The following is a 243793-nucleotide window of genomic DNA, read 5'->3' on the forward strand; positions in this document are numbered from 1 at the left end:
GCACCCTTACATACACCCGAACAACAATGTGTCTTAACAATACCCTAACATGTACTCCTAATATATACCATAATCCTACCAAACATACCTAAAACCTAAACCATGACATACCTAAACCCTAGCACATACCCGACCTCTAACACAAACCTGCTACATACTAAAATTTTACCCTTACCATAACACGTATTGTAACATATAATCAAGATACTAACATGTATGGTAACAATTATTCTTACATGAACTTTGAACAAAACAGTTACTCTTACATGTATCCTAGCATGTACCCCAAACACTCTAATGTATACCCTAAGATAGAAATTAAAAGATACTCTGACATGTAACCTAAACATAACATGTACCATAACCACTGTCACGTACTGTAAACCTTACATATACCCTAAGAAGTACCCTAAACTTATGCCAACATACAACCTAACATGTTGCCTAACCCAAACCATAACTGTAACCCCAACATACTCAAACATGTACTCAAACACACACTCTAAACATGTGCACATATCTTACAATGTAATCTCGTGTACTTCAAGTCATGAGTGTACGCTAACACATGCACAACATATACTGTTTCCTAACATATACTCCAAATAATAACTCATATCCTAACAAGCACCCTAACACTTATTCAAAACCATGCAAGTAATCTTAAACTCACTCAAACGTGTACCCCAAAGTAACCTAATATACACCCTAATATGTGCCCTAACTTTACCAAGTATTTTAATCCTAACAGATTTCCCAATAGTACTCTAACACATTAAACATACTCTAGATACTAACATAAATGGTAACAAGTACCCTAACATGTACTCTATAAAGCATACAGGTAAGCTTACATGTACCCTGAAATCACCTAATATACTCTAACCCTGACCCTAACATGTATTTATACAAGTATCCATACATGTACCCTAACATGACTCAAACATAAGCTAGCATGTACCCTAACATCTGCTCTAACATACCCTAATAAGTACTGTAAACCACACAAGTATGGTTTTTTGCATCCTAACATGTATCCCCAATGTTCCATAACACAGCCTAACATGTGCCCTAACCCTAAAAGATCCCCTAACACATACCATAGTATCTGCCCTAAGACACACTCTAACAAGTGCCCTAACATGTACCGTAACCCTAACAAATCCCCTATCAAGTACCCTAATTCTAAAATATACCCTAACATGGACCCAAACACATAGCCTAATGTGTGCCATTACTTTACCATATATATTAAACCTAACAGATTTCCCAATAGCACTGTAATGCACTAAACATGCTCTGGACCCTAACCCATATGGTAACAAGTACTGAAACATGTACTCTATAAACCGCAAGTGTACCCTGAATATACCCTAACAAAATATAATCCATACTCTACTAATAAATATGGTAACAAGGACCCTAACATGTACTCTAACCCAGTTACCCTTACATATACCCTAACTCATACCTTCACACAAAAACTAACCCAAACCTTAATACCCTTACACATACTCTAATCCTAACATGTATATTAACATGTGCCCCAACCACTAACACACACAGTAACAAGTACCCTAACACATACAGGTACTCTTACAAGCACCTTAACATGTACCCCAAATGTACCCTAACACTAACCCTAAGCAATACCCTAACACACGTCGTAAACCTAACACAATATTGACTTGTGCCCTGAAACATCATAGTTCCCTAACATGTGCTCTTTTACCTAGGTACCCTTACAAGCACCCTAACATGTACTCGAAATGTAACCCAACACATACCCTAACACGTGCCCGAAAAATAACCAAAACCATAACCTTAACCAATACCCTAACATATGTCCTAATCCATGTCCTAACCCAAACACATACTCAAACACATATCCTAATAAATACCCTAACCACTAATACATGGTCTAAACCATACAGGTAACCTTCATGTACCACAAATGTATAACCTGACACATGACCTAGAGCTGGCTCTAGTCCTAACATGTACCTTAACCCTAACATGTACCAAAAATGTTCCCTAGCATATACCCCATCATACACCCTAACTCTGGCCCATACTCACACCCTAACATATGCCCTAACCTAAATCCACACACAAACATGTACCCTAACACCTTATGTACCTTAAAATGTGCCTCAATCATAAAATGTATGGTAAACATTAACATGTATCCTAACAAGTACCCTAACACGTACTCCAAGTGATCCTTACATGCACCCTAACATGTATCCCCTTACATGTACCCTAACATGTACCCTTACACATACCTAACCCTAACACATAGCTTAACCCTAACAATCCCAAACACTTACCATAACTGTACCATGTACCCTAATGTATACCCTAACCACTAATATGTACAGAATCAAGTACCCTAACATGTACTTTAAACCATAAAGGTTTGTGTACACCCTAACATGTACTCCAAACCTACCCTAAATGCATGCCCTAACATGTACCCTAATGTACCTTAAACCCAAACACTATCTTAACTTGTTCCCTAACATGTACCCCACCATACACCCTAACTCTGAACCCATACTCACATCTTAACATGTGCCTTATCCCACACTCATACTCATACCCTAAGACATACCCTAAGCCACTCAGCAATCTTATGGCCTCACACTAAACCAGCTGCTAACCCAAATCCATAACTGTTTGACTAACACTTTCTACAACTCCCCAAACCTACATTAATCCTTTACTAACAAATTACCTAATCCTCACTTGTTCGATACCCACTCTGAAGACTGCTCCATAACATATCCAATATCCTAACCCATCCCACAAAGTTCTTCCTTGCACGTTCCCAAAGTAACTCTGAACCTAACTTTAACATGTATTTTAACCCTAACAGATTTCACAATAGCACTCTAATACATTACACATACTCTAGACCCTAACACATATGGTTAAAAATAGCCTAACACATACTCTGTAAACCATACATGTAACCTTACATGTACCCTGAATGTACCCTAGAATTCTCTAACCCCGACCTTAACATATACCCTAACATGTACTCTAACAAGCACTATAAAAAACTGTAACCCTAACACACATCCAAACATATATTCTAATACAAGCTCTAAACACTTACATGTATCCTACAAGTACTCTAACATGTACTTCAAGTATTACATGTACCCTGAAGTGTGTACAACACAGGTAACCTTACATATACCCCAAATGTATAAGTACCCAAACATGTACTCTATAAACCTAACCTTAGCCTGACCCATTCCATAATCCAAATGTTAATCCCTTCTATAACTCCTAACTTCACCAGATCCCTAACCCATTCTCTAACTAATCCATTATCATATGGTAACACTGACCCTAACACTAACTTAGCTCTTCATACAAACCTGCTCTGTTTGGCTAATTGAAAACCCAGCACCTGATCTAACCTAGTTCTGATCCATAACAAAAAATTTAATTCTAACTTCCACCCTGAGTAGCCCTAAAACACCCAAACTTAACCCTGCCCTTAGCATCAACAACCCTACACCTATAACCAATTCCTCAACAATTCTTTCATAACCTTATGCCTCTCATAGCTTTGGGAAGTTGGTCAAAGCTCCTGAATGTGTTAGGTACACACTTTGTGAATGGATTTGAATTAGCTCACAGCACAGGACAGAGGGCAGGGTTGGGACCTAGAGTCATCAAAGTTGTTCTGACAAGTAACAACTTACAAGCAGGAAGGAGTAGGCCTCCCTTCCTCACAAATGCCTTCACCCCTTCTCCAGGTAACATAAGCACAGATGAAAGCACGGTAGAGATGAGGATGCAGACCTAAGTTGGGTCTCAGTCTGACAAAGCATACATTGAGTTGTAGAGCAAGATTCTACATGCATAATTCAAAGTGTGTGAACTCTCCCCAGCTTCTCCTGACACTCAGTACATTTTCTCCTCAAAGTGCCTACAGGCAGAGGCAGGCAACCAAACAAAGGATAGGCATCCAGGAGCCCTGTCACAGACAAGGGGGACCTGGTATGTCTGACAAGGAAAAGAAAAAGGCTAGGTTATGCCTTCTGCTTCCCCTCAAAAAATCCTTATCAGAATGTGGACATGACTCCAGTCTACAGAAACTGACTGGCTTCTAATGCATAAAATGGAGAGCTTAGTGTTGAGGTGTTGCCCTAGCCTGTGAAGAGCCCTGAACATAGTATCACCAGAATTCAACAAAGCAAACTGAAATACCTTGGAATGCCTGACAAAATGTCTGTAAGGTGTATGTAATGAAAACAAACATGTGTCACACATCCTCTCACCCCCTAACCACCATACCTTATGCAGGACATAGCTGAAAGCTCAGTAAAGACTTGGTGACATGGATACAGGCCTGGGATGAGCCTAATGTGGTCAAATTTGTTCTGACAGGTATCAACTTACCAAGCAGGAAGGGAGAGGCTTCACCGCGTTCTCCAGGCCCAAGTGTAGACATGAAAGTATAGATGAAAACTTGATGCAGACTCCGAGAAACACCAGTGGCAAGAGCAAGTTCTGATGGGATCCGATCCGTCCAGACCATCCCACATTAGTCTATACACCATGAACCTATATTCGTGATTCCAAGCTTCCAGGCTCTCCCCATTTTATCCTGACACTCTGCGTGTTTTCTTCTCAAAATGCCTATAGTCAGAGAAAGACAACATGCATCAAAGTCTGAAAATCATGGAAAACAGCTCCGGACGCCTGGCTCAGTGCCTAAACACCGAAGTCACCTCAGGAAGTGCTCAAATGACACACCGGGAGAGGCAGGCCGCACTGCTCCACACCCTTCCACAGACACCCGCACCCAGGCCTGGGCCTAGACAGCTCCGGACGCCTGGCTCAGGGCCTAAACGCACCGAAGTCACCTCAGAATGTGCTCAAATGACACACCCGGAGAGGCAGGCCGCACTGCTCCACCCTGTGCCCCACCAGCACCACCCCAGGCCCCGTCCGCACCTGGCCAGAGGCCGCTCGTCCCCCGCAGCCGCCTCACAGTCCGCTCAGCTCCGCTCGTCCTCCGCAGCCGCCTCACAGTCCGCTCAGCTCCGCTCGTCCTCCGCAGCCGCCTCACGGTCCGCTCAGCTCCGCTCGTCCTCCGCAGCCGCCTCAGGGTCCGCTCAGGCCCCGCGTCCCGCCTTCTCCACAGACAAGCTGACCGCGCAGAGCCCGCGTTCTTCCAGGCGCTTCCCCCGTAGAAAAGCCGCTGGCGCCTGACAGGACCGGGTCGGAAGCCCAGCCCGCCACAAGACCACAGCTCCACAGGCCCGCACGCCACCGCGCGCGCTCGGAGGAAGGAGCTGCCCGCGGCCTCAGAAAGAACCGAACCAGACTAGTCCAGCCCTCCGGCCCGCCCCCGCCCCGCTCACTTCCTCTCTCCTGCCCCGCCCCTCACGCGCTCTGCCCCACAAGCCCCGCCCATATCCTGCTCACTCCCAATCTAGTTCTGCCCTTCCCATGCTCTGTCCCCCGAAGTCCCGCCCCTGGACCACTCACTTCCTCTCTCTAGTCCCGCCCTTCCCCCCTCCCGCACAAGCTCCGCCCTGCTACCGACAGGCCCCGCCCTGCTCCTGCAAAGCGCCGCTGGCTCTGCCCCCTCCCCACAGGCCCCGCCCTAGCCCGGCAGAGCCCCGCAGGCCCCGCCCTGCTCCCCACAGGCCCCGCCCTAGCCCGGCAGAGCCCCGCAGGCCCCGCCCTGCTCCTGCAAAGCGCCGCTGGCTCCGTCCAGCTCCCCACAGACCTCACCTGGTCCGGCAGAGCCCCGCAGGCCCCGCCCTGCTCCCAGCCCCCCCCTGCCCCTGCAAAGCGCCCCTGGCTCCACTCCACTCCCCAAGGCCCCACCTGGTCCGGGAAAGCCCAGCAGGCCCCGCCCTGGCCCTGCACAGCCGGAAGACCCCGCCCCGCAGGCCCCGCCCTGGTCCCCGCAGAGGCCCCGCCCACCCTGCGCTGAGAGGCGACCCAGCAGCAGGCAGCCAACCAATGGTGGCGGGCCAGCGCTGCAGGGTGCGCTGGTGGTGGTCATGGGAGTCCGCAGCCGCGGGGTCCGAGGCCAATCTCGGAGGATGAGTGGCAGAGGGGAAGGAGGCGGGGTTAAAGCCAGCGCCCGTGGGCGGGGCCAGCAGGGTGGGCTGCAGGGCGGGGCCGGGATTTCCCGCCAAGGTGGTGGTGCTTGTGAGGCTTGGAGGCGCAGGGTGTGGTGGGCGGGGCTGGGATTTCCCGCCAAGCCCCTCTCGGTGGCCGCTGTGCTTGTGAGGCTTGGAGGCGCAGGGTGTGGCACGCGCAGGGCCTGGATTTCCTGTGGGCCGGGGAGGGGAGGGGCTGAGGGGCGGGGCCGCGGGGGAGGGGCTTGCGGAGAGGGGCGGGGCTAGGAGTTCCCGGGCGCGGTGGCCCGGGCAGTGCAGTGGCAGTGGCAGGAAGTCAGAGGCGCCAGGGCCCACGGACGGAGCGCTGGACAGGCCGGCACCGCCTGCTTTCGAGACCCTACAGGAAAAAAGAAAAGCACAAATAAGTCCCGAACCCGCGTGATTCGACCCCGTACTGGAACTCAGCACACCCGTGCGGGGGGGGGGGGGGGGGGGGGAGTCCGTGTCTGTGCAGGGGTGAGGGGAGGGGTACTGGGGTTAGGAGGAGGGCTCAGGTGGAGGAGGGATCAGGTGGAGGAGGGATCAGGTGGAGGAGGGATCAGGTGGAGGAGGGATCAGGTGGAGGAGAGTCAGGTGGAGGGAGGTCAGGTGGAGGGAAGTCAGGTGGAGGGAGGTCAGATGGAGGAGGGATCAGGTGGAGGAGGAATCAGGTGAAGGGAAGTCAGGTGGAGGGAGGTCAGGTGGAGGAGGGATCAGGTGGAGGAGGGATCAGGTGGAGGGAGGTCAGGTGGAGGGAGGTTAGGTGGAGGAGGGTCAGGTGGAGGGAGGTCAGGTGGAGAAGGGATCAGGTGAAGGAGGGATCAGGTGGAGGAGGGATCAGGTGGAGGGAGGTCAGGTGGAGGAGGGATCAGGTGGAGGGAGGTCAGGTGGAGGAGGGATCAGGTAGAGGGATCAGGTGGAGGGAGGTCAGGTGGAGGAGGGCTAAGGTGGAGGAGGGATCAGGTAGAGGAGGATCAGATGGAGGAGGGCTCAGGTGGAGGAGTCAGATGGAGGAGGGTTCAGGTGGAGGGGGTCAGATGGAGGGAGGTTAGGTGGAGGAGAGATCAGGTGGAGGAGGGCTCAGGTGGAGGGGTCAGGTGGAGGGGTCAGGAGATAGGGGTCAGGTGGACAGGGGATGGTAGAAGAGGGCAGGATCCCCTCCTCTGAGCCCAGGGGCATTTAGGGACAGGGATGAGTGGCCGTGGGGTGGTCAGAACTTGAAGACAAGGGACCGGGCAGGGGCTGAGATCAAAGGCGGCAGCAGAGATGTCTCCTAGACTTAGGGGACAGGGTGTCCTGGGGTTCAGGTCTCCTAGACCTGAGGGTCAAGGTCTCCTGGGGTCAGGGTCTCCTAGAGGACAGGGTCTCCTGGGGGACAGAGTCACCTAGGCCTGGGGTCAGGGTCTCCTGGAGGTCAAGGTCTTTCTGGGGTTTCATTAATGTTCCTGGGTCATCTTCAGAGGCCTGAGGTCTGGAGTCAGTGTCTGCCCAAAGAGCAGCAGAGGCTGAGAGTGGGCACAGCAGGTGGCTGGCATGTGGCATGTGCTGGGGACCCAACCCTGTGCCTCAGGCTGCCCAGGATTCCTCCCAGGTGACAGCTGCTGGGTATGTGGGGGGAGGTGCTAAGTGTCCCCATGGAGGGTCTGACTGCTGAGTGTCCCCACAGTGAGCCTGAGTGCTGAGTGTCCCCACAGTGAGCCTGAGTGCTGAGTGTCCCTGTGGTGGCTGAGTGCTGAGTGTCCCCACAGTGGGCCTGAGTGCTGAGTGTCCCTGTGGTGGCTTAGTGTCCCCACAGTGGGCCTGAGTGCTGAGTGTCCCCACAGTGGGCATGAGTGCTGAGTGTCCCTGTGGTGGCTGAGCGTCCCCACAGTGGGCCTGAGTGCTGAGTGTCCCTGTGGTGGCTGAGTGCTGAGCGTCCCCACAGTGGGCCTGAGTGCTGAGTGTCCCTGTGGTGGCTGAGTGCTGAGTGTCCCCACAGTGGGCCTGAGTGCTGAGTGTCCCTGTGGTGGCTGAGTGCTGAGTGTCCCCACAGTGGGCCTGAGTGCTGAGTGTCCCTGTGGTGGCTGAGTGCTGAGTGTCCCCACAGTGGGCCTGAGTGCTGAGTGTCCCTGTGGTGGCTTAGTGTCCCCACAGTGGGCCTGAGTGCTGAGTGTCCCCACAGTGGGCCTGAGTGCTGAGTGTCCCTGTGGTGGCTGAGTGCTGAGCGTCCCCACAGTGGGCCTGAGTGCTGAGTGTCCCTGTGGTGGCTGAGTGTCCCCACAGTGGGCCTGAGTGCTGAGTGTCCCTGTGGTGGCTGAGTGCTGAGTGTCCCTGTGGTGGCTGAGTGTCCCCACAGTGGGCCTGAGTGCTGAGTGTCCCTGTGCTGGCTGAGTGCTGAGCGTCCCCACAGTGGGCCTGAGTGCTGAGTGTCCCTGTGGTGGCTGAGTGTCCCCACGGGAGGCCTGAGTGCTGAGGCACCCTTACTACACCCAAACACCAACGTCTTTCGTAATGCATACCCTAACATGTACCCTTAATATATACCACAACACATACCTAAACCATAACACATGCCCTAACTGTAACACAAACCCTGCCACATACTATAAATTTTACCTTACCCTAATACATACACTCTAAACACTAACATGTATCATAGCAGTAACTGTTATGTGAACTTTGAACCATACAGTTACTCTTACACATACCCTAGCATGTACCCCAAACACTCTAATGTATACCCTAACCGAAGATAAAAATTAAAAGATACGCTAACATTTACCCTAGACATAACATGTACCCTAACCCTATCATATACTGTAGACCTTACATATACCCTAAGTACCCTAAACTTATGCCAACACACATCCTAACATGTTGCCTAACCGAAATCATAACCTTAACCCTGAGACATACCCAAACATGTTCCCGAAATCTAACACATTAATGTGTCTCCTAACAAGTACTCTATCATGTACTATAAGTCATACATGTACCAGTATATTTACCCTAACATGTGACAAACATACCATGTATCCTAGTATGTACCCAAAACACTTATTCATATCCTAACAAGTACTCTAGCACATACTCAAAACCATACAGGAACCCTTACATGCACAATAACATGTACCCCAGAGTAAACTAATATACACCCTAATATGTGTCCTAGCTTTAACATGTATCTTAAAAATAACAGATTTCCCAATAGTATTTTCACTCTAACACACCAAACATGCTTTAGACACTAACACATATGGTAACAAGAACCCTAACATATACTCTATAACTCATACAGGTAACCCTTACATGTACCCTGAATGTACCCTAACATACTCTAACCAAAACCTTAATCCTGACCTTAACATATACCCTAACATGTACCCTAGCCACTAACACATGCTCTAACAAGCATCCTAACCCATACTCTAATAAATACATGTGCCCATACATGTACTCTAACATGTACCTCCAACATACCCTAACATGTTCCTTAACCCTAAGATATACCCTAATATACACCCTAATATGCCCTAACAAATATTTTAATCTAAACAGGTACCCCAATGGGTACCGCCAATGTACCATAGCACATATCCTAACCCTAACAGTAACTATAACCCTACCCCAATTGAGTACCCTAACACTAACACATTCTGTAACATACCCTAATGTGTGCTCTAACCCTAACCCAGACCATAACACCAACAAATCCCTTATCAGTTATCCTAACTCTAACATATACCTTAACATGTACCCCAACACATATCCTAACACATACCCCAATACATAACAGATATATTAACAAAATGTACTGTAAACCATAGTTACCCTTACATGTACCCTAACTCATACCTTAACACAAAAACTAACCCAAACCTTAATACCCTTACACATGCCCTAAGGCAAACGCCAACATGTATACTAACGTGTACCTTAACCACTAATACATACGATAACAAGTACTCTTACACATACGGATACCCCCATATGCACCCTAAAATGTACCCAAATGAACCTTAACACTAACTGAAACTCCAACCCTAAGTAATACCCTAATACATGCCCTAACTGTAAAGCATACCCTAGCCATGTACCCTGATCCTAACACATCATCTAAACCCATATCCTAATTAGTTCCCTAGAACATACTCAAAACCATTCAGGTGCCCTTACAAGCACTCTAACCCCAAATGTAATCTAACATATTCCCTAACACATGTGTTAACTTTAACAAAACCATAAACCTTATACCCTGAAACATGTCCTAAACCTAACACATACCCCATCACATATCCTAACATGAACCATTAACATTAGCACATATCTTGATATGTGCTAACTATGAACACATACTCTAAATGATACATGTGCCTAACATGTACTACAAATGTATGGCATAACAGTAGCCTATAACTTGCCATGATCCTAACATGTATCCTGACATGTTCTCTAACATATATACATATCCTATCTCTGGCCCATACTAACTCCCTAATTTGTAAACCTAACCATAACCCATACCTTGACATGTACCATAACTAACACATATCTTACCATGTACCTTAAAATGTGCTCTAACCTCAAAATATTATTTCAACATTAACATGTATCCTAACAAGCACCCTAACAGTACTCAAAACCACCCTTACATGCACCCTAACATGTACCCCAAATGCACCCTAACAAATACTCTAACATGCCTTAGCCCTAACAGGTACCTTAACCCTGTCATTTCCTACGCTAACATGTACTCTAAATCATAGCAATACCATTACATGCCCTGTAACATGTACCCCAAACCTACCCCAATGCATGCCCTAACATGTGTGCCAAAACCTAACACCCTAACATGCACCTTAAACCGAAACACTATCTTAACGTGTTCCCTAACATGTACCCCACCATACATCCTAACTCTGACCCATACTCACATCCTAGCATGTGCCCTAACCCAACTCATACCCTAATATGTACCCCAAGCTACTCACCAATCTTATGTCTCATTCTAAGCCATCTACTAACCCCAATCCATACATAACTGCACAACTAACACTTTCTGCAATCCTACCCTAACAAGTTCACTAATCGTCACCTGTTCCATAATCAACTTTGAAGACTACTCCATATCCATACCATATCCATAACCCCAACCCATCCCACAGAGTTCTTCCTCACACATTCCCTAACCCTAAATATTTCCTGGACCCTTACTCTAACATTTCCTCAAGTGCATCCCCAACATCACCCTTTGTCTACCATATTCCCTACACCCTTTCCTTACCTTAAGCCTGACCTATTCCATAATCCAAATGCTAGCCCTAACCTCACCAGATCGATAACTTTAACCCATAATCCTAACACTGACAATGACCCTGACTCTGACCCTAACCCACAACCCTAACCCATACCCTAGCACATGCTCCAACATGTACCCTATCAGTTATCCTAACACATACCTTTACTCTAAAACCCTAAACTGTAACACATACCCTAATAAGTACCATAACAAATATAGTAAACAGTGTCACATTCTATCAAGTACCCTAACAAGTACTGTAAACCATACAGGTAACATTTACATACACCCTATGATCTACCTCGAATTCACTTTAACACATACCCTAACACTTGCCCTTAACCCAAACTATAACCCTAATATGCACTATAGCATATACCTTAACCCTAAAAATACCCAAACTCTAACACAAACCCTGACATATACCATAAACTTCATCCTCACTCAAACACATGCCATAACATATACTCTAAACACTAAAATGTGTGGTAACAACTACTCTTACATGCACTCTAATACATGCCCAAACATACCCTAATACATAACCTTAACCCTAAGCCAAACCCTAACAAATACTCTAACATATACCCTACTGATTAACACAGACCATAACCATTATCATGTACTGTAAAGCTTACATATACCCTAACAAGTACCCTAAACTTATCCCAACATACTTCCTAACATGTTGCCTAACCCAAACCATAACTGTAACCTTAACACATGCCCAAACACATACTCTAACACACACTCTAAACATTTACATGTATCCTAACAAGTACTCTAACATGTACTTCAAGTCATACATGTACCCGAACATGTGACAAAACATACCCTGTTTGCTAACATGTACTCTAAACACTAACTCATACCCTAACAAGGACCCTAACACTTATTCAAAACCATGCAAACACCCTAATATGTGCCCTGACTTTAACATGTCTTTTAACCCTAAAAGATTTCCCAATAGTACTCTAACACATTAAACATACTCTAGACACACATACTCTAACAAATCCCTAACACATACTCTATAAAGCATACAGGTAACCTTACACGTACCCTGAATGTACCTAACATACTCTAACTCTGACCTTTACATATACCCCAAATACCTTGACCCGTACTCTAAAAAATAAATGTACCCTAACACGTGACTCAAACATATCCTAACATGTACCTTAACCCTAACATGTACCCTAACATGCACCTTAACATCCCCTAACAAGTACTGTAAACCACACAAGTATCCTTACATGCACCCTAACATGTACCCTCAATGTTCCCTAACATATAGCTTAACATGTGCTATAGTCTTAACATGAACCTTCACCCTAACGAATCCCCTGTGAAGTATGCTAACTCTAATACATACCATAATATGTGCCCTAACACACACTCTAACATGTACCGTAACCCTAACAAATCCCCTATCAAGTACCCTAACTCTAACACATACCCTAACATGGACTCAAACACATACCCTAATACGTGCCATTACTTTAACATGTATGTTAAACCTAACAGATTCCCAATATACTGTAATACACTAAACATGCTCTGGACACGAACCCATATGGTAACAAGTACCAATTCACATATTCTATAAACTGTAAGTGTACTCTGAATGTACCCTAACAAACTGTAACTTAACATGTACCCTAAACGTAGCACATCCCCTAATAAATACTCTAAATTCTAATAAATTGTCTAAACCATACAGGTAACCTTATGTGTACTCCAAATGTGTAACCTGACACAGGCCCTAGTCCTGACACATACATGTACCCTAAAATATTCCCTAACATATACCTCATCACACACCCTAACTCTGGCCCATACTCACACCCTAACATGTACCCTGACTGACATCCATACGCCAGCATGTACCCTAACTCTAACACCCTATGTACCTCAATCCTAAAATTTGTGGTAAACATTAACATGTACCCTAACAAGTACCCTAACGTGTACTCTAAGTGAGCCTTACATGCACCCTAACATGTACCCAAAATGCTCCAGTGCTCTGCTTTTCCACAAGCCCTGCCCCTGGGCTGCACACTTCCCTGCTCTAGGCAGAAGGTGCTCTAGGCAGGTGCACCGTCCATGGAGGACACTGGGTGCAGTGAGGGCTGCTTCCCACCAGAGGGCGCTCTAGGTATGCACACTGTCCTCCTCACCACCAGGGGGTGCAGTGACCACTGCTTCCCACCAGAGGGCGCTCTAGCTGTGTGCACCGTCCTCCTCAGGACCCCGGGGCCTCCCACAATCTCCGCCCCTGGCCTGCTCACTTCTCCTTTGCCACACCCCTCCTGTGCTCTGCCTCCCCACAAGCCCTGCCTCTGGACTCGTTCTTGCCCCACCCCTATCACTCTCTGCCCCTCCACAAGCCCCGCCTCTGGACCGTTCACTTCCATGCTCTGCTCCTCCCACAAACTAGAGGGTGCAGTGAGCACTGATTCCCACCAGAGGGCGCTCTAGGCTTGCATACTGTCCTCCTCCTCTCAAGACCTGGAGTACATTAAGGGCTGATTCCCACCAGAGGGCGCACTAGGCAGGTGAGCTCCCTGCTGCTCTCCTCGGGACCCAGGGTGCAGTGAGAGCTGATTCCCCCAGAAGGTGTCTAGGCAGGCTCATCCTTATCTTCTCCTGAAGACAGGGTGAGGGGGGTGGGGGTGCAGTGAGGCTGCTTCTCACCAGAGGGCGCTCTGGGTGTGTGCACCGTCCTTCTCAGGACCAGAGGGTGCAGTGAACACTGATACCCACCAGAGGGCGCTCTGGGTGTGTGCACCGTCCTTCTCAGGACCAGAGAGTGCAGTGAACACTGCTTCCCACCAGAGGGCGCTCTAGCTGTGTGCACCGTCCTTCTCAGGACCAGAGAGTGCAGTGAACACTGCTTCCCACCAGAGGGCGCTCTGGGTGTGTGCACCGTCCTCCTCAGGACCAGAGGGTGCAGTGAACACTGATTCCCACCAGAGGGCGCTCTGGGTGTGTGCACTGTCCTCTTCTCAGGTCCAGGGGGTGCAGTGACCACTGATTCTCACCACATGGTGCTCTAGTGTACACATCATCCTCCTAGGACCCCAGGGCCTCCCACTAGCCCCTCCCCTGAACCCCTCACTTCTGCTCCCTTGCCACACCCCTCCTGTGCTCTGCTTTTCCACAAGCCCATCCCTTGGACCGCTCACTTCCAAGCTCTTGCCCCTCCCTTCTCATGCTCTGTCCCTCCACAAGCCCCCATTGATCTGCTCTTTTGCACGCTTGCCCCATCCCTCTCAAGCTTTGACCCTCCACAAGCTCTGCCTCACTTCCAGGCTCTTGCCCCTCCCCTCTAGTGCTCTGCCAGTCCACAAGCCCCGCCCCTGGGCTGCTCACTTCTGGGCTCTTGCCCACCTTTCTCAAGCTCTGCTCCGCCCACAAAACCTGAGGGTGCAGTGAGCACTGATTCTGGCCAGAGGGCGCTCTAGGTGTGGAGCCTTCCTGGTGTGGGGCCTGCCTGGTATGGGGCCTGGTGTGTGGCCTGGCGTGGGGCCTGGTGTGGGACCTGCCTGGTGTGGGGCCTGCCGGTGGTGGGGCCTGCCTGGTGTGGGGCCTGCCTGGTGTAGGGCCTGCCTGGCATGGGGCCTGCCTGGCGTGGGGCCTGCTTGGTGTAAGGCCTGCCTGGTGTGGGGCATGCTTGGTGTGGAGACTGTCTGGTGTGGGGCCTGGCATGGGGCCTCCCTGGTATGGGGCCTGCCTGGTGTGGGGCCTGGCGTGGGGCCTGCTACAGGGCCTGTCTGGTGTGGGGCCTGCCTGGTGTGGGGCCTGGAGTAGGGCCTGGCATGGGGTCTGGTGTGGGGCCTTCTTGATGTTGGGCCTGGCATGGGGCCTGGCATGGGACTTGCCTGGTGTGGGGCCTGCCTGGTGTGGGACCTGGCATGGGGTCTGGTGTGGGGCTTGCTTGATGTGAGGCCTGGTATGGGGCCTGGCGTGGGGCCAAGTATGTTACCTGGTGTGGAGCATGGTATGAGGCTTGCCTGGTGTGGGGCCTGGCTTGGGGCCTGGTATGGGACCTGCCTGGTGTGAAGCCCGGCATGGGGCCTGCCTGGTGTGGGGCCTGGTGTGGGTCCTGCTTGGTGTGGGGCTTGGTGTGAGGTCTGCTTGGTATGGGGCCTGGCATGGACCCTGGCATGAGGCCTGGTGTGGGGCCTAGTGTGTGACCTGGAGTGGGGCATGGTGTGGGTCCTGGTATGGGGCCTGGAATGGGGCCTGGAGTGGGGCCTGCCTGGTGTGAGGCCTGCCTGGTGTGGGGTCTGGTATGGGGCCTGGCGTGGGGCATGGTGTGGGGGCTGCCTGGTGTGGGGTCTGCCTGGTGTGAGGCCCGTTGTGGGACCTGGTATAGGGCCTGGGGTGGGGCCTGGGGTGGGACCTGCCTGGTGTGGGTTCTGGTATGGGGCCTGGTGTGGGGGCCTGCCTTGTGTGGGTTCTGGTATGGGGCCTGGCATGAGGCCTGGTGTGGGACCTGCCTGGTGTGGGGCTTAGTGTGGGGCCTGCCTGGTGTGGGGCCTGGTATGGGGCTCCCTGGTGTGGGGCCTGCCTGGTGTGGGGCCAGGCATGGGACCAGCCTGGTGAGGGGCCTACCAAGTGTGGGGCAGACCCGTCACTCACCACTCCAAGCTTCTGAACGCGTCCCATTCTCTCACTGCAGCACCTGAGGTCAAGGGCAGTCTCGGGAGAACAAAGAATCAGCGTCCTGCAGGCCCTCCACTGCTGAGCGGGATCTGGAGTATGGCTGAGAAGAAAAAGAAAAAGCCATCTCAACCACACTGTCTGCTCCCACCTTCTGCTACCAGACCCAGCTCCTAAGGAGACAGATCTCAGGCCAGGCCCGAGGCAGTGATGGTTTACTCCTAATAACTCTGCCAGTGAGAGAGTCCTCCAGGCACAGAGAAAGATCACAAAGGAGTTTTACTAATGGATCTGCAACTACTGCATCCTGAGCTCTGTCAGAACTAGGAGCAGCTGCAACCTACAAGGCTTTTGTTTTCTCCTTCCCACAGGTGTCAGCTCTCTGCAGGCCCCTCAGCCCCTCAGGCTCTCTGCCTCTCCGCCGGCCCCTCAGCGGAGCCCCGCCGGCCTGAGGAGACCCTGCGCCGGCCTGAGGGGACCCTGCGCCGGCCTGAGGAGTCCCTGCGCCGGCCTGAGACCCCGCGCCGGCCTGAGGAGCCGAGGCCCGCCGCCCTGAGGAGACCCCGCGCCGGCCTGAGGGGACCCCGCGCCGGCCTGAGGGGACCCCGCGCCGGCCTGAGGGGACCCCGCGCCGGCCTGAGGAGACCCCGCGCCGGCCTGAGGGGACCCCGCGCCGGCCTGAGGGGACCCCGCGCCGGCCTGAGGGGACCCCGCGCCGGCCTGAGGGGACCCCGCGCCGGCCTGAGGGGACCCCGCGCCGGCCTGAGGGGACCCCGCGCCGGCCTGAGGGGACCCCGCGCCGGCCTGAGGGGACCCCGCGCCGGCCTGAGGAGACCCCGCGCCGGCCTGAGGAGACCCCGCGCCGGCCTGAGGAGACCCTGCGCCGGCCCCTCAGTCCAGCCCCGCCGGCCTGAGGAGACCCTCCACCAGCCCAGCCGCCCAGCCCCGCCGGCCCCTCCGCTGGTCCCTCAGCCCAGCCTCTCCAGCCTCAGTAACCACTCAGCCAGGCCCCTCCGCATAGCCGGATCCCTTACCACACTTTTCTCCTGCTCAGCTCCACAGACCCCGCCCTGCGCCGCTCACTTCCTGTCCCTAACCCCGCCCCTCTCCTGCTCTGCTCCACAGACCCCGCCCTGCGCCGCTCACTTCCTGTCCCTAACCCCGCCCCTCTCCTGCTCCGTTCCACAAACCCCGCCCTGCACCGCTCACTTCCTCTCCCTAACCCCGCCCCTCTCCTGCTCTGCTCCACAGACCCCGCCCTGCGCAGCTCACTTCCTCTCCCTAACCCCGCCCCTCTCCTCGGCTTCACAGACCCCGCCCTGCGCCGCTCACTTCCTCTCCCTAACCCCGCCCCTCTCCTGCTCTATTCCACAATCCCCGCCCTGCGCCGCTCACTTCCTTCCCTAACCCCGCCCCTCTCCTGCTCTATTCCACAAACCCCGCCCTGCGCCGCTCACTTCCTTCCCTAACCCCGCCCCTCTCCTCGGCTTCACAGACCCCGCCCTGCGCCGCTCACTTCCTCTCCCTAACCCCGCCCCTCTCCTGCTCTATTCCACAATCCCCGCCCTGCGCCGCTCACTTCCTTCCCTAACCCCGCCCCTCTCCTGCTCTGCTCCACAAACCCCGCCCTGTGCCGCTCACTTCCTCTCCCTAACCCCGCCCCTCTCCTGCTCTATTCCACAGACCCCGCCCTGCGCCGCTCACTTCCTTCCCTAACCCCGCCCCTCTCCTGCTCTGCTCCACAGACCCCGCCCTGTGCCGCTGACTTCCTCTCCCTAACCCCGCCCCTCTCCTGCTCTATTCCACAAACCCCGCCCTGCGCCGCTCACTTCCTTCCCTAACCCCGCCCCTCTCCTGCTCCACAGACCCCGCCCCACACCGCTCACTTCCTCTCCCTAACCCCGCCCCTCTCCTGCTCTATTCCACAAACCCCGCCCTGCGCCGCTAACTTCCTCTCCCTAACCCCGCCCCTCTCCCTAACCCCGCCCCTCTCCTGCTCGGCTTCACAAACCCCGCCCTGCGCCTCTCACTTCCTCTCCCTAACCCCGCCCCTCTCATCCTCGGTCCCACAAACCCCGCCCTGCTCACTTCCTCTCCCTAACCCCACCCCTCTCCTGCTCTGCTCTTCCCACAAACCGAGAGGGTGCAGTGACCACTGATTCCCACCAGAGGGTGCTCTAGGTGTGCACACCATGCTCCTCTCCTCAGGACCCAGGGTGCAGTGACCACTGATTCCGACCAGAGGGTGCTCTAGGTGTGCACACCATGCTCCTCTTCTCAGGACTAGAGATGCAATGACCACTGATTCACACCAGAGGGTGCTCTAGGTGTGCGCACCATGCTCCTCAGGACTAGAGATGCAGTGACCACCAATTCCCACCAGAGGGTGCTCTGGATGTGCGCACCATCCTCCTCTCCTCAGGACCAGAGAGTGCAGTGTCCACTGATTCACACAGGATGGTGCTCTAGGTGTGCACCATGCTCCTCTTCTCAGGAACCAGGGTGCAGTAACCCCTAATTCCCACCAGATGGTGCTCTAGGTGTGTGTACTGTCCTCTCCTCAGGACCTGGGGTGCAGTGACCACTGAGTCCCATCAGATGGTGCTCTAGGTGTGTGGAATGCAGTTTTCACTGATTCCCACCAGATGGTGCTCTAGGTGTGTGTACCATCTTCCTCAGGACCAGAGAGTGCAGTGACCATGGATTCCCACCAGAAGGTGCTCTAGGTGTGCGCACCATGTTTCTCATCTCAGAACCAGGGGTGCAGTGACCATCGATTCCCACCAGATGGTGCTGTACGTGTGCACACCAGCCTCCTCTCCTCAGGACCCGGGGTGCAGTGACCCCTGATTCCCACCAGATGTCACTCTAGATGTGTGTACTGTCCTCCTCTCCTCAGGACCTGGGGTGCAGTGACCACTGATTCCCACCAGATGGTGCTGTAGGTGTGTGTACCACCCTCCTCAAGACCAGAGAGTGCAGTGACCACTGATTCCCACCAGATGGTGCTCTAGGTATGTGCACCATGCTCCTCTTCTCAGGACTAGAGGGTGAAGTGACCACTGATTCCCACCAGATGGTGCTGTACGTGTGCACACCATCCTCCTCTCCTCAGGACCCGGGATGCAGTGACGACTGATTCCCACCAGATGGTGCTCTAGGTGTGCACGCAGTTCTCTGGACCCTTGGCCTCCCACAGGCTCCATCCTTGGACCATTCACTTCTGCTCCCTTGCCACACTCCTCCTGTGCTCTGCCCTTCCACAAGCCCCGCCCCTGGAACGGCTCACTTCCATGCTCTTGTGGTCCTTTCTGGTGCTCTGTAACCCTACAAGCCCTGCCACCCAAGTGCTCTCTTTTCTGCTCTTGCCCCATCCCTCTCAAGCTTTGCCACACACACACACAAATCCCACACCTGGGCCATTCACTTACTGTTGCCCCACCCCTCTCATGCTCTGCTACACAAAAGCCCCACCCCTGCACCACTCACTTCCTGCTCCTGCCTCATCCCTGCAATGCTCCGCTCCTCCTCCTAGCCTGTAGCTGCAACTACTTCCTTCTGAAAACTTGAAGCCCTGAGGAAGTGTCCCAACACCTCAGCTCCAAGACAGACTGGCCTGTGTGGTCCTGCTCCAAACTTCAGTGCCCCGAGCCCCAGAGCAGTCTTGTCCCAGCTCTCACTGAATTCTCAGTGTCAGCTCAGGCCAGCAGTCAGGGCCCGCAGTAATCTGCTGGGTGCAGGAAGGAGATGGGGCCCCAGAGGAGCCATGAGGTCAACAGGGAGGTAGAGGCTGCAGGCAGAGGAAGGAACATTGTAATGGGTTGTGTTCCCAAAGTTCATGTATGGACACTCTCATCACCTGGTACCTGTGAATGTGACCTTATATGGAAATGGACTCTGGGAAGATCAACTCCAGTTCCTGTTGTTACTGTGCCCCTAAAAGGGGGAAATTGGGTCCCATAAATGCACCCAGGGATGACCCTCTGTAGAGATGTCACTCTGCTCTCACAGGTTTAGAAGCTGAGAGAAGACCTAGAACTCACTGCCTTGTACCTCCTGAGGGAATATGGCCCAGAAGACAGTGATTCCATGCTGCTGGACTTCAGAGCTATGAACACAGATCTCTAAACCACCCAGTCTGCAGTGGTGTGTCAGAGAAACACTAGCCTCTGGGCCTGAGAGCTGAGCTCTTCAGCTCACGGCTAGCACTTTACCTCGTGAGCCATAGCGCCACTTCCAGCTTTTTCTGCTTATGTAGTGCTGAGGAATCGAGCCCAGGGCCTCATGCATGCAAGGCAAGCACTCTACCACTGAGCCACTTTCCTAGCCCTCCACACTTTTCTCCTCCTCTCGCCTGGAGATGCCCCTGGGGTATCTAGGGTTGCCACAGACCAACTCTGTGGAGGAACTGGAATAGGTGGGGAGATGGCAACCAGACAACTCACACACAAGAGAAGTGAATACTGAGTGCGATTTATTGCAGAGGATAACAAGGTTTTATAGCAAAAGTCTCCATGAGAATGGGCAAAAGGTTACACAATCTTGCTGCAAGGCTTCTTTCTTGGGTGGTCACCAGCTGGTCGCCTGATCTTGTTTTTTGGATGAGGAGCTATGACGACAGGCACTTGTTTTCAGCTTTACCTCTATTTTAAAGAAATACAATGAGTTTCGATGTTTATCACCAATTAACCATTAACCAGAGCATATGGGCAAGGGGCTGAACAGAAAGGCATGAACTCTAGTACTTCATAGTTACTTTTGTTTAGTTTTGTACTTTATACATTTTAAATCTTTTCTAAGCAATTGTGCTTCTTTGCCATTCTTTAGAGGGTCCCCAATTTGTGGCCAAAATTCATGATATTCAGTATATTTAGTTAAATCTGGCCATATATCAAATTTAAGCTCATAGTGTCTTTTCTGTAACCATTTCACATAATCGTTTACTCTTCTCCATAGAGGCCTTAACTGTCTCATAAGATCTTTTGTGTTCCTTCTTTAATAGTAAGCACCAAGGAGGCCTAGATCTAGCAAGTCTCTCAGTAAATGAAAGAGAGTAATAGGAAGTTCTTTCTTCTAAGTAGTTTACCCAACGGTTGCCATTCTTATTATACACACCTATAAATGCTATGGATGTGGGGGAAGTCTTTGGGGTCCTCTAGATAATGGAGGATCCCACCATTTTTCTCTGATAAGCCATTGCCACCTTCCATCTACCAACCTTTTAGGAATCTTATTTAGCTTTTGGTCTAAATATCCCTCTACATTTTTTTATCTACAGGATATCCATATGGGTCTACTGTATATGTTTTTAGGATTAAAGGGAAGTCTCCAATAGCCATACACTCTTTCTGCTCTGGCCATGCCTACAGCTTCTTGTAAATCTCTTACAAACAATTCCTTCTGCTGAAGTGACATCATGAAACCCCCAATACTTTTATATTTACTTATGACTTGTCTACTAGCCTCCATAAGAGGGGCTTTCAGGGTAGCACTTAACTCTGGTGAGTTAGTCATATTTTTAAGACACTCATCAGATGTTGGAGTCATTAACACTTTCAAGAAAGAGCATTGAATAAAAGAACGTTGAGCATGAGTAAGTACAATAAGCTGCAGGAACAGTAAAAGATTAATAGGCGCTCCTATACAACGAAGAAAAGAAAAACAGCAACACATCTTTCCCAGGGAATTGCCAGCCTTTTACAGGAGGTAGTCCTCTTTGAAGCCGCATTCTCTGATCTGAAAGCAGGTGTTCCATGCTAAGCAGACTCCACCGGAGTAGGCGTGGCATAGGGTGGTGCTTGTTTGCTTCCCTCTGTAGCTGCCAACACTCAAACAGCCATATTACCCAGCAGTCCTGGGTACGCAGCCCTGGAATCCATTCCTGGATTGGTTTATCATTTCAGGTCAGAAGGCTTCTGTGCAGAGGGCCCTCCTCAGCTCCGAACCCCAGATAACCCCAGATTGCAATGAGCTACACCTCAAGGCCACACAAAAAGCAGCCGCCCTCCGGAGCTTGACCCTCTTGTGGATGAGTCCTCTGAGCTCTGGCAGAGAGTAAGCAGCCAGGGGACCTGACGGGACTGCATGTGACCTCAAGGTGCTTGGTTCTTACAGGGACTGTTACCTGATAAGAACAGGATAGGGTCCTGCCAGGTAGTGACGTACTTAAGGAAGGGAAATGGAGGGCCTGCACACTTTCAGAAGCCCCTGGCAGTATTTGTCCAGGTTGTACAAAGCCATCAGAGTCATGAATGGTTCTGAACCAGGGAGGTTTGCTCCACAGTTGATACTGGCAATTTAGGTAGACAAGCCTGCTCTTCAGGCCTGGTCAGGCACCGCTGACACCTAGTGGTCAGGGTTGGGAATGCAGGTAAACACCCTGCCCTGGCCAGCACAATCCAGGACAGCACATTAAAGAAGGCATAAATTGTGTTAATTTTGTAACCACCAATGTGCGCTAAACTGTATTAAATCTACCTATTGTGGTTGTGGCATTTCTACTAGGTATCTTAATCTTCCAGTCTCATGTCCTTCCTCTCTGCTACTCTCAATCTACTTTAATCATCTTGAACACATTTTGCTGCCTCCCCACAAACATACAAATGTCTATAACTCGATATCTGAAAAGTCATATGATCTGAAATTATTCTTCACCTACTAATTAGTATGGAATGACTGTTCATCCTTATTCAATATCATGAAAATTGCCTATTTTCACATTTTACCTTCTCATTACCTCATTCTAACCCTATCAGCCTGACTTTTCACCACACTTAATGATTATAATCAGTTCACCTCATCTATCCCAACAACCCTTAACATTAAAATACTTTTCAAGCTGGTTCCGGTGGCTCACATCTGTAATCCTAGCTACTCAGGAGGCTGAGATCTGAGGATTGAAGTTCAAAGCCAGCCCGTGCAGGAAAATCCATGAGACTCTTATCTCCGATAAACCACCAGAAAACTGGAAGTGGCATTGTAGCTCAAGTGGTAGAGTGCTAGCCTTGAGTTGAAGAGCTGAGGGATAGCACTCAGGCCCAGAGTTCAAGCCCCACGACCGAAAAAAAAAATTATACATATATCTATATATCTATATCTACATCTATATATACTTTTCAATACTAATTCTATTTCAGGTCCTAGTTGTTATTATAATACATCCATGGTATTCATTTCATTTTCTGTTTTATTTGAAGCAACCCTAAATCCGACTCTGACAATCAGTTCCCGAGAATGGAGTCAGACAGAACCACTTCACCTGTGCACGTTCTCAGCTTCAGGATGCCGTGACTCCATGTAGCCCATAGGACATGGTCTCTGCACATCTTCTGCACCCCGGGTCTTGAGGAGAGGAGGGCGGTGCACACGTGCCTAGCACGTCCTCCGGTGGAAGCAGCACCCACTGCACCCCAGGTCCCCAGGAGGACAGAGCCCATGCCTAGAGCAATGCCTGGGGGGAATCAGGGCAAACAGCACCGGGGGTCCTGAGGACAGTGCACACACCTAGACCGCCCTCTGGTGGGAATCAGTGCTCACTGCACCATGGAACCTGAGGAGAGGCAGATGATGTGCATGCCTAGAGCACCCCCTGGTGGGAATCAGTGCTCACTGCACCCTGGGACCTGAGGATTGGAGCATGGTGTGCACGTGCCTAGCAACCCCCTGGTGGGAATCAGTACTCACTGCACCCCAGGTCCTGAGGGAAGATGGTGCATGCACATAGAGCACCCTCTGGTGGGAGTCAACACTCACTACACCTCTGAGGAGGGCAAGGTGTCAGAGCTACCCTAGGGAAATAACACATAAATGTTCTGCTCTTTCCACACGCTCTCCAGACCACAGTGCCTCCCCCAAGGTCGCCCAACAAGGTTTTGTGGAAAGCAGGGCCCTTCACAGGCCATAGCCATGGCCAGGTGGTCACTTGCGTCTGGCATCCCTGTCCTCAGCTCTCCACCTCCTGGGACCAGTGGGGAAATCAGAACAAGAAACAGAAGTATGGGCTGGGAAGGTGGCTCAGTGGTAGAGCGCTTGCCTTGCATGCATGAGGCCCTGGGTTCGATTCCTCAGCACCATATAAGCAAAAAGAAAAAAGCTGGAAGTGGCACTGTGGCTCAAATGGTAGAGCACTAGCCTTGAGCTGAAGAGCTGAGGGGCAGCACCCAGGCCCAGAGTTTACGCCCCACAACCAACAAAAAAGAAAGAAAGAAAGAAAGAAAGAAAGAAAGAAAGAAAGAAAGAAAGAAAGAAAGAAAGAAAGAAAGAAAGAAAGAAAGAAAGGAAGGTATGATATTCTGGAGCTGGTGAGCCTGTACGCTGCTGATGCTGGATTGCAGGATCCCAGCACTTGGATCATCTGTACTTAGAACAGCCAAGCCGTCCCTTGTGAACTCAGTGGGGAAAGTGACTCAGGAAGGTTCCTGAAGAGGCTGTTCCAGCTGGTCATGGCGTCTCGCCTGTGTCCACCGAGCCCAGGCTGGCCCTTTACAGGGGGGAGGGTGGAACAGGCTGTGTATCCACACCCTGCTTCTCAGAGAGGCCTGGGGCAAAAGGACAAAAAGGCCTGGGAAAAGGACAAAGAGGCTGGGTGTCAGGATGCTAAGGGCAGGGACTCCTCCCCACGGGGCTGAGGACTGACGAGGGCCTCGGACCAGTGTGGAGCGACCCTTCTCAGGAGGCCCAGGCCCAGCAACAGTCAGCAACAGGTGATTTCATCCACTTTTCTCAATGTGCACATGAAGCAACTGGATAAAGTCAGAGTTCTGGAATCTTCAGGACAGCCTGCTGCTGGCCCAGAATGGGAGAGAGCCAAATGCCCTGTGGGTCCTCAAACAGTGCACACCTCTGATCGTGGCCAGCTTCCTTACAGGCAGCCCTTTGCTGGGTTTCTGGGCTCTGCTGGACGTAGGAAAGGCCACGGGCCAAGTCTGGGATGGACTCAGCATTTTGCATGTTTCTGGGGAACACAGAGGCGTGGCACCCACCACAGCAGCCCAAGGCACAGTAGTCGCTGCTGCTCCCCTCTGGCTCTGGGGGAGCCGGCCTGGTGGGAGGCAGGCAGAGCCAGTCCTCCTGGGGGAGGTAGCCCGATGGCGGTCCCCCCTCTGCCTGCAATACACCCCCTGGGCTGCCTTCCTCCTCACTGAGGCCTGAGAGGGTCCAAGCGTATCCTGGGCCACAGGTTAGCAGTGTGATGGCCTCCCGGGTTCCTGGAGAGCTGTTAGCACAGTCCTGGCCTGGCTGCAGACAGACTCTGTCGGCCCCTGTCCAGGTCTGAAACACAACACAGGTCAGAGCTAAGGACTCAGGCAGCATGTTCAGGGCTCACTCTGAAACCGCAGCCTGGACTTCTCAGGGAAGCTCTTCTGATCCTCCAGTGTTCAAGTATTGCCAACATCAAGAATACCCCATATCCTCAAAATGTGTGATCATGGCCTCAGTCTGGGAGCCTGAGTCCCTCTGGGTCCACCTCTTCTCTCCAGCCCCGGCTCAGTAGTCTGGACCTCGCTCAGCACAAATGGTTACAGGCACCAAAGACAAGGCAGACCCGTGACAGAGGGGACCTTCCAGCAACGGCCATAGAAAGTGGAAACCTATTCTGAACCCCACTATACACACAAACAAGGAAACAAAATCTGGATCCTTCTGTGGGGGCACACAAGGCCCCACTGCAAACGCCACCAAATGTTATTCACACACCACCCCCTCCGTCACGCCCTGCTCTTGAGAGGTGATCCACACAGAACCAGACCACCAAGGGTCTGGGGCACCCTGGCAGGTTCTGGGCTCCTGCAGGGAGAGGATGGGGCCTTTAAACAGGACCGCACCGTCCAGGCCATCGCAGTCCGACCCTCACCTATCTAGCTTCTTCATAGGCACTTCTGCCATCTGGAGAGCAGGGATGGACTTTGTCCAGAGCTAGGACCCTAAAGAGTTAAAGGGTGTGTGTACACAACAGTCCTCCAAAAGAGGCTTTGCTCAGAGAAGACGTGGATTTGTCAGCTGGAGACACAGCTGCCCACAGGGTAGAGGCCAGCCCTGCAGCACCAGAAGGGAGGGCATGGGAAAGAACAGGACCAGTGAGCCACAACCCTTGGGAGGAGCTTGAGTTTACCCCCAGGAGATTCCCTCCACCAGGACTATGAGCTACAAAAGACTGCATCAGTGGTCAGGGCGACACTCCAGGGTGCTCTTGCTTGCCTGTAGCCTATGGGAGCCAAACAGGCCCACCAGCCTGGAGAAACAGAGTCCATTCATGGGCATGGTGTCAGCACACTACCCTGAGGACCAGTGGGTTCAGGTGCTTCATAGTCGCCACCAGAGAAGGAGCCCAGGTACTGGCAGTACAGGTGCCAGAGACACCGTGGAGGAGGGAGTACGCAGAGGGGTAAAATGGGTGTCAACGGGTGTCTGTACCTTGAACTACCAGCCATGTTCCTCAATGGCAGATAAATCAGGAAAAAGTTTACAGTTTTCCATTGCAATTGGGAGGCAGAGCTCAGCAAGAGGGGAAGTTACTAAGACTCCAGCTTGGGGTTGAAGGCAGGGCTCAGGTGGTTGAGTGCCAGCCAGAGCAAAGCCATCAGATACCAAGTTCAAGTCCCCACCTCAGAGAAAAAGAAAAGAACAAAGTAGGCATGATGGTTCCATGTCTATAAACTCTAGCTATTCAGAAGGCATAGCTAGGAAAACCATGGTCTGAGACTGGCCTGGGGAAAAGCATGAGACTTTATCTGAAAAACCGCTAAAACAAAAGGATAGCTTCAGAGGTAAAGTGCCTGCCTGAGTTCAAACCGCAGGACCACCCTTCAACACGAAGCAGAAAAATGCACGTGTGACGCTGAGCACCAGCAGCGGCAAGCATCCATAATCCCAGCTGCTCAGGAGGCTGAGACTGGAAGAGCCAAGCCAGGCAGACCACTTCACAAGATTCCATCTCCAACATAGAGAATGAACACCTGGGCCAGAGGCAAAGGAAACAGCATCAGCCAGGCAAACAAACTGGAACAAGCATGAGGCCCTAAGTTCAAAACTCTGGTATCAGCCAAAGGGGGGGAAACGCATGTATGAAAGCAGGATAAATAAAACACCTCTTTCAATGTGAAAAAAGGACAAACAAGAAAAAACAACTGAGAGATGATCCAAATATATTATGTATAGAGAAATACCACAGTACACCCTGTTGTGCACATTTTTAATCATTAAGAGTAAAACCATGAAAATTAGAAAGAATGGAACCCGAGATCCAAGAACAAAGAGAAATCACTAATAGCCAGTAGCTCATGCTTATAATCCTAGCTACTCAGGGTCTGGGGCCTAAGAATCATGGTTTGAGGCTAGACCACGCAGGAAAGTCCATGCGACTCTGATCTCCAATTAGCCACAAAAACACAGGAGTACAGTTGTGGCCCAAGTGGTAGAGCTCTAAGCCTTGAGGACATAAAGGCCCAGGCGAGTGACTACACCCTGAATTCAAGGCCCAGGACCCCGATCCGGACCCACACTCTCACACACAAGTGAAAAATTCAGCTGAGTTTTCACCCACTTGAGACAGCATTTAAAGTCCTTATATCCTCACATAGGTACACATATCACACACATATCACACACATATGCACACATGTATGAATGTGTGTGCACACAGATAGTAGTGCTGACAAGGGCCCCCCACTTCATCCACGCCAGGCCGCCCAGGACCCCCCACAGACCCCTGCAGCGCCCTGCACACACCTGGAAATTCCCATTGTGCACACTGTAGAGGGGCTGGAAGAAGACGGCGGGAGAGGGCACATTCTGGTAGAAGGTTCTCTTCACCCTGATACCGGAAGAGACAGGTCAGAGCCTAGAGGCACTCAGAAGGGCTCCGCCAATACCACACTGAGAAGCCAGTGGTCTCCAGCTGCTGCCCCGCCTCCCTCCTGCCGCATCCAGATCTGCCTTCCCAGGGCTGGGCACCGCGGCCTCACCTGTAGCCCCCACTACTCTGGAGGCTGAGGACAGAGCATGGTTTGAGCCTCAAAGTTCAAAACCAGCCTTGGCAATAGAATAACAAGAAGGGAATGAAATACCCTGTGGCTAAACCTACTCCAGGGCAGGAAACCGGTTGGCACGCATGGGTGCCCAAGCTAATGCCCCCATAGACGGAGTCATACCAAGGCATCTTTCTTGTTTACAGTACCCTTCCTGTGGTGCTCTACCGCTGGAGCCACCTCCTCAGCCCTTTAGGTTTTAGTTTTGATTCTCAGGTAGAATGCCCTCCTTTTGCCCTGATGGCCTCAGACAGCCCTCCTCCTACCGCCGTGCACCACATGGCTGGGCTGCGGTGCGCAGGTCACACCTGGCTTATTTTTTACATGGGATATTGTAACTTTTTTTGCTCTGATTGGCCCTGAACCTCGATCCTCCATTTCTACCTCACATGTAGCTGGGCTTACAGGCATGTACTGTCATGTCTGAGCACTCACATGTTCTTTACAGACAGAACTTCAATGCTAGGCACAGACCTGGAAGTGACCAAATGTGTACTCTGCCCTCCGAAAGAGCAGCAGCCCAGGAACCGCATCTGTGCCAGTGACAGACAGCCTGCAGCCCTCACCCTCAAGGCTTCCCGAGCCCCAGAACCTCCTGCCCCAGCCCAGGGCTAATCACAGGGGTGCTGTGCAGGCCCAGTCCACACTCACCACACAGCCTCCTCCTCCTCCCCACCAGGCCCCGCCAGTCCACACTCACCACACAGCCTCCTCCTCCTCCCCACCAGGCCCCGCCAGTCCACACTCACCACACAGCCTCCTCCTGCCCACCAGGCCCCGCCAGTCCACACTCACCACACAGCCTCCTCCTGCCCACCAGGCCCCGCCAGTCCACACTCACCACACAGCCTCCTCCTGCCCACCAGGCCCCGCCAGTCCACACTCACCACACAGCCTCCTGCTGCTGCCCACCAGGCCCCGCCAGTCCACACTCACCACACAGCCTCCTCCTGCTGCCCACCAGGCCCCGTCAGTCCACACTCACCACACAGCCTCCTCCTCCTCCCCACCAGGCCCCGTCAGTCCACACTCACCACACAGCCTCCTCCTCCTCCCCACCAGGCCCCACCAGTCCACACTCACCACACAGCCTCCTCCTCCTCCTCCCCACCAGGCCCCACCAGTCCACACTCACCACACAGCCTCCTCCTGCCCACCAGGCCCCGCCAGTCCACACTCACCACACAGCCTCCTCCTCCTCCCCACCAGGCCCCACCAGTCCACACTCACCACACAGCCTCCTCCTCCTCCTCCCCACCAGGCCCCACCAGTCCACACTCACCACACAGCCTCCTCCTCCTCCCCACCAGGCCCCACCAGTCCACACTCACCACACAGCCTCCTCCTCCTCCTCCCCACCAGGCCCCGCCAGTCCACACTCACCACACAGCCTCCTCCTGCCCACCAGGCCCCGCCAGTCCACACTCACCACACAGCCTCCTCCTCCTCCTGCTGCCCACCAGGCCCCGCCAGTCCACACTCACCACACAGCCTCCTCCTGCCCACCAGGCCCCGCCAGTCCACACTCACCACACAGCCTCCTCCTGCCCACCAGGCCCCGCCAGTCCACACTCACCACACAGCCTCTTCCTGCTGCTGCCCACCAGGCCCCGCCAGTCCACACTCACCACACAGCCTCCTCCTCCTGCCCACCAGGCCCCGCCAGTCCACACTCACCACACAGCCTCCTCCTGCCCACCAGGCCCCGCCAGTCCACACTCACCACACAGCCTCCTCCTCCTCCCCACCAGGCCCGGCCAGTCCACACTCACACTGAGGACAGTGCCCAGGCCCTGAGTTCAAGCTCCAGAACTGGCAAAAAAATGCCCCTTGTGCTGTCCTTGTAAATCAACGTGCATATGAGGTGTGGAGCCTTTCTGAGGAGGAACTTATCCCCTTGCTCTCTGAGAGCTCTCCCAGGGCTACTAACAGGATCCTGTACCCCAGCGGCCTCCAGTGGCACCATGTCCCATGTGTGACAGATGAGAACTCAGAACACATCCCTAAAGGCAGCAAACAAGGACTCAGATGCCAGTCACATGGCACGTGGCATTGTCACAGCTCCCTTAGTCTTCTCTCCCCTGGCTACTTGGGAATCCCACTGGAAAGCCCTCCTCATCCAGGGTCAGTGAAGGGCAGGAGGAAGCTTCCAGACCCCAGCCACTGTGCACCTGTATGAGTACAAGACCCCCGCTCACTCGCAGAGCCGCCCACAGAGCAACACAAGCACGCAACAGTCAACTCGGGGAGACACACACTGGCTACCTACCGGGGAGAGAGCCTGAAGAGAAGGCAGGTCAGGCCAGTCAACAGGAGACAGACAGACACAGCAACAAGGGTGCAGTGCAGCCACCTCCAGGGGCTCAGGGGTCCTGTGGGCAGAAGACTGGACATGACCACATGTGAGAGGGACCCCAGCAGGTCCCTGAGTCAGAGTAGAAAGCGTGCCACTCCACCACGGATGCTTGTGTTGTACCACGGGAGCCCCTGAGGGGCGCCTCGCGCTGGGCCTCTTCGTGCTGGGCCTCCTCGCTCTGGGCCTCCTTGCTCTGGGCCTCCTTGCTCTGGGTCTCACCTCGCTCTGGGTCTCACCTCGCTCTGGGCCTCCTCGCTCTGGGTCTCCTCGCTCTGGGCCTCCTCACTCTGGGTCTCACCTCGCTGTGGGCCTCCTCGCTCTGGGCCTCCTCACTCTGGGTCTCACCTCGCTCTGGGCCTCCTCACTCTGGGTCTCACCTCGCTCTGGGCCTCCTCGCTCTGGGTCTCCTCGCTCTGGGTCTCACCTTGCTCTGGGTCTCCTCGCTCTGGGTCTCACCTTGCTCTGGGTCTCTCCTCGCTCTGGGCCTCCTCGCTCTGGGCCTCCTCGCTCTGGGTCTCACCTCGCTCTGGGTCTCCTCGCTCTGGGTCTCCTCGCTCTGGGCCTCCTCGCTCTGGGTCTCACCTCGCTCTGGGTCTCCTCGCTCTGGGTCTCACCTCGCTCTGGGTCTCCTCGCTCTGGGTCTCACCTCGCTCTGGGTCTCCTCGCTCTGGGCCTCCTCGCTCTGGGTCTCACCTCGCTCTGGGTCTCACCTCGCTCTGGGTCTCACCTCGCTCTGGGTCTCACCTCGCTCTGGGTCTCACCTCGCTCTGGGCCTCCTCGCTCTGGGCCTCACCTCGCTCTGGGCCTCCTCACTCTGGGTCTCACCTCGCTCTGGGCCTCCTCGCTCTGGGTCTCACCTCGCTCTGGGTCTCACCTCGCTCTGGGTCTCACCTCACTCTGGGCCTCACCTCGCTCTGGGCCTCCTCGCTCTGGGTCTCACCTCGCTCTGGGCCTCACCTCGCTCTGGGTCTCCTCGCTCTGGGCCTCCTCGCTCTGGGCCTCCTCGCTCTGGGTCTCACCTCGCTCTGGGCCTCCTCGCTCTGGGCCTCCTCGCTCTGGGTCTCACCTCGCTCTGGGCCTCCTCGCTCTGGGTCTCACCTCGCTCTGGGTCTCACCTCGCTCTGGGCCTCCTCACTCTGGGTCTCACCTCGCTCTGGGCCTCCTCGCTCTGGGTCTCCTCGCTCTGGGCCTCCTCGCTCTGGGCCTCACCTCGCTCTGGGCCTCCTCACTCTGGGTCTCACCTCGCTCTGGGTCTCACCTCGCTCTGGGTCTCACCTCGCTCTGGGCCTCCTCGCTCTGGGTCTCACCTCGCTCTGGGTCTCACCTCGCTCTGGGCCTCCTCGCTCTGGGTCTCACCTCGCTCTGGGTCTCACCTCGCTCTGGGCCTCACCTTGCTCTGGGTCTCACCTCGCTCTGGGCCTCCTCGCTCTGGGTCTCACCTTGCTCTGGGTCTCACCTCGCTCTGGGTCTCACCTTGCTCTGGGCCTCCTCGCTCTGGGTCTCACCTCGCTCTGGGCCTCACCTTGCTCTGGGCCTCCTCGCTCTGGGCCTCCTCGCTCTGGGTCTCACCTCGCTCTGGGTCTCACCTCGCTCTGGGCCTCCTCGCTCTGGGCCTCCTCGCTCTTGGCCTCCTCGCTCTGGGCCTCATCTCACTCTGGACCTCGCCCAGCTCTGCGCCTCACCCCTCCCATTGGCCAGATGGCCTTCCTCACTGCTAGGCACAGGGTCAGCCAAATGCTCATGAAGGAGACTTCTGTCCATCCTAATGATAGCTATTAGTCACAGGAGCCTAGGTAGCCAAGGTGCTGTCTCTCCCTGTGAAACTCAGACTCCAGGGGAGGTGGCTCCAGAATGGTGTCAGGGAGGACAGAGATGCACATGGGTGGGGACAGGGAGGAGGAGGGCAGAGATGCACATGGGTGGGGACAGGGAGGAGGAGGGCAGAGATGCACATGGGTGGGGACGGGACAGAAGACAGGGATGCACATGGGTGGGGACAGGGAGGAGGAGGGCAGAGATGCACATGGGTGGGGACAGGGAGGAGGAGGGCAGAGATGCACATGGGTGGGGACGGGACAGAAGACAGGGATGCACATGGGTGGGGACAGGGAGGAGGAGGGCAGAGATGCACATGGGTGGGGACGGGACAGAAGACAGGGATGCACATGGGTGGGGACAGGGAGGAGGAGGGCAGAGATGCACATGGGTGGGGACGGGACAGAAGACAGGGATGCACATGGGTGGGGACAGGGAGGAGGAGGGCAGAGATGCACATGGGTGGGGACGGGACAGAAGACAGGGATGCACATGGGTGGGGACAGGGAGGAGGAGGGCAGAGATGCACATGGGTGGTGACAGGGAGGAGGAGGGCAGAGATGCACATGGGTGGGGACAGGGAGGAGGAGGGCAGAGATGCACATGGTTGGGGACAGGGAGGAGGAGGGCAGAGATGCACATGGGTGGGGACAGGGAGGAGGAGGGCAGAGATGCACATGGGTGGGGACGGGACAGAAGACAGGGATGCACATGGGTGGGGACAGGGAGGAGGAGGGCAGAGATGAATGTGGGTGGGGACAGGGAGGAGGAGGGCAGAGATGCACATGGGTGGGGACAGGAAGGAGGGCAGAGATGCACATGGGTGGGGACAGGACAGAAGATAGAGATGAACATGGGTGGGGACAGGGAGGAGGCAGGGATGAATGTGGGTGGGGACAGGGAGGGGGGCAGGGATGGACGTGGGTGGGGACGGGGAGGGGGGCAAGGATGAATGTGGGTGGGGACGGGGAGGGGGGCAGAGATGAACGTGGGTGGGGACGGGGAGGAGGGCAGGGATGAATGTGGGTGGGGACGGGGAGGGGGGCAAGGATGAATGTGCGTGGGGACGGGGAGGGGGTCAGGGATGAACATGGGTGTGGATGGGGAGGGGGCAGGGATGGACGTGGGTGGGGACGGGGAGGGGGGCAAGGATGAATGTGCATGGGGACGGGGAGGGGGTCAGGGATGAACGTGGGTGTGGATGGGGAGGGCGGCAGGGATGGACGTGGGTGGGGACGGGGAGGGGGGCAGAGATGAACGTGGGTGGGAATGGGGAGGAGGGCAGGGATGCACATGGTGGGGACGGGGAGGAGGGCAGGGATGCACATGGTGGGGACGGGACAGAAGACAGAGATGCACATGAGTGGGGACGGGACAGAAGACAGAGATGCACATGGGTGGGGACGGGGAGGAGGGCAGGGATGAATGTGGGTGGGGACGGGGAGGAGGGCAGGGATGGATGTGGGTGGGGATGGGTGGGGACAGGGAGGAGGGCAGGGATGGACGTGGGTGGGGACGGGGAGGGGGGCTGGGATGGACGTGGGTGGGGATGGGGAGGAGGGCAGGGATGGATGTGGGTGGGGATGGGGGGGAGGACAGGGAGGAGGGCAGGGATGGACTGGGTGGGGACAGGGAGGAGGGCAGGGATGGACGTGGGTGGGGACGGGGAGGGGGGCTGGGATGGACGTGGGTGGGGACGGGGAGGAGGGCAGGGATGAACAGTGGGACCTAGGCTCAGCCCAGTCTGTGGCAGGCTGCTGCCCTTGACACCCACCCTGCTCCTGGGGAGAGGGGAAGCACACAGGCTGGCTCCATTCACTCCACTGGCTCCACAGAGGCTCCTCCACTACCACCTCAGCATCCAGGACAGCCATCTGGACGCGCAGTCTAGCCTCATAAGTGGAGCCGGGGCTCAGCTCCACGGCTTCGAGGATGAGCCGGGTCACGCCCACAATGCGGTCCTTGTACCGGGCCTGCTGCAGGGTTGGGGAGTCGGCTTGTTGTGGGGATGTGAGAATGTACTCACATGCACACTTGGACGGGGACGCACCATCTCCACGCACAGATGCACACTTCCACACGCATCACACCCATGAGTGCATGTGCACAGAGGCTCCGCGACCCCTCCTCCTGACAGAGAGGGGCCCGCCGGGGGAAGGCAGCCAGGGTTACCTCCCAGGCCTCTCCCCGCCGTCTGAAAGCCAGCTCATAGCTGAGAAGTGCACTCATCGGCTCCAGGACAGGACTCACACTCCAGGAAAGGACGCAATAGCCAGAGCTGACGTTGCTCCGCAGATCAGCAGGAGGGTCCAGTTTAACTGAAACAAGGCAAGGCCCAGCAAGGCTGCAGCTGTGTGCCTCGGGTCAGATAACCCAAACTCGGGGAGCTGGGAATGGACGGGAGTCCAAGGTACAAGGTCAAAGTCACCTTAGACCATAGGCCTCACTGAAAGGCAGGTCAGGGAAGGCCTCGTGGGGAAGAGGTGACAATGATTCCCACTGGACCTCTGCAAAAAGTTGCTTTCTAAACCTCCGCTTCCCTGCCTTCATGATCTATAGTTGCGAGTTCTTGCTGCTGCCTTGCTGGAGTCCTTACTAAAACTGAAGCGTGTTTCAAATGACTCCTGTCCCACCTAGCCAAACATCTTCACTGTCTATGAAAACCCCAGCCTCCCAGTCACCACCCAGATCCCTCTTCCAGTCCTGGGTCTCCTGTGAGATCACAGACGTCACAGGCTGGGGGCCTGACCCACCACCAAGCAAGCAAACAGCCCCTAGCGAAGTGGCCCTGCTCACTGTGTCTCCACGGGAGATACTGGCGGTCCACCAGGCTGACCTGCTCCTTCCCAGACAGGCGGCGGTGGAGGGTGATGGTGAAGTTGTCAGTTGGCAGGATCATCTCTTCGGGGGGCAGCTCCATGGTGCATGTGCTGCCCTGGAAAACGCACCTGTGCTCGCCGCCAGGGGCCTGGTTGCTGGAAAGGATTGGCACCGAGGGCGCTGCTGGCGTGGGAGCCCTCCCTCTCCTGCCCTCCTCCTGGGCCTGACCCTCTGCCCTTACCTGGAGAAGAGAAGCCAAGGACCAGAGTCCTGAGACAACTCTGGGCCAGACCATCGGCAGTCGATCCTGAGGATGCTGTCCGTGAGACAGGTGAGAGGCCCGGCCCTCGGCCCTGGGGAGGAGGACCACAGGGGGTCGCCAGTGGGAGCCTGGAGAGCTGGGCGGGTGGGACACACCTGCCACTGAGCACTGACAGGGCCGTCTCCAAAGAACGATCTCAGAAGTCGTCAGGGCCAGAGCTGGGAGGCCCGGGAGCTTGGCAAAGGCGTGGAGCTAACATTTTGAGTCCATGCTTCTCCCCAAGGTTGGGCACCCACTCCCAGCTCCCCACCCAGCCCCAGGGCCCCGCCCTCACCTCCTCCATGCCGGGGGACAGAGACTCCCAGGCAGGTGTGGCAGCTGCACATACAGGTGCAGAGCAGGAGCCAGGTGCCCACGGATCGAATCGGGGACTCGCTCTCCACGGGCCAGCCTGCAGGGGCCTTGACTGAGAAGCTTGGCTTGCCCCGGATCGGGGCCTCGCCCTCCACGGGCCAGCCTGCAGGGGCCTTGACTGAGAAGCTTGGCTTGCCCCTCCCCTTTGGAAAGGGCTTCTCATGAGGTCCCACTGCAGAGGCCCAACGTGGGGTACCACGTGCACCCCCACGAGATGCTGTGCGAGGGCTAGGCCATGCCCAGCCTCACCAACGAGAGCTGGAGCCCAGCGGCTGACTGTGCTTTCAGGACAGCTTCAGCAACTCCGACTCAGATATGCTGTGTGTCCATGTGTGTCTAGAAGGCTTCTCTGACCCGACACCCTCTGCCATCCCATCCCCCGTGCCAGAGCCCTTACCCATCCTGCAGAGGCCAGGCCCCAGTAGCTGCGGACCGGCAGGGTGGCGGGTGCTGGGGCCTGTGCGGCTGTGGAGCCGGCACTTTCCACTCGGCTCCGACCACTGCTGTGGGAAAGGCGCAGACGTGGGTTTCCCGAGGAAGGGAGGCGTCTTGCCTGGGGTGGCAAGGCTAGCACCTGTGTGCTCCACCTCTCCTCACCACCTTAAATGAATCCACCGCAGGGCAGAGGAGGGTGAGGAGGGCAGCAGGCACTAGTGCAGCACACAGCCCTCCGTAGCCTGTTCCAAGGGCAGCACCTCGAGACAGACAAGGCCTGACCAGGGGTCCAGACACAAAATCTGGTTGCCAACCAGGGCTGAGTGTCAGGAAGAGCCTGGCTTGTGGGGAGGCTGCTGGGGCCCCATCACCCCATTTGCAGCTTCAGATGGTTCGTGGATAGCCTGAGCAGGAAGCCAGGGCAGCGTAGTTATACAAGCCTGATGAGTGATAAGGAGGAGGGAGGAAGCAGACAGACCTCAGCACACGGCGCTGCAGGAACCTGCACCTCTCCAGCAGGGACACCTCAGGGCCGCCCGTCCCCGCAGCCTGTCTCTACGCCTGTAGGGTGGACCAGTCAGGGCCTCGTCCCTTGGGAAGGAGCAGGCATCTGCTCCTTCTCCAGTAAACCACCAGAAAACTTGAAGTGGTACAGTAGCTCAAGTGGTAGAGCGCTCGCCTTGAGCTGAAGAGCTGAGGGACAATGCCCAGGCCCAGAGTTCAAGCCCCATGACAGACCAAAATAAAATAAAATTTTATATATATATATATATATATATATATATATATATATATATATATATATATATATATATATATATATATATATATATATGTAAATGGCCAAGTGCAAATCAAAAACAAGTCTGAGATTCCATCTTACCCAGTCAGATTGGCCAACATTGTGAATTCAAGCAACAACAAACGTTGGTGGGGATGGAGGGCAAAGGAACCCTACAGCATTGCTGGTGGGAAGGTAAACTAGTACAGCCACTCTGGACAGCAGTCTGGAGGTTCCTCAAAACACTAAAGATAGAGTTTCCCTAGGACCCAGCCAGACCATTGCTGGGCCTCTGCACAGAACCTCAAAAGCCAGGATACCATAAAGACGTTGCTGCACTATTAATAATAGCCGTGTTGTGCAAACAGCCCAGAGGCCCTAAAATAGATGAAAACTGTGGTGCCTATACACACAATGGGACCTTACGCAGCCATGAGAAGGAATATTGTCATTTGCCGGGAAATGGATGGACCTAGAACAAATCATGTTCAGGGAGGTAAGCCCAGTTTTCTCTTGATCAAATATTTACTGGAACATAGTAGACTATACAGGGATCGAGACATTCGCACACAATGAGACCAAAGGAGGGTATTCTTGGGGTGGAACACAAGGGCACAATGCCTATGTGCTTATCTGATAGCATAAAATGGTAGTTATTGAAATGAACACCAGGAAATGGAAACAAGAGTGGTTTCTGTTGCGGTTTCTGTTTTTTGGGGGGGTCTTTGTTTATCTGTCTTTGGGAGGGCAAGGGGAGAACAGAAGTGGAGGGACAAAGGGTGAACACATGCAGCGGTGGTACTCACTAGACACGATGTTGAAAATGCACTGTGCAACTGCGTGCAGGAATGGAGGGAAAACTATTGGAGGGAGTGAGGGAAGGGGAGCCACTGTTCAAAAAGAAATGTACTCGTTACCTGACTGGTGTGCCTAGTCCCTCCCCTCTGTGTACCACCTTTAGAATAACAACTTTTAAAAAGGCACCTGCACAGAACCGGCCCAGCCTGGCTTCCACCAACCCAAGCTCAGAGCAGTGAGTGGCTCCCAGGTCAGCAGGGCCCCCTTCGTAGACAGAGACGGAGGGCTCTCCAAGGGGAGCACTCGGAGGGTGTCCCAGAGTTGGGCACTGCCAGTGCAGCACAAAAACCACCACCTATACCGGGTAAACAGTGGGGTGGGTCAGGCCTAGGGAGACCAGGGACTTGCTCAACAATTGGAACCTGGCACCTCTTCTCACTAGGTGTCCCACAATCTCTCACAGAGCCTACAAGCTTCCTGAGAGAAGTGTTTGACCACTATCAGCACACAGCCCCAAGACCCACACACACCCCTAAATACTTCATGTGTAGGGTGAAGCCTTGGACAGAACCTAAACCACCCTATTTCCAGTGGTACTGCAGATCTCTGTCTTTGCGGGCTCCTTGGACACTGAATGGGACATTACTGAAGCAAGGCTCCTCGCTCTAGCTGGCAGACTGGAGACCAGTGCTCAGGGTAAGTGCAGAAAGCTCACTAGTCCCAGGAGAGGCACTGACTTGGGCCCACAATAGCCAACACCACATACAAGGCAGAAGAAAGCCATGTCTGTCATCTTGGAATGAAGCTGCTTCCTGTCTGCTGCACCAGTCCTGCGGAGGAGCCTGGCCAACACTGCTCTCCCGTCAGTTATGAAGATGCAACCCTCAGCCCAGACTCTCTAGCCCCTTCCCAGAGTCCCATCCTCTTCATGGCCAAAGCTTGGGTCTGAATCAGATAACCCATCTGCCCAGCTTGGGCCACCATGAAAACGTGGGTTCCGTGCACGCAGCTACACTCCTGTCTTCAACCCAGGCTCCATCACCCCTGGGGAGGCCTCTACGTGGACTCTCTTCCTTTCTTCCTTGGTCATGGCAAGCAGCTGTCATAAGGGTTGGTCAGGTGGCTCTGAGCTCCCTTGGTGTCTTGAACCACCTGCCCAAGTCAGTGTCACTGGGAGCTAGCCACTGCATTCACGAACACACACACACACACACACACACACACCTCATTCCTCACCACACACAGACACACACACAGACAGACACACACAGACACACAGAAACAGACACACAGACACAGACACACACACAGACACAGACACACACACACACACACACACAGACACACACAGACACACAGACACACACAGACACACAGACACACACAGACACACAGACACACACACAGACACACACACACACACACACAGACACACACAAAGACACACAGACACACACAGACACACAGACACACACACACACACACACACACACACACACACACACACCTCATTCCTCACCAGTCCCAGGAACGAGCCACAGCCCAGACCCGCTTTGCATCTCGATGTAGGAAGGGGACTTCACACAGAGGCAGATAGATGAAGACTGTTAACTACATGAACCCCTGACCAGCAGTTTTCTCTCTGATAGAGACGGAGGAAGAAATGCAGCCCCTGGCTCTGCAGAAATAACCAGAGCCCATGACATGAGAAAGATGTACTAGAAAATAAAAGCAAGAGCAGGGACCTGCAACCCTTTGGGCCACACAGGGGGTGGGGCCTCCTCTGCCCCAGGCAGACGCCGCACATTGCTGAAAATAGCACACCTAAGGATGCTGTTTCCTCTGGAAACGCTGGGGGAGGTGAAGCCAGCAGAGCCAGGACAGGACAGACCATCTCAGTGAGGACAGAGGCAAAAGAGGAAGGGGCAGGGAAGGCCTAGAAGAGGCCGCCGCCAAGAGTATATTCCCACACACCTTGGGGTGAGGGGCACTTCTAGGAGTAGTGGCTGTGAGCATATCAGATGAGGCTTGGACACACAAGTGTGGGTGGACAAGACCACAGACTCAGGCAGAGGGAAGAGGTTGAGGACAGAGGTCCCAGGAACAAGAAAGGCATCGTGATAGCAAAGTGGCCCAGGGAACCCTTCTGTAGAACTGCACACAAGCGTGCCTCCTGACGAGGTGTGACTCAGAGCCCAGCTCCCGTTCCCAGCCTGGAGCCTTCCCCAGCCCCAGGCACAGCTAGAGCCAGGCCAGGCTAGCACTGGACTGGACAGGAATGCTGAGGTGACAGTGGGCATGCTCCAGTACAGGTGTTGGCCGGTTCTTTTGGTGGGAGGAAATGTGGCACCAGGATGGACCTCCCGCCCAGCACACGCCTCAGCAGCCTCGCAGCTCACCTGTGGCCCGCTGCGAGCACAGCTCCCAGCTGTACTGCGTGGGGTGAAACTGCTACGGACTTGTGCTGCATCTCTTGGACCCACTCAACTCCATAACCACTGCCTCCTCCACCTCCTAGCGTCAACACTGGGTATGGACAATGCCTTGTCACTCAGAGGGAGACATGACCAGAGGTCATCCTGGGAAAACTCCCACTCTACCTCCAGAGGCCAAGTTCTGGCCTAGAGTAAGGGCAGAACAGCAGTGTCCTAGGGAGAATGAGTAGGGACTGGTGCAGAGCCCCAGAAAAGGTGAGGGTTGCTTCAAATATAAACATTTAAAAGCAATGAAAAGGGGCTGGGAAGATGGCTCAGTGGTAGAGTGCTTGCCTCACATGCATGAGGCCCTGATTTCCATTCCTCAGCACCACATATGCAGAAAATCTGCAAGTGGCTCAAGTAGAGCACTTGCCTTGAGCTGAAGACCTGAGAGACAGCACCCAGGCCCAGAGTTCAAGCCCCACAATTGACAAACAACAACAACAATGAAAAGCCAGGCACCTGTGGCTCTTTTTTTTTTTTTTTTGGTCGGTCCTGGGGCTTGAACTCTGGGCCTGGGCCCTGTCCCTGCACTCTTCAGCTCAAGGTTAGCGCTCTACCACTTGAGCCACAGAGCCACTTCTGGTTTTCTAGTGATGTATTGGAGATAAAGAGTCTCACGGCCTTTCCTGCCCAGGCTGACTTTGAACCGCAATCCTCAGCTCTCAGCCTCCTGAGTGTGGCTCATACTTATAATCCCAGCTACTGAGGCTGAGGATTATGATTCAGAGCCAGTCCAGGAAGGAAAGTCTGTGAAAATCTAATCTCCACTAAAACTATCAAAACAAGCTGGAAGTGGAGCTGTAGCTCAAGTGGTAGAACACTAGCCTTGAGCACCAAAGCTCAGGGACAGAGCCCAAGACCAGAAATCTCAGTAGTGGGGGAGGGGGGGAAATGGGGGGGGCAAAACAAAACACCCGCCCCATCCTCCCTCCTCTTCCTGAAGCCCTCTAGCACCAGCTGTGTCCACGCTCCTCTTCTGCAGTGAAGCCACCCACGTCTGGCTGCGTGGAGGGGTTACTCATTAATACCTCATGGAGATCACAGTTAAGTCCATCCACTCAACAAGGCCCAGTTGCCTTCGTCCCAAACGTCCTCTCAGTCATGGAGGAAGCAAAAGTTCTTTCCTAATTAGACATGACAACTGGCAGATCAGCGCCCTTCCCTCTGTCCAGTCAGGCTGCACCGACCATAACTGAATTCACAACTCCCACAGGTCTGGGAATTACACCTTGCAATTCATACTCGGTATTGCAAGCTCTGTCATCTCTGAGAAGTGCCCAAGGCCGGGACCCTAGAGAGGTAAAACGGGGTGGTAGGCCCAATACTACACTTCATGATGTGTCCGCGGGGCTCAGGGGGAGCGGTCACAAGTCTGTCTCCTGAAGTTAGGCTGACTTCAGAGGTTGGGAAGCTAAGCACACAGACTCACCTTTCCAGGGGCGTCTGCCAAGGGTCATTGGGAGCTTCAGGCGCCTCAGCCAGGGGGCGGCTTGTCACCCACTGTCCCTGTTGTACAGCAAAGCCCCACACCCAATCCAGGAGATGACTACAGCAGGCTGTGATGCCAGCCTCAGGGAGCCTGACATAGGCCACCCACATCAGAAACCACAAAGCACACCACAGAACTAATGGCCCCCAGGGCTGAGAGTGGTGTCTGAGGTGGAGTAAGCTTGGATTCCCATGAGAATTGCCAAGTGTCATTGGTGATTTGTCTCCTGCCTGCTAGATGAAGACACACATTCCTCCTAAGACATACCACCGAGGGCCGGGCACTGGTGGCTCACGCCTGTCATCCTAGCTACTCAGGAGGCTGAGATCTGAGGATCGGTGCTTCAAAGCCAGCCTGGGCAGGAAAGACCGCGAGACTCTAACTCCAATAAACCACCAGAAAACCGGAAGTGGCGCTGTAGCTCAAGTGGTAGAGCACTCGCCTTGAGCTGAAGAGCTGAGGGACAGCGCCCAAGCCCAGAGTTCAAGCCCCATGACCAACAACAACAACTAAAAAAAAAACCCACTGAGACTCACTAGACTAGCCTCTGAGGGACAGGACCTGGTCAGGGACCCTGCCAGGCTTTCCCAAGCCACAGCAATCTATGTACATGGGTGGTAGAATGGGTGCTAAAAGTAGTGCAAACTCAGTTAAGGATAAACCAAGACTACAAAAGGGAACTTTTGAGATCCTATTTTTATCTTAGCCACAAGTAGCCATTGTGAGCAATTAGGCACATATAAATTATCATTACAGGGGCTGTGAAGGTGGCTAAGTGGTAGAGTGCTTGCCTTGAGCTGAAGAGCTGAGGGACAGCGCCCAGGCCCGGAGTTCAGGCCCCATGACCAGACCCCCCCAAAAAAAAAATTATCATTACACACACACACACACACATTCCCCTTTTATATTCATTTCTCACTAATCTTCAAATCAGCCCTTTTAACCAGGGGTTTCGTGTACTGATCTTATTAAAACTCTGCAACGCTGCACCAGCTTCAGCCCCTCACCCCCAACCCCACCCCCCACCCCTCACCCCCCGGACTGGGAGACGCCTGCAGCCCTTACCAACAGCAATGATCAGATTCTAATCTTTGACACTCTGGCAGATATAGACATTTCAGCAGTTTGATTTTGTATTTGCTTGATAATCACTCAAGAAAAGCATCTTTTCATGTTTATTCACTATATTCTTTATCAGACTATTTTGGTGTATATAGATGGGTGTGTTTATGTGCATGTGCTTGTGTGTATGTATTGTATGCCATAGAATCTGTGCAGCCCAGAGCTACAACCCTGGAATGTGAGCATGCCTGAACTCTTGGAGATGGAATCAAAGTCTCAAGGCATAAAACTTCAAGAATGTCCAAGCATACTTCTAACATTTAAGCTTAAACAGCTTGGCCCCATCTTGTCTGTGGCATATACAAGTATGTAGTGTAATCTTTTGAAGGGGAAGGGAGGGACTGGGGTTTGAATGTTTGCTACTCAAGAAGCTGAGATCTGAGGATTGCAGGTCAAAGATGGACTGGGCAGGAAAGGCTGTAAGACTTTTTTTTTTTTTTTGTCCGGTCATGGGGCCTGAACTCTGGGCTTGGGCGCTGTCCCTCAGCTCTTCAACTCAAGGCTAGCGCTCTACCGCTTGAGCCACAGCACCACTTCCGGCTTTTTTCTTTTTGCTTATGTGGTGCTGAGGAATCAAACCCAGGGCCTCATGTATGCAAGGCAAGCACTCTACCACTGCGCCACCTTCCCAGCCCCCCGTAAGACTCTTATCTACAATAAATCACCAGAAAACCAGAAGTGGCGCTGTGGCTCAAGTGGTAGAGCGCTCGCCTTGAGCTGAAGAGCTGAGGGACAGCGCCCAGGCCCAGAGTTCAAGCCCCATGACCAAAAAAAAGAAGAAAGAAGAAAGAAAGAGAAAGAGAGAGAGGGAAAGAGAGATTCAACAATGTTGCCAGGCTGGCCTCAAACTGGGGAAGATGAGGGCTGGAATTATGGGGCGGTAGCACCATGAAATTTAAGATCTTAATTATTTTTTTAATTTATTATTTTTTGCAGAACTGAGGACACAGCCTGGAAAGTGCTTTCCCAAAGGCTAAATGTCCAACCCCTCATCTTTGAACTGTTTTTAAGTGCACAGATCAGTAGCATTCAATATTCAAATTGTTGTGTACCATCGCTATTCATTTCCAAAACCCTTTTGGTCTTGCAAAACTGAAACTCCACACCCATTACATAGTGCCTCACCATTTCCCGTTCACCCGACCTAATAAACTGACAAGAGCATTTAAAAACTACCATTCTACCTTCAGTCTCTAGAACTGTTATACTTCCAGTGCCATCTGTAAGTGAAGGGACTCAGCATGGTCTCTCTGCTCTCTCTGGTGCTGTTTACAAGTGACTCAGCACAATCACTCTGCTCTCTCCAGTGCTGTTTGTAAGTGAAGTGACTCAGTAGTCAAGATCATCATGGCTTGAACATACAGAAGCACCCAAAGAAGACATACTGTCAACAGCAGTACAAGGAGATGTGGCTCACTGGCAAAGCACAGAGCTTGGGGTCCATCTCATCACCACCAAAACCCCCACTAGCATTGTAATGCTTACATCACAATGTCTGTATCACTCAACTGTCTTCAGTCTTATTACACGGGTACTATATCATCTCACACACCATGAGATAATGCAGAATAATCAGACTACCTTGAGAGCTGGGCACCAGTGGCTCACATCTGTAATCCTAACTACTGAGGAGGCTGAGATCTGAGGATTGAGGTTCAAAGCCAGGCCAGGCAGGAAAAACTGTGAGACTCCTATCTCCAATAAACCACCAGAAAACCAGAAGTGGCGCTGCTCAAGTGGTAGAGCACTTGCCTTGAGATAAAGAGTTGAGGGACAGCACCCAGGCCCAGAGTTCAAGCCCCATGACCAACAAAAAAAAAAAAAAAAATCACTTTGAGAGATCATTCACATAACTTTTATTAAGTATCTTGCTCTATCTAGTGTCTGCTGTACTATTGTTAATCTTCCAGTGCCTGTTTATAAACTACCATACACAAATTGAGGGAGAAGAGGAAAACAAATACAGTCATTATAGTCCATGTACATTGTACATTATACAAAAACAACAATGTAACGAGGGTAGGGCTGAGAGTGGGAAAAGGGTTCGAACAGTGGAAGGGGTGATATTGCTCAAGAAGCATTTACTCATAACCTGACTTGTGGAACTGGGACCTCTTTAGAGAACTACTTAGTTTCTTTTTTAAAATGTACCATAGGGATGCATTATAAGAAAAATATGTATATGAGATTCATTACTATACTATTTCAAGCATAGCAATGAATGACTATTCAGTAATGGCCACTGAGAAATGCTCTTTGAAGATAATTCCTGTGAGGACTACATACACTATAGTCACTAGATCCAGTATGCTGTAACTATCTCAACGCCACCCACCTTTCAGCCAAGTGAGTTTACTCCATGGACACCAGAGTAACTGCTGATAGGAAGACTTACTTATGCTACTCTGCCTTTTCTTTCTGCAGACCCTACAGCTTCTTTGACCCTTTTCTCTTTCCGTATTACCTCCTTTTCATTGAATGTTTCAGTGAGATATTGTTACCCCATTCTTAGGGGCTCTCGCTGATTTTCCCACCATGTCCTCACCAAAACTCGCGACAGCCAGGGACCAGTAACTCATGGAGGCTGATGTTGGGAGGTTTGTGATTTGAGGTCAGCCCTAGCAGAAAAGTTCACAAAATAAATTTTGATTACATAACTTTACAACGAATGGTTCAATTAACTTTAACCTTCTAATGTACTAAGCTGTACAGACATCAGCGTGTTGGGTGGTAGTCAGGAAATGTCAACTGACCAGTAAATGTGAATGATGAATGAAGACATAGGACTTTAAACTAGGTACACTTCTTCATAGGTCTCCTCCACTCCCCCCACCCACCCAAAAAAATCCCACCAGGTACTGGTAGATTACACCTGTAATTCAAGCTACTCAGAGACAGATATGAGGATCTCAATTTGAAGCCAGCCCCTGCAGAAACATCCACGAGACTCTGGTCTCCAATTCACTGCCAAAAAGCCAGAAGTGGAGCTGTGGCTCAAGAGGTAGAATGCTCATTCAGAGCAAAAAAAAAAAGCTCAGAGACAGCACTCAGGCCTGGCACACTGACTATGTACACCTGTCTGGGCATTAATGACTTCCTTTACTGATTGTCAGATGGTCTTTCCCAGCTCACTGGCCCCTACTTCAGAAGACAGTTGGACAGCCCATCTGTTCTTGACGCAGACTGAGGCGTCTAATCCCTCCAGCGGTGTCCGCACCGGGCACTGCAGCACTTGTAGAAGGTAGTCATTGGCTCGTCCGCAGAGCGAGTCTGAAGCTGCATGAAGTAAGCGCGGGGATGTTCGCATTTGGGACACGGCTCTGGCAATGAAAACAACACAAACAAAACAAAAACCATGTGATCCATTACACCAAGACATTGCTTGTGATGAAAACAAGTCCACCATGGCTATAATCCTAGCTAAGACCTGGAGGATCTTGGTTCAGAGCCACCCCAAGCAAAAATGCCTTCAAGACTCTATCTACGAAAATACCAGACTACAGACATGGTTTAAGTGGTGGAGCACCATGGGCTGGGAAGGTGGCTCAGTGGTAGAGTGCTTGCCTAGCATGCATGAAGCCCTGGGTTCTATTCCTCAGTCCCACATAAACACAAAAAGCCAGAAGTGGTGCTGTAGCTCAAGTGGTAAAGTGCTAGCCTTGAGCAAAAACAAGACAGTGCTCAGGTCCTGAGTTCAAGACCCAGGACCAGAAAATAAAAAAAGTGATGGAGCATCAGCTGTGAGCAAGAAAACAGAGTAAGAGTAAGACCCAGTATCAGCTCAGAAAACTCACTGAAGGCAATAAAGGCGAGGTCTTCTCCCCTAATCTGATCTCCCTTTTTAATGGTAACTTTACAAACAACAGCATTGTTTCCATAGTGCAGTAACACCGAGGGAAACATTGAGACCTTGGAAACACTCCCCTTCCCCTCTGACCTTGAAAACACTCTTCTCTCCCACTTTCCACCTTTCTTTTCAAATCTCATTAAAGTCTGCTTGAAGCATAACACCAAAGACAAATACCTTAGTCCACTTTGTGCTAAAACAAAAAAGCAAAAACACTTGAAAGCCGGGCATTGGTGGCTCACGCCTGTAATCCTAGCTACTCGGGAGGCTAGGATCTGAGGATTGCGGTTCAAAGCCAGCCCGGGCAGGAAAGTCTATAAGGCTCTTATCTCCAATAAACTGCCAGAAAACCACTCAGAAGTGGTGCTGTGGCTCAAGTGGTAGAGCACTGGCCTTGAGCTGAAGAGCTGAGGGACAGCATTCAGTCCCCAAGTTCAAGCCCCACAACCGACAAAAAACAAAAAACCTTCATACTGGGTGAGAAAAGGTAATAATAGTTAAAAGCTAGGTACTGGTGGCTTATGCCTGTAATCCTAGTTACTCAGAAGACAGAGATGGATGATCAAGGTTTGAAGTCAACCCAAGCAGAATCGTTCAACCAGCAAAACGATGGACTGGAAGCACAGCTCAAGAGACAGTACCAAAAGAAAGCCAAATGAGCGCAAGTCCCACTGACACACACACAACCAGGGCAAAGGAGTGGGTAAGAGAGGGGTTACCCAGGTGCTGCGCGCCCGTCTACCCACGCAAGCCTGAGCTGGAGCGCAGCACGACCTAACAGAGGGGGAAGCCCGGCCTCACCCCCAGCGCAAGCCTGAGCTGGAGCGCAGCACGACCTAACAGAGGGGGAAGCCCGGCCTCACCCGCGGCTCCTCAGGGCTCCCTTCCCTCCAACTGCACCTGGAGAGGCCAGAGGCCAGCGCGGCGCCAGGGCGCGCCCGGGACAGGTGCCTCTCATCGCTCATCGCGTGGCCGCCAGCCGAGCCCCGCTCCAGCCGGCCCACTGTGGGCCGTGGGACCCACGCGAGCCCCGCTCCAGCCGGCCCACTGTGGGCCGTGGGACCCACGCGAGCCCCGCTCCAGCCGGCCCACTGTGGGCCGTGGGACCCACGCGAGCCCCGCTCCAGCCGGCTCACTGTGGGCCGTGGGACCCACGCGAGCCCCGCTCCAGCCGGCCCACTGTGGGCCGTGGGACCCACGCGAGCCCCGCTCCAGCCGGCCCACTGTGGGCCGTGGGACCCACGCGAGCCTCGCCGGACGCCACCGAGACTGACTCGGGCCCAGCACTGTTTCCATAACCAACTCTGAACAGCAATCCCCGGCCCGGGCTCCGACACGGTCCGGCCGGCCGAGCCCTGACCGGGCCTCACCTGCGGTGGAGTCCACGTTCTCCCAGGCAGCCGCTCCCCCGAGGACGTCGTCCACTTCCTTCAGCTTCGGGTACTTCCGGTTTGTGACCTGACAACAGAGACGCCTTCAGAACCAACGTCGGCAAACGCCCCAATCAGGACGGCCTTCACAGCAAACGCCCCAATGGGGTGGACAGCAAAAGCCAGTTCCTGAGGGCACGGCTCGCGCCCCGCGCTTCAAAGCCAGCCCGGTAACGTAACCACCAGAAGACCGGAAGTGACGCTGTGGCTGAAAATGGCGGAGCGCTCGCCCGGAGCGAAGGCGCTCAGGGCAGCTCCAGGCCCCGAGTTCAAGCCCCGCGACCGACAGAAAAACAAAACACAAAGACCCACCTTGCGGGTGATATTGTGCACGTAGGGGCAGGTGTTGCAGGCGAAGCGGTGGCAGCGCTGTCCCTCCTCCACTATCAGCCCATTCCCGCAGCCGGGGCAGAAGAGCAGCATCACCTCGGCCCCGCCGCGCGGACGGCACCCGCGCGCCAGCCCCGCCGCTCGCCGGACGCATGCGCCCAGCGGGCCCAACACGACGCGCTTCCCATTGGTCGGCTTCTCCCATGGGTCGGCCCTCCTATTTCTGATTGGTCACCACAACAGCTTCTTCCCCTCAGTCTTCCAATTATTATCCCCCAATCATGACGCAACCCTGCGGCAGGCGCCTCATTGGTCAGTCGGCGGCCTGCCTCGCCGGGACGTGCGCAGTACGTACGCGTGCCTGCGCGTGCGCGCTGCGCGTTCCCTGCTGGGCAGGCGCTCTCGCTGGGGCCCGGACCCCAGGCGCACAGCCCTGGCGGAGGCGGAGGCGCAGGCGCAGGCGGAGGCCGGGCTGGAGGCGCCGGAGGAGGAGGAGGAGGAGGATGAGGAGGAGGCGCTGCCGCACTCGGAGGCCGTGGACGTGTTCCAGGAGGGCCTCGCCATGGTGGTGCAGGACCCGCTGCTCTGCGACCTTCCCATCCAGGTGCGCGGCGGCCGCCGCCGGGCCGGGCCGGGCCGGGCCTCGCGGGCTGCGCAGCCGCCTCGGCGGTGGCGGCTGCCTTTGGACTCGGGGCCCGGGCGCTTCCCTGAGCTTCCTGTGCTCAAGGCTGGCGCTCTCCCACTCGGGCCACGGCGCCACTTCCGGCCTTTTCTGCTTCTGTGGTGCTGAGGACTCGAACCCAGGGCCTCATGCGTGCGAGGCGGGCGCTCTACCGCCGACCACCTTCCGCCCGACTTCTGCTTTCTGAAAATGCGTTATTACCGACGTGCGCGTGCCGGCGCCGTGGCTCGCGCCCGGCACCCCAGCTGCGCAGGACTGGGATCTGAGGCTCGCGGTTCACAGCCAGCCCTGAACCACCAGAAAACAGAAGCGAGGCTGTGCCTCCAAGTCAGAGAGCTAGCCTTGAGCCAGAAAAGTTCAGGGACAGTCTCCAGGCCCCGAGTTCAAGCCCACAACTGACCAGAAATAAAAAAGGACTATCATGACCAGTTTTTGGTGTCTAGTCAGCCCCGCTGCCAGGCCCAAAGTACCAATTCAGCCCCATTCTTGTTGTTGGTCGGTTGAACTCTGGCCCTGGCGCTGTCCCTCAGCTCTTCAGCTCAAGGCTAGTGCTCTCCCACTGGAGCCACAGCGCCATTCCCAGCCCCATTCTTTTGTGGGTCCAATCCCTGCTATTTCTTTGTCCCTCTCCCCACAGCCTCTGTCCACTTGGAAATTATATATAAATGTGGGTAGGATGAAAGACTACAGTGCTGGAAAACTGGGAAAGCCCCTTCACACCCTTCATAATACAGGGCGCTTCTTTTGAAGTATTGTCAGCTTACTTCTCTTTCAGGCGATAAAAACACTTCCCACCTCTACTTCTGGTCTTTTCTAGGTTACTTTGGAAGAGATCAATTCCCAGATAGCACTGGAATATGGCCAAGCAATGACTGTCCGAGTTTGCAAGATGGATGGAGAAGTAATGCGTGAGTGCGATCCTCCTCCCTTGAGGTCTGAGATGTTAGCAGAGCTAATCTTGAGAAACTTGGAGGGCATGCCCAGGAGCACTAAGACAGCCACAAAGCTGCCCTCGGTGCGCTGGCTGTGGATTCCTACAGGGTTTTTCTCCCCCATGTGTCCACGGTTGCAGCGGTGGTGGTAGTGCAGAACGCCACGGTCTTGGACCTGAAGAAGGCCATCCAGAGATATGTGCGGCTCAAGCAGGAGCGTGAGGGGGGCATTCAGCACATCAGCTGGTAGGTGGAGCAGCAGCTTCTTCACTGTAACCATTCCCAGGGCTGGTGTGGGAAAACAGCAGCTTTCAGTGTTCATGCCCAGGTTCTGCTACAGTCGTGACTGCAGTGTGGAATCCTGGGGAGTGAGGGTGATCTTCCCTGGGAGTCACCTCAGGGCCTTATGTCACCAGAAGTGGCTTCTCTCGTTATGGATGGTACGCCTGTCAGCGCCACTTCTTGCCCTCACCTGGGTGCTGTCAACCCTGGGTCTCCAATTGGATCAAGTGTCCTGTAGCTGAGTCTCAGAACTATCAACTAGGTTATTAGTAAGGTGCATTTGGCCCAGCTACCCCAAACACCAGCTTCTAGCTGCCTCATGCCTGGTGTGTATACAGTGTGCAGGGGAAAAGCCCAGGAGGGGGACACGGCTGTCCTAGGTGCAGAGGGCGGTGTACCTCAAGCCCTTGTGGTCCCAGATGTTCAGCTCACCTTGCTCAAGGGTAGCATGTGGTTCAACTCTTGTTGCAGGTCATATGTGTGGAGAACATACCATCTGACCTCTGCAGGAGAGAAGCTCACCGAGGACAGGAAGAAACTCCGAGAGTAAGTTCAGCCCATGTCCCCAATCCTAGGGAGGTATCTGATCTGTTACCCTCCAGTGCCCCCGACTTCTGCCAGAGAACAGTAACAGGAGGGTCCCAAGCTGGACTGACCCTCCCATAAGGAGCTTCTGGAAGGCCCTCTCCACTAGAGTGGTAGTCAGACAAGCAGCTCCACGGGCCCTGCTCATACTCAGCAGCAGAAGCCCAGGGCTACGGTGCCTCAAAGGAAGGTAGAGCAGTTGTGGAGCGAAAGGCTGCTCTGGTAGTGCAGTGTGGTACACACTATACCACAAAGCGTGCCACACCACTTCCTAGATGCCACGTTCATCTTCACTTGTTTTCTTTGTCTCTCACAGACACCACTTTCCTTCTCTTTCAGTTATGGCATCCGGAATCGGGATGAAGTTTCCTTCATCAAAAAGCTTAGGCAAAAGTGACCCTCGGAGGACATCTGTACTAACGGTTGGCCAGGCCTCTCCTAGCAGGAGGGGCTCCTGTCACTGTCCTCACCAAAAGAATTTTTTTTTTTTTTTTTTTTTGGTCGGTTGTGGGGCCTGAACTCTGGGCCTGGGCGCTGTCCCTCAGCTCTTCAGCTCAAGGCTAGCACCCTACCACTTCAGCCACAGTGCTACTTCTGGCCTTTTCTGCTTATGTGGCGCTGAGGAATGAAACATAGGGACTCACGCATGCAAGGCAAGCGCTCTACCACCCAGCCATGTTCCCAGCCCCCTCACCAAAAGAATATTTGGCTGGCTGCATCCCTGGGGTACCACTCAGCACTTGAGCCCTGAGACACTCAGGGCTAGCACAGTGTCAGCCTCTGTCCCTTCCCTTCCTAGGGACTTGGCCTAAGCCTGCCCTCTCCCTGTGCCCTCAAAAAACAAATCTCACATGGCGAGAGCCCTGGCCTTATGTACAGAATAACCCTATTTGCTTCAAATCTGGAAGAATCAAGGCCACAGTAGCCTGTGTGGGAGGGCTGAATTTGCTCTAGGCAAGAGGTCAGCACAGATAGCTGTTGAAAAGGAGTGCTGAAGTCCAAGATACCACATCTGAGCTGGTGGCCACAGCCCCGGCATCTGTTAGCCTGGCATCCTCAGCAAAGAATAAAAGCCAAGCTGGTGTGCTTGTGGAGACACCAGGAACTGCATCTCATCCTTGTGGCAGGTGTGGGCGAGGAGGCAGAAGGGGGTGGCGGTGGGGTGTGGAGAAATGTCCCGGCCCTGGCCACGGGTCCCTCTGAGGCCTTGGAGCAAGGTGTGCCACCTAGCTGAGGGATTTCCCTGGGAGATGAAAGAAGCGTGGCTGCATTTAATGCCTACCTCCCTGAGGTACATGTTGGAGGCTGGGAGCCTGAAGGGCTTCCTACCACAGTCCCCAGCCAGAGACCAGGAAGGAGACAACAACCCTGGTTGTTAGTGGCAGCTAAAACGCTCCCGGTCCATTTATTGGCCACATGAGGTGGTCGTCGAAGGACTAGTTAGAAGTTTGTCATGGGAACTATTGTAATAAATGTCCAGCAATATAAGTGACTGGACAGACGTGAACAAGGCGCGAGAGGTCTGTGTTCAGGAAGTGCACAGAGCAGGCTGCTCTGTGAGGTGAGGGTTGTGGCCTTGGGCCCATGGCTGCTCAGTGGAGCTGAGCGTCCAGCTCATACTTCTCACAGAACTTGTCCGTGAAGGGGATGCAGGTGAGGAACTCACACCACTCACAGCGGACGGGGTAGAAGTAGAAGAGAACCACCAGGCCAGCCAGCAGGCCCAGGAACACTGCTTGAAAGATGATGATTTGGCAGCGCTTTCGGTACAGGTCGAACTTGCCGAAACTGATGTACGGCAGGAAGGCAAAGGAAAGGAAGAGGCCGCTGACGAAGCCTGAGATGTGGGCAAAGTTGTCGATCCAAGGCAGCAGCCCGAAAGCGAAGAGGAAGAGCACCACAGCCAGCAGCTTAAAGAAGGCACGCCACGGTCGCGCCAAGATCTGCCAACTCTGGAAGAGCTCCACGAAGAGGCAGGCCAGGATTCCAAACTGGGAGCCGGCCGGGCCCACCTGGGAGCAGTGGGATTGACTGTGACTAAGGAGGGTGGTTGATCTGCCTACCCTGCCTCAAGACCTAGAGCACACGGGACTGAGGAGCCACATGGAGAAGCTCCCTGATCCCGGGGCGGCAGCCTCACCTCTGCCCGGTACGGCAGGAAGATGGCACTAGCCAGGTTTCCAGTGATACCGCTCAGCAAGTAGATGATGGCTATGCGGTGCCAGCCTGCCAGCTTCTCCAGGTCACGCAGGACCGTCATCTGGAAGCAGACAGACACCAAGCAATGCAGGACCCTGTGGAGGAGACAAGTCAAAGGTGACCTCACCACCTCCAGGAGGAGGGTCGTGCCTGGGGCACCCCGCCACCCACCAGGACCACATGTGACTTGCCCAGCGTGCAGGAAGAGAGAGAGCCACAGGCGGTAGAACTGATCGGGCACCTCCGGGTTGAGGAAGGGAAGGAGGCCGCACACATCATCCATGCAGTGGACCTGCAGAGTGGTTCATCAGCACCTGCGGGAGGTGAGAGACGTGCACACCCACACGCACACACCCCCTCAGTGCCTACCTGAGAGCAGAGTGTGGCCTCCTCATGGAAATAGCCCCTCATGAAGTCACAGTACTCACGGGAGGTGATCTCACACCTGGAGAGTCAGGCTAGGGTTTGGATGTGCTACCGAGTCCAGGGACAGGCACTGTCCACACCGCCCAGGCCCAGGCTTCTGCTGAACACCCACACACCTGTCCTGGCCCTGTGGGTTTCCCGGACCTTGGGAAGGGAGGGATGGCCGCTCCGTGGCAGTGCTCAGCCCCGGGCCAGCCTCATGGGCACACCTACCTGCCCTTGGTGCCAATGCAGCAGGGCCGGCCGGTTATGGCGCAGTCCATGTGTGGGTGGTTGGTGTGGTTCCCAGCACTGTTTTTGGTGCAAATCTGGATCACAAACGGGAGCAACTGAGGTCAGGGCCTCTCCCTGCCTTTGGCCATACATCCCATTCAGTGCCAAGGCAAACAAGAAAACCCACAGGGTAGGAAATAGGCTTCCTTGAGTTCAGGCATACTGTTGCACCCTAAGACTAAGCTGGCCCATGTGCCAAACTAGACTATTTAGCCTCTTCCCCCTGCCACGTCTCCACCTAGTTCCTTGATCCGGGAGGCAGATGTTGATGAGTAGGCTGGGCCAAGGGCAGGGACACAGCCTCTGAACACAGGAGGCGGTCCCTTCCAGTGGGAGGCTGGTATCATCGATGGTGGGCGTGGTCCCCCCACCCCCCAACGTGACAAGTGTGACTCCCTGGCAGCCGCTGCCCCAGCTCACCGGCCACTTGGTGATGTCTTCTGGCCACTCGTGTGGGTCCTCGGAGGAGGGCTCGTCACACACCCTGTGTGCACCCAGATACTGTCAACTCCTCCATCCCCGGCATTGGCGCCCTCCTGCCCCAGCCAACAACAGGGAACACCCTACCCCTCACAGGCAGATAGGAAGGCAGGTGACAGGCCAGCCAGCAGGACTGACCTGGGGTCCTGGTGGCAGACAGAGCCAAACAGCCTCTTGTGGCCAGCAAGGTCTGGAGCACTGGGATGGATGGGCCACTTCACCCACACTGCCAGAGTGGACTGAGGACACAGGACCAGCCTCTGGTCAGAGCAGACCCTTGCCCACTCTGAGCCATGTGGTGACGATTCAGGAAATCAAAAGCAAAGCCACCGAGCCCCACTTCACCCTGTGAGCTCCTACCACAGCCACACAGAGCACATAGGGAGGGATTCTGAGAGCAAGCAACAGCAGAACTCCTAGGTAAGAACAGTCTCCTGAATTGAGCCACTGGTATTAACGATGGCACCTCCAGGTAGTGCACGACCAGATCAAGAAGCCAGGTGGTAATCTGTCCAGGACTGGGGAAGCACCGAGGCCGGGGTTGAGAAGGCAAAGTGACAGAGCCTAGTGCTTGGTGAAGCCACGAACCAGCTGCCACAGAAAAGGAGACTTCCGAGAGGCTGAGGCGGGGTGGGGGGCCTCACCGAGCACTCCTCCTCGGAGGTCTGCACGCAACCAGACCTGTCGTTGCGCACACAGCAGGCTGAGTGCTTCTCACGCTCCCGGGCTGCGTGGATGAAGCTGTGGACCTGCGGGTCCTGCCGCATGCAGGGTGAGAACTTGGCGCCCAGGTGGATGAGGGCCTCCTGTGGTGAAGACGGCAGCTGTGGCCCCAGGCTCCTGCCCACTAGCGCACCTCCACGCTCCCCCCAGCCCTGCCCTCACCGAGCTGGGGCCAATCCAGAAGTTCTCCTGCTGCACATACTTGACGTTCTCATAGACGCCACGGTTCCGGAGCACCTGGCGACCAGGGACAAAGTTTCCACCACTTGAGGCTCTCTCCTCCCAGAGGGCATCCAGAGCTAGGGTCCCAATCATCCCAGCCTGGGAAAAGGGCCGAGGCTCACCGAGTCCACCGTCTCGTGCTGCGAGAAGCCCACCGGCGCAATGCCGTAGATGCACACAGCTAGGATGGTGACCAGTGAGTGGACGAAGGTAAGCCAGTAGGTGAAGAAGGGCCTGTGGGGCGGAGGGTCAGTAGGGCACACCACTAGCCGGAGCCCCAGCCCTGCCCATGAGCCTCCCCTGTACGCCCAGGCCGTGCCCAAGAGGCAGCGCGTTTTCCCGGCCTACCTGTGGTCATCCATGTCCTCGATCTGGCGCTTGACGTAGCTGTCGATGCGCTTGCGGTAGGTGCGGTTGGTGAGCCGCCCCACCATGCCCAGCCCGTAGGGCCGCTTCTCCCTGGCGAAGAGCTTGTGCACGGGCACGGTGATGCGCTGGCCCCTCCTGGGCCCTGCAGGGCTCACCACCTCCTGCCGAAGCCTCACCCTGGGCTGTGTGGCCAGGGCGCCACCCTCTTTCTGTTTCCGCCAGCCTCGCTCCAGTGGCCTGGAGAAAACCAGCAGCCTCGTTCATCTCCTGCTCAGACCCCACCCACTTGGCGCAGTCCCCCCCACGTGGAATCAGGGTCCTGCTCCCTGCTATGAAAGCATAGCGCAAACTGCTCAGCCTCAGCCTCTTCCTACTGGTAAAAAAGCAGCTATCCCCCACTTCAGGATGGCAGGAAAGGAGCTAGGACCCACTAGAGGTTCCACACCTCTGCATTAATGAGGTCAGCCCCTTCTCCCCACTGAAGATGCCCAGTCCTTGGGCTACAGGTGTGTCCCAGGTGGGCAGTCCAGGCTGGAATCATGCATAACCCTGGGTCCTCCACACTCAGTGCCCAGACCAGTTTCCCAGGCAATTGGGCCATGAATGTGGAGTGTCTCTACCAACAGTCACGGGGATCCTAATGGGACAAAAATTCGCCTTCTAAGCTAAGCACCAGTGGCTCACGCCTGTCATCCTAGCTACTCAGGAGGCTGAGATCTGAGGATCTTGGTCTGAAGCCAGCGCAGTCAGGAAAATCTGTGACTCTTCTCTCCAATGAACCACCAGAAAACCAGAAGTGGTGCCGTGGCTCAAAGTGGTAGAGTGCTCACCTTGAGCAAAAGAGCTCAGGACAGCACCCAGACCATAAGTTCAAGCCCCAAGACTGACCTTTTTTTTTTTTTTTTGTCGGTTGTGGGGCTTGAACTCTGGGCCTGGGCGCTGTCTCTGCACTCTTCATCTTGAGGTAAGCGCTCTACCGCTTGAGCCACAGCACCATTTCCGGTTCTCTAGTGGTTTATTGGAGATAAGAGTCTCATGGACTTATCTGCCTGGGCTGGCTTTGAACCGTGATCCTCAGATCTCGGCCTCCTCAGTAGCTAGGATGACAGGTGTGAGCCACCGGCGCCCAGCTTTTTTTGTCTTTAAGGTTCTCCTGGAGCCATCGCCAGCCTGCTGCACTTACAGCATCAAATGGCTCCGCTCAAGCTCAGTGCGACCCAGGGCCCCACCGGTGAGTTCTGCCTGCTCCGAGACTTTCTCCCAGTCCTGGAGCGCCGCCTCTGAAGGGGACTCAAACACTTCATCCGGGTACGTGGACAGCTCCTCATGAAGGACACCTTCCTGAGCAAGCACAGGCAGTTAGGGTGGACCCAGGGACGCGGCAGGCGAGGGGGCCACCAGCAAGTCTTACCCGGGCAAAGAAGGATGTGTCCAGCTCCTCGGGGAAGTCTGCCGTGTCCTCCTCCAGGAAGCTGGCCGGAGTGAAGCTGCGACGCTGGGCCCGGCGCAGGGTGCCCTCCCTAACCACTCGACCCTGGGGGCGAGGAGGCCGCCGTAGGACCCGGCAGCCGCCCCCACCCCGGCTCCATCCTCGGCCCCCACCAACCTTCACCAGTGCCGCCGCTGCCCGGAAGCTCATCTTGGCCACGGACTCGCGCTTGCGCCGCCGAGGAAACCGGTTGAAACCTGAGCGGGAACTGGAGAAGGAGCAGAGGGAGGCAGCTCCAGGGGTGATGGGGGTGTGGGGGACACTCGGGCCATCGGCAGCGTCATCCGCCAGGCGGAAGGCCCGGCCCCGGGCCAGAGGGTCGATGATCTGGTGCAGGCCAGGGGAGAGGACAGGTCAGTGCGGGCACCTCGGGGAGGCTCGCCCCCTCGGACCCTCACGGCCCTGACGGCTGCATGGGACCACGCTCACCCAGAGCGCTGCCAAGGGGCCTTCCCCCCTCCCCTCCCCTCCCCCTGCTCTGCTGGTCTAGGTGAGATGTTCTCCTACCCAGCTCACCCTGGTACAGACCAGCAACCTTCTCCCTCTCGGTTCCTGTCCTGGAGTGTAGCTTCCTTCCTTCCCAACAATCCCCACACCACCGGGCCTTCTGGTGCCCCTCTCCCACCCAAGGGGCTGGGATGAAAAGCCGATGGGGGTTCAGGAGCAAGCGCACCTTCTGCATGCCCAGCTGGCATGGGCCCACATACAGTGGGGGTGGGGTCTCCGTGCTGGCCAGCGACACATTGTCCTGGCTGGGCAAGTCCAGCTCCCGGAGGACCTGGGGCTTCAGCCTGCCGTACCGCTGGCTGCAGTGGCGGATGCTCTTGCGCTGCCACTTCTGGGTGCTGTCGCTGTCCTTGCTCACTCCGAACCAGTCAGCCGTGCCCCTGACAAGGCAGGGACTTAGCAAGGGGCCCTTGCTCCCCTCCTCCTGGGCATGGGCCTCGGTGCCCAGCCTCCTGGGCAGCATGCCCCACCCCAGGCCACCATTCAAGCGAGGACCAGAGTCCACAGAGACAAGTGGAGTCCAGCCCTAACCACCCCTGGCTCACTCTGATTCCTACCAGATCACCCTACCGCCTTGCCCAGTGGCATTCCACAGCGGCCCTCACCCCTCCCTGAGTCCAGAGAGAGAACTCAGCTGGACGGCAGCCACAGCCAAGGACAGCACAGAGCACGGGAGCTGCTGACTCAGGCAGGCTGCCCAGTCTTTGGACATGCAAACAAAAAGACTGCCATCATCTACCGTTAGGAGCCCCAGGAAATGGCAGCCATTCATGCTGCATAGCATGCACGTGCCAGTGAACACCAACACACTCATGATCTGCCTAAGATACCTGAGCAGGGACCAAGAGAGAGACTGGCGCTGTGGGGGGACCCTGTGGGCAGCCCGGGGGCCCAGGAGGGGCAGAGTGTGAACACGCCCAAAGCGCACCTGTCGGCTGTGGGGGGCCAGAGCATTAGTGTTGGGGAGACAGGCAGAGGCGGCAGAGAGCGGTCCCAAGCACAGGAAGAAGGGGGAGCAACGTGGGGACCAAGATGGAGGAGAAAACTGAGACAAGGGCCCCCGAGCCATTCCCAGCCCCAATGCCCAAAGGTACCCGCCCCGCCCCTCTGCCCCGGAGTGACCAGGGCTGTGGTACCTGCGGATGGTCTGCGTGATGGACGTCTGCCGCTGCAGCGCAGGCCGCCGAGGCTCGGGGTAGAGGGAGGGGACGTGGGCCGTCTCGGCTGGCATACTCACACTCCGCAGGAAAACCTGGCGCCGGAGGGGCTAGGCGATGAGACCGCAGTGAGGCGCGGGGCAGGGCTTACCCTCGGCCCCTGTGGGCCAGGGCCGGGGCAGGCGGCCTACCTGCAGGAGGCCGGGCTCCTCTGCCGCCAGGGGCACCGCAGCCGGGATGTCCAGCCTGAGCCAGGGGGGCTTCTTGCGCTGCAGGCTGCTTGTGCCGTCCCTCCGGGCCTCGCTCATGGTTCCAGCAGGAGGAGGCCTGGCGAGGAGAGGGGAGTGCTGTGCCAGGCAGGCCTGGGGACGGGACACACCGCACAGTAACAACAACCCCGGCGAGTCTGGAGCTGTGACAGGCCCAGGCAGTGGAGAGGTGCGGTGGGGAACCCGACGGAGCACCGGCCTGCTCTGTGCGGCCTCAGCCTCCTCGGATCCCTTCTCAGACAGCAGCCTTGCTGTTGCAAGGAGACAGTCTCTAAGGAAAAACTGCAAATGTTCAGCACGCTTGATTCATTTTTCCCACACCACCACCCAGCCCCACTAAGGACATGCCACCTTCAACAGACCTCCAGTTGCTGTCAGGCACAGGTGGCTGATAAGATACCTGAGAAGCTGAGATAGAGTGAACCATAGTTCAAAGCCAGCTGGGCAAAAAAGTTCACAAGACCTCTTCTCAACCAAATGTTGGGTGAGTCTTCCTAGCCATGTATGAAGTATTAAGTAGGCAGGTGGCGGTCCAGGAACCCACCCAGGGAAGAAGCAGCATCCTGCCTCAAAATACCCAGTGTAAAAAAAGACTAGAGGCACCCATCCACAGTAGAGCACCCTCCTAGCAGCCCAAGGCCAAGTTCAAGCCCAGGGGCACAAACCCCAAAAAATTTCACTTTATCACTTAAACACATCAACTTGCATTGGTGTATGTGTGTGAGAGAGAGACAGACAGACAGAACGCCTATGTGTGTCCTGGGGCTTAAACTCAGGGTCTGGGCACTGTCCCTGAGCTTTTTTGCTTAAGGCTAGTGCTCTAACACTTGAGCCACAGCTCCACTTCTGGCTTTTGGGGTGTTCACTGGATAAAATTCCACAGGGCTGGGAAGATGCTTAGTGGGAGAGTGCGTGAGTAGCATGCATGAAGCCCTAGGTTCAATCCCTCAGTACTACATATGCAGAAAACGCCAGATATGGAGCTGTGGCACAAGTGATAGAGTGCTAGCCTTGAGCAAAAGAATCTCAGAGACAGTGCCCAGGCCCTGAGTTCAAGCCCCAGGACTGTCTAGAAGGAAAAAAACAAAAACAAACAATTCCACAGCTTTTCCTGCCTAGGCTGGCTTTAAACCATGATCCTTAGATCTCAGCCTCCTAAGTATCTAGGATTATATGGGCAGCACATTCAGTTTTACCTTGCTTTTTAGGTACTATTTGCTTTTTTTTTTTCTTTTTTTTTGAATGGGAGGTAGTTATTTGGAGATAAGACTCTCGTGGGCTTTCCTGCCTGGGCTGGCTTCAAACTGTGATCCTCAGATCTGTTTCCTGAGTAACCAGGATTACAGTTGTGAGGCACCAGTGCCCAGCTATTTACTTTTTAGGAGACATATATTCACAAAATTAAGGGTGGAGAAATACTGCAGAGCACACAGTCATTTAAACACAATTGACAGTAACAAGGGACAGAGCTTCTATGCATCAGCTGAGCTATGTAATATACACATTGATACATTGACTTTGAAATTTTTTGTTTGGTTGTTGTCAGTCTTGGGGCTTGAACTTAAAGCCTGGGCTCTATACCTGACCTTTATTGGTAAAGGTTAGGGCTCTACCCCTTCGAGCCACAATACTACTTCCAGTTTTCTGGTGGTTAACTGGAGATAGGAATCTCACAGCTTCAGTCCTCAGATCTCAGCCTCCTGAGCAGCTAGGGTTACAGGCGTGAGCCACCAGCACCCAGCAACCCAAGGAAGTTTTGAACACATACCACCAATATACCTGGATGAGAACCAAGCTCCTGCCCTCCTGGTCCTTAAGAGGGGACATTTACAGTTTATGTAATATTAACCCTCTCAGTAAATGGACACACAGGCTCTATGTGGTAGGGAAAATAAGCCAGCAGGTTAGAGTTGTTTGGTGGGGTCTAGGAGGCCCCTGTGACATACCAGCTGGGTAGAGGCCTCAGGGAGGAGGACTGAGGTCCTGGGCTGTGGGGCCAGGGACAAGGGCCAGGCCTGGGGGGGCTTGAGGCTCCAGCCTATCCACATCCATCTCGCCTCTCACCACCAGGTGGCAGCATGCACCAGAAGTGGCAGCGAGGCTGCTCAGGCAGATGGGAGCGTGTGGGCGCCCTGAACACCAGAGACCAGGTCCAGGGAAAGACCCAGCACCCTGGCTTCCTGGGGCCCCTTACAAGGGTGCTCATGGCACATCTGCATGCGCCTCTTCCAGGGGCCCGAGACAGACGCAAGGTTGGAAGACCCTCTGCGCACAGACATGGGTGGAGGTGGGGTTTTCTGAAGTAAGACTTGGAAGGTGGAAAGCACAAAATTCCTGTCTCCTCAACGTGTGACACCCAACAGCTGTGCTACAGGGTGTGTACCAGGCATCGATGCACCAGACATGGCTTCCACTTGGGAGTTACTCTCTTGTCAGTCGTGGGACTTGAACTCAGGGCCTGGGCTCTGTTCAAGGCTAGAGCTCAACCACCTGAGCAACAGCTCCACTTCTGGTTTTTTCTGTGTATGTGTTGCTGAGGAACTTGACCCAGGGCTTTGTGCCTGCTAGGCAAGCACTCTACCACTGGGCCACCTTCCCAGCTTTTCCATCTCCCCCCCTCCCCCCCACCAAATCTTTTTGCTCAGGGCTAGAGCTCTACCACTTTAAGCCACAGCGCCACTTCTGGTTTTCTGGTGGTTAACTGGAGATAAGAGTCTCAAGGACTTTCCCGCCCAGGCTGGCTTTGAACCGTGATCCTCAGATCTCAGCCTCCTGAGTAGCTAGGATGACAGGCCTGAGTCAACAGTGCCTGGCAGGAGTTTCTCTTCATTGCTTTAGAGGAAACAAGTACACACACACACACACACACACACACACACACCCTTACTTTATACAAATGCAGAAAGTGAAGCCTGGGCTGGGAAGCTGGATGTGGTGCTGTGGCTCAAGCGGTAGAGTGCTTGCCTTGAGCTGAAGAAGCTCAGGGACAGCACCCAGGCCCTGAGTTCAAGACCCAGGACTGGCAAAGAAAGAAAAAAGAGAGAGGCCTGAAGAACAGAGTAATATAACTACACAAGCCCAAGAGGTACTCAAGCTCCTATTGGGCCTACATTGACCAGAGAAGGCCCACAGCACCACAGTAGACTTGACTGACCAGGAACAGCTGTGGATGCTGCTCACTGCTCCTCCTGGCCTACAGTGACCAGGACATGGGAGACAATCTTTCAAACATTTATGCCTGACTCTAACCCTGACCTAGCTCCAATCCCTTCTCTGAGCTATGCCCCGCTTACAGCAGCTGGGAAGTAGAGCTGAAGGGAACTCCTAGGTGTGGTGGCCAAGGGTCCCTCCCTGCATTCGCACGGCCTCTCTCGGGGCCATGGATCAGGCAATTTGTCTTCACAGAGCTCCTGGCTACCGTGTTGGGAGGATGAACAGTCAGGAAGGCATCCTGACTGCAGAGTGAGTGAGGCAAGGTCTCAATACTAACTGAACCATTCCAGGCTGAAACACTGTGCACCATCCACCCAGCCCAGAGCTGGGAGCCATAGCCCTTCCCAGGAGAGTCCGTCCAGCCCAGCCACCAGCCGGGGACCCTGCGGTCGCCGTACAGTCACCTGCCAGTTAGTGAGCGGAGTCAAGAGCCGCCCCTAGGTCTGAATCTGACACAGTCCTAGGTATAAGGGTTAGGGAGAACCTGCTGAACCTCCCAGGAAGCCAGGCCAGCCCTGCTGGAGGGACCTGGCGGTCAGCTGACCAAGGACAGCCATGCCCACAGAGACAAGTAGGCCAGGCCAGACAGGACAGAGACCCCAGCACTCTGCCTTCCACCCACCAAGAGGGGAGACTGGCTGGTCCTACTACCCATCAGCCACATGGCCTGGCTAGGCTCCATCTTCTCACCTGGAAAATGACCAGTGCTGTTAATAAGCCTGTTATGTGGCCCAGACAGGAACAGGGTCAGGCGTGGACAGAACAGCAGAGCCTGCTGGGAATGCACAGGTGAGCGGTGGTGACCAGCAGGGGTGCAAGCAGCTCTGCAAACGGACCCACACACCCCGATCCTCACCTGTCTGCACAGCCGGTGCCTTCCTCCCCCCAGCCCTGCCCTGGCCGTCTCCCCGTTTCCTGTGTGATGGAGGGCCTGCTCTTCAGTCACAGGCCCCACCCAGCAGGCACCCTTGCCGGCAGAGGGGCGGAGGGCAGTCCCCAGACGCAGTGGCAATGGTGGTTACTGAAGCAGATGACCCTCAGCTGGACCTTCAAGGGGTCCCTGTCCGGCACAAAGGAGAGCACGAACAGCTCCCAAAGCGGGGAGAAGGGCAGCGCGCTGTGCGGTGAGGCCAGCCCTACGCTCAGCCCTGCCAGCTCTGCTCAGGTGGCCCAGCCCCTCCTCCTGGGTAGAGGGAGGGGGTACAGGAGAACCCACATTGCTCTAGGTCTAAAAGCAAGGCAAGGACACCCGTCCACCCCGCAGGGTGGTGACTCCGGCCTGTTCCGTCACTGCGCACTCTGCTCCTTATGTGAGCCTCAAGTTGGCTGGATTCACAAAGCATGGGGGAGGGGCAGGCCCAGGCCAGGGGCAGCACCGTCTGCCCACAGAAGCTCAGTGTCCAGGCGCACAGTGGGCTCTTGTTCCCCAACAGCCCCGGGGACTCTTCCACTCTGGGGCTCCACAGTACAGAGGGCCCGTGGAGGGCCTGTCCGCCTGGGGTCACACAGCATGAGTCACTCCAGCCGCTTGGAGACGCCCACACGGACATGTAGCACGATGAGGTCTGCGGGGCAGGCCTGAGTCAGGGGCCACCGGGAACAGCGGTGCCCTCCACGCAGCTCAGAGGATGGAGGGGCAAGGACAGTCAGGGTGCCCAGGCTCTGGAGACTGGCGGGAAGTGGGGGCCACTGGGACTGTCACAGCCGATGCGTTTCCTGGGGATGCAGGAGTCCTGCTGACTCTAGTTCTGTGGTACAATGTCTGAGGGCTCGCTGGCCATCACTGGTGCATCAAGGAAGGGAGCAAGCGGGGAAAGCCAGGCCAAAATGCTATACTCATAATCTGTCTCCACCTCTAACTCTGGACAGGCCTTGTTTTTTTGTGTGAAGGATCACAGGTGATGACAGTGCCTGGCACACAGTAGGTGTTCATGAGGTGACGGCACGTAGGAGCTCTGAGGGCTGCAGGAGGAAGCCAGGGTATGAGGGCCTCACCCAGGAACACTTCAGAGGTGTGGGGTTCAGTAACAGGCAGCCACGCCAGGCACCAGTGGCTCACACATACATGAGGATCTCCACTCAAAGCCAGCCCATGAGATTCTTAGCTCCAATGAGCCACCAAGAAGCCAGACATGGAGATGTGGCTCCAGTGGTAGCATGCTAGCCTTGCGCTAAAACAGCTTGGGAACAGTGTGCAGGCCCTGAGTTCAAGCCCCAGGACTGTCACCAAAAAAACAAAGAAAGAGGAAGGGGCCACTAAGAAGCACTGGGAGCCTGGAAGCCAGCGGGGAAGGACATCCCTAGGGTCACGCACGCTCTGCTTTGCTCTGCTCTGCTCTACCCCCTTGCCCTGGCTCAGACCCTGTTTTCTCTTCCAACCTGGTGCTCAGCCTCAGTCCTCTCTAGGCGAGATCACAGCTCTGGGGCCTGGATTCCAGTTCTTCACCACATACTACTGTAGTAAAGCAAACGTTTCCCAGCTTCTCTCTGTCTCCTTGCACCATCTCTAAGCATCACCATGTGGAGACTCCCTTTGCAATCCACAAAGCACTCTAGTCCTCACAGTCTCTTCCTGTGGAAGAACCAAGTTTCCACATGCAACAGGGCAGGCTGATACCAAGCCAGCGGCCTCCACAGCACCTTCTCCCTCAGATCTCCCCCCTCCCCCCACGGCCCTGTCACCTGACATGCTGGAGAGCGTGGAGAGCAGCAGCCACAGAGGCTTTTGGCTGCGGTTTGGGAGATGTGGCGGAGGCTGTGGCACTCCGGGCCCTGACACAGAACATAGTCTACAGGACGGACAGAGGGGCTAGCCATGGAGGGCATTGTCCCGTGCTCCAGCCATGGAGGGCATTGTCCCATGGTCCAGCCATGGAGGGCATTATTCGGTGGTCCAGCCATGGAGGCATTGTCCCATGGTCCAGCCATGGAGGGCATTGTCCCATGGTCCAGCCATGGAGGGCACTGTCCCATGGTCCAGCCATGGAGGGCATTATCCCGTGCTCCAGCCATGGAGGGCATTATCCCGTGCTCCAGCCATGGAGGGCATTGTCCCGTGCTCCAGCCATGGAGAGCATTATCCGGTGGTCCAGCCATGGAGGGCATTATCCCGTGGTCCAGCCATGGAGGGCATTATCCCATGGTCCAGCCATGGAGGGCATTGTCCCGTGCTCCAGCCATGGAGAGCATTATCCGGTGGTCCAGCCATGGAGGGCATTATCCTGGGGTCCAGCCAGCCATGGAGGACATTATCCCGTGCTCCAGCCATGGAGAGCATTATCCCGTGGTCCAGCCATGGAGGGCATTATTCCATGGTCCAGCCATGGAGGGCATTGTCCCGTGCTCCAGCCATGGAGGGCATTGTCCCGTGCTCCAGCCATGGAGGCATTGTCCCGTGGTCCAGCCATGGAGGGCATTGTCCCGTGCTCCAGCCATGGAGGGCATTGTGCCATGGTCCAGCCATGGAGGACATTATCCTGGGGTCCAGCCATGGAGAGCATTATCCGGTGGTCCAGCCATGGAGGGCATTATCCTGGGGTCCAGCCATGGAGAGCATTATCCGGTGGTCCAGCCATGGAGGGCATTATCCTGGGGTCCAGCCATGGAGAGCATTATTCGGTGGTCCAGCCATGGAGGGCATTATCCTGGGGTCCAGCCATGGAGGACATTATCCCATGGTCCAGCCAGCCATGGAGACATTATCCCGCGGTCCAGCCAGCCATGGAGGCATTATCCTGGGGTCCAGCCATGGAGGGCATTACCCGTGGTCCGGCCATGGAGGGCATTATCCCATAGTCCAGCCAGCCATGGAGGACATTATCCTGGGGTCCAGCCATGGAGGGCATTGTCCCGTGGTCCAGCCATGGAGGGCATTATCCCGTGGTCCAGCCATGGAGGGCATTATCCTGTGGTCCAGCCATGGAGGGCATTATCCCATGGTCCAGCCAGCCATGGAGGACATTATCCCATGGTCCAGCCAGCCATGGAGGCATTGTCCCATGGTCCAGCCAGCCATGTAGGGCATTATCCTGTGGTCCAGCCAGCACCCATGGTCCAGGGGTGGCTGATGGCCAGAGTCAAAGCTCCCAACAAAGTCTGGACTGACAAGAGACACACCTGGGTGAGTCAAGGCTCAGAGAGGTGAGGGGCCATCCAGACACCAGAGCAAGAAGAGGTAAGAATGGGACTCAGCTGTATCATTTCCTGGGTGTGAACCACCTGCTAAGCTGGATACTTGTGCAGCCCAGCCAGGCACTGGGAGTTAAGGGGCAGCATGCTCCCTGGAGGGCAGGGACATCCACACGTGGTAACAGCAGATGAGCAACCCAGTCTCAGGTCAGCTCACAGACGCGCCCTAACAATCCCACAAACTGCTTCCTGCTACCCAGCAACACTTCCTGGAAGCAGAATCAGACTGACAGCTCCTGAAGGGGAAACGGAGTCAGCAAAAATGGCTTCATCATCAGGAACCTGGCACACCTCCCTCAAACCTGATTCTAGGGCAGTCCTGGTAGTACAAGCCTGCAATCCCAGCACTCAGGAGGCTAAGGAAGGAGGATCATGAGTCCCAGGCCAGCCTGAGCTACATAGCAAAACAATGTCTAAAACAAACAAGAGTCCTAACTAACTCCACTGGTCTGCCTTACCCATGGGAGAAGAGAGGTCCTTCATGTCTACCTTATCCTAACTACTCAGGAGGCTGAGATCTGAGGATTGAGGTTCAAAGCCAGCCAGGGAAGGAAAGTCCATGAGACTCTTATCTCCAATGAAGCACTAGAAAACCACAAGTGGTGCCGTGACTTAAGTGATAGAGTGCTCACCTTGAGCTGAAGATCTGAGGGACAGCACCCAAGCCCAGAGTTCAAGCCCCATGACAGAGAGAGAGAGAGAGAGAGAGAGAGAGAGAGAGAGAGAGAGAGAGAGAGAGAGAGAGAGGGAGAGGGAGAGGGAGAGGGAGAGGGAGAGGGAGAGGGAGAGGGAGGGAGGGAGGGAGGGAGGCTGAAACTCAGGCCAGCCACCGCCTGAGGTCAGTGAACCTCAAGGGACCCCCACAGCACAGCCAGGTGGGCAGGGCTATGGGTCCAGCAGGAGCTGAGGTGGGAAGGGCCGGTCTTCCACTGGCTGTAGAGCACCTGGGCCTCAGCTCTGGGCTGTCAAGGACCCCCAGCATCCTGGGCAACCTTCCTAGAAGCATCTCAGCTCAGACAGGCAGGAGGCATTCATAAAGACAACACAGAAGACACGCAGAAGCAAGGGTGCTGTGCTGGAGAAGGAAGTGACCCCGCAGAGACGTCGAGGTGGGACGGTCCTTCCATCAGGGAAGGGGCCGAGACCTCACAGGAGAACTGAGGTCCGAGAAACAGCTGTAGCCAGAAAGGTCCTAGGGGAGAACCATCTAAAGCAAGGGGGCTGGGGTTCCTCTGAGTCAGATCCTCCAGAAAGCCACGGCTTCAGGAAGGGCAGGCCCAGCCGGGCCACAGGCCCTGGCCTCCGTGCACGGGAGCTGACAGCCCACAGAGCAGAGCAGTGCACAGGGCCTGGGAAGGAGCCCAAGGGAGCTGCGTCCATCCGGACCCGCACTCCACGCTGGGAGGAGGCCCAGCTTGCCAAGACCCCAGTGCCCAGGGCTCAGCACCAGGGGCCCCTCCAGCCGGACAGCTGCTGGAGGAGCTGGCTCATGGGTGGGGAGGACCCGGCCCGGAGTGGGGAGGACTCGGCCCGGAGTGGGGAGGACCCGGCTGGAGTGGGGAGGACCCGGCCCGGAGTGGGGAGGACTCGGCCCGGAGTGGGGAGGACCCGGCTGGAGTGGGGAGGACTCAGCCCGGAGTGGGGAGGACCCGGCCCGGAGTGGGGAGGACCCGGCTGGAGTGGGGAGGACCCGGCTGGAGTGGGGAGGACTCAGCCCGGAGTGGGGAGGACCCGGCTGGAGTGGGGAGGACTCAGCCCGGAGTGGGGAGGACTCACCGGGAGTGGGGAGGACTCAGCCCGGAGTGGGGAGGACCCGGCTGGAGTGGGGAGGACCCGGCCGGGAGTGGGGAGGACCCGGCTGGAGTGGGGAGGACCCGGCCCGGAGTAGGGAGGACTCAGCCGGGAGTGGGGAGGACTCAGCCCGGAGTGGGGAGGACCCGGCTGGAGTGGGGAGGACTCGGCCCGGAGTGGGGAGGACCCGGCTGGAGTGGGGAGGACCTGGCCCGGAGTGGGGAGGACTCAGCCGGGAGTGGGGAGGACCCGGCCGGAGTGGGGAGGACCCAGCCCGGAGTGGGGAGGACCCGGCTGGAGTGGGGAGGACCCGGCTGGAGTGGGGAGGACCCGGCTGGAGTGGGGAGGACCCGGCTGGAGTGGGGAGGACTCAGCCCGGAGTGGGGAGGACCCGGCTGGAGTGGGGAGGACTCAGCCCGGAGTGGGGAGGACTCACCGGGAGTGGGGAGGACTCAGCCCGGAGTGGGGAGGACCCGGCTGGAGTGGGGAGGACCCGGCCGGGAGTGGGGAGGACCCGGCTGGAGTGGGGAGGACCCGGCCCGGAGTAGGGAGGACTCAGCCGGGAGTGGGGAGGACTCAGCCCGGAGTGGGGAGGACCCGGCTGGAGTGGGGAGGACTCGGCCCGGAGTGGGGAGGACCCGGCTGGAGTGGGGAGGACCTGGCCCGGAGTGGGGAGGACTCAGCCGGGAGTGGGGAGGACTCAGCCGGGAGTGGGGAGGACTCAGCCGGGAGTGGGGAGGACCCGGCTGGAGTGGGGAGGACCCGGCCGGGAGTGGGGAGGACCCGGCCGGAGTGGGGAGGACCCGGCTGGAGTGGGGAGGACTCGGCCCGGAGTGGGGAGGACCCGGCTGGAGTGGGGAGGACCTGGCCCGGAGTGGGGAGGACTCAGCCGGGAGTGGGGAGGACTCAGCCGGGAGTGGGGAGGACTCAGCCGGGAGTGGGGAGGACCCGGCTGGGAGTGGGGAGGACCCGGCTGGAGTGGGGAGGACTCAGCCCGGAGTGGGGAGGACTCGGCCCGGAGTGGGGAGGACCCGGCCGGGAGTGGGGAGGACCTGGCCGGGAGTGGGGAGGACTCAGCCGGGAGTGGGGAGGACCCGGCCGGGAGTGGGGAGGACCCGGCCGGAGTGGGGAGGACCCAGCCCGGAGTGGGGAGGACCCAGCCCGGAGTGGGGAGGACTCAGCCCAAGGCCGGGCTTCCCCGGGCTGAACCTGAAAAGCCAGTTTCATCCGAATCTTCTCCCACCCAGCTGTCCCGGCGCGCGGCCCCCGGACCGAGAGACAGCTACAGAGGACACACAGACAGACAGACAGACGACAGACACACACACACACCGCCGCTGCCTGGGAGAAGCGCGTCCAGCACGGGGCTGGCGCCTCCGGACGCAGGCCTCACCCACGGCGACAGACAGACGGACAGACGCACGCACGCGCCCGCCCGGTGCGGCCCGCGCAGCGCCGCCGCGGCCCCGGGCCTCGCGCAGGGCGGAGCCGACGGCGCGGACGGCGGCCCGGGAGGCCCCGCGGGGCGGCCGGGCCCGACGCCGCCCCCTCGGGCGCCCGCGAGCCGCAAACCCCCAACCGAGTCGGCGCCCGGAGCCCGCCCGCCCGCGCACTCACCGCCGCCGCCGCCGCGGGCTTCGAGGCGTCCGGAGGCTGCGGGGCCGCCGAGCCGGGAGGGCGCCCGCGCCGAGTCCCAGGCCGCGCCCGCCCGCCCGCCCGTCCGGGAATGCCGGGCCGCAAGGGGCGTGCGCGGCGGCGGCGGCGGCGGCGGCGAGGGCGGCGCTGACTCAGGGCTCAGGAATGCGCCCGCCCGCCAGGCGGCCCGGCCCGGCCCGCGGCGCCTCCTCCGGGGAGCCCGCCCGCCCCGCCCGCCCCGCCCGCCAGGCCCGGCCCCCGCCCGCCAGGCCCGGCCCCCGCCCCCCGCCCCCCGCCCCCCCGCCCGCCAGGCCCGGCCCCCGCCCGCCAGGCCCGGCCCCCGCCCCCCGCCCCCCGCCCGCCAGGCCCGGTCCCCGCCCCCCGCCCCCCGCCCCCCGCCCCCCCGCCCCCCAGGCCCGGCCCCCCGCCCCCCGCCCGCCAGGCCCGCCAGGCCCGGCCCCCGCCCGCCAGGCCCGGCCCCCGTCCCCCGCCCCCCCGCCCCCCCGCCCCCCGCCCGCCAGGCCCGGCCCCCGCCCGCCAGGCCCGGCCCCCGGCCCCCGGCCCCCGGCCCCCGCCCCCCGCCCCCCGCCCGCCAGGCCCGGTCCCCGCCCCCCGCCCCCCGCCCCCCGCCAGGCCCGGCCCCCGCCCGCCAGGCCCGGCCCCCGCCCGCCAGGCCCGGTCCCCGCCCCCCGCCCCCCGCCCGCCAGGCCCGCCAGGCCCGGCCCCCGCCCGCCAGGCCCGCCAGGCCCGGCCCCCGCCCGCCAGGCCCCCGACCCCGCCCCCCGCCCGCCAGGCCCCCGCCCCCCGCCCCCCGCCCCCCGCCTGCCAGGCCCGCCAGGCCCGGCCCCCCGCCCCCCGCCCCCCGCCCGCCCGCCCCCCCGCCCCCCGCCTGCCAGGCCCGCCAGGCCCGGCCCCCCGCCCCCCGCCCCCCGCCCGCCCGCCCCCCGCCCCCCGCCTGCCAGGCCCGCCAGGCCCGGCCCCCCGCCCCCCGCCCCCCGCCCGCCCGCCCCCCGCCCCCCGCCTGCCAGGCCCGCCAGGCCCGGCCCCCCGCCCCCCGCCCCCCGCCCGCCCGCCCCCCGCCCCCCGCCCCCCGCCCGCCAGGGCCGGCCCCCCGCCCCCCGCCCGCCCGCCCCCCGCCCCCCGCCCGCCAGGCCCGGCCCCCCACCCGCCAGGCCCGGCCCCCCGCCCGCCAGGCCCGGCCCCCCGCCCGCCAGGCCCGGCCCCCCGCCCGCCAGGCCCGGCCCCCGCCCGCCCCCCGCCCGCCAGGCCCGGCCCCCCGCCCGCCAGGCCCGGCCCCCCCGCCCGCCAGGCCCGGCCCCCGCCCGCCCCCCGCCCGCCAGGCCCGGCCCCCGCCCGCCCCCCGCCCGCCAGGCGGCCCGGCCGGCGGCGCCTCCTCCAGGGAGCCCCCCCCCCCCCCCCCCCCCGCCCGCCAGGCCCGCCAGGCCCCGCCCGGCCCGCGTCTGCCCTGCCAGGACCAACCTCAGCCCCGGGTCCAGGGCGAGCCTGGCCCGGCCCTGCCCGGGTCTGTGCGGGGGTCCGGGGCGCAGGAGGGTCCCCTGGCCGGCTAACCGCACGGTCGGCGACCTCCAGCCAGTGGGAGCACTGGCCTGAGCACCGCGAGCCCCGACTGCGGCCTCCCCCCTCCCCCGGGCTCCCCTCCCCTCCTCCCCCTTCTCCCCCCTCCCCCGGGCTCCCCCTCCCCTCCTCCCCCTTCTCCCCCCTCCCCCGGGCTCCCCCTCCCCTCCTCCCCCTTCTCCCCCCTCCCCCGGGCTCCCCCTCCCCTCCTCCCCCTTCTCCCCCCTCCCCCGGGCTCCCCCTCCCCTCCTCCCCCTTCTCCCCCCTCCCCCGGGCTCCCCCTCCCCTCCTCCCCCTTCTCCCCCCTCCCCCGGGCTCCCCTCCCCTCCTCCCCCTTCTCCCCCCTCCCCCGGGCTCCCCCTCCCCTCCTCCCCCTTCTCCCCCCTCCCCCGGGCTCCCCCTCCCCTCCTCCCCCTTCTCCCCCCTCCCCCGGGCTCCCCCTCCCCTCCTCCCCCTTCTCCCCCCTCCCCCGGGCTCCCCCTCCCCTCCTCCCCCCTCCCCCCTCCCCCCTCCCCCCCACACACAGAAGACAAGCAGAAGCTGACCCCCAGGCCCACACGGGCCTGGAGCCCCCATCTCACACGCTCACAGACACGCTCGACCTCGCACACATGAGCACCACACCCGCCTGTGTACACAGACTCCCAGCACACCTATGCAGTACACACTTTTCACGAGGATACAAGCACACCACTAGCGTGTTCACACACGAATGCACACTCGCTGGCCTGCACACGACCCTCTGCTTACACCTGCCCTTAGACCCCAGCAGCGGGTGGCACGCCCCAGCCCGCCTTCCCAGATGGACTCTGCACACTAAGCCGGACATAAAAGGGCCATCGGGCTTCCCACCGAGGCTGCCCATGGCCGGGCCACCCCCGGGTTGTGGGTGGGAACCCAGCTTCCTCTGCTCACTGGCTTGACCTCTCCCTTCTCCCCACAAGTCGCTCTGGCCTCAAATCTACAGCCAGTTACTCAAGAGCCGGCCGGGTCACCAGCCGCTGCTGCCCAACCATATCCTGGGTGCAAGTGGCCCTCTCCCACTCAGAACGGAGTTATTGCTACCAACAGTCAGTAATGCTGCATCCACAGCCAACACTGGCAGGGCCTGAAAATAAAGTTGACTACTTGAACAAAATATGGCAACAGGTCCCAGAGCCTGGGCACCGTGCACAGTCCTCTCTGTTCCTGTGGCCTTGCTGAGGGGCAGGGCGCCTGCTTATGAACACAGTTCTTACCTAGAGGGAGACCTGGAGACTTGGGAGAGAGTGGTGGTGGTTCTCTGAGAGGAGGGGGCTACTGGAGGAAGCAGAGGCTCAGGTCTCCAGGCCTAAGCTAATCCTGCCAGGCCCCCAGAAGGGACAGTCTCCATGCCTGGCACTCTTGGCCCCTCCCAGGGATAAGCTGGCCACAGGGCCTGGATGCCCCGACTAGGATGGCTAGACCAGCAGTGCTGTCATGTCTGGAAGCCAGGGACATGCCACAGTGGGGCATCTGGTATCGGGGGTCCCCTCTCTGCAGCAGACACCGCGGACTGCCATCCTGACCCATCTCCAGGGGCCACGAGCAGGAGCTGACGCTGGCTCACCGCTGCAACAGGCAGCCCTGACACAAGTCACCTTTGTGGGGAAGATGGTCTGCATTAACTGACAGGTGTGTGGCTTCCAGAGCTCCCCCTCCCCAGGACCCCGAGGTGGCCAGGGTCTCTGCGGCGGTCCCTCTGGCAAACCCACTGCCTCTCACAGGTACCTCGCTGCGGTGTCAGTGAGTCCCAGCCTCGGGCTCAGAGCACCTTGGTGTCCTGAATAAGGACATGGAGCAGAGTGAGCTGGGAGAGCAGACACACGTGTCCCCCGTCCACTCTCTCCACTGCATGCCTACCTTGCTGACCTGTGGTGTGGGAGAAGCAGCCTGACAGGGAATCTTGGTCCCTGGGTTCATTTATTGTGGAGAAATGAGTCGGATGAAGCTTCCCCACACACCTGAGGCTGCTGGGTGGGTGTCTGGGGCTGGACCTGGCTTCAGGGCTTGAGAGGAGCACTAGGAGCCCTAGCCAGGAAGAGGACACCGCACAGCGACTCTGGCATCCACAGCAGAGCGTCTCGGCCACAAAACACTCCAGAATATGGCTCTCGGCTTCTCGGGGCCTTGTGCGCACACCTAGGAAGCAGATGCGCAGGTGCAGGGATGGCCCTGGAACCAGCCGCTGGCTAAAGGGGTCCAGCTAGACAGACGGCGGAAGCCACAGACCATCCGAAGCAGCTGCCCCCTCCCATGGCCCCAGGCTTAGCAAGGAAGTCCTAGTAGCTTCCTGGGCCCAGGGCTAGTGGTAGGGTAGCAAGGCTTTCTGCCGGGAAATGGCAGCCCACCCCACTCCTTGGCCTGCTAGACAGCTGCTGCCCTCTCTCCTCAAGAAACAGCTGACCCCTGCCATCCCAGAGGGCTGGGCCAGACGGGGCGGCCGCAGCCATCCCCACTTCAGCAGCTAGCAGCCCATCCCACAGAGCAGTTTGCTGGGCCAGGGGACTGACAGCCACACATTCATAGCAGCAGGAGGCTTCAGCCCTCGGCAGCCTGGAAGCCTTGCTCCCTCCTGCCAGCCCCCAGCCTCCCCCCAGCCTCCCTCCAGCCAGCCTCCCTCCAGCCAGCCCCCAGCCTCCCCCCAGCCTCCCTCCAGCCAGTCCCCAGCCTCCCCCCAGCCTCCCTCCAGCCAGCCTCCCTCCAGCCAGCCCCCAGCCTCCCCCCAGCCTCCCTCCTGCCAGCCCCCAGCCTCCCTCCAGCCAACCCCCAGCCTCCCTCCTGCCAGCCTCCCTCCAGCCAGCCCCCAGCCTCCCTCCAGCCAGCCCCCAGCCTCCCTCCAGCCAGCCTCCCTCCAGCCAGTCCCCAGCCTCCCTCCTGCCAGCCCCCAGCCTCCCCCCAGCCTCCCTCCTGCCAGCCTCCCTCCAGCCAGTCCCCAGCCTCCCCCCAGCCTCCCTCCAGCCAGCCCCCAGCCTCCCTCCAGCCAGCCTCCCTCCAGCCAGCCTCCCTCCAGCCAGCCCCCAGCCTCCCCCCAGCCAGTCCCCAGCCTCCCTCCTGCCAGCCCCCAGCATCCCCCCAGCCTCCCTCCAGCCAGCCTCCCTCCAGCCTCCCTCCAGCCAGCCTCCCTCCAGCCAGTCCCCAGCCTCCCCCCAGCCTCCCTCCAGCCAGTCCCCAGCCTCCCTCCAGCCAGTCCCCAGCCTCCCCCCAGCCTCCCTCCAGCCAGCCTCCCTCCAGCCAGTCCCCAGCCTCCCTCCCTCCAGCCAACCTCCCCAGCGCCCAGCCTCCCTCCAGCCAGCCCCCAGCCTCCCCCCAGCCTCCCTCCAGCCAGCCCCCAGCCTCCCCCCAGCCTCCCTCCAGCCAGCCTCCCTCCAGCCAGCCCCCAGCCTCCCTCCAGCCTCCCTCCAGCCAGCCTCCCTCCAGCCAGCCCCCAGCCTCCCCCCAGCCTCCCTCCAGCCAGCCTCCCTCCTGCCAGCCCCCAGCCTCCCCCCAGCCTCCCTCCAGCCAGCCTCCCTCCAGCCAGTCCCCAGCCTCCCCCCAGCCTCCCTCCTGCCAGCCCCCAGCCTCCCTCCAGCCAGCCTCCCTCCAGCCAGCCTCCCTCCAGCCAGCCCCCAGCCTCCCCCCAGCCTCCCTCCTGCCAGCCCCCAGCCTCCCCCCAGCCTCCCTCCAGCCAGCCTCCCTCCAGCCAGTCCCCAGCCTCCCTCCCTCCAGCCAACCTCCCCAGCGCCCAGCCTCCCTCCAGCCAGCCCCCAGCCTCCCTCCAGCCAACCTCCCCAGCGCCCAGCCTCCCTCCTGCCAGCCCCCAGCCAGCCTCCAGCCAGCCTCCCTCCAGCCAGTCCCCAGCCTCCCTCCCTCCAGCCAACCTCCCCAGCGCCCAGCCTCCCTCCAGCCAGCCCCCAGCCTCCCTCCTGCCAGCCTCCCTCCAGCCAGCCCCCAGCCTCCCTCCTGCCAGCCTCCCTCCAGCCAGTCCCCAGCCTCCCTCCCTCCTGCCAGCCTCCAAGCCCCTCCTCTCAGCCTCCACTGGGCTTCAGTCTGCCTGCAGACCACTGCGGGAAGACCCGGCTGGCCAGCCTGCAGCCGGAAGTGGGGGTGGGAGAAGTGGGGGTGGGACACAGATTGCACCACTCCCACGCTCAGGCCCTCACATCAGCAGTGGGGCTGGGGCGGTGGCAGCAGCCACCTCTTCCTGGGCAGGGCCAGGCTGCCCACGCTACACCAGGGGCCGTGGTATGGTGCTGGCTACTCAGACTGGGGGGGGGAAGGGAGCGTTGTTCCCACAGGAAAGGGGAGTCATCTTTGGGCAGAGTGGCTGGGGGGCGGCCAGACCTCCCTGCCTCTGCCACTGGGATTTGTTGTTTTTAGTTGGGGCCTGGGCGCTATCCCTCAGCTCTCCAGCTCAAGGCCAAGGCGAGCGCTCTACCATGTAAGCCACAGTGCCACTTACGGCTTTGGCTTTTTCTGCTTATGTGGTGCTGAGGAATTGAACCCAGGGCCTCATGCATGCAAGGCATGCGCTTTACCACTGAGCCACCTTCCCAGCCCTTCCGCTGGGATTTATGACAGTTTCCCCACCCCTACCCTGCACATGCAGCAAACAGCAGCAAAGGGGTGCCCTCCCCCCTCCCTCCCCAGACTCAGAGGTGCCCTCCCTCCCTCCCTCCTCCCCAGACTCAGAGGTGTCCTCCCTCCCTCCTCCCCAGACTCAGAGGCGTCCTCCCTCCCTCCCTCCCCAGACTCAAGCGTCCTCTCTCCCTCCCTCCCTCCCCAGACTCAGAGGCGCCCTCCCTCCCTCCTCCCCAGACTCAGAGGTGTCCTCCCTCCCTCCTCCCCAGACTCAGAGGCGTCCTCCCTCCCTCCTCCCCAGACTCAGAGGTGTCCTCCCTCCCTCCCTCCCCAGACTCAAGCGTCCTCCCTCCCTCCCCAGACTCAGAGGTGTCCTCCCTCCCTCCCTCCCTCCTCCCCAGACTCAGAGGTGTCCTCCCTCCCTCCCTCCTCCCCAGACTCAGAGGCGTCCTCCCTCCCTCCCCAGACTCAAGCGTCCTCCCTCCCTCCCTCCCCAGACTCAAGCGTCCTCCCTTCCTCCCTCCCCAGGCTCAGAGGCGTCCTCCCTCCCTCCCTCCCCAGACTCAGAGGTGCCCTCCCTCCCTCCCTCCCCAGACTCAAGCGTCCTCTCTCCCTCCTCCCCAGGCTCAGAGGCGTCCTCCCTCCCTCCCTCCCCAGGCTCAGAGGCGTCCTCCCTCCCTCCCTCCCTCCCCAGACTCAGAGGCGTCCTCCCTCCCTCCCTCCCTCCCCAGACTCAGAGGCGTCCTCCCTCCCTCCCTCCCTCCCCAGACTCAGAGGCGTCCTCCCTCCCTCCTACCCAGACTCAGAGGTGTCCTCCCTCCCTCCCTCCCCAGACTCAGAGGCGTCCTCCCTCCCTCCTCCCCAGACTCAGAGGTGTCCTCCCTCCCTCCCCAGACTCAGAGGTGTCCTCCCTCCCTCCCTCCCCAGGCTCAGAGGTGTCCTCCCTCCCTCCCCAGACTCAGAGGTGTCCTCCCTCCCTCCCCAGACTCAGAGGTGTCCTCCCTCCCTCCCTCCCTCCCCAGACTCAGAGGCGTCCTCCCTCCCTCCTCCCCAGACTCAGAGGCGTCCTCCCTCCCTCCTCCCCAGACTCAGAGGTGTCCTCCCTCCGTCCCCCCGCCCAGGATGGGGTGGGCGCTGGGCCGGGCTGGTCAGCCAGGCAGCAGAACAGGGCCCTGCCTGGGGCCGGGGGCCGGAGGCACGGGAGGGTGGCAGGCACGCGGCCATGGCGTCCACTCCACTCGAGCTGCTGTGCTGTGGGGCTGAGCCGGGGCCACGCGCTCAGGGACAGTTCAGGAGGACCTCAAGGATTTGTACAGACTGCACGGTGTGCGGGAGGCCCTGCACACACGAGGACACGGGGAGCGGAGGGCCCGCGGACACGGGGGGCGCGGAGCGGAGGGCCCGCGGACACGGGGACACGGGGAGGGGAGCGGAGGACCCGCGGACACGGGGACACGGGGAGGGGAGCGGAGGGCCCGCGGACACGGGGACACGGGGAGGGGAGCGGAGGACCCGCGGACACGGGGGGCGCGGAGCGGAGGGCCCGCGGACACGGGGGGGGGCGCGGAGCGGAGGGCCCGCGGACACGGGGAGGGGATCGGAGGGCCCGCGGACACGGGGAGGGGAGCGGAGGGCCCGCGGACACGGGGAGGGGAGCGGAGGGCCCGCGGACACGGGGGGGGGGGCGCGGAGCGGAGGGCCCGCGGACACGGGGAGGGGAGCGGAGGGCCCGCGGACACGGGGAGGGGAGCGGAGGGCCCGCGGACACGGGGAGCGCGGAGCGGAGGGCGCGGGTCCGGGGGGCGGGCGGGGAGCGCGGGTCGGGGGGCGGGGAGCGCGGGTCGGGGGGCGGGCGGGGAGCGCGGGTCCGGGGGCGGGGAGCGCGGGGCGGGGGGCGGGCGGGGAGCGCGGGGCGGGGGGCGGGCGGGCGGGGAGCGCGGGTCCGGGGGCGGGCGGGCGGGAAGCGCGGGTCCGGGGGCGGGCGGGCGGGGAGCGCGGGTCCGGGGGCGGGCGGGGAGCGCGGGTCCGGGGGCGGGCGGGGAGCGCGGGTCGGGGGGCGGGCGGGCGGGGAGCGCGGGTCCGGGGGCGGGCGGGCGGGGAGCGCGGGTCCGGGGGCGGGCGGGCGGGGAGCGCGGGTCCGGGGGGCGGGGAGCGCGGGTCCGGGGGCGGGCGGGGAGCGCGCGCTGGGGGTGCGCGGCGGGGTAAGAAGCCCCGCCCGCCCGCCCGCCCCTTGCTCCCGCGGAGAGCCCGACCGCGGGGCCAGGCCCTCCGGACTCAGGAGACGCGGTCCCCGGCCCCACCCCGTGCGGTCTGACGCCCGCGAGCCGGAGCCTCTCCCCGATCCCGTACCGGGGGCCGCGGCGCCTCCCCCCCGGCGCCTTCCGCGCAGGCGCGGCCCCGCCCACTTCCGGCGGCCGGGACGCGCTGGCCGAGCGGCCGGATGCGAGCGCGCGGCGCGGCCCGAGCTCGCGGGGAGCCGGCGCCCGAGGCCGCGCCCGACGGACCTCCGCCTCCGGGACCAGCGCGCCGCCCGGAAGGCGCCGGGGCCGGCCGGGGAGCGAGCCGGGTGAGAGGCCGCGGCCACGGTCACGTCACGGTCCGGCGGGGGCTGCGGGGCCTCCGGGGGTGGCGGCCGGCGGGGGCTGCGGGGCCTCGGGGCCGGCGGGGGCTGCGGGGCCTCCGGGGGGGGCTGCGGGGCCTCGGGGCCGGCGGGGCCTCCGGGGGGGGCTGCGGGGCCTCGGGGCCGGCGGGGGGCGGGGCCTGACAACCTGTGGCGTGGGCGCTGCCCGCTGCGGACGGGGAAACCGAGGCAGGCCCCCGTGAGCACACCCCGGGCCTTCCGCACCTAGAGATCCGTTTCCCCTCCGGTTTCAGCTTTTTCCGAAGACCGGGCAAAAAAGGCAGCAGCGGCGGGCAGAGGCCGGAGAGCCGCGGTCGCCAGCGGACACCCTGCGGGCCTCCCCTCCCCGGGCGCCGCCCCGGACCCCGGGCCTCCGGCGCAGCGTCTACTTCTCCAGTCCACAGGAGCCTGGTGTGCGGCTGGGGACGGAGTTTTTCAACCAGCCAGCAGTCCCCCTCGCCCGGGCATTTCTGGGACAGGTAACATCCGCCCCGGGGTGACCGCTGCCCAGGTGCGCCTCACTAGCGGGCACGCACAAGTTCCTGGATAGTTGGGTGCCGCGGACCGGGTTCTGTCGGGATGACGGAGGATACCTAGGGGAGGAACCTGGAATAGGATGGGGAGATGGCAAACAGACAACTCACACACATTAGGAGTGGATGCTGAGTGCTGAGTGCGATTTAATGCAGAGGATAGCAAACTTTTATAACAGAAGTCTTCATGAGAAAGGGCAAAAGGTTACACAATCTTGCTGCATGGCTTTTTTCTTGGGTGGTCACCAGCTGGGCACCTGATAGGCATTTATCTTCCGCTTATCTCTAAGGAATACAATGGGTTTGGGTTTCGATGTTTGTCACCAATTAACCATTACCTATTTTTATAGAGGTCTTAACTTTCCCATAAGATCTTTCCTGTCTCTTCTTTAATAGTAAACTTTAAGGAGACCTAGCAGTTCTCTAGGTTTAGCAATTCTCTTAGTAAACAGCAGGAAATTCTCTCTCCTAAATAATTATCTCAGCAATTGCCATACATTCTTTCTGTTTTAGCTGAGCCTACAGCTTCTTGTAAGTCCCTTACAAACAATTCCTTCTGCTGAAGTGACTTTGTGAAACCCCCAATACTTTTATATTTACTTATAACTTGTCTACTAGCCTTCATAAGAGGGGTTTCAGGGTTAGCACTTAACTCTGGTGAGTCCGTCATATTTTTTTTTTTTTTTTTTTTTTTTTTGTCGGCCGTGGGGCTTGAACTCTGGGCCTGGGCGCTGTCCCTCAGCTCTTCAGCTCAAGGCGAGCGCTCTACCACTTGAGCTACAGCGCCACTTTCGGTTTTCTGGTGGTTTATTGGAGATAGGAGTCTCACGGTCTCTCCTGCCCGGGCTGGCTTTGAACCGCGATCCTCAGATCTCAGCCTCCTGAGTAGCTAGGATTACAGGCGTGAGCCACCAGCGCCCGGCTGAGTCCGTCATATTTTTAAGACACTCATCAGATATTGGAGTCGTCAACACTCTTAAGAAAGAGCTTTGAATAAGGGAACGTTGACAATGAGCAAGTACAAAAAGCAGTAGAAGCAGTAAAAGATTAATAGGCACTCTTATGAGGGAAGAAAGACAGAAACACATCTTTTCCCAGGGGTTTGCCAGCCTTTTTAAAACCAGGAGTAGGCCTCTTAGAAGCCCTATTCTCCGAGGTAGACTTCGGTGAAGTCCCAAAACTTGGAGATATGTTTCTGTAAAGCCCCATTCTCTGAGGTAGACTTCGGTGAAGTCCCAAAACTCAAGAGATAGGTCTCTGAAGCCCCTATCATGGTCTGATAGATGGTTTCCCATGCTAAGCAGACTCCACTGGAGTCGGCGTGGCAGTTGGGTCCCAGTTACCTGGGGTCACTGGAAAGAAAAAGGAGACCAGTAATGGCTCCTGCCCTGGCAGTGACGGCAGCAGCTGCGTCCTCAGCCTCACCCACCCGGGGTCCTCAGGAAAGCCACTTGCTGAGACCGCAGTCCATTGCATGTCGTCTGCTCACACAGCTGGTGCCCTGGCTGGGGCCTGACCGCATGACACCATGCGCTCATTTCAGGCACGCGGGACTGAACGTGGCTGCCAGGGCGTTGCTAGCATCAGAATTGCTTGGGACAGCTCCCTCCCTGCCATGTGGCTCAGTTGACACTGACGCAGTTTCCCCAGAGGCAGCCCAGTATAGGGTGAGGATCCGAGCTAAGCCAGCTGGACAGGAAGTGCAAAGGCCCAACCTGTTAGCCTGCGTACACAGCCAGAGTTAGCTGGTTCTGCCTGAAGCATCATAGGTGCCAAAGCACAGCCAGACCTTCATGGCCCACTTCTTTTTCCTTTATTTATTTAATTTATTTACTTAACTAGCTCTGGGGCTTGCATCCCAACCCTGAGCATTTTGCTCAAGGCTAGCACTCTACCACTTGAGCTACAGGTCCACTTCAGGCTTTTTGTGGTTAATTGGTGATAAAAGTGTCTCACACTTTCCTGCCTGGCCTGGGTTTGTTGGTGGTGATCCTGGGGCTTGAACTCAGGGCCTGAGCACTGTTCCCGAGCTCCTTTTCTTCAAGGCTAGTGCTCTCCACAGCTCCACTTCCAGTTTTCTAGTGGTTAACTGGAGACCCAGGCTGGCTTCAAATCATGATCCTCAGATTTCAGCCTTCTGAGTTGCTAGGATTACAGGTGTGAGCCACCACCATCTAGCTCACCTTTATCTTTTTGTTGTTGGTGGTGTTGGTTGTGGGGCTTGAACTCTGGGCCTGGGCGCTGTCCCTCAGCTCTTCAGCTCAAGGCTAGCTCTGTACCGCTGCTTGAGCCATCTTGTAAATAACTGGAGGTAAGAGTCTCACGGTCTCTCCTGCCAGGACTGGCTTTGAAGCGTGATCCTCAGATCTCAGCCTCCTGAGTAGCTAGGATTACAGGCGTGAGCCACCAGCGCCCGGCTCATCTTTGTCTTTTAAATGCATACTTTTAGGCTAAAAGGGGCAAGGACTGCCGGTTTTTGGGGTTAAGGGGAAAACTAGTGCCAAGAATTAGGTGCTAAAAAGAACAGACCTTGAGCCGGGCGCTGGTGGCTCATGCCTGTAATCCTAGCTACTCAGGAGGCTGAGATCTGAGGATCGAGGTTCAAAGCCAGCCCGGGCAGGAGAGACCGTGAGACTCCTATCTCCAATAAACCACCAGAAAACCGGAAGTGGCGCTGTAGCTCAAGTGGTAGAGCGCTCACCTTGATCTGAAGAGCTGAGGGACAGTGCCCAGGCCCAGAGTTCAAGCCCCACGGCTGACCAAAGAAAAAAAAAAGAACAGACCTTAACTTACTGGAAAGGGATGTGATTTTGTTTCTGTTGGGACGTCTTCCCTGTAAGGGTCAGAAGAAATGTTCACTACAGACAGCTTAGTAATGAGCCCTTAGGACAAAACAGCACATGGAACAGGTTTATTCCAGGTTTGGGTCAAGGACCCAAAGGTAGCATAAAGTAAGAGTTCCATAAAACATCCAACCTCGGCATCCTGGGTACATCAGTTACTCCTTCAGCTGTCCACTTGAGCGCATGGGTCAGGTCGAGGAGCACAGCCTTTCCCATGACTTCCCAGTGGAACAGCCTTGCAGAACACAAGTGTGGGTCACAGGCTCATTTAAAAGGTTCAATGCAGTGAGCTGAGATGAAGACTAAGACCATTCTCTGAGGGAGCTAAGGCAGACACTGCCTCCCTCAATCCTGCCAGCAAAGGGTTAGTAGGAGAGCTCTCCAGAGGGGAAGCGGCCCCTGCCCATGTGCTCCTTACAGCTGTGGCAGGACGCAGAGTGGAGCCAAGGCAGGAATGCCTTGTGCATACTTACACCCATGAGCTTCTCTTCCAAAATGTCCAATCCTGTCTTCATTGCCTGGGATAGCTGTGGGGGTTTGAGGGCATCTAGGAATAGCATCATTCCCTTCTTTCCTCCACCTTGTCTTCTATTTTTTGTTATTGCGCCGGTACTGGGGCTTGAACTCAGGGCCTGGGTACTGTCCTTATTAGTTTTTTTGCTCAAGGCTGGTTTGTGCTGTACTTAAGTTTTGGTTTTTTGTTGTTACTGTTTGCTGGTTTATTGGAGATAAAGAGTCTCTTGGATTTGTCTGCCTTGGCTGGATTCAAACCAGTATCCTCAGGTCACAGCCTCTTAGGGTTTCAGGCATGAGCCACCAATGCCTGACCACTGTCTTGTTTACTGAACCTCAAGCAACATGAAATAGAGATGGAGACACCTACTTTTTACTTTCTTTTTTTTTGGTCAGTCATGGGGCTTCAACTGGGCCTGGGTGCTATCCCTCAGCTCTTTTTCAGTAAAGGCTAGTGCTCTACCACTTTGAGCAACAGTGCCACTTCCAGTTTTCTGGGGGTTAATTGGACTTTCCTGCCCAGGCTGGCTTTGAACCATGATCCTCAGATGTCAGCCTCCTGAACCACCACCTCCTAGCAGGTGACTTGTCTTTACAGACAAGAGTCTGTAAAGTTAAGAGTCTCATGGCGTTTCCTACGCGGGCTGGCTTTGAACCGTGATTCTCAGATCTCAGTCTCCTGAGTAGCTGGAATTACAGGCGTGAGCCACTGGCACCCAGCTTGGGACTGCTTTGACAGCAGAGACTGGGGACATGACACACACTGGGAATTCCCTAGGTGGTTGAGTAGGGTCCCTGTCCCTTCTACACTGCCTGGCTTCATGCTGAGCATGGTTCTCAAGCGAATCCTGAGAGGAGATGGAAAGGTAGAGACTCAGTGAACAATGAACTTCCAAGAATCTTCAACCTCTGGCTGAAGTTTGAGATGACAACCTGTGGTCAGGACTCTTAGTGAGCAAGACCTACAATGTGGTGGCCAGGCAGATTGGTGGCCTTGGAAGTGGAGGTATGGCTCAAAGGGTAGAGTGCCAGCCTTGAGTGAAAACGCCAGGTGAGAGAGCAAGGCCCTGCGTTCAAGCCCAGTGCGGGGTTGGGGGGGAGGGGGCACCGGCACAGATGGCCTCAGCAGCTTTCAGGCTCAATGCCAGCACAAGTAGCAGCACGGAGAAGACAGGTGTGGGTGGGAGGCCCACTGTACCTAGACACCTGGCACATCTCCTGAGCCTACAGGGGGTCTGAGCTGGGGGCTGGGGTGGACCCTGTCCCTATGGCCCTGAACAGAGGGACTGCCCACAGGTCCTTGTCCGGCGACTTGCCGATGGCACGGAGCTTCGTGGCCGCATAGTGGAGACAGAGGCCTACGTGGGGCCGGAAGATGAAGCAGCCCACTCGAGGGGTGGCCGGCAGACCCCCCGCAACCGCAGCATGTTCATGAAAGCGGGGACTCTCTATGTGTACATCATCTATGGCATGTACTTCTGCATGAATGTCTCCAGCCAAGGTTAGTGGCACTGGACTTGGGGGAGCAAAGGACTGGCACGTGAGGGACCCCCCAGAGGAGGACAAGGGGAGGTAGGCAGGGAGTGCCGCTCCAGGGCCAGGTCACAGTACCAGGTACTCTGGTTGCTTGTTATGGGCCAAGGATATTTCTTTTTTTTTTTTTTTTTGTCGGTTGTGGGGCTTGAACTCTGGGCCTGAGCACTGTCCTTCAGCTCTTCAGCTCAAGGCGAGCGCTCTACCACTTGAGCTACAGCGCCACTTCTGGTTTTCTGGTGGTTTATTGGAGATAGGAGTCTCACGGTCTCTCCTGCCCGGGCTGGCTTTGAACCGCGATCCTCAGATCTCAGCCTCCTGAGTAGCTAGGATTACAGGCGTGAGCCACCAGCGCCCGGCTTAGGCCAAGGATATTTCAAGGGGTCAGGGGCTCCAGAGTGCATTGTTCCCTTAACATTACCACTTGTCTCAGCACAGAACTGAGTGCTGGTGTAAATGCAGAAGGGACTGGTGGTATGGAATGGAGATTAACTTGTGATGAACTGAGCTTACCCCAGAGCTTCGCTAGTCTATTTTGAGGTCACCATCAGTTCTCACCCAGGGACAGTTGTCTTCGGCAGTGTTTGGGGGTCCTGTCATCTAGGAGATAGAGGGTGCTGACAGCCACCCCACAGTGCCCAGGTCAGCTGCCACTGCAGAATTCTGACTCTGGATATCATGAGTGGAGACACAGGTTCAGTGCACCTGTGAGGGCTTACCCACGTGCTTGCAGTTGCAGGGGGAGCCCAGTGAGCACGTAGCTCGGTGCCAGGTACAGGAGACGGCGGGGTCTGAGGCCAAAGCATCCTGCTGAAGGAGCAAAGTCCAGCTGGCCCGTCCCAGCGTTGGTCTGCTGAATGTTCAGCCTGTTGAACCAGATGCTCGGGGATGCCAGCAAGGGGCTCATGGTCTGGCATGTGAACATGTGACCAGATGCTCTAGGAGCGTCCATTTGGCTCAGGGAGTATGAGCAGCACACACGGGGGCCAGGAGCTACTTAAGATTTAAGAGCGTGAGCACTGAGGGCTACAGAGGACAGAAGACGGCTTGGTAAGTAAGGATGGAGCTGTTCCATCGAGTTAAGAGAGCGGGGGTAGTGATGAGGTGAAGCTTCCTCTGTGCCCATTCCCAGGTGGCTCAGGAGCAGGGAGGGCAGGGAGACAGAAGGGGCAGGTGCACACAGGGAATCGGGTGGGAAGCTGAGAGCAGCAAGGGCAAAAGCCCAGGAGCTTCATGCTTTGCTTGCATTTGAAAACTGGCCAGCTGAGTGGCATGTACTTAGAAGAACCTATTGTTTGCCAGGTGCAAGCTGGGCTGGAGAACATGGCTTTGTCCACCCTGGACAGGCACTGGGACGAGGTACAACCTTGTAGCCAAGGCCCAAGAGCAGGGACTAACAGGTGACTCCCAGGACCTCGGCAGCCAGAGCCGCACAGGCCAGTGGCAGTGAGTGTCCCAGGAGAGCAGCTGAACTGGAGTCAGGGTTGCTCTGCCAGGGCCCAGGCTGTCACAGTCTTCAGCCAGGAAGCCTGAGGGCCTTTCCAGACACACAGGGCAGGAAGAATTGGGGTGTCTGTCACTGTAAGGCCGCTAGGCCCAAGAGTGTCAGCCCATCATTTCTAGCCCATGAAGTAGTCCAGCCTGATAGAAGGTTGGGCCAGAAGAGACCAAGGAAAATGGGGCCCTAAGGCACCTCCTGCCGCCATGTGTCCTCTCCTCAAGAGTCACAGATAGGGCTCTCCCAGCATGTATTCACTGGCTGCTGCTCTGCTGTGAACCAGTTTGCCCGAGGGGTGTTGAGGGGCGTGGCAGGCGGGGAGCCCCCAGGAACCGGCCAGGGTAACCCTACCCTGAAGAAAGTGAGCAGTCCTTGCTCTCTGGGCACTCACTGTGTGTAAGTCTCTACAGCTAAGTGTTGGTTACACGATGCAATGGTGGAGGTCTTGCTGCCTGCCAGAGGCTCTTAGAGAAGGCTCAGCTGCCTTGTGAATGCAGGTATGGAGAGAAGGGGAGGCAGGTAGAAGACCCATCCTGCTGGGCACCTGTGGCTCATACCTGTAATATCCTAGCTCCTCAGGAGGCTGAGATCTGAGGACTGCAGTTCAAAGCCAGCCTGAGCAGGAATGTCTCTTGAGACTCTCATCTTCAGTTAACCACCAGAAAACCAGAAGTGGCGCTGTGGCTCAGAATGGTAGAGTGCTAGCCTTAGAAAGCTCAGAGAGAGTGTCCAAAATCCTCCTGCCAGGGTGCACCCAGAAGCAGCGAGTGCAGATATACATGCAGAAAGGCCACTGCATGACTCTTGCAGAGCTGGGAGCATGTTGGCGCAGGGAGGTGTGGGGAATCTGATTTTCAAGCTGTGTCTCTGTCCCACAGGAGATGGATCTTGTGTCCTGCTGCGAGCACTAGAGCCCCTAGAAGGACTGGAGTCCATGAGACAGCTTCGCGGCACGCGCCGGAAGGGTGCTGCCGGCCGCCCCATCAAAGACCGGGAGCTCTGCAATGGCCCCTCCAAGCTGTGCCAGGCCCTGGCCATTGACAAGAGCTTTGACCAGCGGGACCTGGCCCAGGATGGGGCTCTGTGGCTGGAGCATGGGTCTCCGCAGCCCAGTGGACCCGCTGTAGTGGCAGCAGCCCGTGTGGGCATTGGTCAGGCAGGGGAGTGGACAAAGAAGCCCCTGCGCTTCTATATCCGGGGCTGCCCTTGGGTCAGTGTGGTGGACAAAGTGGCTGAGCAGGACATACAGGCCAGGACATAGAGCCTGCTCAGACAAGTTTTTTTAATTGTTTAAATGTCAAATAAATATTTGCTTCTAGGGAACGTTTGCCTACATTTCAGATAGGCCCCTGCTGACAGATGAGCCTATCTTCAGCCAGTGCTTGCAGGACAGGACCCCCGGTGTGCACACACACCCAGGTCCAGGGTTCTGTGCTGCCAGTCAGGCTACCCCGCCACAGGCTGACCTTGAGTGACAGGGCTACTCAAGCTCACTTGGGCCAGCCCATGCCCTTGTCCTTCAGATGATCAGGACAGGGAGATAGCTCCGCGAGCCTGCTGGTGGTTTGTGTAATGCCTGTGGTAGTACTAGGCAAGAAAGACTGATGGTGAGATGGGAGAAAGGGAGTGCGTGGTAAACAGAGGTGGTGGTGGCTTTGGGCCACACAGGATCAGCCTGGTGCTCAGACCTAATCTGCTGCCACAGCTGTCCGATGGGCAAAGGTTTCCTCCCATTCTCCAGGGTAGATGGTGAAAAGACAGCAAAGATAGCCAAGGTTAGAAAGGCACAGCCTCTGTGTGTTTGCCCCTCCAATTCAGTGATGCTGAGGTGCCCAAGGACTGGAAAAGTACTGCTAACCCTGACTGGAGCCCACAGCAAGGAAGCAGTCACACCAGGGTCTGGAGGACTTCAGTGAGCACAGCCAGGGATGGCTGTCCATCCAACGCCAGGCCTTAGAGAAGCAGGCTCAGGGTCCCACAATGAGAGAACCACGAATGGAGATGCCAGTTCATGACATACGTGTGCAGCCTCTGCGTGCCCTGCCTGGTCTCAAGTGAGCAGTGCCTGGAAGACAGCAATGACAGGGTCCTCGTGGGTGGTTACCACCAGGACGCTACGGAACTTGTCAAAGAGCATAAGCAACTGGGAGCGCCGTGTGTTCTCGTTGTACATGATCTCTTCCAGGTGGTGGCGGCCTCGGAAGTAGTGAAGGAGCCTGGAGGAGAGAGGGTGGCGTGAGCCTGGCCCACAGGCAGCCCCACGGAGGCCCACCGCCACTGGTGAGGATCAACTCTGAGCAGAGGGGGAGGCATACGCGTGCGCGCACACACACACACACACACACGTGTGTCCCCGTGCCTTGGTAGTGTCCCAGGGATGAGCGGAGAGCCTGAAATGAACCCGTGAGACACTGCTGCTCCCACCAGGGATGGCCCAAGCCAGCGACCTGACAGGCAGGGGGCTGCGAGAGGCTTTTCTGAGCTGCTGTGGCAGGGACCCTGCTCCAGGGGGCTTTCTGTAGCTAAGGCTGGCACAAAATCCTGGACTAGCTGTTTGGAAGAGCTGCAAATAGTCCATAATGCCTGGGGCATAGTCACACTGAAGGCCAACATGCAGCACCCTGACCCTTCCTGGGCAGGGTGAGTTTGACAGACCGTCAGGCCATTAGGCCACCATATGGGCATCCTAAGCCTATAACTGCTCCCAAGCCCCCTGTGGGTGAGAACTCAGAGCTGCTGCCTCTTAGTGACAGATCAACATCCAAGCCTGGATCTCTGCCCCAGGGCGGCACTCAACACACCTCCCCCACCGTGACTGTACATGTACCTATGTCCCCTTCTGCTTTCTCAGGACCCTGGAATTGGGCATACCCCGCCCCGCCCCGTCACCCTCTGCCCCCACCTGGCAAACATGCGGAGGTCCTCAGGGTTCTGGGCTGCGGGCACACTGAGGATGGCTGCCCGTTCATGCTCTGACAGACTGGCCAGCAGGTTCTCCGTCATTCTCTTGTTCAGTGGGGAGTCCCCACTGGGGAGCAGCTCTGCACTGGAGTTGTCCATGCTGGGACTGGTGAGAGTCATGTCATCACTGCTGGCTGGGGGGGAGGGGTACAGGTCAGACAGCAAGGATTCCTGTTATTCTACCTGAACCTTCTGCCTACACCTAGAAACGTGCATCCCTGGGTGTGTGTCCTCCTATGTGGCAGGCCTGGGACCCAAGGAGCTGCCCTCTGTAGCCATGCTGCACGTCCTACACCCAAGGCAGGGTTGGGTTCCTTAGCCTCAGCCAGGTCGATTCAGAAAACAACTAGGGACAGGGACCCTGGCTCAGGTCCAGAGGCACAGCTAGACTTGTGAGGTGGGGGGGGCTGACATCTAACCCAGAGTGATGCTGGGTGGAGCCCAGCACCTCATGGAGAGAAGGGCGGGGTCAGAGGAGCAGAGCACCCTGTGTAGGTAGGTGTCTTGCATACAGCCTGAAGCCCAACACCAGACTTCAGGCCAAGAAACACCCACCAGGCCCTCATCTTCCCCAAGCCAAAGGCCTGGGTCATGGCAACACTGCTGTCTCAGAGAAAGCAGACGGAGAGGGTCTCAACTGTCTGTGATGGTGGTTAGGCTGCTCCTAACTCCAGTCATGCTCTGCAGAAGAGCCGCCGCCTCAGAGCCACGGTGGTACAGGGAGACAGGGACGTGTACACGTGTGGACAGGTAGGTGCCCGTGCCAGGCTTCCTGGCCACCACCCCAGACCTCCCTCACTACTGCACTGGGGCTGAAGGGGACCCTACTTGGGGAGCCGAAGCTCAGGGCATTGGGTGTGCTGAGGCTGCGGCCGCCAACCCTGGCGGGGAAGGGCACGTCCTCCTCTCGCAGACGGGCCTCCTCCTCGCTGGGCGAGGCCATCAGGCAGACGTAGGTGTGCAGCTGGATGAGGAGCCGGCGCTGCAGCATCCACACCACCATCTGGATGAGCTGGGTCTGCGTGAGGAACAGGAGGTGGGGGCTGAGCCAGTTTCCTCACCCCAACACAATTCCCTCCTGGGGACAAGGAAACCGGTGTCCGAGGTAGAACCAGCTGGTGCCAACTCCTAAGCAGGAGGCCCTCACCTTGGCCAAGGAGCCCCGGATGCTGGCTAGCTCTTCAAGGCCACGCCTCAGGACAGGCAGGGCCAGGAAGGCCCCCGGATCCCACCTCCACACACTCCCCCCGCTTCTCCGAGCTGGCCTCCCCTCCAGTCACCCACTATGCTTCCCTCCTGGACCCCAATGCACTCTTGAACAAGCCCAGATACTGCTCGGAAAAAAGCTGCAGGCAGCTGCCCGTGAGCAGAAGATTCTCTCTGGATCTGCCTTCAAATCAGCCCGGACACCCAGGTGGTTTCAGAAGAAAACTAGGGACAGGGACCTCCTGCCCTCCCTCCCAGAGGCATGCAGGGGGCTGACATCTAACCCAGCTCCTCACGGTTGGTCGGAGGGCACCAATGGTCTCACCTCAGGTCTAGGAGGGACCGCTGCCCAGTCACTGCCCAGAAGGAAGTGGGGTTGAGGCTGCATATACTAACCCTGGCCAAACCCAAGACAACCAGAGGGTGACAAACTACGTGTAACATGGAACACACAACATAACGCTGCCTGTGGGATTTAGGGGGAGGGGAGCAGAAAGACAGGGTGAATAACTTCTAAATGTATTGCATCTGTGTGTGAAGAAAGCAATAAGGAGTCTCAATGAAACTGTGAATAGGGGGTTGGAAGACAGAAAGCCAGGGAGATGGTTCTGAGCAAAATACAACATATGCATGGCTGAACTACATAGTAAAAACCCTTGGCACAACTATACACACTTAACAGAAGAGCAAAACAGATTCTCTTGAACGGAGGTACCAGTGGAGGGGAAGGGAAACGGTGAATGGTAGATACAGTTGCAGTAGTTTATTTGCTTCTATGAAAACAAAGCAAGGAAATATGCCAGAACTGTTTTAAAAAGAAGGGGGAAGGGTAAGGGAGATTAGGGAATGAGTGTGATCAGAATACATAGATATTTGTGTGTGTGCAAATATCACAATGAAGTCCCTTTTGTGTAACTAATATATGCTAATAAAGGAGAGAAGGAAAGGACAAAGGGAAAGGAAGGAAAGAAGGAGGCAAGGAAGGGACGAAGGGAAAGGAAGGTAAGAGGGAGAAGGGAAGGAAGGGAGGCAGGCCCAGGAGCTTTGTAAGCACGGCACAGCACGTCATCCCCCGGAGCTGGTAGGACCAACGCCAGGGCGTCCAAGCCCCCAGCAAGATCTAAGGAACTGCTCGCGCATGGCCTGGACTGCTCACCCCACATGAACCAGACAACTGGGCAGTCTGTGCTGGGACAGGAGCACCGCTGGCCCCTCCCGAGAGCCGCAGGGAGCTGGAGACAGAGCGGATGCAGAGTGTGGCCTTTATCCAGCTGGTACCACCTGGCACTGCGCCCAGAAATGAAAAGCTCTGTCATACTCAGGGTCTAAATTAACTGAAAAACCAGGATCTTTTTCTCATTCACAGTTTGAGAAGAAAAGGGTTTAATTAATTTTAAGTACTCAGTTCAGGAGATCTGGCATACGTTGTTTTTTGAGAACAAGGCTGTGAAAACAGCCAGTTTGCCCCAGCCCTTGTCAAAACTACCTGGCCCTGGCCCTGCCCCTGGTCCGGCAGTCAGTGGAAGGGAGGGGCAGGTTCCTCTCACCAAGGAAGAGGCTGTACAATAGAACCTTAAAGCACACAGGGAAGCCACCCACAGAGCTCATTCTCCCCCTCTCTACCTCCTGCCACACTGGGCAGGGGTAGTCCCAGGAAGGTCCACTGAAAAGTCCTTTTGGATAAGGAGATTCTGGGCCCTGAGGCCAAGCTCCAAGGAGCCAGGAGACTGGCGCCAAGCTCTCCTGGGAGGTAGGGTCCAGGCTCAGACGAAGAAGCTACCATCGCACCCTCCATCTGTGGGAAAGCAGCACGGGCCAGGAGAGGCCAGCATGCTCTGGGCAAGGCTAAGCAGTTCTATTTTTTTTTTTTTTTTTTTGGTTAGTCGTGGGGCCTGAACTCTGGGCCTGGGCGCTGTCCCTCAGCTCTTCAGCTCAAGGCGAGTGCTCTACCACTTGAGCCACAGCACCACTTCCGATTTTCTGGTGGTTTATTGGAGATCAGAATCTCACAGACTTTCCTACCCAGGCTGGCTTTGAGCCGAGATCCTAAGATCTCAGCCTCCTGAGTGGCTAGAATGGCAGGTGTGAGCCACCGGCGCCCAGCCTCAGTTCCACCTTTAAGGGGACTACACAGACTGGTCACGAGCGGAATGTGTGCAGGCAGCCACCTGACAGCTGGCTTTCGGGTCACGCAGATGCACAGAGCGCTGCCAGCCCCAGGCGGGAGGGGTGGCAGTGTGAAAGGCCTCTTGGACAGGACAGTCAGGAGGTGGTACCTGAGCTCACAGGCTGCAGACCGACTCCCGAGGTTTCTGTCACTCACCTCCTGTACTGGCGGGGCCAGAGGACTCCTGAACTCCGACAAGGAGACTGGCAAGGAAAACTTGGCCAGAACAGATGGCAGGTCATGGGATGGAAACTGGTGGGAGAACTGCTCAGCCAGTGGTGAGTACCTGGGACAAGAACACAGCAGTGGGCAGCTGACCCCTGGCTGCTCTCAACACAGGCTCCCAGGGGGCTGCAGAGAATCACGGGATGGTGGGCAGGCCGGGACGGTCAGACGAGGACAGGATGCAGCGAGGGATCCTGGCAGGCCTCTGCTAGGCAGAGCAAGACCCTGCCTTTTCACCAGCCACCCAGTCCCTCTCATCTCAGCCAGGAAAGGGGATCCTGACAAGTAACAGTGTAGCATTGAGCCAGTCTGGAATCCAGATGTGGGCATGTCCAAGGCTGGGCATTAAGGTGAAATCGAGAGCCCAGCCTCAGGGCTCTAGGGCTTTGGGTACAGGACCATACAGGGGTACCGCCCTGCCAAGTCCATCCCTTCCTACCCTCAACTACAGGCTCTGGAAGCCAGTGATACTCACAGACAAACGCTGGCATTGGGAGACAGGACATAGACGTTGTTCTCGCACAGTGGGTAGATGATGACAGCCTTGCCCCAGTACACCAGGTGAGCTGCAAGCTGGAAGACCTACAGGCAAAGGGAAGCCGAGAAGACCAGACCTTGCTGGGTGTCATGGCCCAGGCCTGTCATCCTAGCTACTCAGGAAGCTGAGATCTGAGGATCGCGGTTCAAAGCCAGACCATGGCAGGAAAGTCCTTGAGACTCTTATCTCCAATGAGCCACCAGAAAACTGGAAGTGGCACTGTGGCTTAAGTGGTAAAGCGATCGCCTTGAGCTGAAGAACTGAGGAACAGTGCACAGGCCCAGAGTTCAAGCCCCATAACCGACAAAAAAAAAAAAAAAAATCTCACTTGTGGGACTATGAAGGTGGCTCAGTGGTAGAGTGCTTGCCTTGCATGAATGAGGCCCTGGGTTCAATTCCTTGGCACCGCAGAAGCAGAAAAAGGTGGAAGTGAGGCTGTGGCTCAAGTGGTAGAGGACTTAAGCTGAAGAGGGACAGCGCCCAGGCCGAGTTCAGGCCCCATGACTGACCAAACTAAGAAAAGAATCTCACCTTCTTGCCCAGGCTGGCTTCAAACCATAATCCTCAGATCTCAGCCTCCTGAGATCTGGCGCCCATCAAAACTTGTAACAACAACTCTTTGCTACTCTCTGGATTAAAATGGACACGAGAGCCGGGCGGTGGTGGCTCACGCCTGTAATCCTAGCTGAGATCTGAGGATCGCGGTTCAAAGCCAACCCGGGCAGGAGAGACCATGAGACTCCTATCTCCAATAAACCACCAGAAAACCGGAAGTGGCGCTGTAGCTCAAGTGGTAGAGCGCTCGCCTTGAGCTGAAGAGCTGAGGGACAGTGCCCAGGCCCAGAGTTCAAGCCCCACGACCGACAAAAAAATAAAAATAAAATAAAATAAAATGGACACGAGTAACTTTAAGTCATTCTGTGGCATGCGTAACTGATACAGACGTTTCCCAGAAGGCCAGGACCACCAGGGCTCCCCACAGGGACACTGAGCAAAGCAGCAGTCCCAGAGGCTGGCAAGATGAGCTAGCAAGGCTGGGCCCCAGGGACTTCCACACAGCCATCCCAGTACCAACCCTGACTGCACAGAGCTCAGCAGGGGGCGGTATGAAAGGAAACAATAAGCCGGGCGCCGGTGGCTCACGCCTGTCATCCTAGCTACACAGGAGGCTGAGATCTAAGAATCATGGTTCAAAGCCAGCCCAGGCAGGAAAGTCCGTGAGACTCTTATCTCCAATAAACCACTAGAAAACCGGAAGTGGTGCAATGGCTCAAGCAGTAGAGCGCTTGCCTGGAGCTCAAGAGCTGAGGGACAGCGCCCAGGCCCAGAGTTCAAGGCATCACGACCAGACAAAAAATAAATAAAAAATAAACAGCCCTCCCCACCCCCAGGCAAGGCCAAGACCGAGAAGTGAAGGAGACATCAAAGGACATCAACGCTTTGTCCAAAGAGACTTTACAGTCACTCACCCAGCACAGACCCATCAGACAGTCTCGCAGTATAAAAAGTGGCCAGCTCCTTTCTAGTGTTGGCACAGGATGTGAATACGCTCACGGCTGCCTCCCCCATGGCCTCCCCATGAGAACAAGGCCACTCCCACTCCGCAGGTGTGCTGGAGCAGCAAGTCCGGGACGGCCCTGTCTGGAGGACACGGAGCAGGCAGGACAGGCTCTGCTCACAGGATCCTGGCCAGCCCAGCAGCCAGGCTGGAACACAAAGGCAGAATCTGCCAACTGCTCTCAAAGGGAAGAGGCTCTTCATCTTCCTATTGTTTTGGTGCGAGTGCTGGGCTCCACCTCAGGCCCTATACTCTCACTCTCAAGGCTGGAGCCACATCTCCAGTTCTGGCTTTTTTTGCTGGTTAATCTGAGATAATCTGGGTGCTTTTCTGCTCAGGCTGGCTTTGAATCTTGAGTTGAGTCTCAGATCTCAGCCTCCTGAGTAGCCAGGATTACAAGCCTGAGCCACCAGCGCCCAGCAGGGAACACCTATTCTGAAAGAAGGAATTTAAAAACAGCTTGCGAGTCTGCCAGGCACAGACCATGGTCATGCCACCCCTTCCCAGACCCACACCCCTTTCTCAGACCCACACAGCACCAAGAAACCGCCAGAAGGGGACAAGCAGGCCTGCACCATGCTGTGGCCTCATTCGAGTCCCAGGGTGGGTCTGCTGCCCCCTGGTGGCTGTCTGGTGGGTCTGGCCACCCACAGGCTCTGGCTCACAGCCGCGGCACAGATGACCCCAGAGCAACCCAACCCCTGATGGAGCTTCTTTGCGTCCCCTCTCCCCCTTCACTAAGCAAGAAGCAGGCATTTACACAGCCAGCCGAAGCCAGGCTATGAACACACAGCGTAGTGCCGTGCTCAGGCTGAGGCAAGTGGACTTTACCCGCCACGTGCTTGGCCACGAGCTACTTGTGAGGCTCCCTGAGCTATGGATGACCTGTGGGAGTCAGCTATGATACCCTAAGTGCCCTGCACTCCCGACCCGCCCCACCCAGCCTGGGGATCGCTCCTCCAGGCTCAGCGTGGAAGCAACCCTCTCCTTTATCCCACAGCGTGCCTAACCTCTCCTCAGCAGAGGAGTGAGCTCCCGTGGGAGCCACGCTCATTCACTACAGTCCATGCAGAAGCTCTCAGCCAGACAGGGGCCCTGGGCATGCCACAGGGCATGCCCGATACCTCCCGACTTCACCCCGAGGCCTACCTGCAGCAAGGCCAGGTCGGCATCCTGTGAGAGCTGCTGCAGGTTCTTCACGGGGGACGTGGTCTTGATCACACGTACCAGTGCCGGGGAGCAGTCAACAGGGAGCTCGGCCAGCAGGGACTTCTCATCACTGAGGAGCAGCAGGGCATGGTACGGGCTGAGAAACAGAGTTAAGTAATGGTGTGTGAGGCTGAGGGAGGAATCAGAGAGGCGCCTTGAGAACTGCAGAGGCCGTTTGGGGAGTGAGTACCAGCAGGAGCAGGGATGAATACGAACAAATATGAGGCAGATGCTGGTGGCTCACACCTGGCCTCCTAGCTGTACAGGAGCTAAGATCTGAGGATCTGGATTCCAAGCAGCCCTGGGCAGGCAAGTTCATGAGACCTTTATCTCCAATTAGCCACCAGAAGATGGCGCTGTGGTTCAAGTGGTAGAAAACTAGCCTTGAATGAAAAAGCTCAGGGACAGTGCCCTGGCCCTGAGTGCAAGCCCCAGGACCAACAAAAAGGAGAGGGGGGAAAAAAAAAAAAAAAAAAAAAAAAAAAAAAAATATATATATATATATATATATATATATATATATATATAGTCAGAGTAGTTTATTTTCATGTATGAAAGTGGAACAGTAAGAACTGTTTATATTGTTTTAAGAAGGAAAGAATTGTTTTAAGATAAAGAAGTAGGCAGTGCCAATGGCTTACATCTGTAATCCTAGCTACTCAGAAGGCTGAGATCTGAGGACTGAGGTTCAAAGCCAGACTAATCAGGTAAGTATGTGAGATTCGTTATCTCCCACTAACCAGAAGAAAGGAAAAAGCCAAGCTGGGCACCAGTAACTTACACCTGTCATCCTAGCTACTCAGGAGGCTGAGATCTAAGGATCATGGTTCAAAGCCAGCCCGGGCAGGAAAATCCTCAAGACTTTTTTTTTTTTTTGTCAGTCGTGGGGCTGGAACTCTGGGCTTCGGCACTGTCCTTGCACTCTTTAGCTCAAGACGAGCGCTCTACCGCTTGAGCCACAGCGCCACTTCTGGTTTTCTAGTGGTTTATTGGAGGTAAGAATCTCACGGACTTTCCTGCCTGGGCTGGCTTTGAACTGTGATCCTCAGATCTCAGCCTCCTGAGAAGTTAGGATTACAGGCGTGAGCCACTGATGCCTGGCTTCTGTGAGACTCTTATCTCCTCTAAACCACCAGAAAACCAGAAGTGGTGCTGTGGCTCAACTGGTAGAGTGCTCGCCTTGAAGAACTGAGGGACAGCGCCCAGGCCCAGAGTTCAAGCCCATAACCAAAAAAAAAAAAAAAGTGGAGCTGTGGCTCAAGTGGTAGAGCTATCCCTGAGTGTAAAGGTTAAGGGACAGTGTCGAAGCCCTAAGTTCAAGCTCCAATACCAGCATGTGCCCATGCACACAAACACACACACACAGATAAAGGAGAGGAATAGAGGTAAGTGTGAGCTGGACAAACTATATGTACATACGCAATATCACAATGAAATCCTCCTTGTACAACTCATATGTACTAATTTTGTTGATGTTGTTGTTGGGGCTTTAACTCAGGGCCTGGATGCTGTCCCTGAGTTTTGCTCAAGGTTACTGCTCTACCACTTTGAGCCAGAGTGTCATTTCCTTTTCTTCTGTTGGTTAATTGGAGCTCAGTCTCACAAACTTTCCTGCCTGGGCTGGCTTTGGACTACGATCCTCAGATCTCAGCCTCCTAAGTAGCTAGGATTACAGGCGTGAGCCATCAGCACCTGTCTACTACTTTTTTAAAAGAAAATTTACAAGAATTACTGTTATTCCCAAGGAAAAGAAATTAGAACAAAACACAAGAGGAAGAACTGAATACCTCACCAATTCCACATCCTACCCCTGGGATCAACTAGTATGTTTGCTAATTGCAGAAGAGTGAATTTCCTCCTGAGGTAATGGTCCCAAACCCAGGAAGAGCAAAATCCCCTACACAAACTGAGAACAGAACGACATAAACAGATACGCTGAGCAGGGAGAATGGGAGAAAAAGCATCTGACCTGGAGAGGTAATTGTGGGGGTGGGGAGGAAACTGTCAGTGCTTTGTTTTCTGTGATTTCCAAATGTTCTAGAATGTGCCAGGATCTCATTTCTTTCTTTTTCCTTTAGATATTGGGAATGGAACCAGAGTCTCATGCCTGCTAGTCGAGTGCTCCATCCTTGAGCTACAACCCGGGCTCCAGGCACGCACGCGTGTGCGTGCGTGTGTGTGTGTGTGTGTGTGTGTGTGTGTGTGTGTGTGTGCACGCATGCAAGAGACTCAAATCTCCAATTAACCACCAAGACAGCTGGAAAGGCACCTGTAACTCAAGTGGTAGAGCACTAGCCTTGAGCAAAAAAAAGGTCAGGGACAGTGCCCAGGATGGGTATTAAAAAAAAGTAATAATAATAATTTCTTTTTTTTTTTTTTTGTCGGTTATGGGGCATGAACTCTGGACCTGGGCACTGTCCCTGAGTCTCTTTGTGCTCAAGGCTAGAGCTCTGCCACTTAAGCCACAGCACAACTTCCAGTTTTCTGGTAGTTAATTTGAAATAAGAGTCTCATGGGCTCTCCTGCCTGTGCTGGCTCTGCACTGCGATCCTCAGATCTCAGCCTCCTGGGTAGGTAAGATTACAGGCGTGAGCCGCTGGCACCCCAGCGCTCTCTCTCGCCTCTCCCTCCCCCCCCTCTTTTGTGGGGCTTGAACTCAGGGCCTGGGCGCTGTCCCTGAACTCCTTTGCTCAAGGCTAGCGCTCTACCACTTTGAGCCACAGTGCTACTTCCTGTGATATAGTCTGACTTACTGGAGCTCTGGGTTTTCAGCACACTATGCCACACAGCCTCCTGAGTGGCCCAGCCCAGCATGGGGAACAGACCTTGGCAGGGAGCGGCCTCACCCAGCAAAGCAGTCTGGAAGGACCCAGGAGAAACCGAGGACAGATCATTTCTGGACAGAACCAGATACAAAAATCGTGCTTTTGGGGCTGGGAAGGCGGCTCAGTGGTAGAGTGCTTGCCTTGCATGCCTGAGGCCCTGGGTTCGAGTCCTCAGCACCACGTAAGAAAAAAGAAAAAAGCTGGAAGTGACGCTGTGGCTCAAGCGGTAGAGCGCTAGCCTTGAGCTAAAGAGCTGAGGGACAGCGCCCAGGCCCAGAGTTCAGGCCCCACGACCAGACCCCCCCAAAAAACAAAAAACAAAAAAAAAGTGCTTTTATTAACAGTGGAGCACTTCCTGACAATTGTTTGCATTAAGAAGAGAAGAACTGTGGGATAGAAGAAGCTGTGGAGTCTTGAGAAGAAGGCAGAAGGAGGGTTTCTTACCGGATGGCTTTCAGGCTCCGCTCGATGGCCTCGGGGGGAATCAGGCTGGAGGCTGTGTAGTGGATCTTGTGCGGCAAGCAGAAACTCACCTCCAGCCAGCTGTTGATGTGGAGCCGCACCACACCGGACGTGCACAGGCTGGTGGAGAGTGGACACCATTACTGCAGGAGACTTCTACGCATTCACATGGACTCTTTCTAAACACGCACACATCACTATACTGGCTCAAGGGCATTGCCTAGTACAGTGTTCTAGGAACGGAGGGCGTTGCAGGCCACGTCAGGGCAAGAAAGCATGTTTTCAAATCTCAGAATAGTGAAGATACGAAAACACGCAAAGAATACATACATACAAATTAATTTCTGGAGAGCCTTGGGATTGCAGTCCAACATGTCTGTCACAGCTCTAGGAGAGCCCCTATATCTCTCCTACAGACTTAAAGCAGCACAGGCATTTAATTCAGCAGCGGCTGCCTTCCTGGGGCCCTGGCAGACACAGGGCACCTTGTGAAGGGTCTTCAGCCTACCCTGCACTGAAGTAGGCAGCCAGGCACGATAGGGTCTGTTACCAAAGAGAGAACAGGTAAGGGCAAGGGGGGCTGTCAAATCCCCTAGAATGTTATAACTGTATGAAACAAACAAGCAAACAATAAAAGCGAGCTGGGCATTAATGGCTCATGCCTATAACATTAACTATTTAGGAGGCAGAAATCTGAGGATCATGGTTCCGAGCCCATCTAGTAAGAAAAGTCCCATGACGGGCTGGGAAGGTGGCTCAGTGGTAGAGCGCTTGCCTTGCATGCCTGAGGCCATGGGTTCGATTCCTCAGCACCACATAAGCAAAAAGAAAAAAGCCAGAAGTGGCTCTGTGGCTCAAGTGGTAGAGCGCTAGCCTTGAGCTAAAGAGCTGAGGGACAGCGCCCAGGCCCAGAGTTCAGGCCCCACAACCGGACCAAAAAAAAAAAAAAAAAAAAAAAAGTCCCATGAAACTCTTTATCTCCAATTTTAACCCACGAGTAAAAAAGCTGGCAGTGGAGGTATGACTCAAGTGGGAGAGCAGCTAAATTGAGTGAAAAAGCCAAGAAAGAATGGAAGGACCCGAGTTCAAGCACGAGTACCAGCACCAGAAAAGAGGAAAAAACAAGACACAAAGTGCCCGCCGCCACCCACCCCTCCATGTGCTAGCTGCGCATCTGGTGCCAGGCCTGTGGACACCAAGCCGTGGATACAGAAGCAGCTGGCGAACCAGCCCCAAGACTCCACTGCCACGGAGAGAGCCTCTGGTTCCCTGTTCTCTCAGTGAGGCCAACTCAGGTCTTTTGGACTCCAGACTACGTTCAGGCCCCACCTGGCTCCTCACTTCTTCCGCATTCCAGGCCAGACAATGAGTAGACCCTGTAGGCTGTACCAGCGGGCATGCACACAAGGTAGACCTCCCCAGGACCAGCCGGAGCTGAGCTGGGCGCTGACGCCTGGCAACCTCAGGGTCTACTCTCCTCGCAGCCCAGGGCTCCCACCTGGGCTGCCCATTCAAGGCTCTGCCCTACAGGACCTGTCCATGCCTCCCCATCTCACTTCCAGCCCCATCCTCAGGTACCCGAGGGTCCCTTCATTCCTCAGCCTCAACTCAAGCACCACATCCCAACACCTGACTCCTGCCCAACACTGGCCACAACGGGCTCATCAGAAACAGACCTGCAGGCTTCCTTGGTCAAACACCAGGCACGTGGTGGCTCTGAGAAGTGTTACAAATGGAGGAGAGGGCTCTAAGAACTGTGCTAGGCACTATGGGCACACTCTCGCCCAGGAAACCCCTTCCTTGACCACAGTTCCATACTGGACATGTGTCCCTGCAGGCTGCTCCCAGGGGAACCGCAGCCAGGAGGAAGGAGCTGTGTGGAGGTCCATGGGAGAAAGAGTTGCCTCCCCAGTGGTGCCCACTAAAGTGAGTTCTCTTGGATCTCTTCCTTTCTCTTGTGTGTGTGTGGGTGGGTGCTGGCTTAGGGGCTTGAACTCAGGGTGTGTCACGCTCCTTTAGCTTTTTTGCACTTGGGACTCTACCACCTGATCTATGCCTTCGGTCTAGCATGTCTCGGGTTAGCTGGAGATGGAATCTCACAGACCTTTCTGTCTGGGCTTTCTGGCTGAGATCCCCAGATCTCAGGCTCTCCTAGGTAGCTACGATTGACTACAGGAATGAGCCACTGGCATTTAGCTGGAGATAATTCCTACAGCCTCTTCCCTGAAGCTCCCTAAACACCAGCTCTGAGTTACTCTCAGGCAGGAACAAGAGACGGGGAAAGGAAATATGCAAAGAGGATGTAACACATCTGTGCCCCTCCAAACAACCCTGTTACCTTTTCCTCAGAGATATCTAGAAAATCCATGCCTGCCACTCCCCGAGACTCAGAACTGCTGAGGAAAAGGGCCATGAGTAGGGCTGGCAGGTGAAGGGTGTTCCCAAGAAACACACGAGATAGTTCAGTGAGTATCAAGATTTTGGAACAAACACTTCTTGTAGATGCTAAGTATGACTGAGAAAACAAGAGACCCACAGAGCTTTACCCTCTGTAGCCAAGATGTTTATGGCAGAAAGCTCCCATCAAACCCTGAGAAACTGCCTGACCTCCCAGGAGTCAACGATCCCATCATGAGAGATCTGCCCCAGGCACCGAGGTCCCCTGCTCCCTTGACAGCACCCACACACAGATGGGAAGGGGAGGGAAGGAGGCCTCAGACTGCGGCAGCAATCTCTGTGAAAACAATGAACTCCACATAACTTTCCACATGGTCAGAAGTTAAGCCAGGAGCCACACTCAAATCTGTCAAGAGGAAGGGAAAAGTAAGGTTTGTCCTTGTTTTCTCAGAGTTTATGCCCTGAAATTTTTCCCGTTAAGCTTCTGCCTTTATTTATTAACAGGGTGCTTCATTGTTTGGTCTGAAAAAGCTCTGCAGGGCCATTAGAAATGACAAAATAATGGCATTTGCAGGGAAATGGATGGAGCTAGAAGGAATCATGTTGAGCAAGGTAAGCCAAGAACGAAGAGACAAACAGTACATGGTCTCCCTGATAAGTGGATGCTAAATCCAAAATGTTAGGTGATATGACAAAACTAACAGGACTTAAGAAACAAAGAACTCCCACTCATCTGGTTGAACCACTACCAAATATCCCCATGCTGCTGATCACATATATGGTATATAACATGTGAACACCGTTATATATTACAGACTGTGATAGACAATTTGCTCTAGGAAAGCTAGAATGAACTTGTGACTTTAAATGAGCATCATTATTCCACAATACTGTGAATTTCCGGAAATTATGTAATCACTTAATCACAATCAAAAAAAGAAAAAAAAGAACCTCGGGGAAGGGAGGGAGGGAGGGGATGGTAGGGGGAAAACAATGGAAGGGGTAACAATGTTCAAGAGGAAGTGTACTCATTACCTCACTCATGTAACTGTAACCCTCTGTATAGTATCTTTACAATAAAAAAAAATTTTTAAAAAAGCTCTGCAGGAATCCTGGCCCCCAGGCTTATCCAACACTTGCACAGCCAGAGAAGCCCAACCCAACCTGCAGCAGCAGATAGACGCTTCTGCCAGAACCCTGCGTCCTGATAGGATGACTGGGCACGGACGGCAGGGGTTCAACCCCCCACACCAGACAGCTGCCGCACAAGCTTATCCCACGCTCCACACGTCAGCCTCCAGCCTTCTCCTAACAACATGGCTCACCTGACTGCAAAGTCGAGTTTTGGCCTTAGCTCTGGTCATTGCTCTTCCTACCACCTGTGTTAGGCAGGAGCCGGCCTGCGCAGGACAGACCTGTCCTGCAGGTCATGTGTCCTCTGCACCCCCATCCCTCTGCCCTGCTCTCCTCCGAGCCAGGCTGTCTAAGAGGAAGGGGTAGGACCAAAAGATCTATATCAAAACTTCAAACAAAACTTGTTTTGAGACAAGTTCTTGCTATATAGCCCAGACTGGTCTCAACTCACAATCTCCTAGTGCTAAAATCACAGGCATACACTGCCACAAACAAAACTTTACCCGCAGGTGTTTTTTTGTTGTTTTTTCCTTTTTTTAAAATTGTGAAAATAACATACAGACACCTTCCTGTACACTGACAATGTACAGCAGAGAGGGAAATAAAGGAAGCAACCCCATTCACAATAACCCTCCCAAAAATAAAATATTTAGGAATTAATCTAACCAAAGATGTAAAAGAACTATTTAACGAAAACTATAAAAACTTAAGAAAAGAAATTACAGAAGACACCAAGAAATGGAAAGACCTTCCATGCTCTTGGATAGGCAGACAATATACTGAAAATGGCAATACTGCCAAAATTAACATACAAATTCAATGCAAATCGCAATGACGTACATTTCTGAAATACAGAAAACAGTCCAAAAATTCATATGGAACAACGAAAGACCTAGAATAGCCAAAACAATTCTAGGCAAAAAAGACAACACAGGAGGGATCTCGAAGCTGGACTTCAAACTCTACGATAGAGCCATAATAACAAAGACAGCATAATACTGACACAAAAACAGACCCGAAGACCAATGGAATAGAATAGAAGACCCAGAAATAAAACCACATGCCTACAGTCAGCTGATATTTGACAAAGGAGCCAAAGACATACAGGGGAAGAAACACAGCCTCTTCAACTACTGGTGCTGGGAAAACTGGGAGGCCACATGCAGAAAACTAAAAGTGGACCCCATGCCGGAGGCCAGTGGTTCACGCCTGTAATCCTAGCTACTCAGGAAGCTGAGATTTTAGGATCACAGTTCAAAGCCAGCCCAGGCAGGAAAGTCTATGAGACTCTTATCTCCAATAAACCACAAGAAAACCGGAAGTGGCGCTGTGGCTCAAGCGGTAGAGTGCTCATCTTGAGCTGAAGAGCCCAGGGACAGCGCCCAGGCCCAGAGTTCAAGCCCCATGACCAACAACAACAACAAAAAAAAGTGGACCCCAGCCTATCACCATGTACCAACATCAACTCAAAATGAATTAAAGACCTTAACATCAAACCTGAAATCTCTGAAACTACTGCAGGACAGAGTAGGAGAGACACTTGAACTTATAGGCACAGGCAGGAACTTCCTGAACAGAGTCCCAGGATCACAACAAATTGGAGAGAGACTCGACAAATGGGTCTACCTTAAAATAAAAAGTTTCTAGCCGGGCGCCAGTGGCTCATGCCTGTTATCCTAGCTACTAAGGAGGCTGAGATCTGAGGATCATGATTCAAAGCCAGCCTGGGCAGAAAAGTCCGTGAGACTCTTATCTCCAATAAACCACTAGAAAACCATTAGTGGTGCTGTGGCTCAAGCGGTAGAGCGCTTGCCTTGAGCTGAAGAGCACAGGGACAGTACCCAAGCCCAGAGTTCAGGCTCCACGACTGACAAAAAAAAAAAGTTTCTGCACAGCTAAAGCTATAGCAACCAAGCTATAACAACCAACTAAGCGGGAAAAAATATTTACCAGCAATATATCAGACAAGGGATTAATAATCCAGTATATACAGGGAACTCAAGAAAATAATCCCTCCCAAACCTAACTAACCAATTACTAAATGTGTTTTCTGCCAGTTTGGGGGCTTGAACTCAGGGCCTGGGTGTTGTCCTTGAGCTTCTTTTGCTTAAGGTTAGCATTCTACCACTTGAGCCAAAGTACTACTTCCAGCCTTTTCTGTGTATGTGGTACTAAGGAATCGAACCCAGGGCTTCATGCATGCTACATGGCTACACTGAGCCACCTTCCCAGCCTTCTACTCAGCTTTTGATAAAAGTAACAAATTCAAAAGGATTCCTTTGGAATCTCCCTCTCTAATCTCCAATCTCACTAAGCGTCACTGCTTCTGTTTTTTGTTTTTTGTTTTTTTTTTGGGTCCGGTCGTGGGGCCTGAACTCTGGGCCTGGGCGTTGTCCCTCAGCTCTTCAGCTCAAGGCTAGCGCTCTACCACTTGAGCCACAGCGCCACTTCCGGATTTTTTTCTTTTTGCTTATGTGGTGCTGGGGAATCGAACCCAGGGCCTCATGCATGCAAGGCAAGCACTCTACCACTGAGCCACTTCCCCAGCCCCACTGCTTCTGTTCTTGTGTTGATTGTGAGGCTTGAATTCAAGGCCTAGATGCTGTCCCTAGAACCATGGACTTTCCTGCCTGAGCTAGCTTCAAACCGTGATGCTCAGATCTCAGCCTCCTGAGTAGCTAGGGTGACAGGCAGGAGCCACCAGCGCCCAGCAAAGAGAGGATACTGGAACAACAAGAAAAGCATCGGTCAGTTAAAAAAAAAAAAGGGGGGGGGGAGCACACACCTGTCATCCTAGCTACTCAGGAGGCTGAGATCTGAGGATCTCGGTTCAAAGCCAGCCCGGGCAGGAAACCCCATGAAACTCTTAGCTCCAATAAACCACCAGAAAACTGGAAGTGGCGCTGTGGCTCAAGAGGTAGAGCACTAGCCTTGAGCTGAAGAGCTGAGGGACAGCGCCCAGACCCAGAGTTCAAGCCCCATGACTGACAAAAAAAGAAAAAATACTTTCAGGCTCTCAAACAACTTAAGGTTCATTTTTCTTTTTTAAGAAAAGTCTGGGGCTGGCTTGTGGCTCAAGTGGTACTGTTTGCCTAGCAAGCAGAAGACCCTGAGTTCAAACCCAAGTGCTGGAAGGGGGAGGGGAGGTCTGGAGATGCTAGAGGTGGAAACTATCATGTGAAAAATGTATTCCAAGGTCACTTCTCTTTAGAAGGACCACATAGCTGTTCCTCCCTGTCTGGTCTGTTCTCACCCCAATCACCACACTACTCAGCAGAGACACACTGCAGCAGTGCCCAGCATAAGGGACTGGACCAGGAACAAGAGGCTCAATGAGCACGTCCATTTGCCTTACCTGTCATAAGCTTCCTTGAGGTCCCTGGCCAGCTTGCACTTGGGCAGGATGTGATGGAACGGAGACTGAGGCCCTTCATCTCCTGCAAGAGTCACAACAGAGAAGGACATGAGAGCTTCCAAAGCAAGGAAACACACGTAGGCCCCAATAGAAACTATCCTTAAATCCAGTCCAATTCCAAAAAGGTTTGAATGACTTTAATCCAAACAATAGGAAACTCTCATTTCTTTTACAAAATATGTGCATCCCTGTGAATTAAAATCAGACTTAAGCTGATTTGTTTGACCACCTATACATGGCCCTACAACCTCACAGACAGGAATAGGCAATTTCACCGGTCACTCTAGACAAACTGTCTGAGACTCCATCTTCTGTCCTAGTGATCAAGTATTTCCAGGCTACACCTCAATCTTCCTCCTATGTGTATGTGAACGTACTGTTTTTCCAGTACTGGGACTTAAACTTGGAGCCTCATACTCTTGGCCCTTTCTACTGACTGGCACTCTACCACTTGAGCTATACCTTCACTTGCAGCTTTCAGCTGGTTAATTGGAAACAAGAGTCTCCCAGGCTGGTACTGAACCACAGCTTTCCAATCTCAGCCTCCTGAGTAGCTAGGATTACAAGTATGAGCCACTAGTGCCAAGATAATGCAATTCATTTTTAAGATGGCAATATTGGCCTAGCACTGGTGGTGGCTCAAACCTGTTCAAAGCCAGCTGGGAAAAAAAAAAGTTCATGAGACTCTTGTCTCCAGTTAAGTACCAAAAAAGCTGGAAGCAGGGCTGTTCCTCAAGTGGTGGAGTGATAGTTCAGGGACCTGCACACACAGAGAAAGATCGAAATGCTGTATTAATCCTTCTCCATCAATCTCTAACAAAAAAAATTATACTTCAACTGAAATTTTCACTTCTAGTGATAAAAAGTCTTTTTTTTTTTTTTTTTTTTAACCAGTCCTGGGACCCTAACTCAGGGCCTGGGCACTGTCGCTGAGCTTCTTTTGCTCAAGGTGAGTGCTCTACCACTTGAGCCACAGCACCACTTCTGGCTTTTTCTGTGTATGTGGTGCTGAGGAATCGAACCCAGGGCTTCATGCATGCAAGGCAAGTGTTCTACCACTGCGCCACCTTCCTAGCCCCCAAAAGTCTCACCTTCTAAAGAGAATCTTTTTTTTTTTTTTTTTTTCCCCAATCAGTCATGGGGCTTAACCTGGGGAACAGGGGCTGTCCCTGAGCTTCTTTTGCTCAAGGCTAGCACTCTACCATTTTTGAGCCACAGCACCACTTAGGTTTTCTGGTGGTTAACTGCAGGCTAGGAGTCTCATGGATTTCCTGCCAGGGCTTGCTTTAAACTGGGATCCTCAGATCTCAGCCTCCTGAATAGCTAGAATTATAGGTGTGAGCCACCAGTGCCTGGCTTTAAGAGAATCTTTTTTTTAATGAATTATTATCATAATTATAATTAATAACTGACCAAAACAGAAAGTCTCTTTTTTTCTTTTTTGTCTGAGACCAGGACTCAAACTTGCTTTCACTCATTGAGTAGTACTCTATACCACATGAGCCATGTCTCCGACCCCAGAAAATCTCTTTATGTGTGTGTGGTGTTGGGGATTTTTTTTTTTTTTTTTGTCGGTCGTGGGGCTTGAACTCTGGGCCTGGGGGCTGTCCCTCAGCTCTTCAGCTCAAGGCGAGCGCTCTACCACTTGAGCTACAGCGCCACTTCCGGTTTCTTGGAGATAGGAGTCTCACGGTCTTTCCTGCCCGGGCTGGCTTTGAACCGCGATCCTCAGATCTCAGCCTCCTGAGTAGCTAGGATTACAGGCGTGAGCCACCAGCGCCCGGCTGGGGATTGAACCCAGAACATTGAATATGCTAAGCAAGTAGTCTACTACTACTTTCAGTCATACATTACAAATTTTAACATTTAATTTTCAAACCAAAAATGTAAATTTTTATTGAAAATGCACTTAAAGTATACAGTTTTTATTATTTTTCTTGAGGGGGAGTTGTTTTTGGCAGTCATGGAGTTTGGCGCTTGCCTGGTTTGCTAGTTTAGCTGGCACTCAACCTTCTGAGCCATACCTCCAGCCTATTTTTTGCTTGTTATTTTGGAGATGGAATCTTACAGACTTTCTCTTTTGCCCAGGCTGGCTTCAAATCTCATCCTCCTGCACAGCTAGGGTTATAAGTGTGAGCCACCAGCTTGTTTCTTTTCTGCTAATTTGAGTATGACAATCACTGCTTTTACTTGTAGCTACAAAGTCTGATTAGTTGTGTTTCTCACTTTCTATTCTGTAGGGAGCTGCTAGCCTTAGCAAAGTGGGGTAGAGCTAGCTAGCAGGATCCCTCCATACTCTGGCACCTTTGGGTATGCCAAACATTGTCCAGTGATCCACCAACAAAGGTTATTTTTCATAACTAGTTAGATGCTCCAGCAATTTGGCTAAAAGCCAAGAATCGAACCCACCCACCTCAACTTTCCCAAGTCTCCCTACCCCAGGACACGTCCAATTGGGAAATCAATTTAGGCACATAAATTCAGGCAAGTGGATCTAAAACTGGGCTTCTGGGAGTCTTCCTATACAGGGCACTATCAGTCCAACAGGAAAACCACACAACTCCTGAACCAGTTTCCGACCTGCACATCAGGACAGTCCCTGATCCCAGGTTCCTCCAATGCTGTAGTTCACCCCTGATGGCTGTGCTCTGTGGCCTGGGGAGGTCTCTGGAGGCACAGCGCTTCTCTAGACTCGGGCACCCTTTGTGACAAGTATTCCTAGAAACAGAGGGCCAGTTCATGGGACCATCTTTTAATGCTCATGCTTCTTCAAAATTAAGAGTCCAGAGCCACTACCTGGCTCTACTCCAAAGATTTCCACACCACCGCAAAGCCCACGCCGGCCCGGACGGTGCTCGCCCACCGCCGCACTCACCCTCCGCCATCGTGGACACCTCGTCCTGGAGCGCCAGGATCAACTTGGCCTCCCGCGTGAGGTACTGGCAGCGGCGCTCCTCATGCTGCAGCACGGTGGCGATGCGCCTCGACAGGCTGTGCAGACAGCTGATGACGGACGGGTCCGCACCGGCCTGCGGAAGAAACACAGTGGCAGTGCACTGGGCAGGCTGTGCCGACGGCTGGTGACGGACGGCCCGCACCAGCCTGCGGAAGAAGCCCTACACAGACTCAAATAGCCAGACACAGAGCTGAAGAAGACCTAACACACAGTAACTTAAAACATGAAGAAAGCCTCTCCACTCTACGTGCTCAGGCTGCTCTCCAGGCCACTAGCATGGAACCTCCCTGGGCCCTCTGAGGGCATCCACAGAAGTGCTGGTGTCAGTCACACCCTCTGTTGTCGGGAACCGCTGCCCAGGGGGCTGTAGAGATGACCCTGTGGGGGCCCCATGTCAGAAATGTAAGCAGGGCACAGGTCCAAAGCTATGGGATCCTGGGTCACAAGTCCTAATCTGAGGAAGAACCACCAATGACTGAGTTGGGGAAACTAATCCAACCGTGCTGAGAACAGCCTGGCCTGAGCATGGCTGGGTGTGAGTGGCCTGTGGTATGTAAGAATGCAGCATAACAGCCACATTGCCACAGGCTCACAGTACAGTCACAGAAGCACCATGCTAACTGTGTGGCCTGGATTGAAATCCACACTCAGGGTTAGTGTGCCCGTCAGTCCCTGACCCTGTGCCCCCTCTACACCAGAGTAGGGACAAGGTCAAAGGAGCAGGCGAGAGTGGCCCTTCCCCCTCGAGAATCTATCAGGGGCCAAAGTCAGCAGGCAGGTGTATCTGCCCAGGCCAAGAGTAGAGCCTGTCACTGTGGGGTCTGTGAAGATGTGCCAGAGAGCAGATAACAGAACCCACATGACTCAGTACTTCTCTTCTGAAGGCCGACAGGGATGCTGAGTCATACTACAGTGATGGGGTGGGGAAGGGAGAGGAGCAAATGGCACCACTGATTAGAAAGAACCCCGGGGGCTGCCTTCCCTTTATCAGGCAGGGCAGTGCCTGATCATGGTTCACATCGAGACTTCAGGCTCAAATACCTTGTTCACCTGGATGTGGAAGAAGTGTTCAGAATTCTCAGAAGATCCCAAGTTCACACCCAGAACTCACGTGAGGCAGACATGCCAAAAGGCAGCCATGCTTCCCCTTCGGCCCAGGGCACTGCCTTCACCACGACCGAGGCACTCACAGGACAGAGACAGTAGCCGTGAGACAGCACACACTAGTGTTTGTGTAAGAATGCCCTCACTAGCCGGGCGCTGGTGGCTCACACCTGTAATCCTAGCTACTCAGGAGGCTGAAATCTGAGGATCGCGGTTCAAAGCCAGCCCGGGCAGGAGAGACCGTGAGACTCCTATCTCCAATAAAGCACCAGAAAACCGGAAGTGGCGCTGTGGCTCAAGTGGTAGAGTGCTCGCCTTGAGCTGAAGAGCTGAGGGACAGCACCCAAGCCCAGAGTTCAAGCCCCATGACCGACAAAAAAAAAAAAAAAAAAAGAATGCCCTCACTGCACCAGGCTAGCTATTCACTGTGTATGCTGCTCTCAAGGATGGCCTGCACTCAACAGACACACGTCAGGCCCACATCCCTGCCTCAATACTCCTTCTGCACCTACAGTGGATCAGAGAAGCACGCATCAAGCCGGGCGCTGGTGGCTCACGCCTGTAATCCTAGCTACTCAGGAGGCTGAGATCTGAGGATCGCGGTTCAAAGCCAGCCCGGGCAGGAAAGACCGTGAGACTCCTATCTCCAATAAAACCACCAGAAAACCGGAAGTGGCGCTGTAGCTCAAGTGGTAGAGCGCTCGCCTTGAGCTGAAGAGCTGAGGGACAGCGCCCAGGCCCAGAGTTCAAGCCCCACGACCGACCAAAAAAAAAAAAAAAAAAAAAAGAAGCACGCATCTCCGTAGCTACTCATATGATAGGAAGCAACACCAAGGTTACTCCTGAGACTTTCTCACACCTCAAATTTGTATTTAAATGTAACCAGGCTTTCAAAGATAATGTCCTGTGTGCAGGATATAGACACAAATACAATTGAGCCATCTGCCCAATGGATACAGAATGTATGACATGACAAAGGGAGAAGAGAGCCTGGAGAGCACAAGCCCACCACACATACATGCACACGCATACACATGCACGTGTGCACACACGCATGCACGTACATACACACGCACATGCACGCATGCACACATGCACACATACGCACACACGCACACATGCACACATACGCACACACGCACACATGCACACATACGCACACACGCACACATGCACGCGCGCACATACACACGCACACACACATGTGCACCAGGCTGGCTGGGTGGTGTCTTGCTTCAGACAGGCCAAGGGGGGTAGTATTTTCTCAGTCAGGTAGTTCCAATGAATCAGGTACTAATGAGTACCACCAATTATTGTAAGTTTTGTCAAACGTGTAAAAAGTATCACTGCATAATACAAATACATTCTGTTACAGATGTGTTCTGAAGCATAAAAGAATGGACAGACAGGTTTTGGACTTGCCTTGAGATAGAGAGAGAGGGAAAGAAACAGACAGAGCCAACGGGTATGAGTCCTCAGAGACAGGCATATCAGTGTAAAAAAAAAATCTACATAATCATGAAGCTATTTGTTATCTTAACAATATTCCAGGGGTAGACTGTTCGGTCTCAGGGCCTATATGTTCCCTTACCAAGTACTGTTTTCCAGAGACCAGAGCTGGCATGAATCCGAGCAGGCGGGCCTACAGCTGCTTCTCACCCGCTGGCCTGCCCCGGGCACAGGCGCAGCGCGTGCGTAGCATTCATTATGGTATGTTTATTCATTCGGGTTTTTTCCTTTTTTTTTTTTTTTTGAGCTATATGCATGCTGTTATCATATAAGAAATATAAGAATACTGTGAAGATACAGAGGCTGCAGGAGAGGATCAAGCACAATGGCAGATCACCATCCTATCCTTCAGGCCAAGGACAGCCACCAGTAACAAATTTGAGAAGGCGTTCTGGTTGGGCTGTTTGTCTGCAGTGCTGGATGGGAAACTGCTCCACTGAACTACACCCTGAGACAGGACAAAGCATTTGGTATTCATTTTGGTCCCTTATTTATCATCAGTTTTGTGTGTTTTGGAGGTTTTTTGTTTTGTTTTATTCTGCTTTTGCCAGTACCAGGACTTGAACTCAGGGTCTGGGCACTGTCCTTGAGCTTCTTTGGCTCAAGGCTAGCACTCCACAAATTGAGACATAGTGCTACTTCCAGCTCTTTCTGTGTGTGTGGTAGTGAAGAGGTAAACCGAGGGCTTAATGCATGCTAGGCAGGAAGTCTACCACTGAGCACATTCCCAGCCCCAGGTATCCAGTTTTAACAACTAGGTTCCCCTTAAAAGCAGCTTTTCTCTACAAGTTTGATTTTTGGGGTTTTTTGGGTCAGTCATGGGGCTTGAACTCTGGGCCTGGGCGCTGTCCCTCAGCTCTTCAGCTCAAGGCGAGCACTCTACCACTTGAGCCACAGCCACTTCCGGTTTTCTAGTGGTTTATTGGCAATAAGAGTCTCATGGCCTTTCCTGCCTGGACTGGCTTTGAACCAAGATCCTCAGATTTCAGCCTCCTGAGTAGCTAGGATTATAGGCATGAGCCACCATGCCCAGCTACTAGTTTGATTTTAAATAGTGTATTTCAAAGGCATTCCATTATTTTATTATCAGTAATTTACTATTTACTATGTATTTCAAAGTCCCATCATAATATAAACCAATCTTACCCTGGATACACTTTTTTTCTTTGTGCTGGCCCTGTGGCTTATACTCAGAGCCTGGGTGCTGCCTCTGAGCTTCTCTGCTCAAACTAGTGCATTACCTCTTGAGCCACAGCTCCATTTCTAGTTTTTTGAAGGTTTATTGGAGATAAACAGTCTCAGGGGCTTTTTACCTGGGCTGGTTTCAAACATTAATCCTCAGACCTCAGCTTTCTGAGTAGTCAGGAATTTAGGCATGAGCCACTGGCACTCAACTACAGTTTATTTGTATCCTTTCTACTTTGATAGGCCTATTGGAAAGGCATTTCCCATAACTAGTGAAGACAACCTCAGACAGAGCTAGAACTATCTTAAGAAATAATGAGAAGGGCCGGGAGCTGGTGGCTCACGCCTGTAATCCTAGCTACTCAGGAGGCTGAGATCTGAGAATCGCGGATCAAAGCCAGCCCGGGCAGGAGAGACTGTGAGACTCCTATCTCCAATAAACCACCAGAAAACCGGAAGTGGCGCTGTAGCTTAGTGGTAGAGCACTCGCCTTGAGCTGAAGAGCTGAGGGACAGCGCCCAGGCCCAGAGTTCAAGCCCCACGACCGACAAAAAAAAAAAAAAAGAAAGAAATAATGAGGAGGGCTGGGAAAGTGGCTCAGTGGTAGAGCGCTTGCCTTGCATGCCTGAGGCCATGGGTTTGATTCCTCAGCACCACATAAGAAAAAAGAAAAAAGCCGGAAGTTGGCGCTGTGGCTCAAGTGGTAGAGCGCTAGCCTTGGGCTGAAGAGCTGAGGGACAGCACCCAGGCCCAGAGTTCAGGCCCCACGACCGGACCCCAAAAAAAAAAAAAAAAAAGAAAGAAAGAACGATGAGCTGAGCACTGGTGGCTCAACCCCTATAATCTAGCTACCCAAGATGCTGAAAGCTCTTGAGGCTGAGACCTCCAGCAGAGGCAGGAGAAAGTTCTTGAAAAAACTGGAAGTAAAGCTGTGGCTCGAGTAGTACAGTGCCAGCCTTGACTGAAAAGCTAAGTGCCAGTGCCAAGGCCCTGAGTTCAAGCCCCAGAATCAGCAATAAAAGAAAAAGAAAAAAATTGGCTTGAACTGAAGGCATGGCTCAAATGGTAGCATGTCAGCAGCAAACAAGAAAACCAAGTGAGAACGAGGTCTCTGAGTTTGAACCCAGTACCAAAAAAATAAGCAGGAAAATGTCATGTCAAAACCAGCTTTACAATGTCGGTGTGTGTGGGGGAGGGGGGTATGATTGGGTGGGGGGGGGGAGGCTAGGAAGGGAGGTGAAGGGTAAACAAAGGAGGAGGCTGCAATGCTTGGTAAGAAATGTATGCATTATCCTGCCCATGTAATTGTAACCCCTCTGTACAGTATGTTCTCAAATAAAATAAAATAAAATATTAAAAAAAAAAAGCAGGAAAAAAAGAAATACGCAGAACAAATCCAGAGACAGGAAGTAGACGGGTGAACTCCAGGGTTAAAGGCAAAGAGAGAATAAGGACTAGCTAACTGCTAACGAGTTCTCAGGCACTTTCCTTTAGAGGGGGAAAGTATTCTGGATCTAGACTGTGGTGATGAGTAATGATGACTGCCTCCAACTCACAATCCTCCCGTCTCAGTCTATGATCCAAAACGCGGGGATCACAGGCATGTACTACCACCGCCGGCTTCAGTAAAGATTAAGACAGGGCCAAATATTTACTGTAGCTCAATGGTAGAGTACTTGTCTACCCTGAGAGCCTAGGTTCCATCCTCAATACAATAATAAATAACATTTAAATTATAACCCATATTACATGTGTTTTACAGGGAAACAGGAAGTAGAGGTGTGGCTCAAGTGGTAGAGTGCCAGCTTTGAGGAAAAGTCAAGTGAGATAGTTAGAGCCCCTGAGTTCAAGTACCAACACACACACACACACACACACACACACGCACGCACACACGCACGCGCACACACACACACACACACGCGCGCACACACACACACACACACACACGGGAAACAATCAGGGTGAGTTCCATGGCCCCATCACAGTCTGAGCTCTGAGGCAGCAAGAGTTTCACTGAAATGGGTACATGCAAACACTCACCCTTAGTGCAAATACCACATTAAAAAGAATCATAGTAGGTGCCTCCCTCTTCGGGGATGGATCTGTTTTGGAGACCTGGAAAAGAGACATAATCCTAATAAATTGAGAGGTATGACTTTACAAAGACAGGCATCTTGGGGGGGAGGGGGGAGGCTGGGAAGGGATGTGAAGGGTAAACCAAAGGAGGAGGCTGCAATGCTTGGTAAGAAATGTACGCATTATCCTGCCCATGTAATTGTAACCCCTCTGTACAGTATGTTCACAAATAAAATTAAATTAAAAAAAAAGATACATCAGTACATCACCTTGACAATAAATTAAAAAAAACACACACACACACAAAAAAAAAAACAAACAAAGACAGGCATCTAGGGCTAGTATACTTGGGAAAGAGCCCCAGAGAATTTGAGAAAGAACCACCTGGGGTTTCTGAGAAGTGACCAGTGTGTCTGTTAGAGGAACTGCCTTGTGCACAGGAGTGACGGGTAATCCAACAGAGCCCAGACACAACAGGTCTGGAAAGGAGCCCACATCTGTGGAGGCCCAGACCCATTCCCTGTTGCTATTCCTGGAATCCACTTGCAACCACTCAGGCTGTTGGCCAGGTATGGCCACTGCTCAGAATCATCTAGAGATGAGAAAATGCTAAAAGCCAACAAAGGCCTGGAAATCCCTGAGGGAGACAGCCAGTCTCCCTAGAGCCAAGTCCTTCCTTACTCTGTGCTCCCAATTTCTGCATCCGGCTACCTTGGGTCACACGCACCAAAGCATTCAAACGCAGCACCGCAGGGCACAGCACAGCTCTACAAAGCCAACTGCAAGTGTTGCCACTAGGAGGCGTCAAAGCTCTGCCTTCAGTTCTCTCGGCCACCCAAGGAAGTACCCATCCCAGTTCTACAGGGTGACTGCCAATCTCCCCTCCCCTCTGACCACCCGGTGAGGAGGGAGGTGCTCCAAGGTGCCAGACACATCTAAACACCTCAGTGGTTCTTTTCAGGAGCTTAACTGTGGAGAAGCCTTGCAAATCACAGAACAGAGCCTCACACAATTTCTGGATTGTAGAAATGCAGGTGAGTCATGTGTATCCTGGAAACCCTTCAGAATCTGAGTAATGCTGGCACTGACCCTGCCTGTGTGCAGAGCTCACTGGAGGCTGGGGTGTACAGACCCCTCAGGTACCAGTTCTCCATCAGAGAACATATATCCAAAGCTTAGTAAGTGCAAAGTGGTAAGACTGGCTATGCGGGCTGGGAAGGTGGCACAGTGGTAGGGCACTTGCCTTGCATGCCTGAGCCCCTGGGTTTGATTCCTCAGTGCCACATAAGCAAAAAGAAAAAAGCCAGAAGTGGCGCTGTGGCTCGAGTGGTAGAGCGCTAGCCTTGAGCTGAAGAGCTGAGGGACAGCACCCAGGCCCAGAGTTCAGGCCCACGACCAGACCCCCCCCCCCAAAAAAAAAGACTGGCTATGCACAGATGATTTAATAGAAACAGTTCTAAATTCAGGGGTTTGAAAGATGCCGGTAAACTCATTCTCTTGTCCTCCTCAGGAGACAGACACCCCATGTATAAAAGGGACAGCCACAGTAAATAGAGACCTAGAATGTAAGTGGCAAAGGCAGCTGGCAGGGAGGCAGAGGGGAGCTGAGCAGTGAGAGTGCGTGCCTAGGATGTAGGAAGCCCTAGGTTTGATCATAGCACTGGGGGGGGGGGGGGTGCAGCCAGTGGCCCATGAAGTTATAACAAGCCCTGGCTGGGTCTGGCTGCCTTCACCAGAGCCCTTATGAGCTCAGATTTGAAGCCCCCAGAGCCAGACAGGGCCAGGCCTGCCTACCCCAGGCAATCCCAGCTGCCCAAGGGCCCTACCTGCCCCAAAGCATGCTGCAGTAGTGTTGGGTGCCCCACAAACCGCACATTATCGATCTTCAGTTCAAACTTTTGGCCACACATTTCAGACTTGGTTGCCAAAATGGTTGCTAGAATAACATCTGAAAACCTGAAAATTAAAAGAGAGGATGACAATAAACTAACCACATATGCTAGCACCCAACACCCCTAAATGGGAGGGTCTCGGTGGCACTGCTCTGCCCCAGGGCTGATGGGCAGGTCTTGCAGCAAGCCCCAGGTTATGGGTGTAAAATCACCAGAATTACAGGTAAAAGGCAGGAGACGCACAGGCTGGAGGCATGTGCTGCCATCTCTTGCATGCTGTAGGAAATTAGGAGAGAAACACCTGGAGTGTGCGTTGACAGGTGGATGTGGTACTGACCTCAGGGGAGGAGCCTCTCCCAGACAACACTCAGGCTGCTGGACTAAACCTCTGGCTCAACCTCCAGGACCTCTGCCCTGTCCTACAGTGCTCAGTGATGGGTGTGGACTGCTGAAGGCCTTTCTCAGGGCACAGCTGCCCAGCCTTTCCCTTATCCCAAACCCTTAAAGCTTTCCACATTTTACGCATGCCCTGTGGCAGGACCGGAGGGAAGCACAGAACCGGCTGCGGTGAGGAACTGGGAACCACTCAGATGTGGGGAGGCCTTCAGCTCTTCCAAGGTGCTTCTGTGTGAGCCTCCCCATTGGTAAGCCGGGCCTCCTAGCCTGGAGGACCCAGATAAGGGAGCCTCCTGCAGGAGCAGAGCACTGGGTGTGGGGCTGCCTCTTATCTCAAGAGCCCAAGGACTGGGGCCTCTGCTCTGGACGCCTCGGTGCACTCCCCACTGTTACTGACTTGGGCCTGGAAGGAAAACACTTGTGCTCACCAATCCACCAAAGAAAGCATTTCTAATTCCCAGGTCAGGAGGGCATCATGTCTTGGGGAAAGTGGCTCCAGTGTCCCTAGGGCCATACTCTGCCCCAGATAAGGAGATCTACTTAGTCCACAATCCTGAAAAGTCAGCGAGACACAGATATTCCAGTGTGCTTCTTCTTTCCTAGAGTATGCTTCTCTCCTGGAGGCCGTCCACTGGAGGGAGGGGGACTAATTTCATCATAATGAATAATCAGTCTCAGGAAGGTCAACTTCAACAGCTGCTGTAGCACCACTCAGATATAGCAAACAGTAAGCTGGGCACCAGTGACTCCCGTCCTGTAATCCTAGTTACCTGCCTTTAACTAGCCTTGAGCACAAAAGTTCAGGGACAGCACCCAGGCTATGAGTTGAGTTCAAGCCTCAAGAAACTCTGACATCAAAAAAAAAAAAAAAAAAAAGAAACTCTGACATCCTCTCTCCTCCCTCTCTCTGTCTGTCTCTTTCTCTCTCTCTCTCTCTCTCTCTCTCTCTCTCTCTCTCTCTCTCTCTCTCTCTCTCTCACACACACACACACACACACACACACACACACACACACACAAGATAAGCTAGGGTTAAAAAAAATCTAGGAAGAAGGTCATTGGGTCATATCCAAGTACTAAATAGGGCTTTATGAAGGGAGGCAGCCAGGTACCAGTGGTTCACACCTGTAATCCTAGCTACTCAGGAGGCTGAGATCTGAGGATTGCAGTTCAAAGTCAACTCTGGATGAAAAGTCACCGTGAGACTCTTATCTCGATTAACCATTCAAAAACTGGAAGTGGCATTGTGGCTCAAGTGGTAGAGCGTTTGCCTTGAGCACAGAGAGGCTCAGCACCCAGGCCCCGAGTTCAAGCCCACAACTGACAAAAAGTAACTAAATAAAAGAGGGAGGCAGTCAGAAGCAAGAACCCTGATAATGTCAACTGATACACGGACAAAATGCAAGAGAAGCAGCTGTGGACGTTCCCAAGTGGGCCTCATGCCGGTGGAGGGCCTCGGTGTTCCAAGCCCGGAAGGCTCACGCTACTTCCCAGCCTTACTCCAGACCTGACAAGATCCTCCAACCACCCTAGGGCACCTGGACCCACAAACAAACCAGACTGGTCAGAATGGGCTGCTGTGTCTCTTGTACAGTCAGGGTATGGTCAAATCTTCCAACATTAATTTTGTTGAAGACTTTCTAGAACTTTCAGGACCTATGGGCAATTCCTAGGTCTCCTTCCTCAGAGCATGCTCGCTCTCGGAGTCTTAGATGGAGGCACCACAGGCTTTCTACAAAAGCCACACTGCCCCCTTAGCCTGTCATGTGTGTGAGGAACCCGCAGTGTGGTAGTTAAGTCCAGCAAACACTTCTGCTAGCCACTGGCTCAGTACCAGTAACTCACACCCGATCTAAACAAACTCTCTACCATCCACCACTGACTCGGGATTCAGAAGTAGCAGAACCCAGGGCCTCATACATGCAAGGCAAGCGCTCTACCACTGAGCTACCTTCCCAGGCCCATTAATAAAATAAATTCTAAAGAGAAGCACCCCATGGTTTTCCTTCTTCATTATATTAAATACTGAACTAATTATCTTGAAAACATCCTTTATGTCATTTCATCTTTAAGTCTCTGAAAACCAACTTCAGGAAGTAGGTACTACTGGCCTTCCTGGGAAACTCCTTGCACAAGAGCACTTTCTGAGCAAGGGAGAAGAGCAGGAGGGAGTGGCTGTTCTGCTCCAGGCTGACCTGTAGCATAGGTAGAGCACCAGTGTGCCGCAGTAAAGGCCTCCTAGGGGTCTGTAACAGATAAATTTACTCCAAGCTACCATCTTTTTTTTTTCCCCCCATATTGAATCTTGAAACTCAGGGCCTGGGCTCTGTCCTCTAACCTTTTCACTTGAGGCTAGTGTTCTACCACTTCACCCTAATCACCACTAGAGTTTGGCCACCCACAAAGGCCTGGATAAGACTGTGTTGTACTTGGACACCTGTATCAAACCTTTGGTTACCTTTTTGAAGAATGAAGTCTAAGAGCAATAAAGGGGTCTGCTTTCTTCTATTTCCTCTGTAGCAGATAAACATCCTCATAGACATGATCTCATCTGTTTTCAGACCTGCTTTATCAACCATACAACCCATAGCTAGTGTATGTGCCCAAATTATTCAGCAAGCTAAAGAGCAGCAGCAGTTCAACCCTCAGATCTGCCCTATCTGGAAATACCCAATGAATTAAGAAAAGGGACACCCGAATTCTCAGGGGACAAACAGTTTAGTCCCTAGGACAGTGATTCTGCCCAGACTTAGCAGAACCAGACCCAGCCCATGGTGACAGAGTGCTTACCGGGAATCACCATCCTGGTCATCAGCATGGTCACTTGTGTTGTTAACAGCGTATCTGCTACGGGGCTTACCTGAGGAAGGGCAGAAAGGGGAGAAGGGCTAAGAAAGAGGGTCTCTAACACAGGAGCATTGTGAAACTATTCAAACCGATGCTTTCAAAACACTGTCTAGTCACACCATGGAATATTACTCATTCACTAAAAAGGAATAAACATGCAAGAATGTAAAACATGAGTTGAATTAAATAAACCCTACCAGAAGGACAACTACTTCATATTAAAACACACACACACATATACACACACACACTCTCACAGTCACCAGTGGTTCATACATGTAATCCTAGCTAATCAGAAGGCTGAGATCTGAGAATTGATGTTTGAAACCAGCCTGGGCAGCAAAGTTTGTGAGACTCTTTTTATGGGGCTTAAACTCTTGTGGGGCTTGAACTCAGGGCATGAATGATGTCTCCGAGTTTTTTCACTCAGGTAGGTTAGTGCTCTACCACTTGGAGTCACAGCACCACTTCTGATTTTCTGGAGTTTCTTGGAGACAAGTCTCACAGGGATGGGACTGTGGCTTAGTGGTAGACTGCTTGCCTAGCACAAAGCCCTGGGTTTGATTCCTCAGTACCACACAAAGAGAAAAAGCTGGAGTGGGGCTGTGGCTCAAGTGGTAGAGTGCTAGCCTTGAGCAAAAGAAGCTCAGGAACAGAGCCTAGGCCCTGAGTTCAAGCCCACTGGCATAAACAAAAAAAAAATTTAAGTCTCACAATTTTCCTTCCTGCTTTGAACTGCGATTCTCACATCTCAGCCTCCTAAGCAGCCAGGATTACAGGTGCAAGCCACCAGCACCCATCTCCCATGAGATTCTTATCTCCAATTAACCACTCAAAAAGCAGAAGTAGTGGTGTAGCTCAAATAGTAGAATGCTAGCCTTGAGCACAGAGGTTCAGGGACAGCGCCCAGGCTCTGAGTTCAAGCCCCACAACTGACAAAAAATAATAATACTAATATTCACAAATATGTTAAGTGAGCTAAGCCAACATCAGAGACAAACCTCATGTTTTTTCTGATATGCAGTAGTTAGTTCTCAATGCGCTGGGAGCTGGGTGCCGGGGCTCGAGCCTGTCATCCTAGCTACTCAGTAGGGTAGATCTGAGGATTGTGGTTCAAAGCCAGCCCAGGCAGGAAAAGCTGTGAAACTCTTATCTCCAATAAGCCACCAGAAAACTGATAGTGGTGCTGTGGCTCAAGTGGCAGAGCGCTAGCCTTGAGCTGAGGGCCAGTGCTCAGGCACAGAGTTCAAGCCCCATGACTGACAAAAAATTACAAAAAGGTGGAGGTATGGTTCAAAATGGCTTAAGTAGGGGCTGGGAGGTGGCTCAGTGGTAGAGCGCTTGCCTTGCATGCATGAGGCCCTGGATCTAATTCCTCAGCACCACATAAGAAAAAAGCCGGAAGTGGTGCTGTGGCTCAAGTGGTGGAGCGCTGGCCTTGAGCTGAAGCCTGAGGGACAGCGCCCAGACCCAGAGTTCAGGCCCCAGGACCGACACAACAATAACTAAATAAGTAACATGACAACTTGCTTAGGATTCCAGGTGAGCCCAAAAGAGGACAGGCACGAAGGTGCCAGGCCTCAGTGGCTCTTCGTGTTTACACAAAGCATATGTTCTTTTTCTGATGACTCTGGATGCTTTGTTCATTTATTTATTGCCAGTCCCGGGCCTGAACTCAGGGCCTGGGCGCGGTCTCGCGGTCTCACGGTCTCACGGTCTCACGGTCTCACGGGCGGGCGGAGGGCCGGGGCGGGCGGAGGGCCGGGGCGGGCGGAGGGCCGGGGCGGGCCCCGGGGCGGGCGGAGGGCCGGGGCGGGCGGAGGGCCGGGGCGGGCGGAGGGCCGGGGCGGGCGGGCCCCGGGGCGGGCGGAGGGCCGGGGCGGGCGGAGGGCCGGGGCGGGCCCCGGGGCGGGCGGAGGGCCGGGGCGGGCGGAGGGCCGGGGCGGGCGGGCCCCGGGGCGGGCGGAGGGCCGGGGCGGGCCCCGGGGCGGGCGGGGGAGAAGCGTCCCGGACGGCGCGGCCTGGCACAGAGCTCGGCTCGGGCGGCCGCGGGGCCGCGCTCGGGGAGGGGCGGGTTTCTAAGCGTCCTCGGCTGCCCCCGCCTGGGGCGGGGCGGGGCCCGTCGGTCCGTCGGTCGGTCCGTCGGTCGGTCCGTCGTTCGGCCCGCGGCCCCACTTACTGGTGCGGGACGCCGGGTGCTCCGGGCTCCTCTGGAACGGGTACCGGAACAGCAGCTTGTTGCCCCGGCTGCCCGAGCTCACCAGGATCACGCTGATGGGGCTGGTGTTGTCCCCCATGCCGGCGCGGGCGGGGCCCGGGCGAGCGGCCCACAGACTACGAGCCCACGCACACCCGCCACGCTCGCGAGACCTTCGTCTTGCGGCCCGGAAGCGGCGCTGGGCGCGGGCGCGGGCGCGCGGCGGGGCAGCGTACGCAGGCGAGGTGCCGGGCCCCGGCGTCGCTCGGCGCCCGGGCCGAGTGCGCAGGCGCGGCCCCGGCGTCGCTCGGCGCCCCGGCCATGTGCGCAGGCGCGGCCCCGGCGTCGCTAGGCGCCCGGGCCGAGTGCGCAGGCGCGGCCCCGGCGTCGCTCGGCGCCCGGGCCGAGTGCGCAGGCGCGGCCCCGGCGTCGCTCGGCGCCCCGGCCATGTGCGCAGGCGCGGCCCCGGCGTCGCTAGGCGCCCGGGCCGAGTGCGCAGGCGCGGCGCCGGTCGGCGTCGCTCGCGGTCCGCGCTCGCTCAGCGTCCCGCGTTCAGCCCAGGCAGCAAACACACAACCAGCTGCGCGCAGTAGGACCGCGCGGGCAGTGCCCGGAACCGCCGCGCAGCCGCGGAGCTGCTCGCCAGCGTGCGGACGCCCAGCGCCTGACTGGAGAACGGGAGGGGCGGGAAGGCGGCTGGGGCACAGCGCCCCTCGCAGGCACCCGGCCCTGGGTTCGAGTCTCAGCACCAGCTCCGCAGACAATGCCGGAAGGGCGCCGTGGCTCCGGTGGTAGAGCGCCAGCGCCCGGGCCCAGAGCTCGAGCCCAAGTAGACGCACACCTGGAGGGCGGAGGCAGAGGGGCACAGCGCCCAGGCTGAGCACCCACCGCACATAACGGAATCAGTTTGGAGGGTCCTGGGTTCGAATCCCAGGCCCCTGCGTGCTAGACAGGCCCTCTACTGTTGAGCCGCGCCCCCCGTCTTAATGTCCAGAAACTCCAAGAAGAAATCAGTGCTTTCTATGGGGTGCTTGTGTAGAAACGTTACATTTGCTCGCTTGCCAGTGTCTGAACTGCTCTCTCCTCCTCCTGGCTCGTTGTCTAGTGGGGACACATTCCTTCCGTCTGTTGCAGATTTTGCCCGTCTTTATCCCTGTCCTATATGCTGGTCTGTGCATTCTCCCACACTTCCCAACAGTGTCTCCGCAACAGAAGTGAGAGGGCCCACGGCTGGGTCGAGTGTCCAGGCCCTGCATACACGCCCCAGGACTGGTAGAAAAGAACCAAAGCGAGGAAGTGAGAAAGCGAGGAGAGAGAGAGAGAGAGAGAGAAAGAAGAAAAGAAAGGGAAAGGAAGGAAGGGAAAGAAGAGAGAGAAGAAAAGAAAGGGAAAGGAAGAAAGCAAGGAAGGAAGAGAAAGAAAGAAATTAAGGAAGGAAGGGAAAGAAAAGAGAGAGAGAGGAAGGACGAGAAAGAGGGCTGGGAAGGTGGCTCAGTGGTAGAGTGTTTGCCTTGCATGAAGCCCTGGGTTCAATTCCTCAGCACCATATAAGCAGAAAATGCCAGAAGTGGCTCTGTGGCTTAAGTGGTAGAGTGCTCACCTTGAACTGAAGAGCTGAGGGACAGCGCCCAGGCCAAGTTCAGGCCCCATGACTGGCAAAAAGAGAGAGAGAGAAAGAAAGAGAGAGATGAAAAGCTGAGGGACAGCACCCAGGCTCAGAGTTTGAGCCCCACGACCGACAAAAAAGGAAAGGAATTGGGGTACAGAAAGAGGAGGAGAGGTTGGGAGGAAATCAGTCCCTGGAGAATGGCCAGTCATGTGGGGAGGCCTTCCGGCAGAGGCATGGGGGTCTGTAATGCCCAGACATGAGGAAACTGTGACTCAAGCTCCGCTTCTCTGACTCCCCTTGCCACCAGGGCGTTCTGAGGGTACCCCAGCTAAAGAGCAGCCTCCCGGCTGCCCTGACACCTTACAGGCCTGACACCTGCCAGTAACCCTCCCGGGAGGGCTCACAGTTCACTTTTCTGACTGTGGGGTGTGAGTGTGTGGAGGTGCATGAGTGTGTCTGTGTGTCTGTGTGTATGAGGGGGTGTGTGCTGGTACTGGGGCTTAAACTCAGAGCCTGGGCACTATCCCTTAAGATGCTCTACCACATAAGCCAAAGTTCCTCTTCTGGCATTTTGCTAATTAATTGGAAATAAGAGTCTCACAGACTTTTCTGCCCAGACTGGCTTTGAACCTCAACCCTCAGATACCAGCCCCCTGAGTAGCTAGGGTTATATGTGTGAGCCACCGGTGCCTGGCTCTGACTATGTAATAGAAATAAGCATTAGAATTGGTGCAAACCATGGGAAGATGGTTAGCTCTCATGCTCAGAGATCCATGGGGCTCAGTACCTGCCTTGGAGACTCCCAGAGCCACCCTCAGTGCCACCACCTCAGACCCAACCCTGTCCACATCTCTGGCTGCTCATGTTCACACCCTGGTCTGAGGGTCTGCAGGCTGCACTGTGCACCTGTTTCCCCACCAGTAGCAGAATTTAGACTCAAAGTGCAGTGCTAGCTCTAGGCTCTTTCTAGGCTCTCACCGTGTCTCCTGGACAGAAGACTATCAACTAACTGCTGCACCCAGCAGGAACATCCTCAGACTCCTCTCCTAACACCCCACACCCCTAAATCCTGATTTCAAATGAAAATAACTTGGTTTATTAAATGATGTTTTTAAGAAAGTGGACTTTTGGAAACATGCTTCCCTCCTGCCTAGCAATCCCTTGGGTGGGTCAGAAACTGCTTGGGCACTGGGCCTATCAGTCCTGTCACTTGGAGGGCCAGAGGACTGGGAGCTGGGCCTATCAGTCCTGTCACTTGGAGGGCCAGAGGACTGGGAGCTGGGACTTATCAGTCCTGTCACTTGGAGGGCCAGAGGACTGGGAGCTGGGCCTTATCAGTCCTGTCACTTGGAGGGCCAGAGGACTGGGAGGGGTGCACAGACCCTATCTAGGACTGGCTTCCCTCCAGAGGTCTGTCCCTCCAGAGAGAAGTAAGGAGAATAATCTTTAATTCTCCATACCTTGAGCTCCAATGGCAACAGATGATTCTTCCTCCTGCCAACATGTGGCCTAAGGTTAACATTTCTCACAAAGGTTAAAGCAGTGAGGCTGGAACTTAAAAAGTTAGCATTTGGGGGCTGGGAAGGTGGTTCAGTGGTAGAGTGCTTGCCTTGCAAGCATGAGGCCCTGGGTTCGATTCCTCAGCACCACATAAACAGAAAAAGCCGGAAGTGGTGCTGTGGCTTCAGTGGTAGAGAGCTAGCCTTGAGCTGAAGAGCTGAGGGACAGCACCCAGGCCCAGAGTTCAGGCCCCATGACCAGCAAAAATAAAAATAATAATAATAATAATAATAATAATAATAAAGTTAGCGTTTGGGCTGGAAATGTGGCTTGGTAGTAGAGTGCTTGCCCAGCATGCATGAAGCCCTGGGTTTGATTCCTCAGTACCACATACACAGAAAAAGCTGGAAGTGAAGCGGTGGCTCAAGTGGTAGAGTGCTAGCCTTGACAAAGATGCTCAGGGACAGAGCCCAGACCCTGAGTTCAAGTCCCAGGACTGGTTTTTTAAAAAAAGTTGGAGCTGGGGATTTAACTCAACAGAAGAACACCTGCCTGGAGAGCGCAAGGCCCTGAGTTAAGTCCTAAGCTCTGGAAAAAAAAAAAAAAAAAAAAAAAAGCTTAGAGTTCCCACAGTTCCTCACCCATGGGCTCAAAACGGGCCTGGAGCTTGGAATTTTGCCCAAAGACCTGCACAGACTCAAGATCCTTCTGTCAGAGATATCAAGCCTGGTCCAAGCCCAGATGGAATCTAGCCCACACCACCAAACCATCAGGCTAATTCCTTGTGGACACAAGCCAGAAGCCAGTGGCTCATGCCTATAATCCTAGGTACTCAGGTGGCTGAGACCTGAGGATTGAAGTTTAGAGCCAGCCTGCCAAGAAAGTCCATGAGACTCTTTTTTCCAATTACCCAACAAAAAGCTAGATGTGGAACTATGGCTCAAGTGGTAGGGCACTAACCTTGAGCAAAGAAGCTCAGGCTAGCACCAAGGCCCTGATTTCAAATTTTTCAACACACACACACGCGCGCGCACACACACACACACACACACACACACACACACGGACACTGGTAGCTCATATCTATAATCCTAGCTAGTTGGGAGGCTGAGATCTGAAGACTATGGTTCAAAACCAGCCCAGGCAGGAAAGTCTGTGAAATTCTTATCTCTAATTATCAAAAAGCCAGAAGTAGAGCTATGGCTCAAGCAGTAGAACACTAGCCTTGTGCAAAAAACTCAAGAGACAGGGGCTGGGAAGTTGGCTCAGTGGTAAAGCGCATGCCTTGCATGCCAGAGGCCCTGGGTTCGATTCCTCAGCACCACATAAGCAAAAAGAAAAAAGCCGGAAGTGGCGCTGTGGCTCAAGTGGTAGAGCGCTAGCCTTGAGCTGAAGAGCTGAGGGACAGCGCCCAGGCCCAGAGTTCAGGCCCCATGACCAGGCCCAAAAAAACAAACAAACAAACAACAACAAAAAAAAAACTCAGAGACAGTGTGCAAGCCTATGTTCAAGCCCCATGACTGATAGAAAAGATGAAAGAGAAGTAAGGAGGGAAAGAATAAGAAAGAGAAAGAAAGGAATAAGATGGGGCTGGGAAGGAGGCTCAGTGGCAGAGCGCTTGCCTTACATTCATGAGGCCCTGGGTTTGATTCCTCAGCACCACATAAGCAAAAAGAAAAAAGCCAGAAGTGGCGCTGTGGCTCAAGAGGTAGAGCACTAGCCTTGAGCTGAAGAGCTGAGGGACAGCGCTCAGGCCCAGAGTTCAGGCCCCACGACTAGATGCAAAAAAAAAACAAAAAAAAAAAAAGGAGGCTCAGTGGTAGAGTACTTGCCTTGCATGCATGAGGCCCTGGGTTCGATTCGCCAGCACCACATAAGCAAAAAGAAAAAAAGAAAAAAAAAGCCAGAAGTGGCGCTGTGGCTCAAGTGGTAGAGTACTAGCCTTGAGCTGAAGAGCTGAGGGACAGCACCCAGGCCCAGAGTTCAGGCCCCACGACCGGACCCAAAAAAAAGAGAAAGGAAGGAAGAGAGGAAGGAAGGAAGAGAGGAAGAAAGGGAAGGAGGGAGGGAAAGAGAAAAAAGAAAGAAAAAAGAAAAAGGAAGGAAGAGAGGAAGAAAAGGCAGGAAGGAGGGAAGGAGGAAGATAGATCATGGACATAGTTCATAATCTCCTTGGACCTCCATTTCCTTATCTTTACAAATCCAATGACAATAAAACAAACCTTCCTTCACAGAAGAGCCATGGGTGCAGTATGGAGAGGCTTGATGCTGTGCTCAGAACTTAGGAACCCCCTGATAGATACTGGACTCACACCACACAAATGGTCCAGTGTAAACTATTGCCAAGTGCACGGGTCAGTGAAACAAAGCTGTCTTTTTCATCTTGGCTTATAGGCACACATTTTAACCTGTGTGGGCACGCGCATGGGTGTGTGAGCCAATACTGGGACTTGAACTCAGATCCTCACATTCTTGTTTGGCTTTTTTTGCCTAAAGCTGAAAAAAGTGCCCAACAGCATTTTCATACTAAAAATAAGCAGGCCAGGTACCAGTGGTTCATACCTGTTATCCCAGCTACCCAGAGGCTGAGATCTGAAGATCAAGGTTCAAAGCCAGGGGGCTGGGAAGGCGGCTCAGTGGTAGAGTACTTCCTTCGCATGCCTGAAGCCCTGGGTTCAGGGTCTCAGCACCACATAAGCAGAAAAACCCGGAAGTGGCACTGTGGCTCAAGTGGTAGAGTGTTAGCCTTGAGCTGAAGAGCAGAGGGACAGCGCCCAGGCCCAGAGTTCAGACCCTACGACCAACAAAAACAAAAAAAGCAGTTCAAAGCCAGCTCAGGCAGGAAAGTCCCTGAAGCTCTTATCTCCAACCGACCACCATAGCGGCCAGAAGTAGAGCTGTGACTCAAGTGGTAGAGCGTCAGCTTTGAGCACAAAGCTAACAGACAGCACCCAGGCGCCGAGATCAAGCCTCAGGACCATCACAAATAAATAAATGAATAACGTAAGTAACAGTATTGTACAACCACTGCCCCAGTCTAGTCCCAGGTCATTTCCATCCCCTTGCTCAGTACTTACTTCCCCTCTTCCCTCTCTCCAGCCTTGACAACTATAGCCAGGCTCTTCAGGATAGGTCATGCACATGAAGTCATATAACATATAGCCTTTGTGTTTAGCTTTTTTTCCCCTTTATCACTGTGGATTTTATTTTTTTTTGTTGTTATTGTAGAATTGATATACAGAGGGGTTTACAGTTACATGAATCAGGTAATGAGTCCAGTTCTTTTTTTTTTTTTTGGGGGGGGGGTCCTGTTGAAGGGCCTGAACTCTGGGCCTGGGCGCTGTCCCTCAGCTCTTCAGCTCAAGGCTAGCGCTCTACCACTTGAGCCACAGTGCCAGCTTTTTTCATTTTGTTTATGTGGTGCTGAGGAATCGAAGCCAGGGCCTTAGGCATGCAAGGCAAGCGCTCTACCACTGAGCCATCTTCCCAGCCCCTACAGTTCTTTTTTTTAAACTATCATTGTGTTTTCAAGGTTCACTATCTTGTTGAAAGGGTGATATTGACCAAGAAACGTTGTATTTATAAACTATTTTGTTGAATGGCAACACCTTGGTACAACTACTTAAAAATAACAAAATTTTTCAAAAAAAATTCTGAGGGAATATAGGACACTATGTGAAAGGAAACATACTTACTACCTGACGTATGTCACCTCTAAAACAACAGTAAATTAGGAAGAAAAATATTTTGTGTTTATTTTTTCTTTTGGTGTTTGTTTCCCAAATGACATAGCAGTTATGAACTTATAAAACCCTGTGCAAATGTATAGTAATATATACATGCTGATGTTTATATATTTATGCGTTTAAATATTTGTATAAATATACACTTATACCTTCAGTATTAGCCAAGTTTAATTAATATTTGTTGTCTTAATTCGATAAACCAGTTAACAAACAAAGAAGAAGGAGGAGGAGGAGGAGGAGGAGGAGGAGGAGGAGGAGGAGGAGGAGGAGGAGGAGGAGAAAAAGAGAAGGAGGAAGAGGAGGAGGAGGAAGAAGAGGAAGAATTAGTCTAATTAGAAAAGAACATCCGGCTGGGAATGGGGCTCAGTGGTAGAATGCTGTGGCTTCTCCCAGGGCTTTAGTTCGTATTCTTCTTTTTGGTGCTACGGACTGAACCCAAGGCCTCACTTGTGCTAAGCGTGTATCCCACCACTGAGCTTCGCTCAGGCCCGTTTTGGATAAGTTATCAGACATGATTATTGAATGTTTTCTCTCCTATGGGAATGACTTATGTTAAAGCTGCCACCATCAAGACATTCTGGGTGTGGTGAAGGATTGATGACAGACCAATGGGACAGAGGGCAACCAGGCAGTGTGCTGCACTCCTTCGATTCTAGCACTCAGAAGGCAAAGACAGAAATACCATGAATTTGAGACCAGCCTCGGTTACATTGTAAGAATCTTTCTCAAAAATTAAAAATTCTGGGGCTGGGAAGGTGGCTCAGTGGTAGAGCGCTTGCCTTGCATGCCTGAGGCCCTGGGTTCGATTCCTCAGCACCACATAAGCAAAAAGAAAAAAGCCGGAAGTGGCGCTGTGGCTCAAGTGGTAGAGCGCTAGCCTTGAGCTGAAGAGCTGAGGGACAGCGCCCAGACCCAGAGTTCAGGCCCCACGACCGGACCCCCCCAAAAAAAAATTAAAAATTCTGGCTGGGTGCTGGTGGCTCATACCTGTAATCCTAGCTACTCAGTAGGCTGAGATCTGAGGATAGCAGTTCAAAGCCAGCGCAGGCAGGAAAGTCTGTGAGACTCTTATCTCCAATTAACCACTAGAAAACCAGAAGTGGAGTTTCCAGTACCACAATCAAAGTGGTAGAGGACTAGCCTTGTGCAAAAAGCTCAGGGGCAACACCCAGCCTGGCATAAAACAAAAAACAACGCCGGGCGCTGCTGGCTCACACCTGTCATCCTAGCTATTCAGGAGGCTGAGATCTGAGGATTGTGCTTCAAAGCCAGCCCAGGCAGGAAAATCTGTGAGACTCTTATCTCCAATAAACCACTAGAAAACCAGAAGTGGCGCTGTGGCTGAAGCGGTAGAGCGCTCGCCTTGAGCTGAAGAGCTGAGGGACAGCGCCCAGGCCCAGAGTTCAAGCCCCATAACCAAAAAAAAAAAAATCTTAGCCAGCCCCTGGTGGCTCATACTTGTAACCCAAGCTATTCAGGTAGCTGAGACTAAACAGCAAAATTTGAGGGCAGCCCAATAAAGAAAGTCCGTGAAATTCCCCTCCAAAATAACCAGCAAAAAGCTAGGCTGGGCTAGGCGCCAGTGGCTCATGCCTGGAATCCTAGCTACACAGGAGGCTGAGATCTGAGGATCACGGTTCAAAGCCAGCCCGAGCAGGAAAGTCCATGAGACTCTTATCTCCAATAAACCACTCAGAAAACTGGAAATGGGCTGGGAAGGTGGCTCAGTGGTAGACCGCTTGCCTTGCATGCCTGAGGCCCTGGGTTCCATTCCTCAGCACCACATAAGCAAAAAGAAAAAAGCCGGAAGTGGTGCTGTGGCTCAAATGGTAGAGTTCTAGTCTTGAGCTGAAGAGCTGAGGGACAGCACCAAAGCCCAGAGTTCAAGCCTCATGACAAACAGACACACAAAAAAGCTAGGCTAGAGGCTTGGCTCAAGTGATAGAGCACCAGCCAATCAAGCAAACTGTTAGTAAGCTCAAGACTCTGAGTTCAAACTTTGATTCTGGAAAAAAGAGAGAGGGAAGGAGGGGAAAGAGAGAGACACCACAATTCAAAAATGAGCAAAATACCCAACTATATATTTCACTAAGATATATGAATGACAAAAAGCACATGGCAAGAGCCTCCACTTCCTTAATGTTCAGGGAAATGCAGTTTGAAATAAAAAGCTCATATTAGTACACATCTGCAAAAAGAGCTAAAATGCAAAAATGCCGACAAAGATGATGAGATACAAAATGGTAAAACTACCAGAAAATAATTTGATAACTCCTTATAACAAAGTTAAATGTGCACTTGCGTGTGCGCACACATGCACGTGTTGGCACTGAAGCCTGAACTCAGGGCCTCTTACTCTCACTTGGCTTTTTCCACTCTAAGGATAGTGTTCAACCATTTGAAACACACCTTCACTTCTGGCTTTTTACTAGTTAACTCTAGAAATAAGAGTCTCATGGACTTTTATTCCCTGGCTTTAAACTGGGATCCTAAGATCTCAGCCTCTGTTGGGCGCTAGTGGCTCTCTCCTGTAATCCTAGCTACTCAGGAGGTTGAGATCTGAGGATCGCAGTTCGAAGCCATCCTGGTCAGGAAAGTCCATGAGACTCTTATCTCCAATTAACCACCAGAAAACGGGAAGTGGAGCTGTGGATCAAAGTGGTAGAGCGCTATCCTTCAGTGAAAAAGCTCAGGGACATCACCCAGGCTTGAGTTCAAGCCTCACAACTCACAATATATATAAAATAAAATCAAGTGACGATTTGTTTCATAAGACAATGGCCAGTACGGAGGGCTGCTGCAGCCCCAACCCTAACTCATGGATTGCAGTATCAATCCTAAATCTCTTTGGCTGACCTGCCACCTGCTCCTGATGGTCAGGGTGGACCTAATGCTGGGGATACAGGATACTTGCTTTTTTTTGGAAGAAACCCAAGAATCAGAGACAGTCAAGTGGATGGCACAGGTAGCATGGTTCAGTATAGAGCTGGACTTCAGACACAGTAATGAACTCCTAGGATGGTTGGGCCCCTATCTGTCCTGGATTGTGTCAGACTACGGCCAACACCCCTCTAAGGCCAAGGGGCAGGCAACAGTGATAGCCTTCAGCCCAAGTCCCACCAGGCCAGGACTCCTATTGTCCCTAGGTCTGATAACAAACCGCACCCTGGTGGCCCCCTCGCTGCCCCCAGTCAGTGGCCACAGCTCGTCAGGGTCTCTACTCTGTGTATATAAGAGACCCTGGAAATGAACCCCAGCAGGCTAGTCTGGAGAGCACTTAGCTCCTGCACAGCCACCCCACCACCACCACCATGTCTCTGATCAACAGTGAAAGGGCCATCGTCAAGTCCATTTGGGACAAGATCTCCTCACAGGCTGATGCCATTGGCGCCGAAACTCTGGAGAGGTGAGCACCAAACAGGATAGCCTGAGTAAGCAGGTCAAAGGCCAGGGAAAGGGCTGATTAGGTGGAGAGGGTGACAAGGTGTGGGGAGGAACAGTCGGGAGGGATGATGAAGAAGTGGTGAGAAGGGTCTCACACAGAAGGGTGCAGGAGGGCTGGGATGTGGCTCAGTGGTAGAGTGCTTGCCTCGCATGCATGAAGCCCTGGGTTCAATTTCTCGGTACCACACAAACAGAAGAAGCTGGAAGTGGTGCTGTGGCTCAAGTGGTAGAGCCTGAGCTGAAGAGCTGGGTGGGGAGAGGAGGAAAAGCCTTGAGCAGGAAAGCTAACCAAAGGGGCAGGTGAGGATCATGGAGGGCAAGGAGCGGGAAGGAGTCAGTGAGCCTCGGAGTAGGGCAGGGAGGCGGGCAAGACCAGGCAGGACTGGGCTGGACCAGGGAAGACATCACACGGTCCTCCCAAGCCGGGCCAAGGGTCTGGACAAACCTGTCCAGTGGACAGACAGACAGATGGATGAAGGGATGTGGGCAGTGGATGGATGAAGGGATGGTGGGCAGTGGATGGACAGACGGATGAAGGGATGGTGGGCAGTGGACGGACAGACGGATGAAGGGATGGTGGGCAATGGAAGGGGAGGCCAAGCCCACGTGAGCCTGGGGCAATAGGAAACCCCAGCCAGTCGTGTCTTTATGGAGCTTAGCTGGGCCTGAACGCCCGGCCTGGGCGGCCCTCGGCTCTTCAGCTCACCGCTGGGCTTCACCCGCCTGAGCCTCGCTTCCACTTTCTGGCGGTTTCTTGGAGATCAGAGCCTCACAGGCTCTCCTGCCTGGGCTGGCCTCGAACCGCGGTCCGAGTGGCCGGGATGGCAGCGTGAGCCTCGGCGCCCGGCTCGCCTTCGTTTTAAGCACCACCGAGGCGTCTTTCTCCTGGAAGCCCCGCGTCCGCGCCCCTCGCGCGGACCCTCACCCTTCCCTCCGCACGCAGGCTCTTCTGCAGCTACCCGCAGACCAAGACCTACTTCCCGCACTTCGACCTGCACCCGGGGTCGCCGCAGCTGCGCGCGCACGGCGCCAAGGTGCTGGCCGCCGTGGGCGAGGCCGTCCAGCACATCGACCGCATGCCGAGCGCGCTGACCAAGCTGAGCGAGCTGCACGCCTACATCCTGCGCGTGGACCCCGCCAACTTCAAGGTGGGCGGGGCCGGCGGGGCGGGGCCTAGAGGCGTGAATGAAGGCGGGTGGGCGGGGCCGGGAGGGATGAATGGAGGCAGGTGGGCGGGGCCTAGAGGCATGAATGGAGGCGGGTGGGCGGGGCCGGGAGGGATGAATGGAGGCAGGTGGGCGGGGCCTAGAGGCATGAATGGAGGCGGGTGGGCGGGGCCTGGAGGGATGAATGGCGGCGGGTGGGCGGGGCCTGCGGCGGGGCCCGACGCGGGGCGGGGCCGGGGAGCCCAGAGCGCCGGTCGTCTCGCCGAGCCCGCGCCCAGCCCGCGCTGAGCCCCGCCCCGCCCCGCCCCGCAGCTCCTGTCCCACTGCCTGCTGGTCACCCTGGCCGCGCGCTTCCCCGCCGACTTCTCGGCTGAGGTCCACGCCGCCTGGGACAAGTTCATGTCCATCCTGTCCTCCATCCTGACCGAGAAGTACCGCTGAGCCCGCCGGCCTCCGGGCGGGCCGCGCCCCTGCCCCTCTCCGCCAGGCCCGCGGCTCTTTCCCGAATCCCCAATAAATGGCTGAGCTCGGAACGAAGCGCGTCCCGCGTGATGTGTTGGGGGAGAGGCGAGGGCGCGGGGGCCGTGAGCGCGCGCCGCCGGGGCCTCGGAGCCGAGGACGGTTCTCCCCGAGCGCCGGGTCTCCCGGGCCCGTTTCCCCCGGGGCCCCTGCCCGTTCCCCCCGGGCCCTGCCCGTTCCCCCCGGGGCCCCTGCCCGTTCCCCCCGGCCCTGCCCGTTCCCCCCGGGGCCCCTGCCCGTTCCCCCCGGCCCTGCCCTGCCCCCCCCCCGGGGCCCCTGCCCCCCCCGCCCTGCCCCCCCCGCCCGGCCCCCCCACCGGGCCCTGCCCGTTCCCCCCCGGGGCCCCTGCCCGTTCTCCCCCGGTCCTGCCCGTTCCCCCCCGGGGCCCCTGCCCGTCCCCCCGGCCCTGCCCTGCCCCCCCCGGGCCCTGCCCGTCCCCCCCCCGGGCCCTGCCCGGCCCCCCCCGGGCCCTGCCCGTCCCCCCCCCGGGCCCTGCCCGGCCCCCCCACCGGGCCCTGCCCGGCCCCCCCACCGGGGCCCGCCGGCCTCACCTTCCCCACACGTCGAAGGCTCCGCGTGGTGCGCGTCCAACTCCTCCTGGAGCTTCGCGTCTCAGCTCCCGGGCGGGGCCGGGGCCGGGGCCGGGGGGCCGCGGCGGGACGGCGGGTCCGCTCGTCCTTCTCCGTTCCCCGCGGGGTCTCCGGGCTCCAGGCTCCCGCGCGAGTCCGTGGAGAGGAGGCGGCACGGGGCGCGTTCAGCGCGCGCACGCGCCGTGTGTCCGGGCTGGTTCTGGAGGCTCCCGGAGGTCGGAGGTCACGGCCTCCCGGCCCGGGTGGCTTCGAACCGCGGCCCTCGGCTCTCGGCCCCGCCCCGCCGGCCAGGCCGCAGCCCACGGGCCGTGTGCTCCGGTGAGACCCCGCGGGCCGCGCCGCCGCCACCCGCGAGGACGGCAGGGATCCTTCGGGAAACTCCTGGAAGCCAGGATTTGCCTCCCGCGAGGCGGGGCGCGGGGAGCCACGTCAGGGAAACCGAGGCAGGCCGCCAGTCAGGGAAACCGAGGCAGGCGACACGTCAGGGAAACCGAGGCAGGCGACACGTCAGGGAAACCGAGGCTGGCGACACGTCAGGGAAACCGAGGCAGGCCGTCAGTCAGGGAAACCGAGGCAGGCCGCCAGTCAGGGAAACCGAGGCAGGCGACACGTCAGGGAAACCGAGGCAGGCGACACGTCAGGGAAACCGAGGCTGGCGACACGTCAGGGAAACCGAGGCAGGCCGTCAGTCAGGGAAACCGAGGCAGGCCGCCAGTCAGGGAAACCGAGGCAGGCGACACGTCAGGGAAACCGAGGCAGGCGACACGTCAGGGAAACCGAGGCTGGCGACACGTCAGGGAAACCGAGGCAGGCCGTCAGTCAGGGAAACCGAGGCAGGCCGCCAGTCAGGGAAACCGAGGCAGGCGACACGTCAGGGAAACCGAGGCAGGCGACACGTCAGGGAAACCGAGGCAGGCCGTCAGTCAGGGAAACCGAGGCAGGCCGTCAGTCAGGGAAACCGAGGCAGGCCGCCAAGTCAGGGAAACCGAGGCAGGCCGCCAGTCAGGGAAACCGAGGCAGGCGACGCGTCAGGGAAACCGAGGCAGGCGACGCGTCAGGGAAACCGAGGCAGGCCGCCACGTCAGGGAAACCGAGGCAGGCCGCCACGTCAGGGAAACCGAGGCAGGGCCGCCACGTCAGGGAAACCGAGGCAGGGCCGCCACGTCAGGGAAACCGAGGCAGGCCGTCAGTCAGGGAAACCGCAGCGGTGGTGCCTGCGGCGGCTCTCGGTTCAGGCCCCCCTCCCCCGCCCCCCCCGCGGGCCGGGCTCTCGGTTCACGCCCCCCTCCCCCTCCCCCGCCCCCCCCCGCGGGCCGGGCTCTCGGTTCACGCCCCCCTCCCCCTCCCCCGCCCCCCCCCGCGGGCCGGGCTCTCGGTTCACGCCCCCCCTCCCCCTCCCCCGCCCCCCCCCGCGGGCCGGGCTCTCGGTTCACGCCCCCCTCCCCCTCCCCCGCCCCCCCCCGCGGGCCGGGCTCTCGGTTCACCCCGTCCCCCCTCCCCCGCCCCCCCCCGCGGGCCGGGCTCTCGGTTCACGCCCCCCTCCCCCTCCCCCGCCCCCCCCCGCGGGCCGGGCTCTCGGTTCACCCCGTCCCCCCCCCCCGCGGGCCGGGCTCTCGGTTCACGCCCCCCTCCCCCTCCCCCGCCCCCCCCGCGGGCCGGGCTCTCGGTTCACGCCCCCTCCCCCTCCCCCGCCCCCCCCCCCCCGGCCGGGCTCCTCCCGCCGGTGGTGCACATGCGCAGCACAGGCCCGGGGCCACGGGGCGGGACCCCGGCGCGGCCCGGACCCTGCCTCCCCCTCCCCGCCTGGCCTCTTCCCCAGCCTCTCAACCCCGCGGCAAAGGCGGCCTTGGTGGAGGCCAGGATCTGGCAGACCCTGGGCCTTGAACCCAGCCCAGCCTGGGCGGCCTGAGCTCTGGACTGGCGGCTCATTCCAGACTCCGCAGGGCTCCTCCGGGTCTCTCCACACTCTCATCTGAAGATCTTTTCTGGACACAGACTGGGTTAAGAGAGTGGAACAGGAGCAGGCCTGGTGAGGCACACCTGTAATCCTAGCTTCTCCACAGCCACCAAGGCAGAAAAGTCCAGGAGACTCGTCTCCAATTAACCAGCAAAATGCTGGACTGCAGATGTGGCTCAACTGGTAGAGTGTCAGCTGGAGCGAGAAAGCCAACAGTGCGAGACCCTGAGTTCAAGCTCATGTACAAGTATGAAAAAAACAACCCACAACTAAATAAACAAAACACTGGAATCGATCTGTATTTTCACATATACCTTTTTTCAAGCTCTGTGTGTGTGTGTGTGTGTGTGTGTGATTTCAACTAGGGGGAATCCCTCTGCTCTACCTCTCCATCCTGAAAAAAGCCAAAGTGAAGTATAGGATATTGCCCAGTGGCTTCCATTTGAGCTGAAGAATCATGGGCACAACTCCACTGACACTCTCACTTAGCTGTGTTTTATTTATGTCACTTCCTATTGTGACACTAGGGAATGAACCCAACATTGTTCCTATGATAGGCAATCATACACAGTTGATATATCCAGATCCTCTTGTACTTCATTTTATATGATGGGGTTTCTACTTACACAAACTTGTCTCCAAGTGATGGGCTCAAGAATTTCTCCTGCCTCAGTCCCACATTGTCTAGACCTGTAGGTGTGTGTTATCACAACTAGCTCCCTGTTCTTTTACTTACTCTTACGTGAGAGGTCTTTACACATTAGGATGCAAGTCAAATTTGGTGAGGTTTACCAGCTTGGTCCCAGCTACTCAGAGGGCTGAGAAGAGGGCTGGGAATGTGGCTTAGTGGCAGAGTGCTTGCCTAGCATGCATGAAGCCCTGGGTTCCATTCCTCAGTGCCAGAAAAACCTGGAAGTGGCACTGTGGCACAAGTGGAAAAGCACTAGCCTTGAGGCTAAAGAAATTCAGGAACAGTGCCCAGTCTCAGAGTTCAAGCCCCATCACAGACAAAAAACAAACAACAACAACAAAAGACTGACTATGCCAGGCTTTGGTGGTATATGAATGGAGGTAAACCAAGGATCCAGTGGATGAGGCAGGGGGGTCATGAGTCTAGGCCAGTGTGGGTTACATGTTTAGACCATGTTTAAAAAAAAAATTAGCTGGGTTCTGGTGGCTCACACCTGTGATCCTAGCCACTCAGGAGGCTGAACTGAGGACTGCATTGCAAAGCCAGCCCAGGCAGGAAAGTCCATGAGACTCATCTCCAATTAATTGCCAAAAAGCTGGCAGTGCAATGCTCGCCTTGAACAATAAAGCTCAGGGACAGTGCCCAGTCCTTGAGTTCAAGACCCAGGCCTTGTGCCTGCGCGCGTGCGTGCACACACACACACACACACACACACACACACCATCTTCCCCAGGAAGCCTGCTCAGGGTCTCCCGCTAACCCAGGGCTCCCGGCCCTTCCTCCACACACTCAGGGCCTTCCCAGGACCGACACCTCTCTGTGAACCTGCCTAAGCCCAACTGCAGGCTGCGGCCCTGATGTTCAGCCCGTTGCTTTGTCAATTAACCATGTTTTAACTAACAAGTCTTTGGACTTGGGTTGTTGCTGTGAACCAGGGCCACTGGGCCACGGGTGGGGAACAAGGGACAAAGGGTGGGGGCGAACGAGGCCTCCCCGCCGCGTTCTGCCCCGGCTCAGGGCCCGGCTGCTGCCATCCTGGGTGAGGGCGCCTGGGTCTGGGCCCTTCTCCGCCCCGCTGGCCTCTCGCGCCCCAGGCCATGGGGCGCGGGCCCGAGGGCTTCTCCTCGACGGCGCCTCTGCGCGCGGGGCCGAGCTTCCCGCCCTCCCTGCCGTGCTCCGCGGCGCTGTGGAGCCCAGGCCCAGGCTGGCTGCCCCCGGGGGCCCTGGGGCCTCCCAGGCCGGCCGCCCGGGTCCGGAGAGAGGCCCGTGGGCTCTGCGGAGGAGGACGGCCGGCCGCCCCGGCCGGTGGGCCCAGGCCTGGGGCTGTGATGCCGGGTGAAGGCCGGGTGCCGGGAGCAGGACGCGGTCCGGCCCGGCCCCGCCTCGCGGGCGCCCCCTCCCGGCCGACCCCGCGCGCAGCCCCCGAGTCGGCCAATCGGCGCGGCCGCGGCGGGCGTGTCCCCAGCCGCGGGACATAAAAGCCGGGCGCGGCTGGGGTCCCGCACACTTCTGACTCGCACAGACTCAGAAAGGATCCACCATGGTGCTGTCTGCCGCCGACAAGGCCAACATCAAGGCCGCCTGGGACAAGATTGGCTCCCATGGCGCCGACTACGGCGCGGAGGCCCTGGAGAGGTGAGGACCCCGCCGGTCCCGGGCCCCGACGCGCCCCGGGCCCCGGACCCCGCGGACCCCGGACCCCGGACCCCGGACCCCGCGGACCCCGGGCCCCGGACCCCGCCAACCCCGCCAACCCCGGACCCCGGACCCCGCCAACCCCGGGCCCCGGACCCCGCGGACCCCGCCAACCCCGGGCCCCGGACCCCGGACCCCGCCAACCCCGCCAACCCCGCCGGCCCTCTTCTCCCGCAGGATGTTCCTGGGCTTCCCCACCACCAAGACCTACTTCCCCCACTTCGATCTGAGCCACGGCTCCGCCCAGGTCCAGGGCCACGGGAAGAAAGTGGCCGAGGCGCTGACCACCGCCGTGGGCCACCTGGAAGACCTGCCCGGCGCGCTGTCCGCGCTCAGCGACCTGCACGCGCACAAGCTGCGCGTGGACCCGGTCAACTTCAAGGTCGGCGGGGCCCCGGGAGCGGGGGGGGGGGGACCCCGCACGCACGCCGCCCCTCACCCGCCCGTCTCCTCCCGCAGCTCCTGAGCCACTGCCTGCTCGTGACCCTGGCCAACCACCACCCGAGCGAGTTCACCCCCGCGGTCCACGCCTCCCTGGACAAGTTCTTGGCCGCTGTGAGCACCGTGCTGACCTCCAAGTACCGTTAAGCGGGGCCCGGCGGCCCGCCCCGCCCCCGGCCAGGCCCCGCCCCGCCCCCGGCCAGGCCCCGCCCCGCCCCCGGCCAGGCCCCGCCCCCGGCCAGGCCCCGCCCCCGGCCAGGCCCCGCCCCGCCCCTCTTCGCAACACCCCTCTTGGTCTTATGAATAAAGTCTGAGTGGCGGCAGTCTGTCTGTCTGGCTCGGTGTTTACGGGTGCCCGGCGTGGGAGGGCGGCGACTGCGAGGCGAATCCACAGGGTTCCCAGCGCGGCCGGAGGGCGCGGGGCTCCGAGCCCCTCCGCTCGCCCGCGCCGCCCGGCCGGCGTCTCCCCGGACCTGCAGGTCCGCCCCGCGCTCCCGCGTCCCCCGCAACGCGCTCGGACCCCGGCTCCGCCCAAAGAGGGCACTGGAGGCGCGGGGCAGCCGCGCCGCCCTCCCGGCCCGCCTTCGGTGTCCCCGGTGGACCGGAGGCGCCTCCCCAGGCCCCGCTCCAGGCACCTCATTGCGGGGACGGCTCCGCGCGCGCCCAGCTGCTGGATCCGCACGCCGGGAGCTGCTGGGCCCGGCGCGGCCGCTGGGCAGCCCAGCCCCCCCCCAGCCCCGGGTCCCCCCAGCCCAGCCCCCTGACCCCCAGCCCCCTGACCCCCCAGCCCAGCCCCCTGACCCCCAGCCCCCTGACCCCCCCAGCCCAGGCCCCTGACCCCCCAGCCCAGCCCCCTGACCCCCAGCCCCCTGACCCCCAGCCCCCTGACCCCCCAGCCCAGCCCCCTGACCCCCAGCCCCCTGACCCCCAGCCCCCTGACCCCCCCAGCCCAGGCCCCTGACCCCCCAGCCCCCTGACCCCCCTGTCTCCCCGCAGCCAAGCCAGGGACCCCTGGGAAAGCTCGCTGAGCCGGCGCCGGTGGCTCAGGCCTGTCATCCTAGCTGCTCGGGAGGCTGGCGTGTGAGGCTTGTGGTTCAAGGCCAGCCCCGGCAGGAAACTTTTTCTTGTCTGTCATGGGGTTTGAACTCACAGCCCTGGGCGCCGTCGCTGAGCTTTTTTGCTGAAGGCGAGCGCTCTACCACTTGAGCCACAGCTCCACTTCCGGTTTTCTGGGGGTTCATTGCAGGTAAGAGTCTCACGGACTTTCCTTACTGGGCTGGCTTTGAACCGCAATCCTCAGATCTCAGCCTCCTGAGCAGGTAGGGTGACAGGCGTGAGCCACCGGCTCCTTGAGACCCTCATCTCTAATAAACCACCAAAAGGGCTGGGAAGGTGGCTCAGTGGTAGAGCACTTGCCTTGCATGCCTGAGGCCCTGGGTTCAATTCCTCAGCACCACATAAGCAAAAAGAAAAAAAGCCGGAAGTGGCGCTGTGGCTCAAGTGGTAGAGCGCTAGCCTTGAGCTGAAGAGCTGAGGGGCAGCGCTCAGGCCCCCCCAAAAAATAAAAAATAAAATAAACCACCAAAAGCCATCGTGGAGCTGTAGCTCAAGTGGTAGCTTGCAAGGCGTGAGCACAAAAGCTCAGGGACAGTGTCCGGGCTCTGAGTTCAAGCCCTAGGACCACATTTACAAAAAGAAGGCTCCCGGCAGACTGCTTGAGCAGTGCCAGCAGTGCCAGCACTGCCTGAACGAGCCTGAGCTCCGGGTCAAGCAGCCCTGTTACTCCACTAGGAAGAGCAGAGGGTGCCTCAGCCAGTGTGCCTCAGCCAGAGGGGAAGCAAAGGGACTCACACACATAGAATGAGGTTTTCATAAAATATGGCTGACATGGTGACATACCTGGAGGAAACACAACATGGAAGGAAAAGTCCAGGCTGCACATTGCATGAGTCCATTTATATGAAAAGTCCTTGGCAACCAAAGACCAGTACTGGCTGCCAGGGGCTGGAGGTGGGGAACTTGTTAATTTTAAGATGACTAAGATGGAATTTACGTTCAGTGAGCCTCACAATTCACAAAGTATACAGGTGGCATTGAGTTACTGCTGTATGGATGTTTACTATGATGCTGGAGAGACATCTCAGGTGCTCTGTGTCAGTTGTGCTGAACGGAATATCTACTGAGCCTGGCACTGGAAATCACAGCTTGAAGCCAGCCCAGACAGGGAAGTCTGTGAAACTCTTCTCTGCTAAATTACCAAAGGTCCTGAGTTCAAGCCCCAGGACAGACACATGTTTGGGAGGGAGGTTACACGGGGGGGGGGGGGGGGGGGGGCCACACAGACATGCAGTCATCACGCCCAGTGTCCAGATGTAAACCCTGAACTCAAGGGTAAGGATGGAAGGAGGAAAATGGGGAGAGGGGTGTTGGTCAAGATGCCCTGGAGTGGGAACCTGGCGTGGAAGTGTAGCCTGTGTAACTACCAAATGAGGAAACAAATTGAAAAAGATCTTTGCTGTGGGTCGTGGGGCCTGAACTCTGGGCCTGGGTGCTGTCCCTGCGCTCTTCAGCTCAAGGCGGGCGCTCTACCACTTGAGCCACAGCACCACTTGCGGCCTTTCCGGTGGTTCATTGGAGATCAGAATCTCACGGCCTTTCCTGCCCGGGCTGGCTTTGAACCACCAGCCTCGGATCTCAGCCTCCCGAGTAGCTGGGATGACACGGAGAGGGGCGGGGCCGGGTGGGCCGCGCAGGGGCGGGGCGGGGCCAGGCGGGCCGCGTGTGGGCGGGGCCGGGCCGCGCTGGGGCGGGCAGGGCGGGGCGAGGCCGCGTGTGGGCGGGGCCGGGTGGGCCGCGCAGGGGCGGGGCGGGGCCAGGCGGGCCGCGTGTGGGCGAGGCCGCGCCGCGCTGGGGCGGGCGGGGCGGGGCCAGGCGGGCCGCGTGTGGGCGGGGCCGGGTGGGCCGCGCAGGGGCGGGGCGGGGCCAGGCGGGCCGCGTGTGGGCGGGGCCGCGCCGCGCTGGGGCGGGGCCAGGCGGGCCGCGTGTGGGCGGGGCTGGGCGGGCCGCGCGGGTGCGGGCGGGGCGGGGCCAGGCGGGCCGCGTGTGGGCGGGGCCGCGCCGCGCTGGGGCGGGGCGAGGCCGCGTGTGGGCGGGGCTGGGCGGGCCGCGCAGGGGCAGGGCGGGGCCAGGCGGGCCGCGTGTGGGCGGGGCCGGGTGGGCCGCGCAGGGGCGGGGCGGGGCCAGGCGGGCCGCGTGTGGGCGGGGCCGCGCCGCGCTGGGGCGGGGCGAGGCCGCGTGTGGGCGGGGCTGGGCGGGCCGCGCGGGTGCGGGCGGGGCGGGGCCAGGCGGGCCGCGCCCCCGGAGGCCTCTGAGCGCAGCCGCGCGGCGGGGCCGCCGGAGACGGCGGGGATGGCTCTGTCCGCGGCGGAAGGCGAGATGGTTCGCGCGCTGTGGAAGAAGCTGGGCGACAACGTCGGAGTCTGCGTGGCTGAGGCCTTGGAGCGGTGCGAGCGGCGGGTGCAGGTCTGCGGGCCCTCGCGGGCCGACTCCAGGGCACTCACCCCCCTCCTCCCGCAGGACCTTCCTGGCTTTCCCGTCCACCAGGACCTACTTCGCGCACTGGGACCTGAGCCGCGGCTCTGCCCGGATCCAAGCCCACGGCCGGAAGGTGGGCGCCGCGCTGACCCTCGCCGTGAGCGCCTTGGACGACCTGCCCGGCTCGCTGTCCGCCCTGAGCGACCTGCACGCGCGCGCGCTGCGCGTGGACCCCGCCCACTTCCAGGTGAGCCCGCGGGCCGCGCCGCGCAGCCCACCTCCGGATGGCCCGCATAGACCCCGCCCACTTCCAGGTGAGCCCGCGGGCCGCGCAGCCCCGCCCACCTCCGGATGGCCCGCATAGACCCGCCCACTTCCAGACGAGCCCGCGGGCCGCGCAGCCCCGCCCACCTCCGGATGGGCCCGCATAGACCCCGCCCACTTCCAGGCGAGCCCGCGGGCCGCGCAGCCCCGCCCACCTCCGGATGGGCCCGCGTAGACCCCGCCCACTTCCAGGCGAGCCCGCGGGCCGCGCAGCCCCGCCCACCTCCGGATGGGCCCGCGTAGACCCCGCCCACTTCCAGGCGAGCCCGCGGGCCGCCGGGCGGGCGTCGTGGTGACCCGCGGCGGGGCCGCGCTCCTCTCCGCAGCTCCTGGGCCACTGCCTGCTGGTGACCCTCGCCCGGCACTACCCCGGGGACTTCAGCCCCGCCATGCAGGCCTCGCTGGACAAGTTCCTGAGCCTGGTGACGGCGGCGCTGGTCTCCGAGTACCGCTGAGCCCAGGTGGCGCGCGGCGGCCCTGCCGAGGCGCGAGTGCGAGGGAAGCTCCCGGATGTGCACGCGCGCGGGGTGTGAGCGCTGCGGTGCTCGCACGCGGGTGACCCGCCAAGGACGACATGGCGCCCTTCCTCGGACTAGAGCCCCACGGCCACTGGGTCACTGGGGGCTGCGGAGCGCCGTGTGCACAGCCCATGGCGGCCTGCCTTGCAGGGGTGTTCCGGGGCTCTAGCTTGGGGTACTGTCTGCCCCAAACGCAGGGCAGTGCTCTGAAGCCGGCTTGACCTCAGGTGCCCTGGCCGTCCAGAGCAACATGGGAAATTAAAGAGAACTGGAATTACAGCATCTCTCTCTCTCTCTTTGGTGCAAGTATTAGGAGCGTGAACCCAGGGCCTCTTGTTCTTGCTTGGCTTTTTCGCTCAAGGTTGGTGTTGTACCACGAGCCACACCTCTGCTTTGGCTTTCTGCTTACTGGAGATAGTCTCAAAAGGACTCTCCTGCCCTGGCTGGCTTCAAACAGCATCCTCAGATCTCCGCCATCTGGGAGGTAAGATTGCCGGTGTGAGCCACCATCAGTACCCAGCTCTACACAACTTTTTTTTTTGCCAGTCCTGGGCGCGGTCCCTGAGCCTCTTGTCCAAGGCTAGCACTCTACCATCTGAGCACAGCACTACTTCCTGTGTATGTGGTACTGAGGAATAGAACCCAGGGCATGCTAGGCAAGCACTCTGCTAAACCATTTTTCCCAGCCCAACAATGTTTCTTAAAACACCCCTTTCCAGATGAGTCAAGAGGCAGGAAGGCTTTCTGCAGCCCTGTCCCTTATCAGGTTCTAGGTGTTGCAGGAGGTAAAGGTCTGCCCACTTGTCACATGCCAAGTTTCATACCTGTGTCCTCTATCTGTGTCCTCCCAGACTACCCTCCAATACACAGGGCGTCCAGTTTCCGTCAGTCAGTCATACTTCATAAAGGGATGAGTCCCCTGTGAGCAGCAGCAGGAGACAAGTAGGAATCCGACAGCCCACCTATGGCATGGGCCACACAATGCCCCAGGATGTTCGCCCTAAGGCTGCATCTCCTCCCACAAAGACCCTCTGGCTGTCCAGTGGACATTGTCCACAGGCCTATCTCCGGCCTCCTCTTCCTTCTAAAGGAAAGGGTTGCAGTGTAGCCCCCACCCTCAACCCACAGCACCAACCCTGTGGTCTGTACTAACGGGATAAATAGCTGAGACGTGGGGCATGAGCCAAGTGGGGCACTAAGGACCAAACACATCTGGCTCAGTTAAGGGTGTTTTCTAGGAGTGCCCTGGCATATGGTCAGGTCCTGTGAACTGCCTCATGTAGAAGACAGAGAGACCCTAGCATAGCTGACAGAGGCAGCCCATTAGGTCTATTTATTCCTATACAATATAAACCCACACACAGGAGCAACTGTACAACTTGAAGTCACAGCTAGCGCCAAACAACAGAAATGTTTAAACTACAAAAGATGAGTTGTATTCAGCAAATATAGAATAATTTTAGGCTGTGTTGAATGTTTTGTCAGACTATTTACAGCTCCAGGACTAGGGTTCAGATCTCTCCAGCCTCCTTCTCCTCTGACTTCTGAGAAGTTGTCTTCCCATTGGAGCTCTCCAGCCTCCAGTCAGAATACCCTCGCTCACTCCGTCCGCACTCCCAGGACTTCTCTCTCGATGTGCGCTCCCTGGAGAACCTGGGAAAGGGGAACCAGAGGCTAAGAGGAGGCTGCTGTCCCCCTCTGGATGGCTACTCAGGAAGCAACACCAGGCTAGTCAGTCATGCCACCACTACAGCCTAGGGCTACCCGCCTACCACTTGGAATGTTAGGCAGCCACAGAAAAATGACCTTTACAAAGATTTTTAATAAGAAAAACAGAAAAGGAGAATGCAACAAAATTATGGGTGTAGAACATAAAACACTAGGTAAAACTACAATGGGGAAAAAAAAAAGGCCAAAATGAACAACAGCCTGGTCAGAACACAAAGCCTTGGACAGGATGGTCTGTACACCAGGGGAATCCTGGTTCAGTGCAACACCACCCAGAGGGACAGGCAGGAGCTGCTCATACCTTCCTCTCGTCTCAAGCCCTGCGTCCCACAGTTGCTTGGACAGGGTCCCCACAAACTGTGTGGCCACTAGATGTGGCTAAAGGACCCACTGAGAGTCTCACAACACCCTGGGAACACAAAGAGCTCACTCCTGGCTGCAGGTACTGAGTCAGAGTAGTTACTTGTATTTTGCACTCATGTCCCTGGAAGCCCGGCGGTGTCCCCGGCTGTGGCTCTGGGAACGGCTGCGATGACGTCGGTGGCTGTCTCGGGACCGAGACCGGGAAGATTTGCGCCGTTCTCTCGAGGTAGATCTTGACCGTCTCCGACGTCGATCCCGATCTCGGGAGCGTGACCTGAGATAAATCAGAAAGTGCTGGGGGCCAAGCTCGCTCCATGAGAGACAAACCCCACTAGGTTAACCTTCAGGCTCCTTTTCTGTCCACAGCATCACTATTATGTTTCTCCTTCCTCTTAAAAATGTACACAATGTTTGTAATTGTCCCATGGATTAATCTGACTGTTCCTCTGAATGATGTCTTCTAAAGAAGGATCCAGGTACTTCTAGTCAGCCTGCAGGCCTTTGAAAACTTCCTTTTCAAAATGAATTGGGGCCTAGAGATAATTTTTACTATGCTGAGCCCCAACCAGCATGTCCTTCTCAAGTCAGCCCAGATAGAAGTCATAAAGTGGTAAACATCACGTATTAAGAAAAATACTGGGGGCTGGGAAGGTGGCTCAGTGGTAGAGTGCTTGCCTTGCATGCATAAGGCCCTGGGTTCGATTCCTCAGCACAACATAAGCAGAAAAAAAAAAAAAAAGCTGGAAGTGGCTCTGTGGCTCAAGTGGTAGAGTGCTAGCCTTGAGCTGAAGGCCAGCACCCAGGCCCAGAGTTCAGGCCCACAACCGGAACCCCCCCCTAAAAAAAAAAAAAAGAAAAAGAAAAAGAAAAATGTTGCTGGGCACTGGTGGCTCATGCCTCAGGAGGCTGAGATCTGAAGATCATGGTTCAAAGCCAGCCCAGTCAGGAAAGTCCATGAGACTCTTACCTCCAATAAACAAACCACCAGAAAACCTGAAGTGGCATTGAGACTCAAGTGGTAGAGTGCTCACCTTGAGCTGAAGATCTGAGGGACAGGGCCCAAGCAGAGTTCAAACACCATGACTGACAAGAAAAATGTTACAGGGCACTGGTGGTTCATACTTGTAATCCTGGCTATTCAGGAAGCTGAGATCTGAGGATTACAGTTTGAAGCCAGCTGGGGCAGAAAAGTTTGAGACTTTTTTTTTTTTTTTTTTTGGTCATTTGCCGGGACTTGAACTCTGGGTTTGGGCGCTGTCTCTGCACTCTTCAGCTCAAGGCCAGTGCTCTACTACTTAAGCCACAGCACCACTTCCAGTTTTCTAGTGGTTTATTGGAGATAAGAGTCTCACTGACTTTCCTGCCTGGGCTGGCTTTGAACTGTGATCCTCAGATCTCAGCCTCCTGAATAGCTAGGATTACAGGCGTGAGCCACTGGCACCCGGCTATTGAGACTCTTTATCTCTAAGCAACAAAAAAGACACAAATGGTATAGCTTCAGTTGTAGAGTGCCAGTCATGAGCAAAAAACTAAGTAAGGGACAGCAGCCAGGCCCTGAATTCAAGCCCCAGTAGGGGTACCCAAAAAAAGCAAACCACAACAAGTGCTTTCAGAAATAAGACATTCAACTAAGCATTGTGATGGATCTAGAAACCTACCTCCTGCGATCTCTGGTTCTTGAGCCAGACCTAAAAAAGGAAAAAAAGACGAATGACATCCCTAAAGCATTCTAATTCACTGCCAACGCAGGGGTGGGGTCCTAAACGTAAGGTGGAGATTTAATACTTTCTTAGGCATCTGAAATTGAATATGGACAAAGCTAAATTTTACCCTTTACGGGGCTCCTCCATTCTCCCTGCTCCAGTAAGTGGCAATCACAGGCCAGAAATGGCAAAGGTAGCTTCCTTCCTCATTCACACTTCACATGGTCAACAAGCAAATACCATGCTTTACCCCAGATGCCCATCTGCCCCTTGCTTGATTCACACTGCCACCAACTTCATCTGAATCCCTCCCACCCTCAGAGATATTGCTGCTCCACCGGCAAGGGGCCGGGCGCCGGTAGCTCATGCCTGTAATCTTACTCAGGAGGCTGATATCTAAGGATCGTGGTTCTAAGCCAGCCCACGAGTGAGCCAGTCTATCGTGTTGTGGCTCAAGTGGTAGAGCACTCGCCTTGAGCTGAAGAGCTCAGGTAAAGCGCCCAAGCCCAGAGTTGAAGTCCTTCAACTGACCAAAAAAAAAAAAAAAAAAAAAAAAGAGTGGCAAGGCATCCTGAATCCAAACCCCAGCCCTCACATATAGCTGTTCAGTACTCCCAAATCACAAAGTGCCACGCCGACCCCAGTAGAGTCTGCTTAGCATGGGAAACCATCTATCAGACCATGATAGGGGCCTCGAGACCTATCTCCAAGTTTTGGGACTTCACCGAAGTCTACCTCAGAGAATGGGGCTTTACAGAAACCTATCTCCAAGTTTTGGGACTTCACCGAAGTCTACCTCAGAGAATAGGGCTTCTAAGAGGCCTACTCCTGGGAAAAGGCTGGCAAAACCCCTGGAAAAGATGTGTTTCTGCCTATCTTTTCCTCATAAGAGTGCCTATTAATCTTTTACTGCTTCTACTGCTCTTTGTACTTACTCATTGTCAACGTTCCCTTATTCAAAGCTCTTTCTTAAGAGTGTTGACGACTCCAATATCTGATGAGTGTCTTAAAAATATGACTAACTCACCAGAGTTAAGTGCTACCCTGAAACCCCTCTTATGGAGGCTAGTAGACAAGTTATAAGTAAATATAAAAGTATTGGGGGTTTCACAAAGTCACTCCAGCAGAAGGAATTGTAAGAAATTTACAAGAAGCTGTAGGTGCAGCTAGAACAGAAAGAATGTATGGCAATTGCTGAGATAACTACTTAGGAGAAAGAACTTCCTGTCACTCTCTTTCATTTGTCAAAAGACTTGCTAAATCTAAGTCTCCTTGGTGCTTACAATTAAAGAAGGAACAGGAAAGATCTTAATGGGACAGTTAAGGCCTCTATAGAATAAAGTAGTGGTTAATTGGTGACAATCATCGAAACCAATTGTATTTCTTAAAAATAGAGGTAAAGCCGGAAACAAGTGCCTATCAGGCGACCAGCTGGTGACGGCCCAAGAATGAAGCCCTGCAGCAAGATTATGTAACCTTTTGCCCTTTCTTATGGAGACTTTTTGCTATAAAAGTTTGTTATTCTCTGCATTAAATCGCACTCAGCACTCAGCATCCACTCCTAATGTGTGTGAGTTGTCTGTTTGCCATCTACCCGTCCTATTCCAGGTTCCTCCCCTAGGTATCCTCCGTCATCCCGACAGAACCCGGTCCGCGGCAACAAAGTAAATAAATACCACAGCCCATACAAAGCCCTTTCCTGATGGGGGCTTAAGACAGCAACCTGGGTCAGGCGCTGGTGGCTCACGCCTGTAAACCCTAGCTACTCAGGAGGCTGAGATCTGAGGATCATGGTTCAAAGCCAGCCTGGGCAGGAAAGTCTGTGAGACCTTAACTCCAATTAACCACCAGAAAAGTGGTGCTGTGGCTGAAAGTGGTAGAACGCTAGCCTTAAGCAAACTAAACTGCTCAGGGACAGTGTACCAGCCCTGAGATCAAGCCCCATGACTGACAAAACAAAAAATACCCAAAAAAACCCCCAGCACCTTGGCTGCTGGAAGATCAGTTTCCCTATGTGCCTAGCCGTCAAAGGAGCTGGTTCTTAAGGGGAGGAGGAACCTCTCTTTCAGGCAGGCACATGCTATATTTCACTGGACTGAATATATTCCTGCACTCCTTCAAGTAATACAGCAGTACACGGAGCAGAAGCTGACTGAGGCCGGAGGACGACTGTGGCCACTGGCCACCTATGCTCACCTCCTGCTCAGCCGTTCCTCTCGTTCTCTCTCCTCTCTCCTCCTCAAGCGATCCTGGTTTCTTTTTTCTTGCTTTTCAGCCACAGTTTTCTAAAGGAATTAAAAAAACGAGCAAATAAAAATGAGACAAGCCGGCCAACACAGGTTCACACCTATAATCCTAGCTACTAGGAAGCTGAGATCTGAGGACCACGGTTCAAAGTCTGCCCGGTCAGCAAAGTCCGTGAGGCTCTTACCTCCTATTAACCACCAGAAAACCAGAATTGATTCTGTGGCTCAAATTGGTAAAGTGCTCTCCTTGAGCACTTGAGCAGAAAAAGCTCAGGGTCAGCACTCAGGGCATGAGTTCAAGCCCAAAAGCTGACACAGACACACAGACACACACGAGAAACGAGAAACCTGACTGGTCCTGAGGCTTAAACTTAGGGACTGTGCTCTGTCCCTGAATATTTTTGCTCTCTAGCATTCTACCACTGAAGCCACAGCACTACTTCCTGATTTTTACTGTTTTTTTTTGTTTGTTTTTTTGTTGGTTACAGGGCTTGAACTCTGGACCTGGGCGCTGTCGCTCAGCTCTTCAGCTTAAGGTGAGTGCTCTACCGCCTGAGGCACCATGCCACTTTCAGTTTTCTAGTGGTTTATTGGAGCTAAGTATCACGGACTTTCCTGCCCAGGCTGGCTTTGAACCACGAACTCAGATCTCAGCCTCCTGAGTAGCTAGGATTACATGTATGGGCCACCAGCGCCCGGCTAAGATATTCTCTCACTCTCTCTCTCTTTTTTTTACAGGACATGGAGCCTGAACTTGGCCTGGGCGCTGTCCCTCAGCTCTTCAGCTCAAAGATAGCACTATACCACTTGAGCAACAGCAACACTTACCACTGAGCCACCTTCCCAGCCCTCTCTTTTTTTCTTTTGTGCAGGTCTTGGGGCTTAAACTCAGGGACTAAACACTGTCCCTGAGTTTTTTTCGTGCTTAAAGCTAGCACTCTACCACTTGAAGTACAGCTCTACATCCAGTTTTTTGGTGGTTAATTGGAGATAATGTCTGGGGACTGGGAAAGTGGCTCAGTGGTAAGTGCTTGCCTTGCATGCATGAGGTCCTGGGTTGATTCCTCAGCACCATGTAAGCAGAAAAGACCAGAAGTGGTGCTGTGGCTCAAGTGGCAGAGCGTTCACCTTGAGCTGAAGAGTGCAGGGTCAGAGCCCAGGCCCAGAACTAAGGCCCCATGACTGACAGAAAGGAAAAAAAAAATCTCCGGGTGGTGCCCAAGGTGGCTTCAAACCATGATCCCTAGGGATGGGAATGTGGCTCAGTGGTAGAGTGCTTGCCTAGCATGCACGGGTCCAATTCCTCAGTACCATATAAACAAAAAAAAGATGGAAGTAGTGCTGTGGCTCAAAAGCTACAGTGCTAGCCTTGAGCAAAAGCAACTCAAGGGCTCAAACTTAGGGCTTGGACAGTACTGAGGCCCTAAGTTCAAGTCCTAGAACTGGAAAAGAAAACAAAACAAAAAAACAAAGACATGATCCTCAGATCTTAGCCTCCTGAGTAGCCAGGATGATAGGTATGAGCCGCCAGCACCAGAACATAAAGCTCTTATTCAGGCTTCTCCAGAAACGGACTATATTAACATACCCTCAACTGATCAAGCTTCTCTCGGATCTGAATGAATCCCAAATGTAACTTGCCCCCAAAATGGTCTGCTAGACGGCGGTCATTGTCGTGAAGGCCAAGGTAGGCTGAACAGACTTCACAGACACGGAGCTTTTGCTGCTGAAAACTGGATGCAGGCATAGAATTTCTGTATTCTTCCTGGAGAAAGAGATATGAAGGTGACATCCAGAATCCACTATATAGTATCAACATCTTAAATGGAAATAATTTGACAATAAAAGCGAGTTTTCAAAAAACATTGCCTGTGCCTCACACTTGTAATCCTAGCTACTTAGGAGGCTGAGATTTGAGGATTACAGTTTGACCGCAGCCTATGCAGGAAAGTCTGTGAAGACTCATCTCCAATGACACCAAAAAGTTGGAAGTAGAGGTGTGACTTAACTAGTAGAGCACCACCAGTCTTCAGCAACCCAAGTGTGAACTGAAGCCCCAGGACCAGTAACTAAGAATATAAGCAAAAATAAAACAAGCCAGGCACTGGTGGCTCATGCCTGTAATCCTAGCAACTCAAAGGCTGAGGATCTCAGTTCAAAGCCAGCCTGGGCAGGAATGTCTGTGAGATTTATCTCCAATTAACCACCAGAAAACTGGAAGTGGTGTTATGGCTCAAGTGGCAGACCACTTGCCTTGAGCTGAAGAGCACAGAGATAGCGCTCAGGCCCAGAGTTCAAGCCCTTCGACCAACAACAAAAAAGTAATAATAAATAAAAACAAATAAAAACCCCAACCAACTAGACAAGTCAGAAGTGGTGGTGCCACCATGCCTGTAATCCCAGCCCTTTGGAGGGGAAGCAAGAGTGTCTTGAGGGCTGGGAGTGGTAGAGTGCTTGCCTAGCATGCATGAAGCCCTAGGCTCAATTCCTCAGTCCCACTTACACAGAAAAATCTGGAAGTGGTGCTGTGGCTCAAGTGGTACAGTGTTAGCCTTCAGCAAAAGACGTTCAAGGACAGTGCCCAGGCCCTGAGTTCAAGCCCCAGGAGTGGCAATGAAACAGGTCTACACCAGCCAGGTACATACATGCATGCAAACATACATATCATCTCCCTTTTCTCCAGCCCATCTTTCCACCCCTATTGTTTTACTCAACTCAGTTTGTGTGTGGGGTTAGGTGGTTTTAGCTAAGGGGTTTTGTAGGATCATCCCATTCTACCTAGAGACTACCCCCAAGGAAGTCATTCATACCCTCATAACCCCATCTCTGGTACATTTGCCTTCATGAAATTAATACATGGAAAAGAAGGGATAACAAGTACTCTGTAAATTGTTAGAGTGATGGATATGGGTTATTATATACTTTCCCAGATCTGTAGAATATGCATCAACCCAACCTAAACTGGCCTTTAAATTGAAATCATATGTCAACACAGGTCCACTGATGGTACCCTACTTTACTCTATGGGAGATGTTGATAACATGGGAGGGAGGCTGGTAGGGAAATCTCTGTCTTGCTCTTATCATTGAACTCACAATTGTTATAATCCGTTATCAGTGCCCCATCTTTCTACTCTGCTACTTTAGCCTCCTTCCGGAGTGCCAAGATAACCAACAGCAGCCACTATACCAAGCCACTAACATTTCTCTTTCCTAAGACACTTTTCCACCAACCTCAGCTTCTTTTTTCTTTGCACGAACTTTCTCAACTTCCATAAGAATCTTCTGGGATTCGTCCACATTTCCTTCAGCTCCTAGCTGTTCAGCTTTAGCAAGGAGTTTTCCTATTTCTTCATTCAATTCATGTACCTTTTCTGCCTGAGGGGAAGAGAGATTCAAATAAGCAGAAACCAAGTTTTTTGTTTTGCCAGTCCTGGGGCTTGAACTCAGGGCCTGGGCACTGTCCCTGAGCTTCTTTTGCTCAAAGCTAGCACTCTACCACTTGAGCAACGGCACCACTTCCAGATTTTTCTGTTGCGTGTGGTAACTGAGAAATTGAACCTAGGAGCCTCATGCGTGGAGGTAAGCACTCTACCACTTAAGCCACCTTTCCAGCCTCAGAAACCAAGTTTTGAATGCAAGGGAAGTAACTTTTTCTCTCAACACATTCCTGAGGCTCAAACTCAAGGCCATGGAGCTCTTGGGCTGGCTTCAAAACATGATCCTTCATTTACGCCTCTGATAAGCCAATGCTCTGTTCAACATATTTCTTTCCCTAACACTGAAAATAAACCAAACATCTTAAGACCCACAGATAATCACATGTGCATTTTAAATATCATGAGTTTTCTATCACTTGCAGAAATCTGAGAGCTAATGTTTAGAGCCAGCCCCAACTCTTTATCTTAAGAAATTAACCAGCAAAAAAGCTGTTAGTACCGGGCATTGGTAGCTCACACCTGTAATCCTAGCTAGTGAGGAGGTTGAAATCTGAAGACTGCAGTTTGAAGCCAGCCTGGCCAAGAGAGACTCTTATCTCCAACTAACCACTAGAAAAGTAGTGCTGTAGCTCAAAATGGTAAAGTGCTAGGCTTGAGTGAAGGAGCTCAGGGACAACACCCAAGCCAAGTTCAACCCCTACTGGCTCATGCCTATAATCCTAGCTACACAGGAGGATGAGGTCTGAGGATGGCGGTTCAAAGCCAGTCTGGGCAGGAAAAGTCCGTAAGTCCGTGAGACTTTTTCCTTGGTCAGTCGCAGGGCGTGAACCTTTAGCCTGGGTGCTGTCCCTCAAGCTCTTCAGCTCAAGGTGAACACTTTACCGCTTGAGCCACAGCACTACTTCAGGTTTTCTAGTGGTTTATTGGAGTTAAGTCTCACGGACTTTCCTGCCAGGCTGGCTTTGAACTGTGATCCTCAACTCTCAGCTCTCAGCCTCCTGAGTGGCTAGGATTACAGGTATGAGCCACTGGCACCTGGCAAATGACTCCTTCCTTCCTTCCAGACATACCTTTGCCGAAACTTCTGCACTGATTTCCTCCTGTGTTTCCGCCAGTCGTTTCTTGGCAAGCTCAGTCCTCCTGTCACACTCTGCAATGAAGGACTCCAAATGATCCATTGCCTAGCTCAGGGGAAAGAGAGAGCGATTACTATTTATACAATCTCAGAATCAATTTCTTTTTTGTCAGTCATGGGGCTTGAACTCTGGATCTGGGCACTGTCCCTGGGTTCTTCAGCTCAGGGATAGTGCTCTACCACTTTAAGCCATAGCACCACTTCTGGTTTTCTGGAGGTTAATTGGAGATAAGAGTCTCACAGACTTACCTACCCAGGCTGGCTTTGAACCACAATCCTCAGATCTCAACCTCCTGAGTAGTTAGTTAGGCTTATGGGCATGAGCCACGGGCACCAAATGTTACTTTTCTTTTTACCTTTCTGTTGTGGGGCTTGAACTCAGGGGCTTGGACTAGCACTCTACCACTTTGAGCCATAGTACCACTTCTGAACTTGTAAACTCAAAGCTAGTACCCTACCACTTGAACCACAGCTCCACTTCTGGCATTTTTGCTGGTTACTTGGAGATAAAAAGTCTCATGGAATTTTCTGCCCAGGCTGGTTTAAAACTGATATCCTCAGAACTCAATCTCTTGAATAGCTAGGACTGCAGGTGTGAGGCAGCAATGTGTGGCTCAAAATAGCTTTAATTTCAAAACAACTTCTATCCTCAATAATCTTACCAAAAAACCTCAAGGAGAATGAACACATTGGCCATACTCAGTTCTCTGGGGACAGAAAAGGTTGAACAAGGGCCAGTGTTAAAAGGCTGTATGAAATGCATTCAGTCTTTGTAAGCCACAGAACGTTATTCCCTCATGTTGAGGGCAAAGTAGCCTCTTTCACCTAAAATATGATAAAATAGGCCATATGCCGATGGTTTGGGCTTGTAATCCTGATTATACACAAAGCTAGCTATCATTTGAAAATTAAAGTGTGGAGCCAGCTCAGGCAAACAAATCCAGGAGGGTCTTTGATTCTTTTTCCCAGCAAAAAGCTGGAAGTGGAGCTGTAGCTCAAGGGGGAGTGACCAGCCATGAATTTTTGAAAAAGCTGAGCACAGGGCCCAAAGTCAAGCCCAGTATAAGCATAAAAATAAACAAATTTAGAGAATAGATAAAAAGACACAAACAATTACAACAACTAAGGAGTGATGATCTGTGTCCTGTCCATAGAGGGTTAGTTGTCAGAAGGTATACCAGAGGGCTGTAATCTTAGCTATACAAGAGGAGGCAAAAAGTTACCAAGACCGGGAGCTGGGAAGGTGGCTCAGTGGTAGAGTGCTTGCCTTGCATGCCTGAGGCCCTGGGTTCAACTCCTCAGCACCACATAAGCAGAAAAAGGTAGAAGTGGCGCTGTGGCTCAGGTGGTAGAGCGCTAGCCTTTAGCTGAAGAGCTGAGGGACAGTGCCAAGGCTGAGTTCAGGCCCCATGACCGACAAAAAAAAAAAAAAAAAAAGTTACCAAAACCATCTCAACAAAAAATATGGACATGCTAGTGTACATCTGTAATTAGTTATGCGGCTAAGAAAATCAGTCTGGAGGCTGGCCATGGGTAAACATGAGAAATCCATCTTTTCTTTTTACTTGAGACCAGGACTCAAACACTGTATCCGAGGCTTGGCTAGAACTCTGCTACGTGAGCCATGCCTCCAAACATGTGAAATCAACCTTACCTGAAATACAATGGCAGGAAAGTCCCTGAGACTCATCTCCAACAAACTACTCAGAAAAAGCCAGAAGAAGTGCTGTAGGTCAAGAGGTAGAGCTTAGCCTTGAGCACAAAGAGGCTTAGGGACAGTACCCAGGCCATGAGTTCAAGACCCAGACAGGCAAAAAAAAAGAAAGAAAGAAAGAAAAAAAAAGGCAGAAAGGGAAGGATAGGGATATGGCTCTATCAAGAAAAACATGATGATAACTGTAAGGTCCGCTCCTGGATAGCTAGCAGACTCTACCCTCCTCGCAGCAAAGTCTCCACCCCGTACCTGCATTACCTAGGCAACTGGGACACCTGGAAGAGGTCACATCTGCATCCGCTGAGGTCACATCTAAACTATATGTGGCCACACCTTTCTCCGCCCATACCCTAGATAAGGCCTAGCCCAGGCCCAGATGCTCTCTCTCTGCTCTTTTCCCCTGCTCTCTCTTTCCCAGGCCTTCCCCACCACGTGGAGGACCAAGATGGTCTGGTGTCAGCTGGAACGATGAATTAACCTATCCCTTACCTGAATATCACGTGCATGGTGCTGTTCTTACTCGGCCACCTCTTTTTAAAAATCAAACAATGAACCACGTTTGAACCCTAGTACAGTCAAAAGCAAAGCAAAATGAAACAAAAAAGATGGCAGTCCAGGGGCTGGGAAGATGGCTCAGTGGTAGAGCGCTTGCCTTGCATGCCTGAGGCCCTGGGTTCGATTCCTCAGCACCACATAAGCAAAAAGAAAAAAGCCAGAAGTGGTGCTGTGGCTCAAGTGGTAGAGCGCTAGCCTTGAGCTGAAGAGCTGAGGGACAGCGCTCAGGCCCAGAGTTCAGGCCCCACGACTGGACCAAAAAAAAAAAAAAAAAAAAAGTTGTAAGGGGAGCTGTGGCTTAAATGGTAGAGTACTAGCCTTGAGCAAAAAAGCTCAGGAATAGGGCCCAAGACCAGCACGAAGAAAAAGAAAAACGGACCAGCATAAGGAAAAAGAAAAACAAACAAAAGATTGGTCACAAGGCTGAAGTAGCATAGCATGTGCCTAGCAAGTACAAGGTCCAGCATTCAAGCCCTGATACTACCAAAATAGTGAAGTGGGGCACCTGAGATTTGATGATCCTGTTTCAAAACCAGAGGGGCAGTCAAATCCAAGACACTTTTTTCTCCAATTAAGCGGCAAAAATCTGGAAGTGGAAGTGTAGCTCAAGTGGTAGAATATTTCTTGAGCAAAAAAAAAAAAGCTAAGACATAGGGCACAGTCCCTGAGTTTGGACCCAACCACTGGTATATGAGACAAGCACGCACACGCACATCAAAAAAGGGAAAAATAAAATTCAGGGTAGTAATACGTTGACAGACACAAAGAGATGCTATTTGTCACAGTCTAGTACTCAGCTTGAGTGATAGGATTACAAGTTGCCATTTTATTACTGTTCTTTATTACATTATTCTTGATAGTTCACTCTTAGATTCTTTACAATAAGGATAAACATACACCAAATAATAACTTACGTCCAATTCAAAAAACAGGTCTCTTTCTTTACTTGCAATCTCATAGTCTGCACGGAGGGCCAAATCATGGATTTTGGTACATTCTCCTAAATCCATCCGCTGTGGGAAACAAAAAGTTTACACAATTTAAACAAAAAGTTTAACCAATTTATGGTTTACTAAAATTCCAATCAGGGGCTGGGAAGGTGGCTCAGTGGTAGAGCGCTTGCCTTGCATGCCTGAGTCCCTGAGTTCGATTCCTCAGCACCACATAAGCAAAAAGCCAGAAGTGGCACTGTGGCTCAAGTGGTAGAGCGCTAGCCTTGAGCTTAAGAGCTGAGGGACAGCGCCCAGGCCCAGAGTTCAGGCCCATGACCAGACCCCCCAAAAATAAATAAAATAAAATAAAATTCTGATCAAACAGTCCAGGAATAGAGCACACATCAGGATTCTGAGGCAGAATCTTCGTAATTTCCAGACCAGTCTGGCTTATATAGACTCTGCCAGTGGCTCACACCTGTAATCCTAGCTACTCAGGAGGCTAGGATCTGAGGATCAAGGTTCTAAGCCAGCCCAGGCAAGAAAGTCAATGAGACTCTTATCTCCAATAAACCACCAGAAAACCATAGTGGCGCTGTGGCTCAAGCGGTAAAGCACTCGCCTTGAGCTGAAGAGCTCATAGACAGTATCCAAACCCAGAGTTCAAGCCCAACAACTGAAAAATCAAAACAAACGAAAAACGTAGTCAGGTTTTGGCAGTCACAACACAGAACTTAACACTTGGCTTTCCGTATAGCTCGTTGTATATTTAAATAAACACGGGGGGGGGGGGGGGGCTGGAAAGGTGGCTCAGTGGTAGAGCGCTTGCCTTGCATGCCTGAGGCCTTGGGTTCGATTCCTCAGCACCACATAAGCAAAAAGAAAAAAGCCGGAAGTGGCACTGTGTCTCAAGCGGTAGAGCACTAGCCTTGAGCTGAAGAGCTGAGCTGAGGGACAGCGCCTAGGCCCAGAGTTCAGGCCCCACGACCGGACCCCCCCAAAAAAATAAAAAAATAAATAAATAAAATAAATAAAATAAACAGAAAGCTGGGAAGGTGGCTCAGTGGTAGTGCTTGCCTTGCATGCTGAGGCCCTGGGTTCAATTCCTCAGCACCACATAAAACATAAAAAGCCAGAAGTGGCGCTGTGGTTCAAGTGGCAGAGCACTTGCCTTGAGCTGAAAAGCTCAGGGACAGTGCCCAGGCCCAAGTTCAAGCCCCACAATCAACCAAAAATAAATAAATAGCAGAATAGGTGGCTGATTCAGAACCCAAATAAATGCTCTAGCTATCTCTTTGCCTGATGAATACCCCTGGACAAAAAATAAATGGACAATAAACCCACTGACTGACTATTCTGTGTGTGCGTCCCAGCCCAAAGTGTAGAACAATTTACTACAATCTCTTCCTCTTTTATTTTCTGAGACATGGTCTCACAGCCCCTACTAGCCTTGAACCTTCGATCCTTCGGCCTCTACATCCCTAGTGCTGGTATTACAGTGGTGCACAACCAGGTCCAGATTTGAAGTGTTATTGGTGTGTGTTTGTGTGAACATGTGTGTACACACATACATGCACATGTGGGGTGGGAAAGTGGATTAGTGGTAGAGTGCCTTGCATGCATGGCATGAGGCCCTGGGTTTCACAACTCAGCACCACCTAAGCAGAAAAAGCTGGAAGTGGTGCTGTTGCTCCAGTGTAGAGTGCTAGCCTTGAGCTGAAGAGCTGAGGGACAGTGCCCAGGCCCTAAGACCAACCCAAAACAAACAAAAACATGCACTTGTGTAAACCAGTCCTGGGGCTTGTGATAGGGCCGGGTGGTGTCCCTCAAGCTCTTCAGGTCAAGAAAGGTGAGCAGCCGGGTGCTAGTGGCTCACGCCTGTAATCCTAGCTACTCAGGAGGCTGAGATCTGAGGATCTCGGTTCAAAGCCAGCCCGGGCAGGAGAGACCGTGAGACTCCTATCTCCAATAAACCACCAGAAAACCGGAAGTGGCGCTGTAGTAGCTCAAGTGGTAGAGCACTCGCCTTGAGCTGAAGAGCTGAGGGACAGGGCCCAGGCCCAGAGTTCAAGCCCCCACGACCAACAAAAAAAAAAAAAAAAAAAAAGAAAGGTGAGCAGCAGGGCGCCAGTGGCTCACAACTGTAATCCTATTTACTCAGGAGGCTGAGATCTGAGGATCGAATTTCAAAGCTAGCCCATGCCTGGAAGTCCAAGAGATTCTTATCTCCAATAAATGACTCAGAAAACCGAAAGTGTTGTGGCTCAAGTGGTAGAGCCGCTAGCCTTGAGCTGAAGAGCTGAGGGAAAGCACCAAGGCCCAGAGTTCAAGCCCCATGACCAACCCCCCCCCCCAAAAAGCATTCTACCACTGGAGCCACAGTGCCACTTCCAGCTTTTTTTTTTTTTTTTTTTTTTGGGTCCGGTCGTGGGGCCTGAACTCTGGGCCTGGGCGCTGTCCCTCAGCTCTTCAGCTCAAGGCTAGCGCTCTACCACTATGAGCCACAGCGCCACTTCCGGCTTTTTTCTTTTTGCTTATGTGGTGCTGAGGAATCGAATCCAGGGCCTCGAGCATGCAAGGCAAGCGCTCTACCACTGAGCCACCTTCCCAGCCCCGACTTCCAGCTTTTTGAAGATAAATGTCTCATGGACTTTCCTGCCTAGGTTGGCTTCAAACCACAATCCTCAGAACTCAGGCTCCTGATTAGCTAGGATTATATAGGTATAAATCATCAGCACCTGTCTGGAGTGTTAATGTCAAAATATTATTATTACTATTTTGCCTGTCTGGGAGTTCGAACTCTGGGCCTGGGCACTGTCCCTCAGATCTTCTGCTCAAGGCTAGTACTCTATACCACTTGAGCCACAGTGCCACTCCGGCTTTTTCTATTTATGTGATAGTGAGGAATCAAACCCAGGGCCTCAAGCAAGTGAGGCAAGCACTCTACCACTGAGATACCTTCCCAGCCCCAATGTCAAAATACTGAGTCCAAGCATTCTTATGCTCTGGTTGGCTAAACAATACAACAGCGAATATACTGAGATTCACAGTATCAGTCAAAAAGGTGCATGTCGGGCTGGGAAGGTGGCTCAGTGGTAGTGCCTGCCTTGCATTCATGAGGCCCTGGGTTCGATTCCTCAGCACCACATAAGCAGAAATAGCAGAAGTGGCGCTGTGGCTCAAGTGGTAGAGCACTAGCCTTGAGCTGAAGAGCTGAGGGACCGTGCTCAGGCCCAGAGTTCAGGACCCACAACGGACCCCCCCCCCCCCCCCAAAAAAGGTGCATGTCAAGTCACACACAGCTGTAATCTTAGCTACTGAGTAGTAGGCTGAGACCTGGAGGATCAAGGTTTGAATCTACCTGGGGCAGAAAAATCCGCCAGGTGCCTCTAACTGACCAGCAAAAAGCTGGCTGGAGGTATGGAGGTAGAGCACCAGCCATGAGCAAACAAGCCAAAGGGGTATAAAGGCTGAGTTCAAGCCCAAAACTATCCCCCTGCTCCCCCCTCCCTAACAAAGGTAGGAGCCCGACCTGTATTCCTACCTACTCAGGAAGCTGAGATTTGAGGATCATGGTTCAAAAGCCAGTCCAGGCAGTAAAGTGTGTGAAACTCTTATCTCCAATAAACTACCAAAAAAGGCAGAAACACAAATGTGGTCCAAGAGGTAGAACAGTAGCCTTGAGCCAAGAAAAAAAGCTCAAGGACAGGCCCTCAGTTCCAACCCCACAACTGTCAGGCGCGCGCGCACGCACACACGCACACACACACGCACGCACACACGCACACACACACACACACGCGACACAAAAGCAGGAATTCTAATAACCTTAAGCTTAAACTACTACTGTGCTCAAAAAACTTCTGCATTATGATAAACATCATTAACATTAGAGGCAAATTAGAGAAGCTTCAGAAGTGCTTGTTCAGCAGTCTATTATCTATCTGAATTCCCAATCCACATCCTAAAACCATTAGCAACCCCAAAACTTATTTCCCACATTTACCAAGTATTTTCTTCATATGCAAATAGATCTCCTGGTTTCCTCCTCCCTTCTAGCGTTTTCTCTTCCTCTACCCTAAAAACCACTTGCCTACATACACAAGCAACTGAGTTCACTCTAGTATTACCACAATAGAAAACAACAACAAAAGCCGGGCGCCGGTGGCTCACGCCTGTAATCCTAGCTACTCAGGAGGCTGAGATCTGAGGATCGCGGTTCAAAGCCAGCCCGGGCAGGAGAGACCATGAGAAACCACTAGAAAACCAGAAGTGGCGCTGTGGCTCAAGTGGTAGAGCGCTAGCCTTGAGCTGAAGAGCTGAGGGACAGCGCCCAGGCCCAGAGTTCAGGCCCCACAACCGGACCCCCCCCCCAAAAAAAAAAAAAATCCCCAAGCCTATGCTGAGTTGAGTATTTACCCAATTACAACGATTAGAGAGATATTATCCAGTCCATGGCTCCTTACTTACTTACTCCCATAGCTTTACTCATACCAATCCAGATACAGTAACAGCAATCCTGCTGCTCCTCTGATCTCTCTTTCCACCCCGTAGCATACTACATCTCTGAACTTAACAGTTGTTTATTTTTTCATTATTCAGAGTTCTTATCAAAGGTCCCAGAGACACCTTTTTTCACCAGTCTACCTAAAATAGTTCACTGGTCTGACGTGGCAGATCAGTCTGAAATCCCAGCTACTTGGGAAGGCAGAGGTTGGGAAATTAATGGTTCCAAGGCCAGCCCCGACAAAAGGTTAGCTAGACTTTTATCTCAACAAACAAGCTGGGAATAGTAGTTCACACCTGTAATCACGGTTCTTTGGGAGGTATAGACAGGGGGATTAAAGTCCTCCATGCTAGCACACACATAAATGAGACCCTACCTGAAAAACAACAACAACAACTAAGGGCCAGGTACGCATCTACTCAGGTGGCTGAGGCAAAGAACAGTAATTTGAGGTTAACTCAATGAAGTCTGTGAAACTATCTCCAAACACCCAACAAAGCTGGGCAATGGTAGCTCATGCTGGTTAAGATCTGAGGCCTATGGTTTGAAGACAACCAGGGCAGGAAAATTCATGAGACACTTATCTTCAATTCCTCAACAAGGAGGCAGAAGTGGAGCTGTGGTTCACCGGTATAGCACTAACCTTGAGCAAAAACTAAGAGCCAGTAATCAGGTCCTTAGTTTAAGCCTGAGTTCCAGCATTAAAAAAAGGAATGTGGCTGGAATGTGGCTTAGTGGTACAGTGCTTGCTTGCCTAGCATGCATGAAGCCCTAGGCTTAAATCCTCAGTATCACATGAGCAGACAAAGCCTGCAGTGGCAATGTGGCTCAACTGGTAGAGTGCTAGCCTTGAGCAAATGAAGCTCAGGGACAATGCCCAGACTCTAAGTTCAAGGACCAGGACTGGCCTGGAGGGGGTGGTGGTGAGGGGAGGAGGAATAGAGCTCCTTGTTGGGGAAGGGGGGGGGGGGGGGGGAAGAGGCCCAGTGCTTGGCTAGGTGAAAAATCTAGCATACAATAACCTGAAATTAAACAAACCACCTAAATCTACAAAGGCTGAGGTAAAGTATACTTTTCACTACATCAGGAGACCTGTACTACTTCATTGGAACAATCTCACTATAAATTACTACCAACCAGATAGCTTTACAGAGCTTTATGAATGAAAAAAAATGTTCTATAACATAAAATTATATCAAACAAACTCAATCTTTAGAAATGTACCAACTAGGGCTGGGAAGGTGGCTCAGTGGTAGAGCGCATGCCTTGCATGCCAGAGGCCCTGGGTTCGATTCCTCAGCACCACATAAGCAAAAAGAAAAAAGCCGGAAGTGGCGCTGTGGCTCAAGTGGTAGAGCACTAGCCTTGAGCTGAAGAGCTGAGGGACAGTGCCCAGGCCCAGAGTTCAGGCCCCATGACCGGACCCAAAAAAAAAAAAAAGAAAAGAAAGAAAGAAATGTACCAACTATTCTATACACCGAGTATCCCAAGAGATCCCCAAACATCCTTACCGTCCCAGCCAGGATGTCATGGGGGCAGCAGTCCAGAAGGTGACTCTTGCAGACTCGGTCATCTGTAAACTTGACCCTCTGTCTGGTTTCGTCTCCTGAAATTCATTTATGGTTTTAAATAAGACAGTATTACAATGTTAACCAAATTAGAGTGTCTGGCACAAAAATTCACCTGGATGATTTGTTGACTATCACTTCTTCTCCCCATCATATACTGAAAAGCTGATCTAAAGATAATTTACAACTGCAGTGGAACACAGTTTTTAAAAATAGTACGTTTATCAAGAAGAATCACACTTAATGAGATCTGACTCCATCACTGTGCCAAACAAGTCGAGTCAGAAGTAAAAGGCTGAGCACCAAAAGGCCATTAGTCAAAATGCACATGTAGGGACTGATATACTAAAACCCATGTAATCACAGTGCTATGAATCACCACTGATGACCTATAGCTGGCAATTTCCACCAACAAAAGCTATTTTCTGTTAAGGACAAATGCACGGGCAATGTCTTGCTCAAAATTACACAAAGAAAAAAAGCCTTAAAATTCTATCACTGACTGTTAATTCATTTTTCCTACAGTCCTTTCATCCCCGCCCTTAAAAAAGTTGGCACCTGGGAGTCACTTTTTACAAGACAATACCAAAAAAAAAAAAAAAAAAAGGCAAAAAAAGAACTAGGTTAGTCAATACACACTGTGAGCTCCAACACATACTGTACCCATCTGCATTCTTCAAGAACTCAGCTGCAGAATTTTATGCCCGCTGTTGAAAAGTTTTAAAGGAAAAGTTTTCTTGCCCACACCTGCAGTAAGGAAGTCAGGGGGAATGATACATAAAAGTAAAGGCAAAGTGGTATGTGACAAATTTTAAAGCTAATCTGTGTATAGGACACAGAGCTGTGTAATAGTCAAGGAGGGATATATTTCAGGACTCGCAAGCATCCAGGATTAATGTAGTGTCTTTTAATTGAAAATGTTTTTTTTTTTCTTTCTAAACTACACTTTTAAAGTTACTTGTGAAAAAAGCAAACACTTTTTTGTTATAACAGCTTAGAAATTGGTTGTGACTCACGGCTCGATGAACATGAGGCTTTTCTGCAACTCCCTTGCAGATTGATGTAGGCAGGCAAAGATACACTGAACCTTTATAAATAAAATAGAGGGGCCACAATTGTTCAGTTTGTATGAAATAAAAATATGGGAAGCAATTCAAAAGCAACTCATATACAAAGAAAGCTAAAAGCACTTATTCACCTATGAAATAAAGTGCAAAGAATCTGCACAGCCCTGCAAATGTGCCAGTGTGAAATTACAACTCCATTACTTCGGTAGGAAAGAAAACACAAACCACGGCAGGTATAGGGTTTTCCAAGGGTGCAATGGCTTTCTCCTGAGAGGCCATCGCGATCTTGCGTTCCTCCCTACGGTAACCTACCTAACCGCTGCTGTGTGGCTGGGGGCCGGGGCGGGGGCTGCAAGAGTGAACACTCGCGGGAGCCCTCGCGAGAGCAGGTCAGCGCGCGGCTCCCAGCCGGGGAACGCGCGCGCCCGGACGTCGAGGCCCGCGGCCCCCTCGGGCGGGGCTTCTTCCCCGAGGACGCCGGGGGAGTTCCGCCGCCCGACGGCGGCCGCCCGGGCCGCTCCCGGCCCTTCACCGCCTCCCCGCGCGCGGAGGAGCGCGGCGCCGGCCGGGAGCAGGTCGCAGGAGCCACGCGGCCGGCGTGGCCTCCGGGAGGGGGCCCGCCAGGGCGCCGCGGCCGCGGAGCCCCGCAAGGCGGACCCGCTCACACAAAGGCCCGGCGCCCGCGGGCGGCGGGCGCGGGAGGGCAGCGGCGTCGGCGCAGGCGCACTCGGGCGCGGCCCCCGCCGCAGGCCGCCCGGCGGCCTCGTCCCACTCCCGCCCTCAGCCCCGCGCCTGGCCGGCCGCCCCCACTCACCGTCCCGCGCCGTGCCCATGAGCTGGTCGAGGAGGGCTCTCATCTGCGCCTGGGCGGACATGGTGGCCGGCGGGAACGGCCACAACAGCTTCTCTCAGGTGGGCGACCGCAGCAGCGACGACGAGAGCCTGGTGGCGTCGGCCCCGAGCCCGCACGGCCTTTTCGCCGTGGAGGGTGCCGGGAGGAAGTGCGTGGCGCGGGCGCGGCGCCTGCCGGGAAATGTAGTTCGGGGTGGGGCGCTGGCGGGCCGAGGGGCGGAGCTAAAACCCCAGTCCTGGTGACAAGAAAAGCCTTCAACTTTTTCTTGCTAGCCATGAAATTACCCCGACTTGCGTGTTTGCTTTGTCTTTAAAACAAAAATCATCTGAGGAGGCTTGGGGTTTTCTTGGAGGGAGACGTCTTCTCAATTCCAGCTCCTAATGGAAAAAGTATGCGGAGAGCCGAAGTTGCCTCTGCCACTGGAATCTGGAAAGATAAAATGTGGGCTTTTGTGACTTACTTGTTCCAGCCCAACTCACTGGGACCCACAGCTGATTCTGAATATGTATGTTTCTGGCTTTTGTTTCTATAAATTGTAGCGCTGCTGCGGAAAGGCAGAGAGAGATTGAGAAGGTTTCTTTTCCCAATTTTGGCTAAAACTGTAAAAACATTCTCCCCCCCACCCCCGCTTTTATATTTTATGCCTTCTTTTTCTGGTGAAGGCAAGGGACAGGACCTTGAACCAGGGCTTTTTTGCCAGGGGCACCAATAACAAAATGAGGGTGCTAACTGTGCCTCTCATGACTTTGCAAGAGCAAATGAAATTAAATTAGATCCTACGATGACTCCCTCTGTAAGTTCATGATCTTCCATTTAGAGGGTAAAAGGAAATGTGAAAACAATATTATGTTGCAATGGAGCTATAATGTGCATCTGGGTGTATAAATTGGGCATATTGCTGTTAATTGACAGAATTGGGTTAGTCTGGCTCTTACTGTACCATCCACATTACCTTCATCTTTTACCTGAAGACAGGAACAACTTTGCTAGGGAGTTTCCCCATTTTCATTTTCAACTCTCTCCCCCCAAAATACACAAATATTGCCTCCACAAAGCAGGGCATGTGATCTCTTTAATGGAAACTCAATTACAGAATGTCTTTCCATTTGTACTTAGAATAAAACTTGAACTCCTTTCTATAGGTAATTATTCTAAGAAATCTGGTCCCTTTGGGGCCATATCTCCTATGGATTCTACTCTGGATAAGACCATTAGGTGCTACTTCTAGTATTAAAACATCTTTGTAACATTGAAATTGGAAATTTAAAAAGAAAGACATTCTAAGACTAGGAGTTAGGACACTGGTGGCTCATGCCTTTAATCATAGCTACTCAGGAGGTTGAGATCAGAGGATCCAGGTTCTGTTTTTTGTTTTAACATTGTTGGTTATGGGGCTTGCACTCTGGGCCTGGGTGCTTTTCCTGTGCTCTTCAGCTCAAGGCGAGTGCTCTACTGCTTGAGTCACACCACCACTTCCAGTTTTTTAGTGGTTTGTTGGAGATAAGAGTATCAGGGAGTTTCCTGCCCAGGCTGGCTTTGAACTGTGATCCTCAGATCTCAGCCTCCTGAGTAACTAGGATTACAGGTGGAAGCCACTGGTGCCCGACTAGGATCCAGGTTTTGAAGCCAGCTCTGGAAGACAAATCCAAGAGATTCATCTTCAGCAAAAAGCTATAGCTCAAGTGGCAAAGCATCAGCCTTGAGCAAAAAAGCTAAGACTTAGTTGGGCAGTAGTGTCGCACATCTGTAATCCTGGCTACTCAGAAGATTAAGATTTGAGGATCAGATTCAAAGCCAGCTCAGGTAGATAACTATGAGACTTCTATTTGCAATTAACCAGTAAAATGACAGAAGGAGGGTAGGAATGTGGCTTTGTGGTCGAGTGCTTATCTAGCATGCATAAAGCCCTGGCTTCCATTCCTCAGAATCGAAGAGAAAAGAAACAGAAGTGGCCCTGTGGCTCAAGTGGTAGAGCACTAAACTTGAGCACAGAAAGCCTCAGGGACAGTACTCAGGACTGGCCAAAAAAAAAAAAAAAAAAAAAGCCAGAAGTGAAAACATGGCTCAAATGGTAGAGCAGCAGGTCCAATGCCAGCCTGGTAGGAAAGTCCGTGAGACTCATTTCCAACAACCCACTAAAAAAACGGAAATGGTGCTGTGGCTCAAGCAGTTATAAGTGCTTTTCCACTTCAGCCAAAAAGAGTTCAGGGACAGGGACAAGGTCGTAAGTTCAAGTCCTAGAACCTGCACAAAAACAAATAAAAAGCAACCCTTAAAACACAGACGAACATTCTGAGAGGAGACACCATGAGTAAAAAGTGCTTGAGGCCAGGCGCCGGTGGCCACGCCTGACATCCTAGCTATTCAGGAGGCTGAGACCTGAGGATGGAGGTTCAAAGCCAGCCCGGGCAGTAGAAGTCGGTCGTGGGCCCTGCACTCTGGGTCTGGGCGCCGTCCCTCAGCTCTTCAGCTCAAGGACGGCGCTCTACCACGGCGCCACTTCTGGCTTTTTCTGCTTATGTGGTGCTGAGGAATCGAACCCAGGGCCTCAGCATGCAAGACAAGCGCTCGACCACTGAGACACCTTCCCAGCCCTCAGGGGACTCTTATCTCCAACAAACCACTAGAAAGCCACCAGGAGAGCGGAGGTGGCGCTGTGGCTCCAGAGGTAGAGCGCTCACCTTGAGCTGGAGAGCGGAGGGGAGCGCCCAGCCGAGATCAGGCCCACGACCGACAATAAATAAACAAATAACTGACGTGCTTGGAGCGATGCGCAGCCCGGAACAGAGGATCAGCCAAGGCGAGGCCCGCCGCCGCCGAGGACAGCCAGGGACGCGGGCGGGGCGGGAGAGGGGGCCGCCGGAGCGCGCGCGGCTGAGACCGCCAGAGGCGCTCTGCTCCCGCGGCTCCGCCTAGCCGCAAGCCCGATCCTGGGCTGCTCCGGAACTTACGTCAGCTGATGGGCGGATCCGCTCAGACAACGCAGGCCAGAAGTGACGTAATGAAGGCGGAACCTGGCAAGAGCCCAGTCCTCACGGGAGGGAGGGACACAGCTGAGGCTGGAGGAGGCGTGGCCTGGGGCGGAGGCGGGGCCGCCCGAGGGGCTCGGCTAACCTGGGAGGGGGCGGGCCCGTGGCGGAGGCGGGCCGCCGGAGCGGCGCGGCTCAGGCGGGAGGGGGCGTGGCCCAGACGGGAGGGGGCGTGGCCCAGACGGGAGGGGGCGTGGCCCGGGCGGGAGGGCGTGGCCCGGGCGGGAGGGGCGTGGCCTGCGGCTGTAGGCCGCCGCGCTCGCGCCGTCTCTGCTCCCGGGTCCCTGGGCCGTGGGTCGCTGGCTCCCGGGGCTGCAGCTGAGCCGCTCCCGCCGTAGCTATTTGAGGAGGAGCCGGCGGTGCCGCATCCCCATCTCACAGACGCGTGGGAGCCGGTCCGGAGCCTGCTGAGGTAATCGCCGGCCCCCCGCGCGGGCCGGGCGGGGTCCGGCGTGCGTGCCGGGCGGCGCGGGCGGCGTCCCGCGAGGCCTGCGGGGCGGCGCGGTGAGCGAGGCCGCTCGGACCGCGGGGCGGGCGGGGCCGGGGGCGCTGGGGACCCGCGTGGCCCGCTGCGGGCGGGCGGGCGTCTGCGGGCTGCGGCGCGGGCCCGCGCGCGTGAGGGACCCGGGGAGCAGGTCCGTATTATGGAAGGAAAGTCAGGGAGCAGCTGGGCCCGCGGGCAGGGTGGGGCCGGGCTGGGCACGGTGGGCGTCGTCTAGGGCTCAGCCTCTTTCCGTGCCTGGGGGGGGCTACTGATGTGCCAGGTCAGAGGTCACCGCGGGTCACCGCGGGTCACCCCGGGCTGGGACCCGCGTGGCCGTCGCGGTCCCGCGGTCCCCGCCCGCGCCCGCCCGCGCCCGTCCTCCCTCCCTCTGGGCGCGGCCTGTGCGGTGGACACCGGCCTCCCTTTGTGACCCCGGTTGGACCTCTGACGTTCTGCTCCTGCTGTTACTCGATAAAAGCAATTTCTGCTCTGTGGGAGGAGAGCGCTCCGCTCCTGTCATCCCCCCGAAGTCCTGGGCCTAATGTTGATTTAGGGTTCCTGTGAGTCTGATTATAAACAGCGGGGCCTGGGGAAGGGTCTTCCCCTGACGGCCCGAGCCAGTGGGAAACCAGATTTCCCCAAAGAAAATCAAAGTGCTCTTCACTAGAGAGAAGGCATGGGTGTCAGATAGAGACAGTTGAACTATGTCCTTTTTGTTCTGGTCGGTTGTGGGGCCTGAACTCTGGGCCTGGGCGCTGTCCCTCAGCTCTTCAGTTCGAGGCGAGCGCTCTACCACTTGAGCCACAGCACCACTTCCGGTTTTCTGGTGGTTTTTGGAGATAAGAGTCTCACAGACTTTCCTGCCTCGTCTGGCTTTGAACCGCGATCCTCAGATCTCAGCCTCCTGAGTAGCTAGGATGACAGGCGGGAGCCACCTCCACCTGGCGTGTGGATTTTTTTTTTTAAGTGAACACATTAGTAAATGACTTCCAAAAGAAGTCATTCAGTGGGCCATAGCAAGAATTTGGATATTTATTCAGACATGTGAATCTTATGTTTATTTTCTGCCAGGGCAACTATGCTTAGTCCTTGAGGGGGAAAGGCAATAAAAAGAAGTGTCTGGCTGGGCACTGGTGGCTCCCTCCTGTAATCCTAACTACTTAGGAGGCTAAGATGTGAAGTTCATAGTTCAAAGCCAGCCTGGGCAGGAGGTCCAGGAGACTCTTATCTCCAATTAACCACTAGAAAACCGGAAGTGGCTTTGTGGCTCAAAGTGGTAGAGCTCCGTCTAGCCTTGAGTGTAAAAGCTCAGGGACAGGGCCTAGTCCCAGAGTTCAAGCCCCACAACCTACAAGAAAAAGAAGAGAAGTGTCTGTTTTTAAGTTCCTCACAGGCTGGGGGTAGGTCTCACCAGACTCGGTGAGTCTAGAACAGTGTGTGAAGAACACAGACATCAAGGGAAGTGGACATCAGGCATGAGTTGGTTTTTGCTCAAGTTGCTTTTGCTCAAGCCTAGTGCTCTACAACTTGAGCCACAGTGCTACTTCCAGCTTTTTTGTGTATGTGGGACTGAGGAATCAAAGCCAGGGTTTCATACATGCTAGGCAAGCACTTTACCACTAAGCCACCTTCCCAGCCCATGAGTGGGCTTTGCAGACACCGGAGCAAGTAGAGAAAGGAAGCCAAGTGAAGTGGAGAGTGCAGAACAGCAGTATGGGGGGGGGGGGGAGGGGGGGGAGGGAGGCAGGACTGAGACCTGAGACCTGGGGTGAGCCTGGGCCTTGGAGAGAGGGAGCCTCTCCAGAGGCAGACAGGAGCTGCGATGCTAGGATCATAAGACCCAGAATTAACCTAGGTGTTGGCTTGGTTCTGAAGTGGGGCTGACTCATCCAGAATTGTAAACAAGGCAGTAACATGACCAGGAGATATTTTTGGAAGATTGGAGAGGGCTCCAGAAATCCTAGTAAGACTTAAAACAATAGCTATGGAAGGAGGGATGGGGTAGAAGAGATAGATGAGTTAGAACCTATAGGACCTGTTAGATGTTTCAAATTTATTCAAAATTGGTTTCTATTCAAAACTCACAAACTTATTCTTTCCCCCCTCTCACAAACTTAATCTTACTTGTAAAATCCTTTATGAAAGTTAGATAATCAAGATGTTTTTAAAAAAAGGTGGAGGTGCCGGGCACCAGTGGTTCACGCCTGTAATCCTAGCTATTCAGGAGGCTGAGATCTGAGGATTGCAGTTCAAAGCCAGCCAGAGCAGGAAAAGCTATGACACTCTTATCTAATAAACTACCAGAAAACCGGAAGTGGTGCTGTGGCTCAAGTGGTAGAGTGCTAGCCTTGAGCCGAAGAGCTGAGGGACAGTGCTCAGGCACAGAGTTCAAGCCCTATGACCAACAAAAAAAAAAACAAAACAAGGTGGAGGCATGGTGCAAAATGACTTAAGTAGCGGCTGGGAAGGTGGTTCAGTGGTAGAGTGCTTGCCTTAAGCTGAAGAGCTGAGGGACAGCGCCCAGGCCCAGAGTTCAAGCTCCAGGACTGACAAAAATAAATAAATAAATAAATGGCTTAAGTAGTAAGGCTCCAGCCATGAGCAACAATGTTGAGCAAAGTACAAAGCCCAGAGTTCAAGTCTCACAACCAGCAACAACAACAACAAAGGCTGGAGCCAGGTACCAGTGGCTCAAAGAGAAAAAGACCAAGTGTGATAGTACACACCTAAAATCCCTGCTACTTAAGAGGCAGACACTCAGAGGATCAAGACCAAGCCCAGGCTGGCAAAAATTTATCCAGACCCCATCTAAATAAACAAGCCAGGCATGGTGATGCGTCTATAATCCCAACTATGGAATAGTGTAACTAGGAGATCCGTATCTGACCCAGTCAGAAATTGGAGACCCCATATGAAAAACGGAAAGGAGCTAGAGATATGACTTAAGTGGCAGAGTCCTTAATTCAAATAGTAATACTACCAAAAAAAGTGGTCAAGTCAGTTATACTTTATCTTCTTAAGAGATTTTTCCTCCGCTGTCTAATGTAAGGACTCATTGATAGTGTGAGAATCACAATAAGCAATATCTGCCTTAGATTCAGGAAAGAAACTTATTCCATGGACAAATGTATAAAATTTGTTTTGGATAATAGCTGCTCGTCTGGATGCCAGTCAGTGTTCATTCCCAGCTTATATTGAGGAGATGCCATCCTTGGTTACTTTGAAAGACTCAGTTACAGGCCTGGGAATGTGGTTTTGCAGTGGAGTGCATGTCTAGCATGCTTGAAGCCCTGGGTTCGATTCCTCAGTACTACATACACAGGAAGTGGTGCTGTGGCTCAAGTAGTAGAATGCTAGCCTTGAGCAAAAGAAGCTCAGGGACAGTACCCAGGCTCTGAGTTCAAGCCCCAGAACTGACCAAAAAAGAAAAAAGTCTCAGTTACGTAAAGGAAAGGAACTTTGTTGAGGTTTTTTTGTGCTGACTGTATGTACTGTGATACTTTTGGCTCTAGAGAGCCATGACCTTAAAATTTGTTCTCATTTGAAAAATTATTGTGGGCTTCTTTTTTGTATTGAGATTATTTTTGGTAAAGGCCAGAAATAGTTATTCACTGCAAACAACTGAACACTGTAGTTGTTACTGTCTGATATCTGCTTGCTAAGCTGAAATATCCTACTTGGTTACTGTGGGTGTCTCAAGCATCTTGTGTTCAGCTGCTGTCAATGCATGGACCAGCGATGGCAGTGGCCCAGACCACTTACTATTGCTCAAAGTCTCACTCACCATGGAGCCAAAGGTGGCCTTGAACTTGCTGTATAGGCCAGGCCTTGAGTTTTGCAAACATAAATTAGCTCAAAGGAATGTTATAATTTTTAAGATTTTTAAAACCAAAAAATAAGAATTTAATAACGGAGATAAGATTTACTATTAAAGCAACCTGAAGGGATACTTTCTGCAAAAGTAGTTTTTAGCCAGATGTGGTTGTGTAAACCTGTGATCCCAGCAGAGGCAAGAGGGTGGCAGGTCTGGGCTGCACACACCGTGAGACCCGGTCTCAGAACCAAGGCCGGGTGTGTGGGAGAGAGCTTGCCCAAAATGGTTTAACCCCTAGCACTGCGAAACACAAATACTTCTTTCACCAAATTTCTGTAGTTCAGAAAAGAACCTCTACTTCCACGATACCTTTGGAATTACTAGTTGTTTGTTCCGACAGTTTTCATTCTGCCCTCCTGGGGGTTTTATCCTTTTTCTATAAAACAATTAGAATGAGGATTTTATTATCTGTTCTCTCTACTTCAGTAACTATTCTCAGAACCCTTGGAGAAAAGGGAGGTACCTTTTATTGAGGTCCATCATTTTATTGAGTTGCACAATTTTATTGTTCCTCTGCACACTTAACCTGTGAGCTCGCTGAAGGACAGGTGTGCCAGTGCTGGTAGCCTTGAACTGAGCAGTGACCGAGTGGTTTCCCTATAGGTCTGTAGTACCAGGGATAATCTGTTTGAAAAACCATACATAGAATCACCCTTCACATCACAGTTTTTACCGTAATGGAGCTGGGATGTAGCTTGGGCCAGCTGAAGCGTTGTCTAGTACTTGGAGAACATTAGTACTTTCTTTGCATTGATGAGCTAATTCCCCCCCCCCCCCCCCCAGTGCTTTTGGAGTAGGTAAGACACATCTCCAGTGCTCTTGGGGCTTTTTTGTTATTGTTGTTGTTGTTTGTTTTGGACACGAGGTCTTGGTCTGAGTCAAACCAAGTAGTTAAGGCTGGCCCCAAACTCTTTTTTTTTTTTTTTTGTCAGTCATTGGGCTTGAACTCTGGGCATGGGCGCTGTCCCTCAGCTCTTCAGCTCAAGGCGAGCGCTCTACCACTTGAACTACAGCGCCACTTCCAGTTTTCTGGTGGTTTATTGGAGATAGGAGTCTCACGGTCTCTCCTGCCCGGGCTGGCTTTGAACCGCGATCCTCAGATCTCAGCCTCCTGAGTAGCTAGGATTACAGGCTGAGCCACCAGCGCCCGGCAGTAATTATCTTGAAATAGAGCATTTTAGGGGTCTGGCCACTTTCAGTATGTCTTCAAGTTACCACAAAACTCCACTATTACTGATTTTCTCCCCAAATACACAAAACAAAACAAAACAAAGAATTCTTCTGTTTGGAACCAGATGGCTTTGAAGAATTGACCAGAGCTGCCTGTGGGGAGAATAGTTCTTCCTCTTGAACTTGGTATGAACCGCTGACCTCGTTTCCCCTTGTTAAAGGTTTTCTGTACTTTCTTTTACTGTAAGTTTTGTTCAGATGAAAAGATGTTGCAAAAGTAGTAGAGAGCTACTTGCAACTTCTCTGTCCCTGGACGGTAACATCTCATGTAAGAGGCAGGAGCTGGCCGGCCTTACTCCTCCAGCCTCCAGTGTTCACATGGGCTGTGCAGGCGTGTGCCTCACCTACTGCCCTTCAGCTCAGGTAGATTCTGTGAGGACGGCACCACAGTTAAGATGCAGACCTGCCCGTGGGGTAGCAGGGCTCAGCGCAGCAGGCCTCACGCTCCCATCCTGGACTGCAAAGCGTTTTGTTCAGTCCTGGGCATGTTCAGTTCTCACCGCTTGCCTTTCTTTTTTTTTTCTGGCTTAAACTCAGGGCAGGGCCTCATGATTGGTTTGGCCTTTTTTTTTTTTTCTTCACTCCAGGTTGGTTCTCTACCACCTGAAAACAGCTCCACTTCCAGCTTTTTGCTTGTTAAATGAAGATAAGTTCTGCCATCACTGGCATCACTGGCACAATTCTCAGATCTCAGCCTCCTGAGTAGCTAGGACGACAGGTGTGAGCCACCAATGCCCAGCTTCTTTGCCTGTCTTACAGTACTGCCTTACCCGTCCTATAGCCCTCACAGGGGTTTGCTCTTAGAAATCCAGCTCAGCTAGAAGAACTCATGTTGAGTGAGATAAGCCAAGAGCAAAGAAACAAATGGCACATGGTCTCCCTGATAAGTGGATGTTAAATCCAAAATGTTAGGTGATACGACAAAATTAACAAGACTCATCTGGTCAAATCACTACTAAATAACCCCATGCTGGGCTGGGAAGGTGGCTCAGTGGTAGAGCGCTTGCCTTGCATGCCTGAGGCCCTGAGTTCAATTCCTCAGCACCACATAAGCAAAAAGAAAAAAGCCGGAAGTGGTGCTGTGGCTCAAGTGGTAGAGCGCTAGCCTTGAGCTGAAGAGCTGAGGGACAGCGTCCAGGCCCAGAGTTCAGGCCCACGACTGGACCAAAAAAAAAAATTAAAAATTAAAAAAATAAGATAAATAACCCCATGCTGCTGATCACATGTATGGTATATATGTGCACACCGGAGGGAAACCAGGAGGACGACCCAGAATTAGAGGGAATCAGGGAAAAATACAACAACGGGACCCATTAGCTGCACTGGACATTGACCAAAATGAACTAAACAACACAATGGCAGCAATGGGAGGGAGGGAACAAGTGGGAAAGAGGGAACAGCTGATGCTATGCAAAACAAAAGAAAGGTACATACCACCCAATGAGGAAGAAATAACTGAAGCTCATAGAACTCATAAATGTTATAGACCGTGATAGACAATTTGCCCCATGAAAGTTAGAATATGTCTGAAATTTGGGAAATTATGTAACCACTTAATCACAATAAAAAATTTGAAGAAAAAAATGTCTAGCTCAGATGGTGTTTAGGAGCAATGAAAAGCTAGTTGCAGTGTACTGTCAGGTTTCATGAGGGAGGAATCAGCCTTACCGCCCGTCTGTTTCATATGTTTTTGGTGTAAATGACATTTGGTTTGATTTGAGCCTGTGATTCTACTTGGGGTTTCACTCTTCCTTTTCTCCCAGCACCCAGGCCCAGAGTTCAAGCCCCATGACCAACAAAAAAAGGGGGGCTTCTGTGCTGCACACCACCAGCAGCTTCACTACAATTCTAGCTACTTATGAGGCTGAGATCTGAGGAGATCTGAGGATCCAGGTTCAAAGCCAGCCTGGACAACAAGGTCAATGAGACACTTACCTTCAGTTAACCACTAAAAGTCTGGAAGTGTGACTCAAGTGGTAGCCTTGAGCACAAAATCTCAAGGGCCCAGACCCTCAGTGGTAGCCCCAGAACCCATGTATCAAAAAAAAAAAAGGGAGGGGGTGGCCTGTCCTCCCTCTGCTGTGCTTCCCTTCAGGCTGACGGGTTTGGAAGCCAGAACTGTAGTCATCCCTGAGGGCTGATGAGGCATGAAATACAAGGGCAGACTCCGGGGTAGGGCTTCTCCACCCGCCTACTCCTGGGAGTCACCAGGAGAGCTGTGATGGCACCTGGGCCTCCAGCCCCCACGGAGGGGGCTCTTGAGTTAGTCTGGGATGTGGCGTTGTCCCAGCGTAGAGCTGAGGCTGAGAAGCAGCACGGCTGTGGCACAACCTGACGTATTCGTTCACTGGCAGCTTGAGGTGTGTTTGCCAATGGCTTTCTGATCCCATAGATCCACCTTATGAAGACACAGATCCCCTGTCCCTGCCCAGTGACGAGATGTGCCGGCAGCTGGTCAGGAGCTCCTGCTGACGTGCTCCAGGTAAGGCTGGGGAATGGGCTGAGCGGGTGGAGGGGGAACAGTGTTCTTACATAGTGCGTGAAATTGAAGGGCGGTTGCCTTTCTGCCTGAAGATATGCTGAATGCTGACAGTTGGAGATAGCCAAGGCTCAGAAAGCCTATTAGGTAATGGTGGTTCACAGATGGCATTCTGGCTTCTCATTCAGCTCTCATCGATGCTTTAACTGTTTGAAGTGTCCCTTCTTTGCACATGGGGTAGCTAGATTTGCTGATTAAAGAGGTCTCTTGTCCTCCAAGCCCTGGCCCTTTCCCCTGGACTTTCAGATCTGGTAGCTGCTGGCCTTTCCCCTGGTCCCCTGGTCCAGATCGCCTCTGCCACACCTTGCCATTCCCTTTTTCAGGCGCTGGCTTAATGAGGCTCCTGGTATGACTCATTGTTTGATTTTCCTGTGTTCACTTCATCACCTTGGATAGGATCACCTTTCCCAACCTCCAAGTAAATAAAACTCATGCCTCAGCATTAAGGAGAGCACACACTGGTTTATTTTTAATTGTGATAAAAGACATGTACCATGTGATGCATGCCTGTCACCCCAACACATACGAGGATTGTGAGTTCGAGAGACCCTCGTAAAAGCAGTGCGCACACGCGCATACACACACACACACACACTGTTTCCTATTTGATTTTCTCTCCCATAGCCACCCACAGTCCAGTGGCAGGCGGGCCCTGGGCCAGGAGAGAGCATTCTCTCCACAGGACCCGGTTATCACATACTGTGTGTGTCCGCATGGCTGACCACCTTCCTCCTGCATGCCGTGGCTGCTTAAACTTTCGTTTGTCGTTTGTCTTTTATTTTTATTTTTTTTACCATTAGTAAGAAAAGCTAGCGTTGGAGTATGTTAGATTCTGTTGTAAGTGGTTTATATGCATGTTAATTTAATCCTTAAAAGTAGATGTTGTATCCCTTTTACTGATAAGGAAATAGAGGTGCAGACAAATTAAATCCCAGTCCCAGGTCACACAGGCTAAAGGTAAGCTTGACCCCAGAACCTGTCTTCACCTAAGATTCCTTGATCGTCAAGTCCATGTGTGAGAATGTAGATTTTACTAAACTCTTACTTGGGTAGCCTTTTGCCCAGAAGCTGGCCAGATGTGCCCAGCAGATGCAGGCATGACTTATTAGTTAATGATTAATGTGTGAGTTGCAATCAGCTGCCCACTACCACATGTAGATGAAGCCGGCAGGAAACACCAGTGTGCTAGGTGTAGAGTATTTCCTGCTGGCTCTGCACAACCAGTTTGCCTTTCCTTCTGCGTTCCTTAGAGACCCTAAGTAGAATCTGTTGATTCTGCCATCCTACACATTTACATAGTGTTTTATTTTCCTTGTAGTATTTAGTCACTGAATACAAGGCTTCTCGGTAGTTGGGTAAACACTGTACCATTTGAACTATGTATTCTCAATCCTTTGTCTTTATTTTGGATTTGAGGTATGGTTATACTAACTTTACCAAGTCTGGCCTCAAATTCATAATCCTTCTTTCAGCTCTTGAATACACCACCATGCCCAGCTGATAGAGCTTTTGTCTGAGGGGCTGATGGTTCAGAGCTGCACTGTAACTTGCTCAGTGCTGCTTTGTGCAGTGGGGCAGCTGGCCTTAACCACCTCTTGTTTTATTGATGCAGTGATCATTAGTTCATGCTTGGAATATGCACAGGATGACGGACAATAAGGATTTAGAAGCTGAGAACCACCCCTTGAAGAATGAAGGCAGAAAATCACAAGAAAATCTGAAAAATCAGCTGAAAAATGAAGAACATTTGAAAAGCAAGCCTCTGCAGTCCAGGCTCTCGCGCTGCCGGGCAGTGGCCTTCTTCCTCTCCTTGTTTATCTGCCTTTCTGTAGTGTTTGTGGTCTCGTTCCTTATCCCATGTCCAGCATCACTTCAGATGTGGAGGATTGATTACAACGCTGCCGGTGAGCCTCAAAGGGTCTCTCCTCTCGCCAGCTTCCAAACACTCTCCTGGGCAGCAGGATGTGTCTGTGGGTCCAGAAGTGGAGCTTGACGGGCACTACTTCATCACTCAGTCACTGGTGACTATGTATCCAAGGCATTCTGGGATTTATAAAGAGAGCTGTTGATTTGGGGGGGCAGTGCAGAGTATTAAGCCACACCCCCAGTCCTTAGGGAACTGTGGAGCAGCCTGAGTACAATGGAAGTACTGCTTGGTTGGGAAAATCAGCACAAGTGGCCTGTTGGTCACATTTCAATGAAAGAGATCAAATGGCTAAGGGTTTGGAGATGTCCGTGTAACATGTGAAAAACCTGCAGCAATTACGTTGATGCGCTCTGGCCGGTATAAAACTGCACCAAAGTGCACCTTCCTTTCTCCTCCCCTAAATCGGTGCTTGTGAAAGAAAAGCAATTGAATTGGCCTTACTTGGTCTCCTGGGAAACAGCATGTTCCCAGTCAAGCTGCTGGTGAGTGTAAGAGGTTTCAGATCTTTGTACACTTTCCCTTTTCTGGTGGGGTAAGCTGGTCCTGGGGCTTGAACTCAGGGACTGGGCTCTGTCCTGGAGCCTCTCTGTGCTCAAGGCTAGCGCTCTACCACTTCAGCCACAGCACCACTTCTGGCCTGAGCTGGCTTTGAACCTCAATCCTCAGCCTCCTGAGTATAAGGGTTACAGGCATGAGCCACCAGCGACCAGCTTGCCATCTCTTCTCGGTGCCTGCCAGTAGCTAGAGTTACAAGCACACACCACCATGCTTGCCCTATTTATTGAAATGGGGTCTTACTATTTTTTGTCCAGGCTAGCCTTGAATTACAGTCCTCCCAATTTCTGACCTATCCCTGCCTCAACCAGAAGCATGTGCCTTCACACTTGTCTTTTATCTAGACTTTTGGTGTTCATAATGCTTGATGGTGTTTAGTGTACATCTTGCTCATGTATATCAGAGTATTCTCTTTTTTCTATGTGTGCCGGTTCTAGGACTTGCACTGAGAGCTTGGATGCTGTCCTTGAGCTTTTGTGCTCAAGGCTAGTACTCTACCACTTGAACCAGAGCTCCATTTCTGACTTTTTGTGATTGATTGGAGATAAGAGTCTCACAGACTTTCCTGTCTGGGTAGGCTTTGAACTGGGATCCTCAGACCTCAGCCTCCTGAATAGCTAAGATGACTGGTGTGGCCATGGCACCTGGCTGCAAGGTTATGGATCTTTAGATTGACTTCACTATTAGTTCAGAGAGATTGTTCTTATCATTAAAGGGTATTGGATTTTGTCAGATGCCTTTTGTATGTCTACAGGTATGTGGTATTCTGTCACATGGAGTATTAGTTGATTTTACATTTGTTGAACCAATGCTGGGTTCCTGGGATGAAAAGCATTAGATCAATAGTTGAGAATCTTTTTTACAGGACAGTACTAAGAATTAAACTTAGGGCCTCGTGCTTGTTACTGCTAATAGAGCAAGTACTCTACTACTTGAGCTAATCTTTCCCCTTCCCCCTTTTGCTTTTACTCTTGCTGACTTTGCCCAGAACTACCTCAGACTGCAATCTTCTTACCTCTGGCCTTCTTAGTAGCAAGGATTACAGGCATGTACCCCTATAACAAGTTCATTTTTTTTTCCACTACTGGGGCTTGAACTCAGGGTCTTGAACTCTAATTTTGGCTCTACCTCTTACACCACACCTCCATTTTCAGCATTTTCTAGTGAATTGGACATAAGAGTCTCACAGATTTGTCTGCCTAGGCTAGTTCTTTGATCCCTAGAGCTTAGCCTTCTGTGTAGTAGGATTATAAGGCAGAAGCTACTGGTGCCCAGCTTCTAGCTGATTTTTGATAGGGTCTTACTAACTTTTGCCTGGCATGACCTCAAAATCTGGGATTATAAGGATGAGCTACCATGTCTAGCTCTGTTTTCCTTTTTCTGAATATTTTAAATAAAAATTGATTGAATCTGTGGAGTCACACAAAGGGCCATCTGCCCCCACATTTTGCTTATCCATCCATCCATTAATGGACATGACAATTTCTACTTTGGGGCCATTGTGGATAACGCTGCTATACACAAGTAATATGAATCCTTGCTTTGAATTTTGGCAGATAAGAACCAAAGGAATGCCGGGCGCTGGTGGCTCACGCCTGTAATCCTAGCTACTCAGGAGGCTGAGGTCTGAGGATCGCAGTTCAAAGCCAGGAGAGACCGTGAGACTCCTATCTCCAATAAACCACCAGAAAACCGGAAGTGGCGCTGTAGCTCAAGTGGTAGAGCGCTTGCCTTGAGCTGAAGAGCTGAGGGACAGTGCCCAGGCCCAGAGTTCAAGCCCACGGCCAACAACAAAAAAAAAAAGAACCAAAGGAACGGAGCTTCTGGAACACATGCTAATTAACTCTTCTAAGAAGCTGCCAGACATTCTTTACGGTGTTGCACCTTTTTACATTCTTACCAGCAATGCACAAGAGTTCCCAGAACAACATTTGTTTTCTGCTTTTGTTTTTGTTTTCCTGGATACAGAGTCATAATGGGTCTGAAAAGATATCTTAAGGTTTTTTCATTTCCCTAATTACTAGTGATAATGAACATCTTTTTATGTCCTACTGGGCCTTTGCATCTCTTCTTAGGAGAAATGTTTATCAAATCCTTTACATATTTTTCAACTGAATAGCTGAATTTGCTGTTTAGGATAGTCTTAAAATATTCTGGGTTGGAAGTGGCACCATGACTCAAGTGGTAGAGCACTTGCCTTGAGCTAAAGAGCTCAGGGACAGCACCCAGGCCCAGAGTTCGAGCTCTACCCCTCCCTCACACACACACACACACACACAGTGATCCCTGTCCTACATATGATTTGTAAATACTTTCTCCCATGTCATGGTTGTCTTCTTACCATTTTTTGGCGGGGGGGGGGGGGGGGAGGGAGGGATCAGTTGTGGGGCTTGAACTCCGCCTGGACACTGTCCTTCAGCTCAAGGTGAGCCACAGCACCACTTCTAGTTTTCTTGTGGTTAATTGTAGGTAGGAGTCTCACAGACTTTCCTGCCTAGGCTGGCTTTGAACTGCAATCCTCAGATCTTAGCCTCCGGAGTAGATAGGATTACAAGTGTGAGGCCACCAACACCACTTTTTTTTTTTTTGGTCCGGTTGTGGGGCCTGAACTCTGGGCCTGGGCGCTGTCCCTCAGCTCTTCGGCTCAAGGCTAGCGCTCTACCACTTGAGCCTCAGTGCCACTTCCGGCTTTCTTTTTGCTTATGTGGTGCTGAGGAATCAAACCCAGGGCCTCAGGCATGCAAGGCAAGTGCTCTACCACTGAGCCACCTTCCCAGCCCTACCACCAACACCACTTTTGAAGGTCAATTTCTTTTTTCTTTTTCTTTTTTTGGTACTGGGGTTTTAACCCAGTACCTCACACATGATAGGCAGGTTCTCTACCTACCTTAAACTATGGCTCAACTTTTTTTTTTTGTACTGTTCCTAGGGCTTTGAATTCAGGACTTGGGCACTATCCCTGAGCTTTTGTGCCAAAGGCTAGCACTGAACCACTTGAGCCACAGCTCTACTTGAGCCACAGCTTCATGTCTGGCTTTTTTGTTGGTTAGAGAGAAGAGTTTCACAGACTATCCTGCAATTGCTGGCTTTGAACCATGATCTTCAGATCTTAACCTTCTGAGTAGGTAGGCTTACAGGTATGAGTTACTGATACCCAGTGTTGACCCTTTTTTAATTTTTATTTTTTTATTTTTTATTTTTTGGGTCCGGTCGTGAGGCCTGAACTCTGGACCTGGGCGCTGTCCCTCAGCTCTTCAGCTCAAGGCTAGCGCTCTACCACTTGAGCCACAGTGCCACTTCCGGCGTTTTTCTTTTTGCTTATGTGGTGCTGAAGAATTGAACCCAGGGCCTTGAGCATGCAAGGCAAGTGCTCTACCACTGAGCTACCTTCCCAGCCCCCTTATTTTATTTTTGAGTCAAGATCTTAATCTATAGCCATACCAGCCTCAATATGCCTGATCTTGTCTGATCTCAGAAGGTGGTCATTTAAGTCTTTTGGTGAAAGGAAGCAGCAAGCACTTAGGCTGCGTCTGTCCCACACTGGCCTAGGACTCTCTCCTTAACAAAAGGTGTACAAAAGACCTTTTCATGGTACCAGAATGTCTGTCTTGTTCCTTGGTAGTGCACTTAGGCAATGGAGATGAGGATCTTGGGTTCACAACCAGCCTGGCCTACAGAGCAAGATCCTGTTATGCACACACACATGCACGTGCACACAGAAAGGAAGATGTTCCCATTTTCATCCTTATGAAGATTTGCTGCACTTCTGAAGAGAAACTCTGGAAAATGTATCTTCCTAGTGAGGAATATGCTACTTTTGTTGGGTGACAGGTTTCAATGCACAACAGACTCCAGAACAAAAGTGCGTGGTGCGTGGCCTTCCCCGTAGACAGTCATACCCTCGGCAACACTCTGTGGATTTTTTTTTTTTTTTCAGTCATCTACGACTTTCTGACCATGGAGGACATAAACAGGGACAGGATTCAAGATGTCCTCTTCCTTTATAAAAACACCAACAGCAGTAACAATTTCACCAGATCCTGTGCTGGTGAAGGTAATTTTTACTTTATCTGAACAAGGGACTCTGTGGGAAGGGTCCCTCTCCCTTCTATGGTATTTGGGTCTGGCAGAGGTGAGACGGCCGGCTCTCCTCCCCACCCCACGGGGCCAAGGCCATCACTACCCCAGGTTGGTGAGGATTAGGGAAATGGGTGCTGGCCTAGGCAGGGTCAGTGAGGACAACAAGAGCTGGCAGTGTGGCTAGGTCAGTCTGACTGGCCACTGCGGTTTTCCTTCTAGGCTTTTCCACCCCGTGTGCCTTTGTGGCTGCTGTGTCTGGGGCCAATGGTGAGACCCTCTGGGAGAGGCCTGTGGCCCAAGACGTGGCCATGGTGGAGTGTGCTGTGTTGCAGCCATCAAACAATGAGGCGTCTTCTACCTGCATCTTTGTAGGAAGACCTGGTTCTCTCATTGCAGTTGACCTATTCACAGGTATGCTGCCAAGGAAGATGCTCTTGCTGGGGAGGCATCAGCCCTCTTACTGGGGAGACTTCCAGGTGTGACTACTGGGAATGCACACACCTCAGGTCCTCCAGCTGCTTGGCATGTGACACTCGTGTCTTACGATGCCCAATTTGCATGTTTCAGCTACATGAGGCAATTGGCATCACCCACATGGGCAAACAAGTGAAGAGGAGATGCGTAACGGCTAAGCTGGCCCTGTTGGTGCTTGTACTCTGGGGCTCAAGTCTGCTGAGCCTTAACAGGCCATAAGTGAGCACCAGGGGAAGAAAGCATTGGAGATGGCCCAGAGTCATAAGGCATTCTGTGCCTCAATTTATAGATTTTGGTATTTCCCTTACGTGCTGTTGTTTTGCTTACGTTTGTATAGCCTAAGTGTGTATGGTGCTGGGATCCATGCTAGCAAGTACTCTATCACTGAACTACGCATCCAGACCAAAGTCTCGGCTGGGTGGCTCACACCTACAATCCTAGGCTGAGATCCGAGGATCATGATTTGAAGCCAGCTCAGGCAGGAAAGGCCATGAGACTTTTTTTTTTTTCTTTTTTGTCGGTCATGGGGCCTGAACTCTGGGCCTGGGCGCTGTCCCTCAGCTCGTCAGCTCAAGGCTAACACTCTACCACTTGAGCCACAGCACTACTTCCAGCTTTTTCTGTGTATGTGGTACTGAGGAATCGAACCCACATTCCCATCCCTAGGCCCTTTTTTGGGCATTCTCCTTCCTGAAACTAAAGGATGTACCTGTGTCTGGAACCAAGGCAGGTTCCTGGGGTTTCTAGCTCTGGCAGGGTCAAGTCCTGTCCCCTAGGTAGGCGGGCAGTCATTGGCCAAGTCTCCTGTAACAGACCTTGCTCAGGACCTGCTAATGGGAAACCCAGACATGAAATAAGGAGCGATTAGCAGCTACCATTTTCTTGTGGGCACTCAGTCGCTTTTCACTCGGGCATACTGTATCTGTCTTTCCTCAATGAGGACCGTTAGCTGTGCTTGCTCATGACCCTGTTTCTGAGCATGCAGCATGCTTGTGGGTGGATCTGCCATGCAGTTGCCACAGGATTCAGGGCCACAAGCAATGGTGATGTGCCTGGTTCCAGGGAACACCCTGTGGAGCCACCCCAGCAACCTCAGCGAGAACACCTCCGTCCTGAGCCCTCTGCTCCAAGTGCCTGATGTGGATGGCGATGCTGTTCCGGATCTACTGCTCCTCACCCAGGAGGGGAAGAAGGTGAGGATCAGCATGCCTCTCCTCCCAGGTGGCCCAGGCCCATCCACTTCCTCCTGGAGAGGATTTGTGTCTGACCACTTGTCTGGACATTCAGCTGGGGCTCTGTACAGACAGTACACTGAACTGGCCCATCCCTATAGGCAGCTGTGAGCCCTCCCAGAAAGTAGGGTGGGATTTAGCCCAGGGCTTCCCTTTAGCTCCTAAGCAGGGTGTGCAACACAGATGCTCCCAGTCACTCGCTCTTATTTCAAGGCATTCTTGCCCCCAAAACCAAGAGAATTGGATGCCTTTTTTTCGACAGCTCCTAAAATGCCCCTCTCCCCGCTGTGGATCTAGGTCTATCTCTCCCCTGCTGCCCTTTATCACTGCAGGTCAGCGGGGACATCTATTCACTCAACACCGGGCACCAGATTGGCCACAGAGGTGCCCTTGACGTGAATGGAGACCATGGGGCCTTTCTCCACATCACCTGGACAGGTGCACACTACATCCTCCTGCCCTGCGGTACGTCCTCTGCCACACACCTGGGACAGACTTTTCTCTTAAAGCCATGCGGGGGGCTGGGAAGGTGGCACAGTGGTAGAGCGCTTGCCTTGTATGCATGAGGCCCTGGGTTCGATTCTCAGCACCACATAAGCAAAAAGAATAAAAGCTGGAAGTGGCGCTGTGGTTCAAGTGATAGAGCTCTAGCCTTGAGCTGAATAGCTGAGGGACAGCGCCCAGGCCCAGAGTTCAGGCCCCACAACCAGACCAAAAAAAAAATAATAATAATCAAAGCCATGTGGGTCTTTTTTTTTTTTTTAAGTAGTTGTACAGAGGGGTTCCAATTGTGAGTATAATGCTTCTTGGTTAGTGTCACCCCTTCCTTTGTTCCCTCCCTCTTTTTTCTTGCCCTGGTTACATAGTTAATTTTTTACATAATTTACACACACAATGTGTCCCCACACACACTCTTTGCCCACCTCCTAAGCTATGTTTCCATTTCCTGGTATTCATTTTAATAAATGGTAAATTAGTTATTCAGAGGGTCATGCTTTGCACACTTCCCCTAAGTATACTTGGTCTGTTTATGTGTAAATGTATCGAGCCCTATACGTGTTGTCAAGTGGTGCTGTTCTTAACTAACAGGCACTTAGGAGAAAACTGTTTCTGAGGGAGACTACTCCCGCCCCCGGTTCAGCAGCGCCTTCTCCACTCCTGTTCTGTTCTGTGTGTTTATTCTGTCAGTGCTCAGGGCCCCCACGGTTGAGCAGCGCCTTCTCCACTCCTGTTCTGTTCTGTGTGTTTATTCTGTCAGTGCTCAGGGCCCCCACTCTTACTTGCCTTTCTTGCTCAGGACTGGTGCTCTACTACGGGAGCCACACCTTTACTTCCTGCTTTGTTGTTGTTGTTTGTCAGCTGGATATAGACTTTTTTGCCTGGGTTGGCTTTGAACTAAAATCCTCAGATCTCAGCCTCTTGATCAGCTAGGATGACAAGTATGAGCCAGCGTCACCTAGCTCTGCCTGTGTTGTTGGGAGTCGACACACACTGATGGTCCGGGGTGCATGTGGCACTGCGTGCGCCTGGACGTAGGAGCAACTGTGATGACGTTCGCTCTTCTGTGTTGTGAATAGTGAGCTTTCTCTGTGGCTGCTCCGTGAAGGGTCTTTATGAGAAGGTGACTGGGAGAGATGGCCCGTTTACCAATGACCCCCTCTGGGAGAACATGCTCAATACCTCTGAACACAGGAGGCTTCTGCACAGGTTGGTCTGACACAGAGAGCTCCGTCCTACAGGCCATGGGCCTCAGTCAGGTATGATCTGTATGGACATGGGGCAGCCAAGCAGGCACCGGGCCTTGCTGGACGCAGGCCACGGCGCCTCTAGCCACAGGCAGTGGGTAGATGAAAGCCAGGTAAGCGCAAAGGGGCGGGGGTGCTGACAGGACTCCTGTCCCCATCCCCCTGCCAGCTCTCAGGATAGGGAACCGGGGAGGGAAGGCTGTGGCGTTGGGCCCCACAGGAAGCCACCCTGCCGCCAAGGCTTATCCCAAAGTCCCTGAGCACTTTTCTCCCGCTGTCCTCACCCAGCTCTGGAGAAGTCCGCCACCTGATGAACGTCCAAGGGAACGCTGGTCAGGACGTGCTCCTTGTGACCTCCGAGGCCTGCGTGCTGCTGGATGGGCAGGAGCTGACCCCCAGGTGGACCGTCAGTGGAGCCCAGATCCTGAGGTACAGAGTTTTTCTCCAGAGCTGGGCAGTGGTTGCAGACCGCACGTGGGTCCGCCTCTCCAGAGTCCCCAGCCCACGGGCCGCTGGCACAGCCCATGGCACCTCCACCAGCGGAATCTCACCTGCCCTTTGCCTCCGGGTCGGGGGGCCAGCTCCTTGTCCTGGGGCTGGATGTGGGCAGCCCAGCCCTGTCTAGATGAAGCCACAGAAGACTGAGTAGCATATCTGTCCCAGGAATTGCCCTTATCTTAGAGCTCCTTACTGAGACCCCTTGTGACCTCTTGTTCTCTCTCTTTCTAGAAAACCCATCCTCGGCCACTACAAACCAGACACCCTTGCTGTGGTCATTGAAAACGGAACCGGCATTGACAGACAGGTGAGCTGGGCTTCCTCTAGAGTCTTAACTTGTCTAAGGACAAACTGTGTGAAAGTAGACAGGATTCTGGCCCTGCTAGTGCTGCCTTCGGAAGCGGTGAGAATGTTCTGGCTGTGCTCGGAGCACGGCTGCCGCGCTGGGGCTGACAGATGGTCTCAGCGTCTCCTCCTTCCCCAGATGCTGTTTCTGGACCTCAGCACGGGGGCTGTCCTGTGGAGCCAGGCTCTCCCAAGCTTCCCCGGCGCCCCGCCATCTGTCAGCCTGCTGACCACAGACCACCGCTCAGCCTTCTTCTTCTGGGGCCTCCATGAGTTGATTGGCACCAGTGTGATGGTATGGGGATCCTATCAACATCATTGCAGAAGCCAGGGACAGAGCCCAGGCCAGGGCCCTCCTGAAGGCTGTCCGTGACCGGGCCAGTGCAGGATGGGGGGGGGTCCTGAAGAAGTCTTCTTGGGGCATGTGAGTGGGAGCTCAAGAGACTCTGAAGGCTGTGTTAGGGCAGGCACTGATGGACACCAGGAAGACCAGAACCAGGCCCAGGTTGGGGGAAGAGGGAGTTGCAGGTGGGTATGGAGAAGAAGTTACCTGTTTGTGAGCCCCCAGGCTGGGCCAGGTTGACACAGAGCTCTAGGCGTGGTCGCTCTGACAGCGCCATCCATGGGGGGTGGCCTGAACACTGCCCTGGGCGAGGCTGGGGCCCAGGCCTGGCTTGGACAGGAAGAGCAGGAGTGAGGCCTGTTGCTGGTCCCCACCCCAGGAGCCCCGAGACGCCCGGCACAGCCTGTACATGTTCCACCCCACCCTGCCCAGTGTCCTGCTGGAGCTGGCCAACGTGTCTGCCAACGTCGTTGCCTTTGATGGTGAGTACAGCCTCAGCCGCAGGCCTGGGGCTGCTCCCCGCCCCAGCTCCGCGCTGGCTGGTGCTGAGAGGTGCTGTTCCCATGTCCCCCACAGTGGTCCTGTTTGAGCCGAATCGCCATGCTGCCTGTGTGCTCCTGACAGGCCCTGCAAGCTCCCATGAGCCTGGCCTGGTCTCCGTGGCCAAGCACAAGGTGCAAGACCTAGTCCCCGGCAGCAGAGTGGTCCACCTGGGTGAGGGCGGGTCAGAGAGCGACCGGGCCATCAAGGACCGCTTCTCCCGGCTGAGGTACCTCAGTGCGGCCTAGCCGGCGGCAGCTGGAGCACAGGGAGCCATCCATTCCCTGCTGCCGCCCTGCCGGCCCCTCCCTCTGGACAGCATGACCGCCTCCTCGGGAGCTGTGGCCTTACTAGACGTATTGGGTGGTTGGTGGGAGGGCACCCCGGGCCTCCTCCCAGCACACCTGTCCTCCCTGGCCCTCCACAGTCTTGCCTACAGCCAGGGGTCAAGGCCAGACTGCCTCCCTGTTGTCTCCCTGGACCACTGGGCAGCGCCCATTCTCCGTGCCCTCCTTACTACTAGCCTCTCACCTCACGGGAGGGGCCGCGGCGGAGAGGCACGCTCCCCCTCCCCCCGCTCAGGCACTGGTTCCCTTCCTCCTGTTCCTGCACCAACCCCACCCTCGGGGCAGCGAGCCCTGGAGGCACCCAGAGAATCATCGTGGGAACTGGCGCCTGTGCAGCCCCTCCTAGAACAGATGGAAGATGTTGGGTGTGGAGGGAAAAGAATGGTTCTCGGTTCTGGAGAGCAGGGATTGGCTCTGCAGGCGGGCAGGGACTGTACTACAGTGTATGGTGCCCTCAAGGTCCCAGGGGTATGTTCAGTCTGCCCCTCAGGAGGTCTCTGTGCCCAGGGGTATGTTCAGTCTGCCCCTCAGGAGGTCTCTGTGCCCAGGGGTATGTTCAGTCTGCCCCTCAGGAGGTCTCTGTGCCCAGGGGTATGTTCAGTCTGCCCCTCAGGAGGTCTCTGTGCCCAGGGGTATGTTCAGTCTGCCCCTCAGGAGGTCTCTGTGCCCAGGGAGGGGAGCACCTCCCACTCCACTCCTAGTGCTCACCCGAGCAGGACCCACTTCTGTGCCTTGTTGCTACTGAGGCCCCAGGGCAGCCGGGTACCAGACCGGAGCCCAAGCTTTGTAGCCAAAGTAGCCCTCTGACTCCACCATCGCAGAAAACAACAGCATAAATGATTTGCACTGTCACTGGCCAAGTGTGAGTCTTGTGCCATCTGCCTGCTCCAGCACTGGGAGTGGCGACCGGGAGGGGCTGGCCATACTGTGGGCTCCAGGGGGCAAAGGCCCCACCTGTATCTACCCAGCAGGTGTGCCAGCTGCGCCCACACCACATCCACAGGCTCTAGGATGAGGACTTATGTGCCGTGGGGAAGATGGCGGCCCTGACAGAATGCCCCCCACCCCGGGAAGATGGCGGCCCTGACAGAATGGCCCCCCACCCCGGGAAGATGGTAGAACCTGGGGTACACTCTGGAGAGGAGTTGGGGTTCACTGGTTGCCGTGGGCAGGCAGTCTGTGAGGCTTCATGGGAGACCCTGGGTCCATGGCCAGAGCCCCTCCCACACAGCGCTTGGGCTCCCTCTGCACCTGCACACCCCACTTTCCTTGGAGGCAGGGCACAGATGCGCTCCTCAGCGCCCCCCCCCTCCCCAGTCTGGACAGATCCGGCCCAGAAGGCCCAGTTCCTCCATCAGCCCTACAGCCCAGGACTCCACACACCTCCCCCACATCACATCACACACCACAGGCCTGCGCTGCACACGCTTGTCACACACCGCATGCGTGCACACCACAGGCGGGACCTTGGGAGGCGTTCAGAACGCATGAGGACCAGCAATTTTATTTCTGTGCAGCAGCGGGAGAAGGGGCCAGTGCTGGGGATGGGGTGGTGTGTGGAGGGGGCCCGTCTGGGGCCTTATTCTGGTATGCAAGAGGCATAGGGGCACTAACGCTGGTGACGCAAGTGACACCAGCTCTGCCACCTTGGTGGGAGCGTCACGGTTGGAGTCACGGGTACGCCAATCTGGTAGGAGAGGCCAGGGCTCTGGTGGGAGCGGGTGCCGTGGACAGCAGGTCACAGCGGGAGACTGGAGCCGTCTTGGGCAGGTGCGAGCACACAATCTTTTGGAAAGTGTGCCTCACTGGCTCACCTAATGTTCTGGAGATTGGACGGGCATCCAACGATGAGCTGAAGAACACAGGCTGCAGGGCTCTGAGGGGCTCTGCCGGCCTGCCCTCTAGTGACAGGGCTTGCTGCAGCTGAGCTTAGCCCCCTCCTGGAGTCGCAGCTGGGCCGGCCCAGCAGTGATGAGGAGAGCATCTAGGCCTCATCACCGCCTGAAGCTGCTGCAGACTCCCCTGAGCCAGGAAGGAGCGCAGGGCTGGGGCTGGAGTGCCGGGGCTTCCGCATGAACGGGAACACCCTGTGGTGGGAAGAGGCTGAGGTGAGTGTGGGTGGCCAGAGGACCCGGTCCCCTAGTTGCATGGGCCTTCCTGGCCAGCAGGCACAAGGCCCTGCCTGAGCTCACCTTCGCCTGGTCTCTGGTGGGACCACAGCGTCTACCAGAAGGCTCTTGTACATGTCAGACTTCAGGAATCGTGGGTAGGAGTCCTGCAGGAGACAACAGGGCTCCCAACATTCCACTCCTCACCCTTCAACCAAATCTGGCCACGCATTGCAGGACCCTGCCCTGCCTCAGCCCAGGGTGTGGAGGTTGAGGTTAGCTACCCCAGACTTGTGGTCCTAGCCACTCCAGAGGCTGAGGCCTGAGGATCAAGAGGCAGCCAGCCCAGGCAGGAAAGTCTATCAGACTCCACTTCCTGAATAACCAGCAAGTCTGGTTGCTGGTGGCTGACACCCATAATTTTGGCTACTCGAGACTGAGAAGCCAGCCTGGGGAGGAAAGTGCATGTGATACTTATCTCCAGTTAACCACCAAGAAGTCAGAAGTGAAGCTGTGGCTCAAGAGGTAGAGTGCCAGCCTTTAAGTACAAGAGCTCAGGAACAGTGCCCATACCCTGAGTTCAAGCCCCAGGACCAACGCACACACACACACACGTACACACACACACACGTACACACACACACACACACACACACACACGATTTGAAGCCAGTCTGGGCAGACAAATCCTTGATTTTTTTTTTTTGGGGGGGGGTCCAGTCGTGGGGCCTGAACTCTGGGCCTGGGTGCTGTCCCTCAGCTCTTCAGCTCAAGGCTAGCTCTCTACCACTTGAGCCACAGCGCCACTTCCGGCTTTTTTCTTTTTGCTTATGTGGTGCTGAGGAATTGAACCCAGGGCCTCAGGCATGCAAGGCAAGCGCTCTACCACTGAGCCACCTTCCCAGCCCCTGGCTTTGAACTGTGATCCTCAATCTCAGCCTCCTGAGAAGCTAGGATTACAGGCCTGAGCCACCAACGCCCAGCTTTGGCGAGAATCTTATCTCCAGTTAACTAGCAAAAAGCCAAAATAGGCATAGCTCAAGTGGGGGAACACCAGCCATGCCTGAGAAAAGCATGACCCGATTTCAAGCACGAAAACAAAAACCAGCAAAAGAGCAGAGATAAGATGGAGACATGGCTCACATGGTGGAGTGCCATCCAAGTAAGGAGGCCAAGCAAGCATGAGGCCCTGTGCGGCAGCTCACCCCTATAATCCCAGCTGTTTGGGAGGGAGAGATAGGACAAGTTCAAATGACAATCCAGGAAATGTTAGAAGCCCTATCTCAAAAAAAAGGAAGTAGAGTTGTGGCTCATGTGGTATAGTGTTAGCCTTGAATAAAGAAGCTGAGTTCAAGTCCCAGGACTGGCACAGAGAAACACACACAAAGGGCTAGAATGGGCACTTGCCAGTAAGCCCTGAGTTAATCTCTTGTAACCTGTACAGCAATTCCCAGGCAGGGAAAGTAACAGCAGTGCTGTCTAAGGCAACTCCCCAGTTGAATGCATGTAAAAAGAAGTAAATGTTTTCCAGGTGCCATGCTGCACCTGGACAGGAGGAGCTGCATCAGCACCCTCAAAAACCAGGATTTCAAGTCAGGCACCTTGGCTCACACCTGTAATCCCAGCTACTCCGGAGGCTGGGATCTCAGGATCGCACAGTTCAGACACAGCTGGGGTAGGAAAGTCCAGGAGACTCTTATCTCTAATAAACTACTCAGAAAATGCTAGAAATGTTGCTATGGCTCAAGTGGTAGAGCACTAGCATTAAGCACAAACCAGCTTAGGGACAGCACCCAGGTCCCAAGTTCAAGACCCAGGACAGAAAAAACAAAACAAAAGTAACAGGATTTCAGTGTGGGTGGAGGTCCCAGGTCAAAGAGGTTGAGAAAAATTTCTAACCTGAATCTGGATTGGAAGTATAATGCTACGTAGACGTGCTGGATTTGAACTCAGGGTCTTGGATTTGCAAGGCGGACATTCTACCACTTGAGTCAAGCCTACAGATACTTTTTCCTGGTACACAGGTTTGAACTTAAGTACCTTGTGCTACCTGGCTTGCCACAGGAGGCTGCCCAGGCTGGCTTTGAATTACAGTCCTCCAGGTTTATGGACGTGAACCACTGTCACCACGCTGTTCAAGCCATTCTTGATCATGGTAAGGGAAGGGATGCCCCCAGAGGAGCACAGGGGCATGCCATGTGGACGATGCCCCCATAGACAAAGATGCGACAGAGAGGTGGAGCTTCACACGCTGCGGTCTACCTAAAGCTGGGTTAAGGAAGGCATTCTTGGCAGACAAAAACCGATACTGGAGATAGGCCCGAAAGGCTCCACGGAGCAGGGACCCGGAGGCTGCCACCCACCTTCTTCATGAGCATGTAGATGTGCAGCTGCGCGTCGTCCAGGACATAGCGGTGGGGCTGGGACAGCCCCTCCAGCGTCTGCTCCATCGTCCGGCTGTCAATGTTGACCCAGCGGGCAGCTCCAGGGGCCAGAAACTGCCTGGGGGCGGAACGGCCCAGTGGGTCCAGGCTGGTGCCTGCCTGCCCGCTGAGCAGGGCCACCCACCCCCACTCACTGGTACACGGAGTCCACCAGGCCGGGGACCTGGGCCTGGCCGCCGAAACGCAGCTCCTCGCACGCCTCCCAGAAGCTGAGGTTCTCCGCTGGAGGCCAAGCACCACATCAGGGGCCCAGCCCCAGCCTCAGCCGACTGGGCACCAATGGCTGGGTGGGAGGAGTCCCAGGCACACCCCCCCTCTTGGGCCTAGGGCAGGGGTAGGAGCTGCTTACCACTGAACTCCTTCTGGAGAAAGTCCATGAAGTGAGCCCTGCCCACAGGGTCCCCCAGGAGCTCCCAGAAGCTGAAGCCCCAGCGCTCCACACGCAGCTTAGTAGGTGTGGCCACACTGGGTGGGGGGGAGAGGTGGATGCTGACTCTTGCCAGCCCAGGCCAGCAGTGCCCCTCTGTGGCCGCCCACCCACCCGCCCACTTGGGGCTCACGTCGGAGCATTCATGGTCCAGTAGTCCACACTGTCTGTGATCCAGGGGTTGCTGGGCAGGCACCCTGCCATGATCGGGTCGTGTGAACTGCGCTGGCTGCTGAACTTAAGGTACCTAGGACATACCAGTAGCTAGTGCGGACCGGCCTTGGGGAGGAGGCTCTGGAGAGTCGGGGGAGGGTACCCCACACTCACGCCTCAAGACAGATAGAGGACTTCACCCGGGTTCTGCCAAGCGCTTTCCTGGTGTAGTCAATCTACAACACGGGACCCGAGTGGAGAGCTGGGACCTGGACCGGCAGGATGGACTGACCCTTCTCCACACTCCCCCCCACCCTTAGAACTTACTTCCCGCTTGTAGAAGTCCGAGCTCTGGGTCTAGAAAGGCAGAGGACGCAGTTACCAGGCAGGTGGGGGGGGACTGGAAAACCCACCAACCCAGCACCCACGGGCCTGAGCCCTCAGCCTTCCGGGATGTGGCAGAGCGTGGCTCCTCCACCCTTCACCCCCGGAGCCCTCTCCTCTACAAGGCCTCTGGAAGCCAGGGTCTCAGGGTGTTATTAACCTGCTGCTTTTTTTCAGCATTGGAACCTGAACTTAGGGCCTTGTGCTAGCTGGGCAGGTGCTCTGTTCTCAGACGTATTTCTAAACAGACGTGCGAAGTCCTTGTCTAACTCAAAGCTCCAGAGCTCCCCCAGGCAGCGCTGAAGTCTGGGTTGAAGTGAGAGGGCAGCGGCTAGCTGCCCCAGGCCCCAACCCTCCACAGCCAACACTGAGACAGAGCTGAAGTGGAGGCCGCTGCTGATTTCCCATTTACCCCAACTCTTTGGCTGCCTTTGCGTACAGAAAAGTTAGGGTGCTGACATTAGCCGTAAGAAATAGGATCTGCTGTGGATGGGGTTTGAGGGGCTGACGTGTCAGCATCTGTCTGCCTTCATCCTTTCTCTGGTTTGGAAGCCACCAGAAGCCCTGGAGGGAGAGGGCTGGGGCCAGGTTCCCGGGCCGTACTCTTGTTAGTCACCCTCCCACCTCCCTGTACTCTGACACTGTCCAGCCCAGGGAGAGCCCCGCACCCTCTCAGCTGGGGCCTTTCCGCTTATGCGCACCAGGATGGCAGGTGGGTGTACAGGGGCCCAAGGCAGGGGAGGGGGGAGAGGGGGGCTGGGAGTGCCAGGGGCTGAGGGGGGGCTGGGAGTGCCAGAGGCTGAGGGGGGGGCTGGGAGTGTGAGGGGCTGAGGGGGGGGCTGGGAGTGCCAGGGACTGAGGGGGGGGCTGGGAGTGTGAGGGGCTGAGGGGGGGGCTGGGAGTGTGAGGGGCTGAGGGGGGGGCTGGGAGTGTGAGGGGCTGAGGGGGGGCTGGGAGTGTGAGGGGCTGAGGGGGGGGCTGGGAGTGCCAGGGGCTGAGGGGGGGCTGGGAGTGTGAGGGGCTGAGGGGGGGGCTGGTAGTGTGAGGGGCTGAGGGGGGGGCTGGGAGTGTGAGGGACTGAGGGGGGGCTGGGAGTGCCAGGGGCTGAGGGGGGGCTGGGAGTGTGAGGGGCTGAGGGGGGGGCTGGGAGTGCCAGGGGCTGAGGGGGGGGCTGGGAGTGTGAGGGGCTGAGGGGGGGGCTGGGAGTGTGAGGGGCTGAGGGGGGGGCTGGGAGTGTGAGGGGCTGAGGGGGGGGCTGGGAGTGTGAGGGACTGAGGGGGGGCTGGGAGTGCCAGGGGCTGAGGGGGGGCTGGGAGTGTGAGGGGCTGAGGGGGGGGCTGGGAGTGCCAGGGGCTGAGGGGGGGGCTGGGAGTGTGAGGGGCTGAGGGGGGGGCTGGGAGTGTGAGGGGCTGAGGGAGGGGCTGGGAGTGCCAGGGGCTGAGGGGGGGGCTGGGAGTGTGAGGGGCTGAGGGGGGGGCTGGGAGTGTGAGGGGCTGAGGGGGGGGCTGGGAGTGTGAGGGGCTGAGGGGGGGGCTGGGAGTGTGAGGGGCTGAGGGAGGGGCTGGGAGTGCCAGGGGCTGAGGGGGGGGCTGGGAGTGTGAGGGGCTGAGGGGGGGGCTGGGAGTGCCAGGGACTGAGGGGGGGGCTGGGAGTGTGAGGGGCTGAGGGGGGGGCTGGGAGTGTGAGGGGCTGAGGGGGGGGCTGGGAGTGTGAGGGGCTGAGGGGGGGGCTGGGAGTGCCAGGGGCTGAGGGGGGGGCTGGGAGTGTGAGGGGCTGAGGGGGGGGCTGGGAGTGTGAGGGGCTGAGGGGGGGGCTGGGAGTGCCAGGGACTGAGGGGGGGGCTGGGAGTGTGAGGGGCTGAGGGGGGGGCTGGGAGTGCCAGGGGCTGGGGGGGGGGCTGGGAGTGGGCAGGGCTGAGGGAGGGGGGAGAGGGGGGGCTGGGAGTGCCAGGGACTGAGGGGGGGGGCTGGGAGTGTGAGGGGCTGAGGGGGGGGCTGGGAGTGCCAGGGACTGAGGGGGGGCTGAGGGAGGGGCTGGGAGTGTGAGGGGCTGAGGGGGGGGCTGGGAGTGCCAGGGGCTGGGGGGGGGCTGGGAGTGGGCAGGGCTGAGGGAGGGGGGAGAGGGGGGGCTGGGAGTGCCAGGGACTGAGGGGGGGCTGGGAGTGTGAGGGGCTGAGGGGGGGGCTGGGAGTGTGAGGGGCTGAGGGGGGGGCTGGGAGTGCCAGGGGCTGAGGGGGGGGCTGGGAGTGTGAGGGGCTGAGGGGGGGGCTGGGAGTGTGAGGGGCTGAGGGGGGGGCTGGGAGTGTGAGGGGCTGAGGGGGGGGCTGGGAGTGTGAGGGGCTGAGGGGGGGGCTGGGAGTGCCAGGGGCTGGGGGGGGGCTGGGAGTGGGCAGGGCTGAGGGAGGGGGGAGAGGGGGGGCTGGGAGTGCCAGGGACTGAGGGGGGGCTGGGAGTGTGAGGGGCTGAGGGGGGGCTGGGAGTGTGAGGGGCTGAGGGGGGGCTGGGAGTGTGAGGGGCTGAGGGGGGGGCTGGGAGTGCCAGGGACTGAGGGGGGGCTGGGAGTGTGAGGGGCTGAAGGGGGGGCTGGGAGTGTGAGGGGCTGAGGGGGGGGCTGAGGGAGGGGCTGGGAGTGCCAGGGGCTGGGGGGGGGCTGGGAGTGGGCAGGGCTGAGGGAGGGGGGAGAGGGGGGGCTGGGAGTGCCAGGGACTGAGGGGGGGCTGGGAGTGTGAGGGGCTGAGGGGGGGACTGGGAGTGCCAGGGGCTGAGGGAGGGGCTGGGAGTGCCAGGGACTGAGGGGGGGCTGGGAGTGTGAGGGGCTGAGGGGGGGCTGGGAGTGTGAGGGGCTGAGGGGGGGGCTGGGAGTGTGAGGGGCTGAAGGGGGGGCTGAGGGGGGGGCTGGGAGTGCCAGGGGCTGAAGGGGGGGCTGGGAGTGTGAGGGGCTGAGGGGGGGCTGGGAGTGCCAGGGGCTGAGGGGGGGGCTGGGAGTGTGAGGGGCTGAGGGGGGGGCTGGGAGTGTGAGGGACTGAGGGGGGGGCTGGGAGTGTGAGGGGCTGAGGGGGGGGCTGGGAGTGCCAGGGGCTGAAGGGGGGGCTGGGAGTGTGAGGGGCTGAGGGGGGGCTGGGAGTGCCAGGGGCTGAGGGGGGGGCTGGGAGTGTGAGGGGCTGAGGGGGGGGCTGGGAGTGTGAGGGGCTGAGGGGGGGGCTGGGAGTGTGAGGGGCTGAGGGGGGGGCTGGGAGTGTGAGGGACTGAGGGGGGGGCTGGGAGTGTGAGGGGCTGAGGGGGGGGCTGGGAGTGCCAGGGGCTGAAGGGGGGGGCTGGGAGTGTGAGGGGCTGAGGGGGGGGCTGGTAGTGGGCAGGGCTGAGGGGGGGGCTGGGAGTGCCAGGGGCTGAAGGGGGGGCTGGGAGTGTGAGGGGCTGAGGGGGGGCTGGGAGTGCCAGGGGCTGAGGGGGGGGCTGGTAGTGGGCAGGGCTGAGGGGGGGGCTGGGAGTGTGAGGGGCTGAAGGGGGGGCTGGGAGTGTGAGGGGCTGAGGGGGGGGCTGAGGGGGGGGCTGGGAGTGCCAGGGGCTGAAGGGGGGGCTGGGAGTGTGAGGGGCTGAGGGGGGGCTGGGAGTGCCAGGGGCTGAGGGGGGGGCTGGTAGTGGGCAGGGCTGAGGGGGGGGCTGGGAGTGTGAGGGGCTGAAGGGGGGGCTGGGAGTGTGAGGGGCTGAGGGGGGGGCTGAGGGGGGGGCTGGGAGTGCCAGGGGCTGAAGGGGGGGCTGGGAGTGTGAGGGGCTGAGGGGGGGCTGAGGGGGGGGCTGGCAGTGGGCGGGGCTGAGGGGGGGCTGGCAGTGGGAGGGGCTGGCAGTGGGCGGGGCTGAGGGAGGGGCTGGCAGTGGGCGGGGCTGAGGGAGGGGCTGGCAGTGGGCGGGGCTGAGGGAGGGGCTGGCAGTGGGCGGGGCTGAGGGAGGGGCTGGCAGTGGGCGGGGCTGAGGGAGGGGCTGGCAGTGGGCGGGGCTGCATGCAGGGGCTGGCAGTGGGCGGGGCTGAGGGAGGGGCTGGCAGTGGGCGGGGCTGAGGGAGGGGCTGGCAGTGGGCGGGGCTGCATGCAGGGGCTGGCAGTGGGCGGGGCTGAGGGAGGGGCTGGCAGTGGGCGGGGATGAGGGGAGCTGGAAGAGGGAGGGACTGGCAGTGGGCGGGGCTGAGGGAGGGGCTGGCAGTGGGCGGGGCTGAGGGAGGGGCTGGCAGTGGGCGGGGCTGAGGGAGGGGCTGGCAGTGGGCGGGGCTGAGGGAGGGGCTGGCAGTGGGCGGGGCTGCATGCGGGCGCTTGCGGCAGGTGTCACGGAGGGGCAGAAGCGTGCGTGTTCAGCTGCCCGCCGCGGGCCGAGGGTGGCTGGGAGCCAGGATTACCGTCTGCAGGCGGCTGGCCGGGCGGGCGCCCCTCTCCGGACCCTGCTCCAGGACATGGCGGGCCCCGGGCTGGGAGGAAACGGGAGCTGAGGGCTCGGCCCGCGGACCCGCCCGACGCCCTGCAGCCTCCGCTGCGCGAAGGGCGCGCAGGGCAGCCCGGCCGGTCCTGAGCCCCTCGCGCCCGCTCCCCCTCTGGCCTCGACCCTCGGTGTCCCAGACGGTCAGACCAGCCCTCTCCCCACCGGGGCCCGCAGGCAGCTCGCCGGCCGGGTGCGGACCCCAGAGCGCCTCCGTCAGCTTCCCTCCCTGGGGCTCCCTCCCCGGTCCCGGGCGGGGCTCACCGGGGGCCTGTTCACCAGCCAGTACGTCTGCTCCTGGCAGGCGATGACCAGCCTGTCCCCCTTCCTGCGCCGCTTAGCTGCCCTGGAGGAAGGCTGCGGTGAGGAGCGCAGGGGCCGGGGCGGGGGACCGGGACGGCTGCCCGCGGCGTGGGGACCAGGGCCCGGCGGGACGCCCCTGGGCCTGGACGGGCCGGGGCGGGGGACCGGGACGGCTGCCCGCGGCGTGGGGACCAGGGCCCGGCGGGACTCACCGCAGCTGCTCTCGAGCCTGCATCAGCACCAGGTCCCACGTGTGGTTGAGCTTCTTGTGCAGCTGGTCATACTGCTCCTGGGGGCAGCGAGCACGCCGGTGGGTGTCCCCTGCCCCGCGTGTCCAGCTCGGGGACAAGGCCCCGCACCTGCCCTGTGTGCGAGTCATCTCTGCCCGGAACAGAGGTCAACAGGCTCCGGGAAGCCGGGGCTCTCAGACCTAAGGCCCACGATGGTGGTGGGATGGGTCCCAGCACACGTGTGCGTTATCGAGGCCTGGGCTGTTCGTTCTGGGGCAGACGGTAAGGCTGCACCCCTCGGGTGGGACCTACCTTCTCATAGTCAGCTAAGGCTCCCTGTTTCTGGATGTTCTTCTTGGCCAGGTAGATGGCTGGAAGGACAGGGACAGTGCAGGGACAGCTCTGCCCCTGCCCCGGGCTGCCCCGGTCACCGGTCCTCACACTTACCGTAGTCCAGCTCTGCGGCCGGCCACAGGGTGCTCGTCCAGAAGTACGGGGTCTGGGGGACAGGAGAGGGGTCTGGGGGGACAGGACAGGGGTCGGGGACAGGACAGGGGTCTGGGGGACAGGAGAGGGGTCTGGGGACAGGAGAGGGGTCTGGGGGGACAGGACAGGGGTCTGGGGGACAGGAGAGGGGTCTGGGGGGACAGGACAGGGGTCTGGGGGACAGGAGAGGGGTCTGGGGGACAGGAGAGGGGTCTGGGGACAGGAGAGGGGTCTGGGGGGACAGGACAGGGGTCTGGGGGACAGGACAGGGGTCTGGGGGGACAGGACAGGGGTCTGGGGGACAGGACAGGGGTCTGGGGGGACAGGACAGGGGTCTGGGGGACAGGACAGGGGTCTGGGGGACAGGACAGGGGTCTGGGGGGACAGGAAAGGGTCTGGGGGGACAGGAGAGGGGTCTGGGGGGACAGGAAAGGGTCTGGGGGGACAGGACAGGGGTCTGGGGGACAGGAGAGGGGTCTGGGGGACAGGAGAGGGGTCTGGGGACAGGAGAGGGGTCTGGGGGACAGGAGAGGGGTCTGGGGACAGGAGAGGGGTCTGGGGGGACAGGACAGGGGTCTGGGGGACAGGAGAGGGGTCTGGGGGGACAGGACAGGGGTCTGGGGGACAGGAGAGGGGTCTGGGGGACAGGAGAGGGGTCTGGGGACAGGAGAGGGGTCTGGGGGGACAGGACAGGGGTCTGGGGGACAGGAGAGGGGTCTGGGGGACAGGAGAGGGGTCTGGGGACAGGACAGGGGTCTGGGGACAGGAGAGGGGTCTGGGGGGACAGGACAGGGGTCTGGGGGACAGGAGAGGGGTCTGGGGGGACAGGACAGGGGTCTGGGGGACAGGACAGGGGTCTGGGGACAGGAGAGGGGTCTGGGGACAGGACAGGGGTCTGGGGGACAGGAGAGGGGTCTGGGGACAGGACAGGGGTCTGGGGGACAGGACAGGGATCTGGGGAACAGGAGAGGGGTCTGGGGACAGGACAGGGGTCTGGGGACAGGAGAGGGGTCTCCGGGGCCTGAGGATTCCCCACTCCCCTCTCCACTCTCTCTGAGAAGACTGACTGGCTGCGGGGCTGCGGGGTTGTCCCGCCTGCGCCCGCGCCTCAGCCCCGCGTCCCCGCGCCGCCCCGCCCCACCCCAGCCCGGCCGGCCGGGGCGCACCTGGAAGCGGTAGGGCGTCTCGTCCGGCCGCAGCGACGGGCTGCGGGGCTCGCGCAGAGGGTAGATGTAGCCGTGCTGGGCCAGGAGGGTGCCGAGGTGCAGGGCCTCTGCGGGGCGGGGCGGCGTCAGCCAAGCCCGCCGGGGCGCGGGGGTGCGGGGTGCGGGGTGCCCGAGGCGGGGCGGGGCGGGGCGGCGTCAGCCAAGCCCGCCGGGGCGCGGGGCGCGGGGCGCGGGGGGCGGGGCGCGGGGCGCGGGGGGCGGGGCGGCGTCAGCCAAGCCCGCCGGGGCGCGGGGCGCGGGGCGCGGGGGGCGGGGCGCGGGGCGCGGGGGGCGGGGTGCCCAGGGCGGGGCGGGGCGGGGCGGCGTCAGCCAAGAGCCTCCCCTGCGACTCCCCGCTGGCCCTCACCCTCCTCAGAGACACAGAACTTCCGGACCAGCCACTCGGCGACGTCCCTGCCTGAGAGAAGAGACCGGGAGGAGCGGCGGGGAGAGAAGGTGAGCGCACCTGAGCCGGACGGCCGCGTCCCCTCCGCCACGCCCACCCAGCGCTCGCCACGCCCACCCAGCGCTCGCCACGCCCACCCAGCGCTCGCCACGCCCACCCAGCGCTCGCCACGCCCACCCAGCGCTCGCCACGCCCCTCCGGTGCTCGCCACGCCCACCCAGCGCTCGCTCCCCCCCTCCCGGCGCAAGTCCCCCCCGCAGCGCCCCGCCCCGCCCCGCGCTCGCCCCGCCCCGTCGTCACCAGCCACGGCGTGGGGGATGACGGTGATGAGCAGGCGCTGGCTCCGCATCTTCACGCCCTGGTCCGGGTCCTGCATGCTCACGACCACGCGCTCCATCTGCGTGGAGGGGCCGTGAGCGCCCGCTCTGCGGGGCACCCGGCCCGGGTTCTGGGGCCAGCGCGATCCTGCGGGATCCAGGCCGCTCCCGCCCCCGGCCCGCCCGCCGCGGCCCGGCCCACCTTGCTGAGGTCCGGCCTCTGCTCGCGGGGTCGCCGTCCCGGAGAGGCGCGGCCGGCGGCCGTGGCCATGGCGGATGTCGGAGTGGCCCCGCCCGCGCCGCCTGCAGGATTAACCTTCGCGACTGACCCACGGGCGCACGCGCGCGCACACACACACACGCACACACACACACACACGCACACACACGTGCGCACACACACGCACACGGCCTGTCTGTGCGTGGCTCAGTACCTCGGTGGGGTTGAAGCTGCTGAGCACGGGTGATGCTGTTGACGGGTGTTCCCGGCACTGTCCCCCCACAGCCCCCACTGTCCCCCCACAGCCCCCCCACTGTCCCCCCACAGCCCCCCCACTGTCCCCCCACAGCCCCCCACTGTCCCCCCACAGACCCCCTGTCCCCCCACAGCCCCCCCACTGTCCCCCCACAGCCCCCCTGTCCCCCCACAGCCCCCCCTGTCCCCCCACAGCCCCCCCACAGCCCCCCTGTCCCCCCACAGCCCCCCACTGTCCCCCCACAGCCCCCCCACTGTCCCCCACAGCCCCCCCACTGTCCCCCCACAGCCCCCCACTGTCCCCCCACAGCCCCCCTGTCCCCCCACAGCCCCCCCACTGTCCCCCCACAGCCCCCCTGTCCCCCCACAGCCCCCCACTGTCCCCCCACAGCCCCCCCCACGGCCCCCCACTACCCACTGCCCCCCACTGCCCCTTGACACCCGCGGGCCCTGGGCCTCCACAGGCTGGGGACCTGCCTCTCTTTGTCCCTCTGCTAACAGCCTGGTCACCCCGCCTTAGGCTCCAGTTGTGGCCTTCAGACCCCAGTGGGAGAGTATTCTCTTCCTTACCCACTCTGGGGCAGCCTTGGACTAAGCCAAGCATTGTCCCTGTGGTTCCATTCCTATTACTGTCAAGGCCCAAGAGAGACTGGGAACTGGGTTCCTTCGGGGGGGGGGGGGGGGGAGGGAAATAACTCCCCAAAATTCCAGATCTCCATCCCGACAGCCGGGCCAGCAGCCGTGGAGGCGCTGGCAGCTGGAACTGTCCCAGCCTGGCATCGGTAGCTCACCCTGTACGCCCTTGGAGGGGACTGTCCCTCAGCCCCTGATCAGGGGCGTGGATGGACTCAGGGCCGGGCGCTGTCCCTCAGCCCCTGGTCGGGGGTGGACTCGGGCCTGGGCGCTGTCCCTCAGCCCCTCCTTGCCCAAGGCAGGCACTCTGCATGACGGGTGTTTTCTGATCAACTGGAGATAAGAGTGAGGAGGACTTTCCTGCCTGCGCTGGCTTCAAACTGCGATCCTCAGATCTCAGGGTCAGTGACAATGGATGTGATCTCCGTCCGTCCATGCCCGCTGCCCATGCCAGGAGCCTCCTTCGCTCCCCCCCACCCCCCGCGCGGGCGGCTCACCAAGGCCAGAAGGGGCTGTGGGGACCCTGGCCAATGCCCCAGGCCCAGCGGGCGCCCATGCAGCCCTACCCCAGGGTCGGAGGGCGCGGGCTGGGGGTCAGGGAGGGGTCAGAGGGCGCCGGCCCCCCCTGCGCATGCCCCCCTCTTCCCCTCTGCAGGTGACCTGGCTGATGTTGATGTTGGAGCCGGCGCCTGCGCCCCTCACCATGGACCTCACGGGTAACTGCACGGCCAGAGCCCGGCCGGACCCCAAGCCTGGCCGACCCCCCCCCACCGACCCCCCACGCATCCCCCGCTGACCCCCCCACGGCCCCCCCACCGATCCCCCCCACGATCCCCCGCTGACACCCCCCACTGATCCCCCCCCCCCGCCACCCCTCCTCCTCCCCTACCGACCCCAGGGCTCTCTCCCCACAGGGGACCTGGCCACCCTGAAGACCTGCGTGTTCACCCAGAAGGAGGGTGTCCACTACCAGGTGAAAGTCACCTTCAAGGTGGGCGCCGCCTGGGGATCACCGCGCTCGCCTGCCACAGCCTTCTGCAGGCCCTCTGGTCCTCTAGGTCCACAGGGAGATGGTCAGCGGCCTCAGGTGTCTGCACCACACCTACGGGGCCGCTGTGAGGGGAGGGGGGAGGGGGGTCAGGGAGGGGGTGGGGAGGCTTGGGGAGGGGGGGCGGCCGAGGCCGGCCAGCAGGCAGAGGTGGAGAGGGCGGCTTCGGTGCCACAGTGGGCCACACCGGCCCCTGACATCCCCCCTCCCGCGGTGGTGGGCAGCTGTGGCCCCAGGGCCCTGGAGTGCCAGGTCGTGACGCCGGCGGAGGCACTGCCAGCCCACTGGAGCGGGCCCCCACGTGGTCAGGTCCCTCATCATGGACGACGACAGGACCGACCACAGGTCCTGGGAGTGGCGCCTCCAGGTCCCAGGGACTGCAAGGACTGAGCCGACCTGGGGCTCCCACTAATGTCAGCTGCACAAGGACCTCCAGGCCCCCCTCCCCCCATCCCAGTGCCCAGACTACGTAGCCTCTGCTCTATCTGCCCCCCCCCCCCCAGTCTGGCGCCCTGCCCTGTGTTGCCTCTTTCTGCCTTCTCCTACCTGTGGCTTTATCTTCCTCGAGACCTAGCCAGGTGCCACGTGGCAGCTGCTGCTTGGTCCCCAGTCTCCTTATCTACTCTAGCCTTCAGGGGCCCAGCACTGCCATGGAGCGCCTGTCCATGCTGCTGCTGCTGCTCCTGCTGGGGGCCTCGGTCCCCCACCCCTCCAGGGGTCTCCCTGAGGAGGACATTCCCAAGGAGGATGGGGTCTTGGTTCTGAGCCACCACACCCTGAGTGTGGCCCTGCGGGAGCACCCGGCCCTGCTGGTGGAATTCTGTAAGTGCTTGGGCCACAGGTTTGAGCGCCGGAAGGCTCAGACTCCTGCAGCCTGGACCCCGGGACTGTCCTTGCAATCCGTGTCCTCTTGACCCGAGGTTTCCCGGGAGGGTCCTGGACGGGGAGGCCTGGCGTTGAGTATGGCCGGGAGTCAGGGGTTGCTTCAGTCTGAGTGGACACAGATGGTGATGATGCAGGAGGCACCCAGAGGACATAACCCACACACCCTGGCCCTGCTAGCTATGGCTGGACACCGATGTCCCCACCTCAGAGACACTTCTCCAAGTGTCCTTCAGGGTACAGGCTGTGGTCGCTGTGGCATGCACTTCTGTGGCTCTTTAAAGCCACTGTGAGCCTCAGCCACATGTCCTCTGGAACCCTGGATCGAGGCTCTTGTCAAATCTCCCCCACCTTACTGTGATCCTGGGATTTTTTTTTTTTCTGTATTATTTTTTTGTCAGTCATGGGATTTGAACTCAGGGCCTGGGCGCTGTCCCTGAGCTCTTTTGCTCAAGGCTAGCGCTCTACCACTTTAAGCCACAGCTCCACTTCCAGTTCTTTTTTTTTTTTTTTTTTGTCGGTCGTGGGGCTTGAACTCTGGGCCTGGGCGCTGTCCCTCAGCTCTTCAGCTCAAAGCGAGCGCTCTACCACTTGAGCTACAGCGCCACTTCCGGTTTTCTGGTGGTTTTATTGGAGATAGGAGTCTCACGGTCTCTCCTGCCCGGGCTGGCTTTGAACCGCGATCCTCAGATCTCAGCCTCCTGAGTAGCTAGGATTACAGGCGTGAGCCACCAGCGCCCGGCCACTTCCAGTTCTTGAGTGGTTCATTGGAGATAAGAGTCTCAGGAGGAACTTTGCTGCTCAGGCTGGCTTTGGGCAGCAATCCTCAGATCTCACCTTCCTGAGTAGCTAAAATGACAGGCATGACCACCAGCACCTGGCCAGCCTGGGATGTTTGAGAACCTCTTCTGTGTGGCACTGGTGGAGGCCTAGGAGGAGAGTATGAAGAGAACTCCCTTTCTAAACCCACTGGATGTGGTAGGAGGGACCTGGCGTGGTGGGACCTGGGAGGCCTGGTGAGCTCCTGGCCTTGTTCCCCAGACGCTCCGTGGTGTGGTCACTGCCAGGCACTGGCCCCCGAGTACAGCAGGGCAGCTGCTCTGTTGGCAGCCGAGTCAGCCCCGGCCACATTGGCCAAGGTGGATGGGCCTGCGGAGCCGGAACTAACCAAGGAGTTCGGCGTGACGGAGTACCCAACGCTCAAATTCTTCCATGACGGGAACCGCACGCACCCTGAGGAGTACACAGGTGTGGGACAAGCATGGGGCAGGGGCAGGCGGGGGTGGGGGGTGGGGGCGGGGGCTGGCGCTGGACCCGTGGGACTCCCCACAGGGCCCAGAGAGGCTGAGAGCATGGCCGAGTGGCTGAGACGCCGGGTGGGGCCCAGCGCCACTCTCCTGGAGGACGCAGAGGGTGCCCAAGCACTGAGGGACGCCCAGGATGTGGTTGTGATCGGCTTTTTCCAGGTAAGCTGGGCGTGGGGCCCCGTGTAGGAGCGGGTACGGAGGCCTGCCAGCCTCACGGGCCGGCCCTCAGGACCTGCAGGACGAGGATGTGCCCACCTTCTTGGCCCTGGCCCGGGATGCCCTGGACATGACCTTCGGCCTCACGGACCAGCCGAAGCTTTTTGAGAAGTTTGGCCTCACCAAGGACACTGTGGTCCTCTTCAAGAAGGTGGGTGGGGACCAAGGTGGGGGTGGGGCCAGAGCTGCGGCTCGGGCTGACACCCCTGGCGTCCAGTTCGACGAGGGAAGGGCTGACTTCCCAGTAGACGAGGAGCTTGGCCTGGACTTGGGGGACCTGTCCCGCTTCCTGGTCACACACAGCATGCGCCTGGTCACAGAGTTCAACCGCCAGGTGAGGCTCAGGTACCTGCGTGCCAGGGGGCAGGGGCAGGGACGTGGCCTGTGAGGTCACGAGCCCCCCACTCCTGCAGACGTCTCCCAAGATCTTCGCTGCCAGGATCCTCAACCATCTGCTGCTGTTTGTGAACCAGACGCTGGCTCCACACCGGGAGCTTCTGGCAGGCTTTGGGGAGGCGGCTGCTGGCTTCCGGGGGCAGGTACCGTGGCGCTGGGGGGGTGGAGGGAGGGGGCAGAGCGGCAGAGCGCCAGCCTGGGTTCCCGCCGCAGGTGCTCTTCGTGGTGGTGGACGTGGCCGCAGACAATGACCACGTGCTGCAGTACTTCGGCCTCCAGGCTGAGGCGGCCCCCACTCTGCGCTTGGTCAATATGGAGACTACCAAGAAGTACTCGTGGGCAGGCGGGGAGCCCATCACCTCGGCTTCCGTGGCTGCCTTCTGCCACGCCGTCCTCCATGGTGAAATCAAGGTGTGTGGGCCCAGGGTGGGGACAGGCTGCGGGGAGGGCTGGCCTGGTGCGGAGGACCCTCAGCGAAGCCTGTTGCTCCCCTAGCCGTACCTCCTGAGCCAGGAGATACCCCCCGACTGGAACCAGCGGCCCGTCAAGACCCTGGTGGGCAAGAATTTTGAGCAGGTGGCTTTTGATGAGACCAAGAACGTGTTTGTCAAGTTCTGTGAGTGCTGAAGGTGGCAGGCAGAGGTGGGGTGGGGGGGAAGGGCAGGGAGGGACCAGCCGGCCCAGCCCTGACGCTTCTCCAGATGCCCCGTGGTGCAGCCACTGCAGGGAAATGGCCCCAGCCTGGGAGGCACTGGCTGAGAAGTACAAGGACCGTGAAGACATCGTCATTGCGGAGCTGGACGCCACAGCCAACGAGCTGGAGGCCTTCACCGTGCACGGCTTCCCCACGCTCAAATTCTTTCCTGCAGGGCCAGGCCAGAAGGTGGGGGTGGGCTGGGTGGCGGCCACTCCTCTGGGGCCTTTCCATCATGGCCTGGGAGGATGGGGACAGGACCTCATGCTCTCCTGTCCCCCCGCACCCCCACAGGTAATTGAATATACAAGTGCCAGGGACCTGGAGACCTTTTCCAAGTTCCTGGACGGAGGGGGTGAGCTGCCTGAGGAGGAGCCCACGGAGGAGTCCGTGGCCCCCCTCCCGGTGGGTACTGCGTCCTAGGTCCCCAGCCTCTGGATGGGCTCCTGGCAGGGCGGGGCTGGGGGCAGGGCCCTGAGCGGGACATCTGCCATCCTGTCTAGGAGCTACTGACCAACTCTACCGTGGGGTCCAGGGAAGAGCTGTAGCCATGCCCTCCCACAGCAGCCGGCCCGGGGAGCAGTCGGCCTCTCTGGTGCCAGAGGGAGCTGTGTGCTGTGAATAAAAACTTAGTCCCACACTCTTTTGTGTGTTTCCTGAGCGAGGTCGGCTGCTGGTTTCTGTGGCTGGTCCTGGACCGTGCCTAGGACCCACCTCAGCCTGTGGGGCCCTTCAGGCCTGACTGTGGGCTCTTTGCTCCTGAGCCTGAGGTGAAGTTCAGACCCTGTGCTCCGCCCGTGGGAGGCCAGGATGGCCTTCTTCACCACTGGACTGGAGCAGGGGACAGCCAAGCCCCGGCAACTGCAGACAGGCACACCCCACAGCCAAGGGAGGTTCAAAGACTTTTATTTCATAATTATCCAAGTACCTTTGAAAAGATAATTGTACAAGTCATTGCATGAAAAACGGGCTCGAGGCCGCCCCTGCCGGCCCTGGCCTGAGAAATGTACACTATTTACACGGGCCCTTACAGAGGGGCCAGGCTGAGCTGGCCAGCCCGTGGCTGGAGATAGGCCGAGGAGGGCCTATGGCACCCTACCGCCAGATTCACACGGTGGCAGGCAGGGTACAGCTGTGTTGAAGGCACTCAGTGACGTGTACAACTTACAGGCCCGGACCCGTCAGGTCTCTCAGTGTCCCAGAGGGAGAGGTGGACCTGGCACGCGGGCCAAAGCGTGAGGCATCCGTGGGTGGGCCTTGGGCTCAGCAGCACGGGGCTGCCGGGGGTCACTGGGGTGGCTGCCCTGCCGGGGAGGAAGCTATAGTATTGCTATGGGGGTGAGCCCTCGTCAATGGCCAGAGAAGCCCAGAGGGACCCCGGAGGAGCAGGGTGTGGGTGGTATACCTTCCCCGGACGCGACCCCGCGCTGTCCTGAGTGCGAGACGGTCACATGGCTCTGAGGGCGATGCACAGTGGTGGTGTGTCTGCGTCTGCAGCTCTGCTCAGTCAGTCCACCTTCTCCACCTTGCCAATGATCTTCTCCTCAAAGACGGGCAGGACGGCTTCATCTTCCCGCACCTCCTCAAACACCACCCCACAGTCAAACTCGTCACTCACTTTCTTGAAGTAGTATCTAGGGACAGAACATGGCAAGTGGTGAGGGAGCCACTCAGAGGAGGAGTGTGTGTGTGTGTGTGTGTGTGTGTGTGTGTGTGGCGCGTGTGTGCGTGTGTGTGCGTGCGTGTGCGCGCGCGCTCAGGGCAAGGTTCTGTCCCCGTTGGTGCAGTGACTGACCACACGGGAGATGACGCCAGGCCCGCCTTGGGGCTCGAGCTTGGCAAGGCTGCACACCCCGCGGGGTGTGTGGGGCAGCCTTGGGCTTCCGAGGGGCCCTGACTCGGCCAGCATAGGGGCCCTGTCCACCTCAGCTTTCTTCCAACAAGCAGCAGAAGACTGAGGCCATGCTCATGGTCACAGAAGAAACCACCCCAAATGAGCTCTGGCCCAGTTCAGCAGCCTCTGCAGAATCGCAGGGCACCTCCTGCTTTCCCACAGTGCTCCAGGAGTCCCGGGCCTATCATGAGTGGGGGAGGAGGAGTCAGGTAGAACACCTGACTCTGCCAGCAGGGGACCACGGCGGGGCACGGCCAGCCGAGATGAAGTCAGCACATGCAGGTTATCGACCCGTTTGAGTCTATTTCCTTAGCTCTGAAATGGAGCCCAAGCCACCTGGAGGCTTGGGGCCTGCAGGGCCTGGGTTCTAAGGAAGCCTCTCTCCCACATGCCCAGCCGGCCTGGAGCGGCAGGCAACAGCTGGGTGGGAAGTGGCTTAAGAGGTGGGTGGGACTGGGGGCGGCCCCCCCTCTCACCTGTAGCTCCCCTTCTTGGTCAGCAGCTCCTTGAACTGGCCCAGGGTGACGGCACGGCCCCTCACGAGGGTCCGGTAGGGGATGGGCTCACCGCAGAAGTAGTAGGCCACAACGATGCTGTCACAGGGCTGGGCACTGCCGCCGCCTGCCTTCCTCTGTGATTTCACCCTACGGCAGACGGTGGCAAACGTAAAGGGCACGTTCCCAGACCCCGGCAGCGACCAGAGGACGGGGCGGCGCCAGAGTGAGCTCTACGGAGAAACACGCTGTCCAAGGCCCCGCCACTCACCACTGTGTCTCTGAGGGCCAGTTACAATCTGGTGCCCAGTGCCACGGGATGCTCGCTGGGAAGCCAGCTCGACGCCCCTGGAGGAGCCTTAGGTCTAGCTGATGAAGCAGCACACCCCTCAGCACCCCCCAGGGAGCTGGCTGCTCACGTGGCCACGCCAGACACCGGGCCCACCACTCTAGTAGTCCAACTGTCTGCACTCTAGTAAAGTCTAACCTCCCAACGCTTTCAAACATCGGAAGGGTAGGGACTGGACAATGGAGTTGTGCATAGATCTACAAGTTCAGTCCACAGGGTAGCTGGGTCTCTAGCATGGGCATGGAGCTAGAACTTGGGGTTCAGCCTAAAGTGCAGCGTGGCTCTGAGTTAGGTGGTGGGCAGTGTCTCTTCTGCTCTTCCCATGACCCTGGAACTCCCCAGGCTTGCATGGGTCCAGCCTCTGGGCACCCTCTTGAGTCTAGACGGGGCAGCTGCCCCGGCACACGACTGTCCACTTCACACGCGAGGCTCCCAGGCACCGGCCTGCGTGGACCATCCCTTGGAGGATCACGGGGGCCTCAAGAGCAGCAGCAATCTGGAAGCTATTTCTTCAGCAGACTGGGGCCACGTGAGAGCACACAGTGTGCTGCTGGCTCACGGTCAGAGCTTACAGACTCGGGGCTGGGTGAGCCTCGCAAAGCCTAAGGCCCCAGGGCATCCCATCCTCCTTCGAGCAGAAGCACAGGAAGGGAACGGTCAGCAATGACCACACTGCCCACATGGGGCCACAGCAGCGGCAGGCAGACCTCACGACAGATCAGTGCAGCTCAAGCTACTGGCACCACGTCAAGAGGACTGTGCCTGAAGAGAGGCATTAATCAGGGGAAGATGGGGGAGAACAGTGAAGGGGGTACTGATCAAGCAAGATGCACTGTGCTCATAACCTGACCTGTGGAACTGAAACTCCTTTGTACAGCTACTTATTAAACAGATTAAGGCCAGGCGCTGGTGGCTCACACCTGTAATTCTAGCTACTCAGGAGGCTGAGATCTGAGGATCATTTCAAAGTCAGGAAAGTCTGTGAGACCCTTATCTTCAATTAACCACCTAAAGACCGACTAAATAAAAAAGAAGAGCAATACACCACGGCCAATTCTGTGCAGGTTTGTGGACCTGTAAGTCTAGCATGGCTAGGAAGCACTTCGGGCAAAGGACAGATGAAGAACAGGCCTAGGGTCAGTTGGTCACCACCTCTCCTGATGGAGAGGCCTTCCCCAGCCTCGGGGCTCCTACAGACACAGGCCGGGTGGTGGGACCGGGAGGACCCTGGGTCACACGTACTCTGTCTCGGAGAGCTCCAAGTCCGACACGGCTGGCACCACGCTCAGCACCGGCGTGCACACTGGCCTGACGCAGGCGCGTCCCCGCTGCATGACCGCCTGCACATACCTAGGGAACAACCCACGTCAGTGGGAAGAGCCATAGCCAGCACTCTGGACACTGGGCAGCGGACAAGGAAAGCAGCCGCGAAAGAGCCCGCCCACGGGAGCTGCCGCTGGCAGGAAGTAAGAGACACGGAGCACGTCATCACCCAGGTCAGGGCCCTGCCACGGAGCACGTCACCACCCAGGTCAGGGCCCTGCCACGGAGCACGTCACCACCCAGGTCAGGGCTCCTACATTTACTCTCCGTGATCCCTGGAACACACTGAGGAGAACTGCTGACCTGGGGGCCAGGAGCTGCCTTTCTGTCCCCTGCTGACATCTCCGCACTGCAGAGCCTCCTGGAGAGACCCGTCTGCAGCCACTCCCTGGGGAGGCTCTTCCTATCGGGTTCCAGGGTATCAACGTCTGAAGGCCAGTGTGGACCCAGCGATGGATGATGGCAGTGTTCTATGTGGACATCAGGGCCTGTTATTATGACTGAGGCCTGTCTGTACGGATTCCACACCTGCATGTGTTACTCAGGGACACTGAACGGTGTCTACTGTGACCTGCCTGGGGCCATCCTGAAGCGTGTGGGCCTGGCACATCTCCATCCCAGGAGCCTGTAGCTACTCATAAAAACTTCTGACCTCAGACAAGACAAACCAGTAACTGAGAGGCTGGAGGCACTAGCTGAAACCCTGCAGGAGCCCAAGCCCCCAGACATGGGCTTAGTGGCTCTTGTATCCCTGGCCAGAGGGAGAAAATCATAGCAATGTCCATCACGTGGGGTGCAACCCTGCCAGGTCATGGGCCCAGACACGTGCCAAGCTCAGCCGGGGGAAGGGAGGCATTTCCTGCACAGAGCACAGGTGGCCTAGCCTTCGGGTTGAGACCGCTATGACTTGTTCTGGCCCCAGAGCTGCTACAGACTCAGAGCCTATGTAAGTCATGAAGACCACTGAGGACCAAGGGTCACAAGCACACTTACACCAATCCAGACCAGAGACACAAGCACACTTCCTGAGGGAATGGACAGGCGGACACTAATGCAGACCAGGGTTGCACAGCTACGTAAGCAGCAACTTGGAGAAACGGGTTTGGACCCAGGACCATGCCACATAAGACCAGGCTGATAAGAGAAGCCAGCAACTTCTGAAGGAACAGTGCGAATTCTGGTGGCTACGAAGTCCAGTAGAACAGCCTCAAAACCATAGTCTCGCCTGCACAAAATACTCAGCCACCCAAAAGAGGAGTCTCCCGGTGCCGGTGGCCTGGGCGACACAATTTCCTCTTGAGGACAGAACAGGTTTTGCTGAGCTACAGTGTGATGAGTCCGACCACTGATACCCTGAAGGAAGAGAAGGCCAGGAAGGAGAGGCTGCGCTACACCGCCAGCGCCCTCTTGTGGCTGGGCCGCGCGTGGCTATCCCCCAAGGAGGACAAGAAGCCTGAGGTTGCTAGCTGCAGACCGGGCTGCCCAGCAGCTGTTGGCCCCCTGACTGTGTGCCTGCCTGCCCCTTCCCCGGCAAACTGGGGACCACAGAGCTCCCTGGCATGAGCTGAGACACGCTCTGTCGACCTCCCACCCCCACTATTTCCCAGTAGGGCTTCTCAGTGGCTCTAGGTGGAAGAGGAGCCAACCTTGTGGATCGCAGGCCTTGGGGCCACCTCTAAGGTAACCTCCTGCTTCAACCCACCTCTGCTTGGAGGGCAGCTTGCTGGATCTCTTCTCCTCCTCCTCTAGACGCCTGCGGGCCTCCTCCAGCTGTGTCAGGGGGTTGGGGGCTGGGTTGGGGGGCATTGTGGGGTCTTGAATGAAGAGGTGCGAGGGCTGAACGGAGTTCCGCAGCTGAGCACTCACCCAGGGGTGCACGGCCCCGGGTCGCTCAATGGACAAGGGCCTGGAGCTCTCATGGGCCTGCTGCTTCCTGGTCCCAGAAGACCTTCAGGAGGAAGAACAAGGCATGATAACCACAGACAGAAGGCCTGTCAGCTCCTCAGACCTCATGTACGTGTCTCTTCCTCTCTTTTTTGGTACCAGTTCTGGGACTTGAGCTCAAGGACTGAGGCTAGTACTACCACTTGGCCACAGCTCCACTTCTGGCTTTTTAGTGGTTAACTGGAGATGAGTCTCACAGATTTTCCTGTCCAGGCTGGCTTCAAATCATGACCAGCACAGTCTCCTGAGTAGCTAGGATTAAAGGTATGAACCACGGGTTACCTGCCAGTCCTGGCTTTTTGATAGTAATTGTAGAAGACTCTCAGATTTGTCTGGCCAGGTACTTTAAGTTACAATTTTGAGTAGCTATAATTATACATATGAGCCATCAGCCCTGGCTGTATTAGGGTTTTAGGAGACTACTGAGCTCACTACCCAATCTACTTGAGCACTGTTCACAGCCTTTTTTCTTTAGTGTTTTTTTTTTTTTTGGTCCAGTCGTGGGGCCTGAACTCTGGGCCTGGGCGCTGTCCCTCAGCTCTTCAGCTCAAGGCTAGTGCTCTACTACTTGAGCCACAGCGCCACTTCTGGCTTTTTTCTTTTTGCTTATGTGGTGCTGAGGAATCGAACCCAGGGCCTCATGCATGCAAGGCAAGCGCTCTACCACTGAGCCACCTTCCCAGCCCTGGCTTTTTTCTTTTTGCTTATGTGGTACTGAGGAATCGAACCCAGGGCCTCAGGCACGCAAAGCAAGCGCTCTACCACTGAGCCACCTTCCCAGCCCCTTCTTTAGTTTTTGAAAAGGGCTTTTTCATATTTTATGCCAGGGCCAGCCTGAGTCATGACCCTCTTATTTGCCCTTCTCCTGCATAATGAAGATGACAGGTGTAGTTTACGGTGTCCCTTTCTTTTTCTTGGCTGAGGTGAGATCTTGCAACTTTTTACCAGAGCTAGCCTTGAACCGAAAAGCTTGATGCCTATGTCCCAGTTAGCTAGCTAGGGCCAAATACTATCTCAAAGACAAAAAAAAGTTAGGACTTGCCAGTGGCTCACGCCTGTAATTCCAACTGCTCAGGAGAGTGAGAGCTGAGAATCACGGTTGAAAGCCAGCCTGGCCAGGAGAGTCCATGAGATTCTTAACTCCAATTAACCTGGAAAAACCCACAAGTGAAGCTGCAGCCCAAGTGGTAGTGATCTTTGAGCACACCAGAGACAATGCACAGGCCCTGAGTCCAAACCCAGGGACAATGCACAGGCCCTGAACCCAAGCCCAAGGACCAGAGACAACGCACAGGCCCTGAGTCCAAGCCCAGGGACAATGCACGGGCCCTGAGTCCAAGCCCAGAGACAACACACAGGCCCTGAGTCCAAGCCCAGAGACAACACACAGGCCCTGAGTCCAAGCCCAGAGACAACACACAGGCCCTGAGTCCAAGCCCAGGGACAATACACAGGCCCTGAGTCCAAGCCCAGGGACAATGCACAGGCCCTGAGTCCAAACCCAGGGACAATGCATAGGCCCTGAGTCCAAGCCCAGGGACAATACACAGGCCCTGAGTCCAAACCCAGGGACAATGCACAGGCCCTGAGTCCAAGCCCAGGGACAATACACAGGCCCTGAGTCCAAGCCCAGAGACAATACACAGGCCCTGAGTCCACGCCCAGAGACAATGCACAGGCCCTGAACCCAAACCCAAGGACCAGCACCAAAAAACTAAAAGATTTTAAGATTGATTGTGTTCCACAGTGCAAGGCTCTGGTTCCATCCCTAGCACAAGAAGTTAGCCACTCAGTACATATTTCTTTTTTTGTTGTTGGTCGTGGGGCTTGAACTCTGGGTCTGGGCGCTGTCCCTCAGCTCTTCAGCTCAAGGCCGGTGCTCTACCGCTTGAGCCACAGCGCCACTTCCGGTTTTCTAGTGGTTTATTGGAGATAGAGGAGTCTCATGGACTTTCCTGCCCGGGCTGGCTTTGAACCCTGATCTTCAGATCTCAGTCTCCTGAGTAGCTAGGATGACAGGCGTGAGCCACCGAAGCTTCTCTTAGGTATTTTTGTTTGGCTAAAGAAATAAGTACTGAGCCAGGTGCCGTGGCTCACACGTGTAACCCTAGCTACTCAGGAGGCTGAGATCTGAGGATCACAGTTCAAAGCCAGCCCGAGCAGGAAAGACCGTGAGACTCCTATCTCCAATAAACCACTAGAAAACCAGAAGTGGCACTGTGGCTCAAGTGGTAGAGCGCGCCCGCCTTGAGCTGAAGAACTGAGGGACAGCACCCAGGCTCAGAGTTCAAGCCCCATGACTGACCAGGAAATGGAACTGTGGCTCAAAGTGGTAGAGCACTAGCTCAAAGAGCACCCAGGACTGAGTTCAAGTCCCATGACCACCAACAACAACAAAGGTTTAGGCAAATGAGGAGCCTTCTGTAGGGTTGACCCTGGGACCCTTGCTCCACAACACCCAGAGCAGCCTCTGCCTCTCAGGAAAGGGGAAAAGCAGCTATGAGGCAATCCCAAGGTTGGCTTATATAACTTTCAGGTAAAAGACTCTCAGGAGGAAATACCTGATCCAGAAGCCAGAGATACCCTCCTGAGAGAGGCAGTGTGAAATGCAAGAGGATGAGGGCCTCGGCTGCTGGCCCCGGTGGCCAGCTCTGCCGGGGGGGGGGGGGTGCCACTGTCCCACCTTGAGTGGGCAGGCTCTGGACAGCACACTCACCCATGGCCGGCCTTTCGGTGCCTACTGATCTCCTTCTCCCCCTCGATTATCCACTGCATGATCTTCTGGTTCTTTTCCACATCTTCTGTGGAGCCTGGCACCTCAGAACTGCTGTTTTTCCCAGAGTCTGTCTTCTTGGCACTTCTTTTGGAGGACGCGCCTGCCTTCCCGCTGTAAAAGCAGGGCCTGGAGGTCACTTTTGGCTTTCCTTCCAGGCCTGAGGTCTCCTGAGCCCTCACACCCCAACAGAAGGCCCACTCCCCACTGTGAAAGTCACTGTCTCTGAACATGCAAAAACTTGGGTGGGCTGGGAAGGTGGCTCAGTGGTAGAGTGCTTGCCTCACATGCATGAGGCCCTGGGTTCGATTCCTCAGCACCACATAAGTAGACTAAAGGCCGGAAGTGGCACTGTGGGCTCAAGTGGTAGAGTGCTAGTCTTGAGCTGAAGAGCTGAGGAATAGTGCCCAGGCCCTGAGTTCAGGCCCCACAACTGACAAAACAACAACAAGCCAGTGCGGAGGCTCACGCCTGTAATCCTAGCTACTCAGGAGGCTGAGATCTGAGGATCTCGGTTCAAAGCCAGCTGGGGGAAGGGGGAAGGGAAGTCCGTGAGACTCTTATCTCCAATAAACCACTAAAGAAAACCAGAAGTGGTACAGTGGCTCAAGGGGTAGAGCGCTTGCCTTGAGCTGAAGAGCACAGGGACTGCGCCCGGGCCCAGAGTTCAAGCACCAGGACCGACCAAAACAACAACAACAATAACAAAAACAACTAGGGTTTGTTTTGTCTTCAAGACATTGAGAGCAGCCGGGCGCGTGGCTCATGCCTATAATCCTCAGTGCTCAGGAGGCTGAGATTTGAGGACTGTGGTTCAAAGCCAGCCAGTCAGGAAAGGCCGTGAGACTCTATCTCCAATAAACTTAGAAAAAGCCCAAAGTAGTGCTGTGGCTCAAGCGCTAGAGCACTAGCCTTGAGCAAAAAGCAGCTCAGGGACAGCACCCAGGCTCTCCAGAATTTAAGCCCCAACACCAGAATTTAAAAAAAAAAAAATTGGGGGGCTGGGAAGGTGGCTCAGTGGTAGAGCGCTTGCCTTGCATGCATGAGGCCCTGAGTTCAATTCCTTAGCACCACATAACCAGAAAAAAAAAAGCCGGAAGTGGTGCTATGGCTCAAGTAGTACAGTGCTAGCCTTGAGCTGAAGAGCTGAGGGACAGCGCCCAGGCCCAGAGTTCAGGCCCATGACCGGACCCCCCCCCCAAAAAAAAAAAAAAACTGGGAGACAAACCCTTAAGAGATAAACATCTAGGCAGAGTTAGCGGCTGGGAACTAGTCGGATCGGGCCCTGTCCTTCACTTTCCAGCTCCCAGGGCCCTGCTGGATGTTCCTGACTCCTGTGACTTTGACAGAAGATTAAGCCTTCGTAGGAGCAAGGCCTCATGCCCTGGCCCACCTCCTGGTTGCTCTCATTACCACGGTACTGGCAGGAGGGCTCGGGCCACCCCCTGAACGGGTGTGTGGCAGGGCCGTAGAGAACTCACCTGAAGGCCAGGTCCCCGGCACTGGGGGTGGCAGCTGTGGTCTCGGAGTAGCTGCGGGGCTTGGAGTGGCTGTGTGACTCCGGGCCCCAGGTGAAGCTGTTCTGGACCCTGCGGGTGGCCTCCACCTCTGCCTGGTCCTTAGGCCTGGACGCACTGTGGTGAACGTGGTGGTGGACGTGCCTGTGGTGGTGCAGGCCGGCAGACTCCAACTTTGTCCCGGACTTGGACACGTGCTTCCCGTGCCCTGAGGCCACGCCCCCTAGCAGTGCCAGCTTCGCTGTGTGCCCACTGTCAGGGGAGCGGTGGCCTGGCCCTGGTGACTGGCAGCCAGGTGTCCTCATGACCCGCTGCACGTGCTCATCAAGGATGCTCTCCGGGTTCTCCTCATGGGCGTCGCGCAGCCCAGCACAGCCCATGTCCACGTAGCGGGGAGGGCAGTGGTGCCAGGCTGGGGCAGGAGGCAGCTTATGACCGGCCCCGGGGGGCCCAGAGGGCAGGTCTCCGTCCTCGCCTTCCTCCTCCTGCGGAGACAGAGCAGCACTTTCAGAACTGGTCCTGTGTGCACCCGGAATGCAGGTGCAGGAGTTGTACTGCGGTCTAGAATGTGGCTGGGCCACAAAAGGCACAGAAGACTCCTGGGAGCAGTGGAGGACAGACACACAGGGGACAGGGGCTCCTGGGAGCAGTGGAGGACAGACACACAGGGGACAGGGGCTCCTGGGAGTAGTGGAGGACAGACACACAGGGGACAGGGGCCTGGTGTCAGCTGTAGCCACTGGGGAAGCTCTGTACAGGTTTCACTTTGTCTGAACAGAGTTTATTTTAATTTTGACAGAGTTTTCTTTTCTCTTTTTGTGCTGGTTCTGGGGCTTGAACTCAGGGTCTGGGTGCTATTCCTGGGCTATTGTGGTAGGCTCCCACTCTACAACTTGAACTACAGCGCCACTTTCAGCTTTTTCTGCATAGGTGGTGCTAAGGAATTGAACCCAGGGCCTCATGCATGCGAGGCAAGCACTCTACCCCTCAGCCACCTTCCTAGCCCCCTTCAGGTTACCCTAAACGCAAGACTTCCTAGCCACAGGAACGTGCCCTGGTGCATGGCCCACTCACCATTCTAACACGCTTTAGCCGCTCCTCCAGCCTCTCCTCAGCCTCCCGTGTGCGCTGGACAGCCTCTAAGCGATGGATGAGCTCTTCAGCAAATTTCTGTGGCTCCACACGAATCTCCTTTGGCATTCGGTAAGTGCGCTGCAGTGAGACAGCCATTCTTAGCAGATTTCACCCCACACCGGGAGCGAGTGCACTATTAGAGCACTAAACATGGAAGGCTCATCTGAAAGATGCTTCTCTTTGCACTTGGCGCCAGCTTCCCTACCACTCTTCCTCTTCTCCCAGAGGAGATGGTTTCCTTCTAGGTTCTCACAACTACCAACCTGGAGGGTTAAGCATGCAGTCTCTAGGACAGAGTCAGAGATGGTCAGGGCTCAGTAGGCAAGGAGATGATGCATACAAGTTACGACTCACCAGGGTCTCATCGGATGCGTCCTGAACCAAGGCACTCCCAACTTGTTCACAAACACAAAGGAGCAGGCTGGGAAGGTGGCTCAGTGGTAGAGCGCTTGCTTCACATGCATCAAGCCCTGGGTTCAACTCCTCAGCACCACAAAAGCAGAAAAAGCCAGAAGTGGTGCTGTGGCTCCAGTGGTAGAGCACTAGCCTCGATCTGAAGAGCTGAGGGACAGTGCCCAGGCCCAGATTTCAGGCCCCACAACCAACAAAGATAAAAACAAAAACAAAAAACAAGCCAGGCGCCGGTGGCTCACGCCTGTCATCCTAGCTACTCAGGAGGCTGAGATCTAAGGATCACGGTTCAAAACCAGCCCGGGCAGGAAAGTTCATGAGACTCTCATTTCCAATAAACCACTAGAAAATCGGAAGTGGTGGCATGGTTCAAGTGGTAGAGCGCTCGCCTTGAGCTGAAAAGCACAGGAACAGCGCCCAGGCCCAGAGTTCAAACCCCATGACTGACCAAAAAAACCCTCCCCAAACCCCCAAAGAGCACCAAGGCTACCGTGGACACAGCACGGGCTCTTTGGGTCCTGAGGCGGTGCAAGCCCACAGCACCTTCAGGACTTGCATCCCGTCAGAAACCACAGAGTGATGCCTCGTGCTGAGGCGCCTCTGCAGCCGATGTGTGATGCAGAGGTGGGGGCAGGGAGGCGTGGAGGTGGAGGGAGTCAGCATGGACTGTTACAGGAACCACCACACCTGTCATCCTAGCTACTCAGGAGGCTGAGATCTGAGGATCGTGGTTCAAAGACAGCTCTTATCTCCAATTAACCACCAAGAGCCAGAAGTGGAGCTATAGTTCAAATGATATAGGGCCTAGAGTGAAAAGGCTAAGGGACAATACCCAGACCCTGAGTTCCAGCCCCAGTACCAGTACATAGACACACAAACGAATCAGGCAAACAGGTGCCAGCTATTCACATCCGTAATCCTAATTACTCAGAATCATACACACATACATACAGCATCATTCATTTTTGATAAGTAGACAACATCAGTGACAAGATTAAGCCAAATACATGCCAAAGAATGATTGGAAGAGCCGGGCACTGGTGGCTCACCCCTGTCATCCTAGCTACTCAGAAAGCTGAGATCTGAGGACTGCAGTTCAAATCCAGACCAGGCAGGAAATCTGTGAGACTCTCTATCTGCAATAAACTATCAGAAAAAGCCAGAAGTGGTGCTATGGCTCAAGAGGTAGAGTGCTAGCCTTGCGTAGGGACAGAGCGCGGGGCCTGAGGTCAAGCCCCAGAACCAGGAAAATTAAAAAAAACTAAGATTCTAACTAAAAAATGCTGGTAGCTGGGCACCAGCTTATACCTGAAATGCTAGCTACTCAAGAAGCTGAGATCTGAGGACTGAGGTTGAAAGCCAGACTGAGCAGGAAAGATCATGAGACTCTTATTTCCAATGAAACACCAAACAGCCATAGTAGAGCTGTGGCTCAACTGGTAGATCACCAGCAAAGAGCTCCTGGACAGTCCCTAGTCCCTGAGTTCAAGTGCCAGCACCAGCGCCAAGAGAAGTAAACCAGAAATACCACACGCTAACTGCTCTCTTCACCACCAGCGAGGAGCTTGCTGTCACACTCCACGTGACCTGCTGCCAGTGAAGTCCTGAGCCCAGGCTCGCCAAGACGTTCACACAGTCACATCCACTACTCAGCCACAAAACAGGGTGCGTCTGCCAGGCGCTGGTGGCTCATGTCTGTCAGGAGGCTAAGATCCGAGGATCACAGCTCAAAGCCAGCCTGGGCAGAAGCGTCCAATTAAACCATGAGGAAACTGAAGTGGCACAGTGGCTCAAAGTGGTAGAGCTCTAGCCTTGAGCAAAAGAGCTGAGGGACAGTGACCAGACCCCGAGTTCAAGCCCCACGAAGAATGTGTAGCTGTGTAGTCTGGGGCTCTTTGGACTAACTTTCACTGGCAGTTATCACCTGCCATTCTCCTACTCCAGGATTATCCAGGTCCAGATCACCGGCTATGCCTCGCCCACTAGTGGGTACCATGGTGGCCAAAAACTCTGGGCCTGGGTGCTGTCTTTCAGCTCTTTAGTTTAAGGCTAGTGCTTTACCACTTGAGCCATAGCACCACTTCCCACTTTTTCTGTATATGTGGTGCTAGAGGAATTGAACCCAGGGCCTCATGCATGCGAGGCAAGCACTCTACCACGGAGCCACCTTCCCAGCCCCCGGTTGTGGCCAATTCTGAGCGGTGGAACCAAAGTCCAATCGCAGACAGGCAATGGGGGCTGCGGGGCAGTACTTACGGGAATGTGAGGCAGAGGCACCCTCCCGTTGACCTGGACGCTCTCCTGCATCTCCCTCCGGTGCTGCTTGCGGGTCCTGTACGGGGGAATCCCATCCCTGTGCAGAGGAAGGGTTGGCTGGGTTAGCTCCAACAGGAAGTGAGGGCCAGGGGCGTGAAACGTGGCTCGTCAGTCATGGTGGCCATACCTCGGGTGCAGTGCCACACGTGTACAGGTACCTGGGATGCCACACACGTGTGGACTTGCACATGCTCATGCACACGACTCGTATGGGATAGCAAAGCACAGCCATGGAGTGTTTTGCTACCTAGCTAGCATTTTATTGGGTATTTTGGTAAAGTCTGGCCGTACAAGCCTTACCTATGTAACCTGGGATCAACCAACTGCAAGTCAAGGCCTCCTGAAGGCCCTTCAAGAACGGGAAGGTGCAATGTGCGAGAGGCTGCATGCAGTTGCAAAGCCTCTGGCTCTTGTGGCAATGCCTGCTAAGACCTCACACCACTGCCAAGACCAGGGGCAGTGTTCAGACCGGAAACATCTACGAGGGGACGAGGAGGGGGGCAAGACAGCTTGTAGGGGAGGACTGTGCATGGCCAGGTGCACGTGGGCCTCCCGCAACCCCATTCCCACACGCTTAGACCAGGACAGTGCAAGTAAGAGGGACACCACAGGGCCAGGAAGGAGCAAGCCCACCCCACACCTGGGACGGTGACGTTGTAAGGCAAGCTTCCGTGTCCTGACAGAGGGCACGTGAAGGCTTAGCTGTAACTCAGGCCCTGGGCCATCCTTGAGCCATGAAGAGAACGGATTCAGGGCTGGGACTGCGCCTCAGTGGTGGAGTGGTTGGGAGCATGCATGAAGCCCTGGGTTCATTCCTCAGTACCCATAAACAGAAAAGGCCAGAAGTGGGGCTGTGGCTCAAGGGGTAGAGTGCCAGCCTTGAGCAAAAGAAGCTCACAGACAGGGCCTCGGCCCTGAGTTCAAGCCTCAGGTCTGGCAACAACAACCACAACAAAAGGACGGGTTCAGAACAGCAACCAATTTCACAAAGGCCTGTGCAACAAGCGGCCTTCCCAAGTCTGCATTCTCTGTCCTGCGCCTACTGTGGAGATGGCGCATCCAGCGGCTGACCCACCATCAAACTGAGCCCTGGACTATGAAAACTGAGGAAACAGAAGCCAGACTCTCCGGCAGGGCAGCTCTGGGGTCAGTCTGAGCTTTGCCCCAGGTTCTCCTCTCTCAAGGGTTCTGGATAGCTGTGGCCTCAGACAGCGGTGGTTGATGACACTTTGGTGCTCAGACTGGGTTATCGTTGGTGGTTTGGTGCTGGGTAGAGTCCCATGCCTCAGCTGAGTTTTGAGGACGGCACCTGCAGAGCTGCTTGTCTATGCTTCAAGTGCACTTGAGCTACGTTCTAGGGGAACCAGGAGACCAAGCCCATGTAGCGGGGTAGGCGCAGACCAGGGAGGCGATGGTCAGGAGGGGCAGGACTTACACGCTGCTGTCTGTGAGGGACAGGGTGTCGGCGTCACTGGACAGGCTCTGCTGCTCACTGTCATTGGTGCTGGTAGCTGGGGCCAAGGCATAACCAGAGTTGACATAGTAGGGGTTGACCGGCTCCCGCCAGGATCCATACCTGTAAACAAGGAAGGCACATGAGTGGCAGCAGATCAAAATCCTCCCGTCCTGGGACTTGAACTCAGAGCCTGGGCACTGTCCCTGAGCTTCTTTCTTTGCTCAAGGCTAGCACTCTACCACTTGAGCTACAGCACCATTTGCAGCTTTTTCTGTGTATGTGGTGCTGAGGAATCCAACCCAGGGCTTCATGCATGCTAGGCAAGCACTATACCACTGTGTCACCTCTGCAACCCCACATCCTCTTGTTTTAATCCCTATTTTCAGACATATCTGGATTTCAGTGTAGAACTGGCTCATCCCCTGTCCCCATCTTACCCAATGGAGTGGTTTAAAGCCCAAGATAGCTTTCCAAATCTATGTTCTGCTATTTGGAAGACATCTAAGCCTTCATTTATAGATTATCACATGGGTTTGGTTTTTTCCCCCTACGTGTAAATGTAAACAGCTATCTTTCCTTAAAAAGCACTCTTAAAAGCTGGGTGCCAGTGGCTCACACCTGTAATCCTAGCTACTCAGGAGGCTGAGATCTGAGGATAGAGGTGTGAAGCCAGCCTGGGCAGAAAAGTCCCCGTGAGACTCTTATATCCAATTAACTACTCAAAAACCAGAAGTGGCGGGGCTGGGAAGGTGGCTCATTGTTAGAGTGCTTGCCTTTCATGCATGAGGCCTTGGGTTTGATTCCTCAGCACCACATAATCAGAAAGAGCCGGAAGTGGGGCTGTGGCTCAGGTTGGTCTCAGCGCTGGTCTACAGCTGAAGAGCTGGGGGACAGCGCTCAGGCCCAGAGTTCAAGTCCCATGACCAACTAAATACATACATAAATAAATCTATCTAACTCACGGACTTTTCTGCCCAAGCTGGACCTGTGCCTCACCAATAGGCAGGAGTACAGGTGTGAGTTACCTGCACCCAGCTGGAAAGTACTTTCTCCCTAAATATAGTTTTCATTTTTAACTTTGTTAATGGTGACTTGAGTCATACGAAACTTTTTATTTCTTTCTATGAAATTATAATTTCCAGTCTTTATAGCTTTTTTGAGGTGCTAAGGACAGAACCAGGACCTCACAAGTATGCGAAGTGCTCTACCGTTGAGCTACACCTCCAGCTGTTTTTATTATGTTTGGGGGGACAAGGTCTCACTAAACTGTCCACACTGACCTCAAACTTATCATCGACCTAGCTCAGCCTCTCAAGGAGTCAAATTCCACGTGCACCACACTTGGCCCTTATTACTACTTTATATCAACCATTTGCAGACCTTTCTCACCCTAAATTAGAAACATAGTCCACTTTTCTTTTTAAGCTCCACTTCATTTTGTGTATTTTGTGTGTGTGTGTGTGTGTGTGTGTGTGTGTGTGTGTGCATGCGCGCTCCAGTCCTGGAGCTCAAACTGAGGGCCTGTGCAGTATTCCTAGCTTCTTTTTTGGTAAGTCCTGGGTCTTGAACTCAGGGCCTGGGCACTGTCCTTGAGCTTCTTTTGCTCAAGCTAGCAGTCTACCACTTGAGCCACAGCATCACTTGTTTTTTTCTGTTTACGGGTGCTGAGGAATCGAACCCAGGGCAAGTACTATACCATTGAGCCACATTCTCAGCCCTCCCTGAGGTTTTTTACTCAAGACTAGTTTTCTACAACTTGAGTCACAGCTATACATATGTTTTTTTTTTTGGTGGCTAACTGCAGAAGTTTCCTGGACTTTCCTGCCTGGGTTGGCTTTGAACACCAATACTTAGCTCTTAGCCTCCTTCTGAATAGCTAGGATTACAAGCGTGAGCCTGGCAAGCTCTTCTTTTTTGGGAGGGTGCTGGTCCTGGGGCTTAAACTTAGGGGCCTAAGCATTGCTCAAGTGCTCTACCACTTCAGCCAAAACTTTCTGGAAGTTCATTGGAGGTAAGAGTCTTACAGACTTTCCTTCCTGGGCTAGCTTCAAACAATGATCCTCAGCTCTCAGCCTCCCAAATAGGATTACAGATGTGAGCCTCTAGCTCCAGGGACTTCCTATGCATACACATAAGTATATAAGCATATACTTAAAATCACATCTACCTGCATTGCTGTGTGCCTGTAATATCTAGCTCATCCCCAGCACTAAAATGGATAGTTGTTAGCACTAAATATCAAATCATCAACAAGTGCTACATCTTAATCGACTAGAATGATCTCTAGCTGCTGTCCCCTGCAAGGTGCTGTCTTCTACTTATGACCCTGGCCAGCACATCTGCTTCTCCCGCCAACTGGGAAGTAGTGAGGGTGCTGGGCTGGTACTGTGACGGTGCTCAGGGCCTCCCAGGAGCACATGACCAGGTGTGCAGCTGTCATAGAGCAGTCTTCACTGACTGACACCATCTGCAGGAAGTCTTTGATGCCGAAGGAGAGGGACAGGGGTTTGTTTCTAAGGTGTTAAACTCCCTTGTGGCCATCTATGTACATGAACAGAATCTTCTAGAAGCCCCAATTCCACTAACACTGAAAAGGCCCTTAAACAGAACAGGGAACTGGCATCTAGGAATGTCAGACCCTTGTCATCAGGACACACTGGACAAGAGCTGGGCCAGGCAGCAGAGCTGGGAGCAGGCAGCAGAGCTGGAGACAGACCTTCAACCCAAATCCAGGCCTCCACCTCTGTGCCACCTGACAGACACCAGTATCTGAGGCCACAGACACGAATGTGGGCCTTGTGTAAGAACACCACTGCCTGGCGCTCCTCGACTTCTTCCGTGGGAGGTTACATGGGAGGCTGCGGTAGTGGGACAGGGCCCACCTGCTAGCGTGGTTGCTGCTCAGGAGGCAGATGCTCAGAAGCCCATGCCACCAAATGGGAAACCTGTTCACTGAAGGTGAGTCCCTGCCCAGTCCGGTCAGACGGTCTTGCTGACCTACCGCCGACTGCTTCAGGCCAGGCACCATTCAACGGCTTCAGCCTGAACAAGGGGATCTTGGTGGCCATACTTTATAGCCATCCCACCCCACCTTACAGATACAACGCTGCAGCACATACTTTACATCCTTTATGTATCATGAAATACTTTCCATGTATTTGAAATGACAGTCATTCCTTCTTAAAAGTTACAGCCACAGCCACTTACTGGCAATCAATGTTGTCACATTAAGTGGTATTCTTCTTTCTTTTTTTTTTTTTTTTGGGTCCGGTCGTGGGGCCTGAACTCTGGGCCTGGGCGCTGTCCCTCAGCTCTTTAGCTCAAGGCTAGCGCTCTACCACTTGAGCCACAGCGCCACTTCCGCCTGTTTTCTTTTTGCTTATGTGGTGCTGAGGAATCGAACCCAGGGCTTCAGGCACGCAAGGCAAGCACTCTACCACTGAGCCACCTTCCCAGCCCTCTTTTTCTTTTTTTGTACAGATCCTAGGACTTGAACTCAGGGTTTGGATGCTGTCCCTGAGCTTTTGTGCTCTATCACTTGAGCCACAGCTCCACTTGTAGCTTTTTGGTGATCAACTGGAGATTAATTTGGTGGTTAATTGAAGGGTCTGATGGACATTCCTTTCTGGACTGATTGTGAACCACAATCTTCAGATCTCAGCCTCCTGAGCAGTTAGAATTAAAGTGTGGGCCATTGGTGCCCAGCTATGAGCTATTCTGAAGTGTGCCCATTACTATTGCCAGGCACCAGTTACCTAGCTGCTCAGGAGGCTGAGATCTGAGGATCATGGCTCGAAGTCAGCTTGGGCAAGAGAGTCTGTGAGACTTTATCTCCAATTAACTACCAAAAAGCCAGAAGTGGAGCTGTGACTCAAGTAGTACAGTTCTAGTCTTGAGCCAAAAAAAAAAAAACTCAGGGGCAGCACCCAGGCCCTGAGTTCAAGCCTTAGGACCAGCACCAAAAAAAAAGAAAAAAAGAGCCGGGCACCGGTGGCTCATGCCTGTAATCCTAGCTACTCAGGAGGCTGAGATCTGAGGATCTCGGATAGAAGCCAGCCAGGGCAGGAAAGTCTGTGAGATTCTTATCTCCAATAAACCACTAGAAACCTGGAAGTGGTGCTGTGGCTCAAGCGGTAGGGCGCTTGCCTTGAGCTGAAGAGCGCAGGGACAGCGTCCAAGCCCAGAGTTCAAGTCCCACAACTGACAAAAAAAAAAAATATTAAACTTTGATCACTTTCTATAAACACTTAATTAAAAAGGTAAAACCATATCTAGGCACTGATGGCTCATGCCTGTAATCCTAGCTATGCAGGAGGCTGAGATCCAATATGCTACTCAAAAAGCTAGAAGCAGAGCTGTGGCTCAAGTGGCAGACACTAGCCTTGAGCACAAAGAAGCTCAAGGATGGTGCCCAGGCCCTGAGTTCAAGCCCCACAACCAACAACACCAAAAAAGTAATACTACAGAGAGATGGGCCCGGTGCTATCCCTCTGCTCTTTACACTGTCAAGAGCCTCCCTAGTCCATGTCCATCCTTCCTCCTTGCCCACTCACAGGCATGCGCGTCTTCCACATGCATCCACATGATCTAATGTGGAACAAGCTCGACTGTGTACAGAAGACGACGACTCACAAGAGAGAAAAGAAAGCAGAGGGAAGCTACCACTTGCCTGCTTACCAACTTTACAGAGTCAGCCTCCCAGTGTCTGAGAAACATTCCACTTGGCTATGACAGAAGCGTTCTGCCAATGACTGTACGAGGAGATATCAGAATCGGGGGTGGGGGGGGGGGCCGGTGGCTCATACCTGTGCATCAGCTACTCAGGAGGCTGAGATCTGAAGATCATGATTCAAAGCCAACCCAGGCAGAAAAGTCCCCATGAAAGTCCCCAGAAACCAGAAGCAGAGCTGTGGCTTCACGGGGTAGAGCACTAGCCTTGAGTAAAAGAGCTCAGGGATAGTATACAAGCCCTGAGCTAAAGCCCCATGACCAGAAAAAAAAAAGAGGAAATACTGTGCATGTAGCAAAGGACCCTGCCTAAGGGACAATGAAAACCAGCAAGGACCCTGTGTTTCCCTGACAGCAACGTGTGTGGGATGCGCTTCTCCATGTTCCATGAGCACCTGTGAGTACGTACAACGAACGCGTGTCTCTGTCAGTGTGTACATGCATCTGTGCTGTTCATACAGGCACACAATCACAAAGAGAAACAGCATTATGTGGCTCACTTAATTCCTCTTTAAACTTCTCTGCCATTTCATTTAAAATTTCTAAAAATAAAAACCAAAGGGAGCCAAGAACTGGTGGCCCATGCCTGTAAGCCTAGCTACTCAAAAGTTGAGAAAGTTGAGATCTGAGGATGGTAGCTCAAAGCCAGCCCAGGCAGGGAAGTCCAGGAGACTTTTATCTCCAATTGACCATCAAAAAGTTCAAAGTATGGGCTGGGAAGTTGGCTCAGTGGTAGAGTGCATGCCTTGCATGCATGAGGCCCTGGGTTCGATTCCTCAGCACCACATAAGCAGAAAAAAAAGCCAGAAGTAGTGCTGTGGCTCAAGTGGTAGGGCACTAGCCTTGAGCTGAAGAGCTGAGGGACAGCGCCCAGGCCCAGAGTTCAGGCCCCACAACTGGCAAAAAAAAAAAAAAAAAAAAAAAAAGTTCAAAGTAGAACTGTAGTTCAAGTGGTAGAGCACCAGCCTTGAGCAAAAAGCACAGGGGACAGCGTCGAGGCCGAGTTCAAACTTCTGGACCAGGATGCACATGTGTGAACACGTGCACGCACATGCGCGCGCGCGCGCACACACACACACACACACACACACAAACTACAATAGGGGTCCACACAAATTTCAAGTTTTTTATTAGCTTACATTAGACGGGATCTCTCTTATATGTTCACAATCTCACCCACTACTCTACCACTCTCCTGTAATCTACTTCCCAAAGCAATCGCAACAGGTTTTATTGTTCTATTTTCACAGATGCAAGCAATCTACTTTAACATTATTCATCTCTTTCCAAATGATTTTTGACAAAAGTGCAAAAGCAATCAAATGCAGAAAAGAGTCTTTTCAATTTACTAAATAATCCGTAACTCTAAATGCCCCTGCCCCTCTCAGCCACATCACACGTGAATTTACCTCTGGGCTCTGCTTGTAAGCTGACTGGACTGACCTCTAGCTGCAGGCTTTCCACAGGGGCTGTAGCAGGTTCTCCTCTAAGGATGGCCTTCAACAGCACTATGTGCTGTTCCCAGGGGGCCGGAACAACTAATCACACGCACAGGCCAAAAGACAAACCGCAACCTACGTCTCATACTTTGTATAAAACCGATCTTCAAACCCTACCTGCCACCACGACCTCCAAGCCTGTGAGACCCATGCCCCCGTCCACCCAAATGGCCCAGGCAGCCTTGTGTCCCTAGCACCCAGTGCTCCCCTCTGACCTGCTCCAACACCAGCTGGTGCTCAGGCCCCTGTGAGAGTCAATGGACCTCTAACAGCACACACAACTCACTCAAAAGTGGCTTTTAATCATCCCTTTCTTCACACTCACTCCATCTGAGCCACCTGCACCTTGCTCCCTTTTTCTCCCTGTTGGACAGGAAGTACTCTTCCCTATGATTTTCTTGCACAAGTCAACAACAACAACAAAAAGTCACCCTAAAAATGTGTGGCAAATTCATTCACATACTATCCACATACTGCAAGGTTTACATACAGATTGCATACTATCATTTCAATGTACTTATTTATTTTATTTTATTTTTTGCTATGCTAGGGCCTGGGCACTGTTCTTGAGCTTCTTTTTGCTTAGGCTAGCACTCTCCCACTTGAGCCACAGCTCTACTTCAGGCTTTCTGTGTATGTGGCACTGAGGAATCAAACCCAGGGCTTTGTGAGTGCTAGGCAAGCACTCTACCACTGAGCCACCTTCCCAGTCCCAGCTTCTTTTTGCTCAAGGTTAGCACTCTACCACTTGAGCCACAGTGTCACTCCTGGCCTTTTCTGGTTTATTGGAGATAAGAGCCTCACAAAGCTGGGTGTGGTGGCTCACGCCTGTCATCCTAGCTACTCAGGAGGCTGAGATCTGAGAATCAGGGTTCAAAGCCAGCCTGGGCAGAAAAGTCCGTGAGACTCTTATCTCCAATAAACCACTAGAAAACCAGAAGTAGTGCTATGGCTCAAGCAGTAGAGCACTGGCCTTGAGCTGAAGAGCTGAGGGATAGTGCCCAGGCCCAGAGTTCAAGCCCCACAACGGACAAAAAAACAGTTCCTCACATATTTTCCTGCCTGGGCTTCAAACTGTGATTCTCAGATTTCAGCCTCCTGGGTAGATAGGATTACAGGCCTGAGCCACTGGAGCCTGGCTATAATTTTTGTTTGTTCCAGTCCCAAGGCTAAGGTGTTGTCTTTGAGCTTTTGTGCTCAAGGCTAATGCTATACCACTTGAGCCACAACTCCTCCTCGTTTTTTGGTGGTTAGTTGGAAGAAAATGAGTCTCAAGGACATTCCCAAGGACATTCCTGTTTGGGCTGGCTTCGAACCACAATCCTCAGATCTCAGCTTCCTGATTACAGGCGTGAGCCATGGGTGCCCTGAACAAACACCTGTCGGGCTGCACCGTGGTTCCCAGCAGAACCCCAACGCAGCATGGCTTAAAAGCCAGGAAGTTGCTGGGTGCTGGCTGCTCATGCCTGTCATCCCATCTACTCAGGAGGCCGATATTTGAGGATCGAGGTTCAAAGCCAGCCTGAGCAGCAAAGTCATCTACTCAGGAGGCCGATATTTGAGGATCGAGGTTCAAAGCCAGCCTGAGCAGCAAAGTCCGTGAGACTTTTACCTCCAATAAACTACTCAAAAACGCTGAAAGTGGTGCTGTGGCTCAAGTGGTATGATGCTAGCCCTGTAGCACAAAGAGGCTCAGGGACAGTGCCCAGGCCCTGAGTTCAAGACCCAAGACTAGCAAAAAACAAAAACAAAAGCCTGCTGGCCCAAGACATTCTTCAGCTTTCTGCTGAGATAGCAGCAGTGAGGCCAGTCTTAGCTGGCATGGAAGCAAATGCAGAAGAGCCTTGCTGCTAGGAAGCAGGGCGGCCAGGGGCCAGGGCACTGGCTAATCAGCCCACTGCTTGTAGGACATTGTGTCTGCCCACCTTTAGCCTCAGACTAGCTGTCCAGACCAAATTCAGCTGTTTCTAGCTCAAAGAACCAATATGTACCGTGCCAGAAGAGCACAGCCAGGAGGCAAGACCATGCCTGGAGGGAATGAGCACAGCTTCCCCCCAGGTTCAGTATGGTCCTTCCCACAGCCTCCCTCCCTGACCCAGGGACGGGAGCCCATGCCAACCTCACCACACAAGCTCAGCTAGGCTCTACCGAGGGGTCAGGTAAGCAGATTTGGCCACATCTTCAGGTCGTACAGCCTCAGGCCCTGGCAGACCAAGATAAGAAAATTCTTAAAGTGCTTACTGACCAGCAGCTCATGCAGAGAGAACGGCAGGAGTAGCGCATGCCATCATGACAGCGTCCCGATGCTGCTCACTTCTGGATGACAGCGCCATTGATGTTAACACTGGCCACTTGTGAACACACTATGCTCTGACATGGTCCATTCACAGACTACAGAGCCATGACATCAGACTGTCCATTCACGGACAAAGCACCATCAGTGCTCTGGTGCTATCCAAACAGATGACAGTGCCATGTGGGCTCTGATGCTGTCTGTTCCTGTATGACAGTGCCGTCGGTGCTCTGATGCTGTCTGTTCCTGTATGACAGTGCCATGTGGGCTCTGATGCCGTCTGCTCACAGATGACAGTGCCATGTGTGCTCTGATGCTGTCTGTTCATGTATGACAGCATCATGGGTGCTCTGATGCTGTGTGTTCGTGTATGACAGTGCCATGTGGGCTCTGATGCCGTCTGCTCACAGATGACAGCGCCATGGGTGCTCTGATGCTGTCTGTTCATGTATGACAGCATCATGGGTGCTCTGATGCTGTGTGTTCGTGTATGACAGTGCCATGTGGGCTCTGATGGTGACTGTTCATGTATGACAGCGCCATGGGTGCTCTGATGGTGACTGTTCATGTATGACAGCGCCATGAATGCTCTGATGCTGTCTGTTCACAGAAGACAGCGTCATGTGTGCTCTGATGCTGTCTGCTCACAGATGACAGGGTCATGTGTGCTCTGATGCTGTCTGTTCACAGATGACAGCGAACTGGGTGCTCTGATGCTGTGTGTTCATGTATGACAGGGTCATGAGTGCTCTGATGCTGTCTGCTCACAGATGACAGGGTCATGTGTGCTCTGATGCTGTCTGCTCACAGATGACAGCGAACTGGGTGCTCTGATGCTGTCTGTTCATGTATGACAGCGTCATGGGTGCTCTGATGCTGTGTGTTCATGTATGACAGTGTCATGTGTGCTCTGATGGTGACTGTTCATGTATGACAGTGTCATGTGTGCTCTGATGCTGTCTGTTCATGTATGACAGGGTCATGTGTGCTCTGATGCTGTCTGTTCGTGTATGACAGCATCATGGGTGCTCTGATGCTGTGTGTTCGTGTATGACAGTGTCATGTGTGCTCTGATGGTGACTGTTCATGTATGACAGGGCCATGTGTGCTCTGATGCTGTGTGTTCACATATGACAGCACCATGGGTGCCCTGATGGTGACTGTTCATGTATGACAGCGCCATGGGTGCTCTGATGCTGTGTGTTCACATATGACAGCGCCATGGGTGCTCTGATGGTAACTGTTCGTGTATGACAGCGCCATGGGTGCCCTGATGGTAACTGTTCATGTATGACAGTGCCATGGGTGCTCTGATGCTGTGTGTTCATGGATGACACCGTGTGTGCTCTGATGCTGTCTGTTCACATATGACAGGGCCATGGGTGCCCTGATGGTAACTGTTCATGTATGACAGCGCCATGGGTGCTCTGATGCTGTGTGTTCACATATGACAGCACCATGGGTGCCCTGATGGTAACTGTTCATGTATGACAGCGCCATGGGTGCCCTGATATTGTTTACTCATGGACAACAAAGCTCCTACAGTGAACAGTACATTTCTAATCCTAGCCACTCAGAAAGCTGAGATCTAAAGATTATGATTCGAATCCAGTTGACAAAATTATTATCTCCAATTAACCCGGCAAAAATGTTACACTGAAACAAAACTTGAGGCTAGTGGCTTAGACCTGTAATCCCAGCTACTTAGAAAACTGAGATCTGAGGACCACAGTTCAAAGCCAGACTGGCATAAAAGTACGTAATACTCATCTCCAATTATCCACTGCCCTTGCAGCTAAGTAAGTACCACCCAACTGAAGCAGCCTACAATGCCCTTTTGTGTGTGTGTGTGTGTGTGTGTGTGTGTGTGTGTGTGTACGCGCGCGTGCGTGCTTCAGTTCTGGGGTTAGAATTCAGGGCCCAGGTGCTTTTTAGTGGTTAACTGGAGATAAAGAATTTCATGGATTCTCCTGAGTAGCTAGGATGACAAGTGTGAGTAACCAGCACTGGGCTCCACATTCACTTTTTTTTTTTTTTTTTTTTGTCGGTCATGGGGCTTGAACTCTGGGCCTGAGCGCTGTCCTTCAGCTCTTCAGCTCAAGGCTAGTGCTCTACCACTGGAGGTACAGCACCACTTCCTCTACATTCACTTTTTTTTGGTCATGGGGCCTGAACTCTGGGCCTGGGCGCTGTCCCCCAGTTCTTCAGCTGTAGACTAGCGCTCTACCACTTGAGCCTCAGCCCCACTTCTGGCTTTCTCTGCTTATGTGGTGCTGAAGAATTGAACCAGGGCCTCATGCATGCAAGGCAAGCACTCTACCACTGAGCCACCTTCCCAGCCCTCATTCAATTTTAACTTCATGGCAGAGGTGGCTTATTACAAATAGAACAAACCAAAAACAAAACAAACAACAAAAAAACACAGTAGAGCTGCTATTATGACCAAGAATTGAATAGCAACTTTTAGAATTAGAAATCAGAACTGAGATATTTTTTCCCCTGCAGTCCAGCCTTCAAACTTAAAAGAGGTTTTAAGTTATTTCAATAGGTATTATTTTATATGATCAGAGGCACAGAAAGCATAGTGTGCCTTCAGGCTCCTCCCCTAAGAGTTCAGAGATACCTTCTTTGTTTTATTTATTTATTTTTGTCAGTTGTGGGGCTTGAACTCTGGGCTTGGGCCTGTCCCTGTGTTCTTCAGCTCAAGGTGAGTGTTCTCCTGAGTAGAGGCATGAGCCACCGGCGCCCAGCTTCTTTGTTTTATTTTTATGAGACAAGGTCTTACCATGCAACTCAGGTTGGCTTAGAACTTCCTATGTAGTCCAGCCTGGACTCTGTGACCCTCCTGTCCCTTGCTAGGATTATAGGCCTGTGCTACCATGGTTGGACCTGTAGTATCATCTTTTTTTTTTTTTGGTCTGGTCGTGGGGCCTGAACTCTGGGCCTGGGCGCTGTCCCTCAGCTCTTCAGCTCAAGGCTAGCGTTCTACCACTTGAGCCACAGCGCCACTTCTGGCTTTTTTTTCTTTTTGCTTATGTGGTGCTGAGGAATCGAACCCAGGGCCTCATGCATGCAAGGCAAGCGCTCTACCACTGAGCCACCTTCCCAGTCCCCCGTAGCATCATCTTTATTGTTTTGTTTTTATTCTTTTGTGTCAGTCCTGAGTGCTGATACTGAGCATTTTTACTCAAGGTTAGCACTCTACCACTTGAGACATAGCTCCATTTCCAGCTTTTTGGTAATTAACTGGAGAATCTCACAGACTTTCCTATCCACGCTGGCTTCGACCCACAATCCTCAAAGCTCAGCTTCCTGAGGGGGAGGAGGGGAGGGCCTCGGCACATGTGCCAGTACTGGAGCTTGAACTCAGGGCCCTGTGTTCTCACTTAGCTCTTTTGAGCAAGGTAAGAACTCTACCACTTGAGCCACACCTCCATTTCTGGCTTTTTGCTGGTTAATTGCAGATAAGAGTCTCATGGACTTTCTGTCCAAGCTGGCTTTAAACCTTCATCTTCCATGATAGATTTGAGCCACTGGTGCCCTGCTATAGTATTATCTTAACAATGTTTCTAACTGGAGCAGACAAGTAGGTCACTAGTAGAGCATTTGGCTACCATTCACAAATCCCTGGATTCCATGTCTAGTACCACAATAAATAAATAAAAGAAAATGTTCCTAATCAAACTCGAATGCTTTTACGTTATTGTTCTTAAAAAGTCAAATATTTACTTTTCAAACATCTTCAGAAAGTTTATCATCCACACATACACAAACAAGTACAGGAGAGAGAAAAAGGGTCCAAATTCAAGGCAGTCACATTGCCAGGGGTGGCTTTCCCAGCAACCGAGGAGCCTGGCTGACAGGATGTCTGGGGAGGCTGAGGGAGGCTGGCTATGGGAAATACTGTGGAATGACCAGACAGCTGGGATGCCCGCAGGGCCTGAGAGCAGTGAGTCCTGAGAACGCTACTCCAAAGAGGTCTCAGTGTGCACAGAATGCCCATGAGCAGCTCCTCCATCTAGGTTAGGTTTTAACCAGGTTTCCTTAACAGGGTAAGTTTAGGGTACATTCTTTCCTAAAGCACTTGTTACTGGAGGGTACCAGTGGCTACCCCCAGGAGGCTGAGATGTGAAGGTGACAGTTCTTATCTCCAATTAATCACCAAAAAGCAGGAGGTGGAGCTATAACTCAAGTGTAGAGCACCAACCTTGAACAAAAAAAAGAGCAAAAGGACAGCATCCTAGCCTGAAGTTCAAGTCCCAGTACCCTCTGCCCCCTGAAAAGTAAGAAAAAGAAAATGCAAACTTCCCGCTTACAAGTCCAATAGCTGCTAACCTGGAAGCCAGATATGTAAGCTCCGGTAACCAAATGGGGTCCCAAAGAAGAAAACAGAAGAAACAGGTGTCAATGCTGTAGATAGTCCTCCGTCACTCACTCATAATTTAGAACAAGCAAAATCCCTGGACTAACTACATCACCGTCCCAACACCTGGCTGGCACGGGAAAACATCAATCCTGGAACTTTAAGCACAATCCCGACAATGTCTTCTGCGTGCTTGGACACATCCAGGAGGCATCTCCAGAAGACCACCACAAAAGTAATCACTGAACTCTCTAAAGTTCAACACATTTGTAAGTCTATTCCTCCTGAGCCCAAAGGATTATATCTCCAGGTAAATCCATCTTCTATGTAAAAAGATAATAAAATTTGAACCACATTATGACTTCTGAGAAATTCTCTTTGTGTGTCTGTGTGTGCAAGCACACACACACACATACTCACACACCCGTGCATGCACACTCAACAGTCCTGGGCCTTGAACTCAGGGCTTACATGCTTTCCACTCTACCATCTGAGCCACAGCTCCACTGCTGGCCTTTTGGTGGTTAACTGGAGATCACTCTCTGGTGATTGTCTGCCAGGGTTGGTTCAGATCTCAGCCTTCTAAGTAGCTAGGATGACAGGTGTCAGATACCAGCACCCAGCCCGAGTACTCTTATTTATTTATTTATTGTCGGTTGTGGGCCTGGGCGCTGTCCCTCAGCTCTTCAGCTCAAGGCTAGCACTCTACCACTGCAGCCACAGCGCCACTTCCGGCTTTTTTTTTTTTTATGTGGTGCTGAGGAATCGAACCCAGGGCCTCGAGCATGCAAGGCAAGTGCTCTACCACTGAGCCACCTTCCCAGCCCCTAATGAGTCATTCTTTTTTTTTTTTTTTAATTTTATTTTATTTGTGAACATACTGTACAGAGGAGTTACAATTACATGGGCAGGATAATGCATACATTTTTTACCAAGCATTGCAGCCTCCTCCTTTGTTTACCCTTCACATCCCTTCCCAGCCTCCCCCCTCCCCCCCATCCCAATCCTATTCCTTCCCCACCCCCACCCCCCCTGCACCGACTTTGTAAAGCTCGTTTTGGACATGACAACTTGTACTTCTCTAATGAGTCATTCTTAATGAGTCATTCTTTTTTTTTTTTTTTTTTTTTTTTTTTTTTTTTTTTTTGTCGGTCATGGGGGCTTGAACTCTGGGCCTGGGCGCTGTCCCTCAGCTCTTCAGCTCAAGGCGAGCGCTCTACCACTTGAGCTACAGCGCCACTTCCGGTTTTCTGGTGGTTTATTGGAGATAGGAGTCTCACGGTCTCTCCTGCCAGGGCTGGCTTTGAACCGCGATCCTCAGATCTCAGCCTCCTGAGTAGCTAGGATTACAGGCGTGAGCCACCAGCGCCCGGCTAATGAGTCATTCTTAATGAGTCGCAAAGCCATATACTTAGTCTACTCTTCTTCTCATCTGTACTGAGCCTTGAACCCAGGGCCTCTCGCATGCTAGGCCAGTGCTCTCTGGGACACACTCCCACCCCTTTTATTTTTTTATTTTTAGATAGGATCCTGCTAAGTTGCCCAGAGTGACCTCAAACTCGCAATCCTCCTGCCATAGTCTCTCGAGTACCTGGGATTACAAGCAGGTACCACCATACCCAGCAAGACTATTCTCAACACTACAAATATGTTTTTGGTTTTTGTCGGTCGTGGGGCTTGAACTCTGGGCCTGAGCGCTGTCCCTCAGCTCTTCAGCTCAAGGCGAGCACTCTACCACTTGAGCTACAGTGCTACTTCTGGTTTTCTGGTGGTTTATTGGAGTTAAGAGTTTCATGGACTTTCCTGCCCAGCGCTGGCTTTGAACCGAAATCCTCAGACCTCAGCCTCCAGAGTAGCTAGAATTACAGGCATGAGCCACCGGTTCCTGGCTTACAAATAATGTTTTTTAAGTCCAGTTGGAGGCATAGCTCTAGTGGTATATTCCCCGAGTTCAACTCCCAGTACCACAAAATAAATAAACCTGGGCTGGGAAGGTGGCTAAGTGTTACAGCACTTGCCTTACAAACATGAGGCCCTGGGTTTGATTCCTCAGCACCACATAAGCAAAAAGAAAAAAGCCGGAAGTGGCGCTGTGGCTCAAGTGGTAGAGCGCTCGCCTTGAGCTGAAGAGCCAAGAGACAGCGCCCAGGCCCAGAGTTCAGGCCCCAGGACTGGACCCAAATAAATAAACAAACAAACAAACCATCAGAGGTGAAGTTATCATAGAAAGCATAACCATAATTCAACCATAGGAACAGTACATTCAGTTTGGATTGAAAGACAAGGCCACCTGTTACCAGCACCTTTCCCTTGTTCCTTCTCAGGTGAGTATAGAAAATGGGACAGACACCTTGTGCCAACTCACCTGAACTCTTTGCCTTCGCTGTACCGTCTACTTGAGGTCCTTGGAGCAGCTGTCTCCAGGAGCAGCTTCTGGGTGAGCCTACTGGGAGGAGCAGAGTCTCTGCCATCATCCTCATCTGCATCTTGGTCACATTTCCATTCCTCATCTTCATTCAGTGTGGGCAGGTATCCAGATATGCCCTTCCCTGTCCCTGACCCTGAGCTCTGGTCACTGCAGACCTTCGGGCTCTCTGAGCCTGCCCTTGTGTATTCCAAGTAAATGTCAGACTTGAGGAAGGATGGATAGGTATTCTCCTCCATGGTAGACTGGATTTCTGTCTGGGCCTGGTCAAACATGGCAGGATCAATGTGCTGCTTCATAACGCAGTCCTTTATGAAGCTCTTAGTGGCTGGTTTAGCTTGCCGTGAGACGATGCCACTGCTGTCCAGGATGTACTTCCGGTAGATGGCTCTGGCCAATTTTAGCCTTTTTTCCTCATTTGCATCGCAGGGCTCAAGCTTCCTAAAGCCAGTACAGGCAAACCAGAAGTCCAGCAGGTCAGCACAGCCCTCCTGCTTCAGGAAAGTCCTGAAGAGGCTGATCCCATCCTGATCATCCAGTAAGGAGTGCAGTGACTCTGCCCACCTCAAGTATGGTGGGGTGGGGGAGGCGCTGCCCTCAGGCTCATACCCCAGATCCAGATCTGAGCGCCTTGGGGTAGCTGTGGAGGTATCGCCTTTAATGCTGACACCTTTCCCAGGGCAGAAACTGTGGCTGACAGGCCTCGGGTCTGTGGACACCAAGTCTCCCTCCTCACCAGGCACTGGGGGTCGGGGGGCATCTTCGGTGAAACTTGCTCCGAGGTCCAAGGGGAAACCCTGCTCCTGGATATTCATTTTGGGACTCTGCGTCAATGAACAATGAGCGCTGACCCTAATACATCAGTACTTATAGCTCCAAAGGGAATCAATCTGTCCTGTTGAAACCATTAAGAGGACAAAGATTAGGAAAAGTTGTCCATGGATGCACCCAGAGGTTCTCTCAAGACACGCAGTGGAGCCCTCCCACTCTGTTTGGAGGAGAGACTCAGTTTAGATTTCCAGCAGAGACACGTTGGCCCCATAATTTGTTCTACATTGAGACAACTTATGAAAACTTGTAAACATGTTGAGTGAGTGCACAGAACATGAAAGGGTACTTCCCCTCCAGGGGTCCTTTATGAGAACCCACAGAGACGAGGGGCCTGAGGACCACCCATTGTGGCCAAAGAGCTGAATGAAAGCACAAGGTGAGAAGGCTGGAGGAAGGAGGGTGCTCTGGCCCTAACCACTGGCTCATCACACGTGAGAACAGCTACCCCACCAGCCCTGGGGGTGAACAGGCCTACTACGGAGCACTAGGCAGACGGCCGCTTTCCAAGGACCAAGTCTGTCTTTTCTGCCTACTGAATCACTTCATGCTTAGCACATGTGCAACAGGTGGCATATACAGCAAGATGTTGGTGCAACTCTTAACACACCTGCAGGAGCAGCTAATCATGGTCACCCTCAACATCACAGAGGCAGCAAAAGAAGAGCATGGCTTAAATCCACAGGAACTGGCCTATCAGTGTAGTGTACATTACATCACTTCTCTACATCAATGGAGACAATCCTGGAAGTGCAGAAGGGTGTGCGCTTGGTTGCTAACACCTCTTCTCACAGGAAGAGTCCTTTCAGAGAGCAAATAGTGAAAAGTACCTAGAAATTCAGGCCAGAGAAATTATAGAAAAATGAAATCAAAATGCAATTATTTCTTTTAGCTAAAGAAGCATATAACTGGGCTGGAAATGTGGCTCAGTGGTAGAGTGCTTGCCTAGCATGCATGAAACCTTGGGTTTGATTCCTCAGTAGCACATAAATAGAAAAAGCCACAAGTGGTGCTGTGGCTCAGGTGGAAGAGTGCTAACCTTGAGCAAAAGAAGCTCAGGGAGAGTGCCCAGGCCCTGAGTTCAAGCCCCAGGACTGGCAAAAAAAAAAAAAAAAAAGCGTTCAATTTACATACTTTAATTGTGAAATGAAAACCAGAACACTGACTCTCTCAGAAGTTGGGAAAGTACAGTTCTGTCCACCGGATCACATGAATGCTGTCCATGGTCTTTGTTCCTTCCTATTATAGCCTACGTAAGTCCTCAGAGCCCACGAGCTCTGGCTGGGCCTCTCACCCTAGCCAAGTGGGAGACTACAATACCACTTGCCCTGGTGCAAGTGGCCTAAGCAAAAGGAGAAAACACACGCATGCATGCACCAAGGTCACACACCTGGGGCACTGAACAAAGGGTACAAAATAATTTCTAAAGCCAACATGAATGGTGACTCCAGATTGCCAGGCACTGGTCTCCGTGAAATCCATAACCAACTATGTTCTCGCACTGCACGTACTTAACCTGCCAACAGCTGCTGGTGGCTGAAGTGCAGAATCAGAGTGAGTCCACAATTACATCCCCAAATGACATTTCTGCAACTAATGACTTCTTAGGTAGGCTCAGCAGGACCAGATCTGTACTTAGCGCAAGGCCCTCGGCCTCCCTTGGCTGCAGGCCCTCTGCTGCTCACGGGCAACACGACTCTCTTCAACCGCAGTCACTTCCCAGGAACTCCGGATGTCTGTAGACCCACACCAGCACAGTCTACCATCTTCTTGTTCAGGATTCCATTACAGGCACTAAAGATTTGACCTTACCCTTACAAGGCAGCTCATTATTAGCCTTGAGAAAGAACCAAAGCATGGAAATTGAAAAGCAGCTAAGCACAGCATGTTCAAACAGGAGGCTAGTCACTGTCACTTTTGCCAAGGTATGCATGTCTTCTGTGGGAATTACTGCTGTGGAACCCCCTCAGCACTTGAGATCCTGAGATCAATGGGCACTCATAATATTTAAAATATGGACAAAAAAAAAAAAGACACTTGGGGCTGGGAAGGTGGCTCAGTGGTAGAGCGCTTGCCTAGCATGCATGAAGCCCTGGGTCGATCCCTGAGTACCACATACACAGAAAAAGCCAGAAATGGTGGTGTGCCTCAAGTGGTGGAGTGCTAAGTAGCCTTGAGTAAAAGAAGCTCAGGGACAGGGGCTGGGAAGGTGGCTCAGTGGTAGAGCGCTTGCCTTGCATGCATGAGACCCTGGGTTCGATTCCTCAGCACCACATAAGCAGAAAAAGCCAGAAGTGGCGCTGTGGCTCAAGTGGTAGAGCGCTTGCCTTGAGCTGAAGAGCTGAGGGACAGCGCCCAGACCTAGAGTTCAAGCCCAGGACTGGCCAAAAAAAAAAAAAAGAAGAAAGAAAGAAAAAAGAAAAAGAAGCTCAGGGACAGTGCCCAGGCCCTGAGTCCAAGCCCTAAGACTGCCTCCCCTCCCCCCCCCCGAAAAAAAAGACATTAGTCCTAGATGCCAAACATGAGCTCTTCACAGATGCCAAATTACTGCATTATAGAAACAGCAACAAATCCAAGAAGCAGCCCTTGATTATAGAACTGCAGCTATCTTCAAAAGTCACATTTTAATAAGCTAATCAAGTCTATCAAAATCGTTTTAAACTAGTTTTTAAAACCCAGAGGAAATATGCCCTATTATTTCATATCTATTTTTGGCTGTCAACTGACAGAAGACCTTCGGTGTCTATGGAAGCACATGAACATCTCCATAAACTACTGAAGCACTCCAATTCCCTACATCTCTAGGCTGCCACAGAGAACAAACTGCATTCAGAGCACACATGTGTACATATCACACATACAATAGCTATGCTAAGTGGGTGAGAGTCTAATGCCCACAACTTCAAATCTGGACCTACAACCACAACCTGTAAAGTGATTCCATAGAGGTAATGTACAAGTCTGATACAGCATACAGCTCTGGAGCCCAGGGCCACAGGTTTGATGCTTTCTAGCTATGTGTATGTATGTGTTTCACTGCAACATACTTGAGGCTTCTGATTTACATTGAGTGTAGAGATAACAGCATGACTGACCTTTCCCCAACTGTCTGTCAGTTAAATTATTTAAGAGCCTGGGTTACTGCTTTCACACATAATCCATATGCTCATCACATAAAATTTTCAATGGCCAATGTCACCCTCCCCGCAAACAAGTACACTAGTGTCTCTGAAATAAGAAATCTGACTAATCAACGCGCTGAACCTCAAAAGAAAACATGGCTTTATTTATTTTCCCAGTCTCGAATGCAAGTTCCTAAAACTAAAACCGGTATTGAGACAGGACCTGTAAGTCCAGAGAACCATCACAAGGAGGGGTGCGAAAAGGAGGGGTGCACAGAACAGTGAGAACCCTTCATAAGTTATCTTGGAAACGCACTGAGAAGACTCCCCAGAGGATGATGTATCATCGCTCTGCTGTCTACCGCCCAGCTCAAGTGTGCAGCTCTAGTTTCACTGGAGGGGGCGGGTGTGTGCGGGAAGGGCAGAACGGAGGAGAGAGAACCCCAAGAGACAGGACCAACCTGAAGGGGTGCAGACATCAGAACAATGGCGTCCAGCCAGGGGACCCACAGCCTGGACCCAGAGAGAACCGTCCTTGGATTTCACTCCCTCCTTCCAACTTTTTCCAGGGAGGGCCGGGCCGGCACACTTTCTGTCCCCAGTAGCAACTCTGCCCTGGCCGGGGCCCGGAGGCGCGCGCGCGCACGCGCACACACACACCTGCGTCTCCCGGGCCGCCACCCCGTCGCACGCCCCGACGCCCGGGCCCCTTCCCGGCAGGCCGGGCCCGGGGCCCCTCACGCCGCGCTCCGCGCCGGCGCGCCAGGCCCCCGCGGCCGCGCCCCGCACGCACCCGCCCCGCGGGCTCCGGGCCGCCCCGGCCCGCGCTGACACGCCTCCGGCCCGCAGCCCGCGCGCCCGTCTTCCGGGTCTGCGTCCGCCGGCCTAGCGCGGCCTACCCCGGCGGCCGCGGGCGGCGGGCCCTCGCGCCCGAGGAGCGCGCCCGGCGGCCCCGCACTACTCACCGGCGCGCGGCGGCGGCGGCGGCGTCGCGGCCCCGGGCCCGGCTCCCGACGCGGCGCGGCCCATGCGCTCAGCGGCGGCCCGGCGGGCGGGCCCCGGCGGGGGCGCGGCCCGGGGCGGCCCCCATCCCGGCGGGCGGCTCAGCGGCCCGAGGCCCGGAGGCGGCGCGGAGCAGGCCGCGGAGCGCCGCCGAGGCCCGGCCGCCCGCTTTCACCTCCCGCCCCACGGGGACGCGGCTCCGGCCCGACTCGAGTGGGGCCCCTGCGGCAGAGGTAGCGACGGCCGCGGCCGCTTCCCGGAGCCCGCAGCCCTAACCCACCCGAGCGCCCCCGCCGGCGCAGCCCGGAAGTGCGGGGGCGGGACCTCGGGCGCAGGGCGGGGCCGCGGGCGGGAGCGAGGGGACGGGGTGAGGAGCGCGGGGCGGGGCCTCCGCGCGGGGCGGGGCCTCCCTCCGCGCGGGGCGGGGCCTCCCTCCGCGCGGGGCGGGGCCTCCCTCCGCGCGGGGCGGGGCCTCCCTCCGCGCGGGGCGGGGCCTCCCTCCGCGCGGGGCGGGGCCTCCCTCCGCGCGGGGCGGGCACCGCTGGGAGGCCGTCCGTGCCGGCGGCCGCTGGAAGACGGCCACGCCCGAGCGCGGCGAACCCGGCCCGGGCTCCGACCGAGGAGCGTGGGAGCGGCGCGGCCGGACAGCGCCCACGAACCGAGGCCGTGCGGTAGGCAGTGGCAGGGTTTT

At 55.1% G+C, this 243793-nt stretch overlaps 15 protein-coding genes and 1 long non-coding RNA gene across 28 annotated transcripts; 8 read left to right on the forward strand and 8 right to left on the reverse strand.

Moving 5' to 3' along the window:
- Nucleotides 1-20540: 20540 nt before the first annotated feature.
- On the reverse strand, nt 20541-23421 carry LOC138825288 (uncharacterized). The gene is made up of 2 exons (XR_011371387.1): nt 23345-23421; nt 20541-20729 (listed from the first exon to the last, which is right to left on the reverse strand). It is a non-coding gene; the product is annotated as an uncharacterized lncRNA (long non-coding RNA).
- A 1147-nt stretch (nt 23422-24568) lies between these two features.
- On the reverse strand, nt 24569-44643 carry LOC138825327 (interleukin-9 receptor-like). The gene is made up of 10 exons (XM_070019730.1): nt 44069-44643; nt 36177-36282; nt 35700-35816; nt 35345-35456; nt 35080-35258; nt 34456-34601; nt 34058-34259; nt 30382-30484; nt 27814-27898; nt 24569-25356 (listed from the first exon to the last, which is right to left on the reverse strand). Exons 2-10 carry the CDS (start codon nt 36178-36180, stop codon nt 24838-24840), a joined length of 1467 nt encoding a protein of 488 aa, XP_069875831.1. The 5' UTR covers nt 36181-36282; nt 44069-44643; the 3' UTR covers nt 24569-24837.
- A 69-nt stretch (nt 44644-44712) lies between these two features.
- On the reverse strand, nt 44713-48699 carry LOC138825326 (DNA-directed RNA polymerase III subunit RPC10). The gene is made up of 3 exons (XM_070019729.1): nt 48474-48699; nt 48102-48189; nt 44713-46204 (listed from the first exon to the last, which is right to left on the reverse strand). Exons 1-3 carry the CDS (start codon nt 48582-48584, stop codon nt 46077-46079), a joined length of 327 nt encoding a protein of 108 aa, XP_069875830.1. The 5' UTR covers nt 48585-48699; the 3' UTR covers nt 44713-46076.
- A 192-nt stretch (nt 48700-48891) lies between these two features.
- On the forward strand, nt 48892-52077 carry LOC138825329 (U11/U12 small nuclear ribonucleoprotein 25 kDa protein). Its single transcript, XM_070019737.1, has 5 exons — nt 48892-49095; nt 49991-50081; nt 50246-50351; nt 50859-50933; nt 51312-52077. The coding sequence occupies exons 1-5, from the start codon at nt 49054-49056 to the stop codon at nt 51367-51369; spliced, it is 372 nt and encodes a 123-aa protein (XP_069875838.1). The 5' UTR covers nt 48892-49053; the 3' UTR covers nt 51370-52077.
- Nucleotides 52078-52344: 267 nt separating this feature from the next.
- On the reverse strand, nt 52345-69991 carry LOC138825328 (inactive rhomboid protein 1). Of its 5 annotated transcripts, XM_070019733.1 has the most exons (19): nt 69896-69991; nt 59009-59144; nt 58797-58927; nt 58491-58595; nt 57827-58040; nt 57271-57480; nt 57076-57198; nt 56848-57005; nt 55644-55901; nt 55418-55529; nt 55236-55310; nt 54995-55156; nt 54489-54589; nt 54291-54354; nt 53811-53905; nt 53541-53616; nt 53363-53463; nt 53113-53266; nt 52345-52984 (listed from the first exon to the last, which is right to left on the reverse strand). In XM_070019733.1, exons 2-19 carry the CDS (start codon nt 59123-59125, stop codon nt 52565-52567), a joined length of 2676 nt encoding a protein of 891 aa, XP_069875834.1. In that variant the 5' UTR covers nt 59126-59144; nt 69896-69991; the 3' UTR covers nt 52345-52564. The 5 variants fall into 5 exon arrangements, with proteins under 5 accessions (XP_069875834.1, XP_069875833.1, XP_069875837.1 ...); XM_070019732.1 differs by having other exon boundaries at nt 57076-57480; nt 58797-58912; XM_070019736.1 differs by lacking the exon at nt 58491-58595.
- Nucleotides 69992-78488: 8497 nt separating this feature from the next.
- Nucleotides 78489-86929, forward strand: LOC138825331 (DNA-3-methyladenine glycosylase-like). The gene is made up of 4 exons (XM_070019740.1): nt 78489-78632; nt 78941-79165; nt 83872-84076; nt 86485-86929. The coding sequence occupies exons 1-4, from the start codon at nt 78507-78509 to the stop codon at nt 86865-86867; spliced, it is 939 nt and encodes a 312-aa protein (XP_069875841.1). The 5' UTR covers nt 78489-78506; the 3' UTR covers nt 86868-86929.
- On the reverse strand, nt 86872-122147 carry LOC138825330 (GATOR1 complex protein NPRL3). Of its 2 annotated transcripts, none has more exons than XM_070019738.1 (13): nt 121851-122147; nt 119615-119684; nt 116363-116492; nt 114501-114575; nt 108579-108732; nt 105644-105725; nt 98740-98877; nt 95411-95567; nt 92641-92747; nt 92097-92226; nt 89396-89585; nt 88509-88701; nt 86872-87822 (listed from the first exon to the last, which is right to left on the reverse strand). In XM_070019738.1, exons 1-13 carry the CDS (start codon nt 121966-121968, stop codon nt 87657-87659), a joined length of 1710 nt encoding a protein of 569 aa, XP_069875839.1. In that variant the 5' UTR covers nt 121969-122147; the 3' UTR covers nt 86872-87656. The 2 variants fall into 2 exon arrangements, with proteins under 2 accessions (XP_069875839.1, XP_069875840.1); XM_070019739.1 differs by lacking the exon at nt 121851-122147 and adding an exon at nt 120673-120797.
- Nucleotides 122148-132034: 9887 nt separating this feature from the next.
- On the forward strand, nt 132035-133858 carry LOC138825332 (hemoglobin subunit zeta-like). Its single transcript, XM_070019741.1, has 3 exons — nt 132035-132129; nt 133111-133315; nt 133646-133858. Exons 1-3 carry the CDS (start codon nt 132035-132037, stop codon nt 133772-133774), a joined length of 429 nt encoding a protein of 142 aa, XP_069875842.1. The 3' UTR covers nt 133775-133858.
- A 4717-nt stretch (nt 133859-138575) lies between these two features.
- LOC138825333 (hemoglobin subunit alpha-1/2) lies at nt 138576-139549 on the forward strand. Its single transcript, XM_070019742.1, has 3 exons — nt 138576-138725; nt 138963-139167; nt 139245-139549. Exons 1-3 carry the CDS (start codon nt 138631-138633, stop codon nt 139371-139373), a joined length of 429 nt encoding a protein of 142 aa, XP_069875843.1. The 5' UTR covers nt 138576-138630; the 3' UTR covers nt 139374-139549.
- Nucleotides 139550-139616: 67 nt separating this feature from the next.
- Nucleotides 139617-143881, forward strand: LOC138825336 (hemoglobin subunit theta-1-like). Of its 2 annotated transcripts, none has more exons than XR_011371394.1 (3): nt 139617-139705; nt 140223-140472; nt 142803-142890. XR_011371394.1 is itself a non-coding variant. In XM_070019749.1 (3 exons), the coding sequence occupies exons 1-3, from the start codon at nt 142635-142637 to the stop codon at nt 143537-143539; spliced, it is 429 nt and encodes a 142-aa protein (XP_069875850.1). In that variant the 5' UTR covers nt 142621-142634; the 3' UTR covers nt 143540-143881. The 2 variants fall into 2 exon arrangements, 1 of the variants encoding a protein (XP_069875850.1); XM_070019749.1 differs by lacking the exons at nt 139617-139705; nt 140223-140472 and adding exons at nt 142621-142729; nt 143411-143881 and having other exon boundaries at nt 142803-143007.
- Nucleotides 143882-144909: 1028 nt separating this feature from the next.
- On the reverse strand, nt 144910-165598 carry LOC138825335 (putative RNA-binding protein Luc7-like 1). Of its 5 annotated transcripts, none has more exons than XM_070019746.1 (11): nt 165374-165598; nt 164509-164579; nt 163436-163530; nt 157400-157498; nt 154152-154262; nt 152876-153019; nt 151231-151407; nt 149593-149681; nt 147352-147381; nt 145794-145967; nt 144910-145255 (listed from the first exon to the last, which is right to left on the reverse strand). In XM_070019746.1, the coding sequence occupies exons 4-11, from the start codon at nt 157493-157495 to the stop codon at nt 145114-145116; spliced, it is 963 nt and encodes a 320-aa protein (XP_069875847.1). In that variant the 5' UTR covers nt 157496-157498; nt 163436-163530; nt 164509-164579; nt 165374-165598; the 3' UTR covers nt 144910-145113. The 5 variants fall into 5 exon arrangements, with proteins under 5 accessions (XP_069875847.1, XP_069875846.1, XP_069875844.1 ...); XM_070019745.1 differs by having other exon boundaries at nt 163608-164579; nt 165374-165401; XM_070019743.1 differs by lacking the exon at nt 164509-164579 and having other exon boundaries at nt 165374-165532.
- Nucleotides 165599-168689: 3091 nt separating this feature from the next.
- On the forward strand, nt 168690-189506 carry LOC138825337 (protein FAM234A-like). Its single transcript, XM_070019750.1, has 13 exons — nt 168690-168853; nt 176422-176511; nt 178181-178472; nt 182988-183104; nt 183350-183541; nt 184667-184797; nt 185169-185301; nt 186414-186543; nt 186870-187010; nt 187311-187386; nt 187564-187719; nt 188147-188249; nt 188344-189506. The coding sequence occupies exons 3-13, from the start codon at nt 178205-178207 to the stop codon at nt 188553-188555; spliced, it is 1659 nt and encodes a 552-aa protein (XP_069875851.1). The 5' UTR covers nt 168690-168853; nt 176422-176511; nt 178181-178204; the 3' UTR covers nt 188556-189506.
- Nucleotides 189507-190109: 603 nt separating this feature from the next.
- On the reverse strand, nt 190110-202007 carry LOC138825338 (regulator of G-protein signaling 11-like). The gene is made up of 17 exons (XM_070019751.1): nt 201783-202007; nt 201564-201660; nt 201225-201275; nt 200819-200925; nt 199614-199665; nt 199479-199537; nt 199149-199225; nt 198898-198979; nt 198557-198625; nt 194114-194143; nt 193961-194022; nt 193767-193880; nt 193556-193671; nt 193341-193428; nt 193126-193264; nt 190847-190929; nt 190110-190741 (listed from the first exon to the last, which is right to left on the reverse strand). The coding sequence occupies exons 1-17, from the start codon at nt 201849-201851 to the stop codon at nt 190639-190641; spliced, it is 1398 nt and encodes a 465-aa protein (XP_069875852.1). The 5' UTR covers nt 201852-202007; the 3' UTR covers nt 190110-190638.
- Nucleotides 202008-203017: 1010 nt separating this feature from the next.
- Nucleotides 203018-204154, forward strand: LOC138825262 (rho GDP-dissociation inhibitor 3-like; the record flags this gene model as incomplete). Its single annotated transcript, XM_070019657.1, has 5 exons — nt 203018-203089; nt 203344-203404; nt 203603-203679; nt 203747-203803; nt 204017-204154. Coding segments are annotated over 5 exons (399 nt in total), but the record flags the coding sequence as incomplete, so codon positions are not given.
- Nucleotides 204155-204386: 232 nt separating this feature from the next.
- LOC138825263 (protein disulfide-isomerase A2-like) lies at nt 204387-207864 on the forward strand. The gene is made up of 11 exons (XM_070019658.1): nt 204387-204558; nt 205660-205866; nt 205951-206084; nt 206155-206292; nt 206359-206475; nt 206555-206680; nt 206751-206948; nt 207033-207153; nt 207239-207420; nt 207526-207636; nt 207735-207864. The coding sequence occupies exons 1-11, from the start codon at nt 204387-204389 to the stop codon at nt 207777-207779; spliced, it is 1551 nt and encodes a 516-aa protein (XP_069875759.1). The 3' UTR covers nt 207780-207864.
- A 257-nt stretch (nt 207865-208121) lies between these two features.
- LOC138825339 (axin-1) lies at nt 208122-243146 on the reverse strand. 3 transcript variants are annotated; one of them, XM_070019753.1, is made up of 11 exons: nt 243066-243146; nt 238091-239045; nt 222822-222962; nt 221327-221423; nt 218600-218737; nt 217490-218010; nt 215952-216122; nt 212994-213239; nt 211211-211318; nt 209602-209769; nt 208122-208865 (listed from the first exon to the last, which is right to left on the reverse strand). In XM_070019753.1, the coding sequence occupies exons 2-11, from the start codon at nt 238963-238965 to the stop codon at nt 208739-208741; spliced, it is 2592 nt and encodes an 863-aa protein (XP_069875854.1). In that variant the 5' UTR covers nt 238966-239045; nt 243066-243146; the 3' UTR covers nt 208122-208738. The 3 variants fall into 3 exon arrangements, with proteins under 3 accessions (XP_069875854.1, XP_069875853.1, XP_069875855.1); XM_070019752.1 differs by lacking the exon at nt 243066-243146 and adding an exon at nt 242562-242807; XM_070019754.1 differs by lacking the exons at nt 211211-211318; nt 243066-243146 and adding an exon at nt 242562-242805.
- Nucleotides 243147-243793: the final 647 nt, after the last annotated feature.

The sequence above is a fragment of the Dipodomys merriami genome, unplaced genomic scaffold (genome assembly GCF_024711535.1).
Source record: "Dipodomys merriami isolate MVZ:Mamm:240054 unplaced genomic scaffold, mDipMer1.0.p SCAF_137, whole genome shotgun sequence".
Taxonomy (NCBI): domain Eukaryota; kingdom Metazoa; phylum Chordata; class Mammalia; order Rodentia; family Heteromyidae; genus Dipodomys; species Dipodomys merriami.

Excerpts from the sequence above, each read along its gene's own strand:
- LOC138825338 (XM_070019751.1), bottom strand. The coding sequence starts at position 201,851 with ATGGCCACGGCCGCCGGCCGCGCCTCTCCGGGACGGCGACCCCGCGAG. Across the intron at positions 199,666-200,818 it reads AGACGCCCTACCGCTTCCAG|ACCCCGTACTTCTGGACGAG; the intron begins GTGCGCCCCGGC and ends CCTGTCCCCCAG. Across the intron at positions 190,930-193,125 it reads TCTACATGCTCATGAAGAAG|GACTCCTACCCACGATTCCT; the intron begins GTGGGTGGCAGC and ends TGTCTCCTGCAG.
- LOC138825329 (XM_070019737.1), top strand. The coding sequence starts at position 49,054 with ATGGTGGTGCAGGACCCGCTGCTCTGCGACCTTCCCATCCAG. Across the intron at positions 50,352-50,858 it reads GGCATTCAGCACATCAGCTG|GTCATATGTGTGGAGAACAT; the intron begins GTAGGTGGAGCA and ends CTCTTGTTGCAG. Across the intron at positions 50,934-51,311 it reads GACAGGAAGAAACTCCGAGA|TTATGGCATCCGGAATCGGG; the intron begins GTAAGTTCAGCC and ends CTTCTCTTTCAG.
- LOC138825327 (XM_070019730.1), bottom strand. Across the intron at positions 35,457-35,699 it reads TGTCCCCCGGCATGGAGGAG|GGCCGAGGGCCGGGCCTCTC; the intron begins GTGAGGGCGGGG and ends CCTCCTCCCCAG. Across the intron at positions 34,260-34,455 it reads GGCGGGGAGAGGCCTGGGAG|CAGGCCCGGTACAAGGACCG; the intron begins GTAACCCTGGCT and ends CCAACCCTGCAG.
- LOC138825330 (XM_070019738.1), bottom strand. The coding sequence starts at position 121,968 with ATGGGGGACAACACCAGCCCCATCAGCGTGATCCTGGTGAGCTCGGGC. Across the intron at positions 116,493-119,614 it reads GACCAGGATGGTGATTCCCG|GTTTTCAGATGTTATTCTAG; the intron begins GTAAGCACTCTG and ends TTTAATTTTCAG. Across the intron at positions 92,227-92,640 it reads CCCAATGCCAGCGTTTGTCT|GTACTCACCACTGGCTGAGC; the intron begins GTGAGTATCACT and ends TTCTTGTCCCAG.
- LOC138825332 (XM_070019741.1), top strand. The coding sequence starts at position 132,035 with ATGTCTCTGATCAACAGTGAAAGGGCCATCGTCAAGTCCATTTGGGAC. Across the intron at positions 132,130-133,110 it reads GGCGCCGAAACTCTGGAGAG|GCTCTTCTGCAGCTACCCGC; the intron begins GTGAGCACCAAA and ends CTCCGCACGCAG. Across the intron at positions 133,316-133,645 it reads TGGACCCCGCCAACTTCAAG|CTCCTGTCCCACTGCCTGCT; the intron begins GTGGGCGGGGCC and ends CCCGCCCCGCAG.
- LOC138825335 (XM_070019743.1), bottom strand. The coding sequence starts at position 165,434 with ATGTCCGCCCAGGCGCAGATGAGAGCCCTCCTCGACCAGCTCATGGGC. Across the intron at positions 153,020-154,151 it reads GTGCAGAAGTTTCGGCAAAG|GCAGAAAAGGTACATGAATT; the intron begins GTATGTCTGGAA and ends TCTTCCCCTCAG. Across the intron at positions 145,968-147,351 it reads AGAACCAGAGATCGCAGGAG|GTCACGCTCCCGAGATCGGG; the intron begins GTAGGTTTCTAG and ends GATTTATCTCAG.
- LOC138825339 (XM_070019753.1), bottom strand. The coding sequence starts at position 238,965 with ATGAATATCCAGGAGCAGGGTTTCCCCTTGGACCTCGGAGCAAGTTTC. Across the intron at positions 211,319-212,993 it reads AAGCTGCCCTCCAAGCAGAG|GTATGTGCAGGCGGTCATGC; the intron begins GTGGGTTGAAGC and ends GTTGTTCCCTAG. Across the intron at positions 208,866-209,601 it reads ACCAAGAAGGGGAGCTACAG|ATACTACTTCAAGAAAGTGA; the intron begins GTGAGAGGGGGG and ends TTCTGTCCCTAG.
- LOC138825326 (XM_070019729.1), bottom strand. The coding sequence starts at position 48,584 with ATGCTGCTCTTCTGCCCCGGCTGCGGGAATGGGCTGATAGTGGAGGAG. Across the intron at positions 48,190-48,473 it reads TGCACAATATCACCCGCAAG|GTCACAAACCGGAAGTACCC; the intron begins GTGGGTCTTTGT and ends CTCTGTTGTCAG. Across the intron at positions 46,205-48,101 it reads GAACGTGGACTCCACCGCAG|AGCCGTGTCCCAAATGCGAA; the intron begins GTGAGGCCCGGT and ends TTTCATTGCCAG.
- LOC138825328 (XM_070019731.1), bottom strand. The coding sequence starts at position 59,125 with ATGAGCGAGGCCCGGAGGGACGGCACAAGCAGCCTGCAGCGCAAGAAG. Across the intron at positions 58,596-58,796 it reads ATCACGCAGACCATCCGCAG|CCGACAGGTGCGCTTTGGGC; the intron begins GTACCACAGCCC and ends GGCCCCCCACAG. Across the intron at positions 53,617-53,810 it reads TGCATTGGCACCAAGGGCAG|GTGTGAGATCACCTCCCGTG; the intron begins GTAGGTGTGCCC and ends CTGACTCTCCAG.
- LOC138825337 (XM_070019750.1), top strand. The coding sequence starts at position 178,205 with ATGCACAGGATGACGGACAATAAGGATTTAGAAGCTGAGAACCACCCC. Across the intron at positions 185,302-186,413 it reads CTACATCCTCCTGCCCTGCG|TGAGCTTTCTCTGTGGCTGC; the intron begins GTACGTCCTCTG and ends TGTTGTGAATAG. Across the intron at positions 187,011-187,310 it reads AGTGGAGCCCAGATCCTGAG|AAAACCCATCCTCGGCCACT; the intron begins GTACAGAGTTTT and ends CTCTCTTTCTAG.
- LOC138825336 (XM_070019749.1), top strand. The coding sequence starts at position 142,635 with ATGGCTCTGTCCGCGGCGGAAGGCGAGATGGTTCGCGCGCTGTGGAAG. Across the intron at positions 142,730-142,802 it reads GTGGCTGAGGCCTTGGAGCG|GACCTTCCTGGCTTTCCCGT; the intron begins GTGCGAGCGGCG and ends CTCCTCCCGCAG. Across the intron at positions 143,008-143,410 it reads TGGACCCCGCCCACTTCCAG|CTCCTGGGCCACTGCCTGCT; the intron begins GTGAGCCCGCGG and ends TCCTCTCCGCAG.
- LOC138825331 (XM_070019740.1), top strand. The coding sequence starts at position 78,507 with ATGCGAGCGCGCGGCGCGGCCCGAGCTCGCGGGGAGCCGGCGCCCGAG. Across the intron at positions 79,166-83,871 it reads CCCGGGCATTTCTGGGACAG|GTCCTTGTCCGGCGACTTGC; the intron begins GTAACATCCGCC and ends GACTGCCCACAG. Across the intron at positions 84,077-86,484 it reads CATGAATGTCTCCAGCCAAG|GAGATGGATCTTGTGTCCTG; the intron begins GTTAGTGGCACT and ends TCTGTCCCACAG.
- LOC138825263 (XM_070019658.1), top strand. The coding sequence starts at position 204,387 with ATGGAGCGCCTGTCCATGCTGCTGCTGCTGCTCCTGCTGGGGGCCTCG. Across the intron at positions 206,681-206,750 it reads CTGCTGGCTTCCGGGGGCAG|GTGCTCTTCGTGGTGGTGGA; the intron begins GTACCGTGGCGC and ends TTCCCGCCGCAG. Across the intron at positions 207,637-207,734 it reads AGTCCGTGGCCCCCCTCCCG|GAGCTACTGACCAACTCTAC; the intron begins GTGGGTACTGCG and ends CATCCTGTCTAG.
- LOC138825333 (XM_070019742.1), top strand. The coding sequence starts at position 138,631 with ATGGTGCTGTCTGCCGCCGACAAGGCCAACATCAAGGCCGCCTGGGAC. Across the intron at positions 138,726-138,962 it reads GGCGCGGAGGCCCTGGAGAG|GATGTTCCTGGGCTTCCCCA; the intron begins GTGAGGACCCCG and ends CTTCTCCCGCAG. Across the intron at positions 139,168-139,244 it reads TGGACCCGGTCAACTTCAAG|CTCCTGAGCCACTGCCTGCT; the intron begins GTCGGCGGGGCC and ends CTCCTCCCGCAG.